This window comes from Hypanus sabinus, chromosome 1 (genome assembly GCF_030144855.1).
Source record: "Hypanus sabinus isolate sHypSab1 chromosome 1, sHypSab1.hap1, whole genome shotgun sequence".
Taxonomy (NCBI): domain Eukaryota; kingdom Metazoa; phylum Chordata; class Chondrichthyes; order Myliobatiformes; family Dasyatidae; genus Hypanus; species Hypanus sabinus.
The window spans coordinates 6035852-6266790 of NC_082706.1; the positions used below are offsets into that span (position 1 = coordinate 6035852).

At 42.0% G+C, this 230939-nt stretch overlaps 2 protein-coding genes across 3 annotated transcripts; one reads left to right on the forward strand and one right to left on the reverse strand.

Annotated features, from left to right (window-relative positions):
* Positions 1–27025: 27025 nt before the first annotated feature.
* LOC132390711 (VIP36-like protein) lies at positions 27026–61739 on the forward strand. Of its 2 annotated transcripts, XM_059963276.1 has the most exons (9): positions 27026–27195; positions 36970–37091; positions 39761–39878; positions 41053–41135; positions 42142–42174; positions 43511–43672; positions 47192–47306; positions 50169–50294; positions 56100–61739. In XM_059963276.1, the coding sequence occupies exons 1-9, from the start codon at positions 27063–27065 to the stop codon at positions 56240–56242; spliced, it is 1035 nt and encodes a 344-aa protein (XP_059819259.1). In that variant the 5' UTR covers positions 27026–27062; the 3' UTR covers positions 56243–61739. The 2 variants fall into 2 exon arrangements, with proteins under 2 accessions (XP_059819259.1, XP_059819253.1); XM_059963270.1 differs by lacking the exon at positions 42142–42174.
* A 5840-nt stretch (positions 61740–67579) lies between these two features.
* LOC132401505 (myoferlin-like) lies at positions 67580–220113 on the reverse strand. The gene is made up of 45 exons (XM_059983881.1): positions 220044–220113; positions 212281–212426; positions 209973–210101; positions 208603–208665; positions 203934–203984; positions 200696–200726; positions 199722–199837; positions 196465–196588; positions 181682–181797; positions 178677–178790; positions 173307–173484; positions 166847–166971; positions 163801–163901; positions 159222–159414; positions 154847–155002; positions 151427–151558; positions 142791–142954; positions 139855–139969; positions 138604–138706; positions 134918–135054; positions 131163–131330; positions 128217–128325; positions 127348–127425; positions 126494–126675; positions 124629–124787; positions 121781–121882; positions 120875–121036; positions 119787–119940; positions 118050–118099; positions 117469–117522; positions 116770–116868; positions 113715–113843; positions 113109–113264; positions 108031–108122; positions 102862–103032; positions 99886–100034; positions 97624–97763; positions 97012–97100; positions 95646–95741; positions 89030–89171; positions 82477–82576; positions 79212–79405; positions 75114–75223; positions 72309–72456; positions 67580–67726 (listed from the first exon to the last, which is right to left on the reverse strand). Exons 1-45 carry the CDS (start codon positions 220111–220113, stop codon positions 67700–67702), a joined length of 5424 nt encoding a protein of 1807 aa, XP_059839864.1. The 3' UTR covers positions 67580–67699.
* Between the last annotated feature and the right edge of the window lie 10826 nt (positions 220114–230939).

The window sequence follows — 230939 nt, forward strand, 5'->3', positions numbered from 1 at the left end:
CAATCAGAATCCTCTGTCCTCCCATTCTTATTGGTCAATTGCGTTGGGATTTTCGCTGGGAGTCCTCCCGTGGTGTCCCTGTCAATGACAATGGAGAGGCCGCAAGAGTCAACTTGTCATGGCAACAGGCCATTTAGCCCGTCGCCAATATACCGCACTGAGCAAGGAGTGCTGCCCCAATCATCATTAAAGACCCGGACCGTCCAGGCCACGCTCGCTTCTCGCTACTACCATCAACGTTCAAAGTAAATTTACTTCCAAGTACCTATATGTCACCGTGAGATTTATTTTCTTGCAGGCATTCGCAGGACATACAAGAAACACGATAGAATCCATGAAAAACCATCCAAAAGACAACAAGCTGTGCAAATCCAAAACAAGAAAGAAACAAACGGGCAATAAATATCGATTGACTGAGTTGTAGAGTCATTAAAAGTGAGTTCTTTGGTTGTTGGAACAGTTGAGTGATGGGGCGAATGAAGTTACCCCCTCCGGTTCAAGAGTCTAATCGTTGTCGGGTAATAACCGTTCCTGAACCTGGTGGTGAGGGTCCTCAAGCTCCTGTACCACCTTCTTGATGGCAGTCGACTTGATGAAGGGTTTTGGCCTGGAACAATAGACAGTAGGTGCAGGAGTAGGCCATTCGGCCCTTCTAGCCAGGACCACCATTCACTATGATCACGGCTGATCATACACAATCAGAACCCCGTTCCTGCCCTCTCCCCATATCCCTTGACCCCGCTATCTATAAGAGCTCTATCTAACTCTCTCTTGAATGCATCCAGAGACTTGGCCTCCACTGCCTTCTGGGCCAGAGCATTCCACATATCCGCCACTCTCTGGGTGAAAAAGTTCTTCCACATCTCTGTTCTAAATGGCCTACCCCTTATTCTTAAACTGTGGCCTCTAGTTCTGGACTCACCCATCAGCGGGAACATGCTTCCTGCCTCCAGCATGTCCAATCCCTTAATAATCTTATATATTTCAATCAGATCCCCTCTCATCCTTCTAAATTCCAGTGTATACAAGTCCAGTTGCTCCAATCTTTCAACATATGACAGTCCTGCCATTCCAGGAATTAACCTTGTGAACCTACGCTGCATTCCCTCAATAGCAAGAATGTCCTTCCTCAAATTTGGAGACCAAAACTACACACAATACTCCAGGTGGGGTCTCATCAGGGCCCTGTACAGCTGCAGGAGGACCTCTTTACTCCTATACTCAGTCCCTCTTGTTATAAAGGCCAGCATGCCATTAGCTTTCTTCACTGCCTGCTGTACCTGCATGCTTGCTTTCATTGACTGATGTACAAGAACACCTAGATTTTGTTGTACTTCCCCTTTTCCTAACTTGACTCTATTTAGTTAGTAATCTGCCTTCCTGTTCTTGCCACCAAAGTGGATAACCTCACATTTATCCGCATTAAACTGCATCTGCCATACATTTGCCCACTCACCCAACCTGTCCAAGTCACCCTGCATTCTCATAATATCCTCCTGACATTTCACACTGCCACCCAGCTTTGTGTCATCGGCAAATTTGCTAATGTTACTTTTAATCCCTTCATTTAAATCATTAATGTATATTGTAAACAGCTGCAGTCCCAGCACCGAACCCTGCGGCACCCCACTGTTCACAGTCTGCCATTTCGAAAGAGACCCGTTAATCGCTACTCTTTGCTTCCTGTCAGCCAGCCAATTTCCAATCCATGTCAGTACTCTGCCCCCAATGCCATGTGCCCTAATTTTGCCCACTAATCTCCTATGTGGGACTTTATCAAAAGCTTTCTGGAAGTCCAGGTATACTACATCCACTGGCTCTCCCTTGTCCATTTTCATAGTTACATCCTCAAAAAACTCCAGAAGATTAGTCAAGCGTGATTTTCCCTTCATAAATCCATGCTGACTTGGACTGATCCTTCTACTGCTATCCAAATGTGCAAACGTTAACTCTTCATCCCTTTCCATGGACACTGCCTGGTCTGCTGAGATCCCCCAACATTTTATGAATGTGAAGAATTATAAAGAATAAGGAATTATATTAAAATAAAGTTTGGGAAATGGCATGGAAAGGTTAGCCATGAATGGTGGAGTGGTGCACAGACCCACAGTTGGTAAAAGATGGGCTTTAATTACACCAATGGCCAACACAGTTTGAAGATGTGCTGAAAGAGCCCACAAGTGTCGTCATGCTTCTGGCGCCAACATAGAATCCCCACGGTTTACTTTGGAATGTGGGAGGAAACCCACGCAGTCACCGGGAGAATGTACAAACTCCTTACAAACCACTGGGAATGGGACACCAATTGCTGATCACTGTCATGGTGTTACCCTAAACACTACGTGACCATGTGGTTACACATAAACACCAAAAGTACTCTTGATCCATTTTGCCTTGCTCTTGTCAATCTACAGATTAACACTGGGTCTGAGGAGCCAATGGCCAACAGACACCAACTGAAGACACAACGAAGAGAAGACGAAGCTTTACCGAATCAAATTTAATCAAGAAGACTTTTAGATCCTATGGACTGAGCAATTAATGTTGTTATATCAAAATAAATTTTATTCATTTTTAAAATTATTTACAAGAATAAACCATGCAATGCTTTTTCATTCTTAAATTCAAAGTCAGAACTTTCAGTATTGTTCCATTACATTCACCTTATGTATACAGAACACAACTCTGAGATTCATCATCCCGCAGAGAGCCATGAAACAAAGAAACACCATGGAACCCGTTCAAGGGAACATCAAGAACCCAATGTGCAAGAAAGAACAAACTGACCAAATGGCAAAAAGTGAGCAAGCAACGCTAGAAACAAGATCTAGTGCTTTCCTGGCGCACCTGATGAATAAGCTCTTCTTGGACTTCCAGTCAGGCACAGGTATCAACTTTAACCAACTGTGCCACCTTCATCAGGGATGAGGCTAGGCATGTCTAGTCCTAGGTATTTATACCCTCGTTGTCTGTCCCTCCTAATTGGTTATTCCTCATCCAATCAGGTTTCTGCTATCCCTCCTCGTTTACATTCAAATTCCATGTGAATGCAGAGCAGCGTATATTCGCCAGATGGGGTGCAGGGTGGAAACCTGCATCAAGGAGCACAGGAGGTGCATCCGTTCGGGTTACCCAGAGAAATCGGCAGTAGCAGAACATTGCATTCACAATGGCCATAAGATTAACTTCAATGGTACAAAACTACGGTGCTGTGCCTGATGAAGGAAGCCATTGAAATAAAACTAAAAGATCAAGAATTCAACAAAGACGAAAGTAAGAACTGGAATTCAATTGTAAGCAAGGTGGGAGAGCTGAAATCTGATTGGATGAGGATGAACCAATCAGGAGGGATGGACAATAGGGGTCTAAATACCACTGGACTAGACATGCCCAGGCATCACCCCCGATGAAGATGGCAGAGTTTGTCATCAAAACATAGGTTATAATCGATACCTGTTCCTGGCTGCAAGCCCAAGAAGAGTTTATTCAACACATAGAATATCAAACATCAAACCAGTAGTATTCAGTTTTGTTCTATTCAGCCACTGGCAAATGCCGGCCACAGGGGCATTCTTCCCCAAAGTGCTCCGGTCCACATCGATCACCCTGATCAAACCAGTCAAAAACAGAGAAAAAAAGAGTAACCAAGATCACGTGCAGCACAGACCCCAAAATCCCCCAAAATGAGGCCACAGCCTCATTGATTAATCTTTGCAGCAGGGGTCCCAAGACTCCTGCACCTTCCCTCTAGGAAGACCAGTCAAGTTCAGGTAGAGCCACACAGAAACACTCAAACAGCACTGCTGCCACCTTGCCAGTGCACCCCCCCCCCCCGAGCTCTGGGGAGGTACACTAATATAATAACTGAGGGCCTCAATGTCCTACCTAGCCCCTCCCTCTCCAGCAGCAGAAAGGCTCGGAGGTCCTTCCCTACCGAGTCCTTGTGGTGGCCCAGCCAAGGTCCAGAGTGTCCCTCAGCTCATAGGCTTGCCTCCATGGACATCTCAACGTGCTGGCAGGCCAATGAGTTTCGGGCAGACCAAAAGTCTTCCACTGAGCTGATGATCTTCCTGTAATGAATGTTGTGACCTGTTTCAGGTACTGCCCTAAGATTCACTTTGGAAAGCTTATCCATCTGATCTAAGCAGAGATCTACCCGACCATCCCACCCATACACAATACTATCTCGAAGCAGCACAAACCTGTCAGGTCTATCAGGTCCAGGGCAAAGCTGACTCAATTACTGATCTAGTATTTCAGCCACACCCAGGCTGACTAACTCAATCACACCTTGGGACAAAACGTTTAGCAAATTAATCTAAACTAGCATTATAAACACAGACTCTGTTGATGCTGGAAATCCGAAGCAACATAATCCAGAGCAATGCTGGAGGAACTCAGCAGGTCAGGCAGCATCTGGGGAAATTAATCAACAGATGATGTTTGGACTGATAAGGAAGGGGGAAGATGCCAGAATAACAAGAAGGGGGAAGGAGGATTGCTAAAAGATGACAGGTCGGAGGGAAAGGTAAAGGACTGAAGAGGAAGGAATCTGTTGGGAGAGGTGAGTGGGTCGTAGGAGAAGGAAAAGGAGGACATGCCAGAAACAATTCAGTTGGATTGTTCTTGCCCAATGATGTCACCTCTACAGCACATCGCCATTGGTAACTGATTACTTCACTGAGTTTTAAAATTAAATAAACCAGTTCCTTTGGAATGCAAATTTGCCTTATTGAAGTGAAAAGGTGCCTTGAAGGTGTGTCCATATGTGAAATTATGCAAGAACAACAACTGAGCTGGGAGAAGCCACACACACAAAGTGCTGGAGGAGCTCTGCAGGGCAATGATATTCTGGCCTGAAACGTCGACTGCACTCTTTTCCACATTTTGTGTGTGCTGCCTGGATTTTCAGCATCTGTAGATTTTCTTTTGTTTCTGACTCAACTGGGAGAAGGTGTTTTTGTGTGACATCCCTGGGCCACTTTATTAGGTACTTCTGGTCAGTGATGAAGTGGACACTGAGTTTGTGGTCTTCTGTTGCATAGCCCGTCCACTTCGACCCATTGTGCAATCGGAGATGCTCTTCTGAATATCGCAGTTGTAATGTGGTTATCTGAGTTACTGTCGCCTTCCTGTCAGCCTGAACCAGTCTGACTGATCTCTCTCATTAACAAGGTGTTTTTGCCCACAAAAATGCCACTCACTGCATGCTTTTTTTCTTGCTTTTCACAACATTTCTGTAAACTCTAGTGACTGTTTTGTGTGAAAATCCCAGGATATCGGCGGTTTCTGAGATACTCAAACCACCCTGTCTGGCACCAACAATCAGTCCACAGTCAAAGTCACTTAATGACGGGACTAAAGAGTGTAGTTATCCCCTTCTATTCAAGAGCCTGATGATTGAGGGGTAGTAACTGTTCTTGAACCTGGTGGTGTGAGTCCTGAGGCTCTTGTACCTTCTCCCTAATGGCAGTAGTGAGAAGAGAGCATGTCCTGGGTGGTGGAGGTCCCTGATGATGGGTGCTGAGTTCCTATGAGAGCATTTCATGTAGATGGGCTCGATGTTTGGAAGGGCTTTACCCGTGAGGTACTGGGCTGAATCCACTACCTTTTGGGGAATTTTCTGTTCATAGGCATTGGTGTTTCCATACCAGGCCGTGATGCAGCCAGTCATGAGGTTTGTCAAAGTTTTACATGCCATGCTGAACCTCTGCAGACTCGTCAGGAAGCAGAGGGGCTGCCGTTCTATGCTGGGACCAGGACAGATCCTCTGATATAATAACACCCAAGAATTTAAAGTTGCTGCCCGTCCCCACCTTTGATCCTCCGATGAGGGCTGACTCAGGGGCCTCTCTTGAAGTCTACATTCAGTTCCACTGAGTGTATTTAATGTGTAAAACTTTCACATTTTCAAGATTAAAGACAGGCTAGATTAATGATCTAAACTGAACAATCCATCTTATACTGATAAATTTGACTTGTAATAATGGAATGTACCTATTAATTACTTTCTTGTGTCTGCTCTCATGTGCAAACAGGATAGCATGTGCTTTCCAAAAATAACGAGATACCAGATAATCTCTTCTAATTGCCTAAAATCTCAAAACTTGTTTCAAACCTGCTTGTGTTTGTTAGCTTCCTTACTCGTTTGTTGGCTATAAAAATGTAAATGGAGAAGTATGATTAAAGTCTGTAGAAATCACAGTTGTAAAATGATGCCTTTAACAAAAGGGGAGCAATCAAGTAACATTTGATGTGGAGTTACGTAGGAGTTGGCCAGAATCTCAATTAAAATGATCACTTTAAGAAACATCTTAAAAGAAGTTGACGAGGCTATAGGTCTTTGAAGATCAAGGCCTCATGTCTAGCATTAAGGTCTGGGCCAAAAGGGCAGCACTCCTCATAAAGGGATCAGAAGTAGAAAGAGTGAGCAATTTCAAGCTCCTGGGTGTTAGTATCTCTGAGGATCTGCCCTGGGCCCAAAATATCGATACACGACAGTGGATGTATTTCATCTGGAGTTTGAAGAAATTTGATATGTCACCAAAGAGACTCGTAAATTTCTGTAGGTGTACCGTAGAGAGCATTCTGACTGGCTGCATCACTGTCTGGTACTGGAGATGGGTCATTGCACAGGATCGAAATAAGCTGCAGAAAGTTGTAAACTCAGTCATGGACGCTAGCCTCATCAGCATCCAACACAAACCCTCTTCTCACTGCTACCATCCACTTGTTTAATTTAACACACGCACACACACACACACACACACACACACACACACATTTCCTGTAATACATAGTTTTTATTATTATATATTGCAATGTACTGCTTGCACATAGCAACAAATTTCTCAACATGATGGTATTAAACCTGATTCTGATCCCCATCCTCCTGCGGGTCCTGTACACTTCTGGGACATGACGATGTAAAATGCAAGAGCAATGATGTAATGCTGAAGCTTTATAAAGCACTGGTCAGACCACACTTGGAGTATTGTGAGCAGTTTTGACTTCTATATCTAAGAAAGGATGCACTGGCAGTGGAAAGGTTCCAGAAGAGTTTCATGAGAATAATCCAGGGAATGTAAGGGTTAACATCTGAGGAACATTTGATGGCTCTGAGGCTGTACTTACTGGAGTTTAGAAGAATTGGGGGGGGTGGGTGGGATCAGACTTAAGCCTGTCGAATATTGAAAGGGGAACAGTATGGCCCCGTCACCAACCTGCCCCAAAGTCTGATCAAAGACTTCTTATACATTTTTATGCCATTTTTATACAGAATTGCTTCAGAATTTTGACCATTTGGTAAACTGTATAAGTTTGAATTCCTTACTCACAAGGTCAACTACCATTCACTATACAGGTGCTAAAATTCAATAGGAACTACATGCTGACAACTAATGATACTTTGAAGTTAACAAAGCAATTGCTCATTATTGGTTGTTATTTGTGCTTCACATCCTTCCATTATTCTTATCTCGTCTCCCAAAACTGTAAACTACTACAAGAGGTAGTTATGCTCTTCAAAGGCCTTTCTTGTCTGGGCTGCCTGCACTCCATTTGCAACTTATCCTTGCCTGGGCATTGTGTTAACCCTTGCCTTACCCCAACTTCTACACTACCTAGCTTCCCATTCCATCAGGGAGTTCGTACCACATCTATGGAAGAGACTGCTGTTCCCAAATTGTCTGCAGCAATCACCCCAGGACTGTCATGTGAGCACTGGCAACAACACAACCCAGGTGCGGAGGAATGACAGACTCCCACGTAGAGACGGAAACAAGAGTTTATTCATAGAAATTCCAAAAGAACATCGGTGCCTGAAAGAAGCAACCCTGTGAAACAAATCATTTTCAGAACAAGGACCACCCTGCAATAAGCACTAATTGGGAGTTGAGTTCACTTTAAATAATCATAGTATAGAGAAAACCCATGCCAGTCAAAATAAACTTAACGAGATTAAACGGAAAACTCAAGGATTTAACAACTCTAGTTAAGACAACAATTAACAAATAGAAGTGCTCTAGAAACTCGGAGCCCAACGCTCTACGGCTCACCATACAGGGCTCTCGACAAGGACCTCCAGAAGCAGAGTGAAAACCTCAGACAAACTATGTAGAGGGAGGAAGGGAAGCTTTGGGAAAGAACTCCAGACCTCAGAGCCAAGGCAAATGAAATCTCCACAGATCAGAATTAAGATCTGGAATGTAAAAGAGATTGAAGAGGTTGGAGAGACAGTATAGAGCCATGGCGAGGTCTGAAAAAAAGAATGGGTCATGGGTTCATCATCTAAAGGCTCTTAACTTGGGTTTCCCGACATGAATTAGAAAAAAAAAGAATTTTGCTCGTTAGGGTGCGTTCTGGAATGAGCAAATCTTAACTTCACCAGCAGTTAATCTTCAGACATGAACGTGGACTGTAGATTGAATTTAAAATGCAGTCCTGAATGATGGTTTTCCGGAGCTGTGGACAGGTGTCGATTGGAAACCAGGCAATGCTGATTAACAGTCATTTTAGGTCTGGAGTGTGGGTGCGAAGAAGGTGGTGTGAAAACGACATGTAACTCAGAGCAGGCATTGTAGATATGTTGTATTTATAGAATTGTCCTGCTGTTATCTTTGATGCTTAGCATATAAAATGTCATGTAATATTGGGGTTGAGAGCCCTCTTCCCCCAAGAATATCTCAATATGATGCCTGCTGTTCACATGCTGAATAAAACCACTTCAATATCCACTAGCTTCAGTGGCCTTGTTCACGTCACAACTCTGCTCCGCCAGAATTGTTTTGAAAAACATTCTAACAAATTAGCAACATTGAGATTTGAATTAATTATTTTCACATGTACTGAGGTACAGTACGATAAAAAGCTTGTCTTGCGTGATATTCATACAGATCAGTTCGTTGCACAGTTCTTTGAGGAAGAACAAGGTAAAACAATAAATCAGTGCAGAATGAAGTGCAAGGTCAGAAAAATCAGAATTTAGGTTTATTATGTGGCAATAGATCAGAGCAATATGTACAAAATTACAAGTTACAGTAAGAATATACGGTACAAAACCTAAATGAATAGTGGAAGAAAGAAGAAAAGAGAAATTGCCTTTCAACTCATGAGAGAGCCTACCTAGGCCATCAACTTTTTGCTGTCGATGTTTCTGTAGCAGGCAATTTCGTTTTTACGAGGTCCAGTTGCTAGCTCGGCGCTCAGCCCAGCGCGAATGGAAAGTGTGCACGGGAGCCGGCTGGATTCGAACTCGGGACCTTCCGCCCCGAAGTCCAGCGCTGATGCCACTACGCCAGCAGTCGGCAAATAGTGGAAAAGAAGGCCAGACTATCGAGGCTGTGGGCTTATGACAGAGGGGAAGGAGCTCTCCCTAAAACATTGAGTTTTAGCCCTCCCAACCACTGAGCACCTCTACATGAAACACGGTTGCAGGAAAGGAGCATCCATTGTCAGAGATCGCCACCACCCAGGCCAATCTCTTTTCTCGCCGCTCTCATCAGGTAAAAGGCACAAGAGTCTCAAGACTTGCACCACCAGGTTCAAGACCAGTTACTACCCCACAACCATCAGGCTCTTGAACAAAAGGGGATAACTGCACTCACTTGTCCATCCATTGAGATGTTCCCAAACCAATGATCTCACTGTAAGAACTCCTTACCTCATTATCTCATGTTATCGTTATTTGTTTCAAATTATTTATATTTGTATTTACACAGTTTGTTGCCTTCTGCACTCTGGGTGATCCTTCATTGATCCTGTTATAGTTACCGTTCTATAGATTTGCTGAGAATGCCCACAGGAAACATGGATCACAGGGCTATATTTGGTGACATATACACACACTGATAATAAAATTTAATTTGAACTTTGAGTGTATGTAGATTGTGAGGTCAAGGGTCCATCTCATAGCACTAGGAAACAATTGGATGCAGAAGGTATCCTTGTACTAGGTGGTATGTGCTTTCAGGCCTCTGCGCCTTCTACCAGTGGGAGGGGGAGAGGAAGAAGAGGAAGGAGGAGAGGATGGGAAATAAGATTGTGGGGCCGAGATGAGTGTTGTCATCATGAATGCAGAAACAGACATTATATTTCTGATAGGAACATAAAAATTAGGAAAGGACAAGGAGATCTGACCCTTTAACCATACTCTTCTAGTCAACAACCTCCAAGATAGCGCCAGGAAACGATTGTTTGGGCGACATCTTTTAGATAGCAAATACCTCTAATTATTTCACTTTTTTTTTTAAACTTTTTTTTATTGTATTTCAAGTAGTTACAAAATAAAAGTAGAGAAAAAAAGTGTATATTACCCCTCCCCCTCCCCTTAACCCCTCCTATTTCACTTTTCAGAATCAGAATCACAAGAAGAAGAATGCCTTCTTCTTGTTCTTTCTGTCTCGCTTGTGTCGTGGAAACTGTTGGACCCTGTGACGTGCAGTTTGGAACTTGATCGAAGGATCCAGTGCTTTTCTGTGTCTGGAGAGCTGCCACACGGAGATCAGGGACAAGGGACCAAAAAGGACCAAGAACACAAGCTGATTCATGGGGCACGAGTTCAAGAATGACTCCATCTGGAAGTGGCAAGGAAGATGGAAGCATCTAGGTGAATGCGAAGGGGAGTCAGCAATGGCTCCCAATGGAAGCCACCAGGACAACGGTGGTCAGCAACTGGATCAGCACATTCATACCCGGATCGGCGGAGTTTGGACCTGGGTTGGCGGCCACTCTTTACAGAAGGACGTGTAACGCAGGCCCATTAGCTCAACATATTCATGCTGTTTAGATGTCTATCAGAGCTAGTTCTGATTTACCATGTTTGATCTGAATCCCTCTAAACCAGAGGTCCCTAACCGGTGATCCATGGGCTCCTCGGTTAATGGTTATGGTTCATGGCATAATCAAAGGTTGGGAACCCCTCCTCTAAACCTTTCCGACCCATGCACCTATAACCAATACCTTTTAAACAACATTGGCCCTCCTCTACCACTTCCTCCAGGAGCTCATTCCTTACACCCACTGCCCTCTTAGTGGAAACAAAGCATCCCAAGTCCTTTTTAATTCTTTCCCCTCTCATTTTAAATCAGTCTCTTTTAGTTTTCGATACCCTACCCAGTGAAAGAGACAGTGACCTTTCACCTCATCTATGCCCCTTATGACTTTATTATCCTCTATAATAGGGGCTCCCAAACCTTTTAATGCTATCGACAAATACCATTAAGCAACGGGTTTGTGGCAGCTCACCCCTCAACTCCCTACATTCCAGCGAAAAATGTCACCAGCTTCTCCTTATACCTCAAGCCCTTCAGTCCTGGCAAAGCCTTCATGAATCTTCCCAGCTCAAAATAAACGTATTACCAAAATCCCAATATGTCACCATATACTTTCCTGAGATTTGTTTACTCGCAGGTATTTATCATGGAACAATGACATCCTTCTTCTAGCTGGGCCACCAGAATAGCACACAATACTCTAAAAGTGGGCTCGCCGATGTTTGTACAGCTATAATACGACATTGCAATTCCTGTACCCTTTGCCCTCACTGATGAGGGCAAGTGTGCAAAGCGTCACCTTCACCACCTGTCTATCGAGCTACCGTCTTCAGGGAACTATGTACTACACGCCTAGCTCTCTCTCTTTCATGTTCATTCAGAAATGGAACTGATAGGTTTCTGGGCAAGAAGGGAATCAATGGAATATGGGGACGGTGTTTCTGTTTAAGATGACGCTACTGAAGACAAGTGACAGCTTCCTGGTAGTTCATAAAGCAAGAAATACAACTAGATACTTCATTAATAACACTTCTTCTGTTGAAGATTGTGGTAAACGATCACCAACGAAAAGGCAAGTGAAGGCGGAGTTAACTCTAAGGTTGAAGCGTGCGGGTGTGTTGCAGTGTAAAGCAGGAGCGAAGTCGAGGTATATTTGAGGGAAAGTGGTCCGAGGGAGGTGGAAATGGACTCAGGGTGTATGAAGTGGAGGCAAGTCAGAGCAGAGGAACTTTGGAGCCCGTCCACCTAAACTGAGAGCAGAGTTAGATCGATCTAAGCTGGGATGATTTGGAAAAGTCAGGTATGGGTCAGAACGTGGCAGAGGGGTCCAGGCTCAGTGCATATTGGTGTAACAGGGCCTGGTTTTAGAATGAGGAATGACCTGATGTTATGAAGCTTTAAATGCTGGGCCGGTTGGATTGAAAAGTCAGGGTGTTGGGACCAGAGGCGAGGGTCAGGCCGATTCTGTTTGTTGCTCTGTGAGGTTTACACTGCTCTCCACAGCACTGAGGCTGAGGCTGTGGGCCTGCTCCGACTGCTCTGGGCTTCATGTCTGCAAGCTCCATTGTGTGAGGAACTGAGGCTGAGGCTGTGGGCTTACTCCGGCTGCTCTGGGCTTGGTGTCGATGGACTCACTTTTGTTCTGACTGCTCTTTGCTTGCCTTATTGTTTGCATGATCTGTGTTTTCTTTTCACTTTCTCTGCACATTGGATGTTTGTTGATCTTTTTATAATGGTTTCTTTTCAGTTTCTTGTTTTGTGGCTGTCATTAATGAGACAAATCTCAAAGTTGTGTAATTTACACATAGCTTGATTATAAATGTTCTTTGAACTTTGATACTGGAAAATGACACAGCTTGAAGATCAGCCATGATTTTGATGTAAGGTGAACAAGAGCCTTAGGGCATAATCCAGTTCCTGTTTCCAATGTTTTTAAACCTATGCATCTGGCTGGGAACTTAAGCATCTGGGGTTATTTTTATCCATTCAGTCATCCTCAGAAAATCATGCATAATAGATTATTTTCCTGCTCCCACACTGTTATCTCTGTAATTTCTCAGAGATCTATTCTTGGCTTCCTCTAGTTTTTCCATCGCTGCACTGCATTGGAATGAGTCTTCGGTGCGAGCTTCCTTTCCTCAGAGGGTGGGGCATCTTCTGAGTTCTAAACCCCAGAGAGCCATGATGGCAGAATCTTCAAGTTCATTCAGAAAGACAGATAGATCTCCGGATATTCAGGAGATTGTGGGATATGGGCATCATGCAGGAAAATGGGGCACAGGTAGAGAACCAGCTGCCATCTTGTTGACTGAACTTACTTTCTTGCTTGCTTGCGGCTTGTCAGTGGTTCCCTCTCAGTTTTCACCACTGTCAGTCATGCAAGTCCAGGGTGGAGACTCAAGAAGACTGTCTGTGGTGAACAACACCACACGCCCCCCCCCCCCCACCCCGCTGACTGCTCCTGTGGCTCCTCCCACAGACCCCAGTATAAAGGTGATTGAGGCCTGAGCCCGGCCCTCAGTCTCCAGGATGACGTATGGTGGTCAATTGCTGCTTGTCCTTTCTTCCAGTCAATAAAAGCCGATATCTCACCTCACGTCACAGAGAGTTATTGATGGTGCATCAATTTTATTGACTGGAAGTTTTAAAACATGGAAACCGTTTTACGTCCGGAAAGATTGGATTTGGACCCCCAAGACCCTGAAGCAGCTCTTTCCTTTGAACTCTGGCTTGCATGCTTCCAATCATACTTGGAGGAGGTTCATGCGACTGAGCCCGCTGTTATGCACAGAATTCTCCTTTCGAGGGTCACCCCGAAAGTTTTACTCACTTATCAGAGACCTGCCGACCTACCAAGGGGCACTGGACACCCTCAAAAGACAATACCTGCAGCCGGTGAACACCGTCTACGCAAGACATCGCTTAGCAACGCGGCGGCAGCGACCCGACGAGTTGAGCGCTGAGTTTCTCCGAGCCCTACAGACACTCGTGCGAACTTGCGACTGCAAAGCTCTGACGGCGGAACAACACTCGGAGCTCCTGGTACGAGACGCCTTCGTTACGGGGATCAGGACAGTGTACGTGCGCCAGCCGCTGCTGGAAAATGCAGATTCTACCTTATGCTCAGTGATCGAAACGGCCGACATGCTGGAGGCTGCTTTGCACAACTCTGACGCTGTCCAGCCGCGCGATCCCCCGCCGGTTCCATGGACACTTCAGACCCCGCCTGCAGGAGCAGCAGAACACTACCCCGAACACTCCATGGTAACTATGACCCTGTACCCGAGGTGACACCGCGCACACCAAGCCCTACACAGACTCCTCACGACACTCATATACCGGGCGTCTTGTACGCGCATATACCAGGCATTTCGCACACGCGTGAGGGATCACTGACGCCTAGTGGCCTGACACCTCCAGTTAGGCCGGAACCAGCACAACCACCATCTCCGGTGCAATCACCACCGGCACCTGTGCAATCACAGTCGGTGCTACGTAGATCTCAGCGACAGATTCGACCACCTGATAGACTTAACCTGTAAATATACTTGTAAGAAACTTCGCCCCATGGGGACTCTCTTTTAAAACAAAGGGGGTGTGAATGTGGTGAACTACATATACCTGTCTGGACACGCGCCCCCCCCCACCTGCTGACTGCTCCTGTGGCTCCTCCCACTGACCCCGGTATAAAGGCGATTGAGGCCTGAGCCCGGCCCTCAGTCTCCAGGATGTAGCATGGTGGTCAACTACTGCTTGTTCTTTCTTCCAGTCAATAAAAGCCGATATCTCGCCTCACGTCTCAGTGTGTTATTGATGGTGCATCAGTGTCACACTCAGATATGGAAAGATTTCCATAACAATTTGGTTTGATCAGTCAGGGTTGTTAGCCCTGAGCTGAACCCCCGAACATGGAGGTCAGGAGAACCATTCTTAATCTTTCTCTACCCTTTGGCCTAGTTGGCATGGGTGATCCTACCAAGAGCCAAACGATCAAACCCTGATTCCACCAATGTAGCTCTCTGGGTCATTGAAGCACACAAACCTCCAAACCATGACAAGGATGTGATCCATTTCAAAGGTTGAAAGATTCATTGTATTGTCAAAGTATGTATGTACAGTACAACTCTGATATTTGTCTTCTCCAGATAGCTATTAAAGACAGAAAGACCATGGGTGTTGATGGAAGAAAAGACAGCAACTCCTCCCAACTCCAGCATGAAAAAGAAAAGAAACAAGATTTGCAGACCTTAAGATCCCCACCCCTTCCCCGCAGAAAATACAGTGACAATATCAATCTTTGACCACCTCACTCACAGAAAAGAACAGTGACAGTGCCGTCATACACACAGAAAACTAACAGATCACCCTTCCGCCAGTCGGCCACAAGAAAGAAAACACCGAGAAAACTGAAGGAAACCGATATGAAGTACAGTCCAATAATCACATAAATCTCAGAATATTGGAAACATCTTCTCGTCTGCATAGAGGACAGCGGCCACATGAAGAAACATCTTAACCCTGACGAAGGGTCTTGGCCCGAAACGTTGACTGCTCGTTTCCACGGATGCTACCCGACCTGCTGAGTTCCTCCAGCGTGTTGTATGTGATGCTTTGACCCCGGCATCTGCAGTGTACTTTGTGTTTGTTAATGTATAGTTTTTTTTTCATAAATTCCATTGTATTTCTTTATTTTCCTCTAAATCCCTGCAAGAAAATGGATCTCAGGGTAGTATATGGGGACATATACATGCTCTGATAATAAACTTACTTTGACTTTGGAATGCCTTACAGCAGACAAGCTGTTGGACAAACTCAATAGGGTGAGCAGTGACTGTGGAAACAAAGGTATAGTCAGCATTTCAGCTCAAAGACTCACCTCAGGAGTGACATATGAATTTCCAGAAATAATGGGCAAGGATTGTGGCAGTGCAGTTAACGCAATCATTTTACAACCCAGCAATTACCGATTGGGGTTCGATTTCAGTTGTTTTCTGTAAGGAGCCTGCGCATTCTATCTGTGATGTGTGTAATTTCTCCCTCATTCGGAATGGCAGGCTGTGACCAGTGGGGTACCGCAAGGTTCAGTGCTGGGACCGCAGCTGTTTACAATATACATTAATGATTTAGATGAAGGGATTAAAAGTAACATTAGCAAATTTGCTGATGACACAAAGCTGGGTGGTAGTATCAAGGGATATGGGGAGAGGGCAGGAACGGGGTACTGATTGTGTATGATCAGCCATGATCACAGTGAATGGTGGTGCTGGCTAGAAGGGCCAAATGGCCTACTCCTGCACCTACTGTCTGTTGTCTATTGTCTCATTCCAAAGACGTATGAACTACTGTTAGTAAATTGTGGGCAGATTATGTTGGTGCCAGAGGCATAGAGATGCTTGTGGGCTGCCTTCAGCACATTCTTGGTGCAAAAGATGTGTTTCGCTGTCTGTTTCAATGTTTCAATGCCATCGTTATCATCATATGCCATGGGCCATCATAGTCTTCCACGACCATAACTGTTCTTGGCAAGTTTTTCTACAGGACTGGTTTGTCATTGCCTTCTTCTGGGCAGTGTCTTTACAAGATGAGTGACCCCAGCCATTACCAATAGTCTTCAGAGATTTTCTGCCTGGTGTCAGTGGTCTCATAACCAGGACTTGTGATCTGCACCGGCTGCTCATACAACCATCCACCACCTGCTCCCATGGCTTCACATGACCCTGATCGGGGGCTAAGCAGGTGTTACACCTTGCCCAATGGTGACCTGCAGGCTGGTGGAGGGAAGGAGCACCTTTCACCTCTTATGTAACATAGGATTATGTAACAGTTTCTTGCCCCAAGCTATCAGACTCCTCAATACCCAGAGCCTGGACTGACACCTTGCCCTACTGTCCTGTTTATTATTTATTGTAATGCCTGCACTGTTTTTGTGCATTTTACGCAGTCCTGTGTAGGTCTGTAGTCTAGTGTAGCTTTCTCTGTGTTGTTTGTCCAGTTTTTGTACTGTGTCATGTAGCACCATGGTCCTGAAAAACGTTGTCTCATTTTTACTATGTACTGTACCAGCAGTTATGGTCGAAATGACAATAAAAGTGACTTGACTTGACTTTGTTAGAAATGTATCTCCACTTGCCACCCATGTTTCAATACACATGTGACAAAATAAACCTAACCTTTAAGATCTTTATCTTACAAGGACTTTAGAAAGGAAAGGTTGGACATATGGGTTTTGTTTTACAGCTCATTACTAGAGAAAAGATTTTCGGAGAACCATTTTAAGATTCTATACATTTAAAATAGGTTCACTGCCCCAGCAAAAACTAATCTTGAGCGAGCCACTCGGAAAATAACTCTTAAACTATCTTCAAAGCTTTCCAACTCATTCAATGCTTCAGACGCACAGAGTCACTGCCATTGCTCTCCTTGTGATTCTATTGATTATAGTGACGCACCCTGAAAGCTGTTGGGTAAGTAACATTTAACTGTAGAAAGCAGGTACTTGTGTGAAGTAAAATGTTGTGTTCCTCATAGTTATTTAAAAAAAAATTAAAGAGAGCATGTTGATTTACGCTAGAATTTATTTAAGTGCTTTTAATCTGAACCACTGCTTTAGACTTTGTGTTATTGAATTAGAAGCTGCGGAGGAAGATCAAGTCACTATTTAATTTTGGAACATTTCTCACACAATCCAATGCCGCATGTCCACTGGAGGCTGCGGGCCTGTCCTGGGGATGGAGGACTGTCTGTGGGTGCAACTCGGAGTGAGGAAAGGGTCTTGTTTTGCTATTGTTGCTCTGTTATCGTTGTTGCTTGTGTTGTCCTGCTCAACATGGTGGGCATGCTATGTTGGTGCCAAAATGCGCGGCAGCACTTGCGGGCTGCCCCCAGCACTCCCTTGGGTGTCTATCTTTTTACTTAGCGATACCACGCAGAGTTGACCCTTCTGGCCTTTCGAGCCGTGTCACCCCAACAACCCCTGACAAAACCAATGAACCCTAACCTAAAAACTTGGGTTGTTTTCTTTGGAGAATCAGAGGCTGAGGGGAGGTTTATGAGGTTATGAGAGCATAGAGTAGAAAGGGAGTGTCTTTTTCCCCAGGATAGAAATGCCTGATACCAGAGGGCAATGCATTGAAGGTGAGAGGAGGGTAGGTTCAAGATGATGTGAAGGGTTAAGTTTTTTTTACTCAGAGAATGGTGGATACCTGGAATACCTGGTGTGGGGTAGAGGCAAATACATTAAAGGCTTTTAAGGGATGTTTGGATAGGCACATGGATGTGAGGAAGATGGAGGGATTTGGACATGGTGTTGGTAGGAGGGATTAGCTTTTGGGGGTGTTTTATTTACTTTTAGCTGGCTCGGCACTACATTGTGGGACCAATGGGCCTGTTCCTGTGCCGTACTCGTCTATATTCTATGTTCTACTCACAATGACCAATTAACCCACCCAGTACATCTTCAGACTGTGGGAGGAAACCGGAGAACACAGAGTAAATCCATGCATTGCACAGAGACTCCTTACAGCAATACTGTCACACAGACAATCTCTGAAGAGTATCGACAATGGCTGGGGTCACCTTGTAAACACATTGCCCAGAAGAAGGCAGTGGCAAATCACTTCTGTAGGAAAATTTGACAAGAACTATCACGGTCATGGAAAGGCCATGATCACCCATGTCATACAACACAGTACGTGATGCATGAATGAACAAAACAACCCTGTTGTCCTAATGAATGGTCTAAACCTGAAACTTTGACTGTTCATTTTCCTCCATAGATGCTGCCTGACCAGCTGAGGTCTTCCAGCAATTTGTGTGTGAACTCTGCTGGCCTGGGTCTTAACAGCAGAAACAGAAGAGGTGGAAGTGCAGTATTTAACAATTCCTGTTGATGTACAATGGAAGACAAAAGGACTGTTCTTAACACCATGGTCAAATAGTCATAGAGCAATATAGCTTCAATACAGGCCCTTTGGCCCAACAAGTCCATGCTGACCTCTACGCCCAACCAGCTAGTCCCAATCTCTGTGTTCAGCCCATAGCCACTCCAAGCCCCAAATCTCATTTACCTATCTGAGTGCTTTTATTCCCAACCAGCTAGTCCCAATCTCTGTGTTCAGCCCATAGCCACTCCAAGCCCCAAATCTCATTTACCTCTCTGAGTGCTTTTATTCCCAACCAGCTAGTCCCAGTCTCTGAGTTCAGCCCATAGCCACTCCAAGCCCAACTCTTGCTGTACTTACTGAGTGCTTCTTAAATGATCCTGTCATACCTACGTCGAACACTTCCTCTGGCAGCTCATTCCATCTTCTCACCATCCTCTGGTGAAAATATTGTCGTCCCCCACCCCCAGATCCCTTATAAATACTTCCCCTCTCACCCTAAACCCCTTCCCAAGTTTTGGACTTCCCCTACCCTGGAGAAAAGACTGTTATCATTCACCTTATCTGTTCCTCTTCTAAATTTTAAACACTCTTCACTCTCCAAGGAACAAAGACTTAGCCCGGCCAGCTTCTCCCTATAACTCAGGTCCTCTAGTCCTGGCCTTACCCATCTAAATCTTCTCTGTACTCTTTCCCGTTTAATGACATCTTGTCTGTGAGTCGGTAGCCTGTCCTGGGGTTGGAGCTCCATTTGATTGTGGGGTGGGAAAGATGTCTGTTTTATTTCTGTTGTTTGTTGTATGTTGTCTGTGTTGTTCTGTTGAACATTGTGGACATGCTATGTTGGCACTGGAATGTGTGGTGACATCTGCAGATCCACTCTCCTTTCCTATTCGATTCCAGCCCTTGACCTACCCACCTGGCTTCACCGATCACCTTCTAGCTAGCCTCCTTCCCCTGCTTCCCCCCCCCCACCCTTTTATCTTTTTATTCCGGAACCTTCCTCTTTCCTTTCCAGTCCTGATGAAAGGTCTGTCTGAAATGTCGACTGTATTCATTTGTATAGATACTGGCTGACCTGCTGAGTTCCTCCCCATTTCGTGTGCATTGCTTCAGATTATGTTGGTTGTTAACGCAATAGATGCATTTCACCACCTCCGGTGTACGTGTGATAAATAAGTAATTCTAAATCTAAATCTGATTTTTTTAAATAATAGGACATTCAAACCTATACCAAATGCAGCCACACCAACACTTTCACTGAGTGGCCACTTTATTAGGTACACCTATATAGCAGCTTGTTAATGCAAATATCTAATCAGCCAATCGTGTGGCAGCAACTCAATGTGTTAAAGCCTGCAGACATGGTCAAGAGGTTCAGTTGTTGTCCAGACCAAACAGCAGAATGAGCATGATCTCAGAAACGGCTGATCTCCTGGGATTTTCACGCACAGCAGTTTACAGAGAATGGTGCGAAAACAAAAGGGTCGGAGGAGAACGGCCAGACTGGTTCAAGCTGACAGGAAGGTGACAGTAACTCAGATAATCACGTGTTACAACAGTGGTGTGCAGAAGAGCATCTCTGAACGTACAACATGTCGAACCTTGAAGTGGACGGGCTACAGCAACGGAAGACCATGAACATACACTCAGCGACCTCTTTATTAGGGACAGGAGTACCCAGTAATGTGGCCACCTTGTGTAAAGTTTCATGTCCGGTATCAATGCCAGAAACAGCAGGGGGACAAGCACTGTCTGGGTAATGCATTAAAGCTGATCACTTAGATGAGGGACTGGAGACTGAATGATACCCTGTTGAATTCTATGTGGCATTTATCGGCTTCTTCAGAAACATAAAGAGACAAAACTGGAAGAAGCATAAAAATGGAAAAGCTCCAGAGATGATATTTATATCCGATTCTTTTCTCTCAAATTCCGAGGTCTTTTTGTAATCAAGAATAGTTTTGCGAATAAATCATTATACCAACTTTGCTAAAATTAGCACCGAGGGTTAATTGTAGTGTTCATTTTTAGAGATAAAAATAGTTAGTTTAGAATTTATGATTTAGACCAATGGCCTTCTAATAATTCAATTTCCTGGAAGACAAATTGAAACCTCCTGGTTAAAAAAAAATCATTTACTCATAACATCTGTCAACATACCTGGACTGGGCTACAAGACTGGGGACAAATTTAAGCTGAACAATCAATTATTGCCCCTGCAGTCCACTCACTATTAATGCTGAGATTTAAAACCATATTCGTCAGTGTCACAAAACCTGTGATTTTACATTTTTTTTATGATTACTCTGACTTCGGTGCAAAATGTCTTTTAAAAATATATTTTTACCAAGTCTGGCAAGTTTACAAAGCTACCTCTCAGACCTGGTTTCTCCAGATAAGGCTTGCCAATAGAAATGTATAATTCGTGATTTGAACTGCATGTACGGAATATAATAAGGGCATCCCTTTAGAACAGAGATGAGGACGAATTTCTTTAGCCAGAGAGTGGTGAATCTATGGAATTCATTGCCACAGGCCGCTGTGGAGGCCAAGTCAATAGGTTTACTTAAAGCAGAGGTTGATAGGTTCTTGATTAGCAAGGGCATCAAAGGTTACAGAGAGAAGGCAGAAGAATGGGGTTGAGAGGGATAATAGATCAACCATGATGGAATGGTGGAGCAGCCTCAATGGGCCAAATGACTTAGTTCTGTTCTTACGTCTTATGATCTATCAAAATTATAGTTGCCTCTCAAAGTCCAACCCTATATTCCCATCGTGAGAGATGGAGACGGGTTAGGTCAGCCAACATGGCTCTGGAAAAGCTGTGTAGGTCTGTACAGTGGAGACAATGGATTACAGAAACATTGATGAACTCCAACCAGACCGTCGTCTTCGGACAATGGAGACGGGAGGTCATCAATGGCCGATGATCCACTGGGAGAAAAGGGCCCAAGAAGAAGAAAAGAATTATAAATGATCTGTCTTTACAACCATGTGCAAGTGCATCAATCCTGTCAGTTTATTTTCCCTGGGTTGATCTTCCTGTGACTTTGACTATCACGTACCGAGGCAGCAAGGTGATTTATGTTCAACTTGTCTCTGTCAGAATCGTAAATTGTAATGGTGTAGTGTAGAACGTGGCGGCACGCTACGTTAGAATATGTGGCGACCCCAGCACATCTTCTGGTGTTGGCTGTTAATGCAAACAACACACTTGACTGTCAGCTTCCGTCTCCAAGCGATGAATAAATCTGAATTTGAACATTTGCCGATGATTGTACGTTTGATTCCTTGAAAAATGATACAAATCATCACCCGGAAATTACAGTCACTCCACCACCTCTGTGTTGCAACTGAAATGTTGCTTATCTTCAAAATAGACATTACAGTTAATCAGAATCAATTTAATATCGCCAGTGCATATGGGAAATGTGTTGTCTTTGCGGCAGCAGTACATTGCAATGCACAATAATAGAAAAAAAGTGAATTATATACAGTATATATATTACATAGTTAAATTAAATAAGTAGTGCAAAAATAGAAATAAAAAAGCAGTGAGGTAGAGTTCATGGGTTCAAAGTCCATTCAGAAATCAGACGGCAGAGGGGAAGGAGCTGTTCCTGAATTGCTGATTGTTGCCTTCAGGCTCCTGTCCCTCCTTCCTGATAGTAACAATTAATGCACTTCTCAAACTTGTCATGAAGGGCAGCACGGCAACGTAGCAGTTAGTGTGATGCTATTACAGTTCAGGGTGTTCTGGCACCACTTTGTACGGAGCCTCTGTACGTGCTCCCTCTGGAATGCATGGGTTCCTCCGGGTGCTCTGGTTTCCTCCCACACTCCAAAGACGTACCGGGTAGGGTAACTGGTCATTGTGAATTGTCCTGTGATTAGGTTAGGGTTAATTGGGGATGGCAGGGCAATGCAGCCCACTCCGCACTGTATCGCCAAATAAGATAAAATAATCTGTGACCTACTACAAAAGTTCAATGTACTCTTATTCATGGAAAGGGGTTTCTCTACAATAACCTGCTTACTGTCTGGTTTGGCTTTTGCTAAGACCTCTCATCTTTGGAATAGACGTAGGCCAAGCAGTAACGTTCTTCGTCTGTGGTAATACTGTCTGCTCTTGACAACAAGAACTTCTGGTCAGGATGGTGCCAAGCTGTGGTCTCTGTTGAGGCCGCGGCTCAGATTTAGTTGTTTATAGAGATGGTTGTGGGGACAGGGATGTGGGGAGTTAGTGGTCAGGTTAGGGCTAAGGACCGGGAGGTGGGGGACTTAGAAGTCAGGCTGGTTAAAGTCCGGGCGTCCGCTCTGCACTCAAAGCCAGCAACATGGACACGTGACAAAGGACACCACAGAGTCCAGGCCTCTGTCCCCGCAAGGGCCGGAAACATGGACATGTGACGAAGGACATCACAGAGTCCAGGCCTCTGTCCCCGCATGGGCTGGAAACATGGACATGTGTCAAAGGACATCGCAGAGTCCAGGCGTCTGCTCTGCACTCGAAGCCAGCAACATGGACACGTGACAATGGACATCACAGAGTCTAGGCCTTTGTCCCCGCAAGGGCCGTCAACATGGACACGTGACGAAGGACACCACAGAGTCCAGGCCTCTGTCCCCGCAAGGGCCGGAAACATGGACATCTGTGGATGCCAGTCTGGCGAGCACTGTGGTTGAGCACGAGCAAAGACAGGATTAATGGCCCACTAGGTCAGTGAGTACCTCCAGGTCGGTGGGGTCCACGATCCGATATCTGTTTGAACAGGAGATATGAGAACCACTAACCCACTAGGCACATGAGTTTGTGAGTTCAGGGTCCCGTTATCAGCTAGTTCTGGGGTTGATCAGAATCTCAAAGCCCAAAGAATGATCGGAAGTCCAAGAGTCGGAGCCCTGTGCCTACGAGCCTGGAAGTCAGAGGCCTGTGTCCACAGGAGGCCCTCTGGGCTGTCTGGTGTTGCAGGGCCGTCTTTGTGGGTGAGATGCAGGAATGGGACTCGCTTTGCTGTTGTTGTTTTGTTGCTTGTCGTGTTTTGCTGAACATGGCGAGCAAGCTGCGTTGGTGCCGGCATGTGTGACGACACTTACGGGCTTCTCCCAGCACATCTTAGCCCATGGTGGTTGTCAATGCAAACGACACAGTTCAGCGTACAGGAGAATAATAAACTTGAATCAGGATTTGAATATTTGCTGGCGCGTGTGCATTTGTAACTCCTTGCAAACTGATGCAGCTCATCACCCGGAGCATTTAATCGCTCTGTGTTGCTGCGTGAACGAAGTCGCCGGAGAAAAGTGCCGGAGATATGTAACAGCTTCTTTATTTGACAACACAAGTTACAGCAGCCATCATGTGGAGACGCTTTCAGCAGAAAGGTCTGTCTACACCCAGCGCTAATGTGCTAATGTTCAAAGAAATTCAGGATGATTCAAACAAATCCATATTCCCACCATCACACCCAAAACAAGTGTTCGTCCCTATCACGTCCATGCAAAGGAATGTTGATCAGATTCAGGCAAACAGCCTGTTTCCTGGTCAGTCTGGTTTGTTCAGAGCTGCGTTAAAATCAAATCCACAATCCATATTCAGATGTGAAGACTGGTGGCCAATGGCATTTGCTAAACCCCACGAATCGTTCTGCTAGACCACATCTGTGTTGTTGTTCAGTTGTTCTCTATTTTCAAAAATAAGCCGTGGTTGCTCGCTGCAGCTAATTCAACATACTTCTCAGACATGGCATAAAGGGCAGCAATTTGAAAATGGAGGCCCTGCAATTAAATGTTAGTGTGATTCACTGCAGCACAGTAGAGGCCCTTCAGCCCATCTACTCTGTGCCAGTTATTCTGTCCAGTCTCATTGACCCACTTTGCTTAAATGTTGTAATTGAACCTGCATCCAATACTTCGTACAGCACTTCATTCCACACTTACACCTGTGAAGAAGGGGGAATAAGTTGCCCCTCAGATTTCCCCTTAAATGGTTTCACCTCTAAATCTAGTCTCACCCAACCTGAGGGGAAAAAGACTGCTTGAATTCAACCAATCTATACCTTCGTAATTTTGTATACCTCTATTTAATCTCCTGTCATTCTCCTAAACTCCAGGGAATACTGTCCTAACCTATTCAACCTTCCCTTATGACTCAGGTTCTCAAGTCCTGGTAAGTTCATTTAAAATTTTCTCTGCACTCTTTCAATATTATTGATATTTCCAGTATGTGGGTGATCAAAACTGCACAAAATGCTCCAAATTAGGCCTCACCATCGTCCTATATAATTTCAATATAACATCCCAGTTCTTGTAATCATCACTTTGATTTATGAAGGGGAATCCAATATGACCCTCTCTATCTGTGACTCCAAGGAATTATGGATCTGTATTTTCAGATCCCGCTGTTCTACTTCATTTCTCAGTGTAAGTAAAATGACAGATTTTCCTCCTATTTGCCATCTGCCATTTTCAGCCCATTTGTCCAGCCGATCAAGATCTCGCAGCAAACTTTGATAGCCTTCCTTACTGTCCACTACTCCTCTAATCTTGGTGTCATCCACAAACTTGTTTATCCCGTTTACTACATCTTCATTAATAAGGATGACAAACTTGAACAATCTTCACGGGGATCCCGCCACCAAGCTCACCTTCCCCTCCCCCCCCCCCCACTTTCTGCTTTCTGCAGGGATCGCTGTCTATGCAACTGCCTTGTCCATTCACCTCCCCCCCCCCACTGATCTTCCTCCTGGTACTTATCCTTCCAAGTGGAACAAGGGCTACACCTGCCCCTACACCTCCTCCCTACTATCATTCAGAGCCCTAAACAGTCCCTCCAGGTGAGGTGACATTTCACCTGTGAGTCTGTTGGGGTCACTTGCTTTGTTTGGTGCTCCCACTGGGCCTTGCTGTATTTCAGCGAGACTGTATGTAGATTGGGAGACCGCTTTGCCAAGCACCTACGCTCTGTCTGCCAGAAAAAGAGGATCTCCCAGTGGCCGCCCATTTTAATTCCACTTTCCAATCCCATTCCAACATGTACATTCATGACCTTCTCTCCCGTCACGATGAGGCCACACTCAGTTTGGAGAGGCAACGCCTTATATGCCATCAGGGTAGCTTCCAACCCGATGGCATGAACATCGATTTCTCCAACTTCTGGTAACGCCCTCCCCCTTCTATTCCCCATTTCTCACCTGATCTTCTTGCCTGCCCATCATCTCCCTCTATTGTTCCTCCCCCTTTTCTTTCTTCCAATCAACTTTCCAGCTCTTTACTTCACCCCGCCCCCTCAGCCTCACCTATCACCTTGTGTTTCTTCCCCCACTCCCTGCGCCTTCTACCTGTGACTCCTCATCCTTTTTTCTCCACTCCTGCTGAAGGGTCTCAGCCCAAAACGTCAGTTGTGCTCTTTTCCATAGAAGCTGCCTGACCTGCTGAGTTGCTCGGATTTCCAGCATCTGCAGATTTCCTTATGTTTGTGACAAACTTGAACCAATGCGCTAGGAGGGGGACATCTTTTTCATTTTTCAGAAGAACTACAACAGAACAGATTAATAAATTAACTTAAATCCAAGAAAGTCTGCGGATGCTGGAAATCCAAAGCAACAGACACAAAATGCTGGAGGAACTCAGCAGGTCGAGTCGCATCTATGGAAATGAATAAACAGCGGACGGGCTTTAGGACTGCCAGAATAAAAAGGTGGAGTGAGGGGGAAGGAGGATAGCTAGGTGGGTGGGAAAGGTAACGGGCTGGAGGGGAAGGAATCTGACAGGAGAGGAGAGTGGACTATAGGGGCAAGGGAAGGAGGAGGATGTGACAGGCGGCGAGACAGAATGGGGAATAGAAGAGAGGAGGGAGCGGGAGGGATTTTTATTTACCAGGAGAAATCGATACTCATGTCATCAGTTTGGAGGCCACCCGAGGGTGGTCTCATCCTCGGAAGACCGGGAATAGGAATGGGAATCAAACGTTTGCCAAACCGGTAAAATCCCTCGATTTACGACGGGTCTCATCAGTATAGAGGAGGCTGCATCGGGAGCAGCGGACACAATGGATAACCGCAGGCGAAGCCTCGCCTCGCCAGGAAGGCCCGTTTGGGGCCCCGAATGGAGGTAAATGGGCAGGAGTGGCCCTCCGTCCGAGCCTCACGCCGGGCATCCGATGGCATATGATGAGCGTCGCTCGTAGCCAATCAGTTGCTGCTCCAGGAAAGGAAAACATGACGCTCGGGGAAGACGTCCAATGGTTGCTGAATGAGTAGGCGGGACGGCGTTGCCATGGTTAGCAGTGATAGACGTCGCCAAGGACCAATAATATGTAGGAATTCCAGCGCTTGGCAGCCGGCAGCCAATGAGTGGCGGCGCGATGTGGGATTTCCTTCTGTGGCGACCGCCGCTCCATTGAAGCAACATGGCGCTGTTAGGGGGTTGTTATGTTCTGCGGATGGCTTTGCTCTGGCTGGCTTTCTGCACGCTGGGCCGGGGTGACTCGGGGACAGAGGAGTACCTGAAGCGAGAGCACAGCCTGACGAAGCCCTACCAGGGTAAGAGCTTCCCACCGGCACCTCATGGTAAACAATCCAACAGAAAGCGTGCCAAATCCCAGTGGCGTGTTGGCGCAGCGCAGGGCTCTGGGGCAAATTGGCAAAGACCTGGGCACTTGTAGACAACAGGTTTGTGTTGCCTATCGGATGCAAGCTTGGGTGTACGTGTGCTTCTGATACGCAAAATCACTGAAGAGTCTGTAAAAAAAAATGCAATTACACCAGGATCTCCCAGGCTTACACCTGTCATGTGAAAATTTATCTTTAAAATCGTTATTCATTATCCCCCAAAAAATAGACAGACCACTGCAGAACTGGGAGTTAGCAAAATAAGGTCTTGACAGCTAGAAACCTCCTCATCAAGAAAGTGATGAGTGTGTGGAATTGTTTGTTTTTTTATGTAAACACCAAGTTGCTTTGCAACCAGTGACCCTTTCTGAAGTTGTGTTATTGGGAAATCCAGTGGTTAATTAGCACTGAGTAAATTTGCATATGGCACGTTGGTGGCATGGTAGCTTAGCGGTTAGCGTAATCAGCGGTAACTGTGCTGGCAATCAGGGTTCAACTCCTGCTGCCATCTGAAAGAAGTTTGTACGTTCTCCCTGTGACCGCTTGGCTTTCCTCCAGCGGCTCTGGTTTCCTCCCAAGGACACATGGGTTAGTGAGTTGTGGGCATGCTATGTTGGCGCTGGAAGCATGGGGACACTTGCAGGCTGCCCCCAGCACATCCTTGGACTGTGTTGCTCGTTGATGCAGGAGATGCGTTTTCACTGTATGTCTCAATGTAAATTGGACTAATGCAACTAATTTTTCTTTAAGTAGGAGGTGGATTTGGCCAGTTGTTGCCTTGAACGTGTGCCACCATCAAGGATCAAGCCTGATTTTTCTGCCAAATCCTCATATCCCATTATTCCTTTAACATCCAGACATATCAAACAGCTTTTAAGTTATTCACCGACTTTCCACTCCACTTCCCCCCCCCCCCCCCAAAGAGTTTGGTGCAGAGCCCAAATTCCTATTTCATGGATGTCAAGTGCCCTGGCTGCTACAAGATCACCACTGTTTTCAGCCATGCCCATACTAGTGTTGTGTATTGGATGTTTGGCTGTTCTTTCCGGAGAAAGCAACACTGAAGTGAAAATTGCCATTTGAGGAGGAGGGTGGGTAGGCGGGGCCATTTCCAGAGCTGGGTGTTGGGATCTGGAGCAACACTGCTTTATTTTCTTTGCATCAGCCTGGGAGTGTCACTGCTGAAGTAGGAGGACTTGTGCCACTGTGCTGTGGCCTTGACTCATCTGCTTCATGTAGACTTTCGATCCTCTTGCTCGTATTGAGTTCTTTGTTAGAAATGACAAATAAAATGACGAGATGTATTGACAAAGAAAACTGTTGGGCAGAGAATTCCAGACGGTCACCACTCTGTTTCGATTCATTCCAGTCCCAAGTGATGATGATAATAATACTCTGAGACTGACTCCAGATTCTGAACATCTCAGCTGGAGGAAACCTACTCTGTCAAGCCTTTAATCACTAAGTATTGTCCATTACGGTCATCTATAGTTGTTTTTGCATGAAGGAAACGAGAAACTATTCTGACTTGACCTCCCCTCTTACGACAGATCCCATCACTGGAATAAGCCTGGTTTGTTACTCTCTCTGTGGCAAATACAGGGGAGGAAACCAACACTGTATCTCTGCACAGGTCCCACAAGGTTGAGCTGAGACAGCTTCACTCATGTATTGCAATTCTTCTGCAACATTGACAGATGGCGGATAGATAAAGCATCGGCTGACTGGTCTCGCTGATGGCTTGAACGTTTGTCAGTTCTTCAGCCAGTTATAGACCATTTGCCCGTGGGCACAGCTTATCGAAGACCAAGTATGAGGTGAATTCATTTGGGATAGTGAGGTGGTCAGAAAGAACACTTTGAAAACCTTCTCAATCACTCTGTACTACAGCAGTCTCTGTAGTTCAGCCTTGTTACCACTCCTGACTGACAAACAGTCAGAAAGAAGACTCTGGGAACAAACTACATCCCTGTTGAAGTTTTGAAAAAATTACCTCTGAGGAACTTCAGTCACAAACCCACAACCTCGGTGTCCATATCTTAAAGAGACGGATATTTTGGAGATGCTGTCATTGTGACCAGAAAGGAGGGAACTCCGACTACAGGAACTGTGGGGCTACCATGCTGAGTCTCCTAAGTGAAAGTCATCACTAAATCGTCAAGCCATTGGGTAGTCAGAGGCCTGAGGCCCAGTTGTGGCTCGACTTGAAGCTGGAGGCATGTGTATGGGAAAGGGGCTTATTAAGCTGTTGTTGTTATTTGTGTTATTCTGCTGAATCTTGAGGGCATGCTATGTTGGAGCTGGAATGAGTGGTGGCACTTGTGGGCTGCCCCCAGCATATCCTTGGATGCGTTGGTTGTTAATGCTAACAGCACATTTTACTCTATGCTTCAATATAGGTGTGAGAAATAAATCTGAAGCTGAAATTCAGAAGCCTTTTGTACTTTCAAAAAATAAATAAATTGGTTCTCACTGGTCTCAGCCTGAAACATCGACTGTACACTTTTCCATTGATGCTGTCTGGCCTGCTGAGTTCCCCAGCATTTTACGTGCGTTGCTTAGATTTCTAGCACCTGCAGATTTTCTCATTTATGAATGAGTTCTCACTATATTTGTTTCATGTTGACAAGATGTAATCCCAGCCAACGGATGCACACCAGATGAAATCTTAGTGCATTCTGGTGTCAAACCTGTGTCATGCTTCCAACACCTTCTTTCTGCAACACGTCCTTATCTCCACACGAACTCCACGGAAAGGAGCTGATCAGCAGAGCTGAGGACTTGCATTGCCTCTGTTATAAGAGAACCCCAACCTTAGGAGTTCAATGTACATTTATTATCAACGTATGTATAACTTATGCAACCTTGAGATTCTTCTGTTAACAGGCTGTCACTAAGTAAGAAACCTGAAAGAAATCGAAATTTAAAAAAAAGACCAACACCCAAAGCGCAGAGGAGGAGGAGGAGAGGGGGAGAAAACACAAATCACGCAAGCAACAGCATTGTGAACCAAATTGAGTCCACAGACTCAAATCCAGGGGCAGGTGTAGTAAGCCCATAACCTCTGTCTAAATTTATCACACAGTGGGGAATCGCTGTGAAGCTCGCAGACACTAAGTGCATAGCAGCTGAAGCAGTCCCACGGCGTCAGTGCTGTGGAGAGAGGAGTGAACATTGTGGGAGAGTGAGTGGAATTGTCTCGACAGCCTGCCTTTCCAGTCTATCCAGCTGGCATTCAAGTCGCCCAAACCTCAGATCGTGCTGCGTTCTAGGACCTGGGCCCCGCCGCAGTAATATGCTCTGGGCCTAGTCCTTGCCACCCAGCTTAAAGCTGTTCTTGACCTTTCCAAATTGACTGAGCACTTGGATTGATCCAACCTCGCTCCCGGTTTAGCTGGATGGGCATTGCAACTCCTCCACCTCGATCCCTCTCTGAATTGCTCACTCCAGCTCTGCCCCCTACTCCGACACCATGTCAGAGCCTGACACGTTATGCTCTAACCAGGACGGCTCTTCTCTTGAGTCAGCTTTGCCTTCGCTCACCCCTTCATTGTTTGCAGTGATGCTTTACCACAGAAAAAAAGTTACTAATTTTTTTGCCACAATATGCTTATTTGCATTTTAATACCATGAAATACAGCTTATACCTTCCTATACTTTATTATTCAGAAAATACAGAAGTTGCTGCATCAACACAACAAACAAGACAACATACACAAAAAAATCACTAAAAAATGCTTCTCCTATTTCAACAAGTGATTATATATAGAAAATGTAAAATTTAACAGGTATTTATAATACAATTCAAAAATCAATAAATAAATAATATAAATTTTCTACAAATTTTGGTAGCTGCATTGTGTACAGAAGGTAATACTCTTTTAATCTTCTGTTAAGTCCAAATCCTTGACATAGTTAATGAAGGGTCTCCATATATTCCTGAATATCTGCTGTTTAGACCTTAATATATCGGTTATCCTTTCCAATGGGAGACTTGATAACATCTGCCTTATCCATCGAGCAGTGCCTGGTCTATGAGTACTTTTCCACAATTGGTTATTAATGTTTTTAGTCATATCCCAGCAGTGCACAGACCACACTGGTATTGGTGTATTTTTTGGAGATGCAAATATATCCCCAGCTTGTTTAATGTAACTTTCAGGCCAATGGGACTTGTTCCCAATGTCCACAAAACATTGGTCCCCTCCTGTATGCCATCCATCAACAATAAATGTCTGCATATAAATTAATTAAATGATTAAGATAAACAAGTAGTGCAAAATAACAGAAATAAAAAGTACTGAGGTACTGTTCATGGGTTCAATGTGCATTTAGAAATCTGATGGCATAGGGGAAGAAGCTGTTCCTGAACTGCTGAGTGTGTGCCTTCAGACTTCTGTACCTCCTTCTTGATGGTAGAAGTGTGAGGAGGACATGTTCTGGGTTGTGGGGATCCTGAATGATAGATGCTGCCTTCCTAAGGCACTGCTCCTTGAAGATGTCTTGGATACTGAGAAGGCTGGTACCATGATACAGCTGACTAATTTTACAAGTTTCTGCAACTTGATTGATTTATTATTTCATTTTGTTTTCTTCTATATTTATCATGTATTGAACTGCTACTGCTAAGTTAACAAATTTCACGACACATGTCAGTGATAATAAACCTGATTCTGATTCTTATTTCAATCTTGTGCAGGAGCCCGCCCTCCCCCCCCCCCCCCCCCAATACCAGATGGTGATGTCACCAGTTATACTCTCATACTCTCCACAGTACATCAATAGGAGGTTTCAAGTGGTTTAGTTGACAAACCAAATCTTTTCACACTCCTAATGAAATGTAGCCACTGTCTTGTCGCCTTCATAGCTGCGTCATTGTGTTGTGTCCGGGTTAGGTCTTCAGAGATTTTGACACCCAGGAACTTGAAATTGCTCACTCTCTCCACCTCTGATTCCTCTCTGAGGGTAGGTTTGTGTTCCCTCATCTTACCCTTCCTGAAGTCCACAAATCAGCTCTTTGGTCTTGCTGACACTGAGTGCAAGGTTGTTGCTGCAACACCACTTGACTAACTGGTATATCTCGCTCCTGTACGTCCTTCTGGTACCATCTGAAATTCTACCAACAGTGGTTGTATCATCAGCAAACTTGTAGATGACATTTGAGCTATGCCTAGCCACACATTGATGGGTTTAAAAGAGAGTACGCATTTCTGTAGAGCACCAGTGTTAATTATCAGTGAGATGGAGATGTCATTTCCGATCCACACAGATTGTGGTTTCCTGGTTAGGCATCGAGGATCCAGTTGCAGAGTGAGGTAAAGAAGCCTATGTGCTGCTTTTCGATCTGAACTGTAGGAATGATGGTGTTAAATGCTGAGCTATATACGATAAACACCAGCATGATGCAGGCATTTCTATTGTCCAGGTGATCCAAGGCTGAGTTGAGAGCCATTGAGATTGCGCCTGCTTTAGTGGCGATAGGCAAATTGTAGTGAGTCTCGGTCCTTGAGACTGATGTTGATTCTAGCCCTGTCCAGCCTTTCAAAGTATTTCATCACCATAGATGTGAGTGCTACTGGACGATGGTTATCGAGGCAGCTCATGCTGCTGTTCTTGGGCACTGGTATAACTGTTGCCCTTTTGAAACAGGTGGGAACTACCGACTGTAGCAGTGAAAGATTGGAAATACCTTTGAATGTGATACTTTATTTGTACAGCGAACATTGAAATGCATCATTTGTGTCATTGGCCAACACAGTCTGAGCATGTGCTGGGGGCAGCCCACAAGTGTCACCATGCTTTCAGTGCCAACAACTTACTGACCCTTACAAACCTGTATTTCTTTAGAATGTGGGAGGAAACCCATTAAGTATGGGGAGAATGTGCAAACTCCTTAGAGACAACAGTTAGAATATAGCATACTGTGTTATGCCATAACTTAAAATATTAAGACAAAAATTGAGAGAAAAATCAGAAAGACACAACCATGGAAAGTCACCTACCACAGGCCCTGAGCTAGGAAGGGCCATTCTAGTAGTCATACTAGTATCTTAGAAGAAATTATTAGAACAGCCTTATTGCAGAAGTCAGTGGTTGTCTTTGGAGAGAAACCACTGGGGATGTATTTACTGAATCATTCCAACCTACTGGAATGGTACGGCGACATCCTCTCAACTCCAGCATCCCGCATTATTGATGCCCTGAGGGTCTGCTCTGTTGTCAGTCTACATCACTTGCATATCTGATACTATTCTCCTGTTTTCTCTTGAGATGAGATTACCAGGTGGCAGAGGAAAGGCTTATAGGTTGTCCTCAAAATCACCTGTGAGGGGAATAGGGAAGAATGCAATATCCCCCATGCATTCCAGCCAATCTCTGGACCGTGAATGCACAAGATGTTACTCAGGGCCTCCGGAAACATGAATCAGGGAAGAAGCACACTACCTCAAAACTGCCCATCTGCCTATCCCTTCTGGCATCTGTGAAAGGATCTGTGGGTCCTCATCAGCAACACCAGAGCCAGAGCAAAGGCAGAACCTTCTCAACCTTCCTCGGACAGAGGAGCAATAGCTCTGTGCTGAACCACTCATTTAGCCAAACAGTCCTAGAGAAAGGCCACTTTCTGCCTATTCACAACTATCTGCACCCAGACCACAGCCCTCCATACTTCCCTCATCCAAAGTCAAAGTAAAAAAATATCAAAGTAGGTACAGTATGTGTTACATGCTTGAGATCCATGTATTTTTCAAACTTTTCTTAAAAAGTTGAACTACAGTCTGGATTAGAGGATGTCAGCTGTAAGGAAAGGCAGGCAAACTTGTGTTGTTCCAACGTGCTGAAGTCCAAGAGGAGCAGGAACACCACTGGGATTGTGAAATGGGCCCAGCAGAGATTGCACTTTCTGAGGGAACTTAAACAAGCATCACTCCCCACTAACATCTTAACTACATTCTACAGAGGCGTGTTGAGAGTGTGCTGACCTTTTGCATCACAACCTGGTACTCCAGCTGCAGTGCTGCTGACAAAAAAGCCTTGGTTAGGGGAGCAGAGAAGGTTATTGGGGGTCTCACTACCTTCTGACCAAGACCTCTTTCAGAGCTGATGCCTCCAGAAGACACGGTGCATCATTAAAGACCCCTCACACCCTCTCTATAAACTGTTTGTTCTGCCATCAGGCAGACGTTACAGGAGCATCAAAACAAAAACCACAAGGCCACTAAACAGCTTCCTCCCACAGGCAGTCAGACTGCTAAATAGCTGCTCTACCTGATTCTGCTTTGGACACTTATAACTTGATTTTAACCGACATGTGGCTGTTGTGTTTATTATTTAATGTTGCGTTTGTTATGTTACGGTTGCACTTGCCCCTGGGAAACGCTGTCTCATTCTGCCCTGCAGAGCTGATGTACGGTTAGAATGACAATAAAGTTTTTGAATCTTGAATCTTGAGACTTGATGAAGGTTTTTAAAAAAAATTATTGACAGTATTGACAGTAGCATAGTGGGTAGTACAACACTTTACAGTACCAACAACTCAGGGTTCAATTCCTGCCACTGCTTGTGAGAAATTTGTATGTTCTCCTGGTTTCCTCTCACAGTGCAAGTAATGGTAAGTTTATTGGTTATTATAAATTGTTCTGTGATCAGGCTAGGATTAAAGTGTGTGTGTGTGTGTGGGGCCAGGTTTAATCCTATCCCAATCACAAGATAATTTATAATGACCTTCTCTCCTCCCCCCTGGGTGGTGTGTATGTGTAGTTTTCGTCTCGGGCCTTCTACCAGAGGCTTGGGAGCTTTTTGGGTTCGGTGCAGTATCCTTGCTCTTCCTGGTGGTGCACTCTTCTGGACCAACATCTCCGACTCGGATTCTCTTTTCAATGGGTAGAAACATTAAACACCAAAGGACGTGCTTTTTAGTTTGGTGGGGGGGAATTTAAAGGCAATGTGAGGGGCAAGATTTTTCATGCACAGAGCAGAAGTTGCCAAGAATGGGCTATCGGGATGGTAGTGGTGACAGGCAGTTTGTTGGGGGTTAAGGGGCTTTTAGATATGAAGGGAATAGAGGGCCATAAATGCTATACAGGAAGAAGACATCTTGTGTTGTATCTGAGGATTATTGGAATGTTGGGATTGACAAATGAAAGATGCCCTAAGAAGGAACAGGGACCTTTGTGAATAATGAGCAGCAATCTAGATGACTTAATCATTGCTCTACAAAACAATGCTATGGGATCACTTCCGTTCATCAGTAGATTGTGCCTTTGTATGAGATATCAACTGCTTCCTTGGAGTTCTATGATAGATTTTGAGTTGAAGTGTCTGGATGGGGTTTAACTCTCACAGCTCTGATGATCAAAATGCCGTGACTTTGTCTATGTTTGACACAGCTGCTTTGAAGGAAGAGTTGGCATCGAAGGAAGGATTGTATCTGTTTACCTGTGATGGTAATCCCACTCCCTGTGATTGCCCTAAGCCTTTGCTGTTAATTTATTCCAAGATGTGGTTTCTCCCTTGTGCTTAAAAAGTTCCTTATGCTGTTAACAGTTACTCAACATTGTATTAAATTCAATCTGTGCAGATTTTAAATGCTACTCCCATGCTGGTGTGTAAGTGTCTTCCTCTTGACTCTATGTGTAAGGAGTCCAGTTGAATTTTGTAACAGACCCCTTCAGACCTGTCGTTGTGTAAAAGAACCTTTTATTTGTATTTAGATATACAGCATGGTCCAATGTCCAAACTTTATATTAATTTTTAAATTTACAGATGCAGCACGGAAACAGGCCCTTCCAGCATAATGAGCCCGCACCGCCCAGTTACACCCATGTGACCAATTAACCGACTCACCCGTATGTCTTTTGAACTTTATTGTCATTGCTGAAGATAACGAGATTGCTGTGTTACTTCAGTCCGTGCAAAACAGATATTTACTATGCATGAGGTGTGGCTTAGTTAAAAATAAATTCCCATATTTACATGCAACAAGTAACTTTGATTGTCCATTGCCCTCAAAGGCCATTGGCAAGCTAGGGTGTAGCATTACTCAGCTGTACAACAAAAACGTCGACTGTACTTTTTTCCTTAGACGCTACCTGGTCTGCTGAGTTCCTCCAGCATTTTGTGTGTGTTGCTGGGGAAGAAGCTGTTTTTCAGTCTTACTGTCTTGGCTAAGATGTTTCTGTATCTCCTACCAGATAGCAGGAGATTGAGTGTCCGGCATGGGATGGGTCTTTGATGTTACGAGTGCGCCATAGGCATTGAGATTTGTAGGTTGTCTCCAGGTCTGGTAGTTGAGTCCCAGTGATGTGCTGAGCCTTCCTAACTACCTGTTGGAATGTGGGAAGAAACCGGAGTACCTGGAGGAAATCCATGCAGTCATGGAGAGAATGTGCAAATTCTCTACTGACACTGGCGGGAATAGAACCTGGGTTGCTAGGACTGTAATAGCGTTATGTCAACCGCTCTGCTACCATGCCACCTTTCTCTTTACATTTGCCAAAGTACAAGTCTAAATCCTCTCCTTTTTATTGTAATTGCAATCCATTATATAAAGTAATCTTAATATTACTTCCTTGTATCTAAAATGGCTTTTAAAGCCTCTTCTCTCCTCGTCAGTCTAAGGCTCCAGTGGGGCTTGCCGAGAAGCCAACCTGAAGGGATTTTTTTTGTGGATTCCTTCACTCTTAAGAGGTTGTGTTTTTCTTCTAGGTTTGGGAGCTTCAAGTTCCGGTACTTTCTGGGACATTTCTGGAAATACGATGGTGACTGCTCAGTATGTACGGCTCACTCCTGACCTGCAGAGTAAACAGGGAGCGATCTGGAACCGTGTAGTAAGAGTTAATATTGATTAATTTTTGAAAGAGTGAAATGTTTGGATGTCTGTGATGGCAACAGATGCTCCAGCTCTGTTGCAGTTTAGAGTAAAGTTCCCTCTGTACTGTCCCAGGGCATAAAGGGGTTAAATTAAAAAGCAGAACCACAAAGGTGGTAATCTCTGGATTACTACCTCAGCTATGTGCAAATTGGCACAGGGTTAAGAAGATTAGAGTGTTAAATGTGTGGCTCAAGGATTGGTGTGGAAGAAATGGGTTTGAATTCATGGGAAAATGGCACTAGTATTGGGGAAGGAGGGAACTGTTCCATTGGGACGGGCTCCACCTGAACCATGATGGGACCTGGATCCTGGTGAATCACATAACTAGGGTTGTGGATAGGGCTTTGAACTAAATAGCATGGGAGTGGGTCCAACAGATTGGAGAAGTATGGATAAAGTAAGAGAAAAGTGTGGATAAAGTAAAAGCAAAGGATAAAAAAGAGAAAAGAAAAGGAGTGCATAAAAGTCAAGCACATAAGAGACAACGATTACTAGATTTTAAAAGCACAATGAATGTAAGGGCACTTTATCTGAATGCCCATGGTATTTGTAACAAGGTCAATGAACTTGTGGCGCAATTCAGTATAAAGGGGGATGATTTAGTAGCTATTACTGAAATGTAGTTGCAGGGTGTAGAGGATTGGGAATTAAATATCCAAGGATATCGGTAATATGAGGCTCCAAAACCTGAGCCTCTGTACCTCCTTATGCAACTGGACCCTTCACTTCCTCACCGAGAGGCCAGCCGTCCGGATCAGAAATAATATCTCCACACTCAACACTGGTGCACCTCAAGGATGCATGCTTAGCCCACTGCTCTACTCTCTCTACACCCACAATTGCATGGCTAAGACCAGCTCAAACACCGTTTATAAATTTGCCGCTAATACAACTAAGGTTGGCAGAATTTCAGATGGCGATGAAGCGCCATTCAGAAGTGAGATGGTTGAATGGTGTTGCTACGGCACCTTGGACCCAACGTCACTAAGACCAAGGAATTGATTGTGGACTTCAGGAAGGGTAAGACGAGGTAACACACCAGTCCTCAAGGCATCAGGATTGAAAGGGTGAGCAATTTCAAGTTCTTGGGTGTCAACATCTGACAATTTATCCAGGGCCCAACGTATTGATGTAGTTACAAAGCGGGTATGACAGTGGCTAAGTTTCATAAGTTTGAGGTAAATTGGTATGTCACCAAAAACACACAGATTTCTACAGGTGTACCATGGAGAGCATTGTAACTGGTTGCATCACCAACTTGTATGGAGGGGCCACTACACAGGATCGGAAAAAGCTGCAGAAAGTTGTAAAGTCTGTCAGCTCCATCATGGGCACTAACCTCCCCAGCATCCAGAACACCTTCAAAATGCAATGCCTCAAAAAGGTGGTATCCATTGTTAAGGACCTCCAACCACCCAGTATATGCCCACTTCTTATTGCTAACATCAGGGAGGAGGTACAAGAGCCTGAAGGCACACACACACTCCATGATTCAGGAACCGATTCTTCCCCTCTGCCATCAGATTTCTGAATGCTCATTGAACCTATGAACGTTACCTCTATTTTACCTCTCTTTTTGAACTAATTTAATTAATTTTCATTTTTATATATATATATACTCATTGCAATTTATAGTCTTTGTTATAAGACCATAAGACATAGAAGCAGAATTAGACCATTCATTCCATCATGGCTGATCCCAGATCCCATTCAACCCCATACACCTGCCTTCTCACCATATCCTTTGATGCCATGACTGATCTTTGTAAATTTTTTATAGTTGTGTACTGGAGAGTGTATTGACTGGCTATATCATGGCCTGGTATGGAAACACCAGTGCCTTTGAACAGAAAATCCTCCAGAAAGTAGTGGATTCGGCCCAGTACATCATGGGTAAAAGCCCTCCCAACCATAGAGCACATCTACATGAAACACTGTGGTAGGAAAGCAGCATCCATCATCCGAGATGCTCACCACCCAGACTGTGCTCTTTTCTCGCTGCTGCCAGCAGGTAGAGGGTATACCACACCACCAGGTTCGAGAACAGTTACTAGCCCGCAACCATCAGGCTTTTGGAAAAAGGGGGATAACTACACCCACTAGTCCATCCATTGAGATGTTAACAAAGCCAATGATCTTACTTTTAAGGACTCTTTATCTCATTATCTCACGTTATTTGTTACTATTTATTTATGTTTGTATTTGCACAGTTATCTTCTGCACTCTACTTGATCCTTCATGGATTCAGTTCTGTAGATTTACTGAGTATGCTCACAGGAAAATGAATCTCAGGGTTATAGATTGTGACATGTATGTACTTTGATAATAAAATTTTCTTTGACCTTTGAATATATCTTAAACCTTGCCTTTCTGCTACTTCTACACCTCTACCAATGTCTCATTAAAAGCTCTTAGGATCAATACAATATGGATCAAACAGTGAATCTCTTTCTGCTTCATCAAAGACTCCCAGGGTAGAAGGGATTTGATATGGATAGTGCTTTCTCATCTAGATAACCATGTCTTGGATCAGGGTTTATATCAGGGTTCTTGGGAATGAAGCCTGCAGTGCACAAGTCACAGTTTAATATCTTCAAAGGTTTTATGTGGTCCTCTTGTCTTCAGGCCTGCTTGATGAGAGACTGGGAGATGCAGATACATTTCAAAATCCATGGACAAGGAAAGAAGAATCTGAATGGGGATGGATTCGCAGTTTGGTACACCAAAGATCGCATGCAACCAGGTATGGTGTGTGAAATGAGAAGGAGCCTCTTGCACTGCGTTTGTTAGCTGGGACCTAATGGCAGGAGGTTAAAGGTGTCACTAGAAACTTTTCAAGCCCCACTATTCTTCCCTCCCACCCACTCCCTTCCCACACTGCAAACCAATGGAATACTCTGTAGGGAAAGATGTCGTGTACTTTGGCAGGAGGATTGAAAGTATAGACGGCTTTATAAATGGGGAAAGAGCTCTGTAATTGGAGGTGCTAAGAGACTTCATCAGGATTCCCTCCTGATGAAGGGTCTCAACCCAAAACGTCAATGCTCTATTCCTCTCCATAGATGCTGCTCAACGTGCGGAGCTCTTCTGACATTTTGTGTGTGTGACTCTGGATTTCCACATCTGCAGAATCTCTTGTGTTAGTGGTGTGCAGGATCTGATAACCTGTTAGGTCTCCTCAGCCTCCTCTGCTGGGAGAACAGACCCAGCATGTCCAATCTTTCTTCATAAACAAAATGTTTCAGTGTATCTCCTCTGCACTCTCTACGGTAACTGTCAAGTCTTTGACTCTTCTTAAGCAGAGATGTCTTGGATGACGTGGTGGCATTTGATGGGGAAAAACACGCAAAATATTTGGGAAGCCAGAGACTGTGGAATGGAAGAATGTTATGCTGGTTACATGTTTTACTTCATTGGTGGCTGGGTGGAGATGCATTTCTACCAAAGGAGGTGTGAGGCATTTTCCTTCCCTCTGCTAGTTTGCAGATCACCTTTGGGTAAGGCGTAGCACCTGCTCAGCTCTCTCTCTCTTCCCCCCCTCTTCCCCCCCCCCCCCCCCCCCCCGGATCAGGGTCTTGTGAAGCCATGGGAGCAGGTGGTGGATGGTCATACGAGCAGCTGGTGCAGATCACAAGTCCTGGTTATGTGACCACTGATACCAGGCAGACAATCTCTGAAGAGTATTGATAATGGCTGGGGTCACCCGTCTTGTAAAGACACTGCCCAGGAGAAAGCAATGGCAAACCAAGAATAATCATGGTCATAGACCATGATCGCCCACATCATATGACACAACACTTAGTGATGATGATGAGGTTAGGGGAAGAGATTGCTTATGGAATGGCGTGGTGTATTTTTAGAGAAGTGATAGTGATAGATGGCAAGGTGGCTTTAAGTATTAAAATTCCCTTCTTTAGGTTCAGTATTTGGAAGTAAAGATCTCTTTACTGGACTCGGAGTATTCCTGGATACTTACCCAAACGAAGAGAAACTGCATGAGGTGAGTACGGGCTCACAGTTCACGCTCAAATAACTTCTGCATTCTACTAGACAATTGACTTCCCAAGTATACCAACAGTCTCTTTTTCTGCCCTTGAATTTATCAGCTTCTTTGAAACTTCTTGGGGCTTTTGCCTTTGTAATATAATTGAAGCAATAATTGCCTTGCAGGAAAATAAGTAAAGCGCTTTTCCCACTGAATTGTACTTTAAATACTGCAGCCGCGCGAATCAAATTGGTTCCTTTTGACCTGAATATCATGAATGTCAAGTTTGCTAGCAAGTGGTAGCAACCTTTTCCCTTTCTTGTTAATGAGTACATGAATGAGAATGTGAAGTGCTGCCTCCTACATAACTGCTCTGGGTTTGAGCAGACTCTTTAGACTGAGTGGCTTCACTCTGGTGTAAGCCACTAATTCACACTCAATTTGTATGACGTGACCAATTGCTTCTTTATGTTAATGTCAGTACAATAACATTTTTGCGCTTAGTAAAGGTTCTGTGTTTTACTCCTATACTGGTTGAACTTCATGCTTCTCAGAGAAAGGATGGATTTAACAACTCTAAAGAAGCAGTGGGCCTGGCTGGAGCTGGGTGCTGCGCTGGTTCTGGGCCTGGTGGAAGCTATATAGTTCAATCAATTTTATTCCATTTCTTGGTGAGACAAGTAACTGTTGGAGGAAAAATTAGAAATAAACAATTTGAGTTTATGCTGTGCTCAGTCTGAAAGAGAAAAAGAAAATTTGAGATTGAATGTTAATTGTCTCTACCTGAAATCACAATTGTACTCAATTTCTACAAAAACCCTTGCCAGAAAATGGAATCCTTGAGTTCTTTAGGGATTGGTTTGAAGTATGCCTGTATATTCACCATTGGTAAATGCATAGTTAGTCCCAAAGAGGCAGATTGCTGTGTTTACAGGAAATGCATGCCACTTTGAAAGCTATAATGAGTTATTGAAATACTTGTTTTATCTCATGTCACTACTGTTATTTCCCGGATGGGCAGTCTAAGAAGAGGAGATATACACCTTCCACTCAGGTAGTCCTGTGTTAGTTTTTGAATCTTCATGCTTCACGGCATGCGTTGATTTCTTTTTTTTCCAACGAATGTCTTTGCCTTGTCTCTGTGTTTCATTTAGTTCTATTTATAGTTGGTTCCTTTAAAAATTCAAGTTTCCAGGCTTCTATGTGTTTTGATGTGCAACATCCACTTGTCACCCAGAGTCTTTGGAAGAAAAAATTCTCGAGGAATGCCACCCTCAGAGTTTTAAGAACTTTAGTTTTGCAAAATTAGGAGTGCTGTACTGCAAGAGCTTGACAGACAGACAGGCAATAAATGACCCTGAGAGATCATTTGGTCCATTCCATCCATCTGCACCAATTCTATGCTAATCCCTCATTTGTTCTCCCCATGTTCTCATCTACTCCAGATTCTGCCATGAGCCGATGCACTACGGGCAACTTACTGCAGCCAGTTAGCTTTCCTGTCTCTGGGAAAGGGAGGAAACCGGAGCACTTGGAGGAAATCCGCATGATCATATGGAGAACTTGCAAACTCCACACTGACAGCACAAGAGGTTATGATTGAACCTAAGTCTCTGGTGCTGTCAGTCAGCAGCTCTACCAGCTGTGCCACCCCACTTGTATGTTTAATTGACATGTACAGTGCCCTTCCATACCACTAGTGGGAATGATCCTGCACAAAGTGACGGCTCTGTGAACTTCCCAAAGAGGCAAAGTCTTAGTTTGGAAAGTGGTGGAGGGAATGGGGTTTTGTTTGTGAGACTAAGACTAAGACTAAGACTGGTGGGTGGAGTTAGTGGGTCAACATAACCCAAGTTTCACAGGGTGATTCCAATCAGATGTTCTGGGCAGGGTTGAAGACTACCCATCACTGGATGTTTTAGTTCACTAGTCTCACCTCCTCTCCAACCTAGTTACCTTCAGGAAAACCTGGGACGTCCCAATCCGACTGAGTCAGTTGCATAGCACACTGAGTATCTTTGGAAAGAGCTGCCCTTCTGGCACCTTATGCTGGAGACACCTTCACTTTGCTGCTGTTGGTTGGGCTGTAGGATGCCACAGCGATAAAGGCATGGATCAGAGGAGTCTCTGAAACCAAATAGTTGAAATTACCAGTAACGGGCCAGAGATTTAGCCAATGGCAGTGAATTTTTTTGAAGGGCAGGGTACACTGTTGGGGTGGGGTGTGGAGAGAGAGTTTTAAGTTTGGTTGTGCTTAAGCATCACCTTGTTAAGGTATCTCTAACATTGAAGACCTGTGCCCCAGGAATTTACTTTGCTTACTTTGAGTGTGTGTTCATTTGATGTTATCGAAGTTGCTTTCCTTTAACGTTCTGCTTTCGACTTCATAGCGAATTTTTCCATATATTTCGGCAATGGTGAACAATGGGAGCTTGTCCTACGACCATTCGCGAGATGGTAGGCCCACGACTATTGGAGGATGCACAGCCCTGGTGAGAAACCTCAATCATGACACCTTCGTTGTGATTCGGTACTTGAAGAGAAGGCTCACGGTGAGTGTTTGCAAGAAACCCCGACCCCAGCTTTTTGAAACTTACTAAGGGACCTTGTCTTCTGTAAAGAAAAATAGGGATATCTCTTTGTTGCCCTTTTCCTCAGCATAGTTTTAAGATGATTGGACGTTAGTAGAGAGGGGATGTCAGAGGTAAGTGTGTTTTTTCCACACAAAGTAGTGAGTGTGTGGAATGCACTGCCAGGAGTGGTGGTGGGAACAGATACATTAGGGGCATTTTAGAGACTCTTAAATTGGCATGTGGAGGGTTATGTTGGAGAGAAGGGTTCAATTGATCTTAAAGTAGGTTAAAAGGTAGGCAGAACATTGTATCCAAAGGGGCTGTAATGTGCTGTAGTGTTTTAATGTCTATCAGGTCCACGTCTTTGCCTGAGGTTTAGTGACGTATGTTCTAAACAAAAACCTTCACTGCCCCATCTCTATTGACGAAGTCACCCACTTAGTCCATTGGTCAGAGTGAGCGTACAGTCAGTCTCATTGATCCTATTCCACCACACTTACTTTCCAATAGCCTATTCTACCACCTGTGCCCTTGTAACCTGACCATCCACCAGCTGCCTACACTGGGGGCATTAACTTCCCAATTAGCACATCTATGGAGAACATGGGGAGGAACTGGTTTGGTTTCTGGGAGAATGTGCAAACTCCGTACAGATTACTTCCTGGTGGCCTAATTCTGCTCCTGTGTCTTATGGTCTTAAAACAAGAGGTCAGGATTGAGACTATAACATGTGGAGCTGAATTAGACTATTTGGCCCATCAAGTCTGCTCCACCATTCAATCATGGTGATATAGTTTCCCTTTCAACCTCATTCTCCTGCCTTCCTCCTGTAACCTTTAATGTTCTTACTAACCAAGGACATATCAACCTCTGCTTTAAATATACCCAATGACGGCTCCATAGCCGTCTGTAGCAATGAATTCCACAGATTCAACACTCTCTGGATGAAGAAATTCCTCATCTCTGTAAATTGCTCCTCATTGAAGCTGGGTTGCTGAAGTTGTGAGCCAGCAGCACTCTCTGCAATCCCACTGTGCTGTCCATCTGTGGGCCGAATGGCCCATTGTACAGCATGTGTGATATATTAAGATTTACATTCTTCTAAATCTTGTACTTTAGGAGCTGAGTTGTAGTCTTGCTGCCTCTCCTGTGTACAAAGTAAATTTATTGTCAAAATACATGTATGTCCCAATATATTACTCTGAGATTCACCTTCTTGCAGGAAATCGCAGTAGATACAAAGAATCACAACAGAATCAATGAAAAACTACACACAAAGACTGACAAGTAACCACTGTGTAAAAGAAGGCAAAAAATGAATAAAATTGAGTTGAGATTGAGTGCATAGGCTGTGGAATCAATTTAGTGTTGAGGTGAGTGTAGTGTTACAAAACTGTTTTTCACGTGCCCAATCTATCAGGAGCAAGGTGCACGTGTGCATACACACACATCCTTTGCTACTAGCACACAGAATAATTTAAATTGCACACTAAAGATTGTCACCCTCTCCCTCATTGGCATGTTAAGTTTATTTCACGATTGTATACAATCACATTTCCTTTTCCAGTTTCTGATGCGGACGATGTTGAGAGCGTGGAGTTTATGATGATTTGTCTGCAGATTTAGAACTGGCTATATTGTATATATTGAAGAGATTATTGATTCCAAAGAAGCAAAGGGCGTGAAGCACAAAAGAATTGCTGGTTCATTTAAAGCAAATGGCTTAACGAAACAGTAGAAACCTCTACACTGAGAGGTCAGGAGCGTGCAGCTACGAGAAATATTTATGTACAATACGGTAACTGATGTTACCTGCGTGTATCGTTGAGATTCAGAAGTTGCTGGAGATTCTGCTAGTGGGAAGAAGTGGAGTGATACTTAAAATACTTAAGTTTTTAGCAAGCAAATTACATATGAATGGTGTGCAATCTTGTGTTGTGCAATTTACCTATGATTACATACACAAATTCTACTCATTCTGCTCTGCCTTTGCAAACCAACTTCTAATTATTCTAATATTCTGTTCAGACTTTGCCCTGAGTCCTACTGTCATGATACCTACTGTGAGTATTCTGGCACTATCCATCTTCAACCACTGGCTCTTCTCTCTGCCTTGGATCACCTGGACAATAGCAATATCTACATCAGACTGCTGTTTATTAATTACAGCTCAGCAGTTCTCGTCAACAAGCTCCGTAACCTAGACCCCTGCAACTGGATCCTGGACTTACTCATCAGGAGACCACTGTCTTTGTGGATTAGAAGTAACACCTACTTTCTGACAATCAACACTGGCGTACTTCAAGGATGTGTGCTTAGCCCACTGCTCTTCTCTCTCTATATGCATGACTGTGTGGCTAGGCTTAGCTCAATCAGCATCAATAGATTTGTCAATGACACAAGTATTGTTGGCAGAATTTCAGATGTTGACAAGGAGACGTACAGGAGTAAGATGTGTCAGCTGACTGAGTAATGTTGCAACAACAGCCTTATCCTCAACATCAAGAAATAATTGTGGACTTCAGGAAGGGAAAGTGAAGGGAACACACTCATCAAGGGGTCAGCAGTGGAAAGGGTGGGCAGTTTCACATTCCTGGGTGTCAACATCTCTGAAGATCTATCCTCATGACAGTGGATAGGATGGCAGCGCCCGTATTTCATTAGGAGTTGGAGAAGATTTAGTATGTCACCAAAGACTCTTATAACAAATTTCTACAAATGTACCACGGAGAGCATTCTAACTGGTTGCATTACCATTTTAAGCAACTGGATGGTACGGTGGAATATTGGTTAACATAATATTTGAAAGTGCCAGCGATCATGATGGGGGTTCAATTCCCACCATCGTCTGTAAGGAGTTTGTACATTCTCCCCATGACTGAGTGAACTACCTCTGAATTCTCTGGTTACCCTCCCACCATATTCCAAAGATGTACAGGTTAGGGTTAGTAAGTTGTGGGTTTGCTACGTTGGTGCTGGAAGCTTGGAAACACTTGTGGGCTGCCCCCAGCATACTCTCGGATTGTGTTGGTGTCAGTGACACACTTCACTCTATGTTTCAATGTATGTGTGACAAATAAAGTTCGTCTATTTTTTTAATCATTAATAATCAACAAATTATCCAGAGAAAGGTCGGGAAGGAAGTTTTGGCGATGGGAACATCTTGGAGCCAAAATTGTAATATGATCCTGACTATTAGCAATGTTGTGGTTAGTTTTGCATTGTTACAGTGCCAGCCACTGTCTGTAAGGAGTTTGTACGTTCTCCCTGTGACAGCATGAGTTTCCTCCAGGAGCTCAGGCTTCCATCTGTAGTCTAAAGACATGCTGGTTAAATGGTCACATGGGTGTAATTGTGCGCCGGACACTTGCTGGGCCTGTTACCATGATGTATCTCTAAATAAAACAAATGCTCCCCAGGTTTGGTTGGAAACTGCTCTGTTATGGAGCTTTATCTTGTTAGCAGTCAGGCTAATTGATAGGTGTGTTCCCTCTGCAGGTTATGATTGATATTGACGGCAAGAATGAATGGAAAGACTGCATCGATATTCCAGGTGTCAGACTGCCGTTGGGCTATTACTTCGGCGCTTCTTCTGCCACTGGAGACTTGACGGGTAGGCTTCTCTCCTCCCTCCCCAGAATGGCAGACTTACTGCTTCTGTGGAGAATTTTATCCTGTGACATCTCAAAGTGCATTTATAGCCTGTGAGGAAATTTTTAATTGTACTTAGTCGTTGTTCTAATGGAGGAAATGTGTCAGCCTTTTTATGCCCAGCAAGCTCCCACTATGTGATATTGGGCCGATCATGTGTCCTTATGGGGGTGTTGGTGGATGGTCACGTATATATAGATAGAGTCAAGTTGGGTGAGATGAGAATTAAAGGTCATTGGTTAAGGGTGAAAGGTTAAGGGAAGCATGAGTGGGAATTTCATTTAGAGAGCGGTGAGTGTGGAACAAATATACAAGCATACATTTAAGAGAATTTTGGTTAAGTACATGGGCGGGAGAGGGAATGGTTCATGTGGAGAGATGAGACTGGGCAGAATAGTAGTTGGGCATGGATTAGATGGGCCAAAGGGCCTATTTCTGTGTTGTAGTGCTTTATGATTCCATGACAATGCATTGACCAGAATAGCAAGGGGAAGTTCAATTCTCTTATCCACTCAAGCACACTTTGTCTTAGTTTATGTCTGTCAAGACTGCATCCCCGACCCAGTCCCCACAGATTTGCATCCTAGATTTCAGGGAGTGGGAGCTAACCTCCAATGTTCTGACAGGGAAGAGTGATACTCAGTGACATGAGGGTGTGTGACTTGAAGGGTAATGGGATGGCGTGGTGGGAACAAGTACAGTACGACGTCTCTGTTTGCATTGTGGCCTGTCTGGGAAAAAAAAACAATGGCCTGGAATGGAAAAGTCTACAGAAAGTGGTGGATACAACCCAGTACCTCACAGGTAAAATCCTCCCCACCATCGAGCACATTTACAAGGAGCGTTGTCACAAGAAAACACTATCCGTCATCAAGGACTCTACTGTCCAGTCCATGCTCTCTTCTCGCTACTACCACTGGGCAGGGGGAATGGGCCTCCTTCGGTCAGGGTCGACCATGGATATTGCCTCCTTGCTGTCTAGATACACAAGCCATGGCAGTATAATATGGAGAGCAAGCTGTTGCTCCCCCTCTTCACACATCTGATTAACCCAAAGGAATGGTAGAGACAGATACAGTTTGGCACCAGCAGCATCGTAGGAGTTGCTAGTCACTGTTGAACTCAATGTAGGACCCCAGGTCCTGATTCTTTTCCCTCGGGGTTTACTCCAGAAGCCTTCCCGTGAGTGGGTGCAGCTGTAAGGCAGAGGAGGTTTGAGATCAGATTTTCTTCTTGATAAGCTGCTAACCACGGCTAACAAGCCCCATCTACCTAAAGCAACTGGCTTTAACGCGCTAGTAACCCACCTTCGCCCCTTCTCCTGTCAGTAGAAATGGTTCTACCGGGCTTAGTATCTAAGCCACACATGAAGGCCAATAACTGGACTTGAATGTCAGAGGATATTTGAGGCGCATGTCATTGGAAGCATTTAATAAGTAGTGGGAGCTTGTCCCCATTACTACCTCTGACTAAAACAGACTTAAAACTGAGGACAGGAGGTTCAGGAGCCTTAAGTCCTACATCACCACATTTAGGACAGTTATTATCTTACAACCATCAGGCTCCTGAACCAGCTTGGATTACTTCACTCACCTCAACTCTGGACTGATTCCACAATCTATAGACTCACATTCAAGGACTCTTTACTGCTTCTGCTGGTATTGTTTTTGTCTGCATAGTTAGTTTTCTTTTGCACATTTGTCAGTGTTTAATATATAATTTTTTTGTGAATTTTATTGTATCTTTTTTCCTGTAAGTGCATTAAAATGAATCTCAAGATAGTGTACGGTGACATCTACATACTTTGATAATGTACTTTGAAGACAAGATTCATTGGGCCAAAGGGTGCATTTTATCTGATTCTGTTCCGTGAACTATTTAATCGATATTGTGATGGAGTGGATCTCATCAGTTCTCTGGAGTCGTGAGGTTGCCAAGGCACCTCACGAATGCGGAACTAATTCAAGACACAAGACAATTGTATCCAAACTAAGACTCTAAACAGTGTTGCAGAGCAGAGGGATCTAGAAGTTCAAGATCTAAAGCCCACTGAAAGTGTACTTCGTGTTATCAAAAGTAATAGACAGTATATTGTTATGTTAAGACGTTTAACAGTATTGATGTGCAGAGGGACCACAGGATTCATAGCTCCCTGAAAGTGACTACATAAGTTGATAAGATGGTTAAGAAGGCATATATCATGTGTGCCTTTATTAGTTGAGGAACTGAGTTCTAAAGAAAATTTGCATATTGATAAAACTCTAGTTAGGCCACATCTGGATTATTGTATCAGGTTCAGGTCACCCCACTATAGGAAGGATGTCGAAGCTTTGGAGAGGGTGCAGAAGGGATTTATTAGGATGCTGCCTGGATTAGAGGGCAGATGCTATAAGGAGAGGTTGGACTAACTTGAACGACAGAGACTACGGGGAGATCTGATAGAGGTTTATAGGATTATGAATGGACAGCCAATGTTCTTTCTCTTTTTTTTTAGAAAGAGTGGTGGGTGCCTGGAATGTGCTGCCTAGGTTAGGAGCAGAGACAACTGTAGAGGTGTTCAGGTGGGTCTTAAATAGGCACATAAATGTGCAGGGAATAGTGGCATGGACGTTGTGTAGGCAGAAGGGATTAGTTTAGTTGGGATCAGCACAGTGTCCGAAGGGCCTATTCCTGTTCTGTGTTCTAAACCAATCTCAATGAATGCTGGTGAGTGGCCAGACTAACAAGGAAGGACTGAGAGAGATTCCAGTCTGGATTTCTCCTGCAGGAATGTGGTTACTCTGAAAATGACTGCCAATAACCTGAGTCTTGAATTTTTGTGCAGATAATCACGACATCATTTCAGTTAAGGTCTATCAACTAACGGTGGAGAGGGCGCCTGGAGAGGAGGAGGAGGAGGAGGAAGAAGAGGTGTTAATTCCCAGCGTGGATAACTTCATCCTGCAAGGAGGTAAGGTGAAAACTCCCAACACTCATTAAAAGATGAAACTACAGAATGAGAGAGAATAAGTCCTGCAAAAGAGATGAGCTGTATTTATGTATCTGTGATCAGTTGCAATCTCTTGTTGTTATCTTGTAGCTCAGGGGTTCCTAATCTGGAGTCTGTGGTTAGCGGTAAGGCTTTGTGACATACGAGGTTGGGAACCCCCTGCTGTAGCTCATTGTATGGTTGATAATCAAGCATGTATCAATTCCTACTGGAATCCACAGCTTTATTAGTTCTATTTGTGAATCTGCTTCACCACTCTTTTGGGTGGCAAGTTCAGAAGCTGTTCTTCCTCTTTTCACCACCTTGTCCAAGCAAACCTTAATTTTTCTGACAGTTATCTTGCATTGATTATAAAGATTAACTTTACTTGTCGCAAGTACAGCAAGTGGAATGTGTCATTTACGTCAATGACCAACACAGTCTGAGGATGTGTTGGGGGCAGCCTGCAAGTATTACCATGCTTCCAGCACCAACATAGCATGCCCACAAATTACTAACCCTAACTTCTATATCAGAGTATTAGAAAAATACAGCACAGAAACAGGCCCTTTGTCTGAGCCATTTAAATTGCCATCTCCTGTTGACTTGTACTCAGACCATTGCCCACCATCCACGTACTTATCCAAACTTCAGTTAAATGTTGAAATTGAGCTTGCGTGCACCACTTGTGCTGGCATCTCATTCCACACTCTCTCAACCCTCTGTGTGAAGAAGTTTCTCCTCATGTTCCTTTTAAACTTTTCACCTTTCACCCTTAACCATGATCTCTAGTTGTAGTCCCACCCAACCTCAGTGGAAAAAGCCTGTTTGCATTTACCCTATAATTTTGTATACAGTCGGCCCTCCTTATCCGCGGGTTCGGCATGCACGAATTCAACCAACCACGAATTGGGAAAACCCGGAAATTCTTTCTCCAGCACTTGTTGTATGAGCATGTACAGACTTTTTTTTTTCTTGTCATTTTTTCCTAAACAATACAATATAACAATTATTTACATAGCATTTACATTGTATTAGGTATTATAAGTAATCCAGAGATGATTTAAAGTATATGGGAGGATGTGGATAGGTTACTGCAGATTGGGAATCAGAAAAAAAAACAGAAGTTCTCTAAGTTGGAACAGGTACATCCAGTATTATTTAGCGTCAGTTAGTCAAACACTTGTCTTAGTATATATTTTACCTTTTTATGCATATAAAACACTTAAGAAACATATGTATTTCAATAATTAATTGTAGCTTTCATCAGGGCAGGGCCTTCACATGCTCCATTATTCTTACTTTATCCTTTAAAACTGTTCCGATTGTTGACCGACTGTAGCCTAACGCCTTTCCAATGACTGATGGCGTTTCACCTCTTCCCAATCACTTTATTATTTCCATTTTATTTTCAATCGTGATCGTTTTCCGGAACAGAAACACTGCAAGTAGCGGGCCCTGAGCTCCGCCGGGTTCTGAAGTCCACCGACTTGAGCATCCGCATTTTTTGGTATCCGCAGGGGGCTTTGGAACCAATCCCTCGCGGATAAGGAGGGCCGACTGTACTTCTATCAAACTTCCTCTTAGTCTTCCATGTTCTAAAGAATAAAATCGTAACCTATTCCGTTTTTTCCTTATAACTGGGGTCCTCCAGTCCCAGCAACATGCTTGTAAATTTATTACATCGTTCCTGTAGGTAAGTGACCAAAACTGCACACTATACTCCAATGTGTCTTTGGAATGTGGGAGGAAACTGGAGGACCCAGAGGAAGCCTGAGTGGTCACAGGGAGAATGTACAAACCCCTTACAGACAGTGGTGTGAATTGAACCCGATTGCTTGCACTGTAAAGTCTTACACTAGTCACTATGCTACTATGCCGCCTTAGTCAGTTTTGCATGCAGGGATTCACAAAGCAGCCAAGCCACAAGTTAGCATAGGTTGCTAAATATACACCATTCATTTTAAAATGGTCACTGAGCCATAAATAACACATTCTGGAGAATATGTGCTATTAGAATATTGCAGAAAGTTGTTTCTTGACTAGGTTAATTGGAGAGACCAAAGTGCATTCCTAGAACTAGAATTTAATACAGATTATTCAAACTCTCTCTGCACTCTGAACCTAGAATCTTAGAGAATGCCAAGTGGAGTGGTTTGAGGATCTCTTAAAGGTTGGATTGTAACCCATGGATGTTGAAACTGACTGCAGGCTTTATCGTGTGGCCAGGAATATTTATACATAAACTGCTCCACTCAGTGTCATTTAGGTTTCCCTCATGCCAGGAAAAGAATTCTAGGAGGATATGCATTCAGTGACCACTTTATTAGGTACACCTTTACACCTCATTGATGTAAATATCTGATCAGCCAGTCATGTGGCAGCGTCTCAATGCATAAAAGCATGCAGACATAGTCAAGAGGTTCAGTTGTTGTTCAGGCCAAATATCAGAATGGGGAAGAAATGTGATCTAAGTGACTTTGACCATGGAATGATTGTTGGTGCTAGATGGAGTGATTTGAATATTCAGAAACTGCTGATTGCCTGGGATTTTCACGTACACTAGTCTCTAGAATTTACAGAAATTGGTGCAAAAAACAAAAAAAAGTGTCAGCAGTAGTTCTGAGGGCAAAAATGGCTTGTTAATGAGAGGGATCAGAGGAGAATGGGCAGACTTGTTCAAGCTGTCAAAAAGGCAATAATAACTAATAACCATGGATTGCAATAGTGATGCAGAAAAGCATCTCTGAATGCACAGTGGGTCGAACCTTGAAGTGGATGGGCTACAGCAGCAGAAGACTGCAGGAGGGATCTAATAAAGTGGCCACTGAGTGTAAATCAATGTCTGTTATTCCCTTTCAACCACAATGATTTTTCAGGGATTCAGTAGTGGAGTTTGTCCTCTATAAAACAGTCTAGGTTTGTGGAGTGTCTCTCAATTCTTAACAGATGTTTAAACAGACAGCCTGGAATAGCAAGTCAGTGATAGTTGGTTAACTTAAAATCAGAGGTAGACTTAAAGGTGCACCTTAAATGAAGAGAGAAGTACAGAGCCTTGGGTTTGAGAATGTTGGAGGTACAGCAGCAGTGATGACGCTGTGGGAACTTCAGCTCAATTTTGAGGCAGAATTTGTATTGAAAACGAACTTGGCATGCAGCTCAACCATGGCAGATTGACTTCAGAAAATCTGACTCAAGGGCATTTTGTGTCTCAGTAAAATTCTACAGATCAACAGATTGTAGAACCCAAAACATTCATTGCTTCAGCTACAACACACATAAAATGCTGGAGAAACTCAGCAGGTCAGGAGGTATCTATAGAGGGGAACTAACAGTTGGTGTTCCAGGCCAAGACCCTTCATCAGGACTGGAAAGGAAAGGAGAAGCCAGAATAAGAGTGCAAGCTGGCAGGTGTTAGGTGAGGGTAGATGAGATGAAGTGAGAAACTGGGAATTGATAGGTAGAAGAGGTAAAGGGCTGAAAAAGAAGGAATCTAATAGGAGAGGAAGGTTGACCATTGGAGAAAGGGAAGGAGAAGGGGCACCAGTGGGAGCTGATGGGCACATTAGGAGAGAAGGGGTTAGAGCGGAACCAGGATGGGGAATAGAAAAATAAGGTGAAGGGGGAAAAACTGCTGGAAGTTAGAGAAATTGATGTTTGTGCTGTCAGGTTGACTAACAGACGCGAAGTATTGCTCCTCCAATCTTTGCTTAAGTACAGTACAAGTGACAGTCAGTCTGGTTGGAGACAGGGGAGGGGTGCAGAAAGTTCTTCATTTTACTGGAAGTCATTTAAACAGGAATGTGACCATTAAATCATGGAGCTGTCCTCAAGAGAATTGTCTCTCTGCCTTTGTAGTGCCCTTCCCTTGTGATGGTGAGTGTGTGACTGAACTCCTCGCAGCTGTGCTATCACTCACTCCCCCAGGAGTTGTTGACATCTTTGGACAAATATAAATACACCTGTGGTGCAGGGACAGATGCAGAGCTGGAGCAGATTGAAGGAGCTGTGCCACATGTTGGGATTACCTTGATAAATGTGAACTGTTTTTTCATGGAAAAACGCGGGGATTGAATTAAAGCAGAATGATTAGCAGTTAATCTATGTCTGGCCATGTAAGTGTTAGATTTTAATTTTTGTTTTGCCGTTTCCTTTAGTACCATAACATTTCCCAAATTGTTTCATGGGAAGATACTTGGGGGAAAAATAGTACACAATCTAGAAAGGAGATACTGTCAAAATAAATTTATTGTCAAACTACTTCCTTTGTATATCACCATATACTACCTTGAAATTTATTTTCTTGCAGGCATTCACAGGAAAATAAAGAAATCTAATAGTTTATTAAAAAGACATGAAGACTGACAAGCAACCAGTGTCCAAAAGAAGACAAATTTAGTTAGATTGATCTTAGAGTAGGTTAAAAGGTTGTCTGTAATGTTCTGTATTCTAAGAAAAATACTGAGAACATGATTTATCAAGTCCTTGAAAGTGAGCCTACAGGTTTAGAATCAGTTCAGTGTGTGTTGAATGAAGTTAACCACAGTGGTTCTGGAGCCTCGTGTTTGTTGGGAAATAACTATTCCTGAACCTGGTGGTGTGGAACCCAAGGCTCTTGTACTCCTAACCAGTAGTAGTAGTGAGAAGAGAGCATAGCCTGGATGGTGGGATTCTTGACGATGGATGCTGCTTTTTTGTGGCAGTGCTCCTTCTGGGGCAAATAACCAAAAGCCTTACCAGAGTCACGTTTGAAGAGGGGAAGAGTAGCAGTAATTACAGGGAGCAAATTCCAGACCTTGACGTAATTACCTGTAGTGGATATAACCCTATTACAAAAAGCAGATAATTAAGAGCATGAACAGGCCAATTAGTTCTCTGAACTAGCTTCACCATTGATTTCCCTCAGCACCACTTCACTGCAGCAAAGTACAGTGATTAGTGTAATGCTTTACAGTGCCAGCGATCAGGGTAGAATTCCTGCTGTTTTCTGGTAGGGAGTTTGTATGTTCTCCCCTTGACCCTGTGGATTTCCTCTGGGTATTCCAGTTTCCTCCCACTTTCCAAAGACATACAGGTGAGTGAGCTGAGGGCATGTTTTGTTGGTGCTGGAAGCATGGTGACACTTGTACTTCAGACAGTTGGTCGTTGACACTGTATTTCATTGTTTTGATGTACGTGTGACAAAAAGCGAATCTCGTATGGTATCTTTGTCTTGGTATCCTTTAATATCTTGCGATCTATTCATATCAGTTTTGAATCCGGTGTAAGGCTGATCATTGACCACAGCTCGTTGGGATTCAGAATTCCACCCATTCATCACATTCAGAGGGATGAAGTTCCGATTCATCTCTGTCCTACATGGCCAAGCTCTATGAGGCCGTGATCCCTGGCTCTTTATTTCTCAGCGGGGAAATACCTCTGGTTGTCAGGCTAGAAATGGTCATGTAGAGGTTTTGAACATGAACATTACAGCACAATACAGGCCCTTCGGCCCACTATGTTGTGCAACCTTTTAACCAGCTCTTAAGATCAATTTAACCCTTCTGTCATTCATGTGCCTAATGTATTTGTGCCTACCATCACCATGCAGCAATTCCACTCAATTACAACTTACCTCTGATATGCCCCATCATTCCTCCATTCACCTTAAAATTATGCCCCCTTCTGTCAGCCATAAACAAATAGTATAAGTTGGTACGGCTCTGCTAGTGTTCTGACTTTTCCTTGTGTGATGTTTCCCATGCCCGATGTGCAGAATGCTGCTAATTTGTTTGTTACTTTGAGCAGATGATCCAGATTCTGAGCCGATGAGTGGCGTAACGCTGTTCTTCATCAGCTTCTTCTCGCTGGTGGGTCTGATGGTGCTTGCTGTGATCGGAGTCATTGTCTTCCAGAAATGGCAGGAGCAGAGCCGCAAGCGCTTCTACTGAGGTCCCAGGCAGCGGAGAGGCCAAGAGCCCATGTCCGGGAACAAGCACAGAATGGGCTTGCTTTCCTTCAAGGATGCCTCATTTCACTGGCTCTTCATTGTTACTCTGTGTACTGCTTTCAAGAGGAATCCATACCTACTTGACCCTGTGTTATACTCAGGCAGACGTTAATGAGAATCCCCACTGTCCCAAAGAAATTCTACAGTTTTAAAGAGAGAACTGATGTAATAGTATGAACTTCAGTCCCTTTTTTTTAAATGCACTGCAGGAATACTCTGATCGGAAGAGCAAAAGTGAAGGGAAGTTTTACAATGCCTCTCTCCCTGAACAAATCTGCTCTGTTGTGTTGTGAATGTTAGGACTACACTACAATCCAGTACAGACCCTCCCTAAATATTGTGGAGAATCTCACTGTAGCCACTAATCACTATGGTGGGCTTTGAAAGTGCTTTGCAAGAATATTTTTTTTTAAACTGACAAACCACTTCCAGCTGCTACTTAAGTAAGAAAACAAAACTGAAATGAGGAAGAAAGTCATTGTGTGACTGTTCCCCTTTTATTCTAACCCAAAGGACACTTGAACTATGTGCAGTTGAAACTGTTACTTTCAGTTGAGTTTATTTTTCAGGATAGTGTGAAGATCACACTTGAAATGTTTCATAATTTTGTGTTATAACAGATATGTGTAAAAAAGGTGTATGTGCGTGTGTGGGGATGGGTTATGCCTGATAATGGTTCAAATATTTCCCTGTGAGGACAAAGTGAAGTGCATCTTACTTCTGATTTGATAGTGCATTAGAATAAATTTGCTGTAAATCTTAAGGCAGGCGGAACTGTGGGTCAGCTGCTTTTGTTTTGAGTGGTTGCTTCACGTGCCACGTCCACAGTAAAGCGTGTGTTGCACACTGCTGGGGGAGTGGGGATGTATTTACGATCTCTCTGCTAATTTGCTAGGCTCTTTGACATTCCACCATTAACACTGTGTGCATGGAGGCCAGTGCTATTTTAGCCTTTGCTGCTCTTGGGATTTTATTTAGAGATACAACACTGTAACAGGCCCTTCCAGTCCAACCAGCCCATAACACCCGTGTGACCAATTAACCTACTAACCCATACATCTTTGGGATGTGGAAGGAAACTGGAGCACACATAGGAAACCCACATGGTCACAGGAAGAACGTACAAACTCCCCAGACAGTAGTGGAATTGAACCTGGGCTGTTGACACTGTAATGTGCTAACTGTGCCGCCCCAATGATTGATCACCATTTGCTAGTCTCTCTTGCCTGGTGACCTTATGTTTGTAGTTCTTAATCTAAACAAGTGACAGAATTGACCTGAGAGCAAGGATAATGTGCAAGCAGAATCAGATTTACTATCACTGACATATGTTGTGAAAACTGTTATAAATTACAATAATAAATATATATTTAAATGAAGTAAACTCACAAAACCAGAAGCAAGCATGCAGGAGTAAAGCAGGGAGTGTTCAGTATAGCAGCTGGTGTGCTCTAGGGGCTTGGTAAATACATTGAACACACACTGGTGACATGACTGACTGCCATTATCCTCATTTCAATGTTTATACTTCTCCAACAATGGCCCAATGACCAACACTTAACCCAGGTGTAAAGGTGGAGAAGAGTGTTATTTCATCCAGTGTTCCCTGTTCATGACTGGCAGTTATTTGGCAGTGGTGTGAAGCATTTGTGTTGATCAGCACTGGCACAATTCTTTGCCTGACAAGTTCATTGTGTCTGTGCTCATGGGAGAAGACAAATTGTGACTTTAGAGATATTGCAGAAGTCTTTTACTGTTAGTTATGGTATTTCTGTCAGTCCATTACAGATAGTATTGCTGTTATTTTAAAGAGGCTTGCTAATATTATAAAGTTTCTATCCAGATTCCAATTATCTTCTCCCATGACCAATCCTGTTTTGCAGTCTTATGTGAGTGAGGCCTTGTACAATTCACACAATGAAATACTTGGGAATGCAGTGACAGTTGTTGGTGTGAGAAAGCTCCTACAAGTGTCAATACAATTATGATCTATTAATCTAATGAGTCATTGGCAACAGCGAGAAAATTTCCCCAACCTCAGCATGGGTCTTGGAGCTTGGAATCTCTTCCACCCCCTTAGGCTACCATAATTTGGGACTGCATATAAAAGATAATTTCTTCCAAGAAAATTCACGAAAACATGCATACCTAAGGTGGTGGAATTACTGGTAAGAATGCATTGCATTTCTGAAGTTATCTAATGTTTTCTTGTCAAGTTCTGTGACTGGGAATAGCCTGGACAAGTCAATGTCAATCTTCTGATCCCACTTGCCAAAGTTGCTCTAAGAAAATCACTTGCCCAATTCCAACAGTATCAGTGAACATTTAGTTCCCATATGCCCAGCTAGTAAGTGTTGGCAGGTTAAATGTGGTCTTGGTCTCCCACACTATGGTCTTGAAGAAAATGTACAATTACTTCACCTAACTGGTAACTCAGAGGTCCGAGATCAAATACCACAATGACAATTGTGGAATCTAGTTCCTGATCATTTACTCATTATGTTTAATTAATGTTATCTACAAAGCTTACCAAGTTGCTGTTAAATACCCATCTGTCCATACTGTTAAATACCCGTCTACCCATACTGCTGTCCATAATGGAGGGAAATCTGCTGTCTTTATCGTCTATTTGTGAATCATAAGACACAGGAGCAGAATTAGGCTATTTGGCCCATTCATCATGGCTGGCTCATTTCCCTCCCAAATCTATTCCCCTATAACCTAACACACACTGACTAATCAATTTAATGACCTGGCCTCCACAGACTCACCACTACTGGCTAAAGAAATTCCTCCTCATCTCTATTCTAAATGGACATCTCTATATTCAGACTGTGCCCTCTGGTCCTAGACTCCCCCACTATCGGAAACATAGTCTTCATATAGTCCAAAAGACCATAATATATATTTGCAGAATTAGGCCATTTGTGACTGCTACACCATTTCATCATGGCTGATCCATTTTCCCTCTCAGTCTTCTCCCTGTATCCCTTCATGCCCTGACCAATCAATAATCTATCAATCTCTGCCTTGAATAAATGTAAAGACTTGGCCTCCACAGCCACCTGTGGCAACAAATTCCATAATCATCCTCTGGCTAAAGAAATTCCTCATCTCAGTTCTCTGGTCCTAGACTCCCCTACTAAAGTAAAATATCCTCTCCACATCCACTTTATCCAGTCCTTTCAACATTCAATAGGTTTCAATGAGCTAACACACCCGCCCCATTCTGCTAAGTTCCAGTGAGTAGAAGCCCAGAGCCATCAAATGCTCCACATATAATTTTCATTTCCAGAATCATGCTCAGGAACCTCCTCTGAACCTTCTCCAATGTTGGCACGCCCTTAGATGGCCCAAAATTGCTCGCAATGCTCCAAGTGAAGCCTCACAAATGCCTTATAAAGGCTCAGCATTGCATCCTTGCTTCTGTATTTAGTCCTCTAAATTAATGCTAACATTGCATTTGCCTTCCTCACCATTGACTCATCCTGCAAGTTAACCTTTAGGGGATCCTGCACGAAGATTTCAAAGTCCCCTTGCACCTTGGATTTTAGAATTTTCTTCCTATTTAGGAAATAGTCTACACTTCTATTCCCTTCACCAAAAGTGCACGACCATACACCCAACACTGTATTTTAATTGCCACTTCTTTACCCATTCTTCTAATCTATTTAAGTCCTTCTACAGCCTCCCTACTTCTTCAACACAACCTGCTCCTCCACAAACCCATTATCCAAATCATTGATGTTCAACATAAAAAGCAGTCTCAAAACCAAGCCCTTCAGAACACCACTAATCACTGGCAGTCAATCAAAAAGGCTCCCTTTATTTCCACTCTGCCTCGTGCCAACCAGCCAATGCTCTATCCATGCTTGTACATTTCCTGTAAGCAGTCTTGTATATGGCACCTTGTACACAACATCCACTGATTCTACTTTGTCTGTCTTGATTGTATTTCCTCAAAGAATTCTAACAGATTTGTCAGAAAAATTTTTCTCTGAAGGAAACCATGCTGACTTTATTTTATCATGTGCCTTTAAGTACCCTGAATCCACATCATTAACAATTGACTCCAATATCTCAGCCACTGAGGTCAGGCTAACTGGACTAAAATTTCTTGCTTCTGCCTCCCTCCCCTCTTCAAGAGTGGAATGATATTTGCAATTTTCCAGTCCTCTTCTAGTAATTCTTGAAAAATCATTACTAATGCCTCCACAATCTCTTCAGCTACCTCCAAAACTTTCAGCTTCCCAAGAACCTGCACTTACTTTGGCCTACTGACGCTTGAACTTCTGGCATACTGCTAGTATCTTCCACAGTGAAGTCTGACGAAAAGTAGTTATTCAGTTTATGATTTCCTCATCCCCAGTCCAATATCTACTTCTGCCTTTCTTTATCTGAGAAACTTTTGGCATCCTCTGATATTAATGACTAGCTTACCTTCATATTTCAAGTTTTCCCTCACAGCATTTTTACTTGCCTTCTGTTAATTTTTTTAAACTTCCCAAACTAATTCCCTTTTTTTTGCTTTTATATGCCCTTTTTTTTTGCTTGTATGTTGTCTTTGACATCCCTTGCAATAATAGTTGTGTCTTCCTGCCTTTAGAATACTACTACAACTTTGGGATGTATCTATCCTACGTTCCGAATTGCTCCCAGAGACTCTCTGCCATCATCCCTACTGCTGTCCCCTTCCAATTAACTTTGGCAAACTCCTCTTCCATGCCCCTGTAATTCCCTTTACTCCACTAATACGGATACATCTGACTTTAGCTTCTCCCTCTCAAACTGCAGGGTGAAGATCACTGCTTCCTAAAGGTTCCTTTACCTTAATATCACCCATTAAATCCAATTCATTACAAAACACCCAATCAAGAATAGCTGATCCCCTAGTGGGTTCAACCACTGATGATCCTAATGATCCAGAATCTGAAGCTCTGTCCCCTGCACCAGTTCCTCAGCTACACATTCATCTGCCAAATCGTGAAAGGAGTTTGTCCTCTCTGTGGAATGTATGTGTTTTCCTTGGGTGCTTCAATTTCCTCCCACAGTCCACAGATGTATTAGGTGAGTTATTTGGTCATTATAAATTATCCTGTGATTAGGTTAGGGTTAAACTGGATTTGTCAGTACTGATGGGCCTATTCCGCACTACCTCAAAATTAATTAATTGATGACAACATTAGGAGTATCAGCATAACATTTAAAGAAGAAAAGATGGAATACAAAGTACTGGAGTTTGCTCATATACTTCTGGAAGTCCCAAAGAATTTTATAACATTTTTAAAATCTTAAAAGTTTCAATGCAACCTAATGTTATTAATTTTCATTTGAGGGTTACAAGTGACTGCACAGTACTAAGTCGTGTGAAATGGTTAAAATGCTTCAGTGGGAGACCATGCAATACTATTGTAGTAATAATTAGGTATGAATCATCATACTGAAGTGTGTATCTGCTGTTATTTCTGGTGTGAATTGGCCAGGAGGTGAAGCAGGCACAGGCAGCAATCAGAATATTGCTACCCTGGAGTTCCAGCTTTTCAGCTTTCTACCTAGTTCCCTAAATTCTCTCTTTAGGGTCTCCTCCCTTTTCCTACTTATGCCGTTGGCCAATATGTACCAAGTCTTCAGGCTGCTCATCCTCCCCCTTTTAGAATATTATGGACCTGATCCAAGATGTCCCTGACAGTAACATACCACCCTGGTGTATCTATCACAATGACATAATCTCATGTCTGCTCCTCTCAGTATGGGCATCCCTTATCACTATTGCAGCTCTCTTCTTCCTTCCCTTCTGAGCCATAGTGTCAGAGATCTGGTCACTGCAGCTCCTCCCTGGTTAGGTCATCCCACTCAACAGTATCCAAGATGGTATACTTATTATTGAGTGGAATGGCCGCAGCAGTACTCTGTACTGGCTGCCCATCTCCTTTCCCTCTCCTGACACTCTGCCAGGTACCTGCCTCCTGCAACTTTTGGGGTCTATCTGCCTGTATCTCCTATTTACTAGCCCCTTAGTTTCCTATATGAGCTAAAGGTCATTGAGCTGCAGCTTCAGTTCTGTAACATGTTCTGAGGAGCGGCAGGTTGGGTGCACCTGGTGCAGTTGTTAACCAGGAGGTTGGTGGTCTTCCTGACTTCCCACATCTCATACAAAGAATACAATAGAGCCCCTGGAACCATTCTAACTAGATAGATACTTTATTGATCCCAAAGGAAATTAGTGTCATAGTAGCATTACAATTGCAGATATACAAATATTAGAAGCAAAGAATAAAAACAAGTTAACAAAATAAAATGTACAAGATTTACAAGTCAAACATTACAAGATCGCTTCCTTATCTATAGGTTAACTCATTATGGAGCATGATGGCCAAGGGCAAGAATGACCTCCTCATAACACACTTTGGAGCAGTGTGTTATATTACTGAAAGAGCTCCTCTGTTCAGTTAAGGCAGCATGCAGGGGGTGAGAACCATTGTCCAGAACTGCCTGGATTTTCCAGAGGGTCTTTTGGTCTACCACAACCTCCAGTATGTCCAACCATGCACTAACAAAAGAAGAAACTTACCAGATACTTGCCTTGCCCAAGCCTTTTGAGTCAAAGCCTCACCACTCTTAACACTGGCCTACTCACATAATGGCTGCTCTGCTTGTCCCTGCTTTATTTTTATTTGCCCTTGCTAATGAATTGCGAGTATCATTAGGCCACTGGAAAAATGGTGAAAGCCCATAAACACACTCCTTTGTAAATCTTTCTCCTTGACTTGAGTTACTTCCCCTCTCACTCCCACTTTGATTGTGTAACTGGAAAAACACAAAGTATGGAACCTGGTATATTTATGTCCTGACTCTGAAATGGCCTAGCAAGGCAGTTAGTTGCTGGTTGTGGCTTAAGGCCATTACAATAAATGTCTTGAAATTGTTGCCCAAATCTTGAAAAACTAATAAATAAAAAATGCAGCAAGGCAACAGATGCAACAATGTTCATTCAAAACCTTTTCCAACCGTTATTGATGAAATCAGAAATAACTGTGGAGGAGGAAGGGTGGAGATGAGCAGTGTCAGTGAAGATTCAGCACTGAGTGGAAAAATTACTGGAGCCTTAAAAATACACAGCAATACAGTTCAAATGTGAAGATGGGAGGGGTAGAGTAATAGTAAGCCAGACAAAATGTGAGGTGAAATATCACCAAGGTCAGGAGACCTTGTTTCCTCTCACATCCAAATATGGGTTAGTTTGTCAATTAGTCACATGGGTGTAATTGGACACCTTGGACTCATTGGGCTGGAAGGGCGAGTCACCTGCTGTATCTAAATTACAAAAGAACAATATTTTTCTTTATCCTATAAATTTGCTGACATCTAAAAATTGGGCTCAAGAGGTTTAAGGACGTCAGATCAGTCTACTTCAAAATATGTGCAAGGTAGTTTGCAGTAAGGCTTCAGCACCAACAGAAGACCATGAGGAAGCCACCCCAACCAACTCCTTTGCACAGGTAGCAGATGGTGTAATGAGAATTTTCATTATTTCAGATTTTTATTCATGTACAATGAAAGCATTACAGCCCCGCACAGCTGAACTACAAGTTCAGGAAAGGAGCAGCAAAATGTAGATGTGAAATTCCTTCTTGAGCATTGCCACTAAAACTGAAAAGGTTAAAACACTAGCAGTTCAATAAAGCACCAGAGATCTGTAAAGTATTGCACTCCCGAAGTGTCTGTACTACTGAACTTCAGAAAAGTTTCAAAGGTTATTTTTGTTTATCTATCTGTGGATCAAATGCAATCAACGGATAATGTGGTGTTGAGTCTTCTTTCACATGCATAGCAAGACTCAGAGTTACTGTCTTTGTGATATATGGTCCAGAATTTGTTCAGAATCAACTTTTTTTTAAAAATGGGCTAGTCACGGGGAACACACAAATAAAAATGGAAAATGCTGTAAATAGGAAACGGTTCAGGTTGTATCTATAGAAAGAAATGGTTAACATTTCAGATTGGAAAAACCCATAAACAGCTGCTGTAATGGTGATTTGTATTTTGCCCCAATTAGGCAGCAATGTTTAAAACTATTGTGAACCAACGTTTATGCTACTGTTTAAATATAATTAAACAAAACGTGGAAATACATACAAAGCCTAAGTTGGTAGTTTCAAATATTTTACCAAGTGATTTCACACTGATCAGGTTGGCGGAGAAAACAAAATGTAAAGGAGTCAGGGTTCATATAACTCCTTTGTCTGGTAATTGAAAAGGTTTTTAGAATGGCTCCCTCTACTGTCACATATTACCAGGACAGCTGCAGCTGAGAGAAGTTGGTTGGGGAACCTCCATCAATTTGGAAGTTTGAGCTTAAAGGCAGAATACAGGGTTAGTGGCAGATTCTTAGCAGTAGGTCCATGCCCACAGATCCCTCAAAGTTGCTGCAGTAAGAAGGCATATTGTGTGTTGGCCTTCATTAGTTGGGGGAATCAAGTTCAAATGCCATTCTGTAAAATGCTGGCCAGGTCAAACTTGGAATATTGTGTTCAGTTCTGATCGCCTCATTATAGGAAGGATGTGGAAACTCCAGAGAGGGTACAGAGATTTCCAAAATGCACCCTGGACTACAGGGCATGTCTCTTGAAGATAGGTTGAGTGAACTAAGGCTTTTCTCTTTGGAGACAAGGAGGATGAGAGGTAACTTGATTATGAAGTGTACAAAGTTGATAAGAGGCATAGATAGAGTGGACAGCTGGTCTACACACAAGAGTGGTGGGTGTGTGAAATACCCTGCCAGATAGAGGGAGATACACAAGGAGCATTTACAAAACTTTTAGATAGGAACATGGTTAATAGTTCCTTTTTCAATGTAGGAGGGAAGAGTTAGATTCTCTTAGAGTTGGTTAGAAGGTCAGCACAATATTGTGGGCCAAAGGGTTGGTACTGTACTGTAATGTTCTTTGCAATTTGCCCATTGGCCTGGCCTATTATAGGTCCAAAAGCAGTCTTAAGGGCCCATCCAAGCCAACTACCTGCACCACTGCTGAGGGTGCACTTTGTGTTAGGAAGCCTTTCAGTTCAATGGATAACCTGGGCTGAGTGCACTCTGGACAAGGAGAATAATGCTTTAATGTGAGTTTTGTAAACAACATTATCTACAAAAAGCAAAACCATTTGACTAATTACACGTAACTTCATTCAGTGTTATATGGAGTTCACTACCTTATGTTTTGCTGATGGGAGAGGAAAATACCTTTTCGGATAGGTTGCTATTGCACAACTTTCATGTTACTAGTCATACATATAGAGGCTGTAGAGAGATCACAGGGGTCAATCGAAAGTCAGGAACATGATGCCCAATGCTGGAGACTGGAGGTTTGTTGTGGAGTTAGAAGACTGTGAGAGTATGTGGGTGGGAGAGAGGAACAGGGCTTGTCATGCTATTGTTGCTTGGTATGTGTTGTGTTGTTCTGCTGAGCATTGTGCATATGTTGTGTTGGTGTCAGAATGTGTGATGACACTTACTGGCTTTGGTGTGTTGGTTAATGCAAAAATGATGCTTTTTACTGTATGTTCCATGTGCATGTGAGAAATAAATGAATCTGAATCTGAATTAAGGCATAGGGTGGGCATGGCCAATGCAGATCAATAAGTCTGTGGTCAGGCACTTCCAGGAGCTGTTCAACTCAATGCTTCACAATAAACTAGACACTTCAAAGGACTTTATGGCCTATGAGCTTGTTTATGTAAAATAAACATTAGCCCAGGTCTCTGGGGAGAACACTTTCTTATTCCTCTTTGAACAATGTCAACTAATATTTTACATCTGGCTAGGTAGACATATGGGGATCCTCTAACATCTCTTCAAAAAGATAGCACCTTCATCAGAGCAACATTCCCTCGGTGTTGCACCAAGAATCAGCCAAGACTGTAAAGAGACTTGCCATGACTTGCTTGGCTTCCATATCTGGATGGCAAATTGGACCACAACTTATAAAAATCATTATTTATTTCACAAAATCATCCAATTTCCATACCTGGACAAACTTGCTCCCTCTCCATGAGGATGATGAAGCAACACGTCCTGCATCTGGAACACTGCACCAAATATCACCAGCCAGCTTAGGTACCATCCTAGCTCCCAGGGCCCACATCTGGGCAGGCTGTTGCACTTTTGGGAAGTGGACACACCACTGCTCTTTTGTGGAAGCTGACTCCTAAAGAGGATTTGTTTGCACCTCCTCTCAATGCAGTTCTCCACATTCAAAACCATTTGTTATCTGAAAGATTATTTGTCCCTTGTTTAGGCTACATCCCAAGTTTGGGTTGTCACCTTTGCCACTTTCCCTCATTCCTGTGGTGAAAAGCACTGTCCCATTGTAACTCATCCCCTTTCTAACTGGTATTTACAAAAGCCCCAGGAACATCCCCATTTCCTACAACCTGTCCATCACAGAACCCAATCTTCTAGCAAAGCTGGCAATGCATTTCAAGATATTCAAATGGCATCTAAGTGGTAAGAAAAGAATCTTGGTGCTTCTAGGACTTGTGTATAATTGGAACATTTGGATCACAACTTCCAAATTATTAGTCATACCATATAAAATGACATCTCAGGAAGACAAATTAAAGATGAAATAATTAAATAATTAATCTTTAAAATCAAAATATTTTGATAAGCCCTTTTTTCTTTGCTGGGTCAGTTATTATCAACACTAGATGTTAAACACACACTTCTATTGGGATTCAGCCTCTAACTCACTCCCATATCTGTTCTACATAGAGGGAATTTTCAAAACCCTCAATCCAATTTCAATCCCCCCTCTAATCTCCCCCACACCCACACCCACCACCAGCCCCACTTACTCTGTCTGCCTTTTTCAGTATTATAAACAAAACCAAAACTAAGCAAAATCAGAGTGTATTTGGGCTTTATTTACACTGGCTGGATATATGTATTTAACAATACAGAATATTCTATAGATTATTTCAGCAAATGCTTTGGAAAAAAATCTGTTAAAAATGTTTTTAAAAAGTTGTAAGTAAATGAAACATTTTGGAAAGTGCTCGCATGTGGAAACACTGCTCTTCAAGTCTCAAGTGAGTGATTCCTGCAATTTAACACTTATTTTTTAATCTCTTCAGCAGGAATTTAGATGACAACAGGGGAAGCAACTTTGGAGGATGAAGTTTCCTTTTGAAATTGTTACAAATGAGAGTTGGATTATGCACATTGATTACTCCCTCAAATGGTGTTATCCTCTTGCACACCAACTGCATTTCATGTCATGGTCAACATCAAAAGTAGTTAAGGGAAAGTAACACGCTGGAAGCATGCTTCTGGGTTGTTGATCCCTCCATGCCAAACCGCTCAACTTGGAACTGGCTGCCTTCTGGCTTCAGTGGCTTCTTGTCACTTTTTTCTATGAAATCTAGTGGACTGCAACAAAAACTTTGCTATAGTGTTCTGTTAAGAAAACAAATTCAAGGAAAGAAATAAAACCCAGTTTATTACATGGTGGTAGTGTTGGCTTCATTCACCAGTTAAGACAGTGAATTACCTGCCATAAGGATGGGAAGAATTTCAGGAGACGACCCTGCCTCTCATTGACTTGCTCAGCTGTACGTAGTTCTCTACAATATTTAGTGGGAACATGGTTGGAATTATTTTTATTTTTGAGTAATGCTGAGGCTGTACATGGCACTGGTCAGACTGTGACCAATATGGGTCCTTATCTAAGAAAGAATGTGCTGGAGGAGTTTCACGAGATTGATCCTGGGAATGACAAGGTTAACGCATGACAAGTGTTTGATTGCACTGGGCCTGCACGCGCTGGAATTTAAAAGAATGAGGGTGTTCTCTTTGAAATCTATTGAATATTGAAAGTAGATGTGGGGGAGTCTTGAACCAGAGGGCACAGCCTCAGAATAGGACATCTCTATTCTGAGAACAGAGATTAGGAGGAATTTCTTTAGCCAGAGGGTGGTGAACCTATGGAATTTGTTGCCACAGATGGCTTTGAAGGTCAAGTCATTGAGTATATTTAAAGCGGAAGTTGATAGGTTCTTGATTAGTAAGGGTGTCAAAAGGTTACAGGGAGAAATCAGAATGGAGTTGAGAGGGATAATAAATAAGCCATGATGGAATGGTGGAGCAGACTTGATGGGCTGAATAGCCAAATTCTGCTCCTATTCTTATGGTTTTCAGTTTCCCCTTGAATTTCCCCTATCAGACCAAGATGGGCTGTCTTTCAAAGCCTACATGAATGTGACTATACACATGTCCAAATGGTGTGCGTGGGCAGCTGATCGTAATGGAATTTGCAATATGCACATTTGGGCAGAGGTACAGGAAGGCACTCACACTGAACCTAATCTGACTTTCCAGCAATAGGCACTAGAAAGCAATCAAGGGCTGGATGTTGTCCAAATTGTTTCCCTTCTTCCTCCTTAACTCAGGCCATTTATCATGCCTTGATTGGTACAAGCAGGAACCAGGCATTTCACTTGTGAAACACCAATAGAAGTACAGAGAAGACAAACTAAGACCATGTAATAAAGTTAACACTAGATACCAACCCACTGTTCTCACTTGTTAGTGTGAGAGTTCTTTTCTAATAATTATTTTCAAACACCCCTCAGTTCCAACTAATGGTAACAGTTTCATAAATTTATACAGTATGGGAACAGGCTGCCAGGCCCTACGGCCAAGGTAGTCCCATTGCCCATATTAGGCCCACGTACCTCTATATCTTTTCTATCTATGTACATTTTCATGTCTTTTAAATAATGAAATTGTATCTGCCTCTACACAGCCTTCCCTGGCAGCTCATTTGGTATAGACAATAGGTGCAGGAGTAGGCCATACAGCCCTTCGAACCAGCACCGCCATTCAATGTGATCATGGCTGATCATCCACAATCAGTACCCCATTCTTGCCTTCTCCCCATATCCCTTGACTCCGCTATCTTTAACAGCTCTATTCCCTCTTGCCCTCCATTCTCTGTGAAACACTTACTCCTCAGGTCCCCTTTATATCTTACCCCTCCTATCTTAAAGGTATGCCCTTTAGTTTTAGACTTCCCTACCTTGTGAACGGGGTGGAAGGTGGCAGGGTAGAGATACATTTCTACCAAGGAGGTGTAAGGCGTTCCTTCCCTCCACTAGCCCGCAAGGTGTAGCACTTGCTTAGCCCCTCCCCCCTACCGATCAGGGTCATGTGAAGCCATGGAAGCAGTTGGTGGATGGTCGTATGAGCAGCTGGTGCCTGGCAGACAATATCTGAAGAGTGTTGATAATGGCTGGGGTCACCCGTCTTGTAAAGACACTGCCCAGAAGAAGCCAATGGCAAACCACTTCTGTTGAAAAATTTGCCAAGAACAATCATGGTCATGAGATCATGATCACCCACATCATATATCACAGCACATAGTGATGATGATAACCTTGGGCAGAGGGAGCTGTGACCATTCATCTTTTCTAAGCCTCTCATGATTCTGTATACTTCTATGAGGTCTGCCCTTAGCCTCCTACACTTCAGGAAAGAAAGGCTCAGCCTATCCAGTCACCTTATAACTCGAGCCCTACATTTCTAGTAACATTCATAGGAAACTTCTCTGTGCCCTTTCCAGCTTAATGACCTCCATTCTTTTGATTAATAGAATGGCACTACCTACTCCATGTGGTATCAGCAACATCTTCTACAGTTGATATGACATCTCAACTCCTGCACTCAGCGCCCTGACTAATGAAGGCCAGCCTGCCAAATGCCTCCTTCATCGCTCTGTCGACCTGTGTCTCCACTGTCAAACATCTATGTAACCCTACCCGATGTACTTTACACTCTGCCATTTACTGTATAGTCCTGCCCTAGTTTAACTTACCAAAGTGCAATGATTGCATTTGTCTAAGTTAAATTTCATCTGCCATTCTGTGCCCTACTTCCCCAGTACATCTGGATCCCACTTTAGTCTTAAATAATACTTTTCACTGTCCACCATGATGTCAATTTTGGTCTCACCTACAATTTTACTAACAATGCCAACTCCAATCTTACCCAAATCATTCATGTAGATAACAAGTAACAGTGGATACAGTATCAATCCCTGTGGCACAGTAGTTGTCACAGGCTGCCAATCTGAAAAATAATCCTACAATACCATACTCTGTCCTCTACCATCAAGTCCATTGGAGCCCACCCTGGATCCCACGTGATCTAACCTTCCAGACTAGCCTACCATACAGAACCTCATTTTTTAAAAAAAGGCCTTGCTAAAGGCCTTTTTTGAAAACATCCACCATTGTCAGTCCTCTTGGTTGCCTCCTCAAAGAACTCAATCAAATTTGTGAAACAAAGGCACTGGTGCATGGGAAATCACTGAGACAACTTTTCAGCCGAAGTATTACTAAGGATTAGTAACACTCTAAAGATGAGTATTCTTTGAATGAAAGAACATCTCCATGTACCATGAACAAGTTGAGGAAGTTTAAATTTCTCCATTTAAGAAATACGTATTTAAGAGAATAGAATTGTTCTCCTTTGCCTCCAGAGACCATGAGCCACCTCCTAATCTATTCACATTCATGCTTACATTGTATTGTTTTAAAGAGTTAATGAACAAAAGCACTTCAGCAAGCCAGGCAGCATCTATGGAAAAGAGTACAGTTGACATTTCGGGCCAAGACCCTTCATCAGGACTGGAGAAAAAAAGATAAGGAGTCATAGAGTTAGAAGATTTTTCTTCTGAATAAAAATATTGTAAAAAGGTGGAGGGAGGTGGGGAAGAAACACAAGGTGATAGGTGAAACTGGAAGGGGGAGGGGTGAAGTAAAGAGCTGGGAAGTTGATTGGTGAAAAGAGATACAGGGCTGGAGAAGAGGGAATATGATAGGAGAGGACAGAAGGCCATGGAAGTAAGAAAAGGGGAAGGAGAAGCAGAAAGAGGTGATGGACAGGTAAGGTGAGAGAGGGAAATAGGAATGAGGAATGATAAAGTGGGGGGCATTACTGGGTTTTCGAAAAATTGATGATCATGCCATCAGGTTGAAGGAGCAATGCATTATATTCCGTCTGGTTAACAGTAGAGGAGGCCATGGACTGACATTTCATAAATGCTGCCTAGCTTGCTGAGTTCCTCCAGCATTTTGTTTATGTTGTTTGGATTTCCAGCATCTGTAGATTTTCTCGTTTGTGATTGAACAAACAAAAGCACCTTCCATTTATTGCATCCCAGGGCGTGGACAGCATGGGTTAGAAAGAGTGAAGCTACCCTTGCACTGCTTTGTTAAATGTTCCCAGCATTCCCCATTCCTGATTTTTGGATAGGCAGGGTAGTGGCAAGCAGTTCAGGTGGCAGCCCCAGTGGTCACACACAGGACCAGGTGGAGGGCCATTGGGAGGACTGCCCGCACCTTTTCCAAGGTTATGTTATGTTGTGCCCAGGCATCCTTCATGAGGGACCACATACTGTCTACTAGCGTACAGCAAGCCTTCTGGAAGCATGACATTATCTTAATTTAAATTTGTTTCTGATATTCAAATTGTTATTTTAAAAAATGAAGGACACAGGAAAAATTATTTTACATAGTCTCATTTAAAATAGACAGGACAGTAAAATGGATTAACTAGAGCATGTACAATAATTCAAAAATATCCTTTTGGAATAGAAATTTAGCCACAGGGTGGTGAATCTGTGGAATTCACTGACACAGGCGGACGTAGAGGCTGAAACCCTTCATCAGATGTTGATAAGATTCTTGATTAGTAAGGGTATCAAAAGTTACAGGAAGAAAGCAGGAGAACGGGAAATAAATCAGTCATGATTGAATAGTGCAGCAGACTCAATGGACTGAATGCCCTAATTCTGCTCCTATGTAAGATGTACTTGATGCAAGTGACTGGTTTTGAAGTGTCCTTCTATAGTCTATATGCAAAATGTGGGCTTCACTATTCATTGGGAAGTGTCTATTTAGACAAGTGTTCATGCTACTGCTTTGCATTTCAGATAACACCGAATACTTACAGGTATTGCATTCAGGATAGATAGGAGGAAGATAACAGGCACCACCAGCAGTAATACACAGACAACCCACCGCTTGTACTTGCGCCAGACAATATACTTTAATCCTTTCAAGGGAGAGTGGAACCACAAGAACGAAGTATCTGGCCGGCTGTGGAATAGAAAGGAAGGGAACTGCTGAGCTGGAGAAAGGGTAATACTTTCTTAGTTATTTAACCTTTGTGCCACATTACATTTGTATACACAGTTAAAGGCTACATTATAGAATAAGAGCATGAAACAGGAGATACACACACAAAATGCTGGAGGAACTCAGCAGATCAGGCAGCATCTATGGAGGGGAATAAACAGTCCATGTTTTGGGCTGAGACCCTTCATCAGGAATAGAAAGGAAGGGGGAAGAAGCCAGAATAAGAAGATGGGGGCAGGGAAGGAGTACAAGGCGGGAGGTGATAGGTGAGACCAGGTGAGGGGGAAGGTGTGTAGTTGGGGGAGGGATGATGAATTGAGAAGCTGGGAGGCGATAGGTGGAAGATGTAAAGGGCTGGAGAAGGAGAAATCAGATAAGAAAGAAGAGTGGGACCATTGGGAGAAAGAAGAAGGGGCATCGGAGGGAGGTGAGAGGCAGGTGAGGAAAAGAGAAAGGGTAGGAAGGGAATCAGAATGGGGAATGGAAAAAGGGGGAAGAGGGAGAAATTATCAGACATTACAGAAGTTGATCTTCATGCAGAATATGAAATATTGCTGCCCCCAACCTGACAGCGAACTCATTGTGGCAGTAGAGGTGGCCATGGACCGTGATGTCAGGAGGTGCAGGCCAATCAGCCCCATGATCCTACTCCCATGCTATTCAATAAGATCATGAATCTGGGCTCCCACACTTTCTCTGCGTACTCCCTTGCTTTACTATATTTCCTACACATCATTCACTACCTTGCATACATTGAATATATCTGCTTCTACTGCACCTCAGGGTAAAGAATTCCAAAGAGTTATTCAGAGAGAAGAAATTCCTCACCTCCATCTGAAACAGCCAACCTCTTGTTCTGAAAGTACAGCCATTGTTTTCAGTTAAGCACACCAGGAATATATCTTGTTTTAATAAGGTCACCTCTCATTCTTCTAAACTCTGGGTAATCTCAACCTGCTTAATCTCTCTTCACATCAACCTCTTCATCCTGTCAATGAACATACAGTGACAGAGCACCGTAGAAGAAATCTGCTTCCCTTATTATTTGAGCAGTGCTAGCTAGCAAGGGAATTAAAACATTGGACAGATAAACAAACATATTAGTAATATAAAACAAGTTTTTCCCTTGGCACTTGGATGCAAAGGAAACTATGAAGTATTTATTTAGTGATACAGCACAGTTACAGGCTCTTTCAGCCCAATTACACCCTTGGGAGAGAGTGCTGAAGGCAAGGTTCATGATCTGATTAATCTACTACCCTGTGCGTCTTTGGAATGTGGGAGGTAACTGGAACATTTGGAAGATACCCACAGAGAGAATGTACAACCTCCTTACTTGGGTTAAACCCAAGTTAATGGCACAGTAATAATGTTACACCTCCATGTCGTCCCTTTTTTTTAAAACCTCATTTCCTTTTAACTCCACTGGCAAGAGTTATACCAAACAAGACAGATGAGGTTGCTGCAGGCCTTCCACCTCAAACCGCACCCCAGTCCATAAGACCATAAAACATTAGAGCAGAATTAGGCCATTCAGCCCACTGAGTCTACTGTATCATGATTGATTCATTTTCCCTCTCAACCCCATTCTCCTGCTTTCTCCCTGTTACCTTTGACTTCCTACTAATCAAGAACCTATCATAGTGCACTTTAATTATATCCAATGACTTGGCCTCTACAGCCATCTGTGGCAATGAACTCTACAGATCCACCACCTAAAGAAATTCTTCCTCATCTTAGTTTTAAAGGGATGCCCTTTATTCAGAGTCTGTGCCCTCTGGTCCTAGACTCCCCCAGTATTGGAGACATCCTTTCCATATCCATTCTAGGCCATTCAATATTTGATTGGTTCAAATGAGACCATTCTCCATGACTTTATTAATGATTCTGATTCCAACATTACCTGTAAAATTTGAATGATCCCATCTAAGAGGAAGATTTCCTGCCATTTACCAATTTCTTATACAACTGGAATTTATCTCAGTTCTGATTCTAGATTGTTCTAGCTCAATTCCAACAAGAAGACTTTTCTCCAAATAACACACACAAATGCTGGAGCAACTCAGCAGGTCAGATAGCATGTATGGAAAGGAATAAAGAGTCAATGTTTTGGGTATGACCTGTCAAATTTCTCTAGCATTTTGTATGTGTTTGTCAGGATTTCCAGCATCTGCACAGCCTCTTCTGTTAATGACTTTTCTCAAACACACCCAAGTTGCTATTTTAACGTATTGATTAATGAAATTAAGGAAATAGCCTAAATTTGTGGAAATACTATGACAAAGCCAATTGTATGCACAAAATATTAATTAACAAAATGTGAACCATGTATGTGAACTACTTTGCCTGTATAGTAGCTTAACACATTTGTCCTGGAACAACACACACAAGATACTGGAGGAATTCAGCAGGTCAGGCAGCATCTATGGAGAGAAATGGACAGTTGTTGTTTCTTCTGGACTGACAGCGTAAAAAGTTGGAGTGAAGGGATGGATTAGGAGCTGATGGGTGTATACAGATTAGAAAAGATGAAAAGGCAGATGGCAACAGTGCATATTTTGGAGTTATTGCACCAGCAGCAGAATAATTTCCTGCTCCATCAATTGTGGTAAACGTACTTTGGTGGTTCCAGTTTGGGGTTCATGTTCGGCTCTTCTCTCCCTTTGCCAGCAGGCCGCTCCTCAGCCTCAAGTTCTGTCACCAGTTCCAGGGTCAATTCGACCTTACCCTAAGCAGAAGAAGATTACAAAAAAAAACACATGCAAAAGGCCTTGTGTAATGGCACTGAGACTGAACGCTTTCTGTGATAGTTTAACACACTGGGAGCAGGCACCCACAACCCTCCACTTTCACTTACTCCTAGAGAAAGGTGTGTGTGATCTTTGTATGACCATCTTTCCAACTTAAATAACAAACAGGAGAGGCTTTACAATACAGTATGTGCCAGAGCACATTGCTGCCAAGAAAGTGTATTCCCTTTTGTAACTAGCTAATATGTGGGAGGCGTACAGGGATGAGATAAATTGGCTGGTTGAATATTGTTGTAATAACCTTGTAGTCAATGTCAGTAAGACTAAGGAACTGTGGATTTCAGGAAGGGAAATCAGGAGAATACACATCAGTTCTCATCTAGAGATCAGCAGTGACAGGGATGAGCAGTTTCAAGTTCCTGGGTGTCAACACCTGTGAAGAGCTATCCTGGGTTCAACAAATTGATACAATTACAAAAAAGGCAAGCTAGTGGCTATATTTCATTAGGTGTTAGATATTAGGCGCAATATCCACCACACTGCACACAGTTCTCTCTCACTTGGACAATAAAGACACTTATGTCAGAATCCTGTACATTGCTTTCAGTTCGGCATTCAATACCATTATCCTGCAGAGACTAGTGGAGAAACTGTCACTGCTTGGCCTTAACACTGCCATGTGTCGCTGGATTCTGGATTTCTTGACAGAGAGACCATAGTCAGTCCATGTTGGCAGGAACATCTCTGACTCCAGCACACTAAGCACTGGATCCCCACCAGGCTGTGTGCTCAGCCCATTGTTGTTTACACTGCTAACACATGACTGTGTAGCCAGATTCAAGGGGAACCTGATCATTAAATTTGCTGATGATACCACAGTGGTGGGGCTCATCAGCAAAAATGATGAAACAATGTACAGGGAGCAGGTCAAACACCTAGAGAGCTGGTGCAGTGACAACAACTTGATGCTTAATGTCACCAAAACCAAGGAGATGATCGTTGATTTCAGACAGTCTCAGCCTGAGCACTCACCCCTCAGCATCAGCGGCTCCACAGTGGAGAGAGTGGAAAACATCAAGTTCCTTGGGGTGCAGATCTCAGACAATCTCACCTGGTCCAGGAACACCACTGGGATTGTGAAATGGGCCCAGCAGAGATTGCACTTTCTGAGGAAACTTAAACAAGCATCACTTACCACTAACATCTTAACTACATTCTACAGAGGCGTGTTGAGAGTAAACTGACCTTTTGCATCACAACCTGGTACTCTAGCTGCAGTGCTGCCGACAAAAAAACCTTGCAGAGGGTGGTTAGGGGAGCAGAGAAGGTTATTGGGGTCTCCCTACATTCTGTCCAAGACCTCTTTCAGAGCTGATGCCTCCAGAAGACACGGTGCATCATTAAAGACCGCTCACACCCTCTCCATAAACTGTTTGTTCTTCTGCCATCAGGCAGACGTTACAGGAGCATCAAAACAAAAACTACAAGGCCACTAAACAGCTTCCTCCCACAGGCAGTCAGACTGCTAAATAGCTGCTCTACCTGACTCTGCTTTGGACACTTATAACTTGATTTTAACTGACATGTGGCTGTTCTGTTTTACTATTTATTGTTGTGTTTACTATTTTTTGTTGCGTTGTTATGTTATGACTGCACTTGCCCCTGGGAAAAGCTGTCTCATTCTGCCCTGCAGAGCTGATGTACAGTTAGAATGACAATAAAGTTTTTGAATCTTGAATCTTGTCAGCAGCAACTCTCATGAATTTCTAAAGAGGTACCATGGAGAGCATTCTGACAGGTTGCATCACTGCCTGGTATGTAAGTGCCAGTGCAAAGACTGGAAAAAGCTGCTGATGGTTGTAAACTCAGCCATCTCCATCACAGGATTAGCCTCCCGAAAAGGTGATGCCTTAGGAAGGTGGTACCCATCATGAAGGAGCCTCATCATCCAGGAAATGCCCTCTTCTGATTACTACCATCAAGGAGATGGTACAGGAGCCTGAACACACACACCTAATGCTTTAGGAAGTGCTTCACCCTCTCCATTAGATCTTTGAATGGACTAAGAACCCATGTATACTACCTCAATATTTTGCTCTCTTTTTTGCACTATTTATTTTTAATATATGTTCCTATTGTAATTTATGGTAATTTTTATATTGTGCACTGTACTGCTGCTACAAAGCAAATTTCATGACATAGGTCAGTGATGTATGAGCTCCGGAAAGACAATCTAGTTGTTTTTTGAACAAATGCTATGTGGCTATCTATAGCCATTCTAAGAACAAGGAAGGCATTGATAAAAAAAAAATCAATCATAAACCCTGGAACTTTAAAAAGCTGTAATGTTAGGACGATACCTTAGTGGGTACAACAACCTGGTGTGGTACTGAGCCATGCCTTCCAAGAAGGTGCCTGGTTGGTGCTGGAGTTGTTGAACTCAGCTGGAGTGGGGTTGGAGGCATCACAGTGAACTACAATCTCAAAGGACTGAGAAAATGAAAATAAGGATCAACCAGGTATCTACTTCTGCCACCGTGCATGAGTCAGTTCTGGAGCAAAACACTAGTGCTGAACTTGAACAAAGAAATGATTCATCTCTCCCTAATCAGACATAGGGCAGGGGGGAAAGGTGAGGACGAGAGAAGGAGTGGCAGTGAGATACACGACATTTGATAAGGTTCCCCATGCAAGGCTCATTCAGAAAGTAAGGAAGTATGGGATGCAAGGAAATCTTGTTTTGCGGATCCAGAATTGGCTTGCCCACAGAAGGCAAGGGTTGTAGATGGTTCATTTTCTGCATGGAGGTCGGTGACCAGTGGTGTTCCATGGGGATCTGTTATGGGAGCCCTCCTCTTAATGATTTTTATAAATTACTTGGATGAAGAAGTAGAATTAGTAGGTTTGCTGATTTCACAAAGGTTGGGGTGTTGTGGATAGTCTGGAGGGTTGTTAAGAGGTTACAGCAGGACATTGATAACTGGGCTGAGAAGTGCAAGATAGAGTTCAACCCAGGCAAGTGTGGTAGTTAATTTTGGTAGGTCAACTTTGAAGACAGAATGTAGTATTAATGGTAAGAGTTTTGGCAATGTAGAGGATGAGACAGATCTTGGGGTCTGTGTCCACAGGACACTCAAAGCTGCTGTGCAGGTTGACAGTGTTGTTAAGAAGGTGTATGGTGTGTTGGCATTCATCAACAGTGGATTGAGTTCAAGAGCTGTGAGGTAACGTTACAGCTATATAAAACCTTGGTCAGACCGCACTTGGGAGTACTGTGTTCAGTTCTGGGCACCTCACTACATGAAGGATGTGGATACAATAGAAAGGGTGCAGAAGAGATTTACAAGGATGTTGCCTGGATTGGGGAACATGCCCTATGAGAATAGGTTGCATGATCTTAGCCCTTTTTCCTTGGAGTGACAGAAGATGAGAGGTGACCTGGTAGAGGTGTACAAGATGATGACAAGCATTAATTATGTAGATAGCCAGATGCTTTTTCCCAGGGCTGAAATGGCTAACATGAGGGGCCACAGTTTTAAGATGATTGGAAGTAGGCACAGAGGGGATGTCAGGGGTAAGAGTGTCAGAGTGGTGGGTGATGGAATGCACTGCCAGTGACAGTGCTAGAGGCGAATACAATAGGATTTTTAAAGGGACTCTTAGGTAGGTATGTGGAGCTTAGAAAAATAGAGGGCTTTGCAGTAGGGTAATTCTAGCCCGTTCCTAGAGTAGGTTACATAGTCGGCACAACATTGTGGGCTGAAGGGCCTGTAATGTGCTGTAGATTTCTATGTTCTAATCAGACATTAGGCAAGGGGGAAAAGTTAGTTTGAGAGAAGGGGTGGCAGCAAGAGATATAATACAAACATATGTGTTCTTCAGCTCATAAAAGCAAGGTGTGATTGAAATGAAATATGTAAGAACCAGTCACCAGCTAGACAAATAGAAGAAAGAATTTTATCTTACCGTTAAAACCGGCTTGCCTTCTTGGTACGTAATGCATGGCCACCAGCCCTTGACACGTCTTTGCTTGAACAGTGAAACCAACTTTTGCAGATTGTCTGACGAAGATCCTTCTTCCTTAAAGAACCTGCTTAAGGTGCAACGATCTGACCACTTTGTTGGACTTCGGAAAGCATTCATGTTAAGTTCAAGGAAACCTGCCAGAGTAAAAAGAGAGCATGCAATCCATATGGATAATCAAGTCCTTCATCCAATGGAGGCTAGGCATAGGAGATGACCAAGGAGCTATAGTTCAAGTGATGAGGGATGGGCAAGTTGGGGGAAGCATGACAATCTTGCTGAATCCAGCACAAATGGAGTTTCTTGCAGTATGACTAGCTTTTGCCTACTTAGGCTTAGGAATTGAGAAATGGACCATGATTACTGCATGCTCATCCACTCATGGGCTTTAGGTAAAGGCAGGATTGGGAGTATACATGCTGCCTCTCACAGTAAAGCAGTCTGAGTTATGGATAATTAGCTATCACACTCCTGGGGCAGGTGACCTCACTTGGCAGTACATCATTTCTCCTGACGAAAGGTCTCAGCCCGAAACGTCAACAGCGCTTCTCCCTATAGATGCTGCCTGGCCTGCTGTGTTCCACCACTATTTTGTGTGTGTTGTTTGAATTTCCAGCATCTGCAGATTTCCTCGTGTTTTATAATTTCTCACTTGCCTCTTTCCTTGAAAATGACACAGGTTATGTGATTTGGAGACAAGGGCTGCTTGTAATTGGGTGTGTTGAATCTGGTGATAATGATCCAAACGTTTTTTGGAAGTCAAGAGTAAGGTGTAAAACTTGGTGGTTATGGCCATTAAAGAAAGGAAGACAAAGAAGTCTGGTTGCCTGATACAGACTAGAGATAGCAACATTCCCTTGATAAGAATTAAATTATGAAATAGCCAGATTCAAGTGGTGTGCCATTTGCTGCAGAAAAATTGAGAAGCTTCTAGAAAACACAGAATCAGCTATACTACAATTACTAGCTTATTTACTGAATAATATACATACATAGGTGATTACTATTACTATTACAGCCTATTACTCGCCTTTTCTCCTTGGAATGATGGGAGGATGAGAGGTGACCTGATAGGGCTGTATAAGATAATGAGAGGCATTGATCATGTGGATAGTCAGTGGCTTTTTCCCAGGGCTGAAATGGCTAGCACAAGGGGGCACAGTTTTAAGGTGCTTGGAAGTAGGTACAGAGGAGATGTCAGGGGTAAGTTTTTTTACCCAGAGTGGTGAGTGCATGGAATGGGCTGCTGGCGACGTTGGTGGAAGCAGATACAATAGGGTCTTTTGAGAGACTCTTGGATAGGTACATGAGCTTAGAAAAATAGAGGGTTATGGGGAACTCTAGGTATTTTCTAAATTAAGTACATGTTCGACACAGCATTGCAGGCTGAAGGGCCTGTATTGTGCTGTAGGTTTTCTATGATTTTATTATAGAAAAATATAAACAAGCATAAGAAAATTAAACTACAAGAAAAATAACAATTCTGTACACTAATCCAATAAGTGCCACCATCACACAAGGACATGATGTGGGGAGGGTGGTGAAGCAGTTGAAGATGATTCAATCTAAGACTCTGCTGAAGGGTTCCTACAATGCTGTCCTGGGGCTAAGCTGACTTGCTCCAACATTAACAATCATCACTCTGACTGGGGCTCTTTGAAGCCATACTCAGTCAAGTGCTTCGTCAATGCTGAGGACTGTCCCTCTCCTCTAGAAATCATCTCTTTGACCCATACTTAGATAATGCTCCAACAATGTTCTGAGACAAGTAATGGTGGTAATATCCACGATGAACCTCAGTGAACAATGATGGGTGGCAAGGCTTTGTCAATAATTACCTAACAGGTATTAGGATGCAAATCTGTGCTTGCAATTTCTATATTCATTAACAGGATATGTATTGGCAACTGTCATCTGTGAAGGACTGTAAATCTGTGACTCTTTGATATAATGATGCACCTAAAGTTCCCAGGCAGCAAGGGGGAGCAGTCTGTGATTTCCCTACATGGATGTCAGGCGGGTCTGACTGTTTGATAAATCCAGGAATTGGGTGTATATCTGTGATTCCTCTGCATGACAATGAGGCACAAGTGCCTGTGTCTTCTTCGCTTCTGATCTACCGCCTGTGGGACTAAACTTCACCCAGGAGCTAGACCACAGAATATTACAGCAAGTACAGGCCTATTGGCCCACAATATCATGTCGCTTTTTAAAGAAACAAGATCAATTTAATCCTTCTCTCCTGCATAGCCCTCAATTTTTCTATCATCCAGGTGCCTATCTAAGAGTCTCTTAAATGTCTCTAATTCTTGCAGCGGGTTTCGCACACCCACCGCTCGCTGTGCAAAAAACCTATCTCTGACATCTCCCATGTAATTTCCTCCAATGACTTTCAGATTATGCCCCTGGTATGAACTACTGTATTTTCACTTTAGGAATATGCCTCTGGCTGTCCACTTGATCTATACCTCTTATAATCTGTACACCTTTATCAATCTCCTCTCATTGTCATCCTCTCAAAAGAGAACAGCCCTAGCTCACTCAGTCGTGTCCTTGGAAAATATTTCTCTGTCCTCATTTGCAATGGGATAATTCAATGCTTTAAATTAGACAGATGGAATAAAACTATTGATAACAAAACTGTGGAATATCATCATTGAGGAAACATCAAGGCCAGTGACCACCCAACAGTGTTAAGTGCCTCATATTCAATCAGCACCACTCAACAGTGAAACTCCACGTATCATTTCTGCAATTACCCCTTCCAAACTAATACCACTTTTATATCCCTCATATTTTGAGAACTAGGATGCCAGCAGCCTATAGAGCCAGTGCTGCCTCTGGGCATTCCCACTGTTTCCATTCTTCCACTTGAGCTCACTATTAAGAACTAAAGTGTTGTTTGAAGGTGCCAAACCCACACCTCTAGACTAGAAATATAAAACCTCACATTATCCAAGTCTCATCCTCTCTTGACAAAGAAATCTCATGCCAATCTTTCACCTCTGGAATTAAATACAGGAACTCTCTAAACAAGAGCACTGTGGGACTAACTCCATCACACGACTACAGCTGTACAAAAAATATACACCTAAATCTCATTCTCAGAGACAATTTTAAGCATGGGCAATAAACACTGAACTTATTGACGATGGCACATACACAACTGACTAATAAAATAGCTGTGTAATCTCTTATTAAACTTTACCTAAATAATCATCAAAGGAGAACTTATCGTTGTCCCAAAGCTGGATGATTAGTTTAGGAGGCATTTTCACTTCCACCTCATTCAAGTTCCAAATATAATTCTAAAGGAAACAGAAAACTTCTTCAAAATCATTATTTACACAAATATTTAGAAATAAGCATGTATGCAGCATCTTTTGTGAGGGATTTATTTGGATTCAATTACATATCATTTAAATACAATGACTGACTAAATTAAACCATGATGGGTTGAAGGGCTGATTTCTATTTTATGCACCCTATAAATCTATCTAAAATACAAAGGAGAATTATTCAAATACAATAAAATATTAAACTATAGCCATCCATTAGTCTCGTGAGACCATGGATTTGCGCATTGCAAAGTTTCCAGGGCACAGGCCTGGGCAGGGTTGTATGGGAGACCAGCAGCTGCCCAAGAGGCAAGCCTTCCCCTCTCCATGCCACCGATGTTGTCCAAAGGAAGGGCACTAGGACCCAAGCAGCTTGGCACCGGTGCCGTCGCAGAGCAATGTGTTGTGCTCAAGGACACAAACACGCTGTCTCAGCTGAGGCGCGAACCAGTGACCTTCAGATTACTAGTCTGATGTCTTATCCACTAGGCCACGCACCAACACAAAATATTAACGTAAAATATTAAACTAAACAATTTCCATCCTCAAGGTGCATTAACTGAATTTACAAATAGGTTCTTCGGAGAAGTCAGTTTCTCAATGGACTACCTCTTCCCATTCAGTTCCTCTATATATAATATGGACTGATAAAAGAATACTACTTATGTAAGGGGAAATAAACAGGTAAATAAGGAATGGGAGGAATTTAGTTCACTAGAACTTTATGCAATGGCATTGGTTGAGATGACGTGTGATCCGTTCATGTTTTGCACAAATGGAAGCATCACGATCTTAAAATAAGAGAATATAGAACAAACTAACACAGGAACAGGCCACCCAGCTCACCACTTCCAGGTTGATAAAGCATGCCAGTTCAAGCTGCTTCTATCTGTCTCCACACAGTCTATATCCATAAGACCATAAAATACAGGAGCAGAATTAGGCCATTAGGCCCATTGTGTCTGCTTTGCCATTTCATCATGGCTGATCCTCTCAGAGCCAATCTCCTGCCTTCTCCTCCATATTCCTTCATGCCCTGACCAATCACGAATCTGTCAATTTCTACCTTAAATATATATAAAGACTTGGCCTCCACAGCTGCCTATGGCAACAAATCCCACAGATTCTCTACTCTCTGGCTAAAAGAAATTCCTCCTCAACTCTGTTCTAAAATTATATCCCTCTATTTTGAGGCTGTGTCCTCTGGCCTTAGACTCTCCTACCATAGGAAACATTCTCTCCACATCCACTCTCATCAAGGCCTTTCACTATTTTTTAGGTTTCAATCATGTCACCCCTCATTCTTCTAAATTTAAATGAATACAGGCCCAGAGCCATCAAATGCTCTTCATATGACAAGCCAATTAATCTTGGGATCATTTTCATGAACCCCTTTGAACCCTCTTTATTTCAGCATATCCTTTCTAAGATATGGGGCCCAAAATGGCACACAATACTCCGTGATGCCTCACAAGTGCTTTTTAAAGTCTCAACATTACATCCTTTCTTTTATATTCTAGTCCTCTTGAAATGAATAACAACATCAACTTTGCCTTCTTCACCACAGAATCAACCTGCAAATTAACCGTTAGGGAATCCTGCACAAGGACTCCCAAGTTTCTTTGCATCGCACTTTTTTGTATTTTCCCTCCATTTAGAAAATAGTCAACCCTTGCATTTTCTCTGCCAAAGTGCATGACCATATGCTTCCTGACACAGTATTCCATCTGCCATTTCTTTGTTCACTTTCCTAATATGTCTAAGTCCTTCTGTAGCTTCTGTACTTCATCAAAACTACCTGCTCCTCCACCTATCTTCATATCATTTACAAACTTTGCAATAAAGCCATCAATAGAGAAATGGAGGTCATTTAAGGGTGAAATTATGAGGGTACAGAATCTTTATGTTCCTGTTAGGTTGAAAGGAAAGGTTAAAGGTTTGAAAGCACCATGGTTTTCAAGGGATATTAGAAATTTGGTTCGGAAAAAGAGGAATGTCTACATAGATATAGGCAGCATGGAGTAAAGGAATTGCTCGAGGAATATAAAGAATGTAAAAGGAATCTTAAGAAAGAGATTAGAAAAGCTAAAAGAAGATACGAGGTTGGTTTGGCAAATAAGGTGAAAGTAAATCCGAAAGGTTTCTACAGTTATATTAAAAGCAAGAGGATAGTGAGGGATAAAATTGGTCCCTTAGAGAATCAGAGTGGTCAGCTATGTGTGGAGCCGAGGGAGATGGGAGAGATTTTGAACGATTTCTTCTCTTCGGTATTCACTAAGGAGAAGGATATTGAATTGCGTAAGGTGTGGGAAACAAGTAAGGAAGTTATGGAACCTATGACAATTAAAGAGGTGGAAGTACTGGCGCCTTTAAGAAATTTAAAAGTGGATAAATCTCCGGATCCTGACAGGATATTCCCCAGGACCTTGAGGGAAGTTTGTGTAGAGATAGCAGGAACTCTGACGGAGATCTTTAAGATGTCATTAGAAACGGGGATTGTGCCGGAGGATTGGCGTATTGCTCATGTGGTTCCATTGTTTAAAAAGGGTTCTCGAAGTAAGCCTAGCAATTATAGACCTGTCAGTTTGACATCAGTGGTGGGTAAATTAATGGAAAGTATTCTTAGAGATAGTATTAATAATTATCTGGATAGACAGGATCTGATTAGGAGTAGCCAGCATGGATTTGTGTGTGGAAGGTCATGTTTGACAAACCTTATTGAATTTTTTGAAGAAGTTACGAGGAATGTTGATGAGGGTAAGGCAGTGGATGTAGTCTATATGGACTTCAGCAAAGCCTTTGACAAAGTTCCACATGGAAGATTAGTTAAGAAGGTTCAGTCGTAAGGTGTTAATGCTGGAGTAATAAAATGGATTCAACAGTCGCTAGATGGGAGATGCCAGAGAGTAGTGGTGGATAATTGTTTATTGGGATGGAGGCCGGTGACTAGCGGGGTGCCCCAGGCATCTGTTTTGGGCCCAATGTTGTTTGTAACATACATAAATGATCTGGATGATGGGGTAGTAAATTGGATTGGTAAGTATGCCGATGATACTAAGGTAGGAGGTGTTGTGGATAATGAGGTGGGTTTTCAAAGCTTGCAGGGAGATTTATGCCGGTTGGAGGAATGGGCTGAACGTTGGCAGATGAAGTTTAATGCTGAGAAGTGTGAGGTTCTACATTTTGGCAGGAATAATCCAAATAGAACATACAGGGTAAATGGTAGGGCATTGAGGAATGCAGAGGAACAGCGAGATCTAGGAATAACAGTGCATAGTTCCCTGAAGGTGGAGTCTCATGTAGATAGGGTGGTGAAGAAGGCTTTTGGAACGCTGGCCTTTATAAATCAAAGCATTGAGTACAGAAGTTGGAATGTAATGTTAAAATTGTACAAGGCATTGGTAAGGCCAAATTTAGAATATTGTGTGCAGTTCTGGTCACCGAATTATAGGAAAGATATCAATAAATTAGAGAGAGTGCAGAGACGATTTACTAGGATGTTACCTGGGTTTCAGCACTTAAGTTACAGAGAAAGGTTGAACAAGTTAGGTCTCTATTCATTGGAGCGTAGAAGGTTGAGGGGGGATTTGATCGAGGTATTTAAAATTTTGAGAGGGATAGATAGAGTTGACGTGAATAGGCTATTTCCATTGAGAATAGGGGAGATTCAAACGAGAGGACGTGATTTGAGAGTTAGGGGGCAGAAGTTTAAGGGAAACACGAGGGGGTATTTCTTTACTCAGAGAGTGATAGCTGTATGGAGTGAGCTTCCTGTAGAAGTAGTAGAGGCCAGTTCAGTTGTGTCATTTAAGGTAAAATTGGATAGGTATATGTACAGGAAAGGAGTGGAGGGTTATGGGCTGAGTGCAGGTAAGTGGGACTAGGTGAGATTAAGAGTTCGGCACGGACTAGGACGGCCGAGATGGTCTGTTTCCGTGCTGTGACTGTTATATGGTTATAATTCCATCATCCAAATCAGTGGCATATAATATAAAAAGAATCAGTCCCAACAAAGACCCGTGGCCAGAAGTCACCAGCAGCCATTCAGAAAAGGCTCCCTTTATTACCTCTCTTTGCCTCTTCCCAAGCAACCACTGCTTTATCCATGCTAGAATCTTTCTTGTAATATCATGGGCTCATAGCTTGTTAAGCAGCCTCATGTGTGGCATTTATCAAAGGCCTTCTGAAAACCCAAGTATACAATATCAACAGATTCTCCTTTGTCTATCCTGTCTGTTACTTGAAAGAATTCCAACAGATTTGTCAGGCAAAATTTTCCCCTGAGGAAACCATGCTGAGTACAGCATATTTTATCATATGCCTGCAAGTACTCTGAGACCTCACCCGTCATAATTGACTCCATCTTCCCAACAACTGAGGTCAGACTACCTGGCCTTTAGTTTCCTTTCTTCTGCCTCTCTCCCTTCTTGAAGAGTGGAGTGACATTTGCAATTTTCCAGTCTTCTGGAAACATTCCAGACTGTAGTGATCCTTGAAAGATCATTACTAATGCCTCCACAATCTCTTCAGCCACCTCTTTCAGAACTCTGAGGTGTAAAGCATCTGGTCCAGATGACTTAGCTTCAGAGCTTTCAGTTTCCCCAAGAACCTTTTCTCCAGTTATGATAACCTCATATACTTCAGGATCCCTGACACCTGAAACTTCCACTATACTGCTAGTGTTTTCCACAGTGAAGACAGATGCAAAACACTTTTTCAGTTCATCCAGTTTTTTGTTGTCCCCCAGTACTACCTCTCCAGCGGTCCGATACCCACTCTCAATTCTCTTTTACACTTTACATATCTGAAGAAGCTTTTGGTATCCCCTAATATTATTGGCTAGCTTACTTTCATATTCCATCTTTATCTTCGTTCCCTGCCTGTTCATGTACTTTTCCAAGTGACTCAAACTATTGTATCTGCTTCTGATACTTCCTCTAGCAACACATTCCAAGTGTCCATCCATTTCTCTCAATCCACATTTGTCCAATCTCCCCTTATCCTCTTTAATCCATGCAACAACCCAGTGAATCTGTTCAGTGAATTTTTCCTCTCCAAGCAAGACCTCTACATTCTTTCTGTAATGCAGTGACTAGAACTGCACACTTTACTCCAAATGTAACGTAACCTAAAATTTATATGATTGTCACAAGCCCATTGTGAACCCAGTTTATTCAGTCACCATGGATCATCTTGCAAGACCATGTCAAACTTTACTAATGTCTACGCACACAACATCCACTGTCTTGCCCTCATCAATTACCTTCATTTCTCCAAAAATCTCAATCAATTTTGTAAGACAGGACCTCCTCCACACAAACCTATGCTGACTAATGTCTAATCTTTCTAGATGAGATAGATCAACCTCCTTTTACCAAATCCAAAGAGCAATGATCTCATTTCTTTAGTTGTTTGTCATAGACCAATACCAGGTATTAGCCCAGCGATCTTTTTTGGAATACCTCCAATGCCAAAATACAAAGGGAAATAAATTTGCACAGTACTCCAGGTGTGGCCTCACCAGTACCCTGTAGAAAGGTAACAATTCTTTCCTAATTCTACACTATTTCCCCTTACAAAAGTGGCCAATATGCCATTTGTCTTCTGAATCACTTGGTGCACCTACCTAACAAACTTACTGCAATTTGGTCACAAGGATACCTATATCACTCTGCACTTTGTACATTTATTTCATTTTGAAATAACCTACCTATAAATTCCTCTTATCCTATTGCAGGATCTTACACTTTTCTAACAGTAAACTTCATTTGCTCACTCAAATTTTGTAACCTGTTTATTTTTATAACCTGTTGCAGTCAAAATGGCCTCCCATCTATGTATTGTGTCATGGGCAAACTTGGATACCTTACACTCTTCTCCACTTCCAAATCATTAATATGAATAGTAAAGGTAGATCTTCAGGGCAACCACAAGTTGCATTGTTCCAGTCCAATAAAGACCCATTTATTCTATCTCTCTGTTTTTAAGCAACAATATATCTATAGTCCATGTTAACATACCTTCTGGAATACTCTAAACTCCTGTTTTTTTATTTAGAGAAACAGGATGGAACAGCCTTTTCAGCTCACTGAACCACGCCACTCAGCAACCTTCCACGTTAACCCTAGCCTAATCACGGAACATTTTAAATAACTAATTAAACTACTAACTGTATGTCCTTGGACTGTGGTAAGAAAATTGAACACCCATGCACACATGGGAAGAAGGTACAAACTTTCTTACAGAGGTCACCAGAAGTGAACTCCGAACTCCGCCATCCCGTGTTGTAATAGAATCACGCTAACCGCCATGCCACTGTAGTGCTCCGGCCTTCAGTGTGGCACTTTGGCATAAGCCCTCTGGAACTCCAAATACACTACATCTATAGGTCATATAATTATTCTACTGTTACTTGTTCCTTACCTTTCTGCTGATGACAAGGACTCGTTCCACTTCTATATATTCAAAAGGAAAAATGAATCTCCAGTTAAAGCTACCCTCTCCATCCAGAGATCTAAAATGGACATCAGTTTTCTGGGTGTTATCCTCCAATCCAATCATCCAGCTAGTGAAGGTAAAATGTGAGTAATTATTTTCAGATTTGGGAGCCACCAATGATACACACCTTACAACCGTGGGGAAACTACAGGCAACTGCCAATTTATGGAAGGAGAGGGAGTGTGTTTGCCTTTCCAGAAAACATCTATATTACTGTAATACAAAGCCACTTTACCTGCATATGCACCAAGAAATGAGCTGAAAATTTAAAAAAAAGACATCAATTCCATGAGAGGAAATTTTTATTCTGTATCTCAGATTTCTCTTTGATAGTAATTTGCGAATTCTTTAAGGGAGAATTTCCTTTAACCAAACTGCTGTTATAAAGGTGATGGGGAAGATTGCCCATTCTGGAGTTATTGAAGAAGAAAGTATGAAATATCCTTCCTCTGAATGATAACCATGTCTTGTTCAGGTGTTACCTTAATCAGGACCAAAACAAAAACAGAAGTTGGAAACACTCAGCAGGTCAGGCAGAATCTATGGAGAGAATAACAGTTAACATTTCAGGTATAAGACCCTTCATCAAAATTGGAGATATGAGAACAAAAAATAGTTTTAAGTTGAGAGGTTGGGGGAAGGTTGTTAAGACAACAGGAAAGTCTCTATTAAAATGAATTCAGGATTGTCTAAGCCATCTGGTGGTGTAGTGGCATCTGTACTGTACTTTTGAGTAAGTGGTTGCAGGTTCGAATCCGTCCAGCTCCTTGAAGACCTTTTTAAGTTGCGCTTGGCTTTGTAAAGAAACAGACAAATGCTAAAGAAACAGCAAGATTGCCACCCGATGCACTACAAGGCTCGGAGAGGAACAATAACAGGATTGTCTGGGTAACTAACCCCCATGTGTAAACTGCCATCCAGTTAACAGATTAATGAAGGTAGTCAGAGAGGGAGAATCCAAAAGTACAGGTAAAGCCTGTGAACTGAAAATCAGAGTTGTTGCTGACACCATAGGAAATCCTGGATATGCTCAGTAAGTTAGGCAGTGTCTGTGAAGAGAAAAAATTTTTTATATAATAGTTGGCTAAACCAATAGCAAAACTGGCCAGTTGTGATACAATGAAATTGTTGAATACAGGATGGAATTTGAATATCCCAAAACAGGAGATGAGGTAGTAATAGTTTATGCTGAGCCTCATTAGAACAATGCAAGAGGCCACAGAAAGATAGCTAAATTGAGTATGGATGGAGAATTTGTGACACCCAGGGTCACTAGTGTGCCCAAACCATTCGGCTGTTCTCTCACTCTACAGATGCTGCCTGACTAACCAAACGTTTAAGGCACTTTCTTCTTTTATCTCAGAATTCCAGCAACTGCAGATTATAATTTACCCCCAGTTTTTATTTATTTATTTACGAGTACAGCACTGTAACAGGCCCTTCCGATACAACGAGCTGCACCATCCAATTACACCCATATGGCTGCTAACTCATATGCCTTTGGAATGTGAGAGGAACATGGAGCATCCAGAGGAACGCATGTGGTCAAGGGAAGAACATACTAACTCCTCACAGACTACGACAGGATTGAAGCTCGGTTGCGGATGCTGTAATAGCGTTATGCTAACCACTACACTACCACACAGGACCAAGACTACTTTTATATAAAAGTATATAAAAGGTGTCAGAAAAAAAAAAATTGTCAACTGCAATCTCCTGACTTGTTTTAACTTTCAGAGGGATATGAGCAAAATATTTTCAGGAATTTATTCTTTTTCCTTGAATTTTCACCTTGCCTTTCCTTGGAGATTACATGGTAAAGAGCTGGGGAGAAATATTTTAGTTTTGGAAGTACATTGGCCTTATTAAAGAGTGTTGTGGTATTTTAAGCAAGTTTTGCTGCAATTATAACTGCTTGTTGAAAGCACACCTTGAATAATCAATTTGTTTCCTTAGCTAAAAGGAGAGGGACCAATATAAATTCATTATTGTAGAGTTGAATTGTCACAAGTGGTCAAATTGATCAGTATAATGGATCTATCTTCTCTGAAGGGTGTTAAGTGTTCTCATTGAAATGCACAGTTCTTAAGAAGGCTTGCCACCATCTATACTGAGAGGTACTTGTCCTCAGCAGAAGAGCCCATTTCAAGGGTTTTAGTAGCAGGAAAAGAAGTCTGCTATTTAGAACTGAGATGAAGGAAAGTTTATTTAACCACTGAAGTGCAAAACCGTGGAAATCAAGAGTTATGGAAGTAAAGCCAAAAAAAAAATGGTAAGATCAACTATAATCTTATTAGATAGCAAAACAGGTTTGAAGTGCCTTTTAAGCCTACTTCTGCTTCTGTTACTAATGTACTTTTATTTGACTATCAATTAGGCTTAATGAAATAATGAGTTGTGGTCTGCTGGCCAAAATGCTCAAATATAAGAAGTTACATAATTATCCTTTCTGAACAACTTCCAGGGGCCTAAACCATTGATCCAGAAATAAGAGTTTAGATGGGGAATTTAAATTCTAGTAATTCAATAAATCCCGAATTTAAAAAGTTAGCATTAATAATAGTCATCATGAAACAATCATATGTCAAAAAACCCACATTATCAAATTAAGTGATAACTTGCAGGGGTAAAATCCTGTTGTCTTAACTTTAAAATGTTTGAGGAACTTAGCAGGTTAGGGTTAGAGCAGTCTTGAGGTTAATCTCAACAAAACTGATGGATTTTTTGACTTGTAAGAACAAGGGTTTCATTTTGATTCCACTGGTAATTGGCTCTTTAATAAAGGAATTTTTAATTTTATTAGCTGACTCAGCTGGTCAGAAGGCATCTATGGAGGGAAATAGTTGATGTTTTGGATTGGAACTCTTCATCTGGGCCAATACTCTTCATCTCCAATACTACTTCTACATTGCTCCATATTCTAGTATTTTGCAGTCTCTTGTGTCTCCATGTCCTACCAAGGCCAATATAACTTCACCAACTGTTTCCTCAGTCCTACAGTCAGTAAATGAATAATGAGCCACACTCATACCAGAAAGAACTCAGGGAAGGGTGCTTGTAGAGCAAAAATAAACTGCAGATACTGAAAGTCTGAAATAAAAACAAACTGCTGAAAATACTCAGAAACACAAGAGATGGTTGATGCAGTCCTGATGAAGAATTGTGAACCAAAACCTCAACTGTCCATTTCCCTCCATAGATGCTGACCTGCTGAGTTCCTTCAGTCCTCGTGTGTTGCTGCTGAAAAGAAATGAGTCTTGAAATCAGAAAATGTGTTACTATTTAGATCAACAATCCTTCATCAGAATTCTGTGAACAGTACTTTTGTCTGGATAAGAAACTGATCTTCCAACTCCAGAAGAATGATAATGATTCTCTGTGAACATTTGCTATCATTTTACTTTTTCATATTAGTAGAAATCTGAAATTATAAACAGACAATGTTGGAAATACTCAGCACGTTAGTCAGTAGGGACGGAGAGAGAAATTGAAACTATTCCAGTCTACCGATCATTTAACAGAACCGGGAATATTTAGGAGATAAAACAAGTTTCAAGATCCAGGGATATAAAGGGGAACCAAAAGTTCAGTGACATGCAGGAGCTAACAGATGGCAACATTAACTTTGCGTTCCTCTCTACAGATGCCAGTTGCCTGGTAGGTCAAATATGATAGCAGAAAATAGTATTAATGGTAAGACTCTTGGCAGTGTGGAGGATCAGAGGGATCTTGGGGTCCATGTCCATAGGACGCTCAAAGCAGCTGCGCAGGTTGACTCTGTGGTTAAGAAGGCATATGGTGTATTGGCCTTCATTAATCGTGAAATTGAATTTGGAAGCTGAGGGGTTCCGGTGACGTCATCATCGAGAATGGCAGCTTAAGTCACTAGCTCCTCTGGAAAAATGCGTATTAAGCCCCTTAACCCATCAAATATAATATTTTTTGAAAAATATTAGAACTGAAAAGAGGAGCAAGAATGGGGAAAAGGAATGGAAATTTAAAAAAAGCGACACTGCAGAGCCTGCATCCGAGAGGAGTGCAGTGAGCGGCTCTCCTACCCAACCACGTGCTAGCGTGGCGGAAGCTGGGCGTTGTTCAGGCGAAGTGGCGAATATCTTCGAAATCCTGAAAGAAATAATGGAGGTCCAGAAAGATATAAAACAGCAGCTTCGTGATATTAAGTCAGAGCTCGTCAGTGTCAATCAAAAAATAGCGGTGGCAGAGACTCGAATTGAGAAGGTGAAAGATCGCGTTCAAAACGTGGAACGGATACTGAGTAAGACAATAAAAATATTACATCACCAAGAAGGTAAACTGCTTGACCTGGAGGGAAGATCACAGCGGAAAAATATCAGAATCTACAACGTTCCCGAAGGGGTGGAGGGCTCATCTATGACGGAGTTTGTTGGAAAGTTACTGCGGGACGCGCTGGATCTTCCCTCAGCTATGAAGCTGGAAGTCGAAAGAGCCACTGCGCGCTTGTCCCGAAACCTACCCAGGATAGAAAGCCATGCTCAATAATTATTAAATTTCTTTGGTATAGCACCAAGGCGGAGATTCTACGAAGGGCCTGGGGTAAGAAGAGATTGTTTTTCAACGATAAATTAATATATTTCAACCAAGATTACCCCCCCCCCCCCCGCCGCGGTCCTGCATAAACGCAAGGAATACTCTGAAGTAAAGCGAGTACTAAAGCAAAAAAAGATTAGTTTTCAAACTCCATACCCTGCTAAACTTCGAATGTTTTATGACAACGGGACGCGATTGTACCAGACGGTGGAAGAGGCGACTACAGACATGAAGGCCAGAGGGTTGCCCAACAGCGTGGCCAAAACGAGGGAAAGCCTGACTGTGGAATTATCCCGCTCCATTTGGGAAATAGTGCGAGAATCAAGAAGGCAGGAGACGGGAGGAGGCTGAGAGAAATATATCAGGAAGAGACTGGGAGTTTCCCAAAGACAGTCCTCACCCCCTTCAGAAGAGCCAAAAGGTTTGGCTAACTTTTAAAAATGTTGAGAAGCTAAATGGAAGCAAAAGTACCCGGTGATATACCTATCTCGAGAAATACTTATTATAATGTGGATTTTATATTACTTAGTTGCTATTCTTTATTCACTCACTTACTCCTTTTTCCCCACCAAAATGAGTATATATATATATATATTAATATGTGTATGTGTGTGTGTGTGTGTGTGTGTGTGTGTGTGTGTGTGTGTGTGTGTGTGTGTGTGTGTGTATATATAAGTGTACACAGGGAAATCTTTTCTGTGTAATGGATTTGTTCACTGACTTTTATGAATACTGCAATGGGGGCCCTCAACTCACAAGTAGGAGGGGTTATTCCCCACAGCTAGACATTTCCTCTAGCTCAACGCAGGGTCATCTACTAGAGACCTCAGCCTTGGAATCGCACGTTCGTTGCATTTTTGTTATTATTTGCATTTCTTGGTTCTTATTTGTTCAGGGAGTAGATCGATTAAATTTTATTCTGATTTCAATGATACATTGAAATCATTGATATACATTGATAAATACAGATGGCTAAAGACAAGGTAAAATTCATTTCTTTTAATGTCAATGGGCTATTAAATCCAATCAAACATAAGAGAATTTTATCCAATTTGGAACAATTTGATTCATACTGGGAAAAATGGTTTAACTCCATGATGCCTCATAGGCCTGAATTTATTCTCACAAATCAATGAATCTGTTGTAAAAAAATCACTCCCTACTTATACATAGTTCTTTCCTTTTGCTTGTTTTTTTTCTTTCGACTCTTTTCTATAAGTGTGTTCCTCAGATAAATACTTCATGGAGATTTATGATATATATGTACAATGTCTGAAATACATCTTATGGAAATGTTTGTTTGATGATGAACTTCAATAAAAAATAAATTACAAAACAAGAAGAATTTAGGAGCTGAGAAGTGATGTTGCAGCTATATAGGACCCAGGTCAGACCCACTTGTAGTACTGTACTGGAAGGATGTGGAAGCCATAGAAAGGGTGCAGAGGAGATTTACAAGGATGTTGTCTGGATTGGGGAGCATGTCTTATGAGGATAGGTGGAGTTAACTCAGCCCTTTCACCTTGGAGCAATGGAGGATGAGAGGTGACCTGATAGAGGTGTATAAGGTGTTGAGAGACACTGATCGTGTGGATAGTCAGAGGCTTTTTCCCAGGGCTGAAGTGGCTGCCACACTCTGCCACAAGATGACACAGGTTTAAGGTGCTGGGGAGTAGGTATAGAGGAGATGTCAGGGTTAATTTTTTTTTTTTTTTATGCAGAGTGTGTGGAATGGGCTGCCGGCAATGGTGGTGAAGGCGGATACAATAGGGTCTTTTAAGAGACTTTTGGATAGGTACATGGATCTTAGAAAAATAGAGGGCTATGGGTAAGACGAGTAATTTCTAAGGTAGGGACATATTCAGCACAACTTTGTGGGCCGCCTGTACTGTGCTGTAGGTTTTCTATGTTTCTATGCCTGATGATTACTTCCAGTGTGTTTGCTTTTTAATCTACTGGACATTCTTCTTACCCTTTAACATAGATGTCACTCATCTTCTCTCCCATGACACTGGTTTCCTGCAGAATAACATCATTTGTGTTCCAGACAATACAGCGAAGGACGTATCTGTAATCCCCAGAGGAAACTCTTCAGAAAAGGTCCAGATAACATGGCCAAGCCAAAAGTTCAACCCACTTCCATTAGCAGGCATTAGTACAAAGGTTAATCTACGACTAGGTCTACTAATGAGGAGTGCCAATGACTTAACACAACATTAGAGCACAGTACTGGCACTTCAGTCCATGATGTTGTGCCGACCTTTTAACCTATTCTAAGATCAATTTAACCATTTCCTCCTACATAACCCTTCATTTTTCAATCATCCATGTGCCTAATTAAGAGTTACTTAAATGCCCTAATGTATTTGCCTCTGTCATTCCTGGCAGGGCGTTCCATGCACCCACCACTCTGTGTAAAAAAAAACTTACCTCTAACATCTCCCCTATATACTTTCCTCCAATCACCTTAAAATTATGCCATTTTCTCCTTGTCAAAATAATTCTGATAGCCCACTTAGTTAACTATTCATCTAAGCTGTACAAAGGATTTTTAGGGGTGGGTGGATGGCAATGGGAGTAGAGAAGAGTGAGAAGGGGGCTTGGGGTGGATTTGCAGTTCCAGCCCTAGCCAGTGCTTTGTATATTTCTCTTACAGGTAGCAAGACTTAAGTAATCCAAAAAAACAAGAGATGAGAGTAACCAGTTAAGAGACTTACACCAGATGGAGACATACAGAGGAACAGAAAAAATGCATAAAGGAGGAACCAAACTTGCATTCTGGTTTGTACACCCATCAGCAATGGAATCACCAGAGCTTTCCTCGGAGGTTAGCTTAAAGTCAGTCACAGGTAAATCCCATGAACGTCAAAAACAGAAACAGAAAATACTGGAAATAATCAACAGGTCAGGTTGCAACAGCAGGAACAGAAACAAAAGTTATGTTGCAGGTCCAATATTTCTCATCTAACGAAGGGCGTTTGATCTGAAACTTTAACTGTTTCTTTTCCCATAGATGCATCCTGACTTGCTGAGGTTTTCAAGCATTTTCTGGTTTTAATTTTGATGTCCAGCATCTACAGTTTTTTGATTATCACTGCAAGAACATCGCAATAGATGGATAGGAAGTCGGGAGAAAAAGGCAAGGCAAGGGCTTGTGATGAGTAGATTAGCCGAGCAGGGCTGTAATGATGCTCCTAGGATCTCTGCACTGGCCACCAAGGAAGTGAACTACCCACTGAGAATACAGCACCCTGGAATCATCTTAGATTATATTATGACTTGGCTGGAGAATACATACAGCAAGTATGACAAATTATCCGGCTGGCATCTGCACTCACCTGGTGGGGGACCGTGGGGTGATGTTAAAGGGTGGACCAGGAGGCCCCAGGTTTTTGGGAAAGATATCAATCCACATCTGTATTTTCCCCTGCACAAGAAATTATGTTACAGTGTTGCTTTTCAGTATATGTAACTTTTCACAATTTTAAGGTTCTATTTAAGAATCATTAATTTTTGCTCTACTATAGATTAGCTTCCTTGAACAATTCACAGCATATTACAAGGACATCTAGCTGAAAGAGGCTGCACTGTGTTTCAGCTCCATTAGAACTCCACATGTCTCTCCCTGCCACCTAACCCTTTTCATGTGTAATCAGATCAAATACATCCACCTCTACCTCTTCTTTATGACAAAACCTTCAGTTTTAAAGACCTCTATTATCTTACCCACAAAACTTTCTTTGTTATACAAAACTGCCTGGTCTGTTTGGTTCTTCCTAAAAGTTTCCCCACAATGGTCTAACATTGGCTCAACATTAGCTATCCTATAATTACATAGAGATTCAGTAAGTCCTGTTCTTTGCTGAGACTGTAAGAAGAAATGAGTGGCCCAAGAACAGTAATACTGCACCATTGAGAATGTTTAGAACATCAGGCAACATGAAATTGACCTGCTCAATTCCTGGTTGTGTGCTGTTGAACAAAGTCCTTGTCTCCACATGTTCAGGCACTAGATTCTGTAGTTGCAGGACATGCAGTGCAAGGCGTTCTTCTGGAGGACCTGGGAATGCATAAGGAACCTTCTTCACCTCTGTAAAGCAACAAAGAAAAGTGAATGGTTCAATTAATCAATAAGAGAGACAGACCAAGACACAGAAATTAACAAACGGTACTCCTTCTCCTATGATTGTCTACACTTCCTGCAACCTCAGGAAGGCAGCCTACACAATTAAAGAACCCCACCCCAGTCATTCTCTATTCTCTTCATTGTGTTTCCCAGGTGTTTCTTTGCTTTGTGGGAGGAAAATTCTCAGAGATGTTTTCTGTATACCTAATCTGATAGTAAATCATAGACCAGAGATTTCCAGGATTTTGTGGGAATAGTATTGTTTTAAGGAGGCTTTAAGCATATATTTGAAACTTTTCTTTTGTTTTAGTAATCTCTCCGTGTCAGCATTCGGAAAAAAACAATTTAGGCGTTAGCTTGCTCTCATGTGGCTCCTGAGATATAGGAAGTGGTTCCTATTTTGAGTCTTGCCATGAACCCAAATTGTCAGAGGGCAGTGCAATGCAGTATTAAGTAGTATGGTAGAGGATATTTATGTGTTGGCGCATGGCCAAGTGGTTAAGGCGTTGATCTAGTGATCTGAAGGTCGCTAGTTCAAGCCTACGCTGAGGCAGCGTGGTGTCCTTGAGCAAGGCACTTAACTGCTCTGTTCTGCGATGACACTGGTGCCAAGCTGTATCAGCCCTAGTGTCCTTCCCTTGGACAACATCAGAGGGGAGGGGAGGGGAGACTTGCAGCATGGGCATCTGCCAGCCTTCCATACAACCTGGAAACCTTCCAAAGCACAATTCCATGGTCTCACGAGACTGACGGATGCCTATTAAGAGGATATTTATCCTGCAGATGTTGAGTGAAGGCTCATCCTCCCCCATGCTTCAGATCAAGGACTGTATTGTATTGTATGTGCTCCAATTTAACCACTGAGATTTGGGGTAGCTTTGACTAAACAGCTTCCCATTTGTTTTTAAAAAAAAGCTCCACACCCTCTAGGGGTTTAGCGATCTGATGCAAAAATGAAGCAAGAAAGTGTTAATAATGCAGCTTTGTTTGACATTACTCTTCTCTAAGAATGGTGCTTAGTTCCTGTCGCTAACTGTAAACAGCTTGTATGTTCTCCCCGTGACCACATGGGTTTTCGGATGCTCCGGTTTCCTCCTACATTCCAAAGACATATGTGTTTAGGTTAGTAAGTTGTTGGTATGCTATGTTGATGCATGATGACACTTGTGGACTGTCCCAGCACAATACTTGCTGATTTGACTTGATGTTAAGGACAGACTTCATTGTATACTTCAATATACATGTGACAAGTAAAGTTAATCTTTATATTTTTTTAAAGATCCCTCAAGAGTACCATGAATTTCCAGTTGTCTGATACTTTAATTCTTCACTTCCACTTTGATCTCTGTCTTTGGCCTTCTGTTATTCCAATGAGGGCCAACATTAGCTCAAGGAACACCATCTCTTAACAGGGCATTTTCCCCCCAAGAATGATCCTGGGAATCAAAGACTTAACATATAAGGAGCATTTGATGGCTTTGGGCCTGTACTTGCTGGATTTTAGAAGAACAAGGGCGATCTCAGTCATATGAAGATAAAAAAAGTGGGGCTGTTATACAACAGTAATGATGATTAAATTAAAACAGATTTGACAGAGGTGTTTAAATTCACTAAGGGTTTTGATAGAGTGACATGAATAAATTGTTTCCTGTGACAAGGTAAAGAAAGAGGTGACAATTTTATGGTATGAAAAAACCAGAGGCAACATGGGGGGAAAATACTCATGTAGCAAGTTGTAATTTGAAATGCACTGGCATGAAAAGATAATGGAAAATCAATCAAATAAGATGTAGATAAAAACCAGAAAGGAAAATAAATAAAGGACAGTGGGGAAACTCGAAGGAGCAGAGGACTGGCTGGATAGCTCTGCCCAAAAGCATAAAATTAATTTATTAATGCACCACAGAAACTAAGTTAAAATAAGAAACACCACGATGGGGGTTGAAGATTTATTTTCAGAATTGGCAATTCAATTCACGTTCAGCTCCAATTTGGAATTTTCACCAATTATTGCCATGTATTTCATTCTAAATCATCTTGACACATACAATGCACACAGTCCATTCCACATGGACTTCCACCTTACCAAACTCCTCCAGCAGGAATATCTCATCTCCAATACTAATCTTCTGCCCTCCATTGTGAAATACAGGTAATGCATAGTTCTTCAATTTGCATAGGTTAATCAATCGTTCTGTTGGCTTCACCTGATCTCGCCACTGAGTGGGGCCACCTCTGGGGAGAAAAAAATATATTAAATACAATCCATTTTATTCTCCATTTTTCTGAGAATTAATTTACATTCCTTCACTCTCAACCAATATACAGAAGAGGAAGTCTGCTCAGTAGATTTCTGGCCAGTATTTTCTGGTTCAATGCTCAAATACTCAGGGAAAGTGAAGCAGCCCTCTAGATCCTCAGACATGGGATAGTAACATTGATTCTACATGTAAGGAGTCAATGGCACAGTTCTAAGGTTCTTCCTATCACACTTACAAAAAGGACATACTAGTGGCACAGTAGCCTAGTGGTTAGTGCAATGCTCTACAGCATCAGTGATCACTGATCAGGGTTCAACTCCCACCGCTGTCTGGAAGGAGTTCGTATGTTCTCCCTGTGACCGCGCAAGTTTCTTCTGGGTGCTTCAGTTTCCTCTCACACTCCAAAAAGATGTACTTGTTAGGGTTAGTGAGTTGTAGACATGTTATGTTGGTGCCAGAAGCAGAACAACGCTAATTGGTTGCCCCCAACACATCCTCCGACTGTGTTGATTGGTGACACATATGACGCATTTCACTGTATGTTTTGATGTTTCCATGTACAGTATTGTCAAGTCTTATCAAAAGTGATGTTTTGATGTACAGTAATTTCAAAACTCTTAGGCACAGAAAAATATCTGTAAAGTGAAGATGCTTTCAAAAATAATGAACTGACAAGTTTCTAAATAGCAAAAAAATTAATATAAAGAGCAGTAAACAGAAAAAGACCAAATCAAATTAATATTTGGTGACCACTCTTTGCCTTTAAAACTGCATCAGTTCTCTTGGTATACTGTTGTGCAGTTTTATAAGAAAATCAGCTGTAAGGTTGGTCCAAGCATCTTGCAGAACTTATCACTGTTCTTCTGCCAACTTCGGCTGGACTTGCTTATTTCTGCCTCTCCAGGTAGTTCCAGGCAGCTTCAACGATGTTACGATTAGGCTCTGTGGAAACCATATCTTCTAAAAACAAACAACAATAAAACTAGGGTGCCTAAGACTTTCGCACAGTACTGTACATGTGACAAATAAATTTAAATCTAAATCTCTTTAAATATTAAACAAATATAAGTACAAGTAGGCCCTCCAGCCCCTTGATCTTTGTTGACCTTTGAATAAGATCATACCTGATCTTCTACCTTAGCACTTGTTCCTGCTGTATCCCTAAAGTACTTGATTCCACTCATATCCTAAAATCTAGCAAGATCAGCTTTGATAAAGGAAATGACTGAGTGCCCTCCACCCTTTTTTTAGTGGCTCTCCTTTGGTCAGGGTTGACCATAGACATTACGACCTTAACTGTTCATGTGATACACAAACCAGGGTAGTATGACATGGAAAGCAAGTTGTTGGCCATGCAGCAGGCTCCCCCTCTCCACACAGCCAAAGGAAAGGCTGAGACTGATAGTTTGGCATCAGCAGCATTGCAGGAGTTGCCAGTCAGCATTGAACTCAATGTAGGACTGTCTTAGGGACTCCAGCTCCAGATTTTCCCTCAGGGTTTATTCCTGAAGCCTTCCCAATGAGTGATATAGCCTCATGGCAGTGGAGGCTTGAGATCAGAGTTTTCCTTCTCCTAGATGAGCTGCCAACCACATCTGACAAGCCCCATCTGCCAGAAGCAACTGGTTTTAAGGTGCCAGTGACTGGTTTAAAGGAGCCTTTGCCCCTTCTCCTGTCAGTAGAAACAGTTCCACTGTGAAGCCCAAGGATTATAGCTTTAACATAAAACCATTACTGCCTGGAATTTTCAACCCAGGAGGGTTGTGAACGACAGGTCATGGGGGTGGGTTTAATACATTTTTGAAAATGAGAGCAATGGGAAACTGGGGTAGGAGATGAGTCATGGGCAGGTCAGTCATGATCATACTGAATGGTGGGTTAGGCTCAAGTGGTCGACTCAGGAATATACTGACAGAGACAATGAATAAAGTTGATCTAAGTATATAAATCAATGGGTACAGGATGATCAGTTGAGCCTGCCCCAAAATTAAGATGGCTAGAACATCACAACCAGAAACCACAACCAGTTTACAACTCTATTTGCCTTTTGTACAGGAAAAATGTTTTACAGTTAAAGTGAACACTGAGCCAAATGAGGAGGATATTAGTTCAGGTGACCAAAAGTAGCATCTACGTAAGAACACAAGAAAATAGGAAGAATTTAATCTTTCAAGGCTGCCCATGATTTTGGCTAATCAATAGTAATTTCAACTTCTCTTCTGTGCCATTTACCCTATATATTGGTCTAACCATCAATCTATCAAATACTTCCAATGATCCAGCTTTCAACATCAGCAGGGGCAGAGAATCAATGATCTATGGAATGTCTCAAAGAAGGAGAGGTTCCCCCAGGTAGAGAGGCAGAGTAACCTACTTTCTAGAGTAATGGGGGTAGCAGAGTTATGGGATTAGGCAGAGACACAGAATTAAGAACATGTGCCATAATTTATTATATCAAAGTCATTAAAATACAGACTAAATTTTGAAATTTTATCTTATTTTTTGTAAGCTTTTAAGGAACATGGGGAAAAGGCAGGGCATGTATTTTTTTGGCTGCTCTATGAGAAGCCATTATAATAGAACTGCCACCTTCTGTTATTATACATATATCAGAGTGACCCTGTTTAAGTTGTGTTTTTGGGAATCCTTCAGAACCAAGAGCCAGATGGCTGAAGACATGCCTCTGAGAATGGGGTAGAAGAAAGTGGGTTGATATATTTACCAAGAAGCCTGAATTGGAGTTAGTGTAATCCTGTAATAATCAAATTTCTCCTGAGGTGCCCAAGTTTGAATCAACTTACGTGCAGTATGTTTGGGGCAGGCCACAGTGTGCTCCAAAACGTGACAGGAATCTGTTTTCCAAGTCAATTATTGTCTCACCAATTTTATCATCTTGAGTGACTATATCATAGTCATATACTTCAACTTTGAGATCTTTATTCAATGGAATGGTGGCATAAAGTTGAAACATTCTGCAGGAACAAATATGACCATTAGGAACATTAAATTTGGAAAAAAAATGTAATCTCCTTTCCCCCCAAGATGCTTTCTCTCCCATCCCACCCTGCTGAGCAGTTTCTCCCTGTAGCTTTCACTAAGCTATCTTCAAACCCTGACATTGACTGCTGACTATTCCACCATAGCAGTTGCTTGTCATTCGGCTGACAGATTTGTAGACTCTCAAGTCAAGTCACTTTTTATTGTCATTTCGACCATAACTGCTGGTAGAGTACACAGTAAAAACAAGGTGTTTTTCGGGACCATGGTGCTACATGAAACGGTACAAAAACTACACTGAACTACGTAAAAACAACACAGACAAAAAAAACCTTGACTACAGACCTACCCAGGACTCATAAAGTGCACAAAACAGTGCAGGCATTACAATAAATAACAAACAAGTCAAAAGGCACAGTAGAGGGCAGTAGGTTGGTGTCAGTCCAGGCTCTGGGTATTGAGGAGTCTGATGGTTTGGGGGAAGAAACTGTTACATAGTCTGGTTGTGAGAGCCCAAATGCTTCAGTGCCTTTTCCCAGGTGGCAGGAGGGAGAAGAGTTTGTATGAGGGGTGTGTGGGGTCCTTCATAATGCTGTTTGCTTTGCAGATGCAGCGTGTAGTGTAAATGTCTGTAATGGCGGGAAGAGAGACCCCGATGATCTTCTCAGCTGACCTCACTATCCGCTGCAGGGTCCTGCAATCCGAGATGGTGCAATTTCCGAACCAGGCAGAGGTGTAGCTGCTCAGGATGCTCTCAACACAACCCCTGTAGAATGTGATGAGGATGGGGGGGTGGGAGATGGACTTTCCTCAGCCTTCGCAGAAAGTAGAGATGCTGCTGGGCTTTCTTTGCTATGGAGCTGGTGTTGAGGGACCAGGTGAGGTTCTCCGCCAGGTGAACACCAAGAAATTTGGTGCTCCTAACAATCACTACCGAGGAGCCGTCGATGTTCAGCAGAGAGTGGTCACTCTGTGCCCTTCTGAAGTCAACAACCATCTTTTTTGTTTGGTTCACATTCAGAGACAGATTATTGGCTCTGCACCAGTCTGTTAGCCACTGCACCTCCTCGCTGTATACTGACATCGTTCTTGCTGATGAGACCCACCACGGTCATGTCATCGGCGAACTTGATAATGTGGTTCGAGCTGTGTGTTACAGCACAGTGAACTGCAGTGGACTGAGCACACAGCCCTGGGGGGCCCCATGCTCAGTGTGATGGTGTTAGAGATGCTGCTCCCGATCCGGACTGACTGAGGTCTCCCAGTCAGTAAGTCTAGTATCTAGTTGCAGAGGGAGGTGTTCAGGCCCAGTAAGCTCAGCTTTCCAATCAGTTTCTGAGGAATGATTTTGTTGAATGCTGAACTGAAGTCTATGAACAGTATTCGAATGTACGTGTCTTTTTTGTCCAGGTGGAGGGTGATGGCAATGGCGACGTCTGTTGAACGGTTGGGACAGTACATGAACTGCAGGGGGTCCAGTGAGGGGGGGCAGCAGGGTCTTGATGTGCCTCATGACGAGCCTGTTGAAATACTTCATGATGATGGATGTGAGTGCAACGGGACAGTCGTCATTGAGGCAGGACACTGAAGACTTCTTTGGACGATGGTGGCAACCTTGAAGCACTTTGGAATGACGGTGCTGCTCAGGGAGATGTTCAAGATGTCAGTGATAACATCTGCTAGCTGGTCTGCACATCCTCTAAGCTCTCTGCCAGGAATATTGTCTGATCCAGCAGCCTTCCGTTGGTTGATCCTGCACAGGGTTCTCCTCACATCAGCCACGGTGAGACATAGCACCTGTTCATTTGGAGGAAGGGTGGACTTCCTCGCCACCACGTCATTTTCTGCTTCAAAACGAGCGTAGAAGTTGTTCAGCACATCTGGGAGGGAGGCATTACCCGCACAGTCAGGTGATGATGTCCTGTAGTTGAACCTTCCACATGCGCCGCGTGCCGCTGCTGTCCTGGAAGTGGCTGTGGATTCGCTGGGCGTGTGCACACTTTGCCTCTCTGATGGCCCGGGACAGTTTGGCCCTTGCTGTTGTTAGGACTGCCTTGTCACCTGCTCTGAAGGTGGAGTCACGGGTCCTCAGCAGCACATGCACCTCCGCAGTCATCCATGGCTTCTGGTTGGCACGTATAGTGATGGTCTTGGACAGAGTAACATCATCAATGCACTTGCTGATGCAGCTGGTCACTGATGCCATGTACTCCTCTAAGTTGGTAGAGTCGCCATCAGTTGCAGCCTCCCTGAACATGTGCCAGTCAATGTGCTCAAAGCAGTCATGAAGAGCAGGGATGGCTCCTGCTGGCCAGGTTTTCACCTGCTTCTGAACTGGTCTGGAGCGCCTGACAAGCGGTCTGTATGCTGGGATTAGTATAACAGAGATGTGGGCTGAGTAACTGAGGTGGGGGCAGGGATCCGTCTAGTACACGTCGGTAATGTTTGTGTAAACGTGGTGCAGCACATTCGCCCCTCTTGTTGGCCAGCAAGCACGGTCACAAGTTTGGAGTCATACATCTCATTGCCAATCTCTTGTGTTTTTAGTTCTTCATCCCATTTCTGTATTGCCTGCTACTTTCCAAAGTACTCCAAAGAACTGCCTCATCTTTGACCATCTGCATTACAAGCTGACAACACTGAGTTCAACAATTTCAAAAAAAGATTCCACTTTTCCCAGTTACAACTCCACTAGACTTACCTTTTGTTTTCAAAATGTTTCCCATTACCTCCCCCTTTTGTCTTGCACTTGCAGAGATTTTTATTTGGTTATCTCCCCTGCCTTCCACCTTATCATAGATTTTATGGGTCCTTTCTCCCATTCCATACTTCCTATTATTTATTTCAATTACGTCCTCCCCCCAATTCTGCTGAATGGTTATCAATCGGAAACATTTCTTCACCTTACTGTATATCTCCAGGATGTTCTGTTTTGGTACTAATTTGTTTCTAATTATAATTATAATTATCACACGTTCTCAAAATACAACCCAACAAACTCTGGAAAGGCTGAAAGCTAGTGAGGGTTGAAGATTTAGAATTTCCTGACAGACATCCTTTAAGAGATGATGAGATTCTACAGTGTAGACAGAGATCGTTCTGCCAACTGGATTGATTAATTAATATATCCAGCAAGGATTGAGGAAAAAATCCTTTTCAAAGAAAGTTAGAATATGAAACTTGCTACAAGTGTTTGAGATAAACAGCAGAGGTAAATTAGATACATTAAACTGAAAGGAATGGAAGAATACTTTTAAGGGTAAGCAGAAGGAGATAATGAATTAAGATGGGAAGACTGTAGCAAAGTTAATAAATTAGTATCGAGAGGACTGAATTATTGATCTGGAGACTGATGTTTAAATCTTGCCACAGCAAGTGGGAGCTAATTAGTTGAATTTCAAATACAGTGGATTCTGGTTAATTGAGACACATCGGGACCCATACATTTTCACCCAATTAAGCGGCTTCCTTAATTAACCTAAGTTTCATGGAAACAGTTAAAAGGTATATAAAAAGGCAAACCACCTTTTAATTGAGTACTAAATTTTGTATTTAAATGAAATACAGAATAAATTAGAACATTACCAATACTACTACTACAATACTATAAAACTGTATTATTTTGTAATAGTTATTGACAGAGGAATTCATCCAGTATACAGTGGTGTGTACTTTTGATTGACTGTAAATGAACAAAATCAATATAGACGTGTAGTACAGATAATGGACTTCCTTCATAGTATGCTTTAGACTAATGCATCATACAAATCACAAACAAGAAAAAATCTGCAGATGTTGGAAATCCAAGCAACATACACAGCAGGCTAGGCAGCATTTATGGAAAAGAGTATAGTTGATATTTCAGGCCAAGACCTTTCATCAGAACTGCATCGTCCAAATCTTCAATTTTGTTGTAACATTCAAGATGACTGTTGATAACTTCTAATTCTTCATAGTTCCTTCTTGTTGAAGTAGTGAAATCGTTTCAAATTACATTTATTATCCAAGTGTATATACTATGTTTAACCTTGAAATTTGTCTTCTTACAGGCAACAGGCAGCCACAAAAACAAAAAAACCCTAATAGAACCAATTTAAAAAGACCATCAAACACCCAATGTGCAAAAAAGGAACAAATCATGCAAACAATAAAAAGAGAACAAATAACACTCAAATAAAATGGCACAAGAGGAAGCCATAGACTGACATGTCAGAATGGGAATGGGAATAGGAATTAAAATGGTTGGCCCACCAGGAAATTCTGCTTCTGGCGGATGCAGTGGAGGTGCTCAACAAAGCGATCCTCCAACTTACGACAGGTCTCACCAATGTAGAGGAGACATCGGAAGCAACAGATACACTAGACAACCTCAGCAGATTCACAGGTGAAATGTTACCACACCTGGAAGGTCTGTTTGGGACACTGAATGGAGGTGAGAAAGGAAGTGAAGGAAGGAAGGTGTTGCACTTGACGGCTTGTAGGATAAGTTCCAAGAGGGAGGTTAGTGGGGGGGGGGGGGCGGTGAATAGACAAGGGAATCACAGAGGGAGTTATCCCTGTGGAACAAGGAGAGTGAGGTGGGGCAGTAAAGAACTGTTGTATATTTCTGACAGGTTTTAGATTTCTAACAACTGTAGTTTCTTTGATTTTTCAAACCTTTTGCTCTTTGTAGCTCTGGATCCAGCCACATGGTTAACCCTTAACTGTCCTCTGAAATGACTAATTTCAGTGGCAATTAGGGAAGCACCAGTGTCATTTACATCTTGAGAAAGAAATAAAAACAGCCATGACAAAGCTAGAACTCAAAAATGCTGACAATTTAACAGAAATATCGGAAGACTAACAAGGCTACTCTCAAGGTGGGTTGTAAAACAAGGGGAGAAACAGTAAATAACAAAGTAAAATGTATTGTCTGTTTCGCAGTTTAAATGTTCAAGTTCACTGTACTATACTAAACCTAGGACACAGCTTACCTGCCAAACACAGGGTTGAGAGTATTGGGAACATAGTGCTCTCGATCATCAATTAACACCTTTCCAAGTGAGACCTTGATGTAGGTATCACACTATCAAGAGAATAGTTACAGTCAATGACTTAGGCTACATCCACACTAGACCCGATAACTTTTCACGTAAAAATGATAGGCATCCACACTATGCGTTTTAAAAAATATCTTTGTCCACATTGAAACAGAGATTTCAGTGAATCTCCTCCTACCGCGCATGCACAGGACACATCTACCGAAAACAAGCAACATGTTTGGTGTTGAATCTCGCTGTGAAAGACAGTACGTGTTCGTTCAGTTACAGACTAGAAAAACTTAAATGACGGGGAGCTGTTGGCTCTTGCACAGGAGGATTTAAAAGTAAAAAAAAAACAAATACTGAAGCGTACAGAGGCAACCGACAGGGAGTTCACGGATTGTATGACCCAGCTGACGACGAACATTGAAAAACTGACCAACTCTGTTACATTAACAAGACATCTTGTTAAATGTGTAAAACATATCTGCATCAGTATTAGCTTGTATTTCCATACAATGTTACATCGGGCAGTTACACATCTATTGTCAGAGAAGTACTTGCATAAATAGGTAAACCACCTTCATACAAGCAAGGACAGAAAACAGGGCAAAGTGAATTCAGTATACTTATTTATTCAATAAGTTATGGGTCAAAGTATTTGGTGAATACATTTCTAACTCTTCTGGCTTCAGTCTCATTGCCGTCTGTTCTGAAATTGTTAGGTTGCATTCAAGAAAACAATGAAATGGCGCGCTGCCGTCTGACAGTGTTTTCAGATTTCTCCGGTTACCCCATCCACACTGATGTGCCCCAGCGGCATTTTCAAAAATACCCACCCTGGAAAGTGTTTCTGAAAAGCTCCGGTTTCAGGGGACAAAAATGCCGTTTTAGTGTGGACGGAGGGTAAAAACGAAGAGAAAAAGCTTCGGTTACGGATTTATCCGGTGTAGTCTGGACGTAGCCTTAGCAATACACTTGATGGCCTGTTTTAGCTTGGACCTACCAGACTGTTATACTATTCCATAAACCAGTAAGACAAACAAAACATTTCATCACTCCAGCTGCTAGCATTTAAGCACACAAAGTCTAAATCAACTTAATAACTTGCATCTTATACAGCATCTTTAAAACAGGAAACTGTTACAGCCATTTTGCAAGGATGTTAAACAAATTATAAATGCACATATTAGACCATAAGATAAAGAAGCAGAATTAAGCCATTTGGCCCAACAAGTCTGTTCCACCATTTCATCATGGCTGATCAATTTTCCTCTCAGGCCCAATCTGCTGCCTTCTTCCTGTATCACTTCATGCTCTGAGCAATCAAGAATCTATCAACATCTGCCTTAAATACAGTTAAAGACTTGGCTTCTACAGCTGCCTGTGGAAAATAATTCCACAGATTCATCACTCTCCGGCTAAAGAAATTCCTCCTTAACACTGTTCTCAAAGGTCACCACTTTATTCTGAGGTTGTGTTCTCTGGTCTTAGACTTTCCCCTCATAGGAAACATCTTCTCCACATCCACTCTATCAGGGCCTTTCACCATTCGATAGGTTTCAATGAGTCACCATTCATTCTACTGAATAGAGGCTCAGAGCTCTTCATATGACAAGCCATTTTCGTAAACCTCCTTTGAACCCGCTTCAGTTTAAGCACATCCTTTCTAAGATAAGGCACCCAAACCTGTTCACAATACTCCTCTCTAGTGCTTTATCAGTATCAGGTTTATTATCACTGGCATGTGACGTGAAATTTGTTAACTTAGCAGCAGTCGTTCAATGCAATACATAATCTAGCAGAGAGAGAGAAAAATAAAACTTAATAATAAATAAACAAGTAAGTCAATTACGTATATTGAATAGATTTTTAAAAGTGTGCAAAAATAGAAATACTGTGTATTAAAAAAGTGAGGTAATGCCCAAACCTTCAATGTCCATTTAGGAATCAGATGGCAGAGGGGAAGAAGCTGTTCCTGAATTGCTCACTGTGTGCCTTAAGGCTTCTGTATCTCCTACCTGATGTTAACAGTGAAGGGCCTACCTGGGTGCTGGAGCTCTTTAATAACGGACACTGCCTTTCTGAGACACCGCTCCCTAAAGATGTCCTGGATACTTTGTAGGCTAGTGCCCAAGATGGAGCTTACTAGATTTACAACCTTCTGCAGCTTCTTTCAGTCCTGTGCAGTAGCCTCTCCATACTGGACAGTGTTGCAGTCTGTCAGAATGCTCTCCTCTGTACAACTATAGAAGTTTTAACATTACATCCTTGCTTTTATATTGCAGTCCTCTTGAAATAAATAACATTGCATATGTCTTCCTCACCACAGATTCAACCTGCAAATTAACCTTTAGAAAATCCTGCACAAGGACTTCCAAGTCCCTTTGCATCTCAGTTTTTGTATTTTCTCTCTATTTAGAAAACAATCAATCCTTTCATTTCTTCTACCAAAGTGCATGACCATACACTTCCCGACACTGTATTCCATCTGCTATTTCTTTGCCCATTTTTCTAATCTGTCTAAGTCAGCCTTTCTTAACCTTTTTTCCCTGGAGGAACTCTTGAAATAATTTTTAAGTCTTGGAAATACCTGCATAAAAAATTTACATCTACAGCTCACAGCATGATCGGTAAATTGTAGATATAATAATCCAAAAATAATTGTCAGTGCTCTTTTGAACAGAGAATGAAGTTTTAGCCAACCTTTCTTGAAAAAAAAACAGGTAGTTAAGCTTAGCTTACCTTTCTTGAAATTAATTTCTTTCTTTCCCTTTCATAAAATTTAAAAACTCATAGGGCAAACACAATAAATTTCTCAATTCTGGGTCAAACTTGAGATAAGCACAGACAAATTTCACCTTCAGACAAAATGAGAAGATTCTGTCCTTGCTCATGATGCTTGTTCAAGAAAAAGCTTGCTCACACATGTAGGAAGTTGAAAACTGCAGCAAAATGTTCATTCCTTTCCTATGGCACGATGCTCTTCTTTCACAGAAATCCAGAACTTCCCAAGGGGCAGGTCAGTAAATCTCATCTTGAGTACATGATCAGAGTGCAGCTCCCAAAGTTCTTCCCCTTCTCTCAAACTCAAGTTCTCAGGCTGAGCAGAAGAGTCAGAGAAAGGGTCTCTTACCCAGTCATACACATGTTGAAAAAAAGGGAAAATATTGTTCAATTTTGTTCTGCAGTTCTTCCAGGTGGTTTTCAAAAAGACTCAAGACTTTCTGATATCCTTCCTCACTCTCAAGCCAAGTAGCAGTGGAAACATTTCAAGATTTCCTTTTGCAACATGATTTTTCCAAAGATTTAGTTTCCTTTTAAATAGAAGAATCTTGTCACTTGAAGTCAAAACATTTTCTCCAGGGCCTTGCAGAGACTTGTTCAACTGGTTCAGATGTCTGTTAAGTAGACTACTTACTGCAACCATTCTTCATCTTCAAAGCACTCAGCAAAATCTGGCCTACTGTTTTCTCGAAAGTATTCCTGCATTTCACCTTTCAGCTCAAACACTCTCATATGTGGCACCTTGTCAAAGGCCTTCTGAAAATCCAAGTATACAACATCAACCAATTAGTACCAGAGGGCCAGCTGAGTTCTCAAGCTTACTCTGCCATTCAATAAGATCACCACTGATCTGAGTGTAACCTTATTACACATTCCTGTCAACTCACAATAACCTTTCAGTCCATCCTACAAGAGTCTATCCACTTCTGCCTTAAAAATATTTAAAAACAGCTTTCATTGCTACTTGGGAGTTGCAAAGACTCATGCCGACAGAGAAAAGAAAAAGTGGCCTTGGAGTGACAAAGTTCTATATTCTTCCACAGAAAGCAACATCTTCTCCACAACCACCTGTCAAGACCTCTCATATAGATTAATTAATACATTCAGGAAGGATTCAGGAATATACATATATAATTACAAAAATAGCATATACACACAGTACTGTGAAAACATCTTAGTCACATATATATAGCCCAAGACTTCTGTACAGTACTATTGAAGTTTTATGTATTGCACTGTACTGATGCCACACACAAAAAAAAACATGACATACGAGAGTGATGATAAACCTGATTCTGATATCAGTCTCTGTTGTGGACTGAGAATGGGAAGGGACAGGGAGAGTGGAATCATGGTTGAGGAAAAAAGTAAATGAGGGGGAGGGAGCATAAAGCACCAGAGAGACATTCTCCAGTGATCAATAAACTAATTGTTCAGTATCAAATGTACTTGACTGGTGTTTCACGGCTATGTGTGACTGCACCTGTGCCACCCCGCCCCACCCTTTACACTGCTTCTCTGCTAACTGTCCTACATCTCTCCCGTGGCGCTCCACCTTTGCCATTCCCAACATCCTAGGCTCCCACCAAATTTACAAACTCTCTCTCTGCTCCATATTCTACATATTTCAATCAATTTGCTTCTCTCTTTTCTAAACCAGTGGTTACAAGGATAATCCAAAGAATTTTTCCTCACAAGAAAACCTGTCCATTCCAGTAATTGTCTAGTAAACACTAATATTCTGTTAGCTTTCCTAATTATTTAGTGTATCTGTATATTACCTTTTCGTGCATTGTGCACAAAGACTCTCAGATTTAAACAAAATGGAGATACAAGGCACTGCGGGTTCTTATACTTGCCCTACAAGGAGTGACTGAGTAAGACAATGAGAGATGATCTCATTGAGACACATGTTTTTGAGAGGAATTGACTCAAATGCTGATAGACAATTTTCTGTGGCCAGTGAATCCAGAACAAAGTGTCGGAGATAGTCCTTACTATTTTCCTCCACTTCCCTTTCAAGTATTTAGCCAATTTCTTTCTGGAAGTTAGTACTGAATCTACTTACGTTGCCCTGTCAAGTACAGCCCCTCAGATTACAACTTAATGTGTATCAAGATGCTCTGTAATTAATTACAGAATGCTAATCACTACTTTCTTTCTCAAGAGCTCATAGACGCATTATGAATTTTTCGCAAATGATACCTCCTCACCCTAAGATATTCTCCAGTAGGTAAACATACCATTGCATTTCGATCTTTAGGTTGCAGGCTGAGAGCTCGAATGATATAAACTCTCACCAAGCAGTCTTGGGGTTCACTAGAAGGCAATTGACGAAACTGGGGAGGGGGCAGAGGCTTCATTGGGTCTTCTGGAAGAGGGTAAATTCGAAATGAACCCTGAAAAGAAAGCCAAACGAGAGTGACAAAAAAGTTGGTGACTACATTTGACCTACTGAGCTTATTGTTCTATTATGTCCAACATTTTGAATCTCTGAATATCTTGGCAGATTAGTACAAACATGCATTACACTAAATTTTTCCTTTCTACAAGGAATTGCTTAATTTTCTCAGTATTTCTAAAGAGTCTGCAAAGAAAGACTGAAAACTGGAACACACAGTTAGGCCTCAGCACATCAGAGCCAAATCACTGAGGTTGACATAACTGGATGCAAATGAAGGCTCGAGAATCTGTGCAGATATCACCATTAACTCAAAGGATCAAATTCCTGCTACAAATATACTACAACATCAATTTGAACAAAAAATTCAATGAAAAATCTCAAGATATGTTAACCCTGAGAGATTGAAATTTTGGGATGGGTCAAATGGATGGACTGTGTCAATCACCTTAAACTCTCCCACTACCAATGGATCCTCTGTACTGCCATATACTTTCCCCCGGTAGAGTTGAAAGGTGCTACAGAAATCTTGAAGTCCTTTGAATTGAGGCACATCTTCCAGTGCACATGGATACACCTGATGGAGAGTAAGAAAAGGGAAAGTTAATGGTAGACTTTCTAATGACCTTAGCTAAGGTAGGGTACAAGAATTGTGGTGTATAAAAGCTGTTGTAAATCTAGTCAAGAAGGAAAGAATAGCTTATGAAAGGTTCAAAAAACTAGGTAATGATAGAGATCTAGAAGATTATAAGGATAGGAGGAAGGAGTTTAAGATTGAAATTAGAAGAGCCAGAAGGGGCCATGAGAAGGTGGACAGGATTAAGGAAAACACCACGGCACTCTACAAGTATGTGAAGAGCAAGAGGATAAGATGTGAGAGAATAGGACCAATCAAGTATGACAGTGGAAAAACATGTACGGAACTGGAGGAGATAGCAGAGGTACTTAATGAATACTTTGCTTCAGTATTTACTACGGAAAAGGATCTTGGCAATTGTCAGCTCTTGGCTCATTCTAATATATTACCCCTTATACCATGAGCTCTTACCTTGTGCTGTAACATTTCTTGTGGATTCTGCTGAATATCTTTTGGAAACCTAATACATCTACTGGTTGTCCTTCATCTGTTCTGTTTGTTACAACCCCAAAGAGTTCTAATAAATGTCAATGAAACTATCTTAATGTTTCCAGAAAACATTATTGTATTTTCTGAAAGTTATGCTACAACTTACAACTTCCTTAACAACAGATTCCAGCATTTTCCAATGACAGATGCCAGACTGACTGAATTTTCTGCCTACTGTCTCCTTTCCTTTTTGAATAGGGCCATTTTATGTGTGATTGCCTGATTCTCTGGGACCATTCTCAAATCCAGGGGACTTTGGAAGATCATAACCCAATGTATTCACTATCACTGCAACCTCTTATACAATAATGTAGGATCCTACCCCAACTCTTCATACAGGCCCACTTGAAGGAATTTGTGGATACTCTCAGTTAAGACCCTATGGTAGACTGAGGTGGTTGTGTTTACATAGAGAATGTTGGGACCATCCAATATCAGGACTGATGCCCATAACAAATGCTGACAGTCTCTATCAAACCTCAAAAATAAAGATTTAAAGATTAGCTTTATTAGTCACATATACATTGAAACATACAGTGAAAAGTGTTGTTTGTATCAGATCAAATCAGTGAGAATTGAGCTGTGTCGTCACACTTCTGGCACAAACACAGCATGCCCATTACTCACTAATCCTTACCGTACATCTTTGGATGTGTGAGGAAACTGGAACACCTGAAGGTAACCCTCACAGTCATGGGGAGAATGTACAAACTCCTTACAGGCAGCAGTGGGACCAATCTTACAGCTGGTTCTGTAAAGCGCTGTTACCCGCTATCCTCCCATGCATTTATATGAGGCAAACAATATTTAATACCAAGGCCAATTTAAAAAAGTCCATAGGAATTTAAAATCTCCATAGAAATAGTGCTGATTATCTAAATGGGCAGAAGGTTCAAACATCAGAGGTGCAAAGGGACTTAGCAGTCCTTGTGCAAGACTCTCAGAAGGTTAAATTACAGGTTCAGACTGTGGTAAAGAAGGCAATTGCAATGCTGGCATTTATTTTTAGAGGAATAGAATATAAAAGCAAGGAGATAATGCTGAGCCTTTATAAGACTGAAGTCAGGCTGCACTTGGAGTATTGCTGATAGTTTTTGGCACCACATCTCAGAAGGGATGTGTTGTTAACGGAGAGAGTCCAGAGGATGTTCATAAGGATGATTTGGGAACGAAGGGGTTAACATTTGAGGAACATTTGGCAACTCTGGGCCTGTACTCACAGGAATTTAGAAGAATATGGGGTTGGGGGGGGGGGGATCTTATTGAAAACTACTGAATATTGAAAGAACCAGATAGGGTGGAAGTGGAGAGGATGTTTTGTATGGTGGGGGTTTCCAGAACTAGAGGGCACAACCTCAAAATTGAGGGGCGACCCTTTACAGCAGAGGCAAGGAGGTATTTTTTGAGCCAAAGACTAGTAAATCTGTGGAATGCTCTGCCATAGACTGCAGTGGAGGCCAAGTCCGTGCGTATATTTAAGGTAGAAGGTGATCGTTTCCTAATTGGTCAGGGAATCAAAGTTTATGGTAAGAAGGCAGGTGTATGGGGCTGAGTGGGATCCAGGATCAGCCTTGATGGAATGGTGGAACAAACTCGATGGGCTGAATAGCCTAATTCTGCTCCTGTCTTAACGTCAAACACAGCATGGTGGTGTTAATGGGGGCAGCAACTGTAACTAAAAAAAGGGAGAATGGACTGCAACACATTAATTTATACATAATCCTTAACTTCATAAAATCGCTCAAGATCTCTCACAAGAGTGATACCATTTATGCTCACAATGATTTATCGACCCACTATCAACTATCACTGCCCTCAAGGGTAGTGAATTCCAAAAATGCATCAGATACTGAGAAAAGAAGTCGCGAAAGTAGGTAGTCTGAAATTCTGTGGAAACATCACGGACCACCTACCTCGTCAAACTCCCTTAAGGATGGAGGGACGGTAGGAAGAAAGTGGGAAAGGGAAAGATGAAAGAAGACTTACATTTCTGAATATCTTACAATCTCTTCCAAGACATCTCAAAACAAAGTTCATTTTAGCGTAATTATTGATGCTCAAGAGGATAATCAAAAATATAACTTTTACTGACTAAGGAGAGGGAGATATAGGGAAGGAATTTCAGAGCTTAGGACCTTGGGAGCCGACTGTATGAGAGAATGTACAAGAGGAGAGAACTGAAATATAGAATTCCTGGAAAGCTAGTGAGAAGGAGAAGGTTAATGAGACAAGGAGGAACAAACACAACAAGGGATTTGAAGTCTTTGCTTTGCTGGATTGCAAGCCAAAGTAAAACTTCAAATATAAGTATGGGTGAATGGGAGGTGGCTCAGCCAGTTTTAAATACCCAGTATGCAGGTGAAATAACACACCTTACCTTTATGGTATCGTATCCTTGTAACAGGTAATCTGAATATTCATTATGCTTCCCAGATGAAGCATAAAATTTACACCACCAATCAATAGAGTCATCTTCCTTAAGAAAATCAAAATGGAAATAGATTATCACATTGCTTTTATGGAAGATTTTTTTGAAGCAGAGACCAGAGCTTGTACTTGTAAAACCAGAAGTTTCATACAATATAGAAGCAGGCCATCTAGCTTATTGTAGCTACATAGCTGCACAGGTTCTTTGCAAGACCGATCCAATTAATCCATTTGTCCTGTACCCTGTTTATTGCATTCAAGATTTTTCTTCAAATGCTTTTTTCGACTTCATTTTGAGAGAATTTGTTCCCACTACCCTTTGAGATAATGTAGTACAGCTCTTCCAGGGTAACAATGACTCCGCCATATCCCTTTCTGCCAATATGACAGTGCATTCTGTTCAGTGTTAGAACAGAGGGAATGTGAAGTACTATTTTCCTGGTCAACGACTCACCACTTATGATGGGTGAATGCTTCCTGAAAATGCTGGAGAAGTAAGAGATGTTGACAACAACTACAGTTTGAAGAATGGGAAGATCTCCAGAAGAGTCCCAGATCTGGACAAGATCAAGAAGCAGCAGTAAAGTACATTTTTAGCAGCAGGATCTTACCTGAAAGAAACCAGCTAACTTTCCTATTATTAACTCACCAAAACACCTTCTGTGGCTTCCTGATTCAATTTCTCTCCATCTTCATCTGAACTCTGAAAGACAATGCTGCTTCATCAGATTAAAACAATTGCTTCACAGTCTGAAGATATAAAGATTTGTCCATTACCCCACTCACTATAGTATTTTTAGTGTTCTACCTCTTAATATCACTCTATCACCCTTGTTCCTCAATTTAAATCACAATTCTATTCATTACAAATAAACGTACATCTATCTTGTAATACTGGAGCAAAATACAGTAGCTAATGAGTAATAAAAATTATTCTTTTATTAGACTTGTTCAAACCACAAGTGTGTCATGCAGCATCTGTGAAGTGTTCTTCCAACCTTTCCACTTATATTTAAATTTTTAAACTGAGTGATATATCAATTTAACCTTCTAGAAGTTTAACAAATGTTCATCACTTTTCTCTTTTTTATTGTCTTAGAACCTTTGAACTTCCAGCTACCAAATCTTCTTTCTATACAGGAGTTGCAATATTGAGAAAAAATAATTGAGCTTTAAATAATTATCCATTATTTCATCCAGCTTCCAGTATTTGTATACAAATGGTCTTACCTCAATGTTAGGTGTTTCAATATGAAAACTTACAGTAGAACTCATTGCATCTTAAAAAGAAATGAATATATTTCAGTTTAAATATAAATTTAGTTTTGAACACAAGCTCACACAACACAGGTTGACTGTTAGGAATCCAGATCAAAGTCAAAGTATTTGATGACACTACCAAATCAAAGTCAAAGTATTTGATGACATATACATACTTTGGTAAAGTCAAAGTAAATTTATTATCAATGTATACACTCAGCGGCTACTGTATTAGGTACAGGACTGGAAGCCAGTGTGGCTTTCTGCTGCTGTTTGCTCATCCACTTACTGGTTTGATGTATTGTGTGTTCGTAGATGCTCTTCTGCAAACCACTATTGTAACACATGGTTATCTGAGTTCCTGTTGCTTTCCTGTCAGCTTGAACCAGCCTGGTCATTCTCCTCTGACTTCTCTCATTAACAAGGCATTTTCACCTACAGAACTGGATGTTTTTTGTTTTTCGCACTATTCTCTGTAAACTTTAGAGATTATTGTGTGTGCATTAATGAGATATACAGGTGTACCTAATAAAGTGGTCGATGAGTATGTTACCATATACTATCTTGACTCATTTTTGGAGGTATTTACAGGAAAATAAAATAAGGCAATAGGATTTATGAAAAACTATACATGAACAAAGACTAACAAATACCAATGTGAAAAAGACAACAAATTGTGCAAAGAATTGTTTTACTGAGAACATAAATTGCAGAGTACTTGAAAGTGAGTCTGTAGGTTGTGAAATCAATTTAGAAATGGGAGACTGATCTTCAACACTTCTTCCTGGAGGCATAGGAGGATAGCTAGGATACCTATTCAGACCTCTGCTGGTGATGGCACAATTGTGTGGGATGATCATACCCTTTCTATAGTGCAGTGGCCATAACTGCACATAACAGAGTCAAGGGCACTAATGCCAAGGAGGGAAATCCCTGAGGTGTTCCATCCATTGAATGATGATAGCCTCTCTACTCTTAATGTGCTCTGTTCTTACTCAATGAAGTGGATTTTTCAGTGGAGTTTAAGTGCCACGTGTTGTGAGAGTTAAATCTTCTGTACTTTTTCTATCCACTGGCCTCTTCTTTAGGTCAACAGTTAGCCACTGGACCTTGGCCTGGTACCCTTCTCCTTTGAAGCATGGTGGGGTTCCAATCCAAGAATTTTTTTAAATAAGAAACCAGATAACATAACTTCAATTTAACATCACATCAGAAAGGCATCGCCCATGATTAGTGACTGTGTAGATATTATCATATTTCTAAAGAGTCAATAGAAATCAAGGCTTCTGGGTGGGAAATGAGAAAGCTAAATAGTTTTATTTTAAAAAGAGATTTATTTTAAAGAGATTTAGCATGGTAGCGGGCCTTCCTGGCCCAATGAGCCTATGCTGTCCAATTACACTACTAACCAGTATGTCTTTGGAACACAGGAGGAAACAACCTGGTCATCAGAGAACTTCAAACTTCTTACAGACATTGAACCCGGGTTGCTGGCACTATAACAGCATTACACTAACTGCTAGGATATCGTGCCGCAACATAAATAAATGCTGGAAACACTCTTCTGAAAACAAAAAATTAACCTTGTTTGTGATTTAACAGATGATTTATCAGAGATGGGGAAAGCAATGGGAAAAGAAGAAGAAATACCTGGGATAAGTTGGTGGGGATTGTAGAAAGTGAAGGATATGATATTCAACTGATTACCTTCATTGTTGTTTGACCCAGCATAAGGGTCACAGATGAACTCGCTGAGGGATTTCACTGTACTCTGTCCCACCACTGGTCTGTATCCAAATGCTCGATAATCCATTACTTTTATCACGATGGGAGGACTGTAGATGGGATCTATAGGTAGAAACTGAGGCAAGGTGATGATCTTAAATCACAGTTCTGCTTCTGAATAACTTTCCAAATTGCTTTGACAGCATCTTCCAAACCCTTAACATCTACCAGGTAAAGAAGGCAATGACTGCAGAGTCTTGGGAATGTTACTACCTATAGATTTCCCAAGCTGCATATCCTCTTGACTTGAAACATAGCAACACATCTCTTTCATGGTTGGAACTAAATACTGAAATCACTGCCCTGCAAATACTTTTAGCCCATGACTGTGATAGGTTAAGGTGGTAGCTGACCACCTTTTTCTCAAAGGCAGTTGGGAGTGACCAGCTAATGTTGCCCTTTCTTGCAATTTTTTATGCCACAAAAGGCTAGGGCAAACCAGTATCTCATTAATTCAAATATCTTCCACTGCAGACTTACTAACCATGCTACCTTCATTCTTATTCAAATTATTAATATGGATGACAAAACACAGACTGAGCTGTTTTCATGCTGGGAACACAAATTGGCTCAACAAACTTGGGTTGTTCTCCCCACAGCATCAGAGGCTGAGGGTGAGCCCTGATAGACGATTTTTAAATTATGAGAGGCAGAAATAGAATAGACAGTCAGTATCTTTCCCTCAGGGTAAAGACACAAACAGGAACACTCTTAAGGTTAGAGGGGTTAAATTTAGAGGCAATATGAGGGGCTACCTATCTTTTTTCCCTACACAGAGAGAGGTCAGTGCCCAGAATAGGGTATCAGGGGTAGTAGTGGAAGCAGGCAGTTTGGTGGAGTTTAAGGGGCTTTCAGATAGTCACATGAATATGAATTAAATGGAGGGACATGGATGATGCAGTATAAATTGGCATTAACTTTGGCACAGTATCAAGGGCCAAATGGGCTGTCTAGTGCTACTTGTCTAGTTCTACTCTATGCCCTGTAAGAGAATTAACACTTGAACAAACCACTGTGATAGAAAAGGTTGAGGTTGGAAAGTTTGGATTCTTCTTGTAGTTTTTAATGGGTAGAGTCTGGATCATTTCTCCGCTGCACTCCACCACTAGGCTTGGAGCTGTCACTCTCAACATGTTGTAGTTTTTCAGGTTTCTTAATCCCCACGCAAGAATCTGAGTAAGAAATTGGAAGAGGTTTGAAAGAGGCTTTCAGAAAGTCAGCTTGTGCTGAAATATTTTTCTGTCAATGTAAATGTTTCTGTTGCAACACAGGAATTGCATCAATCTACACACAGTAAGCTCCTGCATAGGGTGGTGATAGCGACATTGTTGATGTTAGTCAAGAGATGAAGACTGGCCTGGAAGGTGGGAGAGGCCCCTTACTTTTCACAAAATGCTTTCATGAGGCACTTAGCAAAGTCAAGGCCCAATTAGTCGGTGTGCCCTGAAAGTGATCTCCTGATGACTGACAGTCAAATGGAGGTTGAAGGTCTAGAGGTGGACTGTCCTGGGGTTTGTGTGAGTGGGTGGTGGATGGTAGAGAGAATAGGGACTTCTTTTGGTGTTGTTGTTTTGGTTTGTTGCTGTTGCTTATGTTGTTCTGCTGAACATCGGGGTATGCTATGTTCATGCTGGAATGTGTGGTGACACTTGTGGGCCACACGTTCTTAGTTTGCATTGGGTGTTAACACAAACAACACATTTTACTATAGGTTTCACGTACATGTGATAAATAAATGAATCTGAATCTGACATTGATGGGGTTGCAGGGCTGGGGCAACAGTGGAGCAGAGCCTGGGGTCTTGTTGGCTAATAGGGCAAAGTTGATGGGAGATAAGTGACGTGGGGCAGGGGACAAGCAGATTTTGGAGTATGGGAGAAAGGCAGAAACAAAAAGAACAGATTAGGCAAGCTCACCTCAATCATAGTCATTTGTAGCTGTGGTCGTATTCCTAGTGGCACCATATACGTCCTAGAGTCCTTCCTTGGAGGCCAAGGGGGCAAGTCCTGATCCTCCTCCTGCAATGGGAAAACATCCCAATCTCACACAGGAACCACTACAACTTCAAACTCTTACCACAGAAAACACTAGTCAATATGCCAGACAGCCTCTATGACTCTTGTGGGCTGCCCCCAGAAAATCCTTGGGTTGTGTTGGCAGTTAACACATTTCACTGTATGCTTCAATGTATTGTACATTTGATAAATAAATGAATCAGAACCTGAATCTGCTGAGAAGAATAGGATTTATATTTTAGGCTGATGACTGGTTCTCTCCACAGATATTACCTGGTCTGCTGAGTATCCACATTTTCTGCCTTTATCCAGATATCTAGCACTTTCAGTTTTTACTTCCATTTCAATTTTTCTCCTTTTTTAGTTCCTGCAACATCAATTCCAGTTATCACTTCCCTGTCCCACTGGCTCAATCAGCATCAAGAAATTTATGTCCCTATTTAACCACCACTTCCACTTTTTCTGTTGTACAGCAATTGTGTTAGTGCTCTATTCTAGGGAAGGACTGTCCAGGGCCACACACACAAACTGCTGGAGGAGCTCAGGTCAGGCAGCATCTATGGAGAGAAATAAACAGTCAATGTTTTGGGTTGAGACCCTTCATCAGTACTGGAAAGAAAGAGCAGAAACCAGAATAATAAGGTAGGAGGAAGAGAAGGAGTACAAGATGGTAGGTGATAGGTGAGACCAGATGACAGGAGGTGGATGAGTGGGGAGCAGGGATGAAGTAAGCAGCTGGAAGGGTATAGGTAGAAGAGATAAAGGGCTGAAGAAGAAGAAATCTGAAAGGAGAGGAGAGTGCACCATGGGAGAAAGTGAAGAAGATGCGGTACCCGAGGGATGTGATTATCAGGTGAGGAGAAGGGACAAGAGGGGAGCCATAATGGGGAATGGAAAAAGAGAGGTGGATGTTCATGCTGTCAGGTTGGAGGCTACCCAGACAGAACATGAGATGTTGCTCCTCCAACCTGCGATCATCCATCTTCTCTTGTATACCTCCGGTAGCCAAATTAACATGGCATTTTCTTAGCTTGTGCATTTACTGCTAATTCTATCTTTACCTCCTAGGTGGTCCAGCGTTCAGCCACAAAGCAGGACTTTCCAGGTCACAACAGCCAGTGACACTAGATGTTTCATCACCACTAGTCTCTCTGTACCAAGGCATGCAATACTACATCAGAATGTACTTAAACAGTCCTAGATGCTGTTTACTGTAAACAGCGAGCTGCCTTTTAAAAGTGGAACAGGGACTGGAAGTTGTCTCCTTTTAGGTGAGGGAGGGCTCTTGATCTTGAAAAGGGAACTGGTGGGTAATGGTGGGAAGGGGAAGGGGAGGTAGGTTGATGTGGAAAGACTATGCTTTAGACTACACTGTGTTGTTTTGTTTTGGGCAAGTTGTGCACTTAACCTTTGGTTGTGGAAGTGGGTGCAGATATAGTATGTGCTAGGGATGGGGTAGAAGTTGGAGTGTGATTCACCTAGGGAGTTGTCAGTCAACCTATGCTGAAGGAACGGGACAGGGTAGGTCTGGGAGGAGACAGAGTTGTGCTGCCAATTTCCCTGCTTTATTCTCATCTGATGTATTTCAGTGTCTCATGTATTGCAAATATTCCATCTCTCTTACTGGAATGTAGTATGATGGCAAACAGGTTAGTTCTTCCTTCACACCTGCCCCCTGTGCCATTAAACCGATCCCAGTCCAGCACAGTAAAGTGATTCAGCTAAGTGCTTCACTATTGCTAAACCTGTTGCACTCATCCTGCCATTCAAGTTGCTCTGCCAGGTCACTGCTCAGGCGCTTACTTTACAACCTGATATCCCACAGCAGTGGAATGGGACAATGTGCATAATAAATCTCTGAATCTTTCAAATGGTGCCATTCTGACAGTTTCCTTGTAACCTCAAATACTTTAATGCCTTAAATCAAATTACATGTTATTAACTAGAGAAAGTCTGCAGATGCTGGAAATCCTAGCAACACACACAAAATGCTGGAGAATCTCAGCAGGCCAGGCAGCATCTATGGAAAAGAGTAAACGATCGATGTTTCGAGCTGAGCCCCTTCATCAGAACAGGAGAAAAGTGATGAGAAGTCAGAGTGAGAATTCAGATTTATCACATTTACATAGAAAGATATAGTACAGTGAAATGCATCATCTGCATTGACAACCAATACACCCAAAGAATGCCAGAGGCAGACCACAAGTGTCACCATTCATTCTGGCACCAATATAGCGTGCCCACAATGTTTGGCAGAAGAAGGTAAAACAAAAAGATCCAAGCAACAGCGAAACAAGCCTTAATCCTCCCTATCCACTCACACACAGTCAGTCCTTTAACCCCTACACAGGCTGTTTTCTTCAGCCTCTGGCAGACTCATGGACTTGCAGGCAATGGGTCCCAAATTCCCCAGCGTGGTTGATGCCCTGTCTCAGAACCACATCACCCTACTCTCCATGACCCTTGATATCTGCTGAATCTGTTCCAATATCCCGTAAGCACAGCATTCCCTGTTATAAAATCAAAATTTTAAAAAGCCTCACAAATATCTTGTATGGTTGCTACCAATTCCCCTCTGGTAATCATGCTTATATCTTACCCAATCTCTCAGAATTCCTCACAATTCTATTAAATCCTTAGTCCTATCTACTGTAAATAAAAAGCTTTGCAGCTTCTCTACACAACTTTTCATATTACATGTACAAATCAAGTAGATCTGCAATTGTGTTAACACAGGAGTATCAATTACTTTCTGCTTTAGAAATAGCTCGCAGGAAAATAGGAGCTCGCCGCTAAACCTCTCTCCTTTGAAGATCGGATACCAACGTAGCAAGGGAACATACTGTGATGAGGCATCTAATTTCACATTTGGGTAGCACAGGGTACCACCCATGTACTCATGATTGCCCTTAAGAGAGAAAAAAAATCAAACAAATATTAATGCAGCTCCTTCTCGATGAGCACGTTACTAATCAGTCTTCAAGTGGATATAAGACAAATTACAAAACAACAAATGAATTTTGATTGTTCTGCCAAAGCGCCAGCAAAACCATATTGGAGCAAACAGTGCCCGTTAGTGGGTAAAATGTTCATCATTCATCAGAGCAGATTATTTGAATCAAATATACAATCTGGAGTATTGCATACAATTCTGTTCCACCATTACAGGAAAGATGTCAAGGCTTTTGAGAGGGTGCAGAAAATGTTTATCAGTTTGCTGGCTGGATAAGAAGGCATTATAACAAGAGGCTAAACTTAGGTTGTTTTACCTGGAGTGATTGAGATTGAGCTTTGATCTGATAGAGGTTTGTAAGATTATTCTGCATGCCACAGTTTCCTTGGAACTATGGCACAATATAATCTTATAAACCTCTATCAGATCTCACCTCAACCTCCATCACTCATTAGAAAAATTCAACCTTTTGTTATACCAATCCAATTGCTTGGAGGGAGACATATATATAGGGTAGACAGACAGTATCTTTATGCCATGGTTGAAATAGCTAGTACCAGAGGACATGTCTTTAAGGCAAGCCAAGTTCAAATGAGAGGTGAGGGGCTAGATTTTAATTTGTACACAGACAATCGTGGGTGCCTGGAACACACTAAGGGATTTTTAAGAGGCATTTAGCCAGGGACATGAATGTGAGGGGAATGGAAGTATATGGACATCGTGTAGGCAAAAGGGAATAGTTTAGTTGACCATTTAATTACTAATTTAATTGGTTCAGCACAACTTAGTGGGCTGAAGGGCCTGTTTCTGTGCTCTACTGTTCTAAAAGTAACCCAAGACTAATGCTCTACTTGTTGATAAGCAATGGACCAGAAATAGGTTCGGTTGTTCTCCATGGGTAGAGTGGAAAAATTACTTCTCCCAGTACAGAACAGTCAATTCATAAAACTACACAGAAACACAACTAGCACATGAATTACACTGTGCAACCACCAGACATGGACTGGACTACATAATGAGTATGTACTGGAACTGCACATCTGGCAAGAACATAGACAGGTCCTCTCTGGGTTATGGCAGGGTTCTGTTCCTGTGAACTGGTCAAAACATGAACAGGTTGCAAATCAGAAATATGTCAGTGAATTGACTTTCAGAACAGCAGGGGATGTCTGCAACCTCAGTAAACCCATCCCACTGCTTGTTCATATGTATGGGCTATACACAAGTTAAGTATTTGTAAGCCTGGGAGGACGTGTGGGGATTACACAATTGGTGAGCACATGGATCTGAAATGCCCGATTGATGAAGCAGCATGAATGGAACGTATTCCTTATCAGCCACTTTACTGATTAATTAGCATAAATTAATCTTTCCTACACTTTCAGTATAAGACAGTAAGAAATTTGAAGACTGAAGCATACTAAGCAAGCCCAAAACTCAAATCCTGAATCAACGCACTGTACAGTGTACTGTTTAACACAACTGTGTGTTGTGTCTGTACCATCCACAATGGATGGTACATTTACATGGCATCTCATTTGTCAAGCTACTGCAGGCCACCCCATAGCAAATCTGCCAGCATGTACGATCACCGACCATTGGAACCGAGACCTAAGGTAGTGACAGCAATCAAGATGAAGGGTTTTTAGACTGTAGCTTACCACATGATTGCTGTCAAACATTTCCAGCATGACGCAGGGCGGGTTTTCAACAATTTCCTTGAAGTTACCATAGATTTCAATGTCTTCAATTATCAGTGTTTGGTCCCACGTTGGATTCACTGTCCCTTTGATAACCTCAGTCATTTTACTCTGGTACAGGAATGACATCTGGATATAAGGATCTGAAATAAAAGTTAAATTCTAATTGAAACCCAATAGGGTGAGTTGTCAGAGCCTCAGGCAGATAGTCAAGAGTCTTCTTCCCAGAGTGAAATGTCAAATAGTAGAGGCAACAGTTTAAGGTGATAGCTGGTCCCTGTACCCTAAAAAAGTGGGGTATTTCAACACTACCAATCATAGCCCATTATGTTTAGTTAATTAACTCTAAAACCAGTCTGATTCACACCCAGTATTGCACAATTGCTCACTCTACCAAATTACCGAGTATGAAACCATGGTGGTTTTAGTTCCTCCCATTATATGAAGGCAGCTTCACTTACAGCCCTTTCTCTGCTACTTCAGTGAATGAAATTACATGAGACAATGAGGCTAGGATGACATGATGCCACCTCAGGAAGCTACAATATTTATTCACTGACTATAGCTATTCTGCCTCAGTTTATCAGCTTCCCTGTTGCTAGTATCCCTCATCTTGCCCACTCCCATGCATGCATACAAATCTGTGAACTACCTATGTAGCCCCTGTAAACAAAACTACATATTTTCTGTTAAAAACACAGGCTTTGTGAATATTCCGTATGCGGCACACACATGAATGCACATGGTCTAAAATAGTGTACCTACATCAACAATTCAAATAGCTGTTACTCTACATTTCCTGTCAACATCCTAACCTGCTAAGTTGCTCCTATCGGTGGGAAGCAAGCCTCTTGCTTGATAGATGTAGCCACGTAACTGGAAAACTGTAGGAGCTGCATGAAAATTGGAAAATGACACTCGTCAGGAGGATTGTTCAGTTTTCTCCATCACCATGAAGGCAATAATTTCAGTTCTCAGACTTCACTGTGATTGAAGTAATTACATCAACCCTCAGTGATGCTTGTGATGTCACATTGCTCTGAGACTCATTACCTTTTCTGAGCCAGAAAATCCAAATTATCAATTTATTCTCAATTAATATTTTTTTAAAAACTGTGCACAAATGTATCCTTATTCTTACCCCCAATCCTGCCCTTGCTCTTTTGAGTATTATAAGATTGGATCATTGTTAACAAAACCTTAGAATCTTGAAAGCGCCTTCTTCCCCTCCAATTTATGCTTTTAGGCCAGGGCTACACTAGTTCCAGGCAAGAGATTTTGTTTAAATAAATCTGGTTGATATCTCCACAGTAACTTCTAGGTTTTAATTGTGGTAAAACTTTTCACATCAACTAAGTTCTTTTGCAATGTAGGAAATGGCAGAATTGATTAACATACACCATACTCCACTGCCCGCAATAATGGTCAAGTCATCGGTTTTAAGGGCTTGTACGGGGGATAAACACTAGACAGGATACCAGGGAGAGCTCCCCAAAAGTTGAACAAAATGATGAGCTTTTCAACTTGCCTGGCAGACGATAGGTACCTCATCCAAGATTGCACTGCAGTACTGTGCTGAAAATGAATTGGGATTATATGCTCTAATCTCTGGTGTGAGATTTGAGCCCACCTTCTAGAGTTGCTATCCATTAATGGCTGACTTATAAATCTAACTTAAACTCACAGTCCAGGAGACATGATATGAAGGGTGCAGTCAATCCATAAAGATTGTGATTCACATTTGGCTTCTCTTTAATCGCAAAGTCGTCTTCCTCCACAATATTTTTGCGACACTGGGGAAAAATAAGACCAGCCATCTCGATGGTTAGACTGTACTGTCACTGCATACGTTACTACTACTACTACAACAACATCAACTCAGGCCTAGGGGGCCGGCATCGGGCACGATGACAGACTCTCCACTCCTCCCTCTCCCTCATCAGTGTGTTCAGTTCATCCACATTAGTTGCGCCACTATCGTCTAGGAGCGTGTTGACCATAGTCTTGGGAGGGCGCCCAGGGTTCATCCTCCCATGCTTGGGCTCCCATGTGATGACTAGGCTGGCAGATAGTCAGGGTGGCGTAGACAGTGCCCCACTAGTTGCTGTCTTCTCGCCTCGATTTTAGTGGTGAGCATTGGTAGGTCGTCATAGAGCTCGACGTTCGTCATGTGCTGTTGCCAACTTATGTCAAGAGCCATCCAGAGCATTCATAAACATACATACATACATTCATAAACCACTTCTTTGTCCAAATAACCAGTCTACTCTTCTTTGTTCGTCAACTTTACACTGGACAATTAAGTTTTCAAACTTCTATCAAACTGAATGTTCACCATGTTCCAGATATAGTGAAACATAATGAGTGTTTGGTTTGATTAAAAAAAAATACTCCTAAAAGAGACAGCACAAGTTAGACATAAGGCATTCTCTACATAAAACACTGGAAACAATCAGGAGATCAGGAAGCATCTATGAAAAGAAAAGTAGTCAACATTTCAAGTCATTAACTCAATTTCTCTTTCCACAGATGTTGCCTGACCTGCTGGGTGATCCAGCATTTCCGTTATGTTTTCATATGGGTCCTTTTTATACTTCCTCATCACACTTTGAGCAGGTCAGATACAGAGTACAACTCTCTCCAAGCTAACAATCTTGTCAAGTACAACATCAAAACTAGAGCTGAAGTACTGTAGATGAATGGATTCCAAATCAAACCGAAGGGTTTAGTTTGTTGACGGAAGACATGAACATTGGTAAGAATCCCTTGAACAGACAGTCCACACAGTTCTGTATCACAAGGCTTCCATATGTTGAAAATGTTGTCCCTATATAGAACCTATAAATACATTTCTTCTTCCCCACACACTTTCTGGTTAAATTTACCAGCTGTCTCCATCCTTGAGCTCTTGAGCCAATTGCACCTATTGGGTCTTTTCAACAGCAATTTTTCCCATGGAAAATCCTTTGCCTCATGCAACTGTTTCAGAAGGTTTGTGCAGTGAACAAGTAGCTTCAGCATTAAACCCTACCAGCACCAACACAAATAACATTATAAAGCTTAGCATGTGAATAAATCTTATTTTACTCTGCTTGAAAACAAAGTGCCTGGAGACCTCATTAGCTCATTTATAGTAGTTTGGATCATCATTCTCCCTGCACCCTCCCCCATGTCAGCCTGATCCAAACCCAACTCATTTTGAGTGCTACAGGGCCTGCAAAATTGGGTATGTCTCTATGCAATCACATCAAACGCTTGAGACAGAAACAACTCATTATTTGAAACAGCAGCCTCCATATTTTCTGTCCTTCTGCTACTAGCACCTCATGCAGCTGACATGAGGGGGATCTAAAAATAATTTCTGTCCAGCAACAAGAAATCACATACTTCATCATATGATCTTTGGATCAGGTGTGGTGTCACACATGCAAGGACACACGGTATATTTTAAAGGGTTTCCCCAAATTTTACTCTACACAGAAAATATTCCTTAAATTGGTTCCCATCCTTCTAGGCTACAGGTAATTTGTACACATGATAATAGGAGCAATGACTGACCAACTGGCCTCCAAGCCTCCCCCTCTCATTCAACACAATCAAAGCTTATCTGCCAGAGGTCTCAACTCCTCCTATGCCACTGCTAAATAACCCACAATTTCTGGATCTTCCAAAAATTTATCTACCTTCTCTGTAAAAATCTCTTAAGACCTACCCTCCTCAACCAATTCCAGAGATCTGGTATCTTCTACAGAGAAAATTCCTGAGCACCTCAGTTTTAAATGACCATTCCCTTATCTTGCAACAATGTCCCTTCTTTTGAGACTTTTTCATCAGTGGAAATACCTTGATGTCTACTGTATGTTGTATGTACCTCAGGAAGTTCGAGGCGCTCCCCAGCTTACTAACGCTTAACCTATGTGCATCCTGTATATACGAATGGGCATTTGGGAGACCTATAGGATGTATTTACTGGCTACAGCCGCCATAGTCTGCAGCTTGGTTCACAACTTCATCCTTATGGATTATTAATAGTGGGTTACAAACGGTTCACAGAAATGAATAAACACAAGAGATTCTACAAATGCTGGAAATCCAAAATAACACAAATAAAATGTGTGAGGAACTCAGCATGTCAGGCAACATCTATGGAGAGGAATAAAGAGTCGACGTTACATGCCCTTCATCGGGAATCATCAGAACATCAACTCCTGACGAAGAGTCAACTCTTTATTCCTTTCCACATGCTCCCTGACCTGCTGAGATCCTCCAGCATTCTGAATACGAAGCTGTACATGCTTCCGAACTAAATGGTTTCTCTGTTTATAATAGGACTACTTTTTTATCCCAGGAATTTGTCTAGTGAATCTCTTAATCTGCCTTTAAGGCTGGCATATAACAGAGGCACCACAGCAAATGGCTATCTGCCATATGAATCTGGCATTCAGCAGCTAACATAGAACCAATGTAGCATCTACGGTATGAATACTGAATAATACCCATTTAATCTCTGAAAATGCAAGGTTACCATTATAGGTCACGCAACAATTATGGCTGCAGTTCGGTGCATATCTACTTCATTTTTCATAACTAAAGACTTCCACTTTACACAGACCAAAAACAAAATACTTACCAAAGATCCCTCCAACCTGAAAATAGATGCTGGACCCACTTGCTCCTTGGGGATCATCTTCCTCCTCCAACGCCTGCGACGATAAGTGTCTCCCTTTTTCTGTTTCACGTGGAACTTCCAACCAAATAAAGGGGCATATTCCCAGCCATCAGAATCAAACTCTTCTTTCTGTGATACAGCAGATATTCAGATTGCAAACTCTTAGACTCAAGTACTCAGAGAATTTATTTTAAGACAGCAGTTCAGCATGACATGAAGAGCAGACTACGCACAAAAATGGTGAAGAAATACTGTAGTTCTAATTAGTGCTCATGCTGGAGGAACTCAGTGGGTCAGGCTGCATCTGTGGAGGAAAATTCAACAATAGGCATTACAAGCTATGATCCTAGACCAGTCCTGACTCATGAGTTCCTCCAGCATTTTTCAGGTTTGCAGTATCTGTAGTCTCTTACATTTCTGGAATTCCCTATCCAAATCAGAATCAGAATCAGGTTTATTATCACCAGCATGTGACGTGAAATTTGTTAACTTAGCAGCAGCAGTTCAATGCAATACATAATCTAGCAGAGAGAAAAAATAATAAATAAAACAAAACATAATAATAAATGAACAAGTAAATAAATTACATATACTGAATAGATTATATAAAAATGTGCAAAAATGGAAATACTGTATATTTAAAAAAGTGAGGTAGTGTCCAAAGCTTCAAAGTCCATTTAGGAATTGGATGGTAGAGGGGAAGAATCACTGAGTGTGTGCCTTCAGGCTTCTGTATCTCCTTCCTGATGGTAGCAGTGAGAAAAGGGCATGCCCTGGGTGTTGGAGGTCTTTAATAATGGATACTGCCTTTCTGAGGCACTGCTCCCTAAAGATGTCCTGGGTACTTGGTAGGCTAGTGACCAAGATGGAGTTGACTAGATTTACAACCTTCTGCAGCTTCTTTCGGTCCTATCCAGTAGCCCCTTCATACCAGACAGTGATGCAGCCTATTGGAATGCTCGCCATGGTACAACTATTGAAGTTTTTGAGTGTATTTGTTGTTATGTGTCAACATTCTTTTTACTGTGAGTGTCATTTTAAGTGCCTGGACAAGGCGGGTGGATGATGTCATTGTAACACAATGAGGACAGGTTTCTGGGACATTCAGCAGAGAAGGAACAGCAGACTGCGAGCTACCAGCAGGAGAGCGAACTGGGTGGTGATCAACGGTTGAAGAGTTTGTTACAACAGCGGACATGTTTAATCCTTCTCCATGTCCAGAGGATTGTTATAATTAGCGGCACACAGTGCATATTGGATACGTGACTGTCATTTTACATGATCTATACTTGGATTTGGGTGTGTTAGGTGGTTAAGGAATATTCTGTGACTGTCACCTTGTAATACCCCTAGGTAGATTTTGGAACACTACTTAATGTCTGGAATCTGCTGTGACTGCTATCTTGTTTTTTCAGCATGGATCCTCTAGAATTTTCCGTGTCATCTTAGTGTGGATTTACAAGTTTCTTTCCCTCACCCGTTTTTGTGGATTTCTGGAATCATTGGGATTGCCATTTCTGGGACTGTGTTTGAGTAAGATTTGGGAAGAACTGTTCCCAAACCTGACACCGTTTGTGAGCTACAAAATGCATAGCGCTGTTCATTTTTGTTTAGGGGAGTAATTTGTTTAGTTGTCTGTATTTTGGGTAGGTAGTGAAAATATAGTTGTTTAACATTAAAACTGAGTCTGTGATCTATTGTTGCTGGCAAATAACATTGTTGACATGCCAAGTCGCTTCAAACTCCTAATAAAGTATAGCCGCTGTCTTGCCTTCTTTATGACCACATCAATATGTTGGGACCAGGTTAGATCCAGAGATCTTGACACCCAGGAACTTGAATCTGCTCACTCTCTCCACTTCTGATCCCTCTATGAGGATTGGTATGTGTTCCTTCATCTTACCCTTCCTGAAGTCCACAATCAACTCTTTTGTCTTACTGACGTTGAGTGCCAGGTTGTTGCTGCATCACCATTCCACTAGTTTGCATATCTAACTCCTGTATGCCCTCTTGTCTACCAGCAATCGTTGTATCGTCAGCAAATTTGTAGATGGTATTTGAGATATGCCTAGCCATACAGTCATGTGTATACAGAGAGTAGAGCAGTGGGCTACACACCTGAGGTGTACCAGTGTTGATCATCAGTGAGGAAGATATGTTATCACCAATCTGCACAGACTGTGGTCTTCTGGTTAGGAAGTCAAGGATCCAATTACAGAGGGAGGTACAGAGACCCAGGTTCTGCGACTTCTCAATCAGGATTATGGGAATGACTGTATTCCCTTTACCGGCCACTGTTAAAGACAACCCCACTTCCTTATCCCCTCTCAAAACCAACATCACTGTCAAACCTGGTTGACACCTGTTCTATCACGTCTTTTCGTTGATCAAACAAAATTTGACAGAATGCAATGTACAAATGTAAGATGGAGAGAACTCCCAATAGCTTAAAGACCCATGACAGTAATATGTGGGGAGAGCAAAATGATTGAGTACCTTAGAGTAAAATGATACCTTTACTAGGTAGCTAAAACGGGGTTAGCAGGACCTGACTAATAAAACCAACTTAATTCTTCAAGAAAGTGGCTAAAGTAATAAATTGCTCTAAGTTATGTGGATTTCCCAAAAGCATAAACAGAACTCTACATTGACTGCTGACTAAAATTATAGCTAATAAAATTGAAGACAAGTTATTGACAGACTAGGATACTAATTAGGAGACAAAGTACATGAATTAAAGGAAGTTACCAATAATACTTTTCAAGAAGGTGACATGGAGTCAGTAACCTGTTATATTTTTGCACAATCTAGACAAAACAATCAACATCAACTTCAATATGACAAAGGAATGCCCTCATTAATATTAGATTACATGATAGAACAGGGGGACAGCTGTTTCACCAAGCAATCCAGCAACATCCTGATGGAATCAAACATAGAAAATTATTGGATCAGCCAGTGTCCCAGACACCTCCACAGGTATGCTGAGTTCTACCAGCTGGCAGTTGGGTGATGTACAGTCAGGGATCTTCAAAAAATTATGCAAATAAAAACTGGCTGAAAGCAAACTTCCAGATGATTGTCACCTTTTCTTCCCTCTGCTGACATATTAGAACATTTTTTCCAGTGGTAATCCACGTTAAGACATATAAAGTAAAGGGAAAAAGCAGTCTGGTGGAAAGCACTTCAACATTCATTACAAAGTAAGGTTTGGCACTGTCCAAGTCCCGAAGGAGATAGCTATAAACTGGGTCAGTGGCAGGTGGTAAGAGAACCAAGAGGGATTATCCTGCACAAGTTTTCTAAACTTCATGCTGTGTAAGCAGTTAAACATATTAAGGAAAAAAAAGGCAAATTATACACTACACTAAATTATTAACCACTACAACAATTTTTAACTTAAAGTGCAAGTCCTCCTCAATATTAGGGAATCATAAAAACTTAAACTGTACAACCAAACATTTGTTCCAAATGTTCATGGCTCTTGTATTTTGAACTTTATAAGTAAATCCCAACTTGTGATAATTATTGGCCAGGCCACTCCCCTTTCCTTTGAATATAACTGGGATCTTCAAATTGTTTTAAGAAGATTTTAGGTCGACCTGAGGAGCAGAAGGGTCTCACTTCAATCTGAAGTTAACTCCCAACCCTACCTGGCAATGATTAATGCAATGAATCAGTTTTAAACTTTAAGAATGGTTCCAGTGATCCTGCACCTTAACGTGAGCAAAGCTGACATTTCTGATGCGTCTTCGTGTCCACCGACGACGTCTGTGTGTGTGATAGGCTTTCTCAGTGGGGTTCCAGCTCTTTGGGATCTTCTCTGGTGGAATAACTCTCCCATACTCCCATCCTTCAAGAGGTAGAAAACATGTTATAGAATAATCAGCAAGTTATCAGCATTTCAGTGTCAAGTTTCCTGAAGATGCCCAGGGAAAAGGATGAAATGAATCAAGAGGTCTTTGTTAGAAATCATCTGGATTTCAGAACAGCCTGGATTTTGTGGGGGGGGGGGGAGGGTGGGGAGAGACAAAAGGAAGACTAAGGAAGTATATTTAGGTTCAGGGAAGGCTTGATCTAGATGAGCAGCAATACAAATAGAGAAGGATAGTCAGTACATCTCTTAAAAGACACTCCAATCCAAACTAGTTATTGCAGGAGAGATGAAATGAAGCAGTGAATTTATTCATACTATGCTCCCACAAACTTTGTTTTAATAAAGTTGGCAAAATAAGTATAGGCAGAACACCAGAGACAATTCATTCGTTTTATGAAATGGTGCCATGGGATAATTTAGCCCCAACCGATGAAAGCAATGCCTCAGATTAACATTTCAACCTAAAGGAAGCATCTCCACCAATGCTGTGCTACCTCAGTACCGCACTGAATTTAAGAGGTAATTTCAAGCAGCTGGATTGGGAATTAATATTCTCATTGTCAAATGATTGTGAAGTGAGGAACAAAGAATGTTTTGTGCAGTCTTCAAGGAAAACATTGAATTTGAGAGACACCGCTAAACTAAAAGGGTTCGAATAGCAAAGGGCTAGAGCCTGAGGGGGATTGTTAACATAATCTCCTAACTAGGAAACAGGCTGAAAGATTGTAATACACTTAGACAGAATAATTTTAGCCACTACTCCTGATCCCATGGTGGGTAAAATGATTGTTACCTCATACTATCTTACATCTCCATATATATTAAGGATTCTGTTATTAGGAAATGAGACAGGGCAGGTGACAGAAGTCTATGTAGGGGGACACTTTGCACCTAGTGACCACAATGCCATTAGTTTCAAAGTAAATATGCAAAAAGATAAGTCTGGTCTGCGGGTTGAGACTCTAAATAGGAGAAAGGCCAATTTTGATGGTATCAGAAATGATCTAGCAAGTATAGGTTGGGACAGGCTGCTTTCTGGCAAAGGTATATTTGCTAAGTGGGAGGTCTTCAAAAACTAAATTTTGAGAGTACAAAAAGTACATGTGCCTGTCAGAATAAAAGGTAAAGATAACAAGTGTAGGGAACCTTGGTTTTCAAGAGATATTGAGGCATTGGTTAAGAGAAAAAAAAGAGGTGCATAGCAGGTATAGCCAAATAGGAACAAATGAGGTGTTTACAGAGTATAAGAAATGCAAGAGAACACAGTATAAGAGAACAAGAGCAATCAGGAGGGCTAAAAGAAGGCATGGAGTTGCTCTACTAGACAAGGTGAAGGAGAATCCTATGGGAATCTACAGATACAGTATGTTAAGAGCAAAAGGATTACAAGGGACAAAATTGGTCCTCTGGAAGACCAAAGTGGTAATTCATATGCAGAGCCAAAAGAGATGGGGGGAGATCTTAAAGGAATTCTTTGCATCTGCATTTACTCAGGAGATGGACATAGACTCTATAGAAGTGAAGCAAATCTGTATCAACTTCATTGACCCTGTACAGATTACAGAGGAGCTATTTGTTACCCTGAGGCAAATCAGGGTGGGTAAATTCCCAGGGCTTGACAAGGTGTTCCCTTGGGCCCTATATGAGGCAAGTGCAGAATTTGCCAGGGCCCTAGCAAAGATATTCAAATCACCCTTAGTGACAGGAGAGGTACCAGACGACTGCAGGATAGTCAATATTGTTCCGCTGTTTAAAAAAGGCTCTAAACATAAACCAGGAAATGACAGGTCGCTAAGTCTGACATCAGCTGTGGGAAAGTTATTGGAAAGTATTCTAAGGGACTGGTTATAAGTATTTGGATAGACAAGGACTTATTAAGGATAGTCAGCATGGCTTCATATGTGGTAGGTCATGTCTAGCCATTCTTACAGAGTTTTTCAAGGAAGTTACCAGGAAACTGGATGAAGACAAAGCAGTGGATGTTGTCCACATGGACTTTAGTAAGGCATCTGACAAGGTCCTGCATGGAAGGCTGGTCAAGAAGGTTCAGTCACTCGGCAATCAAGATGAGGTAGTAAACTGAATTAGACATTGGCTTTGAGGGAGAAGCCAGAGAGTGGCAGTAGAAGGTTGCCTCTCTGACAGGAAACCCATGATTAGTGCTGTGCCACAGGGATCGATGCTGGGTTCTCCATCGTTTTTCATCTATATCAATGGGCTAACTTGGACACCAAGATTGGGGGTGTAGTGGACAATGAGGAAGGCTCTCATGGTTTGCAGGGAGATCTGGACCAGCTGGAAAAATGGGCTGAAAAGTGGCAGATGGAATTTAATGCAGATATGCGAGGTTTTGTACTTCAGTAGGACCAACCAGGGTAGCCTTACACAGTGAATGGTTGGGTACTGAGGACTGTGGTAGAACAAAGGAATTTGGGAATACAGGTTGATAATTCATTGGAAGCGGTATTACAGGTAGATAGGGTCATGAAGTAAGCTTTTGATACACTGGCCTTCATAAATCAATGTAAAGAGTACGTGAGACAGGATGTTATGTTGAAGTTGTATAAAATGTCAGTGAAGCCCAATATGGAGTATTGTGTGCAGCTTTGGTCACCTACTTACAGGAAAGATATAAACAAGGTTGAAAGAATACAAAGAAAATTTATAAGGATGTCCTGATGAAGGGTCTCGGCCTGAAACGTTGACAGCGCTTCTCCCTATAGATGCTGCCTGGCCTGCTGTGTTCCGCCAGCATTTTGTGTGTGTTGTTGTTATAAGGATGTTGCCAGGTCTGGAGGACCTGAGTTATAAGGAAAGACTGAATAGGTTAGGAATGTATTCTTTAGAACGTAACCAACTGAGAGGTGACTTGACAGAGATATACAAAATTGTGAGAGGTATAGATAGGGTCAACGTAAGTAGACTTTTTCCACTCAGGTTGGGTGAGACAACAAGATAACATGGGTTTAGGGTGAAAGGTGAGAAGTTTAAGGGGGACGCGAGGGAAAACTTCTTCACTCAGATGGTTGTGCAAGTGTGGAATGAGCTGCCAACTTAAGTATTCATGTGGGTCAATTTCTGAATAGGTACATGGTTAGCAGGGGTATGGAGAGCTATGGTCCTGGTGCAGGTTGATGGGCATAGGCAGTCTAAATGGTTTCAGCATGGACTAGATAAGCTGAAGGGCTTGCTTCTATGTTGTTCTTCTCTATGACTATAATACTACATCATCAATTTCAGCTGTGACTCAGTGGGAAGTACTATTCCCTCTAAATCAGTTCTAAAGTATATCCTACACTGATAGTGGAGCAACGTTTCAGATGAGATGCTAAATTAAGATGTCATCAGTAGACAGAGAAATAGTTTCTTCATAAACTTGCAAGTGGTTTTGTGAACTCAAATGATCAGAAATTTCCTTCTTAGTATTCAGGCACCAAGTTCATCTATAATTTGGAAACAATGAATGAATGTTGTGTACAATACAACAGAATTTACTCCCATCCCACAGGTCACATGCCAACTTACCACTTTCATCTACTGCCCTAGAAAGATCTGGGTTCCATTCTTCCTTCCATTCCCATCCATCGGGACATTCAATGTCTTCCATTGATAGATATCTGTACCCTTTCTAAAAGGAAAGAGAATTGTACCATACTCTAGAATAGAAAAGGTTGCCACAAAAGGCAGGATCTCCGGGTGGCCACCGATTTCAATTTGATTTACCATTCCCATTTTGACATGTCTGGCCATAGCCACCTCTACTGCCTTAATGAGGCTACGCCCAAGTTGAAGGAATATCACCTCATATTCCACCTGGGTAGCCTCCATAAACACCAACTTCTCAAACTTACAGTAATTTCACCCCCCCCCACCCTTCTCTCTTTTCCCGTTCCCCATTCTGAATAAGCTCTCACCTCTTTCCTCCTCACATGCTCATCACCTCCCTCTAGTTTCCCTCCACTTTCCCTTTCTCATGTGGTTCAATCTCCTCTTCTACTGATTCCTACACCTTCAGCCTTTACCTCTTCTATCTTTCACCTCCCAGCTTCTTATTTTTCCCCACCCACCTACCTTACCCCTCACCTAGTCTCACATAATACCCGCCAGCTTGTACTCCTTTCCCTCCCCTCACCTTCTTATTCTGTGTTCTGCCCCCTTCGCTTCCAGTTCTTATGAAGAGTCTTAGCCCAAAATATCAAGTGCTTACTCCTTTCCTTTTCTGCTAAACTTGCTGAGTTCCTTCAGCATTTTGTGTGTTACTCCAGAACAGAAAACACTTCTCAACACACATCTGATTCAATGAACTAAAATGGCAAGTGCTTGTAGTGCAAAGGTCATTATCACACTGCCCTTTTCCCTTTAGGATACAAGATAAAAGCCTCCCTTCTCTGCCTTCTGTAAATAGTACCTTTATGACATGCTGCAGTCACTTACAGTGTAGAGGATGTGTGCACATGTCTGTAAACAATTACTGTGCACAAAGTTTTCACACTTCCTTGAAACTCATTTGTAACTACTCAGACACAGATGGCCACCTCTGTATAAACTGAGTTACTTAATACTGAGATTGCACTGTCCATAGTATTTCAGAAAGATTTATACAGTTTTGACACAATCAAAATCATATAATTTAGAAAGTAAAAGCATTCTGTGCAGATTTATTTTCATCCCAATTAGCTAAGCTTTGAAGAACGATAGTTTCCAATTATTAAGATGAGCACTGAATCTCAAGGCATAATTTTGGATACCAGAAGGTTTAATGATAGAAACACCTACTACATCAGTGTAATGTTCAAATGCTGGAACCCACTCTCCTCCAGCCAAATGATATTCATTTTCATAAACATCATCCACAAATTCAGTATGTCCAGCATCAGGATCAAACAGCAAGCTGTTAAAGAGAAGAAGAAACTGGTGAATTCAGACAGACAGACATACTTTATTGATCCCAAGGGAAATTGGGTTTCGTTACAGCTACACCAACCAAGAATAGTGTAGAAATATAGCAATATAAAACCATAAACAATTAAATAATAATGTTAATCATGTCAAGTGGAAATAAGTCCAGGACCAGCCTATTGGCACAGGGTGTCTAACATTCCGAGGGAGGAGTTGTAAAGTTTGATGGCCATAGGTAGGAATGACTTCCTATGACGCTCAGTGTTACATCTTGGTGGAATGAGTCTCTGGTTGAACGTACTACTGTGCCTAACCAGTACATTACAGAGTGGATGGGAGTCATTGTCCAAGATGGCATGCAACTTGGACAGCATCCTCTTTTCAGACACCACCGTCAGAGAGTCCAGTTCCACCCCCACAACATCACTGGCCTTACGAATGAGTTTGTTGATTTTGTTGGTGTCTGCTACCCTCAGCCTGCTGCCCCAGCACACAACAACAAACATGATAGCACTGGCCCCCACAGCCTCGTAGAACATCCTCAGCATCATCCGGCAGATGTTAAAGGACCTCAGTCTCCTCAGGAAATAGAGACGGCTCTGACCCTTCTTGTAGACGGCCTCAGTGTTTTTTGACCAGTCCAGTTTATTGTCCATTCGTATCCCCAGGTATTTGTAATCCTCCACCATGTCCACACTGACCCCTTGGATGGAAACAGGGGTCACCGGTGCCTTAGCCCTCCTCAGGTCCACCACCAGCTCCTTAGTCTTTTTCACATTAAGCTGCAGGTGATTCTGCTCACACCATGTGACAAAGTTTCCCACCATAGCCCTGTACTCAGCCTCATCTCCCTTGCTGATGCATCCAACTATGGCAGAGTCATCAGAAAACTTCTGAAAATGGCAAGACTCTGTGTTGTAGTTGAAGTCCGAGGTGTAGATGGTGAAGAGAAAGGGAGACAGGACAGTCCCCTGTGGAGCCCCAGTACTATGTGTGAGTATTCTCACACATAGAACAAGCCTCCAATTCATGACAAACAAATCAGATCAGCTTTATCATCACTGATAAAGGAAAGCTGTTGTGTTGTGCAGCAACACAACAAATACTACAAATTACAATAAGAAACCTATATATATATATCAAATTAATAGTTCAAAAAGAGCTATTCATGAGTTCTCATGATCACACTGCCCTTTCCCCTCTAGGATACAAGTTAAAAGTCTCCCTTTTCTGCCTACTGCAACTAATGCCTTTATAACATGCTGCAGTCACTTACTGTGTGGAGGTTGTGTGCACAAGATCCACAAAACCTCATGGAAAGGGTTAATGGCAGGATTTGTATCAGTGTGGAGGTATACAGGATCAATGGCAGGATTCATATGAGTGTGGATGAATACAGGGTCAACAGCAGGATTTGTATCAGCGTGGAGGAATACAGGGTGAATGGCAGGTTTCATATCAGATTCAGATTCAATCTATTGTCATTTATAAACCACAAATACAATGCAGTTAAAAAATGAGACAACGTTCTCTGTAATGATATCACGAAAAAGCACAAAACAGACCACACAAGAAAAACCACATAACGTTTGGTAATAATCCAATCCAGAGTCCGGAGAGGCTGCTGCGTATCGATATCGCGCTACCGTCTTGGCACGTTCCCCGGAAAGGAACTACAAACCCATCAGACAAACCTAAAACTACAAGACCTACACAAAACCACATAGTTATATATAGTTAACATATAGTTTCAACGGTGCAGACAAAATCATAATTGATAAAAGACTAACTGACAAAGACCACATAATTATAACACATAGTTTCAACAGTGCAAAGCAATACTGTAATCTGATAAAGAGCAGTTCATGGCACGGTTTAAAAGAAAAGTCCTGACAGCCCATCATCTCACACAGACTGTAGAAGGAAGAAAAGCTCTTCCTGCCGTGAACCTCCAGTGCTGCAGCTTGCCGATACAGCACTCTGGAGCTCCGACCACAGCCAACTCCGAATCCGTCCGAAAACTTTGAGCCTCTGACCAGCCCTCCGACACCGAGTACCATCTCTGCCGAGCGCTTCGACCCCGGCACCGGCCGCCAAGCAACAGGCAAAGCCAAGGATTCGGGGCCTTCCTCCCAGAGATTTTTCCGATCGCACAGTAGCAGAGGCAGCAAAACAGGCATTTCAAAAGTTTCGCCAGATGTTCCTCCATGCTTCACACGTCCGTCTCCATCAAATCAGGATTGTACACGGCCCCTACTTACAGATAACAGATATTCATTCCTGGAGTGGTTGCTGCACGCTGTGTTGCGCCGCCATCTTGAAGCTATGGAGGAACAATCTTGAAGTGTGGGGGAATACAGGGTTAATGGCAGAATTCATATCAGTTTGGGGGAATACAGGATCAATGGCAGGTTTCATATCAGTGTGGGGAATACAGGATCGACGGCAGGATTTCTGTGTTGCATATTCTATGAAAGAGGTCATTTAGTCGATCAGATAATCCAATTAATCACAGTAATCCCATTCACCCACTCTACTCTGATTTTCCTGAACATGCCTCACTAGGAGTAATTTATAGGGGCCAACTACCCTATCAATCATCTTATCTGTGGGATGTGGGTGGAAACTGGAGCACTCATGTGGTGACAGTAAGAACATGCAAACACAATGCATTATTAGAGGTCAAGATCGAACCTGCATTGCTTGAGGTGTAAAGCAGCAGCATTAACTGTTGCCCCATTCTGCTCTTGTGAATTCTCTTCTATAACATCTGACACTGATAGTATAGTGAATTAGAGATGAAACAAACTCACCATTGCTCCGGATCAACAGTCCACTTCCCATCCCACTCCCAACCTTTCAGAGGGTAGAAATCTTTTTTTGAAAGCCTCATTTTACCCATTGCATCAGAATATATTGGGTGTTGCAGTAATCCACTGGTGCCCCAACGGCCCATTACTTTTGCTTGATTTTCATACTGAAAATTAAGACATTAAGTATTATTGTCAGTTAGTTACACACAGCTTTAAAGAGATAAGGATTAGCTTCATTTGACATATGTACATCAAAACATACAGTGAAATACATCCAAAATGCTGAGGCGGAAATCTTTCTGCAGGACTGGAGAAAAAAGAGCTGAGGAGTAGATTTGAAAGGTGGGGGTAGGGGAGAGAGAAATGCCAGGCGATAGGTGAAGCTTGGAGGGAGAGGGATGAAGCAAGGATCTAGGAAGTTGATTGGTGAAAGTGACAGAAGGCCATGGAAGAAAAAAAACAGGAGGGCGGGGGGGGGGGGTATTTTCGGAGCACCAGGGGAGGCAATGGGCAGGCAAGGAGATAACATGAGAGAGGGACAAAGGAATGGGAAATGGTCAAGGGGAGCAGGAGGAGGGAGGCATTACTGGAAGTTTGAGAAACAGATGTTCCTGCCATCAGGTTGGAAGCTACCCAAATAGAATATAAATGTGGCCTATCCCGACAGTGGAGGAATGGGAATGGGAAGTGGAATTAAAATGAGTGGCCACTGAGTAATCCCGCTTGTTCTGGCAGGCAGAGAGTGAAATACAGCAATGACCAATGCAGTCCGAAGATGTGCCGGGGCACGCTGCAAGTGTCGTCATGCTTCCGGCACCAACAGAGCATGCCCACAACTTACTAACCCTAAACTGCAAGACTTTGGAGCTCCCATGAAGGCTCAGTTTGCTATAAAGTAGACACTATTTTTTTATCCTATTTTAACTTTTTCTTGTAAAAATGCGTGTAATTTAAACTTACATTTTTTTCTTGAGAATGCCAATTATCTGATGCAATGTGCATGTGGTGATGCTGCAATAAGTTTTTCCTTTGCTTGTGTGCATACATGTACTTGAGCATATGACAAAAAACCCGTGCACTATAGAGTATGCTGAACAGTTTAAACAGATGTAATGGAGCAGGATGGCTCAGGTTATACCATAAGACCATAAGATATAGGAAAGGAATTAGGCCATTTGGCCCATCAAGTCTGCTCCGCCATTTCATCATGGCTAATCCATTTCCCTCAGCGCAAATCTTCTGCCTTCTCCCCATATCCTTTCATGCCCTGACTAATGAAGAATCTATCAACTTCTCCCTTAAATATACCCAATGACTTGGGTTCCACAGCCATCTGTGGCAACAAATTCCATAGATTCACCACTCTCTGGCTGAAGAAGTTCCTCCTCATCTCCATTCTAAATGGGTGTCTCTCTCTTCTGAAGCTGTATCCTCTGGTCTTAAGACTCCCCCATCATAGGAAACATCTTCTCCACATCCACTCTATCAAGGCCTTTCAAAATTCGATGTTTCGATGAGATCTCCCCTCATTCTTCGGAATTCCAGTGAGTACAGGCTCAGAGCCATCAAACACTCCTCACATGATAAGCCTTTCAATCCTGGAATCATTTTCATTAACCCTCTTTGAACCCCCTCCAATGTAAGTACGTCCTTTCTTAGATAAGGTGCTCAAAACAGCTCACAATACTCCAAATGAGGCCTCACTAGCAATCTTATAAAGTCTCAACATTACATCCTTGCTTTTATATTCTAGTTTATTTCCTCCATGGAGCTGAGCAGCGTGGTCTCCAGCAAAACTTGAGCATCTGGCTCAAGATCTGAGCTTGCCACTATCACCCCACCCCCAATGCCACTCATCACTGAAACCTAAATAAGTCACAGGCGAAAAATATATTTGGCCTCAAACATTACACTTAAACTTCAACAAGACGCTTACATGGAGTAGATAGTAACTGGCATTCTGTAGAATTATACATTGAAATTTAGAACTGTAAGGTTATTTAAGCTCTGATGAAAGTCACTGAGCTGGAAAATTTCTCTCTTCACTTGTGCTGACTGACTTGTTGAGTATTTCACCTGCCCTCTTAGTTACCCTTAATATGTGGATAACTGATGAAACCTAAATTTAAAGGAAGGAATATGGGCACTCTGTGATTAAAAACCATAAAAAGAGTAACCTATACTTCTATTTTAATAATATAGGAGATTATTTTGCTGATTAGATCTATTGGTATTGAAGGTTATTTAAGATCTGCATATGGCCGCGCATCTCTCAACCAGAACAGAAATGAATGGCTAATTTCCCAGCTGCAAGTTACTAACATGCTTCAAGGCAACAGAGATAACACCCTGCAGATGAAAGGATTGTTGACACTCCTTAAGGAAGAGGTAATGGAGACACAGGACAAGATAGGACAAAATCAGCATTGTTTCCTTAAGGGAAAAACTGGCCTGACAAACCTGTTGGAATTGTTTGAGGAGATTACAAATAAGATAGATAAAGGTGATGCAGTGGATGTTGTATACTTGGACTTTCAGAAGGCCTTTGATACTAAGGCTGCTTACCAAGTTAAGAGCCTGTGGTATTACAGGAAAGTGACTAACATGGTTAGAGTATTGGCTGGTTGGTAGGAGGCAGCAAGTGGGAATAAAAGGAACATTGTCTGGTTGGCTGCCAGTGACGAATGGTGTTCCACAACAGCCGGAGTTGGGACTGCTTCTTTTTATACTGTATATCGATAATTTAGATGATGGAATAGATGGCTTTGTTGTCAAGTCTGCAGATGATACAAAGATTTGTGGAGAGGCAGGTAGTGTTGAGGAAACAGGTAGGCTGCAGAAGGACTTAGACAGATTAAGAGAACGGGCAAGAAAATGGCAAATGAAATACAATGTTGGAAAATACATGGCTATGCACGTTGCAAGTAGAAATAAATGTGCAGACTATTTTCTAAAAGGGGAGAAAGGCCCCGTTTAGAAAATAGTCTGCACATTTATTTCTACTACCAAAAATCTGAGATGCAAAGGAACTTGGGAGTCCTTGTACAGAACACCCCAAAAGTTAACTTGCAGGTTGAGTCAGTGGTGAGAAAAGCAAATGCAATTACAGCATTCATTTCAAGAAGTCTAGAATACAAGAGCAGTGATGTGATGCTGAAGCTTTATAAGGCCCTGGTGAGGCCTCACCTACAGTATAATGAACAGTTTTGGGCTCCTCATCTAGGAAAAGATAGAACCACAGAAAAACATGGATGTGCTGGCATTGGAGAGGGGCCAGAAACGGTTTATAAGGATGTTTCCGGGAATTAAAGAGTTATCATGTGAGGATTGTTTGATGGCTCTGGGTCCGTACTTGCTGGAATTTAGAAGCATTGGGGGGGGGGGGGGGGTTTCTCACTGAAACCTTTCAAATATTGAAAGGCCTAGACAAAGAAGTGGAAAGGACGTTTCCCACGGTGGGGGAGTCTAGGACAAGAGCGCACAGCCTCAGGGTAGAGGGACATTCATTTAAAACAGAGATGTGGAAAAATTTCTATAGAGTTTGTAGAATTTGTTATCACAGGCAGCTGTGGAGGCCAGGTCATTGGGTGTATTTAAGATGGAGATTGACAGGTTCTTAATTGGACGCGGCATCACAGGTTATAGGAAGAAGGCCGGGGAATGGGGTTGGGGAGGGGAAAAACGGATCAGCCATGTTTGAATGGCAGAACAGACTGGATGGATCAAAAGACCTAATTCTGTTCCTATGTCTTGTGCAGATTCACAGATGACAAACAGGCTATGAAGAGGACAGCGAGGCTTTGAGAGGAAGTGCGGCGGCGGCCATTTTCAAATTGTCCAATTGCGTCTCAGATCGCAGTTCTGAGAGGCGGGACTGCACAGGTGCGTGAGGAGGCCTGGGAAGGAGGGAAGAAATAAAAAAGAAGAGACTGAGTGAGGTAGTTCTCTTTTGGAAGAGGACAGCGAGGCTTTGAGAGGAAGTGCGGCGGCGGCCATTTTCAAATTGTCCAATTGCGTCTCAGATGGGAGTTCTGAGAGGCAATACTGCGCAGGCGCGTGAGGAGGCCTGGGAAGGAGGGAAGATATAAAACGAACACAGCCTTAAGAAGTGGGCAGCTTCGTTTGCGGGCAGCGGAGTGCGCCGGGAGCAGAGTGTAGGGCTTGGGCTCAGGGGGCTTAGGCGGAAGAGGGCACAGTAGGCTTATCTTTTAGTTCTTGTTATTTTTCAGTTTTTCGGGAAGTATGAGTATGAGGGCAGCTTGTTGTTCTCGGTGTCGAATGTGGGAGGTCCTGGAGTCTCCGAGCCTCCTGGACGTCCACATCTGCGCCAGGTGCACCGAACTGCAGCTCCTGAGGGACCGAGTTAGGGAACTGGAGCTGCAGCTCGACCAGCTCTTCGCCTGGTCAGGGAGAGTGAGGAGGTGATAGAGAGGAGTTACAGGCAGGTGGTCACTCCGGGGCCACGGGAGGCAGATAGATGGGTCACGGTCAGGAAGGGGAAGAGGCAGGTACTAGAGAGTACCCCAGTGGCTGTACCCCTTGACAATAAGTACTCATGTTTGAGTACTGTTGGGGGGGGAGACAGCCTTCCTGGTGGAAGTGACAGTGGCCAGGCCTCCGGCACAGAGGACGGCCCTGTAGCTCAGAAGGGTAGGGATAGAAGAAAGAGGACCATAATAATAGGGGACTCGATAGTCAGAGGTTCAGACAGGTGGTTCTGTGGAGGTGATCGGGAGTCCCGGATGGTAATTTGCCTCCCTGGTGCCAGGGTTCGGGACGTTTCTGATCGCGTCCAAGATATCCTGAAGTGGGAGGGTGAGGAGCCAGAGGTCGTGGTACATGTAGGTACCAATGACATAGGTAGGAAAGGGGAAGAGGTCCTGAAACGAGAGTATAGGGAGTTAGGAAGGCAGTTAAGAAGAAGGACCGCAAAGGTAGTAATCTCGGGATTACTGCCTGTGCCACGCGACAGTGAGAGTAGGAATAGAATTAGGTGGAGGATGAATGCGTGGCTGTGGGATTGGAGCAGGGGGCAGGGATTCAAGTTTCTGGATCATTGGGACCTCTTCTGGGGCAGGCGTGACCTGTTCAAGAAGGACGGGTTACACTTGAATCCTGGGGGGACCAATATCCTAGCGGGGAGGTTTGCTAGGGCTACAGGGCAGACTTTAAACTAGTAAAATGGGGGGGGGGGGGGGCGGGAATCAATTTGAGGAAACCATGGGAGAGGAGGTTAGTTCACCAGTAGAGCAAGTAAATAGACAGTGTGTGAGAGAGGAAAGGCAGGTGATGGAGAAGGGATGCGCTCAGCCCGAAGATGTAGGGGAGAAGAAAGAAAAGGATAATAAATTTGAATGGATTGTTAGGGATGAAAAGAGAGGAGGGGGTGGACAGTATCTTAAATGTATCTATTTTAATGCTAGGAGCATTGTAAGAAAGGTGGATGAGCTTAAAGCGTGGATTGATACCTGGAATTATGATGTTGTAGCTATTAGTGAAACATGGTTGCAGGAAGGGTGTGATTAGCAACTAAATATTCCTGGATTTAGTTGCTTCAGGTGTGATAGAGTAGGAGGGGCCAGAGGAGGAGGTGTTGCATTACTTGTCCGAGAAAATCTTATGGTGGTGCTTTGGAAGGATAGATTAGAGAGCTCCTCTAGGGAGGCTACTTGGGTGGAATTGAGGAATGGGAAGGGTGTAGTAACACTGATAGGAGTGTATTATAGGCCACCTAATGGGGAGCGTGAGTTGGAAGAGCAAATGTGTAAGGAGATAGCAGATATTTGTAGTAAACACAAGGTGGTGATTGTGGGAGATTTTAATTTTCCACATGTAGACTGGGAAACTCATTCTGTAAAAGGGCTGGATGGTTTAGAGTTTGTGAAATGTGTGCAGGATAGTTTTTTGCAACAATACATAGAAGTACTGACTAGAGATGGGGCAGTGTTGGATCTCCTGTTAGGGAATGCGATAGGTCAGCCGACAGATGTATGTGTTGGGGAGCACTTCGGGTCCAGTGATCACAATAGCATTAGCTTCAATATAATTATGGAGAAGGACAGGACAGGACCTAGAGTTGAGATTTTTGATTGGAGAAAGGCTAACTTTGAGGAGATGCAAAGGGATTTAGAGAGAGTGGATTGGGTCAAGTTGTTTTATGGGAAGGATGTAATAGAGAAATGGAGGTCATTTAAGGGTGAAATTATGAGGGTACAGAATCTTTATGTTCCTGTTAGGTTGAAAGGAAAGGTTAAAGGTTTGAAAGTACCATAGTTTTCAAGGGATATTAGAAATTTGGTTCGGAAAAAGAGGGATGTCTACAATAGATATAGGCAGCATGGAGTAAAGGAATTGCTCGAGGAATATATAGAATGTAAAAGGAATCTTAAGAAAGAGATTAGAAAAGCTAAAAGAAGATACAAGGTTGGTTTGGCAAATAAGGTGAAAGTATATCCGAAAGGTTTCTACAGTTATATTAAAAGCAAGAGGATAGTGAGGGATAAAATTGGCCCCTTAGAGAATCAGAGTGGTCAGCTATGTGTGGAGCCGAGGGAGATGGGAGAGATTTTGAACGATTTCTTCTCTTCGGTATTCACTAAGGAGAAGGATATTGAATTGTGTAAGGTATGGGAAACAAGTAAGGAAGTTATGGAACCTATGACAATTAAAGAGGTGGAAGTACTGGCGCTTTTAAGAAATTTAAAAGTGGATAAATCTCCAGATCCTGACAGGATATTCCCCAGGACCTTGAGGGAAGTTTGTGTAGAAATAGCAGGCACTCTGACAGAGATCTTTAAGATGTCATTAGAAACGGGGATTGTGTCGGAGGATTGGCGTATTGCTCATGTGGTTCCATTGTTTAAAAAGGGTTCTAGAAGTAAGCCTAGCAATTATAGACCTGTCAGTTTGACATCAGTGGTGGGTAAATTAATGGAAAGTATTCTTAGAGATGGTATTAATAATTATCTGGATAGACAGGATCTGATTAGGAGTAGCCAGCATGGATTTGTGCGTGGAAGGTCATGTTTGACAAACCTTATTGAATTTTTTGAAGAAGTTACGAGGAATGTTGACGAGGGTAAGGCAGTGGATGTAGTCTATATGGACTTCAGCAAAGCCTTTGACAAAGTTCCACATGGAAGGTTAGTTAAGAAGGTTCAGTCGTTAGGTATTAATGCTGGAGTAATAAAATGGATTCAACAGTGGCTAGATGGGAGATGCCAGAGAGTAGTGGTGGATAATTGTTTATCGGGATGGAGGCCGGTGACTAGCGGGGCGCCTCAGGGATCTGTTTTGGGCCCAATGTTGTTTGTAATATACATAAATGATCTGGATGATGGGGTGGTAAATTGGATTAGTAAGTATGCCGATGATACTAAGGTAGGAGGTGTTGTGGATAATGAGGTGGGTTTTCAAAGCTTGCAGGGAGATTTATGCCAGTTAGAAGAATGGGCTGAACGTTGGCAGATGGAGTTTAATGCTGAGAAGTGTGAGGTTCTACATTTTGGCAGGAATAATCCAAATAGAACATACAGGGTAAATGGTAGGGCATTGAGGAATGCAGAGGAACAGAGCGATCTAGGAATAACAGTGCATAGTTCCCTGAAGGTGGAGTCTCATGTAGATAGGGTGGTGAAGAAGGCTTTTGGAGCGATGGCTTTTATAAATCAAAGCATTGAGTACAGAAGTTGGGATGTAATGTTAAAATTGTACAAGGCATTGGTAAGGCCAAATTTAGAATATTGTGTGCAGTTCTGGTCACCGAATTATAGGAAAGATATCAATAAATTAGAGAGAGTGCAGAGATGATTTACTAGGATGTTACCTGGGTTTCAGCACTTAAGTTACAGAGAAAGGTTGAACAAGTTAGTTCTCTATTCACTGGAGCGTAGAAGGTTGAGGGGTGATTTGATCGAGGTATTTAAAATTTTGAGAGGAATAGACAGAGTTGACGTGAACAGGCTGTTTCCATTGAGAGTAGGGGAGATTCAAACGAGAGGACATGATTTGAGAGTTGGGGGCAAAAGTTTAAGGGAAACACGAGGGGGTATTTCTTTACTCAGAGTGTGATAGCAGTGTGGAATGAGCTTCCTGTACAAGTAGTAGAAGCCAGTTCAGTTGTGTCATTTAAGGTAAAATTGGATAGGTATATGGACAGGAAAGGAGTAGAGGGTTATGGGCTGAGTGCGGGTAGGTGGGACTAGGTGAGATTAAGAGTTTGGCACGGACTAGGAGAGCCGAGATGGCCTGTTTCTGTGCTGTGATTGTTATATGGTTATATGAAGAGAGATATACACCTTACACCAATCTACCAGAAGGTAAAGGGGAGGAACAACAGAAGAACACAATTCTGAACACACTGCCAAAATCTTGTCTGGCACAGAACTAGGTAATCAGTGCAATGATGGGTGCTTTGCTTCCAGCATTTCCAAGTGTGAACTAACCATTTCAGGATGCAGTTGTAAGGTGGTATGAGCTAGCCACCTATCTGAGAAAATCTCGACACATCTCTGCCGTTTCATATCAACTCTTCCCAAAAAACAACATTAAGACACATATTTTTGAGTAGCTGCAGAACCAAATAACTGTTAAGCTGATCCCACAATTTTTTTAATAGTTGCGAACATTGAACTTACTCTTTCTGCAGCAACTGTAAATTTTCCATCAACGAGCTTCTCAAACTCCTCTTCATCCGAAGACAACCCCAACCAAATCCATAAGCGAAGCTGAGCTGTTATCCGCATTTCATGAGTCTTGTCCAAGGGGTACTGTCAACAGCAATTAATCGTCATAGGAATTTATTAAAGACATAATGGTAGTTAAGACAATGAGACGTCATTTCATTGCCAAGTTCAAAGTGCAAAATAAACTTATTTTCAAAGTACATATATTTCACCATATACTATCCTGAGATTTTCTTACAGGTATTCACAGTAGATACAAAGAAATACAATGGATTCAATGAAAAACTACAAAGGCTGATGAACAACCAATGTGTAAAGGAAAACAAAGTGTTCAAGTACAATAAAAAAAAGTGGTCCCTCTGAAAACACTCAGGCAATGTACAACTCAAGAAGGTAACACCCTCTAAAAATAGCACTTATGAAATCACAAGAAGTAGTTTGCACCTTGTCTGCATCACGTGTTTCTCCAAAGAAACGCTGAGACACAAGAGACTCTAGATCCAGAGCAAAATAAATTACTAGAAGAAATTAGTGGATCAAGCAGCATTAAGATCTTGCATCAGAACTGAGATAGGAAAGGGAAGACAGCCATTACATAGTTGTCAGAAGGCGAGCGGGGAATGGAGGAAGAGAAATTATTAGACAGGGCAGGGAAGGGGAAGGGAGGAGGATGGTAGAGACACGATATTGATATGTAGGGAGGTTTGATGGGCAGATGGAATCATTTGTTTGCTTGTTATGTGCTGTGTCATATGACACAGGCAATCATGGTCTTTCCATGGCTATTATTGTTCTTGGCCAGTTTTTCTATAGAAGCTGTTCACCATTGCCTTCTTCTGGACAGAGACTATACAAGACAGGTGACCTCAGCCATTATCAATACTTTTCAGAGATTGTTTGCCTGACGTCAGTTCTCGCATAACCACCACTTATGATTTGCATCAACTGATCATATCACCATCCACCACCTGCTCCCATGGCTTCACCTGTCCCTGATCGGGGGCTAAGCAGGTACTACACCTTGCCCAAGAGTGACCTGTAGGCCAGCAGAGGGAAGGAGCATTTAGACCTCCTTTGGTAGAGACTTATCTCCACCTCGCCACCCAAAATGAAATCATATGGAGGACCGAAGAGTCTTGACGATGAAGGGGTGAAAGGTGGAAAAGGTGAACAAACTCTCACACTCCTTCCCACTCCCACACTGTCTGATCTGTCCTCAACCTTCTCAACTGCTGATGAGGCCAAATGCAAACTAGAGAACAACATAAACAGAAAAGATATTGGAAACCCAGAGTAACATACACAAAGTGCTAGAGGAATTCGGCAGGCCAGGCAGCAACTATGGAAATGAATAAATAGTCGAGCCAAGATTACTCATCAGGACTAGAAAGAAGAGAGAAGTGTCTGTCCTCATAAAATACTGTTCTGTGCACCAAAGTGGATAATTTCCCACAAATTTTCTGTTATATTGATTCTGTCATGTCACGCACTCACTCTCAGATTGTCCAAGTGATGTTGAAGTCTTTCCTATTTCAATATATTACCAAAGTCTATATGGCTTGTGCTAAATCTGCTAGTGCCTCCCTAAGTTCAGCTAGAAGCAAACAATATTCCATTACAGGCCTCCTTTTGCCTGGAGGTCTTTGTTTTGTACTCTGTACATAAAGAAAGCTTATTTCTGTTTCAATAAAAGCCCTATTAAATAGCCCTACTACCTTTAAATATTGTAAATCTATTACTCCATCTCCTAAGTACCTCAGTTCTTTTAAAATAGTTCCACTCAGATTCCGTTAGTTTATAATTGGACTTGTGGTTTCTATCTATCACAGCATACAGCATGCAAACAGCAACGAGCAGGAAAAGCTGCCTAAAGACTGATGGGTACATTACAGAAGATGCACTGCAGCTGTCAATTGATTCAAACTCTGTGAAACCACCTCAACTCCAGCATTTCCAGGTGAAATACTGTAATCTATAGCTAACTTCCAAAACTCTACAATCCATTGGAACAACACACACAAACTATAGGAGGAACTCAGGCCAGACAGTACCTAGGAAGAGAAATAAAGAGCCAATATTTTGGGGCTGAGACCCTTCATTCAGGACCGTCTACAATTCCATTGCAACTGATTTACAGTTTTGGAACAGCTTGAGACCTGAAATGTCGACTATCCTCCACAGATGCTGCCTGACCCCTTGAGTTCCTTCGACAGATCATTTTTTGAATAATATACAGCACAGTATGCAGGGGTTTCTGATAAGAAGGCAATCAGATGCAACGGCCACTCTGGGGCCAACCAAAGGTGATTTTTTTTCATTTTTAAAGGATCTTTTTTATAATTGCAAGACAATACTGGACATTAAGAACTTCAAATTCTGCAGGTCTAACCCATCAGTGAGCTGCTTGCTTGTAGAGGAGCTGGACATGGTGCGGACTATGTTGTTGTCGGCTACAGAGAGGCATCAGAATCAGTACGAAAAGGTGGTGTGCAGTCTAACAGTGAATGATTGTCTTGAATATTTTTCGTTTGATTGCAAGACCCTGTTGGACATTGGTAATGTAAAATACTGCAAGTCTAGTTCACAGGTTTATTGGTGAGACTGACAACAGGGGAGCTGTGCGGCCTCAGTAGCAGCAAGGACTAGGCCTCAAGCTGCGGGCTCACCTGTTGCAGTGATCCAGGAGACGCCAGATGTGATGTGCCAGACTGGGGACTGCTCCCTCCCCTTGATGCTGCCCTCCAGTATTTGCTAGGAGAAGACAAACTAGATTGCGGGTGTGCATGTGTTTGACTGTGGACTGCAAAGAATTGCTTATTCTTGCCGATATACCCATGCACTACCAATTTACAGGACATGACACTCAGGGCCTTGGGTTATATATTTTGTGTGACTGCACGTTCACTGATACCTTATATGTGCTCTGTATTACTACTGGCACTGTGTTTAGCACGTGGCCCTGGAGAAATGCTGTTTTGTTTGGCTGTATTTATGGGTATTCATGCATGTTCAAACAACAATTAAGTTTGAACTTGAACTTGTTGACCCCTCTGAGCACCGCTCCCTTGCACTGTCTCTCCATTCTCTCTCTCTCCTTTTTAGGTCATGTGCTCAAAAGCATCTACATAAATGAGTGAACTGAGTGGCACAAGGATGACCTAGGCCAAACAGGTAGGACGTCAAACTACTTTACAATATTTTATCCTCATCATCTGTAAATTAGCTGTTCTTCAGGTTCAGTGAAATATCTACAACTACTAAAATACTACTCCCTCTGCACATAAATTTGAAAACAAAGCGTGCAAAGCCCTTGGATGAAGAAACATATGGAAAACTTCTAAGTCTAGATGTTTCTGAGAAATTTTGACTCACCTTCAGAAACACGGTTTGCCACTTCCCACAAAACTTCCCACAAGATTTTCTGCTGTCACTGGAAAATAGAACTGACTGTGCTTTGATCCGAGCACAAGCAACTCGTTTCTCACCACACATCATCCATATTATGATGTCAGGCAGGCTGTTCTGAGGCTATTAAGATCAGAATAAAATGTGCAAACTGTTACTTATCATTTTCAAACTATCAATCTATTAACATTCCCTTCTCCATTTTGAAAATAAGCTCTAATTCAGGACAGTCTATGTGTCTTCGTCTGTCTGACTAATCTGATTGAGCTTTGTGGAGGTATCGAAGGTGACTGATAAAGGCAGAGCAGCGGATGTTGATTCCATAGATTTTAGTAAGGCTTTCAAGTAGGTTCCAAATACTCATCTATAAAATTGGAGTGCATAAGGTGTACAGAGAGTTGGCAAAATGCATCTAAAATTGGCTTGCCATGGTAGTGGTGGATGGGTCTCATTCTGGATGGTGATCTATGACTGGTGGTGTTCCACAGAGATATTTACTGGGACTTCAGATGTTTGTCACCTATATAAATTATATGGATGAAAATGTGAGTAAGATTAGTAGCGTTGTGATTTGCACAAAAGAATACAGTGGAATATGGATCAGTTGCAGATATGAGTGGAGAAGCTGCAGATGGAATTTAATATGTCAACTGCGAGGCTCTGCACTTTTGGAAATCCAATATAAAGAGAACCCAGTTAATAGAGTCTACTGCACATACACATGCCTTTTGGCCTATGCCAAACTGCTATTCTACCTAGCCCCATCGATCTGCACCTGGACCATAACACTCTATACCCCTCAGGTCCATGTACTTATCCAAATTCCTCTTAAGCAGTGAAATTGAACCCATATCCACCACTTCCTCTTGCAGCTCGCTTCACACTCGCACTTCCCTCAGATCCTGTGGGACACTAGTGCAGAAGTTGCAGGGCCCTTAGCAATCTGGGAATACAGATCCATAATTCTTTCAAAGTGGAGTCATATGTAGATAAAGTCATAAAGAAAGCTTTTGGCACATTGGTCTTCATAAATCAATGGACTGATTACAGGAGTTGGAATGTTATGTTGAAATTATATAAGAAGTTGATGAGGCTTAACTTGGAGCATTGTGTCTAGTTTTGGTCATCTGCCTACAGCAAGATGTAAATAAGATTGAAAGAGTTCAGAGAAAATTTACCAGGATATAAGCTGTAGGGAAACTTTGAAAAAGTTAGGAATTTTTCCTTAGAATGTAGAAGATTGAGGGGAGACTTGATAAGTTATACAAAACTAAGAGGGGTATACGTAGGATAAATGTAAGCAGGGTTTTTCCACTGAAGTTGGCCGAGACCAGAACTAGAGGTTACAGGTTAAAGGTGAAAGGTTTAATGTTCAAGGGGAACATGAGGGGGTACTTCTTCACTTAAGAGTATGGTGAGTGTGTGGAATGAGCTGTCAGCGCAAATGGTGGATGCAGGATCAATTTCAACTTTTAAGAGATATTTGGATAGGCACGTGGATGTGAGGGATACAGAGGTCTATGGTCCAGGTGCCAGTCAATGTGACTGGGTAGGCTAATGGTTCTGCATGGATTAGATCAGCCAAAGGGCCTGTTTCCATGCTGTGGTGTTCTATGACTCTTCGAAAAGGATTCCTCTTGGGTTCCCCTTAAATATTTCACCTTTCAGCCTCAACCCATTAGCTCTAGGTCTAGTCTCACTCAACTTCAGTGCATTAATCCTACCTATACCCCTCATAATTTTGTATACAAAAATATCACAATCCTTAAGAGCACTGATAATCAGAGGGATCGTGGGGTCCAGGTACTGTACATGTCTCCACAAAGTGGGCACAAAGGTTGATAAGGTAGTAAAGACAATGTACAATAAAGTTTGCCTTTATGAGTTGAGGCACTGAGTTCAAAAAGCAGAAAATTATTGAACAACTTTATAAAACTCTGGTTAAGCCACTAAGAGTATTGCATTCAATTCTGATCACATTACTACAAGGATGTGGAAGCTGCTTTGGAGAGGATCAAGAGGTTTATCGGGGCTGTTTGATCTAGAGTAGTGAGTTTGAAGGTACATTTGACAGAATTTCATAAATGATGCAAGGTATAGATAGTACAAACACAAGAAAATCTTCAGATGCTGGAAACCCAAGGCAACACATACTAAATGCTGGAGGAACTCAGCACATCAGGCAACATCTATGGAAAAGAATAAACAGTTGACATTTCAAGCTGAGACCCTTCATCGGGATTGTGTGCGTTGCTAAGGTATAGATAAAATAAGCAGTCAGTAAATTTTACACAGGGTTTAAATGTCTAATTCTAGAGGGTACACATTTAAATGAGGGGAAAAAGTACAAAGGAGATGTGTAAGGCAATTTTTTTTTTACACAAAGTGGTGGGGGCTTGGAATACATTGTCAAGGGTGGTTGTTGAGGCACATCATGTAGGAATGTTTAAAAGATTCTTAGGTAGGCACTGAATATACAGAGAAGTGAGAGATGTCATCAATCAGTGAGGAAGAGGAATTAGATTACAAGCAACACAAAAAGTGCTGGAAGAACTCAACAGGTCAGGCAGCATCTACGGAGAGGAATAATGAGCCATCATTTCAAGCCAAGGCCCTTTATCAGGCCCTGATGAAAGGGTCTTGGCCTGAAATATTGACTAAGACCCCTTATCTTAAGCACTTATATTTACTGTGTTATTAATTATAATTATTTATTAATGTTTCCTTACTTTTGTGTTTAATTTGGTGCTGCACTGCATCCAGAGTAACAATTATTTCATTCTCCTTAAGCTTGTGTGCAAGAAATCACATTAAACAACCTTGAATTTCGCATCTTATTTCTCTCCAAGAATGCTGCCTGACCTGTTGAGATCCTTCAGCATTTTGTGTGTGCTACTATGGATTCCCTTGTAATTAGATTAAGAGTCATTAGTTCAATTAGTTCAGCACAGCATCAAGGGCCAAAGGGCCTGTCACGTGCTGTACTGTTTGATGTTTGTGTTAGGGACTCTGGAGGGAAGCTCCAGAATACCCTGATTATAGACTGCACAATTTTCTGAGCCTATTCACCTTCTTGCTTAATACTAAAAGGTCTTTCTCATCCTGAAAGAAAATACTTCACCTCCTGGCCAATTCACACCAGGAATAGCAGCGGATAACACACTTCAGTATGATGATTCATGCTTAATTATTACTACAATATTGCATTGTCTCCCACTGAAGCATTTTTAACCATTTCACACAACGTAGTACTATGCAGTCACTTGTAACCCTCAATTGAAAATTAATAACATTAGGTTGCATTGAAACTTTTAAGATTTTAAAAATGATGTTATAAAATTCTTTGGAACTTCCAGAAGTATATGAGCAAACTCCAGTACTTTGTATTCCATATTTTCTTCTTCAAATGTTATGCTGATACTCCTAATGTCATCAATTAATTAATTAAATTAATTAATTTTGAGATACACTGCAGAATAGGTCCTTCAATTCTAGCAAATCCAATTTAACCCTAACCTAATCACAGGACAATTTACAATGGCCAAATAATTTCCCTAGCATGTCTGTAGACTGTGGGAGGAAATCAGAGCACTTGAGGAAAACCCACACATTCCACAAGGAGGACGAACTCCTTTCAGAAGATGCCAGAACTGAATTCCGAACTCTGATGCCCGAGGTATAATTGCTTCGCACTAACTGCTGCTAACGTGGTGACCCAGACTCTGAAAATGCACATTTGGTCTTCGATCACATTTTATTTATTTGTGCACGAGGAGAAAAGCATGGGATCTGTCACCATACTGTTGAGAAATGCCATTTTTATACAGAGTTAACCAGCAATTACAGATATTGACCAATTGGTAACCATGTGTATGTTCAAATTACTTACTTGAAAGATTAATCACCAATCAGGTGTTAAGAGTCAATAGAAACTACAAGCTAACAACTGATGGTACTTACATTATTACTTACTTAAGTTAATAATGTAATTGTCCCATAGTTGGTGAGTGTTTCTTGAATCTTTCTGTTACATTCTAATCTCATCTCTGTATGACATATAGCTCCAGTCCCTTGCAGTGTAAAGTGTAACCATGACCTTCAAAGACCTTTCTTGCCTGTTCTGACTGCACACAATCTGCTTAACTCTTGACTTGCTGCAACCTCTGTACTACTAGTCAAAATCTGTTTTTAACACTCATTAAACATATTATGTAACTTTTCAATCTTGCTGAAAAGCAATCAGTCCAGAGCTTGTCAAAATTAATCTAACTTTGAACAATGAACATAATGTAACTTTGGAATATTCTCCTTTTACACTTCTATTAAGCACTAGAAAGCAAACCTCCTTTGCTACTGATGTGAGCTTCTCAATCCAGTCTTCGACTTCAGGCAGCTTGTCTTGGGCATCAATCTTTTGATCCCTTAGTTTCTCTGCAGATTTCCTAATTTTCTTAAGAGTGGTAACTTGCTGATTATATAGGTAGCGATCAAGAACAGTCACATGGGGCAGCTTTGTCAACACCGGGAGTGGCCGACTATAATAGGGAAGAAAAGAATTTTAAAAAGCTATAAGGTTTAAACAGTGGAGGGTGTCCAAATGCAATACACTACTAATGTAAGAAGTTTTGCAAACAATCATGAAGCCAAATCATTGCTTAGGCAGAATCAGGCTACAGGGGACAGGTATCGAGGCATGAAATTATAATATGCTCCAAATAGGGGGATCCAATACTCACTGGTTAACTATAGAAAGAATTAGGGATTAAGGTCTGTCCCAATTAATTGCCTTAACCCAGGGGTCAGCAACCTTTACCACTGAAAGAGCCACTTGGACCCGTTTCCCACAGAAAAGAAAACACTGGGAGCCACAAAACCCGTTTGACATTTAAAATGAAATAACACTGCATACGTTTTTTTTGCCTTTATGCTATGTATAAACAAACTATAATGTGTTGCATTTATGAAATTGATGAACTCCTGCAGAGAAAACGAAATTACATTTCTGCATGCAACAAAAACATTTTGAACTCCGAAAAAAAGACGTTGGGTTGAAAGTTACTTTTAAGTAAAATATTCAATGTCTATTTGAGTCCTTCTTGTATTTATGAAAAACGCCGAACTTAAATTTTCCGCCAGCAGCAAACCAAAAATAACGTCAGCCAGCTGTCATCCTGAAAAATGAAAGGACTATTTCACTGAACAATGAAAAAATATGAATATGAGTAAAATAATAGGCAATTAAAATATTTATCATACTTGGTTAATGGGATTTCTGCTCCTGGACCTCAGCGCACAGCGTCTGCACATCAGGGCTGTATGATGTCACCTTCATCTTTACACAGGATCGCAAGCTGTCATCTGTGAGGTTTTCAATATCACTCCATTTGTGTTTCTGAGCAAGAACGGCCTTCTGTCGGGCAACATCTTCAAGGTCTGCTGTCAAGCGTCTAAACTTGGACACCCATATGTCTTTGTCGGCTATGTCGGCCAGTTCCATCTCAAGATCAGGTTGACTCACACCTGCCAATGCAGTCGTATTCAGTAGGGAAGGATCGATGCTTAAGGGAGTGACCGGGAAGGATAATGTGTTTTTTTCCTCTCTGAACTCACAGAAGCGTTTCCCAAACGATGTTTGCATTGCGATGATTGCAGAATGTAAATACTCCGAAATTATCATGTCGTGACCTTGTTTGAACTCTCTCAAATTGGGGAAGTGAGACAAAGTGCCTTTCTGTAAATCTCTGGCAAGCACTGTCAACTTGCGCTCGAATGCCAAAACATCCTCCAACATGTGCAGGGCTGTACGTCCTTTCCCCTGAAGAGCTGTGTTCAGCGTGTTCAGGTGCGCTGTCATGTCTACCATGAAGTGTAGCTTTTCCAGCCACTCTGGCTGTTCCAGCTCAGGAAAGGTGAGCCCTTTGCTGCCCAGGAAAGTTTTCACTTCTTCCAGACACGCGACAAAGCGTTTCAGCACCTTCCGTCTGGACAGCCAGCGATAAAAACACGTTGTAGCGGTGTCAGTAAACTGCAGTCAAAGATAGCTTTATTCGAACTAAACAGCCTTGCTTTTCAGCTTCCCTCAACCCAGCCCCCATGGACGCAGATGCTGCAAAAGACGCGTACTCACAAACCCCCGTAGGCTATCTCCCTTAGCCGGAATGCTGGCTAATTGTGAGCCGTTTTATGATGTGGCAGGAAATGTGTCGCTACACTTAGGTTGTACAAGATCACCATAATTACATTTCAAAAGCTAACAAACTAACATAAAATACATTTTAATTAAATACTGACCAATTATTTCCCAAAGCCACAGGGAGCCGCAGCACAGAGGTGAAAGAGCCACAAATGGCTCGGGAGCCGCAGGTTGCCGACCCCCGCCTTAACCCAAGAGAGTCAATGCATTACCTGCATTTGCCACATCAGGGATCTCTCACAGGGACAATCACTATACCATTGACTGCTGGTTTATCATTGTTGATTCCTAGTAATTCGCAAGGGACGTCAGAGTAGGAGTCACAGAGTCATAAGTCATGGAACACTACACTTCCATAGACTATATGCCTTTCTTCCGAGTAAATACACATGTAAAAAATCCATTTAAGTTCTCCCCAAATCTCTTTCAACTCAATGCATAGATAACCACTCTGATTTCCCAGATGACTACTTTTGTTTCTTGCTATCCTTTTGCTCTTAATGTATGTGTAGAAGCCCTTAGGATTCTCTTCCACCTTGGTTGCTTGAGCAACTTCATGCCTTCTTTTAGAGCTTCTGATATCCTTCCTAAATATTTTCTTGCATTTCTTATTCTCCACAAGTACCTCATTTGTTTCTGCCTGCCTATACCTGCTATGCACCACCCTCTTTTTGTTAACCAGGGCCTCAATATCTGTTGAAAACCGAGGTACCCGAAGCCTATAATCCTTAGTTAGTAGGGTGGAGTCATCATACAAGAAAAATGATCATTCAAGGAGGCATCGAGAAACAACCATTTACTTTCAATAAACTCCAATTATCTGGGACAACCAAGATGCTCAGCTTCCAGAGGCATTTTACAAAAAAAAGAGAAATAAGCATTGCAGATATTTGAACATAAATTACAACACACGAGACAGCCACTTAACCCATTGGATCGATGCTGGCTCTCAAAAAGAAATCCCATCACTCCCGTTACCCTCTGTCTATTTTTCTGAGGCAATGCCATTTATTTATAGTGCTGAAGTTTTATGAGGCATTAGTCAGAATGCACTTGGAGTACTGTGAGCAGTTTTGGGCCCCTTACCTAAGAAGGACATGCTGACGTTGGTGAGGGTCCAGAGGAGAATCAGAATCAGGTTTAATATCACTGGCATATCTCGTAAAATTTGTTGATATGCGGCAGCAATACTTCACAATACATAAAACAAAAACTGCAAATTATGTTATATTTATTTATATATAAACATGCACATACACACCAGCCTCCTGACATTGAGTGTGTGCCTTCAGGCTCCTGTACCTCCTTCCCAATGGTGACAATGAAAAGAAGGCATGTCCTGGGTATTGGGGGTCCTTAATGATAAGATGCCAGAATGATTCCAGGAATGAAAAGCTAATATATGAGGAGTGTTTGATGGCTCTGGACCTGAACTTGCTGGAGTTCAGAAAAATGAGGGAAATCTCATTGAAGCCTATCTATTATTGAAAGGCCTAGATGGAGTGGACATGGAGAGGATGTTTCAAATAGTGGGGGAGTCTAGGAACAAAGGGCACAACCTCAGAATACAAGGATATCCCTTTAGAACAGAAATGAGGAGGAATTTCTTCAGCCAGAGGGTGGTGATTTTTTAAATTCATTCCCATAGATGGCTGTGGAGGCCAAGTGACTGGATACATTTAAAGCAGAGGTTGATTGGTTCTTTATTATTAAAGGCATAAAAGGTTATGGAGAGAAAACAGGGGAAGGCTCTTATTTCTGTGTGGATGAAGATTATCAACACCAAGGAGCAATGTTGTATTATGGCTGAAACAGTTACCATTTTAATTCATCACATGCTCTCAGGTTACAGCCAAATGCAGAAGTATTGTTCAATATTTGCTCACAATCTACACTCAAAAGAAGCAAGTTCTCATTCACATACTAACAACAGTAGTAGGAATAGATCATTTGGTCCCTTGCACCTGCTCTAGCATCCAACATGATCGTGACCCAATATCTTACCTCAGCTCCAATTTCCTGCACTACTCGAATATCCCCTGATCCCCATAATATAGAAAAATCTATTCATGTCCACCTTGAACACATTAAGCGACTGAGCCTCGCTCATCCCTTCAGTCCTCACTGGCCCAACACTGAACTGAGTCCACAACCTTTGGACTCACTTTCAAGGATTCTACAACTCATCTTCTCAGTAATATTTATTTATTTGTTATTCTTTTCTTTATTTTGTACCTGCACAGTCTGTCTTCTTTTGCACATTGGCAGTTTGTCAGTCTTTGTGTGTGGTTTCTCATTGATTCTTTTGTACTATTTTGTTCTACTGTGAATGCCTGCAAGAACATAAACCTCAGGGTGGTATATGGTGACACATATGTACTTTGATAATAAAATTAGTTTGAATTTTGTATCTTCATCCACAGTACAGACATGCAGGCGAAGAGAAATATCAACTTTACAGATACTCAAAATTAGGTTTGTTATTTTTTGAAAGCTAATTTGGAGAAAAATGTTGCCAATAGATAGTGTATGCCATTCTTGCATATTGAAACCACATGGATAAAAGTCTCAATGAATCATGTAAAAATGGCGTAGACAAACTCACCAACGCTTATCAAGAGAGGGGGAAGATTTTGACCTTGTCATTAAATAGTACACCTGGTCCCAGGAGAATAAGTTAATTGTTTAATCCAAAGTTCTTCTGTGGATTGTACTCAGAGCTACCTACCAGCAATCTTTCACCACACGGTCAAGCATCTTCATCCACATCCCCGTGAGTCGAGCTCCTTCAGATGGCATAGTTTGTTTGATGTCCTCCAAACTGGCTTTCTAAAATAAGTAAAATAACAATTCAGTATTATTAGAAAAAGTATCCAATATTTCACAATTTACCCTCCCCCAAACTGCTGCTTAGCATCTACACTCAGTGGCCACTTTGTTATGTACCCCCTGAACCTAATGAAGTGGACACTGAGTGTACAATCATGGTCTGTTGCTGTTCAGAGATGCTCTTCTGCAGACCACTGTCGTAAAGTGTGGTTATTTGAGTTACTGGCACATTACTGTCAGCTTGAAACAGTTTGGCCATTCTCTTCTGACCTCTCTCATTAACAAGGCATTTTCGCCATTAAACTGCTGCTCACCGGATGTTTTTGTTTATTTTTTGCACCATTCTCTGTAAACTCTAGACTGTTATGTGTGAAAATCCCAGGATATCAGCAGTTTCTAAGATATTCAAACCACCCCATCTGACACCATCTCCACAGTCAAAGTCACTTAGATTTCTTTTCTTCCCTATTCTAATGTTTGGTCTGAACATCAGCTGAACTTTGACCATGTCTGCATGCTTTTATGAGCTGAGTTGCTGTCACATGATTGGTTGATCAGATATTTGCATTAACAAACAGGTGTATGAGTGTACCTAATAAAGTGGCCACTGAGTGTACAGTAACACTTTGGATATGGATGCGGAATACGACTGGTAAATCAGATTCATTTGTGACATGTACATCAAAACATAGTGAAATACATTGTTTGCATTAAAAACCAACATAAATTAAAGATGACTTGGGGGCAGCCAAAAATGTCACCACACATTCTGGCACCAATATAACATGCCCATAATGTTTGGCAAAACAGCAAAGATAACAACAAAACAGAACAAGCAGATAACAAACAACAGATTGTCTTATTGATAGCAGGAAAGATAGACATAGGCTGCTACAGTATGATAATGAGCAGGTGGAACAATGGAAGAGTGTGGAATGAGCTGCCAGTGGAAGTGGCTTTGATTTCAGCATTTAACTGAAATTGAGGTAAGTACATAGATCGCATGGGATATGGAGGGCTATAGTCCAGCTGCAGGTTGATGGGACGAGGCAGTATAATAGTCAGGCATGAACTAAGTGGGCTGAAGAGCCTGTTCCTATGCTGTAGTGCTCTTTGACTGTATGTGAAGACATTTAACCCAAAAATTGAAATGAGTCAGTACCAAAACTACATTTGAGAGTGGGTGCATAAAATACTAAATTAAAAGCAAAGTTCATTACAGGTCATATACTTCACTGCAATATATAGAGCTCTTTTTTTTGTTAAAAAGACAAATAATTCTAATTCAACTTTGTCATGCACTTTTATCCTTTTCTTCAGTTTATTACTTCAAACCTCTCTTATCACAAGCTTTCCCATAGCTCTACATTTGCTTAAATGTTGCTACTACTGAACATTTTCCAGTTCTAATGAATCAGAATCAGCTTTAACATCACTGGCATATGTTGCGAATTGTGTTAACTTTGCAAAAAAACAGAAAGTATTGAGGTCGTGTTATGGGTTCAATGATCATTCAGAAATCGGCTGGCAGAGGGGGAGAAGCTGCTCCTGAATCGTTGAGAGTGTGCCTTCAGGTTTCTGTACCCCCTCCATGATGGTAACATGTCCTGGGTGGTGAGGGACCTTCATGATGAACACCATCTTTTTGATGCATATAACGCTTCTTGAAGGTGTCTTGTATATAATGGAGACTAGCGTCCATAATGGAGCTGACTAATTTTACAACACTCAGCAGTTTAATTCAATCCTGTGCAGTAACCACCCCCTCCCATACCTGACAATAATGCAACCAGTTAGAATGGTCTCTGCGGTACATCTGTAGAAATTTGCGAGTGTTTTAGGCAACATACCAAATCTCAAACTCTTAATGAAATATAGCCGCTGGCTTGCCTTCTTTATAGCTGCATCGATATGTTGGGACCAAGTTAGGTTCTCAGAGATATTGACAACAAGGAACTTGAAATTGCTTACTCTCTCCACTTCTGATCCCTCTATGAGGACTGGTGTGTGTCCCTTCATGTGTTCCCTTGCTGAAGTCCATAATTAACTCTTTGGTCTTACTGATGTTAAGTGCAAAGTTGTTGCTGTGACAACTAGCTGGTATATATCATCAGCAAATTTTTAGATGGCATTCAAGTTGTGCCTAGCCACACAGTCATGCATGTAAAGAGAGTAGAACAGTGGGCTAAGCACACATCCCTGAGGTGCACCAGTGTTAATTGTCAGTGAGGTGGAGATGTTATTTCCAATCTGCACAGATTGTGATCTTCCAGTTCGGAAGTCGAGGATCCAGTTGCAGAGGGAGGTACAGAGGCCCAGGTTCTGTAGCTTTTCAACTAGGACTGTAGGAAAGATGGTGTTAAACATTGAACTGTAGTCAATAAACAGCATCCTGGCTTAGGTAGTTGTATTGTCCAGGTGATCCAAGGCCATATGGAGAGTCAATGAGATCATGTACACCATACAGCTATTGTGGCAATACACAAATTGCAGTGGGTCTAGGTCTTTGCTGAGGCAGGAGTTGACTCTAGCCATGACCAACATTTCAAAGCACTTCATAGATGTGAGTGCTATTGGACAATAGTCATTAAGGTAGCTCATACTGCTCTTCTTGGACACTGGTATAATTGTTGCCCTTTTGAAGCAGGTGGGAACTTCCAACTGTAGCAATGAGATTGAAAACGTCTTTGAAAGTCCCCACCAGCTGGTTGGCACAAGTTTTCAGAGTCATACCAGGTACTCCCATCGGGGCCTGCTGCCTTGCGAGAGTGCACCCTCCTGAAAGACAGCCTGACGTCGGCCTCTGAGACTGACTTCACGGGGTCTCTGGGTGCTGCAGGGATCCTGATAGGAAGTCATGGACCAGCAGCATTAATCCCACTTCTCTTTTCAGAGGCTAGGGACATGTGTATCATTTTCAATTAAATGCAGCACAAGATACTCACCAGTTTATCTACAATTTTAAGCAAACTATTTAATCTATTGAGCCTGTGGTCAATATTTTCCCAGTATGATGTCAGTGCAGCCACAGGTTTTGTGTCACACCAAAGGAGGTAATAGTAGTAGTTACCTGCAAGCAAATGGTGACATAGGGTTAGGGTTCATGAAACTAACCGGCATAATCAGACTTTCTTTGTTCAGTTCAGATTTGAATAACTTTTAAAACCACAATAGAGTACAAATAATATGGGTATAGTTATGTTAACATACTTCACAGACAGCTAATTTTAATTCTTGTAAGAGCTTGTACTTTTTCAAAGTCAAAGTAAAATTTGTTATCAAGGTATGTATGTGTTACCATATACAGCCTTGAAATGCATTTTCTTGCAGGCATTTACAGAAAAATAAAGAAATACAATATAATTTATGAAAAAATACAGAGACTAACAACCCATGTGCAAAAGAAAACTAATTGTGTAAATGTAAGTAACAATGAGAACATGAGTTGTGAAGTCCTTGAAGGTGAGCCTACAGGCTATAGAATCAGTTTTGAGTTGGGATGAGTGAAGTTAGCCACACCAGTCCAGAAGCCTGAAAGTTCAAGGGTCGTAACTGTTCCTGAACCTGATAGTGTGGGAACTAAGGCTTCTGTATATCCTGCCTGATGGTAATAGTAAAAACAATACAATTTCTCCACATCTCTGTTTTAAATGGACACCCCTCTATCCTGAGACTGTGCCCTCATGTCCTAGACTCCCCCACCATGGGAAACATCCTTACCACATCTACTCTGTCTAGTCCTTTTAACATTCCAAAAGGTTTCAATGAGATTCCCCCCCCCCATCCTTCTAAACTCCAGCGAGTACAGGCCTAGAGCCATCAAACGTTCCTCATATGATAGCTCTTCATTCCTAGAATCATCCTTGTGAACCTCCTCTGAAACCTCTTCAATGCTAGTACACCTTTTTGTTTAGATAAGAAGCCCAAAACTGTTCACAATACTCAAGGTGAGGCCTCACCAGTACCCTATAAAGCCTCAGCATCACATCTCTGCTCTTATATTCTAGACCTCTTGAAATGAATGCTAACATTGCATTTGCCTTCCTTACCTCCGACTTAAACTGCAAGTTAACCTTTAGGGTGTTCTGCACAAGGACTCTCAAATCCCTTTGCATCTCAGACTTTTGGATTTTCTCCCTGTTCAGAAAATAGTCTGCACGTTTATTTCTTCTACCAAAGTGCATGACCACTGTATTTCATTTGCCACTTTCTTGCCCATTCTCCTAATCTGTCTAAATCCTTCTGCAGCCTACCTGTTTCCTCAACACTACCAATCTTTGTATCATCTTCAAACTTGGTAACAAAACCATCTATTCTATCATCTAAATCATTGATACACAGCATAAAAAGCAACTGTTCCAACAAAGATCCCCGCAGAACACCACTAGTCACTGGCAGTCAACCAGAAAAAGATCCTTTCATTCCCACTTGTTGCCTTCTATCAATCAGCCAAGGCTCTAACCATGCCAGCAACTTTCCTGTAATGTCATGGACTCTTAACTTAGTACATTGCCTCATGTATGACACTTTGTCAAAGGCCTTCTGAATGCCCAAATATACAACATCCATTGCATCCCCCTTACCTACTTGCAATCTCCTCAAAGAATTCCAAAAGGTTCATCAGGCAAGGTTTTCCCTTAAAGAAACTATGCTGACTTTGTCTTTTCTTGTCCTGTGTCACCAAGTATTCCATAACCTCATCCTTAACAATTGACTCCAACAGCTTCCCAACTACTGAGGTCAGGTTAACTGGTCTACAATTTCCTTTCTGCTGCCTCCCTCTTTCTTAGAGTGACATCTGCAATTTAGCAGCCCTCAGAACCATGCCAGAGTCCAATGATTCTTGAAAGATCAATATTAATGCCTCTATAATCTCAAAAGCCACTTCGTTCAGAACCCTAAGATACTGTTCATCTGATCCACTTGACTTACGTACCCTTAGGTCTTTCAGCTTTTGGAGCACCTTGTAATAGTATCTGCACTCATTTCTCTTCCCTCACACCCTTCAACACCTGGCACACTGCTAGAGTCTTCTGCATTGAAGACTGATGCAAAATTCTCATTTAGTTCATCTGCTATCTCCTTGTCTCTGCTATTATTTCTCTGGGCTTATTTTCTACCAGTCCTACATCCACTGTCATCTCTTATTTATTTTTTATATAATTGAAAAAGTTTTTTCTATCCACCTTGATATTGTTTGCTAGCTTGCTTTCATATTCCATCTTTTCCCTCCTAATGATACTTCTAGTTGCTTTCTATAGGTTTTTAAAAGCTTCCCAGTTCTCTATCTGCTTGCTAATTTTTGCTTTGTTGTACACCCTTTCTTTCAATTTACATTAGCTTTGACTTCCCTTGTCAGCCAGAGCTGTACTATTTTTCTATTTGCATATTTCTTTGTTTTTGGAATACAACTATCCTGCACCTTCCTAATTTTCCTGGAAACACAAGCCATTGCTGCTCTGCTGTCATCCTTGCCAACATTTCCTTCCAATTTACTTTGGCCAACTTCTCTATTATACTACTGTAATTTTCTTCACTCCACTAAAATACTGCTATATCAGACTTTACTTGCTCCCTATCAAATTTCAAGTTGAACTCAGTCATATTGTGATCAATGCCTCCTTTACCTTAAACTCCCTAATCACCTCCAGTTCATTACATAACACCCAATCCAGTATGGTTCATCCCCAAGTAGACTCAATGATAAACTGTTCTAAAAAGCCATCTCATGGGTATTCAACTAATTCACTCTCTTGAGATCCATTACCAACTCGATTTTCCCAGTCTACTTGCATATTAAAATCTCCCATGACTATCATAACTCTGCCCTTTTAATATGCCTTTTCTATTTCCCATTGTAATCTGTAGTCCATGGGACTTTCTAATGATTTGATGCCTTTTTCTTCTGAATCAGCAGAGCCACATCACTCCCTCTACCTGCCCTCCTATCCCCCAGATACAATGTGTGACCTTGGACGCTCAGCTCCCAACTACAACATACCTGACAATCTGTAAAAGTGCAACCAGATCATCCACCTTATTTCTTATACTCCATACATTGATATATTAAACTTCAAGTACTGCATTTGCTACCCTTTTTGATTCTGCATCCCCAATACACTGATACTCACCATGCTGGCTCCAATTTTGCCTTATCATCTGCCTGCCCTTCCTGACAGCCTGACTGCATACTACCTTTGCTTTTTTTTTTAAACCATTCATCCTAACCTGAGACACTTCACTCCAGTTCCCAACCCTCTGGCAAATTAGTTTAAACCCTCTCCAACAGCTCTAACAAACACGCCTGTGAGAATATTGGTCCCCCTCGAGTTCAGGTGCAACCCATCCCTTTTGTACAAGTCATACCTCTCCCAGAAGAGATCCCAATGTTCCAAGAACCTGAAACTATCCCCCTTGCAACAGCTTCTCAGCCATGACATGGTTTTCCCCTCACTGGCACGTGCATAGGTAGCAATCCAGAAATTATTATCCTACTTGTCAGCTTTCTGCCTAGCTCTCTAAATTCTCTCTTCAGGACCTCTGTGCTTTTACTCACTATGTCATTTAGAGTGATAGCTGTGTGGAATGAGCTTCCTGTAGAAGTAGTAGAGGCCAGTTCAGTTGTGTCATTTAAGGTAAAATTGGACAGGTATATGGACCGGAAAGGAGTGGAGGGTTATGGGCTGAGTGCGGGTAGGTGGGACTAGGTGAGATTAAGAGTTCGGCACGGACTAGGTGAGATTAAGAGTTCGGCACGGACTAGGAGGGCCAAGATGGCCTGTTTCCCTGCTGTGATTGTTATATGGTTATATGGTTACCAATGTATACCAAGACACCTGGCTGCTCCCTCTCCAAAAAACTGTGGATGTGAGCTGAGATGTCCCTGACCCTGGCTCCTGGGAGGTAATGTACCATCCAGGTGTCCTGTTCACATCCACAAAATCTTCTGTCTGTCCCACTGACAATTGACGCCCCTATCACTACCACTCCCCTCTTCTCCCTCTTTCCCTTCTGCACCACAGACCCACACTCAATGTCAGTATCCTCGTATCTGTGGCATTCTCCTTGGAGGTCATTCCCCACAATAGCATCCAAGATGGTATACTTATTATTGAGGGGAATGAGCACAGGAGTGTTTTGCGCTAACTGCCTATTCACCTTCCCATTCCTTTGCCTGACAGTCACACAGTTACCTGCCTCCTGCAACTTAAGGGTGACTACTTCCCTGTAATTCTGATCAATGATCTCCTCACTCTCATGTACAAGGACACCCAAGATTCCAACATCTGGCATGAAGAACACACAATGGGCATTTAAATTATACTGAGTACCCCTGACACAGTGAGAGGGAAACTTAACAAAAACTTACACAGAGTCAATGACTCTTCTGAGGTGAAGCCTCCTTTGAGTCAAAGCCTGACATCCCCACTCTCACCACTGGCCCACTCCCAACAATGGCCACTCTGCTTGTCCCTTCTGTACTTTATTTACTCCTCTGCACTGCTCCCGCTGCTGGAATTACACTGAACTCTCGTGAAGCTCTTCTTTCAAACAGGCGCCGCTAACCTGTGAGTAACCTCCTCACTGGGTGCTGATCCCGCTGCTGAAATGACTGGAAAACTTGGTTTTCTAGTATCTGTACTACTTTGTCTTAGTTTCGTTGAATGAAACGGGACCTAACTGTAGGGTATAGAGTTCTCCCAGTGGCCTGTTGCATTTTAGAAATGATCAGCAGTGCATTCATCTCACTGCCAATTGCAGGGGCTTGCTGGGTATAAATTAGTTCTGAGGTTGTCTGAAAAAGTCTAACAGTGCCAAGCTTAGAAATAATTCATTACTGCCTTAGGAGAAGAGCTGGGTTTTAAGGATATGAGGGACATCACATAAACATCTCTCAATTCTTTTATTCATATGCACAATTTATCTTTCTGCCATTTCCATGTGACCCTTCAGCTGCATAATCCTAGCAACACACACAAAACGCTGGAGGATCTCAGCAGGCCAGGTGGCATCTATGGAAAAGAGAAAACAGCTGACCAAGACCCTTCATCATCTTACAGCTATTAGCTGTATCATCCTAACAGTTTGAACCCAAACCACATTTTACAGACAAGCTTAGGAGAATTATTAATATTTAGGACTTGAAACTTTCCAACTGTAAGCAATATCCAAAGACCAATTAGCACAAAATATTAGAAAATGCAATTTACATTTCAACATACACTTTGGTTTATCAATGCAATGTGTATCAACTATTGCATCAGCTTAAAGCAGTTAAATGATGTTATTGGGGTAATGTGTTGGTGTGGGGTGGAAGAAACTCTAGAGTAACATAAACAAGAGCAACAGTGCATGACCAAATGTGCCAATATCATTATTGTCACATTCAACTTTAGTTTCAGTTATAGAAACTACAAGTTGATTGATCTGAACAAAGTTCTCTTTTAATAACCATAAATTTCTAATTTTGCCAATGACAATAACCATTGTAACTGTAAAACCATAAGACACAGCAGCATAATTAGGCCACTCAACCCATCAAGTCTGCTTAACCATTCCATCATGGCTGATTTATTATCCCTCTCAACTCCATTCTCTGCCTTCTCCCCATAATCTTTGACATCCATAACAGAACCAGATTGAGGTTCACATGGAATCATGAAGTAGCAGTAAGTCACTTGGCCCCTCACTTGCTCGCCCACATTTCAATATGATCTTGTCAGTTATCTATGTTCTCTTAAACACCTAGCCCAGACAATTCTCAGTGAAATTCTAGATTCATAACCTCTCAGGAAGAAATTCATATGCATCTTAATTCTAAATGACTGTCCCCTAATCACATATATAACAAATAATTGTGAAATATCAAGTACTATAAAGCAATTGGACATTGTACCTGCACTCTAAAAATTATTGCACTACCCCCTGCTAGAATCAAAAGAAAAATATTTTTATTTTTATTTAGAAATAGATAATGGTAAACAGCCCTTCTGGCCCAGTGAGCCCATGCAGCCCAATTACACCCATGTAACCAATTAACCTACTAACCTGTACATCTTTGTAATGTGGGAGGAAACCAGAGAACCAGTGGAAACCCACGCAGTCACAGAGAAAACTTTCAAGTTCCTTACTGAGAGTGGCGGAATTGAACCTGGGTCGCTAGTGCTACCATTGTGCTAATGGCTACACAACCATTGCCAACGCTAAAAAGTACTGCTTTTACATTTGCTACTGATTTATCTTAAACATTAAATAAAAATGGAAAATACTGAAAATAATCTACAGATTGAGGCAACGTTTGTAGAGGGAAATACAGACAATATTTCAGATTAACAATTGCCTGTTAGAACGCTTCAAGTTCTAGTTCCAGTGCCTTCTTCAGTATCATCCAATTTTACTACTTACCATCAAACACAGGCTGGCTGTACTGAGTGGTGGATGCGTGAAGTTTACAAGACTTGTCAAACCTATTTCCGTAATTCCCCATGCTGACCTCAAACTGGATTGGTTCCTTGGTGTCTTGCAGTTGTGTGGCTGAGTAGAAAACGACGCAAAGACTGTACCTCCGCCTACGTAAGTACCTCTAAAGCCATAAGATGGAAAAGGAGACAGTTCTTGCAGCATAGAAAACAATGGAACATTTCAAAACGCTTTCCAGAATAGGCTGACAAACACAAAAATCTGACTGCATATTAAATGAGGGTCCAAACTGAAAAGCTTGATCAAAGATGAATAACAGAAAAATTGAGCTAGAAAGGTTTAAGAATAAAATTGGTGATGGATCTTGAACTGTAAACAGTAACTATTTTTCTTTCTATAGGCACAGATTCAAATGAGGTTACATCTCCTCCAACCCATTATTGTATACGATGTGATCCTCTACATCGACCAGACGAAGCACAGACTAGGAGACCACTTTGTAAAGCATTTGCCTTCTGTCTGCAATAGTTATCTTGAGCTCTCAGTTGCAAATCATTTTAACTCAATTCCCTATTCCCACACCAATGTGCCTGTCTTCAGCCTCCTCCACTGTCAGGATGAAGCCAAGCACAAGCTAGAGGGACAGCACCTCACATTCCATCTGGGTGGTCTACCAAAAGGCATCAATCCTGAATTCTCTAATTTGAGGAGGATTTCTGGCATTCTGTTAGTGTCTTCCATAGTGAAGTCTGACACAAAATATTGTGTAGTGTTGAGGAAACAGGTAGGATGCAGAAGGACTTAGACAGATTAGAAGGGGTAAGAAAGTGGCAAATGAAATATAATGTTGGAAAATCCATGATCGTGTACTTTGGTAGTAAAAATACATGTGCAGACTATTTTCTAAACAGGGAGAAAATCCAAAAATATGAAATGCAAAGGGACTTGGGAGTCCTTGTGCAGAACACTCCCTAAAGATTAATTCACAGGTTGAGTTGGTGGTGAGGAAGGCAAATGCAATGTTAGCATTCATTTCAAGAGTCTAGAATACAAAAGCAAGGATGTGATGCTGAGGCTTTATAAGACAGTGCTGAGGCCTCACCTTGAGTGTTGTGAACAGTTTTGGGCCCCTCATCTTAGAAAAGATGTTCTGATGTTGGAGAGGGTCCAGAGGAGGTTCACAAGGATGATTCCAGGAACAAAAGGGTTATCATACGAGGGGCATTTGATGGCTCTGGGTCTGTACTCACTGGAATTCAGAAGGTTGAGGGGGGATCTCATTGAAACCTTTTAAATGTTGAAAGGCCAAGACAAAGTAGATGTGGAAAGGACATTTCCCATGGACCAGAAAGCACAGCCTTAGGATAGAGGGGTATCCTTTAAAAACAGAGATGCGGAGAAATTTCTTTAACCAAAGGGTGGTGAATCAGTGGAATTTGTTGTCACATGCAGCTGTGGAGGCCAGGTCTTTGGGTGTATTTAAGGCAGAGATAGATAGGTTCTTGATTGGACATGACATCAAAGGTTATGGGGAGTAGGCTGGGAACTAAGGTTGAGAAGGAGAAGAAAAAAAAGTATCAGCCATGATTGAATGGCAGAGCTGACTTAATGGGCCAGATGGCCTAATTCTGCTCCTATGTCTTATGGCCTTAATTATTAAGTTCCATCCCCATTTCTTTTTCCTTTACTACTACCTCTCCAGCATTATTTTCCAGCGGTTCAGTATCCACTCTCGCCTCTCTTTAACTATTTATATATTATTGGCTAGCTTCCCTTCATATTTTACTTTTTCTCTCTTAATGGTTTTTAGTTGCCTTCTGTTGTTTTTAAAAAGTTTCTCAATCTTCTAACTTCCCACAAATTTTGCTACAGTATATTGTATCCCTCTTTCTTGCTTTAATGCTGCCTTTGACTTCCCTTGTCAGCCGCAGTTGCTTCATCCTCCTTTTAGAATACTTCTTCATCTTTGGGATGTATCTATCCTGCGCTGTTCTGCCATCAACCCTGCTGGTGTTCCCTTCCAATCAACTTTGGCCAGCTCATCTCTCATGCCTCTGTAATGCTCTTTACTCCACTTTAATACCCATTCATCTGACTTTAGCGTCTTCCTCACAAACTGCAGGGTGAATGGTATCATTATAATCACTGCTTTAGATGTGGGTTGCAATGAGTGGCTGGAGCGACTGGGGAAAGCAGGAGGCGAGCCCAAGAGCAGGACACAAGCAAGGAGACTTGACACGGAGACGGATTTGGACATGACTTGGACTTGGACTTGGAGCCGGGACCCGGACCGGACTTGGACTCGGAGCCCGGACCCGGACCGGACTTGGACTCGGAGCCCGGACCTGGACCGGACTTGGACTTGGAACCCAGACCTGGACCGGACTTGGACTCGGACTCGGAGCCCGGACCCGGACCAGACTTGGACTCGGAGCCCGGACCTGAACCGGACTTGGACTTGGAACCCGGACCTGGACCAGACTTGGACTCGGAGCCCGGACCCAGACCGGACTTCGACTCGGAGCCCGGACCTGGACTGGACTTGGACTCGGAGCCCGGACTTGGACTCGCAGCCCGGACCTGGACTGGACTTGGACTCGGAGCCCGGACTTGGACTCGCAGCCCGGACCTGGACCGGACTTGGACTTGCAGCCCGGACCTGGACTGGACTTGGACTCGGAGCCTGGTACTGGAACATGGAGCCTGCAACTGGAACACGGAGACGACAACAACAAACAAAGATAGATGATTCTTATCTTGGCTCAGAGGAGCAGCAAACGGCCAGCAATCCTCAGCTAGACACAAAGAGACAGAATTCCCAACTCGGAGTAGCAGCAAACAGTCAGACCTACTCAGCTGGAAACAAGATGACTGAAACCAAACAATGACAGTCCATTTGTATCTAGACACGAAGAATCTCATGAAGACAGTCCCTTATTCTTAGCAGCTCTTAAGACGGTCCCTTATTCTTAGCAGCTCGGAAGACGGTCCCTTATTCTTAGCAGCTTGGAAGACAGTCCCTTATTCTTGGCAGCTCTGAATACAGTCCCTTATTCTTGGGGGTTTGGAGTGGCAACAATCGACCAGCAAATCTCAGCCGAACAAGATAATGACAGAATTCACATCTTAGCTCAGAGTAGCAGCAAAACAGCCGGCAACTCAGCTGGGCACGGAAATGACTGAATTCACTAAGCAGCCACAGGCACTGAAGCAACTTAGAGTCCACGATTCTCGGCTGCCCTGGGATGAGCATAGCCGCACTGACTACGGTGACGAATCAGCACGAAAGTAAGCCAAGGTTTTTATGCTGCCATTTCGAATAAGGATCAGGTGCCCTAATCAAGGAGCCCAGTGGAACACAGGGAAAAGGAAATGAGCTGAAATGAGTAGTTAATGAACCAGACCATGACAATGGGTTCCTTTACCTTAAGCTCCCTAATCAAATTAGGTTCATTACACACAATACCCAATCCAGAATTGTCTTGCCCCTAGTGGGTTCAACCACAAGCTGCTCTAAAAAGCCATTTCATGGACATTCTATAAATTCCCTCTCTTGAGATCCAGCAGCAATCTGATTTTTCTAATCAACCTGCACATTGAAATCTCCCAAGACTATCATAGCATTGCAATTTTTTAACATGCCTTTTCAAACTCCTGCTGTGTTTTGTATCCCACATCATGGCTACTGTTTGGAGGCCTATATACAACTCCCATCGGGGTCTTTATACTCTTGCAGTTTCTTAACTCTACCCACAAGGACTCCACATGTTCTTAACCTATGTCACCTCTTTCTAAGGATTTGATTTCATTTTTTACTAACAGAGCCACTTCACCGCCCCTGCCTACTTACCAGTTCTTTTGATTACAAGGTGTATCCTTGGATCTTAAGCTCCCAACTAAAATCTTTCAGTCACAGCTCCGTGACGCCTGCTATGTTGTACCTGCCAAGCTCCAATTGAATACAAGATCATCTACCTTATACTATGTATGGTGTGCATTCAAGCGTAACCCCTACAGTCATCACTCTTTTTGATTTTGTCCCCATGTTACACTTCAAAGCATCTTATTGACTGCAATTTTATCCTATCATCTCCCTGTCCTTCCTCAGTTTCATTACACACTACATCTACCTGTATAAGCAACTGCCCCATCCACAACCCCATCAGTTCAATTTCCTACTCCCTGCCAAATTGGTTTAGCAGAAGGAATGCACTCTGTTTCCAATATGCAGTTCAGGAAGAGGATGCAACATGGTGATGCAGGGTAACAGGGGATTATTTACATGCCATTGCAAATCAGTGGGCTTCATGAGATCACCTATACAAGAATACTTTGAGTCATAAAATATTAGAGTCAGATGTGCTTATTCTGCATTGATCAAATTGGGCCTCTGATTATGAAGGTGATTCAATTTAATCTGGCATCAATTAAGAGAGATTAAGAAATTAGATTTATTTGTCACATGTACATAGGAACATACAATGAAATGTGTCAGTTGCATCAATGACCAACATAGTCAAGGATGTGCTGTGGGCAACCCACAAATGCTGCCACATTTCCAGTGCCAACATAGCAAGCTCACTACTCACTAAACCTAACCTGCGCATTTTTGGAATGTGGAAGGAAAGTGGAACACCTGGAAGATCATGGAGAGAATATACAAACTCCTTACAGACAGCAGCAGGAATCGATCAGTGACTGCTGGTTCTATAAAGCAACTGCGCTAACTGCTACACTACCATGCCACTTCCTTTTCTTTTTTCAATCTTTTTATTGAAATTCATATATATAAAAAAGAACATAACATAATAATGAATAGGTTATAAATGCATTAGACTTGAAATTAAATTAATAATAGGATAACAATATCCTATTAAAATATCAACAGGAAAACATAGTACATTATCAATCAAGCCTATAATAATTATATGAAAAAAAATAAAAATAATCCTCAAAAGAAAAAGATTATGAAAATATAAGCAAAAAATATATATTGAGAAAAAAAAATACTAAACTAAACTAACATGGGCAATAATAACAGTTTATTTGTATATGATAGTGCCAAAAACTCCGGAACTCCATACCAGAACAAGAATAAGCAGAAAGAAGGTCTAGGAGAGGTCAAATTAATTCATATGAAAATGTCGAATGAACAGTCCCCAAGTTTCTTCAAATTTAACTGATGAGTCAAAAATAGTGACCATGCCACTTCCAACAACATTTCAGTCACAGAAATACAACACAGGTCAGTTCTTCCTTTCAGGTAATTCCAGATACTGGGAATCAAGCCTCAGGCCTTCCTAATCTGATTAGAAAAGCAAATAATTTACCCACAGAAACCTGCTTTGTTAATACCTGAACAATCAAAGAATCGTCAGAAGGCAATTTATCGATTTTGTTTCCTGAATGTTCTTCTATCCTTGTTATTAATTCTATCAAAATTCGACCTCGGTAGGAGACTCCTTCCTCCTGGAAGAGAAAGAAAATGCAAGCTTTGTTAAATTAGTGTGATTAAGTTTGCTTCTTATTACTTCAATTTGCAACTGAGGAAGAATAATGGCTGTGGATGGTCTGCAAGTTATTTCTGCTTGAACTTTTCTGAGCCATGAACCTTTCAGTGGTCCCAAGGTCTTGCCAGTTCACATTTGATCTTCATTTCTCAAAGGATAGTTGCTCATGTTGGGGATTAGAAAGTCACCACTTGGGAAAAAGTGTGCCAGCAAGAATCATGGCCTTGAAGAAAAGGCCAACTGTGGAAAAATAAACAGGAAGGTGGTTTATTACATGAAATATATCATCACCCCACCCACATGAGATTTCTCTTTAAAAATAAAAATGGCACATATAAAGTAGTCCAAGTAAAATTCAGTCTTTGAAGCCGTTCCAGGATGTTTCTTGCTCTTGTTGGATTGAACTTCCTGCCCCAGAGTGTTAGTAAAGGCAAATACATTTGGGACAGTTAAGAAACTCTTAGATATGCACAAGAATGATAGAAAAGTGGAAGGCTATGTAGGAGGGAAAGGTTAGATTGATTTTGGAATAGGTTAAAAGTTTTTCATGACATCTTGGGCCAAAAGGCCTGTATTCTGCTATAATGGTCTGTTTTATGACCTCCCCTGATCTGAAATCTATTTATTTTCACATCTCCTTTCAAGAAAGTGGTGTGCACCATACTTTTAGACTTTTCAATAACTTCAGCCATTACGTTATGCAAACATCCATCCAACAGAGACTTACTCTCACCCTGTCACACTATACACATTTCTCATTGGGGCAACCAATGGAGAGGCTGAGCCTTTACTCATTGGAGTTTAGAGAAATAAGAGGTTATTTTATTGAAACATAGGATTCTGAGTAGATTGGTGATGTGAGGATGTTTCCTTGGTGTGTGTATATAAAACCAGTAATTTCCACTCTACAAGGGTGATAAATCACAAATATTCACTCTATCAGAGAGCAGTAGAGAGGGTCACTGAATACATTTAAAGCAGTAATTGAAGGATTTTTTATTAACTACAAAGATGCCAAATGGTATGGGGATAGCATGGTAAAGTGAAGTTGAAGCTTAGATGTGAAACACCGCTATCTTATTTAATGGCAGAGCAGGTTCAAGAAACTAAAATGATCCACTACAGCTTCTGCCATTCAGTACACATTGCACATTAGCTGTTTGCCAGTCTTTGTGTGTAGTTCTGCATTGATTGTTGTATTTCGCTGTTCTGCTGTGAATGCCTGCAAGAAAATGGAATTCAGGGTAGTTATGGTGACATATACGTACTTGGATAAAAAATTTACTTAGAACTTCGTTTTTTATGGAACCTCTAGCCTCTCCCGGTTATACTTACAGTTCCACAATAACGTACTTCTTAGCTTACTACTTCTCATAAACTTCTAAATACAGAAATATACTCTGCATTTTCCACATATCCTCATCTAGGCTTGCTTCCTTCCAAGGCCTCTTTACTTACTTCCTCCTGATTCTTAAAATCTAGTGTTCTTTGACACATTGACATATCCCACTCTAAATTTGCAGCTCTCTATTCAATAAGGGCCAACATCAATATTGTTACTAAACTTTCTCACATGGCTAATGCCACTGCAGCTTGACAAAATGAGTTCTACCCTGTCTAGGCTGAATTAACTCGCTGACACCTTCTCATAATCCCTCTCTGAACCAAGGCCTCATCAATGACTATCTGGTTATTACCTCCCAGTGGTCCCAGACATCATCTCCTCAACTGTTTTTAATCTCATAGTTGTGCAGTCACATCATGCCCTCCTCTGGCTCTTCCTAAATATCCTTTAAAAAAGGCTGCATTCATTCTTTTAGCCTGGTCTTGCCCACAGAATTATTCTTTGCAACCATAACTCTATTCCTTCTGGTCATCCAGTCTCTTCCTATTTGCATCTGTGAACCCTGACACCTCTATCACTTTGATAGCTTCCAGTTTCCTAGTTCCTGCTCTTTCACTTTCATCACAGATGTTCATTTTTCTGCATAATTGAGGGCACTTTGTTTTTTTCCCCATGAATACAGGTCCAACCATCCCCCTTCATCACCACTCTCTTGGCTGAATTTGTTCCCATATTAATTGACTCTTTTACCTCCACTTAATACCTCCAAATCAAAATTGTAGCTATGGGAACTTGACTGGGTCCATGACTTTTTATAGTACATGCTTCAGTCCTACTCAGGCCTGAATCTTTGAATTGTTATCTGGTATTTTGAGTATTTTCTACTTTAACTCTAGTTTCAGATTACTTGCCAAAATAGAGGTGGAAAGTAAGGAGATTTTTTTTAACTTAAGTGGTCCAAAATGTCTCTCCCAAAGGAGGCACAAGACAGCTTTTGCTCTACTAGCCTGCAGGTCACCACTGGGCAAGCTGTAGCACCTGCTTAGCACCCCACCACTACCAGATCAGGGTCACATGAAGCTTTGGGAGCAGGTGGAGGATTGTCACATGAACAGCTGGTGCATATCACAAGTCCTGGTTATGTGACATTGACACCAGACAATCTTTGAAGAATATTGGTGATGGCTGGAGTCACCTACCCTGTAAAGACACTGCCCAGAAGAAGGCAATAGCAAATCACTTCTGTAAAAATGAGCTTAAAACAATCATGGTCATGAGAGCATGATTGTCTATCATCTGACACACCACATAATGATGATGGTGATCCAAAATGCACTGTCTGAAAGGGTGGAATAGATGTTATAAAGACAATTTTTAAAAAGGAATTTGATAAGCACTTCTGTCTTAGTCTCTTAAATGTTAGCAGGGAGCTTTGAAATTTTGTTCAATAATAAAGTCAGGGTGCTCGCTTCGGCAGCACATATACAAAAAATAATGTCAGGTACCTTTCCACGGTTGAATTCATCATCCTTATCTGTACCATCAAGACCTTCCCTGGGGCTGCCATAAAGGTTTAAAAAGCATGGTCCAAAAGCTGGAAGGAACCCTCCTGAATCTTCATCTGATGGGATGGAAACCAATATTCATTATGACCAAGTAATCAACAACAAGATTTAAATTAATTCAGGAGTAACATCTGACTTCAACTGCAAATAGGGATGTGAACTGAAGCTGTCTGTGATCATGACTAGAAGGCAGCTATTATAAAATTCATAACAGAGTTCAGAAGAAGCTTTTTTTTAATCTAGGGAGTGGTGACAATATGGAACTCACACAAGGACAAGTTAAGGCAAATAGTGCAGACATGTTTAAAGGAAAACCAGACAAATTACACAAGGGAGAAATAAAGGATAATACGAAACAGAATCAAAAGGAGGAATCCTCATGGATCATGAACAATGGCAATAAACTAAAGGGTACAAATTTCAAGGAGTGGAGAAGTGAAACCAAACAAGCAGCAGATTTATTCAGCTGTTTGTATGTTCTAGAACAATGATCTCAAAAACATTCTCTGCTTTTATATCCATGGCATGATTCCTGATTAAAGGATTCGGTCTGAAATGTTGACTCTTTATTCATCTCCATAGATGCTGCTTGGCCTGCGAAGATACTCCAGCATTTTGTATGTGTTACCCTGCCACTATATCCACAGCACAATCTCCAACATTGTGGCATTGGTCTTGAATGATCAAATAGTGGGCAATGACCTCTGCAGTGATACTGAAAGGCCACAGCACAAAGCTGATCAATCCATGTGTGGATTACTTGATGCGATGCAAGAGGTAGCTGTAAGGTGTACTGTTCTTTTTATGGTGTCAATTTAATGCTAATTACAGCATTCATCAAATGGCCCTAAACTCTGAATTTTCTGAAGAATTTTGAATTTCTTTTGGAATCTCGGCATCACTGGTCAGGCCTGCAATCATTACCCAACCCTAAATGCCCTTAATCAGAAGGTATTTAACAACAATTACATGACGTGTGTCTAGAATTAAGAGTAGGCTCGACTGGGTCAGGATAGTAATTTTCTTCCCTTAGGAACTTAGTACACCAGTTGGATTTTGAATAACACTTTGGCTGTTTTCAGACTAGTTTCTTTCCTAATTCTCGTTCATTAATCTGTATTTAAACTCCATAATTACTATTAGTTCAAGTTTAATTGTCATTCACCAATACCTGAAAATCCATGAATACAGGCAAATGAAACAGCATTACTCCTGGGCCAAGGTGTAAAACACAGTACCAACAGTCATACACATCTCAAGGCACACATAGCACATATAAGATAGCAGAAAAATACAGTCACACAAAAAATATAGTCCAAGTCCCTAAGCCCATGAATATTGCAGCAGTCTGCAGTTGAACACAATACAGTTTGTCTTCTGCCAAGTGAACACTGAGAACAGCACCAACACCCGCTGGCACTCCTGTGGAGTGTACCAACTCCAATGCCTCTCTCCTGGATGACTGTAAACAGGTGGTACCGCAGATTGAGGCCTAGTCTTCACCACAGCTGAGGCAGTGCAGCTCCCCCACTGTCCACCCCTGCCTTTCGTCTATAAAGCAGTGAATCAGACTCACAGTACTCCACGATATCAGTCTTGCAATCACAAGAAAAGTGACTAAGACCATCACTCATTCTTAGATTGCAAACGCCTTCACATACCAACCCTGATGCCTCCAAGATGCAGACAGCAGCACGGACCACACCAAGTCCAGCTCCTTCAGATTCTCTACCAATGAGCAACTCGCTGATAGGGTAAACCTACAGTACTTTAAGTTCCTAATGTTAAGCAAGGTCTTGCAATAGTAAAAAACATATTTTAAAAAGATAATGTTCTTTGATTGCCCCCCCCCCCAGAAGCCAGTGAGGCCGAGTGTGCCACCATCTTACCAGATCATGCAACTTGAACTCAGATCTGATTGCTCCTTCTAGCCTTTGGACTGCCAATTCAAAAACTTACATGGTGCAGTACCACTGTAACTACTGACATTATCCTGATTTCCAGTTTTGCTACAATAATGGTAACTTTTAGCTCTTGCCTATTAAGTGAGAAAACACAAATCCAGACTAAATTTCTGGACACAACCAGAATCCAAAACATATTTTAAAGACATTCTGGCCAATATTTATCTTATAGTTAAACCATGAAACAAACTGGTTGGCTAAGTCTATCTTTTGTGCAAATTGTTTGTCATATGTTCAACAATGATTACACTTTAAAAGTGTTTCATTAAGTGTCAAATACTATGAGACATACTGGGGTTGTGAAGGGTAATTCTGAAAGACAGGCCTTTCCAATTCTGTACAAGGTTCCTTATGGAACTCCAGATAAATGTGTTACACTGAGGTACACAATGGATGAATAGCATACACACCGTCTACCTGAGAGTCAACTGGAGCTTTTAGAACCAACAGGCTCTTAATTTGGTGGCACGGTAGTGTAGCAGTTAGTGCAATGCTTTACAGTGCCAGTAATCACCAATCAGGTTCAGTTCCTGACAATGTCTGTAAGGAGTTTGTACATTCTCCCCATGACTCCAAGGGTTTCCTCCTGGTGCTCTGGTTTCCTCTCACATTTCAAACATATACATGTTAGGGTTAGTGAGTTGTTGGCACTGGAAGTGCGGCGACACTTACAAGTTGCTCCCAGCACAATCCTCGTACTGTGTTGGCCCTTGATGGAAAATAACTTATTTCACTGTGTTCTGATGTACATATGATAGATAAAGCTGATCATTATGAAGCTGACCTTTGATTAGTAAGGTAGTTATAAGCAGGGAACAGAGGGGGGAAAAAAAGGGTGTTCAGCCTTGGCACAAATAATACATACCAGGGCCACCTTCTAAAAAGAAAATGCAGGACAATACCGCATACCTTCTCCCCCTTGTCCCACTGACGAGATCGCTGAGATGTTCAAGTATGTTGTTCCTAAATGCTTACTTTTGGTTGCACTCTTGCTGAAAAGATAAACCATATAAAATCTAAATAATGTGTACAATTAAAAGCTCCCTAATGTATGAGGACTTAGAAAAGCTGATAACTATTACCTATCCCACTGTTGTTAAACTTAATGGCCTTTAGATGAGCCTTCTAACTAAACATCCACTGTCTGCATTGTATGCTTGTGTGCTTACAATGAACAGAATTAGCAAGAGATTATGTTGCAATTGCTAGAATCAGGTCAGAGAATTAAATATACTTGTTAAATGCTTTATCAAAATATCTGCAGCCCTCCCTTCATCATTCAACTCTCCACTACATTCCCTATTGATGCTGCAATGCCCAAACCTTTTGTTTTTGTAGTTGATTTATTCACATAGTATTGCCAGTATTTATTGTTCATTCTTAATTGGCCTTGAACTGAGGAACCAGTTAACAGCCAGCCATTTTGGCAAACTTGGGAGTCATGGAGTTGTGGGCAGTCCAGACTGGATAATATTTTCTTTCATAATATATATACACAAACCCCATTTCCAGAAAAGTTGGGATATTCTCCAAAATGCAATGAAAACAAAAATCTGTGATACGTTAATTCACGTGAACCTTTATTTAACTGACAAAAGTACAAAGAAAAGATTTTCAATAGTTTTGTTGACCAACTTAATTGTATTTTGTAAATATACACAAATTTAGAATTTGATGGTTGCAACACACTCAACAAAAGTTGGGACAGAGGCATGTTTACCATAGTGTTACATCAGCTTTCCTTTTAATAACACTTTTTAATCATTTTGGAACTGAGGATACTAATTGTAGATTATTTGCAATTGGAAATTTTGTCCATTCTTGCTTGATATAAGACTTCAGCTGCTCAACAGTCCGTGGTCTCTGTTGTCTGATTCTCCTCTTCATGATGCGCCATACATTTTCAATAAGAGATAGATCTGGACTGGCAGCAGGCCAGTCAAGCACACGCACTCTGTGTCTACAAAGCCACGCTGTTGTAGCCCATGCAGAATGTGGTCTGGCATTGTCCTGCTGAAATAAGCATGGACATCCCGGGAAGAGACGTCACCTTGATGGCAACATATGTCTCTCTAAAATCCTAATATACGCCTCAGAGTCAATGGTACCTTCACATACATGCAACTCACCCATGCCGTGGGCACTGATGCACCTCCATACCATCACAGATGCTGGCTTTTGCACCTTTCACTGATAACAATCAGGATGGTCGTTTTTATCTTTGGCACGGAGAACTCGACGCCCGTTTTTTCCGAAAACTAGCTGAAATGTGGACTCATCTGACCACAGCACACGGTTCCACAGTCTTTCAGTCCATCTGAGATGAGCTCGGGCCCAGAGAACTCGCCAGCGTTTCTGCATAGAGTTGATGTATGGCTTCCTCCTTGCATAATACAGTTTCAAGTTGCATTTCTGGATGCAGCGACAGACTGTGTTAAGTGACAATGGTTTTCCAAAGTACTCCCGAGCCCGGTGGCTAGAATTTTCACAGTAGCATTACGGTTTCTTAGGCAGTGCCGCCTGAGGGCTCAAAGATCACGCGCATTCAACAGTGGTTTCCTTGCCCTTTTTTGCACTGAGATGTCTCTGAATCTTTTCACAGTATTATGTACTGTAGATGTTGAAAGACCTAAATTCTCTGCAATCTTGCGTTGGGAAATGTTCCTCTTGAACTGACTAACAATTCTCTGACGAATTTTGGCACAAAGGGGTGAGCCATGACCCATCCTTGCTTGCAAAGACTGAGCCTTTGATGGAGCTACTCTTATACCCAGTCATGATACCTCATCTGCTACCAATTAGCCTGCTTAATGTGGAGTCTTCCAAACCGGTGTTACTTGAATATTCTGTGCACTTTTCAATCTTATTTTAACCCTGTCCCAACTTTTGTCGAGTGTGTTGCAGCCATCGAATTCTAAATTTGCATATATTTACAAAATACAATTAAGTTGGTCAGTAAAACTATTGAAAATTTTTTCTTTGTACTTTTGTCAGTTAAATAAAGGTTCATGTGAATTAACATATCACAGATTTTTGTTTTTATTGCATTTTGGAAAATATCCCAACTTTTCTGGAAATGAGGTTTGTACATACAGGGGATCCTCAGGCCGCTTTTACAAGTTAATAAGATCATGGTTAACATGAACGTCTTATCCTCAGTCTACATCAGTCCTGAAACATGGTTTCAACCCAAAACATCCCACGGATGCTGCTCAGTCTGCCGAGGTCCTCCAGCAGGCAGTTTGTAATTTCTGCTGCCCTGTGCAATGCTTCACCATGCAGTGGAAAGTCAAGTCATAAAAATCTCAGCTGTTGTTCACCAAGTGTTCTCTGACAGTCCATAGTTTAAGTCCCAGTCCAGAGATTTGAGCAAAACATTCAGAATGGCACTTCCAGTGCAGTACTGAGGAAGTACTGCACTACTGGAAGTGTTATCTCTAGGATAAGCACAGTAGCAAGTAGCAGCTACATTTAGCATGATATGACTAATCTTCCACCACAGCACCATATTTAATTTCTATCCCCATGTTTCAACTCCATTAATAAATCCATCAATTTCTGAAAATGTCTTAGCTGGCACATCTCTCTGAGATAGAGAATTCCACAGATTCACTAAGTTTCTAATCAGTGTTCTCAAAGACCTACCCTTGTTTTGAGACTTTGATCCTTATAAGGTTAAATCAAGCCTGAGTATTCCCTGTCCGGTAAACATAAATGGTCCAATGACCGGATTCAAAGTTCGGGGACACTCTCCCTGCTGCTTTGACCAGACTCATTCTTTAATTCGAGTTGAACTGAGTCAAATTAATTTTCATATGCACAAGTACATGTAAGCACAGGTGCAATAAATAAACTATCTGCAGCAACATCATAGGCACATAGCATCACATAAGCAGCATTCACAAGAAAAACAAGTCAAGCATTAATAAAACACAATTTTTTCAAGCAAAAACTATTAGAACAAACAAGAAACAAAATTCATTTTTGTGCAAAGTGATCAGTGTGATCATAGCATAGCTAAAGTGAAGTGATTAATGTGTCGTTGGTTCAAAAAACAAATGGTTAAAGGGAAGTAGCTATTCTTGAACCTATTGGAGTGGGACTTCAAGCTTCTGCTCAATGGTAGCTGCAAGAAGATGGCATGGTCTGGATGATGGGGATCTTTGATGATGGAAGTTACCTTCTTAAAGCAGTGCCTCTTGTAGACAATACCGATGGTGGGGAGGGATATGCCTGTGATATACTGAGCAGAGCCACTCTCTCTAGCTTCTCTAGCACTTTCCATGCGACACAGAGCTTACGTTGCTGCTAACCAACAGGAACTCAAGAAATGCAGCTACAATCTGCGCAAAGCCATCGAGGCAGCGAAATGACAATACAGGAACAAGATCCAGCCACAACTCACCACCAACAACACATGCAGCTTATGGCAAGGTTTGCACACCATCGCAAACTCCAACATCACTGCCTGTCCCCCAGATGAGCTAAATCTTTTTTATGCTCGATTCGATGTTGCCAACACTAAGCACCTGAGGAGAGCCACCGAAGAGACCTGTAGCTTGGTCATCTGAGGCTGAAGTACGCAGGTGTTTCCAATGAGTGGACCGTTGCAAGGCTGCAGGACCGTACAGCATCCCAGGGTGGGTACTCATGATGTGAACGGCACAACTGGCAGTTGTGTTTACAGACATTTACAATCTCTTCCTCTCCCAGTGTAGAGTGCCCTCCTGCTTCAAAACTTCCATTATAGTTCCTGTACCTAAAAAGACCAAGGTAACATGTCTGAACAACTGGTGTCCAGTCACACTTACCTCAATAATAAACAAATAAACAAATGCTTTGAGAGGTTGGTCAAAGACTACATCTGCTGCTTGCTACCACCCACTGGACCCCCTACAATTCGCTTACCGACATAACCGATTTGACAGATGACGCAATAACCATAGCTGTACACACCATCCTTATACATCTGGCGAAGAAGGATACTTATATGAGAACGCTGTTCTTGGATTACAGTTCAGCATTCAACACCATAATTCCCTCCAGGTTCAACAAGAAGCTCAGAGCCCTTGTTCTTCACCCTGCCTTATGTAGCTGGATCATGGATCGCTGGCAGGTGGTAATACTGGGCTCCCTCACCTCTGTCCCTCTGACACTCAGCACAGGAGCCCCTCAGGGCTGTGTCCTAAGCCCCCTCCTTTACTGTCTGTACAGCCATGACTGTGTTGCCACCTACAACTCCAATCTGCTAACTAAATTTGCTGACAATACTACACTAATTGGCCTTATCTCTAATAATAATGAGGCAGCCTACAGAGAAGTCATCACCCTGACACAATTCTATCAAAAAAAAAACAACCTCTCCCTCAACGTTGCAGAAACAAAGGAGATAGTTGTGGACTAAGAGAGGGATGGAGACAGGCCAACTCCTAATGACATCAATGGATCTGGGGTTGAGAAGGTAAACAGCTTAAGTTTCTTGGCATACACATCACCGAGGATCTTACGTGGACTGCACACACCAGCTGTGTGGTGAAAAAGGCACAACAGCACCCCTTTCACCTCAGACGGTTGAAGTAGTTTAGTATGGGCCCCCAAATCCAAAGACCTTTCTACATGGGCACAATTGAAAGGATTCTGACTGGCTGCATTACTGCCTGATATGGGAACTGTACTTCCCTCAATCACAGTACTCTGCAGAGAGTGGTGTGGACAGCCCAGCACATCTGTAGATGTGAACTTCCCACTATTCAGGACATTTACAATGACAGGTGTGTAAAAAAGGGCCTGAACGATCATTGAGGATCCAAGTCACTCCAACCACGAGCTGTTCCAGCTGCTACCATTGGGGAATCAGTACCCACAGGTTAGTACCAACAGGCTCCAGGACAGCAGACTGATTAATTCATGCTGATAAACTGTATTTCTATGTTATACAGCATTGACTGTCCTGTTGTACTTACTATTTATTATATTACTATAAAATGCACATTGCACATTTAGACAGAGATGTAACATAAACATTTTCACTCCTCATGTATATGAGTAATAAAGTCAATTCAATTCACATTCCCAAGCATTCAAATTCGTACCAGACTATGATGCAACAAGTCAGAATATTTTCAACATTACATCTGTAGAAGTGAGTCAGAATCAGAATCAGCAACAAGCTGAACCTTCTTAATCCCCTAAGAAAGTCAAGATGTTTATGTGCTTTCCTTGTGCTAGGCCAAGGACAGTTTGACTGATATGCTCAGGAATTTAAAGTTGCTGACTTTCTCCACTGCTGATTCCCCCAATGCAGAGTGGCATATTTACCTCTTCCTTCCAGAAGTCAACTATCAGCTCTTTAGTTTTGCTGACATTGAGTGAGAGATTGTTGTTGTGGCACCACTCAATCAGGCATCCTACCTTGCTCTGCTTAGCCGACTAAACGCCATCTGTGATTTACCCAACAGTAGTGTTGTCGGCAAATTTGAGGATGGCAATTAAAGGCATTATGACAAAGTCAAATCATAATCAATTTGCTCTCCATGGGAGTTGGTATTGTGATTGAACCATGTTCTACATTACAACAGGGTTATTGTCATCTTAGAATGACACAGTTGGCTGTTAAATTCTCCATGAGGAAAATAAACTTTAAAAACTGATGTATGAGATAGAGTGAATAATGTGAAAAAGTGCATTGTTGGGAAGATAAATAAAGGCAATATAAACAAAAAGACCAGGTTCTTGTAACAACCTGTCTGTGAGAAGGAAGCAGCAGGTTTTACAACAAGGTGGGGGTCAGTTCCAGAAGTGTGGACAAAATAAGAGCAACGTTCACCTACCGATCATAAACAGTGAACCGGATATTCTCACACAGTGATGGAAACTATGGGAGAGAAATAGAAAAGTTAATATCATCAGCAACGTTCTAGCAATTGAGCACCCACTACCACAACTCACTAAACCCCTCATCAATGGAGCCAATTAGCTAACTCTTCCCAACCTGCTGACTATTGAGTGTCTGCTGAAGCGGAGTATATGCCATTCTACTTCCCACTTTCCAGGGGATTTTGTTAATCTTTTAATTTACACCTGCATTAATGCCACACATATAGGAAGAACTCACTGTACCACGTACAAAATATGTTCTTTTCTTTGGCCTATTTTAATTGAATGATCAAACCTTACCCTACTCCTCAGGTAAATCATCTGGTTCCATTCAGGATTTATCTGGTTCTCCACCACTTTTGTTGCCACCTGAATGGAGGATAAAAAGTTATATTTCCACCTTTTACTAAGTGTTTGGTGAAACTGCTAAGGTCAATTCCTTCCCAACTACTGGAAAAACAAAGAGTTAGCCAGAGTTCAGTGTTCATGGAATAAAAACAAAATGTTAAAAATATCCAGCAGGTAAGGCAGCATTCTATGGAGAGGGAAAAGAAGTTAATGCTTCAATTAAATGAACCAGTACTGGTGCTCACATGACTTGTCCCAAGTGCAGGGAGATTCAGCTGCTGTTGAGGCCCTAATATCTGCTAACATCCCAGAGTAACTGGCCCATAATAATCAAATGTTGGGAATCAAGTTCAAAAGTATCTGTAGGGAAATACCTCTGAAATGTGACATTAAGATACGATCAGAGGGAAATACCACAAGGCCTTCATTCACATAGTCTAATCCTTTCTTGGCAGCATCTTTACCTTAAGGACTGCACTTGAGAAGCTCACTATGGCCTGCTAATGCTGTGCATATACACACACGTGCAATAGGTGTTAGCAATACTCACAACATGAATGAATAAAAGAAAATCTCTGGCTGTTCAAAATACTTCAAGCTCATATTTCCCAAGAATAAATTTCATCTACCAGCACTTCGCCCAATTTTTGAACTGATTTATATTTTGTTGCTGTGTTAAACAAACTACTTCACTATCCAGGCCTTATGTAGGGCCTTTAATATTTTCGATCCAATACGACAGAATATCCTCATCACATTCTACAGGGGCTGTATTGACAGCATCCTGAGCAGCTGCATCACTGCCTGGTTCGGAAACTGCACCATCTCGGATCGCAAGACCCTGCAGCGGATAGTGAAGTCAGCTGTGAAGATCTCTTCCTGCCATCACGGACATTTACACTGCACGCTGCATCCGCAAAGGAAACAGTATTATGAAGGACCCCATGCACCCCTCATACAGTCTCTTCTCCCTCCTGCCGTCTGGGAAAAGGCTCCGAAGCATTCGGGCTCTCACAACCAGACTATATAACAGTTTATTCCCCCAAGCTACAGACTCCTCAATACCCGAAGCCTGGACTGACACCTTGCCCTACCTGTTTATTATTTACTGTAATGCCTGCACTGTTTTTGTACACTTTATGCAGTCCAGTGTAGGTCTGTAGTCTAGTATAGCTTTCTCTGTGTTTTTTTTTATTACGTAGTTCAATCTAGTTTTTTGTACTGTTTCATGTAAACCATGGTCCTGAAAAACGTTGTCTCATTTTTACTATGTACTGTACCAGCAGTTATGGTCGAAATGACAATAAAAGTTGACTTGACCAGCATTTTAATTAGCATATAGATGGGACAATTGAGATTAAAAGTCAAGTGCATTGTAGATGAATTCCTTGAGGAACTTGATAAGAAACCAACTATGGATCACACTAGTTTGGATCTGGAGTTGTGTAACAAATCAGGATTACTTAGATATCTCATTGTAAACAATCCTGGAGTGAAGAGTGATCTTAGCATGGAGGAATTTTAAATTCCGTGAAGGACAAAAATTGAGGACTGAAACTAAAGTCCTCAACTTAGATCAAGGAAATTGCAGTGGTATGGAGGCGGAGTTGGCTAAAGTAGTCAGGGAAGATAGAGTAAAGATAAGAATATTAGTAGAGTTTTAAGGAAATATGTCATAAATCTCAGGAAAGGGGAGGCACGGTATTGTAGCAGTTTGCATAATGCTATTACAGGGCCAATAACCAGAGTTCAATTCCACCACTGTTTGTAAGGAATTTATACATTCTTCCTGTGGCCGTGTGCATTTCCTTTAGGTGCTCCAGTTTCCTCCCGTACCCCAAAGAAGTATGGGTCAGTAGGTTAATTAGTCACATGGATGTAATTGGCTGGTTCAGGCTCATTGGGGTGGAAGTGCATGTTACCATGCTGTATATCTAAGATTAAAAAAAATACATCTCATGATGAAAGGTTCTACAAGAAACACGCATCACCAGTGCCTTAAGAACACATACACAAACTCCCATAGTATGTCCTTATGCCCTAATTTTCATTATTCAATCAGGTGTCTGAGTCCCAACTAGCTGCTTGCCTACAGTGATTGCACATCTGAGCCTGCACATGCTATACCTCCAAAAGGAGTGAAGCTACGAGGCATGGATATGGGTACGTGGTCACAAAAAGTCGATAAAAGCAGAGGACCACCTGCAGGTCCCTGACAAAACTCATCGTATAGAGTGTCATGGTAACACAGCGGTTAGCGTAACTCTATTACAGCTCAAGGTGTTGGATTTCTGAGTTTAATTCTGATGCCATCTGTAAGGAGTTTGTATGTTCTCTCCATGACTCAGTAAGTTTCCTCTGGGTGCTCCAGTTACCTCCCACAGCCCAGTTAGTAGGTTAGCTAGTCATTGTAAATTGTCCTATGATTAGTCTAGGGTTATATAGGTGGGTTGCTGAGCGGTGCAGTTCATTTGGCCAGTAGGGCCTGTGTTGTGCTGTGTCTCTAAATAAAAATCTGAGTGCAATTATCAATGGTATCAAACATAGGCCCTGCCTGCCTTGTGACTACCAAAATATATAAACTCCCTGCAGTATTGGATAAACCTATGAAAGGATTATCTGGTGCTTACCTTACTTCCAGCAAAGCTGACTTCAAGAAAAGAGTCAACATCATCCTTCTTGTCAGTATCCACTCTAAACATGTGCTTCAAGTTTGTCATGAGCCCTCTCGTCACTGGAAATAAAAACCTAAGTATTTCAGCCTACAATGTCCGCGGTGGCTTAGCTGATTCAATTCTTGACTCAGTCAGCTAGAGGTTCAAGTGCCACTCCAGAGACTTACTCACTACAGTCAAGGATATCATGCATTATTAACAGAGTGTAGCGTTATGAGAAATGTGGTCTCCCAAGTGAAATATGAAGCAAGGATCAAGGCTGCTCTTTTAACTGCATATACGTAAATTAACCTGCAACACTATTTCATAGAGAAGAAAACATAGCCCAGCAGCTCCATACTGACCATCAAGTGCCTGCCTGCATTTGTCTCATTTGATTTTCTCCACATTATCATCAATTCCCATCCCTCACATTCCCTTCAAACTGGGGGTCATTTACACTGGCCAATTAACCCAGCTATGAAATATCAACATGAAACCCAGATCTCTGGTGCTGTGAGGGAGCAGTCCACCAGCTGCACTACTCTCATTTTCTTTTTTTTTTAAATATTAATTTACAGGATGTGGGCTTTGCCAGCTAAGCCAGCATTTATTGCCCATCCCCAGATGCCCTTGAGAAGGTGGTGTTGAGCTGCCTTCTTGAACCACTGCAGTCCTTGAGGTGTAGACACACCCACACTGGTGTTAGGGGAGGGAATTCCATGATTTTGACCCAGTGACAATGAAGGAATAGTAATATGTTACCAAAGCAGGATGGTGAGTGACTTGGAGGGGGATTTCCAAGTGGTGGTGTTCCCAGGTATCTCCTATCCTCGTCCTTCCAGATGGTAGTGATTATGGGTCTGGAAGGTGCTGCCTTAGGAACTTTGGCGTGTTGTTGCAGTGCATCTTGTAGATAGTACACACTGCTACAACTGTTCATCAGGACCTTGTCTGCTCTCTTAGTTGCATATACATAAATTAACCCTCAACACTATTTCAAAGAGTCAGAAAACATAATCCAGCAGGTCCATACAGACCATCAAGTATCTGCCTACATTTATCTCATTTGATCTCTAACTTACCTCATTACATTTGTGCCATGTCACTTGACTTTGGCAATCATGGTCTTTCTATCACCGTGACTGTTCTTGGCAAATTTTTCTACAGAAGCGGTTTGCCATCGACTTCCTCTGGGCAGTGCCTTTACAAAATGGGTGACCCCAACCATTATCAATACTCTTCAGAGATTGTTTGCCTGGTGTCAGTGGTCACATAACCAGGACTTGTGATCTGCACCAGCTGCTCAAATGACCATCCACCACCTGCTCCCATGGCTTCACATGACCCTGATTGGGGTGAGGGGGCTAAGCAGGTGCTGCAGACAGACAGACATACTTTATTGATCCCAAGAAAAATTGGGTTTCGTTACAGTCGCACCAACCAAGAATAGTGTAGAAATATAGCAATATAAAACCATAAATAATTAAATAATAATAGGTAAATTATGCCAAGTGGAAATAAACACCTTGCCTGATGGTGACCTGCAGGCTAGTGGAGGGAAGGAGTGCCTTACACCTCCTTTAATAGAGCCATGTCTCCACCCCACCACCCATCTCATTAAGATGTCAACCACAAAACCTCATCAACAAGATTAATTCCTGTAACCACAGCAGACTCTGCAAATGCTGACAATCTAAAGTAGAATATAAAAATATTTTTTAAAAAGTGCTGGAGGAACTCAGCAGGTCATGTCACATCTATGGAAAGTAATAAATCAGTTCTGATGAAGTATCTAAGCCTGAAATGTTGATATGTTTATGCCTCTCCATTGCTGCGGCCTGAGTATGTACCTATGACCATCTAGTTTTATCTTATCAGAAATAATCTCAGTCTCTCTTCCCCCCTCCTTACCTTACAACCCTTTCTGATGCATGTTTTCTCTCTTTCCCAATCTGATGTGTTAACTGCTTCTTTTTCCAAGTGCTGCCCAACCTGCCAAGTATTTCCAGCATTTTTCCATTTTTATTTTAGATTTGCAGCCTGTGTTTTTTTATTCTAATTTTCAATCTGAGCCTGTTTTGCTCAACCATTTGAGTTTAAATCTATAAATGGTTTACTAACTCATAAGATGCACTTGTAGTAATTAACAATGACCCTGCTTTCCATTACTTTCATTTAAATTAACTTATAACTTGAATTATTTCTTTCAGCCAAAGCCAATCCTTCATTCCCATCTTTCTTATCTTTTCAGTTTCAATGGTGATCAAACCTTTCCCTGTGAGTTTTCAGGTCAAGGACAACACAGTCAGTGCTGGGGGCTATACACACTTGTTCAGGTGGTAATTTTTTTAAAAATCACACAAATAACCTGGTTACCCTGTGGTTTACGTCCCCCACCCTGCAAAGATTGAAGAATGAGCTCATCATCAGGTGGTCTCATTGTCCTAGAAGAAGGATATAAACTGGCTTACTCCTGCTTGGCTTCTCTACAGGGAGTTTTGATGTGTCCAGTGAAGGCAGGAAACCTAACTTTTCAAGCTCGCAGGTATAAACATGCATCACTCCAAGTAGAGGAAGGTAGCCAGTAAAAATGACTCCTTCACTATAATGAAGAACAATGGGTGAAAGCAATGAGTCAGGACTAGAGAAAGAGGATTTCTAATGAGTGACGTGGGATAGCAGAGGGACACAAAGGAACTTGTGGGTTGTCCCAGCACATCCTTGAGTGTGCTGATTGTTAACACAAATGATGTATTTCACAGTATGGTTCAATGTTCATGTGATGTATCTTGAATCCAAAGGACAATTCTCAACCTATGTGTAACTACCAGCTCCAAGTCAGTATTGGCAAAAAAAGTACCACTAATATGAGACATACTGTGTGAAAGGTCTTCAGCTCTGTAGATCTTGACAATGAACGTGACCCAGCGGGACAGGACACTAGCTGGCTGCAGCAGATTACTTTCCACGTCATCGTCTTCATTTGTCCCTTTCTTGTCAATCTAGTGCAGCAAACACGTTTTATTTAGTAAACATACATTCACACATCTTTTACATTCAGCAATAACAACAGGAAAAGGGGATTATTTGCACATGCTATAGGTCACCCTTCTATAATATTGGCTAGGCCCTTCTTCACTCCACTTCCACAGTCTGATCAATGTACTATTTCATAGCTTTTATCATTATTTGTTCATGTTCTCTGCATTTCCAGAATCTCTTGAGCTTATTTCTCATTTTCCAGTTTTTACAAAGGATCTTCAGCCTAAATATGCGTATTCCAGACATTCTGTCTTGATATACTTGTGTTTTTAAATTATTGTTGTAGATCTGTAGGTTTTATTGGTTTTCTCCAACCTCATTCTCTTATGCCACACCACCCTGTATCATTCAGCAATGTAAAGTTCATACAACTGATCAACTTGGTTCAGTTCCCCACACTGTCCCAACTTCTGTGTGAGTGTGAGTGAATGTCTATCTCGCTGGCCCTCCACATCCCAGAATCCAGCAGGGACAAGGCTACAGGCACTGTGCCAAAGAAGAAATTGGCAAAACCAGCAACAGAGCTTTGGCAGCTGCAACTGTTTTTTAAGTTTTGACTTAACTCTGATATACTTAAAAACTTTTAAAGCTGATGTAAAAAAGCAAAATACATGAAAGAGCAAGGCAGAGGAGCCTGAAGACACACACTCAATATTTTAGGAACAGCTTCTTCCCTTCCACCATCACATTTCTGAACAGGCAATGAACCTAGCCATGAACACTACCTCATTATTCTTGCTCTTGTTTGGTATCAATTATTTAATTTACTTTATATATATTTCTTATTCTACTTTATGTATATTTGTAGCATTTTTATGTATTACACTGTACTGTCGCCACAGAACAACAAATTTTACAACATATGTCAGTGATATTAAACTTGATTCTGTTTATGATTCTGAAAAATATTTACTCCTCTACCTTTTCAACTTTTTATTAGCTAAGTAAAGTCAGGTGGAAACTGGATCTGCAGTTTGCAGCACAAGAGCTTCTATCGGGGCGAGCAGACCCATATTGTCGGATAGCGGTTAGCATAATGCTATTATGGTGCTAGTAACACTGGTTCAATTCCGCTGGCATCCATAAGGAGTATGTATGTTCTCCCCATGACCACATGGCTTTCCTCCAGTTTCCTGCCACATTCCAAAGACGTAAGGGCCAGTAGGTTAATTTGTTACATGGTTATGATTGAGTGGCATGGGCTCATTGGAAGGACCTGTAACTGTGCTGTGTCTCTTAATAAACATTTACTAAACCTTTTCCATCATTCTTTCTACCCTCACATCCACTAACAGATACAAGGACCTCAGAAACATCTTAGCTAATATTACCAACAGCAATGTTCCATGTTTCTAACCCACAACGATCCATGCAGAACTGTGAGTGTATCCTGGCTCCCTCCTCTTCTTGATCATCAACTCTAATTCCTTTCACCTTGGACACCCACCTCAGTCTCCTACCATCTTTTGCAGCTTCTCCACTGTCCCTGTGCTGTCAGACCATCACAATTTCTTCCAATGAGAGAGAGAGAAGACTGAAGTCACCTGTGGCCCAACACCATCTGTGCAAACATCTCCAATTCCTTCACATTATCTAAAGTTAGACTACCTTAGAGTATGAAGGCAAAAGAGAAAGCAGATTCTGGAATTGGGACCAAAAATCAGAACAATGGAAGAACTCTGCAGGTCACGCAGCATCTGTGAAAGCCAGGGATTTAAATCAATATTTTCAGGGCTGGGCTCAAGGAATTATACATGGATTAACACATCATGCAAATCAGCTGTGTAATTAACAAAAGACACCCTGAAACAGGATCTTACAAGTTAGTCATAAACACAAGCAATTCTGCAGATGCTGAAAATGGGGAGTAATGTACACATGCTGGATGAAAGCAGGTCAGGCAGCATCTATGGAAAGGAATAATCAATGTTTCAAGACCAGGCCCTTCATGAGTTACAAGCTATCTTACAAGTTAGTAATTTGATCTCCCAATACAAAAGACAGGACACAAATCTAGTCAGCTCCATCTTGGGCACTAGTCTACAACGTACCCAAGACATCTTTAGGGAGCAGTGTCTCAGAAAGGCAGCATCCATTATTAAGGACTTCCAACACCCAGGGCATTCCCTTTCCTCACTGTTACCAACAGGTAGGAGATACAGAAGCCTGAAGGCACTCACTCAGCAATTCAGGAACAGCTTCTTCCCCTCTGCCATCCAATTCTTGAATGGACATTGAAGCTTTGGACACTACTTCACTTTTTTTAAAATATACAATATTTCTGTTTTTGCACATTTTCTAAAATCTATTCAATATTTGTAATTGATTCAGTTGTTTATTTATTATTATGTTTTATTTTTAATTATTTTTTTTCCTCTCTCTGCTAGATTATGTACTGCTGCTCTGAAGTTAACAAATTTCATGTCACATGCTGGTGAAAATAAACCTGATTCTGATCCCTGCCTGATATAAATTTGCTGTAAAAAAGGGTTACATACTGGGGCTGTGCCTTGTCATAGGAAATAGTAGTCCTCTAACAGATCATTTTGCAATGAAGCCTGTTAAGAGATTTATGAGGATGTCAGCTGAGGTTAGGGAATGGACTTAGATAAGTTTCTCAGTCACACAAATATACAGTCACTGCTCTTGACAAAAGTACAAGGAAAGAAAAGAAACCTCAACATTACACTAGTCTGGGAGTTAACTCAGAAAAAAAGAGAATAGGAGCAAATCTTTAAATGAGCTCTATTCACACAAAAGAAAGAGGCTAGGATACCATTTACTTCAGGATATGCCTGAATGGGGGGGGGGGTATAAATAGTCACTTTACACTCCAGCCAATGTTTAATGCTCAATCTATTTCACTGAAATAGATTTCTGGGTTATTAGCAAAGTACTGTTTCTGAAACCATGCAATACTTAAATTAACTGCTGCAATTCTAACACAAAGATACAAGGACAGTGACATCACTTCAAGAGCACCCCATCAGTTACAAATCTGTTTGGGGCAAGGGAATCATGAAGACTAGTCTAGTCTGAATGCTAGTATCAGGTGGAGAACAGTTAACACTTCGACTGATAAATGTGTCTTACCGGTGCTTCATCGCCTGCTGCCAAGACAATGATGCTGACTTTCAGGTAACCTTTGGACATGGAATGTGCACCATCAACTTCGTACAGCAGAAGCCACTTCCGTAACACTGCATGACCTGTCACAGACCACCACACAGTTACACAGAACTTCACTACAGAAGTAAGTGAGTCAGCTAATTTGGTCTATGACACTACATGTGTTGAATCCAAATTTTCTTCCACCCTTTCTCCCCTGTGCACTTATCAGCCTTTGAAATACATCACATGATAGCAAATTGTACAGGATTCATGTTCTGTCTTTTTCAGTGGGAGTTCAAGTGTTGCCAGAACTCTCCATTGGATTCATCATTGGTCTTATATTTCTAGACCAAAGTTCTGGGCACCTAGAGTGGAAAGATTTTTCATTCAATGAGTGGTGAGGGAATTCACATCCTGAAAATGCAGCAGAGCAGAGACTCTTTTCACATTTACAGCGTACTCATGTGAGTACAAAAGCATGGACCAAGGACTAGTAAGGGGAGTGAGAGGCAAACTTAGGTATAAATTTATAACTAAACCCAACTCAATTCTAAGGGGTTGTAAAACCATTTAATATCCAAAACACAGGAGCCCTGGTTTCATAATCATCATAGTTCTGCAGATATGCATCTCCACCAATCTTAATTTTGAAATTTCCTGTTGACCCTTAGTGTCAGAGTTGTGTGGGAAGTTAAGACCAGATTTTTACTCCCTTTTGTGTGAAGAATTGCTTCCTGACATCTTCCTTCAAGACCACAGATCTATTTTTGATATGGTTACTTGTTTTGGACCCATAGGGGAAATTGTTTCTCTATCCACCCTATCAAATCCTTTACTCACAGCAAACACTTGAGTTAGATCACCCTTAATCTAACAAACTCATGAGGATATGTCATTTTGACACCTATTAAAACTGAAAGGTAAAACCTGACATACAATGACAATTAATTACATACCTGGAAAATCATAGATGGAGCCAATGTCCAGCTGTAACGGAAGGGATTAAAATGTGAAAAAAACTGTGGGATTGTTAGTGACCACACTATATGTGACATTGCAATGACTGAGGGCTTATGCTTGTATATAGGAACAAGAGGAGTCAGTCATTTCGTCGCTGGAATGAGCTCCCTTCTTTTGATGAGATTAGATTATTACTATTGTCTTATTCACTTTTATTTATCTAATCCTTGATTAATAGAAACTTATCAAATGAAACTAGCATCTAACAGTGTTTATTGTAAATGAAGATCACAGTCTAAACTTCAACCAGCTTATGAATGAATGTTTAATTTTACTTTTGACAGGACTTGGTCGACATTTTAGATTAAGGCTTCATTAACCAGCAGGAATATTTTCTATCAATTCCCCTGAATATAATGACTGACTATCTTGGATAAAATTATAAAAACCTAGACTTATTCGCACAATGTAAAAGCATGGCCTTATTGAAATAGTTTTTAATTTAAATTCAGAGAAATCAAAAATTCTGGATAGAAGATGCTAGTAATCAGCAACAATGAAACTAACAGCTGTAAATGCCTCACTGTTCATTTTGAGCAGAGTGTTGGCTTGTCCTTATTCATTCTTGTTTATTCTTATCCAACCTGCTTTATAAGTGACTACAGATCACAACAACTCATTCTCTCATTCTCTGTCACCATCACCTTCTCAAGAATAATTAGGGGTGGACAAATAACATTCCTTGTCCACAACATTCCTACTTCAAGAATAAATTTTAAAATTAAGCAAATTATATAAGAGGCTTGTTGTGAAAATGTGTTTTCATAGGTCGTTCCAGCTAAATAGGTTAGATGCCACAGTCTGGTGATATTGTGCATCTCCACTTCTTAAGGAGATTGAGGAAAGTGAGCCCCCCCCACCCCCCATTTTAACTTCATTTTATAGAAGCACCATTGAGAGCATCTGACAAGTTGCATCTCCACCTTGTATGGGAGCAGTCAAACATCAGACCAGAAATCCCTACAAAGGACTGTGAGAACACCTGAGAGAACAAAAGCGTCTCCTTGCCATCCATCGGGGACATTTATCAGGAGCACTGCATACACAAGGCCCTTAGTATTATTAAAGATCCCACCCATCCATCCAGCATCCTCTTTGACTTTCTACCATCAGGCAGGAAATTCTGATGCATAAAAACAAGAATGGTCAGGATGAAAACAGTTTCTTTCCTCAGGCCATTAGGCTTCTGAACTCCCTGCTGCAACACACTCAAAGTATCATCAGTTATCTGATCTATACCTTACAATATTTCATCCTTACTTTCATAAATTATTATGTGGCACATATACTTGTGCTTTACACCCTAGTTCAGGGAAACATTGTCTCATTTGACAGTATACATGTGTATACAAATGTGCGCTGCTTAACATCCATTCGGTCAACATCCGATTGCATATACGTCCATAGTCCCCATCGGAGAACGTTTCATAGTAGACGTAACCAATCTCGTGTATTGCGCATCTCTTGAGTGTAGAAGCATTATCTGTTTAACCTTTTTCAAAAATATTACCGTAAAGTGCATCATGGTTTCCATGATTGAAACAACACTGGACATATTCCTGAAGAAGCCAACACCTCCTGAAGAAGAGCCTCAGCCAGGCATTACAGGAGATGATATTATCATTGTTGGTGATAGTTACAACACTATGAGGAAGTTGAGAACAGTGATGTGGATGATCCTGATCCTCTTTGATAAATTGTGTGTGATATAGGCTAAGAAAGTGTTTACATAGAAGTTTAAAAAGTGAAAAAAATTAAAAAGTTTAAAATGAAATAAAAAATTATAGTGTATGTATATATTATAGCATACAGTATACAGTTTTAGTATAAGTTCTTGGGTATTTAGTCAATACAGGTATACTACAGTACTCCATATAGGTTTGCCAAGTATATAATATGGTGTTCAAATCACATAACATCTAATTTCACAGAACGTATCGTGGACGTTAAGCAACGCATACCTGTAGTTAAATGACAATAAACTTGACTTGATATTGAACACAAGAGATTTTGCAGATGCAGGAAATCCTGAGCAACATACATAAATGCTGGAGGAACTCAGCAGGTCAGGCAGCATCTATGGAGAGGTATAAACGGGTGACATTTTGGGTCCAGCCTGAAATGTTGACTGCTTAATCCTCTCCATTGATTTATGTGCATTGCTTGTGATATTGTAGGCCAGTTATTGGTTAAGTGTTAGAATGAACTGCAGAAACTGGGACAGTTCACAGAGAAAAATGCTGAGAGGACATTTAACAAGTCTGACCAGGGTAAGGAAAGGAAAGCAATGGTTCAAGAATAGAGGAAAGAATGGCTTAAAGAATATAAGAGGGCTATGAGCAGTTAAGATGAGTAGTTATGAACTGGAGCTCACAACCTGTAGGGATGGTGTTGGGGGGAATCAAATCAGGACTTTCAAAAGTGAATTAGACAGGTACTTAATGAAAACTAATCTGCGGAGCTAGGGAAAAACAGGAAACAGAGACAAGCAAAGTGCTATATTAGACATGGGTTCAGTGAGTCAAATGGCCTCTATTAGTGTTGTAACAAGTTCACTAAATTAAAATATTAGCAAGCCAATAGAACAGGATCCAGTCAAAAACCAAATTGCCTGCAAGACATGGTTTATGAAGGGAGCAGGAAAAGTTGTATTCTCGGTTCTGAATGATCTTCTGAAGCCTACAACGGAGAATTCACATTAGAAATGTTCAACTGGATAATATATATGCTTTATGCCCAAAGGTTATCAGAGGCTTTAAAGAAATATATGCCCTTTCTTTTTCAAACATTCTTCCAATGTTTAGATCTTATTTCATAAAAGAAGCTTTTAGCCATTATTTCACTTTCCAATATGGAAGTTACAGCATTAACCTAACATTATTTTAAACTATTTGTCAAGGTATGTTCATCCACAAACAAAAGGAAATCTGCAGATGCTGGAAATCGAAGCAACATACAGAAAATGCTAGAGGAACTCAGCAGGCCAGCATCTATGGAAAAGAGAACAGTCAACCTTTTAGCAGGAAAAGTATGTTACTGACTTTACAATGACTCATAATGTTTCAATGTATATTATCCAGACTGAACAACGCAAAAGCAAAATTATTTCACTAAAATTCACAAACATACACTATTTCCAAAATATGAGACATCAATTGACACACAAACACTCACTTTGAAAACACCAATCATGGAATCAGATCGAAGTGAATGCGAATTTAACACCTTTAAAAATAAGGAGAGGCCCATGAGGATAAAGGTAACAACAAACATTATCTCAGACTGTTCCCAATATTTACTACAGTACCAGATATGCAAAACAAAATCAAAATATCGCACACACAATACAACATAAGAAAAAATGTTGGCATGTAATTGTTTTCCCATTTGATTACACCAGGGATGAAGACCAAATATGCTGGAGAGAAGGTCATAACTCAAACAGGTTTCTTAATTTTAAAAGTTCTACATCTTTTCTCCTGTACTCCTACAGTGGAGGAAGTGTTTTCTTTCCATGTTTATTTTTACCTTTTCCATACATCTTGATTAAACCAAGCCACCATCCAGTGACTCACCCCTATGATCCTTCTTTACTATTTCTTCCTGAAAGATGGCGGCATGTTCGGTTCCAGTGGTGTTATTGACTTTTTCTTTTTTTTTTAATTAGTTTTTTTAATACATTTTACAAATTAAAAAACCCCAACTCAAAATGAGGAACATTAATACAGTGCAAAATTAAGCATAAGTTACTGACTTTTTCTAAATCATTTTTTATGATCGCAACACCCTGACGAACAGTAAGAACTTAAAGTACTGCCACACTACCCCAGCAGCAAGATGATTGCTGGCAGAGAAACTGTAGGAGCTGGACTTGGTGTAGCTCGTGCTGCTCTCTGCATCAAAGAGGTATTGGAGGAGTGTGTGTGCGAAGGCAGTGTGCATTCTAACAGCAAGTAATCGTCTTAGTCGCTTTTCTTGTGATCGCAAGACCCTGCCGGGCATTGTTAATATGGAATAGCACAAGTCCGATTCACCGATTTATTGGAGGACAGTGGGGGAGATGCATGTACTTGGCTGTAGTGAGGACAAGGTGTAAAGTCATGGAACCACCTGTTTACAGCAGTCCAGGAATTGGAGTTGGTGCACTCTACTGGAGTGCCAGAGGCAGAGTGGTGCAGTGGTGAAGCTGGAGTCGGTGCTGCCATCAGTGCTCACTCAGCAGAAGACAAACCATATTGTGTTCAACTGCATACTACTGCAACATTCAGGGTCTTGGACTACATTTTTTTGTGTGACTGTACTTTACTGATATTTTCTATGTACTTGCTATCTTATACGTACTTTTATTTTATATGCGCTAAATGTGCCTTGTGCTCTGTATGACTATTAGTGTTTCATTTGCCTGTTCATGTATGGTTGAATGACAATTAAACTTGAACTTAAACTACATGCCAAACAAAGGAGCTGGTTGTGGACTACAGGAGGAATAGAAATGGGCAAACCCCTATTGACATCAATGGATCTGGGGTTGAGAGGGTGAATAGCTTTAAGTTCCTTGGCATACACATCACCGATGATCTCACATGGTCTGTACATACCGGCTGTGTGGTGAAGAAAGCACAACAGCACCATTTTTCCCTCAGACGGTTGAATAAGTTTAGTACAGGCCCCCAAATCCTAAGGGGCACAATTGAGAGCATCCTGACTGGCTGCATCACTGCCTGGTATGGGAGCTATACTTCCCTCAATCACAGGACTCTGCAGAGAGTGGTGCGGAAAGCCCAGCACATCTGTAGACGTGAATTTCCCACTATTCAGGATATTTAAAGACCGGAGTGTAAAAAGAGCCCGAAGGATCATTGGGGACCTGAGTCACCCTAACCACAAACTGTTCCAGTCGCTACCATCTGGAAAACGATATCACGGCATAAAAGTCAGGAGCAACAGGCTCCGGGACAGCTTCTTCCACCAGGCCAACAAACTAATTAATTCTTGCTGATACAATTCTATTTCTGTCATATTGACTGTCCTGTTGTACATACCATTTATTACAAATCACTATAAACTGCACATTGCACATTTAGACGGAGATGTAACGTAAAGATTTTTACTCCTCATGTATATGAAGGATGTAAATAATTAGTCAATTCAGTCCAAGCAGAAAGTTGTTAGATGCATAAATAACAGGGCGGTGTGAAACAGGCTAGAAACTCAATACCACCTACTTTACATTTAGAAACGGGTAGCAGAGTATAAAAATAGAGGACATAGCTTTTAAGTGAGTGTGGAAAGACCTCAAGGGGCTCTAAGAAGCAAATTTTTCCACACAGAGAGTGGTGGGCTATGGAATAACCTTCCAATGGAGGTCGTAGGGGTAGGTGCAACTACACAACACTTGGGGGGAAAAAAGCACTTAGACAGGGATTTGGATGGGAAAGGCTTAGAGAGAGTTGGGGAAAATACAGACAAATGGAACCAGCTTAAATAAGCATCTTCATCAGCATGAACAAGTTGGACTGAAGTGCCTGTTTCCATGCAGTATAACTCCATGAATCTATACTCGGTGCTCACTTTATTAGGTACACCTGCTCATTAATGCAAATATCTAATTAGCCAATCATGTGGCAGCAACTCAATGCATAAAAGCATGCAGACATAGTCAAGAAGTTTAGTTGTTGTTCAGACCAAACATCAGAATGGGAAGAAATATGATCTAAGTGACTTAGACTATGGAATGATTGTTGGTGCCAGACTGGGTGGTTTGAGTATCTCTTGATCTCCTGGGATTTTCATGCACAGCAGTCTCTAGAATTTACAGAGAATACTGCAAAAGGACAAAAAAAAATCCAGTTAGTCAGCATTCTGACTGGCTGCATCACCATCTGGTATGAGAATGGTTGGGTGGTGGCTACTCAAAGTAAGTTGCAGAAACTTGTAAAATTAGTCAGTTCAATCATGAGTAGTAGCCTCCATAGTTTCCAAGACATCTTTAAAGAGTGGTGCCTTAGGAAGGCGGTATCCATCATTAAAGATCCCAGCACCCAGGACATGCCCTCTTCTCATTGCTACCACTGGAAAGGAGGTACAGAAGCCTGAAGGCACTCACTCAGTGATTCAGGAACAGCTTCTTCCCCTCTGCCATCCGATTTCTACATGGACACTGAATCCATGAGCACCACCCCACTACTTTATTTGTTTTTTTTGCACTATTTATTTTAGCTTAACTATTTAATAGATGCACACATACACTCTTAATGTAATTCTTTTTTCCTCTATACACCCTATCCTCGTTATATGCGTCTTCAGACTATGCAGATTCAGTTATGTGAGGAACCTATTTCTACCAACGTCTCCTTATATGCATCCAAAACTCACAGTTATGCCAGGAGCTCTGCTTTTCTGCCAATACAAGTCACGTGCGCACCCCTCACAGTTGGGACAAGAAGCACCGCTTTTCTGCCAATACAAGTCACGTGCGCACCCCTCACAGTTGGGACAAGAAGCACCGCTTTTCTGCCAATACAAGTCAGGTGTGCACACCTCACAGTTTCACTCCCGCCAGTCTCGCATTGGTTTTGGCAAGGTGTAGATGTGCGATCTTGCGCTCTTAAATTTTTGTTGGTTTTACCTACAGTGCAGTGATTTTGTGCTTGAAATATTCAACTATGCCTCCTAAGCATCTGATTTCATGTCCTGGACCATCAGCCAAGTGTCAGAGAAACGCTTTAAAATTTGAAAAAAAAGTTAGAAATTATAAACAGTGCGGCATCAGGTGAAGGTAACACAGCTCTGGGATGCTACTGCCGGGAACAGAACTTTGCCTTTACAACTCTTCTGTTGCTTGACAATGCGCCAGCCCATCCTAAACATTTGGGCAGCATTCATCGTAATATAACAGTGCATTTCCTGCTGCCTAACACAACATCACTGATTCAACCACTGGACCAAGGTGTTCCAGAAACATTCAAGTTTTTTTTACGGCAAACTATCTCTCAGATACTGCAAGCAACAGACGATTCTGAAAATCCCAGGAGTTTACCAATGGTGAGGGAATGGTGGAGGTCGGAACACTTAGCACAAATGGTGATGGACATGGACCCAAGTATAGAACGGAGTCAGCATTTCAGTCGTTCCGACATCAACCCTTCTTCCCTACAAGCAAATTTATGCTGAAAAACAAAATGCTCCCAAGCAAACAACCCTCACCAATTTATTCAAATCGGTGTCAGCTCCTGCTGCCGGGATTTCTAAGAGTTCTGTGAGTCTTTCTTCACCCCTTGCTGTGCTTGATGTGATCCTGACACCACAACACTCACTCATCTCCCAGAGCGAATACACCTGCCACTGTTGGTGAGTACTGTACACCCTAGTATGTTAACTTTCTATGATTTATTACATTGAATATTACCTAAAATTGATGAAATATAAATGTTGCCTTGTGGTACTGCTTTTGTGTCGTATTGGTATGAAAATGTGAATAAATTACAGATAAAACATATTCAGGAAGCCCTCTGGAACGCATCCCTATTTTCTCCATTTAAGTAATTATTCACATTATGTGTCGACTGCAAGGAACGTATCCCCCGCATATAACAAAGATACGGTGTATTTATTGTGTATTTTATTGCTTTACTGCCATAAAATTAACAAACTTAACAACGTATGCCAGTGATATTAAGCCTGATTCTCAAATGCCAATTTCTGTGTAAATTTTACACACTTTTTGGAACTGGCAGACAGTTTTTAAAATCAACATTGACAGCAAGAGTGTCTATCCCATGAAATACTTTCAGCTGTGATTTGCAAACAATTCAAATTTTTTGTTAGCTTTGGGTTAACCTACCTGAATGTGTATAGAAGTATTGAAGACTTCAGAAGGTGTTTTATGAAAATTCTGAAAGAAAATCTGTGCAAAACAAAATATAGCATTGGATTAGGTGCTATCCTGAGGAACAAGAAAACCAAAGCAGGTTTCACTTCACTCCTTAAACATAATCAATCGAGACCATAAGCCAGGAGCAGATTTAGGCCATTCAAATCGATTCAGCCCATCAAATCTGCTCCCATCATTCCATTATGATTGGTTTATGAGCCTCTCAATCCCATTTTCCTGCCACATCCTTGTAACCTTTGACAACTTTACTAATCAAGAACCCAGCAACCTTCGCTTTAAATATACCCAATGACTTTGCTTCCACAGCCGTCTGTGGCAATGAATTCCACAGAATCACAATTCAAAATATAAAGGTAGATTATCCATGGTTTGCTGCTTTATGTAACCCACACCCCCAGCCCCCAAGCTGTATAATATATTTTTCATGTTCTTTTAGCAAGGACTCTGAAGGCAATCTAGACAGCAAACACAGAGGAACTGACTAAACCCTACTCTCAAACATAGCCAATCCCACTCTCATGAATTGCATACAACAGTCCACATTCTTGCATTCCCATGGCCATATTCTCTCACATGCCTCATAAACACTCAAACTGTCCAAAATAAACTTGCGCATAGCCACACCCTTAACCCCAACCATATGCATTTACCTCCATTCAACACATGCATGCACAAAATCCACTCACTCACCTACTCCTGAAGTTCAAAGTTATACATCCAAAATCAATGGCATCTTGTTTCTTTTCACATTTTTTAACATATAAAATCTCCTTAAGCCTATTCAGACAATAAATAAGATTATGACTAATTTTTATCTCATGCTGGTTTACAAAGTCTTTTACCTCTACAAATGAATAACTATAACCACTAATAAAATATATCAATCATGATCAAATTTCAAATAAAGTACTGTGTTCATGCTCTTTCACAGAAAAGTTCCAGATTTCATACACAAGAAATTCTGCAGATGCTGGAAATCTTGAGCAATACACACAAGATGCTGGAAGAACTCAAAGTCAGGCAGAATCTCAGGAAAAGAATAAACAGTTGACGTTTCATCCCAAGACCCTTCATTTGTACCAGATTTCCAATGTTTTATGAAGAAATGTTTCCTGGCATAAATCAATGGTTTGACTCAAATTCTGAGCTTATTGCACATCTTATAAGACCTTCAACGCTCCCCCACCTCCATTTCCCTATGTTAACTCAATGCTTTCTCTCTGCTATAACTCAATGCCTTAATCACTGTAAAAATTCACTGTTGGATGTTCCAGGATGACCCTGTAGTACAACCTCCATTCTTGCATTATTCCCTTTACCTCATCAAAGACCGGATTGTTCCCACGTCTGATTCTGGTTCGAAAAGTCGAGTCTCCTACGTACACCTTCACAACAGGTCTGATATTGAGACCTTGGAGATGCCGGCCTTCGATAATCCGGATTCGAACCTAATCATGAGGATTTCATGTAATTATAGAAACTTGCAGCTTGATGACTATTCCACCCATCATTACGGTGTTAATTACTATGTCTGTGGTACTTTATCACAGATCACTGCTTCTTTTCTAACTCTATAAATGTATCATCCTCAAGCATATGCCAAATCTTTTCTGCAATTATTTATGGAATCAGCTTCCTCCACCATCTCAAACTCAAAATACTTTTCATCAAATTCCCTTTAGATTTTCTAATTATTTAAGATCTACATTCACTGGTTATTGGCCCATTCACCGGGGCGGAGCTAAGCAAAATTAAACCTCTCATCAATTTGGAAATTTCATGTCCCATTCTAACTTCTTGTAACCAACTACTTTTCAGACAGTAAACATCTTGGGAAGCTCACACTTGACCTTCCTCAAGGCCTTTACATCCTTCCTGTGGTGCCACCCAGCACTCTCAACGATATTCCAACTAAAGTGAAGTGGACAGAGTTATAATACTGCACTACATTGAAGGGATGTTTGAGGAGATGCACTTTTGCAGGACTAATTTGCAAAGTTAGTTCAAAGTAAAGAACATGATTTTGTAAAGTGAGGATGAGCAGAGAATATGGTATCCAATTACATAAATCCCGAGGTTATTTTCTCTTATTTTATTGACATAGAAAGACAATATTCAACACAAACTCTGTGGCAGCTCTCAAAGAAATTCTATCGAACAATTTATTTCCCTGTAACCTAGTCTCTCTAACATGCCTATCAGTTCACACTGAATTCTCCTACTACATACGCTATGCAAGAAGTGCATGGTTACTCACTTTTGTAGAAGGAATAAAGGCACAGACTATTTTCTAAAGAGGAAGAAAATTCAAAAACCAGAGGTGCAAAAGGACTTGGGAGTCCTCATGTAGCATTCCCTAATGGTTAACTTGCAGGATGAGTTGGTGGTAACGGAGGCAAATGCAATGTTAGCACTCATTTTGAATGGTCTAGAATATAAAAGCAAGAATGTAATGTTCAGGCTTTATAAGACATTGGTCATACTGCACGGAGTATTACAAGCAGTTTTGGACCCCTTATCTAAGAAAAGATGTGCTAGCATTGAAGAAGGTCCAGAGGCGGTTCAAGAGAATGTTCCAGGAATTAAAGCATTAATGCATATATGTGGAGCATTTGATGGCTCTGGGCCAGTACTCACTGGAGTTTAGAAGAAAGGAGGACGGGTATGGGGCGGAAGCTCAATGAAACCTAGCAAGTATTAAAAAGGCCATATAGAGTGGATGTTGGAAAGGATGTTTTCTATAATGAGTGAGTCTAACATTAGAATGGAAGGATGTCCATTCAGAACAGAGATGAGGAATTTCTTAAGCCAGAGGGTGGTAAATCTGTGGAATCAATTGCCAAAGATGCCTGTGGAGGTCATGTCACCAGGTATACTTAAAACTGTGGTTGATAAGTTCTTGATTAGTCAGGGTATCAAATGTCATGGGGCAAAGACAGGAGAATGGAGTTGAGAGGGATAAGAAACTAGCTGTGATGGAATGGCAGAGCAGATTGATGAGCCAAATGGCCTAATACCACTCCTATTTCTTATGATCTTACAGGTAATTTATAGTTACCAATTATCCTACCAACTTGCACATCTCTTGAGATGTGAGAGGAATTCATAGAGTCCATGGGAGAAACCCATATGATCAAAGGAAAAACGTACAAATTCTATACAGCGAGTACTTGAGGTTGAGATCAGGCTGCTGAAACAATGCAATTGAGCAAATTGAGAATTGACCTCATCATTGTTCAGTATGTCAGATCACTTTGGAAAAGCCACAAGCCTCAAGTGCTGTAGAATTTCTCAGTTTCCACTTTAGCAAGACAAGAAAAGGCTGAATTTTGCCCATAGGCTAGAGTTGGATACACAGGAAAACAGGATGTTACCCTGATTGTAAGGTACAATATTCTATAGTTATAGTTGAGCTATAGTACATATAAATTAGTTGTTAATCTTTCCATAATCAATCACCTAGCTAAATCAGTCAAGAAAACTACTTTGATCAAATAGAACAAGCCAAATATTCCCCAATACAGACATATACAATATGAATTGAAAGCACAGTCATTGCAACTCAGCGAGTGTGTACGAGTGAGTCGCTTACAATGATACAACTTGTGGGCAGAATGTCCGCTTTACCTGGAAATCTTCTGGTTTATTTGAGTTCCTAGTGAACTTTGAGGTCCCTTTGACTGCATCTTGTTCTGGAGGCAAAGACTGAGGTCTTGCTGCAGGCTCCTGTACCCCAGTGATGTTTGTTACAGATGGTGGCTGCTCAGTTTTGCCTAAAAGGAAAAAGCATATCACTCACTCGTGCACACATTCAAGCTGCATGTGTCCTGTCGAATACGTGCAGCTGCAGAATGCACAAAGACATCTCGTGCCTCCACACACACAGCAGTCACACATTGCAATTACCCCATTACAGACATACTCCCACAGAAAAACATCAGCATTTCCACTCAAATGCATGGAATTATAGATCTATACAGTACAAGATTGGGTTCTTTTGACCATGTTTACCTTTCAAACTATCTAACTTCTCTCATTTATCTGCATTAGGTCTGTATCTTTCTATACCTTGCCTATTCAAGTGCTTGTCTAATTGTCTCCTACAGATAGTGAAAACTAATTCCACCACCTTTGTTAAAGTATTTTTCAAATATCAATAACAATCTGTTAAAAGGACTTACCCCTCAGATATTGGCTATATTCCAATATAAAAGAGTTAAGATGGCGCCAATTGGCTGCCTCTTTGAACTCATCTGCAAAAAAAAAAGCCTAATTTCTCTATTTAGTGTCTTTTTCCCTTTTCAAGGTGGTTGGGGTTCTATGGAAGGTCTCATCAGTAGGTGGCACTCAAACTGTGTTGCTTTTTTTTTTACAGCAGATGAGTTCCCATTCCTGGAACTCATCAGCCGATTGTCATTCACTAGGCAAGGCTTGGAAGATGGCGTCTCTGAGCTGAGGCCCTGCGGATGACCAATTTCAGACCAGTGTTGCCAACTGAGGCGTTACGGGAGATAGAACCTCAGGATTTCGATGCAGCAGACTGTAATATTGTAACAGCGACTGTCAGTCTCCACATTTGCCTTGAAAATTGGTGATATATTTCTGTGCCTTGTTAATGAAAGACAGAGCCTGTGGCATGTTGAACTGTCGGGTAAACATCAGTTTTTGTTGACTGCAAATCATGGGCTCTCTTTGGGTGCTTAGCTGGTGGGTGGTGGGCACTGATGCTTTTGCTGAAACAGGTTGTGGGAGGAGGGGAGGTTGATGCTTGCTGCTGCTTGGGTGGAGGGAGGGGAATTTGGGGTTCTAAAGTTTTTCTGTTGTTTATTCTTTTGTTGTTCTGTGGATGTCTGCAAAGGCAAGTATTTCAGGTTGTATACGTTCTCTGATAACAAATAGAACCATTTGAAACCATTTATACTTAAGGCAAGAGTGGATCAGTTCTTGATGAGTAAAGATGTCAAAGGTTATGGGGAGAAGGCAGGTGAATGGAGTTGAGACAGAGAAAATAAGTTTGTCATGTTTAAATGGCAGAGTAAACTAGACCAGTATAATCTCTACCACTAACATAAGCAAGGCTTGCCGGCTTATAATTACATGACTTATCTATGCTGTCCTTCTTAAATAACAGAACATTAGCTAACCCCTAATCTTCTACATCTCATCAATGGCTAACAAAGATGCAAAAATCTCCATCATGGCCTCTGCTACCCTTTCCCTTGCTTTCCACAGCAACCTGAGATAGATCTCATCTGGTCATTTGTTTTTATTAATCCTCATGTCTCCCATGACACTTTCCACCACCTTCCCCGCAGCTTTTAAAGCTTATTTTTTGTCTTCTTTGTAGTTCTAACAAAGGTTCTTCAATCTGAAATGTTGACTCTGTTTTTCTTCCCACAGAAGTGGTCAGACCCACTGAATATTTCCAGCATTTGCAATTTTGCAATTTTCACCTTCAGCATGGTTTCAAGAAAAGGAATTAGTCATTTAACGCTGAGATGAAGTTCTTCCCTCTGAGGATTGTGAATCTTTGGAACTCCCAAGATGGCTGATGAGGCTTACTCACCAAACACATACAAGGTGAAATTAAATCAGCTTAATCTTGAACTTTAATGAAATTACAGGGTTTTGGGGACCAGGCAGCAGAGTGGAAAGAGGTTAAGATCAGCTGTGATTTTACTGCAGATGGCAACAGACCTTTCTTTTCTTTTTCAATCTTTTTATTAATATCAAAATAGTGGATATACATAGTATTGCTACATAATTATTGGGATTACATTGTTAATAGATAACATATATAATCATATATTCAGTTAATACAAAGGTAATAAACCTCCCAAAAATGTTCAAATACAAATGAAGAGTTCACAAAAAAAGGATTAACATATCCAAAAAGAAAAATATATATACCCCACCCAAAAAACTAAACTAACCAATACTAAACTGACAGAAAAATAAAGAAAAAAACATCGACTGTTTATAGCATCAAAAAAAAACATGACCATTAGTGTCACCAGTTCCGAACCTCCCTACATATATTAACACAAGAATAGGTTTGGAAAGAGGTCAAACCACATCATATGAAAGTGTTGAATAAAAGGCCTCCAAGTCTGATCAAATTTAATAGAAGGATCGTATATAACTCTTCTGATTTTTTTCTAAGATTAAACATAACAAAGTTTGAGAGAACCAATGAAATGTGGTGGGAGGATTAATCTCCTTCCAATTCAGCAAAAATCGATCTTTTAGCTATTAATGTGAGAACTGCAATCATACGACGCGCTGAAGAGGTTAAATGGTGTGGTTCTATCATTGGTAAACCAAAAATTGCCGTAATAGGATGAGGTTGTAAATCAATATTCAAAACAGTTGAAATAATATCAAAGATATCTTCCCAATATTTTTTCAAAGCGGAACATGACCAAAACATATGAGTTAAAGAAGCGGTCTCAGAGTAACATCTGTCACATACTGGACTTGTATGAGAATAATAACGAGCTAATTTATCCTTAGACATATGGGCCCTATGAACTACTTCGAATTGTTTCAACGAATGTTTAGCACATATAGAGGACGAGTTAACTAACTGATACTCTATGGATAGTTTGGAAAAAAAATTTAGATTCTTCTCAGCAAGGTGCAATAGCATCTATCTACAACATAATTATGAAAATTTGTTCAGATGCATCTAATAAAATTAAAAATGATTGGGAAAGGGAGCCTACCTTACCTATCAAAAAATGGGAAAAAATTCTTCAATAACTCATCCTCTATATGCGCAACAGACCTTTCACACTGGGCAGAATTTGAAACTTAAGTCTGGTATATTTCTTTACCTCCCCTGGGAGTTTCAAGAGAGTTAACATGTTAGCACATGCCAGACAGTGTATTAACTCACTGATCTAATTATCCTTCTACTTTGAAGCTGAAACTAAGGGTCTGAAATAAATAGATATTCTATACACATTTAAAAGCCTTGTACATTTTTGTAGAACCTTTCACAATCACAGAGTGCTTTATAAGTGCGGCTACTATTGTCCAACTCAAAATTCATATAAAATACCTCACTTACCATCCTGCTTTTCTCTTTTATTAGTTGTGGGTGTATCATAGAATATATCAAAGCTTATTGTGTTCTAGAAAAGGGAGATGAAAATCAGATCTCCATTTAGTTCCTCCCCCCAGCAACCACTTGCATAGACAAGAACAGTGACCACTTTCCACTTTGCAATTCAAAACTGAGTAGCCTACTGATATTTATCCACTGAGGATTTCACATGAATTTCCTCTTGACTTCAGAAATCCTTGCTGAAGGTACATCAGCAATCTGATGTGATACCTTCCACTTGTCTAGATGTTTCTAACTCAATCAACACTCAGAAAGTTCAACTGTAGGCAAATTAGAGCAGCCTGCCTGATCTGCACTCCCTCTTTCTATGTACACATAGCATAAGTGCTATGTGTGCAGCTTGTCCTGGGGCTACGAACGAATTCCGTTCCTAAGTCTATCTTTAAGTCAGATTTGTACGCAAGTCGGAACAGGTACATCCAGTATTATTCAACGTCAGTTAGTCAAACGTTTCTCTTAGTATATAGTATATATTTTACCTTTCTATGCATATAAAACACTTAAGAAACATATGTATTTCAATAAATGAACCACTGTGTTGCTTAGTAATAATTGTAGCTTTCATCGGGGCAGGACCTTTCGCATGCTCCATTATTCTCACCTTATCCTTTTAAATTGTTCCGATTGTTAACCGACTGTAGCCTAACGCTTTTCCATTGACCATTGGCACTTTCGATCGCTTTATTTTCAATCATGATCATTTTCCATTAATGGAACAGAAACACTGCGGATTCAGTTGCAGCCGCGGGCAGCAGGTTCTGAGCTCCCCTGAGTCCTACAGTCTTCCTGCACTGAAACAGGTTAAATTGGACAACTGGGGACGGAGCTGACTGGAAAAGGGGGTCAGGGTGAATCTTGCTAAGAAGTTTTTAAGCCAAATACAAAGTTACACACTCAACACAGTGCTAACAGCAACGTGATCTGAATTAAAATGGTGGACAGCCTTCTCCTTCCTTGAGCTGACGAATTTTTAATATAATAGGCTTTATGGCAGGCTGTTTGTAAGTACAAGTTGTTCGTAAGTCAGATGTTTGTAACTCAGGGACACCCTGTACATCTACAAAATACATTGCAGAAATTTACATTACTGTTCTGACATCTTCTATCAATCCTAGAATACCTGAATTTGCACAAATGCTATGAATACCAGCAAATGCTGATATGTCAACAAGTTACCACTTTCTCCATCATTCAAAATCCTTAGCTATGGAATAAGATACGCAATCTGCTTTTTTATAGAGCCAGAGAACAGAAACAGGTACTTCGAACCTCCAAGAAGCAAGCTTCCTATGATACTAATCCTACACTTTTCCAATTTATTCCCTCCACATTCTCATTAACTCTCCTCCAGATTCTGCTATTCATCTAGAGCTAATCATCCTACCAATTAACAAAAATCCAAACTCCAGAAAGGCAGAACTGGAAATAGGATTGAACTAGAGTTGTAAGAGTGCAAGGCAGTAGCTCCCACCAGAAAATATGGTGAAAGTATTATGGCGACCCACTTTCTGCGCAGGCGAACTGGCTCACAAATAGCCATCGCGTGGGGGGAGACTTTGGTAATGCATCTCTGATGTCATTTCTGCCTGGAGAGGGCAGGCACTAGGGATTAAGTGCCAGCGCCGTGAAGTTTGAATAAACTAGTCTCGAAACGACTTACCGACTGCGCGTCGTTATTTCAGCGCTGTGTGTAGCACATCGTTACATTGGTGACCCCGACAGTCCAAACGGGATTTGGACCAAAGATGACCAACTCTTCATCTGTTCACGCAGTTTTGCTAAAACAGCCGACTTTCTGGACGCTGCGACCATGCGTGTGGTTTAGCCAAGCAGAAGCCCAGTTCCAGATTCTGCAGATAACCTCTGATTCCACGTGTTACTACCACGTGGTGAGTGCCCTTGACCAGGAGACGGCCGCCCAGGTTGCAGATTTCATACAGTCGCCCCTGGAAGAAGGCAAATATGAAGCATTCAAAGTGCTGCTCATTGAGACCTTTGGCCTCTCACGACATAAGCGAGGCACCCGCCTGCTTCACCTGGACGGTTTGGGAGACAGACTGCTGTCAGCATTGATGAACGAGATGCTGTCCCTTGCTGACGGACACAAGCCCTGCCTCATGTTTGAGCAAGCGTTCCTAGAGCGACTGCCCGAGGACATACATCTGCTGCTGGCCAATGCAGATTTCAGCGACCCCCGGAAGGTGGCGGCCCGGGCAGATGTGCTGTGGAAAGCCAAGAGGGAGAGCGTGGTGTCTGTCGGTCAGATTACCAGACCAGGCCCAGCAGGGGGGGCGCACACAACACAGAGGCAGGAGTGAGGAGGCCAGTGAACAGTGTTTCTACCACCAGCGATGGGGCACAAAAGCCCGCCGTTGTCGCCCGCCCTGCAAGGGCCAGGGCCAGTGCCAGCTGCCGCTAATGACTATGGCGGCTGGCCACCAGAACAGCCTCTTGTGTGTCTGGGACAAACAGTCGGGACGCCGCTTCTTAGTCGACACCGGAGCGGAGATCAGCATCTTGCCCCCAACGGGGTACGATACCCACAACAGGAAGCCAGGACCCACCCTGAGGGCCACAAACGGCAGCACGATACGGACCTACAGCACCCGCACAATGCAGCTGCAATTCGGCGCCAGCCGGTTCACGTGGGACTTCACTCTGGCCGCGGAGGCCCAACCACTCCTGGGGGCGGACTTCTTGCGAGCTCACAGCCTGCTGGTCAACTTGCAAGGAAAAAGACTGGTACATGCCAAGATTTTCCAGACGTTCTCCCTGGGTGAAGCCAAGTTGCCAGCCCCACACCTAGACTCCATCACGCTGTCGGACGACGAATTCACCAGAATCCTGGCAGACTTTCCATCGATTCTGGCACCGCAGTTCACGGCAGCCATGCACAGACAAGGGGTACAGCACCACATTCCGACCCAGGGACCACCCCTACACACCCGCGCATGAAGGCTCCCCCCGGAAAAGCTCCGCCTGGCGAAGGAGTTCAAGAGGATGGAGGAATTGGGGATCGTACGGAGGTCCGACAGCCCATGGGCCTCCCCCCTGCAGATGGTGCCCAAAGCAGCCGGGGGTTGGAGACCATGCAGCGACTACCGCAGATTGAACGAGGCTACCTCTCCAGACCGCTACCCCGTGCCGCACATACAGGACTTTGCAGCAAACCTGCACGGGGCAAGAATCTTTTCCAAAGTAGACCTCATCTGGGGATACCATTAAATCCTGGTGCACCCTGAAGACATCCCCAAAACAGCACTCATCACCCCGTTCAGCCTGTTCAAGTTCCTCCGAATGCCGTTCGGCCTGAAGAATGCCGCACATACGTTCTAGCGGCTAATGGATGCGGTGGGACGCGACCTGGACTTTGCGTTCATCTATTTGGACGACATCCTTATAGCCAGCAGTTGTCATCAGGAGCATCTGTCCCACCTCCACCAGCTCTACTCCCGCCTGAGTGATTTCAGCCTCACAATCAACCCAGCCAAATGTCAGTTCAGTCTCGATACCATCGATTTCCTGGGCCACAGGATTACCAAAGACGGGGCAACACCTCTGCCCACCAAGGTAGACGTGATCCGCCACTTTGCCCGGCCCAACACAGTCAAAGGCCTGCAGGAGTTCGTTGGTATGGTGAACTTCTACCACTGTTTCCTCCCCTCAGCAGCCCGTATCATGAGCCCTTTGTACACCCTGATGTCGGGTAAAGGCAAGGACATTACTTGGGACAAGGAGGCCAAGGCCGCTTTCGTTAAAGCCAAGGAAGCCTTGGCAGATGCCGCGATGCTGGTGCACCCCAGAACGGACATTCCGACCGCCCTCACGGTGAATGCATCCGACACAATGTGGTGAACTACATATACCTGTCTGGATTCGCCCCCTGCTGACTGCTCCTGTGGCTCCTCCCACAGACCCCTGTATAAAGGCGATCAAGGCCTGAGCCTGGCCTCTCAGTCTCCAGGATGTAGTATGGTGGTCACTCACTGCTTGTTCCTTCTTCCAGTCAATAAAAGCCGATATCTCGCCTTTACGTCTCAGAGTAAGTTATTGATGGTGCATCACACAGCAGTCAGTGGGGTGCTGGAGCAGCTCATTGAGAGGCGCTGGCAACCCCCGGCATTCTTCAGCAAGCACCTACGACCACCCAAACTCAAGTACAGTGCTTTCGACCGGGAGCTGTTGGCACTGTATCTGGCAATCCAGCGTTTCAGGTACTTCTTAGAAGGCAGGCCATTCACTGTGTTCATGGAGCACAAACCATTGACCTCTGTGTTCACGAAGGTGTCCGATTCCTGGTCAGCTCGCCAGAAGCGACATCTGTCCTGCATCTCCGAATACATGATGGACATCCAGCATGTCTCGGGAAAGGACAACATCATGGCAGACGCACTCTCCAGACCAGCTGTCCAGGCCCTGTCCCTGGGGGTGGACTGGGGGTGGCAGAGGTGCAGCAGGCAGATGACGAGATGCCCAGCTACAGGACTGCAGTCTCGGGTTTGCAGCTGCAGGACTTTCTCGTAGGCCCAGGTGATAGGACCCTCCTGTGCGACGTGGCTACTGGCCAACCTCACCCCATCGTCCCAGCAGCCTGGTGGTGGTGAGTTTTCGACTCCATATACGGTTTGGCACACCCATCTATCAGGACAACCGTCCGGCTGGTCTCCAGCAAGTTCACATGGCACGGACTTCGCAAGCAGGTCAGTGAATGGGCTAGAACGTGCGCGCAGTGCCAAACAGCCAAGGTGCAGCAGCACGCTAAAGCCCCGCTGCAGCAGTTCGAACCCACCCACCAGAGGTACGACCACATTCATGTGGATATCGTGGACCCCCTACCAGTGTCCCGAGCAGCGCGGTACCTCCTAACTATGGTAGACCGGTTCACGAGGTGGCCAGAGGCAGTCCCGCTCACCGACACATCTGCCGATTCCTGCATCCGAGCACTAATTGCAACCTGGGTAGCACGCTTCGGGGTACCGGCCCACATTACCTCCAACAGAGGCGCCCAGTTCACCTCCAGCCTGTGGTCGGCTGTGGCCAGCCTGTTGGGAACTTAGCTACACCACACAACTGCCTACCACCCACAGTCGAACGGACTGGTGGAACGCTTCCACTGTCACTTTAAGTCGGCTCTCGTGGCTCGCCTGAGAGGAGCCAACTGGGTGGACGAGCTTCCCTGGGTCCTGCTTGGAATTCGTACAGCACCCAAGGAGGATCTGCACGCCTCGTCGGCCAAGTTAGTGTACGGCGCGCCCCTGGCCATCCTGGGAGAGTTCATACCAGCCCCAAGGGGGCAAGAGGAAGAACCTGCAGCAGTCCCGGACAGACTACACGAGAGGCTCGGCAACCTGGCCCCTGTATCGACTTCACAGCATGGTCAGACCCCAACCCATGTACCCAAAGACCTGCAGAACTGTAGGTTTGTGTTTGTACGAAGGGGCGGACACCGGGCACCGCTACAGCAGCCGTACAAGGGGCCATTCAAGGTGATCAACAACAACAGGTCCACGTACATTCTGGACATTGGGGGAGAGAGAGGAGGTTTTCACGGTGGACCGACTCGAACCAGCCCATGTGGACTTGGCGCAGCCGGTCCAGATTCAGACACCGCGGCGCAGAGGCAGACCTCCTAAACAGAGGCTGATCCAGACTGTGGACATTGGGGGGGGTACTGCCGGTTCTGGGGGGGGGGGGGTTATGTGGCGACCCTCTTTCTGCGCAGGCGAACTGGCTCACAAATAGCCAGCGCGTGGGGGGAGACTTTGGTAATGCACCTCTGATGTCATTTCCGCCCGGAGAGGGCGGGCACTAGGGATTAAATGCCAACGGTGCGAAGTTTGAATAAACTAGTCTCGAAACGACTTACCGACTGCGTGCCGTTATTTCAGTGCTGTGTGTAGCACATCGCTACAGTATCATCAACATTGCAGACATTCACCACCATCATAACAGATAGGCAGCAAACCACAATCTGCCAGCACCAGCCAACGTAAGAGTGATGAATCACAAACATGAAAAAGTCTGCAGATGCTAGAAATCTGAAGCAATGTGCACAAAATGCTGAAGGAACTCAGCAGGTCAGGCAGCGTCCGTGGAAATGAATAGTTCACTTTTCAGGCTGAGACCCTTCTTCAGGACTGGAAAAAAAAGCTTAGATCTTCATCTGCTCTCAATAGGAGTGTGAGACAGCAGTACTGAGATTATCCATCTTGATTTATTTCAGTGCATTAGGACTATAGTTTTAGACCAGCACAGTGGTGCAGCTTGTAGAGGTGCTGAAATCACATCTCCAGCAATCCACATTCAATCCTGGCATTCGTCTGCATGAAGTCTATGATCTTACAGGTTTCCTGCAGATATTTCAATTTCCTTTCACAATGTGCAGGTTGGCAGGGTAATAGGCAAATGTGATTTCCCCCACTGCAGGAAGCTTGTAGAACAGTGGGGTGAATAAAATGGGATTACTGTAGAACTAATATGGATGGATGCTTGATGGTTGGCTTGAGTATGTGGGCCAAAGAGCCTGTATCCATGCTGTATGACTACATGACCCCAAATTCTAAACCCAATGTAAAAAGTACAAGTCTGTTTTCACTGAATATAGGAAAAAGTAAACAAGTAAAGTACCAGCAGTCATGATTTTAAAAACATTGAATTCCAACTTTGCCATGCTCCATCCCATACTTATAGAAACATAGAAAACCTACAGCACAATACAGGCCCTTCAGCTCACAAAGCTGTGCCGAATGTGTCTTTACCTTAGAAATTACCTAGGATTACCCATAGCCCTTTTTCTAAGCTCCGTGTACCTATCCAGGAGGCTCCTATTGTTTCCACCTCCACCACCGTCGCCGGCAGCCATTCCACACTCTCACCACTATCTGTGTAAAAAACTTACCCCTGACATCTCCTCTGTACCTACTTCCAAGCACTTTAAAACTGTGCCCCCTCATGCTAGCCATTTCAGCCCTGGGAAAAAGCCTCTAACAATCCACATGATCAATGCCTCTCATCATCTTGTACACCTCTATCAGGTCACCACTCATCCTCCGTCGCTCCAAGGAGAAAAGGCCAAGTTCACTCAACCTATTCTCATAAGGCATGCTCCCCAATCCAGGCAACATCCTTGTAAATCTCCTCTGCATCCTTTCTATAGTTTTCACATCTTTCCTGTAGTGAGGTGACCAGAACACAGAACAGTACTCCACTTATGGAGCAGGCATAAGAGGGAAGGGAGAATGAGTCCCATTTTTTTCGACTGGGACCTCTGGATCTCTGGAATTGAGGGCCACACCAGGAAGTAAGAGCTTTCTGCCAGGGTTTCCGGAACAAAATTGTGATGGTGATGACAGACTGTGCTTACACAACTATTTGTAGACAGTGGTATGCTCTGAAACAGTGTCCATTCTTCAATTGGCTAAGAATACGTCAAACCTTAATACAGGCAGCCCCCAAATTACACAAGGATTCCTGAGAATTCTCCAAAAGTCTATTTCTCTGTGAGTCAGAAATGTTCATTTTCTAGAGCTACCCACATTGTAATGCTCTACACTCACTTGCTACAATTCTTTCAATTCAAAAATTCAAATTTACATTACTATAATTAAACTAATGGAATACATACTGTAAGGAGTCATTAATAAATATCACAAAATAATTTCATTATCACTACCTCAGTAAAAAAGTATGGGAAAATGTTTGCTAAGTTAGGTTTACATAAATTAGATCATCTGTAACCCACACAGCCCCTGTAATTCCAAATGCACCACAACTGCTGATGTCAGCAGTGATTCTCAAAATTCTCAAACAGCACTTCACATAGAGGTGGGCAGAAACTCAACAGAAGACAGACACCCAGCCAGACATATGCCTACACTTAGGTAGACAAACACACACTCAGGCGTGTACATACTCATACTCAATAGCCAGTTAAGCACAGAAACAAACATCCACATATACTCACAGGTAAGCAGACACTCACAACCTTATCCCCTCCCCAATCATTCTTAGAGAAATACAGGCACATATAGCGAATCAATTAGGCAAGCACATCCCTACAGCATTCTGAAACAATATGTCCCTTTTGTCTGGTTCAGCATTCAACCTTTTGTCTGGTTCCCTCTAGAGCTGGACCAGGCTAGTTTGAGGAAGACACGAGACTGTACACACTGGAATCTGTGCAAAAAAAATACTGAAGGAACCCAGTGGTTCAAACAGCATCTGTGGAGTGAGAGGATTTGGCAGTGTTTCGAGTTAAGACCCTGTACCAGGACTGAAGGTGTGTGTGGGGGGGGGGGGGGGAGACGATGACCTAGCAGTTAGTGTAACACTATTCTAGTGCCAGTAACATGGGTTCAATTCCTGCTGCCATCTGAAGGCATCTATATATTCTCCCTGTGACCAAGTAAGTTCCTTCCAGGTGCTCCAGTTTCATCTCATATTCCAAAGACCTACTGGTTAGAAGGTTAATTGGTCTCATAGGTGCCAGTGGGCCAGCATTGGCTCATTGGACCAGAAGGGCCTATAATAAATAAAAGAGGGATGGAGGAGTGAGCTGAGAGCCAGTAGAGAAAGAAGGATTGTACGAAGGCAGGCAGATTTATCAGTGGAAGACTTTGTCGATGCACAGAAAGCAATGGCAAATTTTTATTGATGATGGCTTCTATTTCAAGGAGCAATGTTACAAAGTAGGGATAGGGTGAAAACCACAGGGGAGACAAGTTCAGTGTGAGAATTCTACATCTTAGGACTGAGATAGGTAAGGTGTTGTTCACAAAAGACTGAAACTACAGAAGGGTATATCATAAAAAAATTCAGGTGGCGGAGGAAATGGAAGGTGAGGTGAGCCATTGGATGTCTTTTAAACAAAGGAGGTGAATTGAGCAGCCTTTATCAGCAGCCAACCTGCAAGCAAATGGCAGATGGACGGGATTTGGTGCAGGTTTCGATACAGACAGCATTACCTTAGTTTTTTGCTTGTTTTTATCCACCAGAGGAATTTGGCTGAAGGACAAAATTTCGCTCTTCTCCATAACTAGGTTTCCAAGCCAGACAATAGTGGAACCAACAAGACTGAGAAAAACAATCAAAATAAATAAATACAACTATTGCTAAACATGTCAGTCCTACTTTTACAACCTGCTGCAGTAGGCAAACTCAACTTTTACTTTAAAAGGTGGTGGCCATAACATGGCCATAATGCTGTACACAGAAAAGATGCCTTCTCCCTGTCTCCACTTATTGGCCACTTTATTTGGTACACCTGTACAGCTGTTCATTAATTCAGATATCTAATCCGCCAATCATGTGGCAGCAACTCAAAGTATAAAATCATGCAGACATGGTCAAGAGGTTCAGTTGTTGTTACCCATCAGAATGGGTAAGAAATGTAATCTAAGTGACTTCGACCCTGGAATGATTGTTGGTGTCAGATGAGATATCCTAGATATCTCAGAAACTACTGATCACCTGGGAATTTCCCACACAACAGTATCTAGAGTTTATAAAGAATGGTGCAAAAACAAAAATCATCCAATGAACGTCAATTCTGTGGGCAAAAATGTCCTGTTAATGAAATGTCAGAGGAGAATGGCTAGACTGGTCCAAGATGACAGTAACTCTAATAACCGTGCGTTACAACAGTGGTGTTCAGAAGAGCATCTCTGAATTTATAACATGTCGAACCTTGAAATGGCTGGGCTAAGCATCAGAAGTCCACAAATATACACTCGGGGCCATTTTATTAGATGCAGGAGGTACCTCATGAAGTAGCTAGAGTGTATGCTTCCTTTTTGCCACATCACTTTACTGAACCCTCTCCTTTGCTGATCAATTTGGAAGCTGATTTACCTTTAGGTTTCCTGGGTCTAATCATTACTCAGTTGCTCTAGCACGTAGTGATGATGTGACACAATGGCTGTTTGCAGGGTCCCCTGTCTCAGATTATATATTGTAGAATGCTGGCTCAAGAACCAGGCATTTCCTCAAATTGCAGAACAATGTTACCTGCCCTTTCCATGTTTGCCGGATTCTTTCAGATGAATTTGCAGAGAGGATTTTGCATCTAAAGGATTTCCCTTCAATTTAAATTTCAGTTTCTAATAAAAAGAGAAAAAAGAGGGTTGATAACAATTTTTTTCAAATTTATTATTTAATATCTCTCTTCCCTCATCTCTTTCACTTGTCCATGTCACTCTGCACCATGCTCCTCCCTCTACTTCACCTTGCAATGCCACTACTCCCATCTACAGCTAATACTTAATCCTTCTTTTACTCTGCAAACTCTATACCACCCATTACTACAAAATGTCCATCCCAACACTCACCATCAAGTGCACTTGTCCTTTTTTCACCTAGTGTTATTGCATTCTCCCTCCTCCTTTCAACATATAATGGGCATCACTTGTCCTCATCCACACCTACATTACAGTGTTCTCCTACCCAGCTGCAATGTATACCAAATATCTTTTCCCTTCACTGCATCAGAACTTCACACCAGTGCCTCATTCAATTGACCACATGTCAATAGAAGTTGTCCTGTGCCATTCGTATCCAATCTTCCCAGATTAAATCAGCCCCACCCCTCTGTGTGTCACCCATATAACCAGGACTTGCTCTCATCCACTATGATACCGGTCATCTGTATCAGTGATAAGAACTTATCAAACCTAGGCAAAGTTTATTATGCATTTTAACTAAAACTTCTCAAATGGTAGCAGAAGATGGCAGATATTTCTCTGTGATTTATGATTATAAGACCATAAGATATAGAAGCAGAATTAGGTTGCTTAGCCCATTGAGTCTGCTGCACCATTTCATCATGGTTGATCTATTTTACCTCTCAGCCACAATATCCTGCCTTCTCCCTGTATCCTTTCATGCCCTGACCAATCAAGAATCTATTAGCCTCTGCCTTAAATACAAGTAAAGACTTGATCTCCACAACCGCCTGTGGCAACAAATTCTACGATTCACCACCCTCTGACTAAAGAAATTCCTCCTCATCTTTGAATACCCCTCTTTTCTGAGATTGTGTCCTTGGGTTCCACACTCTCCCTCCACTGGAAACATCCTCTCCACATCCACTCTAACAAGGCCTTTCACCATTTGGTAGGTTTTAATTAGGTCACCCCTTATTCTTCTGAATCCCAGAAAATACAAGCCTAGAGCCATCATACGCTCATCATATGACAAGCTGTTCAATCCTGGAGTTATACTTCATCTCTATACCATAAGTAATGGACCTTTTGAACGTGTGTGGGTACAGCTTGAAACTCTCAAACTATGTGGAGCTTCACATCGTGATATTGCCTTTCCACTTACATCATCCCATTGCACATTCTGATCTTCCTCTGATAAGCCTGTTCTCTTCTTATTTCCTAGAAAGTAAGTTACAGTGAGTTGATGTTATGTGCAACTTATAATTCCATCACACTCCTGGTTTATGAATGATTGGCAAGGGTTAGGTTATCAGGCTGTGACTAACTCACAACAGAAACCTAGCCTCTGACTTGGTTTTGCATCTATAGTATTAACGTGTCCAGTTCACTTGGATTTCAAGTTTGATGTAATGAACATAGAACATAGAAATCTACAGCACATTACAGACCCTTTGTCCCACAATCTTGTGCCGATCATGTAACCTACTCTAGAAACTGCCTAGAATTTCCCTACTGCAGAGCCCTCTATTTTTCTAAGCTCCATGTACCTATCCAAGAATCTTATAAAACTCTATTGTATCCACCTCTACCACTGTCCTGGCATTACATTCCACACACCCACCACTCTTACCTCTGACATCCCCTGAATCTACTTCCAAGCACCTTAAAATTATGCCCCCTTATGTTAGCTATTTCAGTGTCAGAACAAACCCCTGGCTATCCACACAATCAATGCCCCTCACCATCTAATGCACCTCTATCAGGTCACCTCTCATCCTCCGTCGCTCCAAGGAGAAAAGGCCAAGTTCACTCAACCTATTCTCAGAAGGTATACACTCCAATCTAGGCAACATCCTTTTAAAACTCCTCTGCACTCTCTCGATAGTATCCACATCCTTCCTGTAATGAGGTGACCAGAACTGAACACAGTACCCCGTGGGGTCTAACTAAGGCCTTATATAGCTGAACATTACCACACAGCTCTTGAACTCCAGCCCATGGTTGATGAAGGCCAATCATACGCCTTCTTAACAACCATGTTAACCTGCGCAGGACCCCAAGATCTCTCTGCTCCTCCACAATGCCAAGAGTCTTACCATTACTATTATATTCTGTCTTCAAATTCGACCTACCAAAATGAACTACTTCACACTTATCCGGGTTGAACTCCATGTGCCACTTCTCAGCCTAGTTCTGCATCCTATCGATGTCCCACTGTAACCCCTGACAACCCTCCAGACTATTCTCAACACCCCCAACTTTTGTGTCATCAACAAACTTACTAACCCACCCTTCTACTTCCTCATCCAGATCATTTTTACGAATCACAAAGAAGAGTCCCAGAACAGATCCCTGTGGAACTACTGGTCACTGACCTCCATGCAGAATATGAACTATCCACAACCACCCTTTGCCTTCTGTGGGCAAGTCAATTCTGGATCCACAAACAAGGTCTCCTTGGATCCCACGCTCCCTTACTTTCTGAATGAGCCTCACATAGGGAACCTTATCAAGTGCCTTACTAAAATCCAAATGCACTAAATCCACTGTGCTACCTTCATCAATGTGTTTAGGTATATCCTCAAAGAATTCATTCAGGTTCATAAGGCACAACCTGCTCTGGACAAAGCCATGCTGACTACCCCTAATCAGAATATGTCTTTCCAAATGCTCATAAATCCTGCTTCTCAAGATCTTCTCTAATAACTTGCCCACGACTGAAGTAAAACTCACTGGTCTATAATTTCCAGGGTTATCACTACTCCCTTTCTTGAGCAAGGGAACAACATTTGCAACCCTCCAATCCTCCGGTACTTCTCCCATCCTTATTGATGATGTAAAGATCATCACCAGAGGCTCAGCAATCTCCTCCCTCACCTCCCACAGTAGCCTGTGGTATATCTCATCCAGATCCAGTGACTTATCTAACTTAATGCTTTTCAAAAGCTCCAGCACATCCATTTTCTTAATGTCTGTATGCTCAAGTGTTTCAGTCCACTGTAAGTCATTCCCACAATTGCCAAGGTTCTTTTCCCTGGTGAATACCGAAGCAAAATTTAAGTACCTCTGCTACCTCCTCCAGCTCCATGCATGCATTTCCACTTTTGCACCTGATTGGTCCTATTCTCACTCGGCTCTCCACATACTTGTAGAATGCCTTGGGGTTTCCTTAATTGTACTCACCAAGGCCTTCCCCTAGTCCTTTCTAACCCTGCTAATTTCATTCTTAAGCTCCTTCCTGGCAACTTGTAATTTTCTAGAGCTCTAATAGTACCTAGTTTATTCAACCTTTTGTAAGTTTTTCTTTTCTTATTAACTAAATTTTCTACATCCTTTGTACACCATGGTTCTTTTACCCTACCATCCTTTCCCTGCCTCATTGGAACATAAATATGCAGAACTCCATGCAAATGTTCCCTGAACATTTGCCACATTTCTGCCATGCATTTCCCTGAGAACATCTGCTCTCAAGTTTCTGCCGAATAGCATCATATTTTCCCCCACTCCATTTAACTGTTTTCCAAATTAAATGATAAGACTTTCAGAATCTACATAGCATTGGCAAATTAACTGTGGAAACAGCTAAGTGAGTGTTGACTAGCATGAAGAAAAAGGAACCCACATATTCTAGGCTTAAATGGGAATAAAGCAAAGTATTCTGGGAGCACAGAGTCATAAGTAACTAAATGTATTTGCATAAGTTAACATGAGAATTAAAAATGCACTAGGTATAATTTCTACAAGGATACAATTCAAAAAGCAAGCAAGCTATGAATAGAACAATGTTTACTTGAGAATGAGAAATTTATATTTTATTCTGTCTTCAAAAATGTATAAAATAGGAACTTCAGAGAATGCAATACAGATTTACAGTGATGCAGCTAGGAAAACCCCAATAGGCTGGTGCTTCACTTTTTAGAAAATAGAAGTTGAGAGATAGCTCGAGAATGAACATTAAGAACATTTAATTGAACACAGAGACATCTTCACATGTGTGGGAGTCTAAAAATTAAAAAGACGGTCAACAATAAATCTATTGTGGAATTCAGGGCAAACCTCTTGACTTAGTTGCTGATATGAATGTGGAATTCAATACAACAGAAAACAGTGCACCACAAGAACTGGCGAAGATGTATTAATGGAAATCTGAGAAGCAGAGGAAAATGGGTATACTGGCAGGCTGGTTATATAGAAACACAAAAGAGAAACACAAAAGGTTTTGTTCTCATCGTAATGTGAAGATCCTGGAAATCTGTTTAAATCAGGAAACAGAAAGCATTAAAACAAGTAATTCCCAGAAATAGCTGAGGAGGAATGTAATTGAGCTAATGCTGCAGTGCTCAGAACCATTCATCACTAAATTCACAGTCTGTATTTATATCTTCCATGTCACTGGGTTCACAGTACAATTACACATATCATAGGGTTACTTCTCCAGATGGTCTACATTATACCAATTTACTTGAGAACATAAAAAATAGGAACAGGAGTAGACCATCTGACTCATCGAGCCTGCTCTGCTATTCAGTAAGATCATGCCTAATCTGGCCTTGGACTCAACTCCACTAACCTGCCTTTTCCCCATAATTCCCTGATATGCAAAAATCTACATAACTGTGTCTTAAGTATATTTAATAAGGTCGCCTCTACACTTCCCTGGGCAGAGAATTCCACAGATTCACACTACTCTTTGGAAAAAGCAATTTCTCCTATCTCAGTCCTAGATCTATTCCCAAAACCTCAAGGCTATTTGTACGGAGGTTGTTTCCACAGATCAATGACTATAAATATTATGTAGTCACCAATCCACTTTCTTCAAATTTTCTTCAACTATAGCTGTCAGAATATAGAACTTATTACTTCAGGAAACAAGCCAACTGAATGGGGTAAATGCAACACAAAGATAGGTAAATGAACACACAGTTGAGAAAGGAACAGGATACTCTGCACTGAATCATATAAATACATTACAAACAGAAAAGCTACTCATCCTCTCA

Coding starts and splice junctions, on each gene's coding strand:
- LOC132390711 (XM_059963276.1), top strand. CDS start 27,063: ATGGCGCTGTTAGGGGGTTGTTATGTTCTGCGGATGGCTTTGCTCTGG. Junction 43,673..47,191: donor ACTTGAAGAGAAGGCTCACG/GTGAGTGTTTGC, acceptor TTCCCTCTGCAG/GTTATGATTGATATTGACGG. Junction 50,295..56,099: donor TAACTTCATCCTGCAAGGAG/GTAAGGTGAAAA, acceptor TACTTTGAGCAG/ATGATCCAGATTCTGAGCCG.
- LOC132401505 (XM_059983881.1), bottom strand. CDS start 220,113: ATGCAGGACAGATGTCGCTTCTGGCGAGCTGACCAGGAATCGGACACC. Junction 121,883..124,628: donor AGCTATTTCTAAAGCAGAAA/GTAATTGATACT, acceptor TTCCCATTGCAG/GAGGAGGATCAGGACTTGCC. Junction 103,033..108,030: donor CTCAACCCTGTGTTTGGCAG/GTAAGCTGTGTC, acceptor TTGTTCCTGCAG/AATGTTTCAACTTTATGCCA.